The following is a 243,793-nucleotide window of genomic DNA, read 5'->3' on the forward strand; positions in this document are numbered from 1 at the left end:
TGAAGGCCACCAACGAACCGGGCGGCACGCCCACCATGCACGTCCCCCGCAAGAAAAGGTCCGCCGCCGCCTCCAAGACCGACGAGGACCTCGAAGCCGAGATCGATCCCGAGCTCAGATACAGCTTCCAGAGGAATTACAGGGTCATTTAATCTACCCCTTCCAATCCTCTTTCATCTTTTCCTATGCTAATTCACGAAATTGAAAGCATGTGGACTGCAAAGTTCAAATCTTTCTTTTGTTTTCTTCCCTGCTTTCTTGAAACTGGTTCGCGGTTTAGATGTAGTACTCAGATAAGAGTGGTGTGGTTGGGTCGCTAATTGCTCCCGATTTGCTCGGGGGGTTTTTTGGCGGTTGGTAACCTAAAAGATGATGATGGTAGGTCTTCATGTTAAAAGAAAGAATTTTGGTGGTTCTCTTCCGATTCGTGAATACCAGGTAACGCAAGATGAGATGCCGAGTTGGGGAAAGACGGAAACCTAGATTGACCTTTATATTGGTAAAAATTGGAGTTCACTCACAGCGTTGATGCTTTTAGCAAGGCCAACTTACTTGCGTCTAAAAAGTTTTATAGAATCATGAAATAATGTGTTATGGAATTTGTATCTTGATTTCTTTTTCTACTTTTCCCATCTTTTTACTGCATTATTGTGCTTGTTTGATGCAGCCTTATGAGTGTGCTCATTGGTAACTTAGTTTTTTGCTACATCGCTTCTTTTGTTGGCCCAATCTATTTTCCTCTTTATGTAATGCCTGTGCCATAATGTGCATTTCATAATAAGCCTTGCAAAATGGGTAGCTACTGTCAATCTATTTGCATAATCTGAGGGTAAAGGTGACCTGGTGGGTTTATAATCTCTTGATTCTCTTACTCCTCAATCAATGTAGGACTAAATATTTTTATCAGTGCTCCCCCTAAATGACACTAGAAGAAGGGTCATGAGCCCTTGGCTTCCCTACGGGGGGAGCAATGATAAGGACATTTAGTTTCACATTGGTTGAGGAGTAGGGAAACCAAAAGCTTATAAGCTCGTCAGGTCACCCTTACCCTCAGAGGTGTCTTTTGGGGCTCACAAACCCTGAAAGGGCAAAACCATATGGGCACGCCCAAAATAGACAATTCATCGTGAGCCTACGTGGTCGCTCCAATGACGACGAATGTTGACTTTTCAATTATGTTGATACTTTATAGACTCTCTAACATATAGTAATTTGATTATCCATGTTTGAGTTTGTCTTAGAATACCATCTGCAAATATTCAGCTACCTCTTTCTGCCTTGTTTTAATCATGAGCTTCTTATTGATGTGTCGATCTTCAAATGGAATGGGCCTGAATAAGGCCAGGCAGAGATAGAGTGCTAGATGGATCTGGATTCTGCACAAATATCCATATGATTCATCTGAATTGTGGGCCTTGATTCTTGTGTACACAAAAGTACATGCTGTGGTATGTACAGACAGCACTTAATGACTAGCTGCACATAACCATGTCTCACAGGATTTTGTTAAGATGACTTCCACAGATAGTTCAGTACATAAGTGTGACAATCATATGTGTGCTATTATTTCGATAAGTTTTTAGTATGATATATGTGTGTGTGTGTGTGTGTGTGTGTGTACTGGTTCTTGCTATTGGAACTAGATGTCCAAATGAGGTTTCAAATATAAGTTGAACTACTGTGTATCTATTTGTACTTACCGGTCTAATCAAGGATGGATAATGGACAATATAACTTGGTACCATTCAAGAGTGTTTTTTTTTCTTTTCAAGTGATCCTGGACATTATAGGTCAGTGCACTATCTGGTATCTGATAAAATGTAAAATCAATATCGGACTGAGTCTTTAAAGATTGTAGCAAACTAATATGAAGATACTTTATGCATGTAAGTGATTTTTATCTATTTTCGTTTTATGCTTGACTGTATCCAGAATATGTATTTTAGAGATTCATTATGTGCCTTGCCATTAAACTACTAAAAAAAACCTTGATCAGTACCCGATCATATAACTTGGTTCCATTTAGGATTCATTTTTTTTAGGGATGTTGGGCTGTACAAATTGGTATATTGGTTGGTATACTGGTACAATGCTGGCTTAACTTTGTATAAAACCGATATAGAACCGAGATTCTAAACCTTGTATTAAACTAGAATGAAGATATTTATGCATCTGAATGATCTTTTCATCCATTTACTCTTTGTACTTAATTGTATCTAAGATGAGTATCTTGAAGATTGCTGTGTTTCTGCATGCTTTGCATTGAATTACTAAGAAATGTATTTAATCAAGTTCCTTATCATTTGATGGCTTTATTATGTTTGGTTTTAAAATTTTCTTATTGTATTTGCAGTTTCTTCAACGAGTGTTCAGCATAGATACACTTGTGAAACCTCTTCCTCCTGCTATGGCATATAATGTGTCCCGAAATCTGAGTTTCTTTACTCGGATATTTACACAATTTTGGGGTAAGCCTTCAGATTTTAACAGAAATTGGATCATTTAAATGTGCTCGGCCACTTTTTGTTCTCTCTTCATTCTCTTGCAATGTTGGTATCATCTTTGAAGTTCGGTAGTTTTCTTTAGTTTCGTTGTTTGTGCTTTGCACTTTGGTTCTTTGCCCATTTGTGTGTATCTGGATATTAAATTGTTTATACAAATTAATTGGTTTCATAAGCTGAATAGTAATGGGTACATATGGCACATGTGAAAAGTTTGTACAAGGAACAGCCACTGATGTCCTTATGAGAAGAAGATTGATATATCTGCAATGGTGATGAATCACATCAAGTCAATTTTCTAGTTTCTCCCTTATCATGTAACCACAAAGTCATCATGGAAGAAGGGACTAATGTTTCACATAACTGTAGACACTTTGCTGCATGTGGTTTTACATTACACTTAACTAGTCTGACAGTTTCTAACTTAGAAAATCAACTGATAGTTTAAGATATTTTTGGTGATGGATACTTAAACATTTGCAGGAATTCCTTAGCTTTATAAATGAGACTAGTTGTATAATGTCAAGATGTTTTCACTTGGCTGTCCATGCTATGTCCATCAGGAATGGAATAACAAAGAACACGTGATATCTTGGTTTCACTTTCTGAACCTCTTCTTCCTTCTTTTGCCCAAAGGTTGGCCTTTACACAAATTCTGTCCACATCTTGCTGAAGTGAAATAAAGTTCTTGTTTCACTTGACAATGCTCAGAACAGTTAGTATCACAATGTAGACTCCTATTAAGTTTAAACAATCAGCTATCCTAGTGCAAACATAGGAATATGGTGAAGAAAGTAGAAGATATCTTCATAAATTTATTAAGTAACTATATCCAATCCCCAGATCAACAATTGATGCAGAAATTAAATTGTGCATGTGTCAGTCTACTATTTTCGTACAATCAACACCTGCTTTTTGACAAAAATCAAACTCTGGCATTAGATTTCTTGTTGAGTAAAATTCTTTCATCAGGTCCATATATATAGCATGCTTTTGGGTCCTGCTTCTTTGTATGACTTGCATTGTCATTGCTGATAATCTATTTGTGAGATCAATGATCGCAACCTTCATTCATTATGTTCTTTTCTTCCTGGTGTATAAATCCTTTATTTTTCTTAAAATTTGCTTTCACCTTGAACTGATTTTCGTGTAAATAATTCAGTTCTACAGTTATGCTTTCTTTACACTTTTGAAACTTTCTGTGATGATAAATCACTAGAATTGTATGGCTAAACATCATACTCGAGTGGCTTCTAATTGATTTTCAGCATTGATGAACCAATTCCTTGTCTTGCTGAAATTGGAGCATGTTTCTCGGGCATAATAAATCCACATGGTATGTATGATAAAATTAGTGCTGCCAATGAAGGCTCATGTGAGAGAATGCTACTGCTTTAATACTGGAGAATCACTCCCTTTCACAAAGAGAGGCTTATATCAACCCCATCTAGAATCGTGAGGAATACTCGAGGTGATGGCGAATGTGACTAACTCCTGAAAATGCTATGTAATTTATGTCAAATTGTTCACAACCCATTTTGAGTATCATAAAATAAAGCCTATTTCTGTAAGTCTGCTTTTAAACCACTTGTTAGCTTGGCTTGTTTGTATCTCAACAAATGCATAGTTCTGCATCTGTAAATAAAGATATTTTAATTAATTAACTATTTAATCTTGGTGACCATCTTGCAGATCCAGAGGGAATTGCAAATGCTCAGAAATCACTTGGGTTAGGACAGGAAGATAAGGCTCGTCGCGTCGACTGACTGATGCATGCCTTCTTCAGTAATATTCAGTTCTATTATGCTTAGCCTGTCACGAATTTGTTCTTTGTTTCAGATTTGAACAAGTAGAGTTGGTCTCATGATATCTATCTGATCGTGTTTCATACAACCAGAACCAATCGTTTGGTCAGCTTTATATTTCGGAATTCTTTGGTAGACTTGTGCATTATTTTATCTTTTGGAGGTTCAAATAATATAAATAGTGAATCAAAATGGAACAGATCCTACTCTCAAATGTTTTTATCAGACCAGTTCGGATTTTATATCTATGATATCGAGACATACACTATAAATTTCATTATATATATATATATATATATATATATATATATATATATATATATATATATATATATATATATGTGTGTGTGTGTGTGTGTGTGTGTGTGTGTGCATGTATATGTATATGTATATGTATATATATATATATATGTATGTATATATATATGTATATGTATATATATATATATGTATGTATATATGTATGTATATATATATATGTATGTATGTATATATGTATGTATATATATGTACATATACATGCACATACATATATATATATATATATATATATATATATATATATATATATATATATATATATATATATATATATATATAGCATTTTATTTTTTGAAATAATCCCATTGTTGATGAGTTTAGGATGCGATAAAATGATCCGAATAGAATACAGAATCATACATCATCGGAGCAGTGGGAACTTTGAGATGTGAGATTTGCATGATTCCGAGAAGAGCAGCACTCGGAGAGGAGAAGACGAAACAGAACGCCTCAGGAGAAGCTCCAAAATGGCTCCTCACACTCGTCGCGCTCTCGTCCTGCAACCACGACGTGTGGTGTGTGCATGGCGCACATGCGCCAACCCTTCTCTATCTCTCTGGCTTCTGATCTCCTCAACAGGACCTCTCAACAAAACGCTTACGACCCCTATCGGCCATTCTCTCTCTATCGTTCGATCGATGGATCTGTTGAACGCCGTCCTGAACTCTGTGGTGCCACCGGCAAGCATGATCATTCTGGCCTTCGCATGGCCAACCATCTCCTTCCTCCATGCCTTGGAGTGGTTCTTCAAGACCTTGTACAGAGAGAACATGGAGAACAAGGTGGTTCTCATCACTGGAGCCTCCTCGGCCATCGGAGAGGTACGGTTGTGTACTAGTCAATTCACTACAACTTAGCTCATATGATCCATACCACCGTCTCACTGTAGGAATTTGCCCCTTTTTCATCCTGTTGCTTAATTCATCCTTATATTGTCCAGTGATGAATGAGTTCAAAAGGTTTCGTGCATTACTGGATTTACTACTGAACAATCGACTACGTGAGAAGAACTTGTAGACATGTCTTTCATAGAAGGATGTCAATCTACTGAATCTTTACATGGAGAAGCAGGTCATTAGTGCGCTACAGGTTGTGAATTGGTATCTGGGAAGTTTGAGTATCGCATTTGTATACAATCGTTTACACGAGCATGTAAGATTCTGGCCATCGGCGGCGGGGCAGTGCAGGTGGAGAGGCGAGTCTCAATAGAAGTCCATCTAGAAAGCTGCATTTTGCAGTTCATGAATCGATAACAAGTACAGAAATATATGCAAAAGCATATTGAGATGAACGATGAACCATAAATTGGAAATTTTGGTAGCTATTTGTATCCTAAATGTTGTATGTTATTTTTCGGATAGTATATTATGTTAGCTCAATTGCATACTTGCGCCATTTCATCGAACACAACTTCAGATGGTGAAAATGTCGTTAATTTTATGTTGTTCCTACGAACCGATCGACAATTTTAAATAACTTCTATCTGTTTGTTTAATGTTGACTATAAAACCAATTCAAAGTTTGGTGTGTGCTAAATAGTAGACTAATGTGTATTAAGATCACAGTATCTCTATTTTTAGATTGCAAAGGAAATGATGGAAATAAAGAACATTTATTTATTCACATAAACCGCTCTAAATATAGCAATTTAACATAATCTATCTCTTTGTTGATGGTTATGGTTGCTGAGTTACATTCATTACTACAAACACTCATTCATCGCAAGATTTTGATCTAAATTTAATGTTCTCATAAGTAATTACAAATGCAGCAATTAGCTTATGAATATGCAAGAAGAAAAGCAAATTTGGTGTTGGTGGCAAGGAGGGAGAATCGACTTTGGGGAATCAGGGAGAACGCTAGACTCTTGGGTGCCAAGCATGTACTTGTGATGGCTGCTGATGTTGTCAAGGAAGAGGAGTGCAGAAGATTTATAAGTGACACCATAAGTTACTTTGGCCATTGTAAGTTTCGATATTCTGTTACGTAAATTTGTAGGTTTTTAGTAATCGATTGGCATCGACTGGACTCTGATTGAATTTGTTCTTCATTGTCATCCACACACACCAATCTAGTCCTTTTACGAATGTTACAATATAAATTGAAGCTTCTCTAGCTGTTCTAAGACTACTCATATGACATAAATTTGTAGTTTTTAGTAATTGATTGGCGTTGACTGGACTCTGATTGTATCTGTTCTTCATTGTCATCCATACACACCAATCTAATCCATTTACGAATGTTACAATATAAATTGAAGCTTCTTTAGCTGTTCTAAGACTACTCATATGACTTAAATTTGTAGTTTTTAGTAATTGATTGGTGTCGACTGGACTCTGATTGTATCTGTTCTTCATTGTCATCCATACACACCAATCTAATCCTTTTACGAATGTTACAATATAAATTGAAGCTTCTCTAGCTGTTCTAAGACTACTCATATGATGTAAATTTGTAGTTTTTAGTAATTGATTGGCGTCGACTGGACTCTGATTGTATTTGTTCTTCATTGTCATCCATACACACCAATCTAATCCTTTTACGAATGTTACAATATAAATTGAAGCTTCTCTAGCTGTTCTAAGACTACTCATATGACCAAGCCACGCAAGTGAATCAATGTTTGCGACTAGGCACGATATGCAGTGATCTTCTGAACATGTTTTGCTTTGTGTGCTGCATAACAAGAGAGTCTGTGTTGTTTCTAAGATTAATTGTTTGAATGCAAATTTTATTCAGCAGTTTTCTAATGTTTGTTCTGTACTTGTATTGAGTTCCATATCTATCTCGGCTTGATAGGTTCATGTAAGGCTCTGCTGTTAATACAACTGTCAATTAGCTGCCATGAATCACAAAGCTTTATTGTTCTCATAATCTAGGGATGATCAATTAATGTTAGCTTGAGAAAACTCTATCATTTAATTCAAATAGCAACTTCAAATTATCGATGCCTAGTCAGTTTAGCAAGGCGAACATGTTTCTTGATATCTTTGAATCTTTTCAGATGGTATGTAATAGTCGATCGACGATACATGTTTCTTGATATCTCTGAATCTTTCAGATGGTATATAATAGTCGATCGACGATACGATACGATACAGGGATTACACCTTTGTCGCAATTATGATACTTGTTCTAAATATTTGTACTTGGCAGTGCATCATCTTGTCAACACTGCAAGCCTGGGGCATAACTTCTACTTTGAGGAGGCCACAGACCCTGCTGTCTTTCCACACATGATGGTATGACCAATGCCACATCTGCTTGCTTCACTTTCTTCTTACACATCCATGTTAATCACTAGGTCCGATCTAACTAAGGCTCCATTACCTGACTATTTGTTCTGAAGGTTTGAGAGTCCCACCACTTGAGCATTACAGTCATAATCTGTATGTTATGTCGATAGGATTCTGAAATGCAATGCTGCACACATTAGTTTTGTTTCAAAAAGATACTGAATTTTCCAATTTTTGGGTTTAATTTGCATAAAAATTACTGTGACGAATCAGATGTTGAGCAGTAAACCTGACTGTTTTGTGGAATGTATCAGGATATCAATTTCTGGGGAAATGTTTATCCAACATATGTTGCGCTTCCATACTTGAGGCAAACCCGCGGCCGAATCCTTGTCGATGCATCCATGGATAGTTGGCTTCCTATGCCAAGGATGAGCCTTTATGCAGTGGGTGCTCAGAAAGAATCTGAGTGTTCTTATATTTATGCTATATTATGGACGGATGAATGTTTCGAGTATGTCTGATTCTTCATTGGTTTGTAGGCAGCAAAGGCGGCTGTGGTTAATTTCTACGAGACCTTAAGATTTGAACTGGAAGAAGATGTAGGCATCACGATTGCAACCCATGGGTGGATAGGTAGCGATGTTAGCAGAGGGAGGTTTATGCTCGAGGAGGGAGCAGAGATGCAATGGAAGGAAGACAGAGAGGTAAGTCAACTTGGAATAGCGATCACCACTCGAACTTAGAAGTGTGCAAGTCATCAAAGAAGTGTGATTTTGATTTGTAGGTGCGCCTCGCAGGAGGGCATGTCGAAGAGTTTGCGAAGCTGATGGTCGCAGACGTGTGTCGGGGCTACGCACACGCGAAGCATCCGAGCTGGTACGACGTCTTCCTGCTGTATCGAGTTTTCGCGCCGGACATCCTTGGTTGGGCATTCCGTTTGCTGTTACCGAACGACGACAGAGCCAAACCGACTTCGGGACGACTATTTCCGGAGGCCTCGTCTCCTCGAAAGCCGATCGCCGCCTTCTCTTCAGCTTCTCCCCGGCGTCTATCGGAAGTTGAATGAAGCTTTTGTGTTCTGCAGGTCGTCGTCTTTGTGGGCGAGTGTGTGTTTCATGATCAGGACCGAGTAGAAACTACTTGCTGTGGATCTTTGAGAGAGTTGTTTCCTTCGTCTTTATGTAAGAATTGAATGCAGCCAACAAGTCATCAGCATTGCAAATTGTATTCTGTATTATGTGGTCAGTGAGAGATGCTACTGACTTTGTAGTTTGGATCCTTTTAATCATCGGTTGTTGAATTTTTCTTTTGCTGGTTTTGCTGTTTGATCCAAAGTTTATTTTCTAACAAGCGCTGTAATAATCTCTCACCATTAATATTCCATTTTTTTTATCGTATGTAAAAAATTATATTTTAAATTTTAGAAAATCGTATATATTTTAATTAAATTAAGTGTATTTAAGTTTTTATTTGTAGTTTTTATCTTTATTTAAATTTAAAGACATGTAAATTATGAAAATAATCTCTTGCCAATAATATCGCGCATGTATATAAATTTAAATAAAATTTATAGAATATTAATATTAATATTAATATTTCATCTAATATTTTTTATAGGGAGAGCATCGTCGATCAATCGTCATCCGATACATGACCTCTACATGGTTAAGGGTTGTCTTCTTACACACTCGTACAAAGAAAAAAGACTAACGGAAGATTGTCAGTGGCTGTCTTCCTATATAATATTTCACATTATGTACTTCTTTACCAAAAGGTATAAAAACTCATTTTTAGTATAATAAAAAGGGGATCATTCTTTTCACCATTTATAATCATACTCATCTACTTCGAGTTACTAATTTGAATGTCGGATGGATCAAGTCAAAAAATCTATCTCGATCTCGATCTTCGTATAGGTGACACATCGAACATTCGATATTTTTACCTTGGATTGGATGTACATTAGATAACCTTGCTCATTCGATCTGGACTATATCGAGCTAATCATGTTGTCAATAATATTTTACTATAATAATTTTAAATATATATATTTCAATAATTTACTTACTAATCTTTTTAAATCAACTATAATTGAATTGTCAAAAAAGACAAAGAGTTGAGATTCCAGTTATCATTAATGTCGTTTAAAATTTCAGAATTATCAATGATATTTAGATATTTCAAATTTTAGTATAAATAATTATTAATAATCATGGTTAGTACTGATTAGCTTAAATAGTTAACTAACTAATTTAACTTAATGTAAATTCATTGTGTGTCAAATAATACAATAACAATAATTGTAAAGTCTTTCACTTAGACCTATTAATTAATTAATTAATTAATTAATTATATATATATATCATAAAGTCTCACTAATCAAAATTGATAATTGAGGGAAGAATAAAATAAAGACTCTAATAAATAAATAGTCAATGAAAACGAAACATCACATTCATATACCTAACTCCATTATGCTTTCAATTCCTATCTGAGAAGCCCAATTCCTACTCTTCCATAAACCAGTACGATCAAAGAGACGACTTTCGACACGAATGTTCCATAAACCAGTTTTTTTCGCCTCGGACGGTGAAATCGTTGCCCATTAATCCAATCGCTCCTTTAATTCCCACAAAATTTACAGAAAAAAATCTATGTTGATGTTCTTCGTATCAGATATGCGATTCATCTATCTTCTAATCAACTTCTGCGAGCCCTGAGAATCAAATCCTTAAAGCCTCGCTTTGCTACTTGGAAGCTGCTGTGGCGGAGAAGAGGATCGATCGCCTCCACTCGCGGTACTACTCCCCTCGATCTGATTCTTTTATCATCATAGATCTTCGCTGAGTTGTTCTCTGATCGGTTCCTGTTCCACTTTGATTGGTTGCAAAGTTTAAAAAAAAATCGTCTTTTGTAGATATTCAGCTGGAATTTTGATCAGGAGTCTTTGGAATTTAGATCCTTTGATGAAGAGGGCCGAGTGCAAGGATAAGGTTTTGAAACCCTAGCATTGGATACATTAATTTGAGTTGGTTTGCCTGTGAGCAAATTCCAAAACCCTAGAAAGAACTGCGGTCTGATCTCCCATAAGGAGAGGGGGAAAAAGCATTTTCTTTTAGGGATTCGGATGTTAATTCGGAAGTCTTTTAAAGCTCAGAGCTTTGATGAATTCGCGGCGGTCCAAACCCGTGAGGCTTGTTTCATCCAATTCCCAATCCATAGAAGTAGGATTGGGAGAGAGCTCTATGATGGGTTCTTCTTCCATTGACAACACAGTCTACTGCTGTGTCGCCAAGGGGAACAAGATTCTGTACTCTCACAATAGCAATGGCTGCGAGCTTGAGACCTTGGCCGTTCTCTGCCTCGAGAATGCACCGGCTTTCCACAAGTGGTATTTCCACACTGTGGGTGCCAGGACCTTCGGGTTCTTGATGGTCGACGGGCACACGTATTTTGCCATCGTAGATCCAAGTGTAGGGAATTTGGCCATTCTTCGGTTGCTGGAGCACATTCAGGAAGGCTTTAAGAAGGTGGTGAAGAATGGTTTTCACGACGAGTTGGTGCCCATCATCCAGAGGCTTATAGCATCATTGGAGAACATGCCCAAATCTGCCTTTGCATTGGATGAAAATTCTGAGCAGGTTGCATCTAGTGATGGTTCTGTTTCTACAGAGGCGCCATTGCTGGGGATCAAGCATCACGAGAAGAAGAAGAAGAAGATGAAGGATAAAGTAGTTCAAAGTGATGATGTGGTTGAAGACCATGCTGATGGCGCGGTAAATATTAATGTGGCACAACAGACAATGGGGACAATGTCACTGCAAAGGAGCTCGAGCTCATCAAGGCCTCACTCGCAACAACCAGGGAGGAGGCTGTGGTGGCGCCATGTGAAGATAGTCGTAGCTGCCGATGTAATTATCTGCTTGGTCCTGTTTGGTGCTTGGTTGGCAGTGTGCAAGGGTTTCCATTGTGTTTCAGGAAAGTAGTAGAGAAGAGGTTGGATTTTGGGACCAAGAATTTTCGAAGGAATAAGGCGGAAACACTTTGTTATATGGGTTTCTAAGTATATGTCTGCTTCAGAAACTGAGGTAGTTGCACAAACATGGTAAATATGCAGTTGAATACTCTCAAAAAGAACAGGAATGGAAGCATGCACTTTCCATAGGGAGTGATATGTATGAGAGGATTCACTTGGAAGTCGAGAAGTTTTTGGATATGCAGCATATTTATTCATTGCTCTACATGGGAGAAAATCTATGATGCTTGTTGTTTCTGTACTGTGTATTGGCTCGTCTCTTTTTTGTTCTTGTGTATGTTAGCAATATGTTAAGTGCTGTTCATATGTATCTTCTTCTTAAATCAACCTGTTATACTTGGGAGGATTTTACAGCATGATGACAATGCTTAAGATATATTCAGGCTTTTCAATCTGTGTGCCGAGTTGAGATTTTCCAGTTTCCTCTGGAACTGCAGAATTCAGTTGCCTTCTTGATTCAACTAAGCATGAAGGCTTCTCTTAGATATCATTAAAGATTCATCAAAATTTCTTCCATTTATTCTGGAGAGCAGACATCCAATTATTTCTTCCCTTTAGTTATGCCAACCTTCTCATTTGCTCTTTTCATCTTACATGAATTTTGATCAGGTTTTCAGTTTCTGGGTAATTTTAATCATTTCTCTGTTGTTATTTTTTTAACTGTGTTGTCTTTTCTACCATCCTAAACCATATTCATAATCAGGTCCAGAAATCAACTGGCTATTAGAACTTCTCCATATGTTCTATAAAGTTTGGCTTCTTCTCGAGTAATTTTGTTGCTTCTTCCTTGCATGTTTCTGCTTTTGAAGTGATCAAAATGCAGCTTTTCTATAACATGTGATGTTTGTTTGAATCAGAGTAAACTTTTGTTGTTTGTTTCCTTATAGATTGCTTGGATTGTCTAGTATCTACCTGGATAAGTTTGATGTGAACAGAAGCATCATCCACACCCAGGATGCGTAATGTATATAGGATCAATGGTAATCCCCCATTACAAAGTTATGCCCACAAAGTAACCATCTGGTGTGATTCAAAATCTTATTCATATGCAGTAAATTTTCACATGGATATGCTTTTTCATTGGTGTATAATCTAATGTTCTCTTTAGGAAGTTAATAAGGCCTTATATATATACTCCACAAGATGAGCAATTGGCTCATACAACAAGAACAAGACAAAAAAAACCTTCAGAGCTGATTAACATGTTCATCATGTGTATGAGCAATATGCTCATGCCATTAACCACCAGCCATCATGGATTCATCTAGTCCTCCTATAAACCAACTCAAATATCCTTCCATGTCCAATATTGAATCAATCATACATTGCCTCTATATAATCAAAAGTTTCTATTCTTCCTAAATCAATGGAAAAATAACAATGCACTAAAGTGTGTGCTAAATACATAGTTATCAACCAAGGAATGGCTCAAGGAGTTGCAGCATGATTAAATCTGAAAAAAGAAAAGCTTTCAAGTCCAGCAAATACTTTCATTTCTTTCAGAATCCTGTAGTGGGTATATATGGTTATCCTTCTGCAACCTTGACTAACTACACAAAACACTAGAATCGTTCTATAAACTTCATTTGTGAGAGTAAAAAGTATCAATTACAGAGTTTGTGCACTGCTACATGTGGCATGCAACAAAGATTTTGATGATTACTTCTGTCCACTCTATGAAGTTACAATGCAACTAGAACTTATTGAGGGAAGGATAGAGTTCCTACAGCATAATAAAAAATGCACAATCGGATAGAACAGGTGTTCCAAATTATAATCTGACAGGCAAGTGACCAAAAGAACCGTAACTGCTAAGTTGCTAATGACCTCATACTTCAAAGAGAATCTTGTCTTCCTAAATACAAATGCATAACTTCTTCTCTGCCTTCCAATTTCCTGTAACCAAAACTAACCTTCCTGCTATCTAATTGCTAGCCTTTTTCTATACAACCCCCACAGGGCAAGATGTCTCCTCTTTCTGATGTAGAATAACAACAGTATGTTTTTTGTTATGGGAGCTGTGCAATCTCAAGCAAAATCTTATACAGTGACTGTGGCTTCGAGAAGAAGGGGCAGTGATCGCTCCCTTTGATCTTGTAGATCCCATGCGGGGGGTTCTCCCTGACCAGCTTCTCTTGGACGTCAGGTGAGAGCATGCGGTCATCCAGCGTCTGGATGAAAAATCGCCGGACCATGCCATAGTTTTCGGGGGTGAGAGAGAGCTTCTCCATGATCGGTTCCAGTGGAATAGTTCTCATGGATACCGTGGCCAGAGAAATATCCTGCAAAGAATCATGCACTGTTTCTTTAAAAGAGGGAAACTCATTCTGAATGAAAGCTGATGATTTATTTGACAATGACATCCAGAATAATGGTCAAGAAAGTTTCAGGAACACCACAGTCATGTTAAACCAGGTTTCTCGCATGAAACATCTCTGATAAAACTGCACATTCAACTAAATTTACTCAGATGTGAGTCTTATGCGAATTAATATAACCTAGCATATGCAGATCTTGCTTATGGACCTAAATTTTGAGTTAAGCTAGCATGCTATGTAATATGTATTTGATTGCTTATACACTGCAGACATGGTTGACAGGAAGATACAAGTTTGTCAGATATAACCTAGTGTAACAAAATAGCAGCCTCTCTTTTCCAAAGGAGACTATTTTGTATATATCAGTATATTCAACTGATTTAGCTGGTTCATTACTGTTAACCATCCATATATCACGGTCACAGTGTTGGTCTAGTCAAACTCATTGATGACAAGGTCTTTTCATTTGCAAAATTATGTGACAGCCAACAATAAGCTAAAATTCTGTTATATTTGGAAACCACAGGATATACATAAATAAACATAGGAAAAAGTAACAGAACAAAACTTAACATGCATTTAGTATGATTGATCAATTAAGAATTTTAGAACAGGCAAGTCGTAGAGGGTAGCTTGTTATAATGGTAAGGTTGCTCTATTATCTTGGGTGATCAAGATCCAAATTATGAAAACCTCTTTGCGTCTAGGGTAAGATTGTACATTAACCCTTCCTATATTCGACATTGGCAGAAGTCTTGTGCATTGGATCATCTGTTTCTTCATGAGTCATGCAAAGTTAAATGCAACTGTATATACATATTTTTGAAGAAAAGAGAAGTGGAACTAGATGAGATGGCATCCACTCAAACCTTGGGAGGACTCTGGTTGAAATATAGACCACTTCTGATATGTTGTTTGTCAAACATGAGACCTGTAGGAGGGTTGTCACTTCCATTTCCATAAACTAGAAACTGTGACTCTTTCAGGAAAACATCAGCAGATGCTAGCTGCAAAGTGTTCCAAATAAACAAGTTAGACAGTGAAGAGGAGACATGAGTACCAATATTAAAATTTTAAACTGACATGACTAATAGTCCATGAAATTTCTGTCTGAGCTTTATCAGTCTAATCAAAATATTGCAAAAGCTCTCGGATTTTGCATAAAAAGATTCATGCAAGATTGAAGTGCATGACAGGGTTTGCTGTGCTGATGCGTATTGCCTAGTACAGGCGATATGTACCAATTCGACAGGATACGAACTGCCTTCTACCGAACGGTACCGGTCACTTGACCCTGTATTGAGCAATATGGGGTCTGTACGGGTGGTAACGATCGAAACCCGACCAGTCGGTAACGGTTGGATTTTGATCGTTACCCATCAAGGGCTGAGATTTTACTATTTCAAACGGTTAATTTGATCGTTTGAAGCTTAGAAAAAGATTTTTAAACCCTTTCCTCCCCGTCCCCTTTCAACTTATTTCACTCTCTCAAACATTTTTTACTCACATATCTTTCTTATTCTCACATTTTCACTCTCCTAAACTCAACAAAGCTAGGATTTATGGATTAGATCAAATTTAGAAGGTTAATTTGGGAGGATTAAAAGGAAGAACACTCTAATTAAGAGGTATGTATTCTCTTTTTATATTTTTATTGATTTATGAGATGATTAAACCTATTTTATGTTGTGTATGACTTAATGTCTAATATGTTGTTTGATATATTTTTGATGGTAGAATGGTGTTAATTAGGGAGTAATTAAAGTCTTTAATTTTGTGATTAGTGTGTTTAATATTGATTTTTTCAAAATTAGATACTTAGGTCAAATCTTTATATTTCATACATAATATGGATTGAGTTATATGCTTGTGAAGGTATAATAGGTTTAATTAAGTTTTAATTAAGTTTTTTTTAATACTGTGATTAGTGGTTTTAATAATAATTTAATCAAAATTCGATCGATATTGGATCAATTTACATTATTTTTGTGAAAATTATACTAAATTTATATTTATTTCTAACTTAAAAATCCTAATCTATTTTTTTCTATTTTCAGATATTTTTGGAGGTTTTTTTTTATAATTTTGAACGTACCATCGATACACCTCGATACGTACCATATCGAGTAGGGGTCGGTACATCAGTACGGATCGAAATTACAATCCTTGGTGCATTGTTTTAAGATTTTGAGATTTTCTTGAAAAGTATTACTTACTTCCTCAGAGAACACATCAAAAGGTTTCTGTCCATCCAAGACCATTGTCGCAGTAAGAAATACTGCCTTCGATATCTTTTTTGGGTAACATTCCATTGCATAGGATATGCTAGCACCTCCACAGCTATGGCCAACCAGTATGACCTGTAAAATACATTTTCCAACCAAAAGAAAAATTTCAGTACGATACAAAGAAACAAAAGCCATAGAAAGAGTTCCTTTCACCTTTTCGTCATCAAGAAGATTGTGTAGATAATCAGTTAGAGGCTTTGAGTAATCTGCTAAGGTTGTTATGCTGTTTGGATCTGTGTTGTCTATCCCAGAACCTCTGAGATCCAAGGCAACAGGATTCAGTCCTGCTTCCTCTAAAAGAGAGATAATCTTATACCAACACCAAGCTCCAAATCCTTCTCCATGGACTAGAATAATTTTCCTTGTCTCGAGATCCTCAAGTACGAGTTGTTGCTGAAAATACAATTTCCAAAAGTTGACAGAGAACAAATTGTTAGGATTTTCACCTGACGAAAATAGTTTTTGCATCAACTATAAAATAGAGATGCCAACCACAAACCGAGAGCAAGGGTCTTACATAACTTACATAAGTATCATCTTTTAAAATCACAACATATTGCAAAATTATGAGCTTAAGAAAAAAGAACATTGACTACTGGACAATTCTGTGTTGACTCAAAGTCCTTTTTTCATCTTCTTTCTATCATCAGAAGAAAGATCTAGAAGGATTCTCTTCAAATTGAATGTGAACAACATTTTCTCAGTCCATTGTGTAACCTGGAAATTTGTCATCTTCTGTCCCAGATCTAATGCTGCACACACAGCTCTAAAAGACCTGAAAGCAGCACAAATAAGTAGCTAGTTACTACTTCATCATGGGAAAGATTGTTTATGACTGTCATCAGGGTATATCTGCAAAAGCAGGATGTGGCCCATGAATCCTTCCAATATCATATGTTCCAGTCTCTCAGCATGGCATGATTGAGGTACAATGATAAACAATTTAGTCGTCTATCACAATTTTACATCTGAATTCTCTTATATCTACCAGATGAAACTGTTAGAGTAATGCACAACATCACAACCACTGTCTACCATGTTATCAAGGGATCTTTTAGTGCTTAGACCTACAAGTATCATGCAAATGATCAACCATCCATGAACTACAAAGAAACAAGACGTAAGATTGGATTCCTCAAGAAAAATGTGATACGAAGTTACCTGTTTTCCATTAGTGATCGAATCAGGGAGGTCCCGCCGGCGAGAACTCGTGGACCCAATCCTCCGCGACATGGATCCTTCGAACCGCTGCGACAACTGGTGCTGCTGAATCGCCATTGCGAGGGCCTGGCGGTGCAACAGCTCCTCCTCGGACGCCGCCATCTTCCTCTGTGACCTCGACTTGGAGCCCCGCTTGCTCCGCGACCCCACGCCACCACTCAAGTCCTCTTTAGGCATACAGCCGAACGCGCTGCCCATGGTTGTATTGAAGAACACGACGAATCGAGTCTAAAATTCAAGATCAGGAGGACCAAGAGATGAGTCTCGTCCAGAAATTTTGTGATCTGAGGAGGAAAAAGAGCTTTAGAAACCCTAAAAGTACCACAAAATTCGATGCTGAAGAACCAGAAAGAAGCAATTTTTTGGATGGAACCGAAACAGAGGAAAAAATCACAAGGTTTCCAAAAAAAATCCGAAGAGATTTTCGCATTCAATGTAGCTGTAGACGAGATAATTCAAGAGATGGATGTCGATAATAATTCAACAGAGGGCAAGCAACAAAGATGGATCTCGATGAGATACTCAGCAGAGACGGCTAAAACCCGCGCGCAATAGAGCTTAAACAGGAAGGAATTTCGACGACCGGATCAAAAGCGGATTTCGAGGACGTGATCACAAGAAACCCTTCCAAAATTACCAGAAACGACCCAAAAAAACAAAAAAAATCTAAATTGAAGCAGCGTCGATTAGAATCGACAAGATACAGCCAAATAAATCCATCTCCTTTACCGAGGACAGATGAAGCCGCAGCGGCACCAGATCAAGGTCAGGATCCCTCGCGGCCAAAGATTTGGTCTTGGGGTCGTAGAACAGAGCGTTGGCGAGGGAAGATGGATTTCAACGGGTGGTGGGAGCGAGATGAAAGGCCGTCGGGAGGATTTGTTTTGTGAGCTACTGCGACCGCCACTGCCACCATTAAAAAGGGGCGCAGGTACTGCCAAAAGACTCAATTTGGCAGTGCCTTTCCAAGGATTTGTATTCTATAAAAGATTATTATGAGCAAATGCATTACCCTAAAAGCCTGCATGCACAGATCAACTTTATAGAATAATTGTGGTGGGATGATGAGCCATTGCACTTCTTTATATTCTTCTATTTCATATTGGATTTAGTGACTATATATATATATATATATATATATATATATATATATATATATATATATATATATATATATATATATATATATATATATCCTTATTTGGAGGACCATTTTTATGAAAACAAAAAAATCATCTTTTAATGTTTTTGATGGAAGATACCCTCTTTTTTTTTCACTTTTTACGATACTATTATTTCTTATAATATTCATAATATCTTCACCTCTGTTCCGTTAAGAGATCACCTCTGCTCTATTACGAGATCTTATTACTTTTCGTCATATTCTCGTGTAGTCCTTCGTTATGGACCTCTAGCATATTCTTACCCTCGTTGTCTCCCCAATCACCCTCACATATCTCCATGTCACTTATCACGATATCAAGTTCGCCAATCTCTTACTCGACACTGAAGGCCAACCCCACCTTATTGACTTTGAACTCATCATGCGGTTATGCTCGTAAATCACGAAGGGGACAAAAGTCAATAGAGTCGATTGTGATTATGATTGTGATGATGTGATAGAGGAGGCTAGCATTTGAACTCGAATTGATATATAACTTATTTGATAAAAAAAAATAAGAAATAAGTGAATCAAAGATCAAGAAAACAAATTTGAAGCTTATACCACAAATGAAAACCTAAATTGATAATCCATCACACAAAGATCTCCACTGTGCCAAAAATCGTGCATGATCACTCGATCTCATGCCAAAGAAAATAAAGAATGCCTTTATCGCATGGTTAAAGTTGGGTACTTCTCATCCACAAGATATTGGCTTTGGCATGTCTTCATTCTTCACATCATGCCACAATGAATTCTCCAACCACTTTGGCCTTCTGTAGTGTATATGAAGCTAACATAAAGGCCACATTCACTTTGGCATTCTTTGCCATTATTTGAGCAATAAATGAGTGAGTTGAACGGTGATGCCGAAATAAATAGAAGACAACCCACAACCACTGAATTATTCTTTAATAGAAGGGGAAGGCAAATGACATTATTGCATGACATCTCTAAAAATATTTACAGGAAAGATGGAATAAAATGATGGTTAAGAAGTGTTATCTAACCCTTTCTAATTTCTCTACTTACCTTTAAATCTAGTTAAAAGTTGAGACATCAAGTGCGATTTGATTTTAATGATGGATAGAACCATTGGAGTGTGGCTTGTGCACTGTTTCATTTAGGTCATAAAAGTAGGGCATGGTATTTTGGCTTGTTTCAAATTTGATTTTATTGAGTTTTTTTTGTTATTTATGTGTATAGAATGAGTACATCTTATTGTGTCTTGAGACGAGAATCTCAATTTTATCGAGTTTTTTTTTGTTATTTATGTATATAGGATGAGTAAATCTTATTGTGTAGAATCTCAATTTTATCGAGTTTTTTTTTGTTATTTATGTATATACGATGAGTAAATCTTTTATTGTGTCTTGAGATGAGAATCTCAATTTTATCGAGTTTTTTTTTTGTTATTTATGTATATAGGATGAGTAAATCTTTTATTGTGTCTTGAGACGAGAATCTCAATTTTATAGAGTTTTTTTTTTGTTATTTATGTATACAGGATGGGTAAATCTTATTGTGTCTTAATCTCAATTGATCCCAGGATCGGATATTATATTAGGCAAATATTTGACATATATTTAATTTTTTTCTTTATAATTTTATATTTAGTACCTTATTATTATTTTGTAATTTTTTTAATATTAATATTAGTTTCCATTATCTAATTTGGATACTCTATTTCAATGAATTTTAGGATAACAAATTACTAACATCATAAAAATATTACATAAAATGGATAATTAATGAACTGATTGATAAGGGAGAAATATAGTTAGCATTCATAAGTTTGTTGTTGACATAGAAAAGCTTGTAATGGATGTAATTTTAATTTATTGATTTTAGAACAAAGAAATACTTGAAAAGATTGATTTATATGGTACCGATCTTATAATAATTGATTTAACGATGTATAATACTGATCTCTAAAAACTGACATGACATGACATGTTCGATAAGCGAATGAATTTTATATATCGAGTCTCGATTGACCGAAAATAATAATCATATTAACTCCTTAACTAATAATTTATTTACATTAATAGGATATTTTTAATGTAATTATCCAAACACCCACCACATGTCAGTATGAGGCCACAGCTAAGTCTTCTCTTAGTTTAAAGAGCTGCCAAACTCCAGATTGGATGCTACCTCTCTCTCCTTGACAACAAGAACACAAGCAGCACTTTAATCCTTGATAATATAATGCAAATCATGTGCCTTGTAAAGAATGGACAAGTGAAGACAGAGGTAGAGAGCAAAAGAAAGGCACAAGTTGCGTGCATTTGCTGGCCTTCCTATTGCGTGCATGTGGGGCTGTGTCTCACACAACTCAGCTAATTGATCTATTGGGACGCCATTGATGAGCTCGTCGTGAGCTCGAAGCATGTCGATGGAAAGCCAAGTTGGGCAGACCCAATTGTTTAGGCCATTTAATAGGGAACAGTACCCGCGTGACACAGTTCTAAGGAGGGCATCAACATTTATTGCGTCAAGGTGCTCGTTCTGAGCATGATTTTTATATTTATTTTTGAAATCAAATTAGTATTGTTTTGTTTGATGTATTGTTGATGTAATATATAAATTTGATTCCAAGTATAGAAATCAAGGATTCATTCGTCCAATCTTTTAGAGAAGGATCATTCATTCAATCCTTCTGAATCTTCATGATCATTAAGCCATCAGCAGCAATCCTTCTGAAAAGTTGATTAATATCATTATCTTGAAGTGATTCAATTAAGGATGGGATAAGGATAACCATGATCATGAAACCTGACAAACATGTTTTATGGGGGGACTGCATAAATAATCAAACACAACAGGGAAATATATAGCAACCTCTTCTGTTAATGTTTATATGTTGGGAAAAGAACAACCAACACATCAACAGGAACACTCCACTGATGGATGTATCTCTTTTATTTTTATTGATATGTGCATCAAATCATCACAATTCACAATAGAAACAAAGAAAACCGGTGACATGTTCAAAATATTTAAGGCGGCAATGTTCCAAAATGTCCAATATGTATCATGGACTCACAACAGCTAACCGTAAGTACAAGAAATCTAGTCGAGAAAACCACTTAAAGTAGTTACAAAACTAACAATATCTCCTTTTCAAGGTAACTCTTAAGCGCTTCTTACACCGCTAGCCCTCCACATGAACTTGATCAAAATTCCAGTCTCTAACCAAGTCCCTACTCACAGCTCGGCTTCGCAAAAGGCGTGGAGTTCCTGTCATGCCTTGACCACTTGCCATCATGGGGAATGGTGTCACTTTGGCCGTCGAAATGGCATTAGCTGTACCAGCGGTAGCAACGGCGACTTTCCGAGTCAAGCAGGTAACAACTGCAGAACATCGCCCCTCGTCTTCTGAACTTGAAACAGAGTAACTCCTAAAAGATCGTGATCGGCTATCCATGCTATGACAAACAAGACATGATAAACTCATTGCTGGGATACAGATGAGAACAGCAGCAACTGTAATACATAGGACAATTGTCAATATCCATCTACATAGAGATGAAATAATGAGTAAATGGTAACAAAAAATAACTCCACTTTCTGGTATATATTCAGGCAATTGTCAGGCAAAGTGATTACCATGATATTTGCAAAGTTTTTTCTTATGTGTCTATTTAGAGACTTGTTTATCTAAAACAAGTAACAAAAACAAGAAGGATTCATAACACAGTCAACGATGTGTGCAGCTAATGGTAAAGTTATCACGAGATCTGACAGTGGTGAAGCCAAGAATTTATTCTTGGGGAAAATAACCTTCACAATTTAGAACTAACAGTATATGTAACTATAACATAGAAGACATATTCTGAAAGAAAACTGTTAAACAATTACTAAAAATTTAAATAATTTTTTCATTCAGATATTTTACCTTTTTGTTGGCACCTAACTACTGAACATATGCATTTGAAGAAAATTAAGGAATTACCAATATAAGCCACTCAAAGTGCACCTTTTTTTTCTTTTAGGTATATAACACAGTTTTAAAAGTATCTGGCAGACTGTTTGAAACTAAGTTGTCACCTGAGCTTATTATGAAGAAGCATATAAAATATTCATATTGCTTAAGAATATGATGCTTAAATAACTTCCTCAATCCAACTAAGTACCAGCTACCATAATTTACAATGAATCTCCTTTCTGTCTCAAGTTTTCTTCAATTTACCCCAAAATTTTCTAAATAGAAGATCTTAAACTGAAGATGATCAATGGTGTTTAAAAAGTTCAGAAATGAATATATTTATTTGTATGATTGAACTCAAGGGGAGGACAAATAGACCATTTGCTTACAAGATGGGACCTAATAATTATCTTTGGTTTTTTCCTTCTTCATTTTCTTTTGGTTGAAGGGGATGAGTGAGTTCAAGTCGTGAACATAAAAAATTTCTGTGATAATTCTACTATGAACACAATGTTCGGGGTGACACCTCTTCTATCCATGTTTTCTCTCCTTTTTAACCCTCGATGTTATTGGTCCTCTTTGATTATAGAGTGCTATTTTCTATTTTGTAATGTTTCTATCTGAACGTACTAAACCTGAATTATATTCAGGAAATTTCATTATCTCACCATGAGCCTCCATTTTTTGTCAGGCCATTAGTAACAGAAGTGATCATAATTTTATTATTTCTGTTGCTATTTTCTTTTGAAAAACCAGGTTATCTTGGGGTACTGTAATGATCTTCTTTTAAATTTTAAGAAGGTTGGGTGAAGTAAATACGAGTTAAACGAAAAAAATGTGAATCAAAAGTAAAAATCACTTATTTCCATCCTACTGTAATATTAATTCCACATGTTTTTGTAAGATCAGAATAGAGTAGACAAAAAGTTCATTCAGGGATTGACTGAGAATCCCCGTGAAGAGAAATAGAACAAATATCAGATGACCATTATTTACTGAGAGGTAATCTGGATAATTATAGGCAAAAAGGGCTTTTAGAAATCTCCAAAAAAAGTGAATAAATCACTCTAAAATCCTACTAACGGAAAGGTTATCCAGCTTGAAAAATAAAATTAACCCATGAAGTAAATAATAAATGACCAAGGCAAAACTTGTCAAGTCTGAAATTTCCACCCACAAGGTAGAGATCAAGCTGCATCCAAACAAATTTTTTATATGGCATCCTAAACAGTCAAGTAGTTTGGTGTCTTGACATAATATCAATGAAAGGCACATCTGCTACAACTAAAAAAGAATGCAAAATTGAAAGCTAGAATATGAATAACCACAGTAAGATTAAAACCTATCAATCAATAGGTTCCATCTCCAAGAAAAGAAAATTATAGAAAATTTCTAAATTAATGATACACCCAGGCAGTTAAAATGCTGAAAAATGCAAAGCATTCAAATTTGCAACAGTATTGTTAAGAATGATGTTTGGTACTTCCAAAATGCATCAAAGGGAAAGCAGAGAGAAACCTTGATGATGTTTGACCATTGAACATCAAAGCAAGCATTTCAACCTTTTTACATATGATGATAATAGGTTATTATAGCTGACAAAACTTTGTGGTCACTCTTTCAAAGTCAACAATACATGAAAAAATGTCAATGGTGGCACCGTCTGTTACTGATATGTAGTTCTTCCATCGAAAAGGAAACCACAACAAGTAAACATGTTATCAGTGTATTGTTAGTCTTTATTGAACATGCATTGTGATAAAATCAGAAAAAATTGACAGCAACAGGCACAATTTTGTTGAATAAATAACTAAGTAACTTAAGTGTTTTTTTTCCTCAAATCCCCTGTTAAAACAAAAAAAAATATATGTTTAAAATACTTTAAAGCTTTATCTCAAGCATAATTTTGCACCATACTTAGGTAACAACTAAAACATTAAGACGATTTAGGTTGTTTCACATGATACTAACATTATTAGCCAATTTGGTTTGATACATTAAAAATCAGCATTATAATTACAGTTTTTCATGTTCTGTAGTTTTAGCATCACAGTTAAATAATGAAAATGAAAAGATTCAATCAGATTCAAATATCTTCCTTCAACAAAAAGACCCATATACATCTATATAAAACTGAAATCTCTTTCTTTGCCCAATTATATAAATAATATCCACCTTTTCCTACAACCATTCTAAGCCATACGGTATATCTTATTATGTTTTCCAACGAATTGAATTATCCGGTACCATGCACGAGTCCAAGGCATCGAGATTTCACCCGATACTCATATTTCTTTCTGCATTCAATTGGGAAGCATCCAATCCCAGGCTACAAAGTTCTCAACTTGATCATCACATCAATCATCAAGATCTCATAACAAACCGATCACACAATCTCGCGAAAGAAAAGATCAACCATCATAACAAAAAATGACGAAGAGAAAGCCGATCCAGACACAAGGAATCTCAAATGAATTCTACATCTGTTGGAGGAGGAGGGGAAAGGAAAAGAAAGAGAACCTACACGAAAAGGCGAAGATGACACTCAGCCAAACTAACTCTTTTCGGAAATCGTCAACAAGACAAAACCTTTCGATCTAATACGTACCAAAAAACCGATTTTGACCGAATTACTACCGAAGGAAGAACAAAAGAGAGAGAGACGCGCTGACCTTTCAGTGTGCGAGCGAACGGCAGAAGACCAAAAAGGGGCGTGAGAGAGAAGAGATTGAATGGGGAGGCAAACAATAGAAGAAAGTATCCAAAGAAAGGAATCATAACATATTATATTCCTTTTCCTTTCAATAAAAATATAAATTGATGTATAATCTTCATTTTAGTTTTTAGAATTACAAAAAATATAAAACAGTGTTGAAAAGGAGAAAAGAAAATATTTTGGATATTTTACCGGAAAAATTCCTTTTTTTTCTACTTGAACAAAAATGTCTTTGTATTTTTACTTATGTTATTCAAAAAAAATTTAATTTAGTAATTAATCATCATAAAATAGCAAAAAAAAAATCAACTAATCATGTTTGGGACTAATTTTAAGATCATTAGTATAACCTTTTCTATTCTTTGGAAATTTTATAATATTTAATTGTTTAGTAAAATATCTAAAAAATATTTATAAATAATAAAATAATTCCTGTTTATTTAATTATGTGCATTTGCGAAAAAGATTCATATGATTAAACCCAAATAATTGGACATCTGATTGTACTTTTAAGGTTGATATGTAATAGGTATTTGGCAAAATTGTAATGTCCCATCTATCATCCGGTGGAATTCATTCGTTGACTGTTTTGGTCAACATGTTGAAACTCCAATCGACACTTATACCATTCAAACTTTTCTTTAAAATAATTTTATAACTTTTTTTTATTTTCTATATAGTTATAATAATTTATGTGTTACTTTCCGAGCATAGGAATATAGGTGAAGGATCCTAATATTTTAATAAATATATCTACTACACTAAATCTTATAAAACTAAATGATCTATTTCTAATTATTATTATTATTATTATTATTATTATTATTATTATTATTATTATTATTATATATTCTTGTATATTTACCATTAAAATCAAAATAATCTTTTATCCTCATAAATGTTAAGGAATAAAGTCATTCGAACTCATTTAAAACGGATAAATATTCGAACTCATTCAAAAGCTATAAAAAGAAATAAAAATCATGAAGTCAAACAAATGTATAAGAAAATAAAAGTAAAAAATAGTCCGAAGGTTTGTGATTTGATCACGTGAGAATCATCTGTAAAAGTAATAATTAACTATAATTGTTGTCCTAAGTATTAAAAAAATTATTATATAAAAAAATTAATGTTAAGAACTGATATTAAATAATCATAAAATTGAAAATTAGATGTGTATATCTTTCGATGTCATTCAAAAAATATTTATTTAATATGAGAATAACATCAATCTACAAGCCAATTAATATGAGAAAAGATCTATAAACTCTTTGAGTCTTTAGGAGATTTGAGAATAAATAATTAAGATAGTCTCTTTCATCAATCAATGTCATCTTCTAAGAAAACTTATTATAAATGAACTTAATCTAATAAAATATAAATAATATAATCTAATAATGATAAGTATCTATTATCTATCGAGTGATGATACCATGTCAACACCGATGCTTCCTTCTTCGAGTATGGATGTATTATAACAATAGATTTATTAGATTTAACATAGAAAAAGACTCCCTTTACAACGAAAACTCATCTGGGAAGGCATTTGCACTAAAAGGACATGACCAAAGTAAAGTAAAATGGAGTCCATTCTGATCAGTTCCTAAAATTTCGAACAAGGCTAGAAAGCTTACCGTCGCCATGCATCAGAGAACCGTGCACAAATCCAAAAGAGACAACTATTTCTCTCTCCGTCGATACAAGATAGAGATAGATGCAGTCTCTGACTCCTCTTGCGGCTTTGTCCTACTCCTCAGAAGATAAGATAAGAAGAACGAAGACAAATCTAAACCTCTGGCACGGAAGTTTCCTTGTACACACACGGGAGAGAGAGAGAGAGAGAGAGAGAGAGAGAGAGAGAGGAGGGGGGATGAAGGAAGTCGGCAATTCGAGTTCTTGCTACTTTGAGAGAGATAGAGAGAGAGAGAGAGAGAGAGAGAGAGAGGATGAAGGAAGTCGGCAATTCGAGTTCTTGCTACTTTCTCCTCCTCCTCCTCATCAGAGGCTGCGAGAATCATATGATCCACGTGGAGCATGCAGAACTGATGGAGTCTCGTCAATGACGCGGGTCCCCCAGAGACGACGTCATAGGTTCGATGGGAATCGGTGGACCCCAGTCCGCATGATACATCGACTCGCCGCCTTCGGGCGGACAAAACCCGTTTCCGTCCGCATCGTAACGTCGCGATATGATTGGTGATTGGAATGGCGATTAAATTTGCATATTTTAATTAAGATTAAAATTGATTAAAAAATAATTATTTTTATTCACTTAAAATACTTTGTTTTCTTAAATCTTTATATCATTATTTTATTTTTATTAATTATATATTAATAATAAAAATATAATTTTTTATTTTTTTATAATCTATAGACGTTGGTCACTTGTGCAACGAGTGAGGAGGACGAGAGCGATACGATGGTCCGACGAGAGGTCAATGATAAAGACGATGATAAATTTGATGAGATCAAGACGACTTAGGGTTCATATAAGATAGAAGCAAGCGAAGCGAAAGTGAACTCAATAGAAATTAGATATAAAATTATTATTTAAAAATAAAATTATTTAATCAATTTAATATTATTTAATTTGGAGCCCGCAGAGAATTTTCAAAGATAAAGATTTTTAATTTTATTTTATTTTAATATAGTTAATTATTGTGGTCACATGTTTATAAGATATTAACCTTTTTTCCAGATAATGGATTTCTTTGTGGCGATAAATTTGGGAAATTACAAGAAATCGTAAAAAGGTTAAAAGAAAGGGCATAATTAGAGGTTTCCAGGGGCGACTGGGGAGGTATTGATAGGCTCCACCGCTCGTGGAGATCGAAGTTCGATGCTCCACTTCCTTCCTTACCTGCTCCGGCGCTCTCCCCCCTCCGATTTCTCGCCCTTATCATGGAATCCGATGTCTCGATTCTTCCGCTCCGCACTGCTCCTGTGCTCGTTCGGATGTCTCTGCTGATCTTCTTCCGATCCTTTTCTACCGCCCAGAGCTCCAGTTCTCCCCTTTTTTCTCCTCGATTTTGAGAAAGATCTTTCTTTCCGCGAAATATTAGATTCTGATTGTCCTATTTTCCGTTTTGGTCGCGGAAACTCCGCCGTCGGTCGTTTAAGTTGTTGACTCGCGTGCATTACCTTCAGGGTTCCCGTATTTGGATTTGGTGTGGGCTGTTGCAGTTGAGAAGAGGAAGAACATAGAAAAAGATTGGGATTTGGAGGTAGCTAGACGGTGTGGTGTTTCTGGAAGCGAGTTCTGGGAGATGGGGGTGTTGAAGTATGAGGTTGTGGGGAAGTTTGCTTTATTTGCTTTCCTTCTGCTTGATCTGTTGGTTGGTTCGGCGGGTGGCGACGTAGTGCTGATTGGGAGAAATGTATCCTTGTCGTTTCCGGACATCGAGGCCACCTTTGGTGAGTGCCTCATCCCCTATCTTCTCCCCCTGTTGTTTTGAGTCTGCAGGTAGCATCATATAGTTGTATTGTAGATTTCATGCGGTTTCCATGGAAACTTAAATTTTCTTGTACGTTCTGGTGGTTTGCAAAATACTCATCATGTCGTTATAGAACGTTCTGTGTATACATGAGGTGAACTTCAATTTGATTCTAGGACTGCAAAAAAGAAAATCTTAGACCAACATGTTAAAACTAAACAGGTGGAAAATTAAGCCTTTTGTTGTCTGACGTTGTGCTGGCTATATTATCTTGATAAGAAAGCTAAAGAAGATTGGATGGAGTATGCAGTTGAATAATTCAGATCAGACTAAGGGTTTTACCAGATTTAGTTGTATCTGAGGAATTTTATTAGATCGATATACTTGGAATTTTATTCTAAACAAAACGCACAAGGGAATATGTAACTGATGCTGGTTATTTGAAAGTTACAATAAGAGTAAGTAATGCATTGTAATTTTTTTCTTTTTAGGAAGATTGATTGATAACATCATGAACATTTTATGCTGCAAAGTATATGTTATTGTTAAGAGAAGAAATTCACGTAGATGTATAGTAAACCAAGAGGAGCTTTTTTCAGCTGTGAAGAGATAAATGTTCTTGGCTTGATATTTTTCCGGTTTTTCGGCCAAAATATTAAAACTTAAGGAGTTTATGATGAAATCTAAAAAGGATTTTTGTCAAGGTAGAAGACTCTGATTGATGAATGTTAGATCCATGGTTCAACAATGCATCATTAAGGAGGGATATCACATACAGAGGTGCCACATTTGGTAAAGAATGATGACAATACTTTAATTTAAAGCAGTAAGAATTGTCTCAAGGGCTCACCTATTAAAGGATTATAACTCCTCGATAGACTCGATGACTTATTGGGTACAATGTGACGTTGAGATCCATAAACCCAGAATTGAATTTTTTATTTCCTTCTTTCTTCTTCTTCATCGCAGTTATGTTAACCGCCTTATTTCAAAGTAGAAGGAAACATGTGGCTAATCAGTGTTTTAATATATGGTCGAGCTGACCATATATGTGGATGTATATGCATGTCCAATCATATGACTGCCCTGTGCAAGGCAGCCATGTCACTTATATCACCAATATGTGGTGTTAGTGTCCATGTGAAATTCACTGCACATGTGCTCTGGCAAACATGACAATATGATTATATATGTGGTTTATATGTTCTCCTTGTTAGTATTGTTTCAACTGGTATTGTTATCTTGGTAATATGATACGCGTGACCCATGATAGTACTTATATTTTTGTAATTTCTTACAACTTATCGCTCATGTTGATTCTGTCGTTTTGTTAGTTAAGAATATCTTGGTTCCTTACGGTATTCTTGTTCCCGATTAAGGTCGAAGAATCACAACAACCTTACCATTGAACATTACATCTCTTTTATTTTTTTTCTCATATGTAGTTACCACTAAATTGTTTCTGTTTGTATGTTCAGCTCCATCAGTAAAAGGATCTGGTGAATGTGGGGTATTATATGTTGCAGAACCTTTAGATGCATGTGCTCCATTAACTAATGAAGTTGCTAAAGGTTTAGATTCTCCATTTGCACTAATTATAAGAGGAGGATGTACATTTGATGTTAAAGTCAGAAATGCACAAAATGCTGGGTTCAAAGCTGCAATTGTATATGACAATGAAGATAGAGGAGCCCTGATTTCAAGTAAGGTCCCTTTTTTTGGTTTATCAACTGCTTTAGCATTAGCTGTTATATTTTATGACGTGAACATTTTATGATTCAAAATGTATTAAAAATCATTAAGAATTCTATGGTTTAAAGTATTCTATAAAGAAATTTTCATATTTAATGCATTCTATAAAGACTTTGCACTCCTTTTTGCAATCATAACCCATGTAACAAGACATTATTCTAAGCATTTTATTACAAATATATCAGTTTTGAGGAAGCATGACTTCAGTATAATATGAATGGAGCTTGTTTGGAAACAATCACTCTGAAGTGGTAAATAGGTTTCTATGCTTCTGCTTTATAATGCACCAACATAAGTAATAGAAACACCTAGGAATAGGCATAATCATATATGATCACACCATTTCATGATATGATCATGCAGCTACTAATAGTAAATACCAAGTAACTTCCGTTACAAGATAGAACAACTGTTTAAGTAATTTGATGTTGATTAGCAACCTTAGTGATTAACAAACAAACATTAATAAAATTAAGTTAGTTACCTCCAACTCCAAGAGATCGCAGGTCTAGTTGAACTAATATGTTGGTTTGTTCGAGAATCTACATCCATTCATTGCAATAATCATTTGATTAAAATCAAACAAGTACTTTCTCTTTACCGTCTGGCCAGCTTTGTTCAAGATGCAGTTTATTCTTTGTAGTACACAAAAATATTGTGACAGCTTTCACTTCCATCATTTCCATTCTTTGCAACCAATCATAGTTTCCCTTGATGGTTACCATTTGTGATCAACTGCTTTATTCTGGATCTTCAAAGTCTGCATGTTAGCAAAAATAGGTATTTTGTGGAAAGGGCAAAAGTAGGACAAAGAAAGAAGCAAACTCCCTGTAATGGTTTCTTCATCGGCGGTCTTAATGGGTACACCACTAGGAAAAAGAAGCTACTGCTTAGCAAACCTTAAGGTTTTGTCTGTCCTCTAGAAGGAATCTATAATAAATGTAGTTTCAAAATTTTACCTATATTCTTAACAAATTCTTACACATACATTGTGAGATTGTTCTATCTACTACATTTTCCTATTCCTGCATTAGAGAAGTTTTGGTGTCAGTTCCCTATTTCCTTCTTAGTTCTCCCTGCAACTCCCAAATTGTGTCAGCCTCTTGTGCTATGTCATTTTCTGATATATGAATACTGGTTCCTTCTTGGAAGCAGTGCCAGAACCTGATTTGTTGGACATTATTGTCAAATTCCTAATAGTTTGATTTCTATTGATCCATATATCAATAAATATATTGCAGTGGCAGGAAGTTCAATTGGCATCCATATATACGCTGTGTTTGTTTCCAAGGCTTCTGGTGAAATGCTAACGAAATATGCTGGCAATACTGATTTGGAGTTGTGGATTATACCCACCTTTGAGAATTCAGCATGGCCAATTATGGTCATCTCCTTCGTAGCACTCCTCGTCATCTCTGCTGTGCTTGCTACATGCTTTTTCATACGCAGACACTTTGGCAGGCCTGAACAGACTAGAGCTCCCAACATCCGAGAATTCCATGGAATGAGCAGCCAGTTGGTGAAAGCAATGCCAAGTCTCATATTCACCTCAGTTGTGGAAGATAATTGCACTGCAACAACTTGTGCAATTTGCTTGGAAGACTATAGTGTTGGGGAGAAGCTTAGGATATTGCCATGCCATCACAGTGAGTATCTTGGTCACCATTTAAATCACCAGAGTTTCTTATTTATAATAATAGCAAGCAAAGGGCCTATTTTATTCTGGTTGCCTAATCTTTAGTGCTATTTTCTTCAACACTTTGCTAAGTTATGTGGACTCTTAATGAACTACATACATTAAATTCTTTTCTTTGATTATGATGACTTGGATGTTTTCAAATAAAATGTGTCTGCATCCTCTTTTTGAAAGGTACTTGTTAAATACTAGATTTTATCTTCATGATCTTTTTTACCATTCAAAATTTTGCAGCATTTATAAAGCATGGATACTTCAAAATGTCTGTTGTGTATGTGTCAAACACCTCAAGAATCAAGATTGGCATTCTTTCTGATACATCTTAAGTACTTAAGCTTATGGTATAACACTTTGTACTATTGACATTTACACTGACATATTGCATATATGATGGATATTTATATCATCGATATAAGGTACATGTCAATTGTTAACAATACGTGTGTAGATTCAGTTGTTGCTTATTCCTCAATATTCCAATTTGTGCGTTGTGTCTCTTTATTGTCTTCTTAAGGTATAACTGTAGTATATTTATGGTGACTAGATTGTCAGTGAATTAAACAAAGGCGTAAAACCACTATCTAATTGAGGGATGTGTTACAGAACTTTTTTTTCACCTTTCATATGTCAAGGATGCATCAATAATGTAATAGGATGTTATATTGTGTCTTTGTGGTTGGATATGATTTATAACTGTTTCTATAGTATGTTCAACCATTTCTTTTCTCGATCATTATAACTTGTTTATATAAGTCTATCTAAGTCTTCCATGCTAATATGCTTTGTTAAATTATTGAACAGAGTTTCATGCATTTTGCGTCGATTTCTGGCTTACCACTTGGAGAACATTCTGCCCTGTTTGCAAGCAAGATGCTAGAGCAGGCAGATCTAATCTTCCAGCCTCCGAGTGCACTCCTCTACTTTCTTCTGGTGAGGTGACCGTATCTTCCAATGTGGGATTGTCATCATTTCGTTCATCCATGGCAGCATCCCCAGCCCTCCAAATATTTCCAGTGCCTTCCGGGCCAGAATCAAACTCCCAACCACATTTGTTGTCTGGTGCTTGTTCCCCAGCTATTCAAATAGCTCCAATGACTCCCCACTCACAATCAAGTGCATACTATACTGCACATATCCCTAACCCGCATAGGTCTTATGGCCACTCACCAGCTTTTAGGACAAGTAGAAGTTCTCTTGACCTTAGAAATGCTTCGTCTCAGAGATCTCATGCTTATCTTCTATCTTCTCACTCCTTGGGCTTTCCCAGATCACCATCTATCAATTCAATACTTGGATCCTCTTATATTCCACGTTCAAGTAATGTGTCCTCCAGCTATCTTGCGGCATCTTCCAGTCAACAGTCATACTTAAGACATTGCACTGAATCAGGGGCAAGTCTGTCAGCATTAGCCTCGGCGCAATCTCTACCAGGATGTTGATCTGTGTCAACTTTTTTGCAATGAGATCTTAAACCAGATACGGCTGCAAGCTAAAGATCAATGTGTTCTTAATTGCATGTGTTGCCAGCATTAATGGCAGTTATCATACTACAACAATAATTTGGTTCACATACTGCAACAGTATGATGGTTCCTGTGCTCTACATGGTGATTTGGGTTCTATGATTCAGCTGTCATCGTGCCAGGAGATAGCTAGATTCTATCATTGTTTGTGTACAGAATGGGTCAAAAATGAGGATTCTGTAATCTGTTATTGCGTTAATCTTGCAGTTTATAATAACCCATGAAACCATTGTTGTGAGGCTCTGCCAGTATGAGATATTGTGGTTCTTTACTGGTTATCTTGATCCGTGTAAAATAGATATGTTATGGACTTTCTGTAGTTTATCAACTGTTGTTACGGCTACATCTTGTCTGCTTAGTAAATTGTTGCCGATAATCCCTATTAGTCATTTTTCTACTCTTAATGGTAAAACTTAAATTTCTGTTCTACATTTACTCAGACAAGTCAAAAACTTTTTTCTTCAGTTACTTGCATTTCATTCACTAAGTTGTGTATCTTGTCACAAAAAGATGTCTCATTTTGGCACAAACTTGAATGCTGTCAGATTGGAAACATGCTCTCTCTCTCTCTCTCTCTCTCTCTCTCTCTCACACACACACACACACCCACAAACTAATGATATTGTGATGTTTTGGTTTGAGAAAGCATAAAGAATCTGCAATAGGTGATGTTGTAGTAATGTCTGGAGGACTAGAATGTTGTAATCATAATATTTTGTTCCTGATTGTAATTTCATTAAAATGTGTCTATTAGATGTCATTATATAATCAAATATAAAGCTTTGTTTCAAATATTTGCTTCAAATCATTTCTCCATCCCACCTGCTTTGGAAGCTTGCAATGTAATGTCTGCTTGGGTGGAAGATCGGTATGTGCCTGATGAGTTATTCTTCCAAAGTGCTAATGTAATAATACTGATCACCCATCTTCTTCTTCACTGTAAAGATAAAGGCAGAGCTGGAAAGTCCAATAAAACTAAACCATCTCTCCTTTGCTGCCTTTTGTCCATTTCCGACCCTCCTATACTTAAAACCACTGCACCAAAAGCCTTCCAACTACGAGTATCAGTACTGACAGCAAGAGGAGAGTCGAGGAAGTGATGGACGTTGGTGGAAGTGAGGGATGGAACTCCTCCTTCTCCAAGTCCTCGAGGGGCTCAAGGAGGTGGGGAAGGAGGAGATGCCAAAAGGAGAGGGAGGAGGCCATGGGGTGGTGGGGGGAGACCGGTGGTGGGATGGTGGCCAAGAAGAGGGTCATGGTGGTGATCGATCAGAGTTCGAGGGCCAAGCATGCCATGATGTGGGCACTGACCCATGTGGCTAACAAGGGGGATCGCCTCGCACTTCTTCATGTTGTCCCTCGCAGTGGTGGAGGAGAGGATGATGTACCCAACCTTGCAACCCTGCAAGCCCTGTGCAAAGCTTGCAAGCCTGAGGTGTTACTGCTTATCTTTCCCTGCCTTGATGTTGTCATCTTCTTCCATTTCTGTGGGCATAGTAACTTCGTCCATTTTATGTGATGTATAAAGGTAAAGATCAGATAGAGAACAACTTTTTGACTGATATCATTTACTTGAAATCTGATGAGAAGGTGGAGGTGGAAGCACTGGTGATTCAGGGACCCAAGTTGGCAACTGTGCTAAGCCAAGTCAGGAAACTGGAGGCTTCTGTTCTGGTGTTGGGTCAAGCCAAGCCTTCCCCTTTCTCTTGGTAAGCTAAGCTCTCTCTCTCTCTCGATCTCTCTGTGCATTAGAGTACGTTGTTGATTCTGAGTGTAGTTATCTTCTCCTCTTTCTTGCTCGTGGGAATTTAGCCTGTTCAGATGCAGAAGTGAGGAGTTCGTGGAGCAGTGCATCAACAAAGCTGAGTGTCTCACGCTGGCAGTGAGGAAGCAGAGCAAGGGAGTGGGTGGCTACTTGATCAGCACTCGGTGGCAGAAGGACTTCTGGCTGTTGGCCTAATTCACATCCCCTTCATCCTCTCTCCCAAAAGAATGAGCCTCTCCTTTCTGCTGTAGTGATGCTCACACATGTAAAGCATAATGGCACTGACCTGAACCTCACCTGCCCCGATCCCATCACCATGTTCTTCTGCTGAAATCTTATTAGTAATGAATGCATGTTTGATGGATCTGCTATTATGATGGCAAATCTTAGCACAGAATCCCATTCAGGCCTACACACTGTTCCTGAATCAAGCTATAGTATTGTTGGTATGGTTAAATTCGATCGAAAACCTGTCTCACTTTCCATCCGAAATAAGAGAAATCTTCTCTTAATCACCAATCACTCGGTAAATCCACTGCCAAAACTTGTTTCGGTAGCTGACATGACATGTTCTTTTTACCAAAAAAGAAGAATCAAATGTAAACAAGAAGAAGAGTAAACTCTCTTGTGATCTCCATTGATGCTGAAGGCGACTGCGCTTGCATTGGATGCATGACATTAAAGGCCGAGAAGGCAAAAGGCCAACACTCGTGAACAGACAATAATGGCCATTGATGAACAAATTCATTGGTGGCTGTCCGACCGGTTTGACTGCTACAGCTTCCTCTATTAGCGTTGCTGGAACTGCTGATATCAAGGATGCAATGGGTGCTAAAACCTCAGTGATCTGTTACTGTTCTATCTGAGAAGACTTCATTAGGATGGCTTCTATTGCGGCAGAGTTTAGTTCATGCAAGACAACAATTAAATCCTGCTCCGAATCTACTTGAGATTTATCATCTTCTTGGAGTGTACTGTAAGTTAGAATTATGATGAGCTTTCGTAAGATACACCTGAAAAATCTAAATGGTGAGAGATCTATTAGGATGAGATCGATGAGAGTTCTTACAAGAAAGAAAAAGGAAAATTAGACTTGCAGAGTCTCATGGCCTCGATTGCTTTGCTCTGACTTCCATGCACAGGTCCACATCTTGGTGACACTACATGAAATGATTTAGAACATCAATGTCTGGAATTAAACATGTCGAGCCAAAAGACATATGTTTGATGTATGTGTAAAGTGCCAGAGAAGATATGAATCATGTGGCTGCGAGATGGTTTACAAGGTTTGAGGCCCATGTTTCATGAGGGCAGCATCTCTGAGATCTTTGGGGTACAAACAGGGGGAGAGATGATCCCCCACTAAGAGAGACTCATCTGTCTCTAAGCTTTCGAATGTCAAAGCAGAAGGATCCTTTTGTAATCAGGTGCAAGATACAACTCCACATCTTCAAGATGTTAAGCTCTCGTGAGCTCATCGGATTAGACAAACAAGAAGAAGCATGAACCTCGGCTCATCATCACAGCTCAGGATTGGACTCACTCACCGAGTGGCTCATCCACCACCGGAGTTTTAAGGATGGCGCTCAGCTGTGCTTTGATTCATCATTGAGAGTTCGAGTTTGCGGGAGACAGGGAAAGGCTCATCGAAATGTACACGACAGGAAGAGTCTTCTTCTTTCTTCGCATCTCTACTTGTTATAATTGTCGGCCAAAGCGACCTCTCAACAGCATCCTCCATGGCCCTGCTTCATCTTTCTTGCTCTGACCAGCGTGAGGTCATGAATCAGTGTCCTAACGTGCGACACTGGTTGCAGTCATTTCTTGGACTTCTCCTGAGAGGTACTTTCCGTATTGTTTTCCTGCGCAAGGATTCCTTTGGGGTTGTGTCCCACACACTGAAGGGTGCTCATCACTTGGTGAACTATATCCAGGATGGAGACTGGTTTCTTCTGCAATATTTGATGTCCCAAAATCTTTTGATTTGATAGGAATAATTGCTTGTTTAGTAACTCTAATGAATTGCTATCATTTTCTTCTTGTGATCTTCTTCAAGAGAAAACTATACTGAAACACTGAAATCAATAAGAAGGATACTATGGTATGGATTAACTATGACAAGTAATATGCACCACCAAAGAAGAAGAAGAAGAAGAAGAAGAAGAAGAAGAAGAAGAAGATGATGTAAGAAGAATCTCAACCATACAGTATGGCCAATCATTTTTGGATGATGTAATTGTCACCAGCACACACAGCACTGATAAGTGTCCTCCATATGGCTGCAGCCATTAAAGTCCACATCAAGTTTGTGCCACCAGTAAAAGTTTCTTAGGTATTATTCTTCACTCCCTCATCAATGCACAGTTCTTCAGTCACATCTCCAGTGGAGAAACAATGTCTTCCTGCATTTAAAGATGACATTAACTCTTATGTTCACCATCCTGTCTTGATGAAGACACTTGCTTGACAAAGCTTCATCTACCATTTCTTCTTTTTTATTTATGTAATATCATTCTATAATATCTTTATCAACTGAAAAAGTGAATGCAATCTTAATTCACCAGAATTTTACATCATTTTAAGCCTTCCTTTTCTTAGCTTTGAATATGTATCCAAATATAAATAATCTCTTACAAAAGAAACATACAAAAAAAAATATGAACACAATAGTTTATATTTGATGCACACACATAAACATATATATATATATATATATATATATATATATATATATATATATATATATTGTAACATTTAGAAGTAGCATATTTTCCCATTTAAATTATAATAGGCTCTAAATATTAAGATGTTCCACATGTGTAATATATTCATTAACTAAAAAGTGTTTATTTGATTTTTCAAAATAAATATATAATTCAGTCTTACATAAATTATAATTAAATTTAAAAGGATAAATAAAAAGTATTATTGACTTTGAAAGGGGATATATATATATATATATATATATATATATATATATATATATATATTATAATAATAATATAAAACACTAATAAGAAAGAAAACCCTCATATCCTCTCAGTCATTCCTTCATCCCTTTCTTTAGCATCTCCTTTCCTCCTCCCACTCTTTCTTGTCACTCACCTCCTCCCGCTTCCATGGCGATCGCGCACCATCATTAGGGATTCCGCCTCGGTTGGTGTGCTGCTAGTATTTGCCTGCAATGGGCAACCCCGCGGAGGTCTACTTCCAGGTGCTCAACATTGCCAAGGACTCCTCTCCCCAGGAAATCCGCACCGCCTATAGAGCCCTGGTCAAGAAATGGCACCCCGACAAGCACCCTCCTTCTTCCCGCCCCGAAGCCGAGGCCAAGTTCAAAGCCATCTCTCAAGCCTATGAGGTGTCCCCTCGGTCTCTTTCCAACTCCGTTTCCTTCTTCTCGTTGTTGTTGCCGTCGTTGATTCTGTTCTCTTCAGGCCCTGAATGATCAGCAGGAGAATAGATCGATGGTTGGGGCCAATAACGATCGGCCCGGAGGCGGCGTGGAGCCGCGACACCGGAGCCAGGAGCTCCAGAAACCGCGGTGCGCGGGCAATTCGGCGAGGGAGTTTAAGGATGAGTACCGTTCGACCAAGGCCGGCGCTGTGGCGGCCACGGCGGTGGCGAGGCCGGCGTTCTCGTCGTTTTCGGGGCCCGTCAAGACAAAGCCTCCACCCGTCGAGAGGAAACTTGAGTGCACGCTGGACGAGCTCTGTCGCGGCTGCAAGAAGGAGATCAAGTTCACGAGGAACGTCATCACCAACAAGGGGTATATCCTCCGCTCCTTCTCTTTGATTTCTATTTTCTTTTTGGTTATTTATCGAGTGATTAAAACTGAGATTGGAAAGTGGAAATTATACTGAATAGCCACAATTCGTAGCTGCTAAATTATTTCAATCTAGCTTTATCAATTCCATGGAAATTTCTCTGTTTGATCTTCTACCCAAAATTCCACAATGTCAAGTCTAGAGAAGATAAAGAACTCAGAGTTTGGTGTATGTTCTTCTCATATATATATATATATATATATATATATATATATATATATATATATAACTTTCAGAGATCAGATATTCTATTTATTTATTTTATGAGTTGGATTGTAGAAAAATCACCAAGTAAATTCCATCTTCAGAACACGCAATTGTATATAAACTGTGCTACGATTTCTTCAAAATCACACTTGTGTAACTTGTTGTTTAAGTTGAGTAGGTTTTTAAGATTGTCCATTTTGATCTTCCATCATAGAGAGGGTAATGTTTGGGGGCTTAATTCTTTATTTGCATAATTTAAGTAAATTTATAATCGGAAAATTTATTTAAGTATTGACCCATTGGAGTAGCTCTGCCTATGTACACTGGAATCTTAAAAACAAACGTTATCACCTCAACTTAGGCCTGATTAATTCACTTAATTCCGATGTTAGTTGCAACGTGAGGCTCGGCATTGATGTTGGCAAAGTCATCAAGAATGCAAGTTCTTTTCTGTCAAAACCTTCTTTAACCTGCACCTTCTAGTTTATCGAACAATCAGATTTTGTCTAGCATATGTACAGTCCCAAATGCTAGTATTTGTCTTTCACTCTGTAGAGCTCGTCGGCAAGCTAAACTTCTCAGTTTTATAGCAACTGATTAACTGGCTCGGATCTATTGCTCGAGTAAACTCGAAGGTTGTTGTGCCGTCTGCAAGATGGTTAATTCGGTGTCCAGATGGTGGAAACATGAAGTTGTCATGTATTTGATTCTTTTCTTCTGTAACAACAATGCAGATGCATCATAAGCTCAGGAACAATGAAGAATTTGTTTTATGTAGTCTGAATTTTCAGTTACATACGCAGCTTTTCTGGTCAGTTCAAGATTCTAACTTTTTCTGACGATAATACCATGAGCTGACTGTTTATGTGCATGCTGATTTTGTTTTGGTAGATTAATTGTTCGCAAGGAAGAAACACAAACGGTCAGAGTCAATCCGGGATGGAAGAAAGGAACAAAGATAACATTCGAAGGGATGGGGGACGAGCGACGAGGTTGCCTCCCTGCCGATGCCATCTTCGTGATATCAGAGAAAGAACACCCCGTTTTTAAGAGGAAAGGCAATGACTTGGTCATGAAAGTCGAGGTTCCTCTGGTGAATGCTCTCACAGGATGGTTCTTCTCTTTCCGTCTTCTAACCGGGGAAAAGATGAGCTGCTCTTTCCAGGACGAAATCATTTACCCGGGATATGAGAAAGTCATCAAAGGCCAGGGCATGCCCTCAGCTCACGACAAGGGAGTCCGAGGAGATCTGCGAATTAAGTTCCACATTGTCTTCCCGACTCAGTTGAGCAACGAGCAGCTTTCAGGTATCAAAGAGCTTCTGAAGGACATGACCTGAACTCGAAGCTAGATTCGTTCTTCCACTTCGGTCTCACTGTGAATATACGAATCTTATTCGTAAATATTTCCAGATATATAGAGGAAATGTCAATGTAAGAGGTGCTCGTAGGTCTGAGAATAAAGTAGTGCTCGTCGCACACCCTTTGTTTGTACTCTTTATAGTCGAGGACATGATGGAGATGTTGTATCTTCCTTTAGGTAATGAGGTGCTTTCTTCAAGCAGCCACTCAAGGCATAATATTGATGATGATGTCCTCTTGCATGCTTCCTTGATGTGCCAATGATTCTTTGCTCTCATCAGAATGCTTTCAGACCCGCCGTGCCTCTGATGTGTACAATACTTTCTATGGGAGGAATGTCCACATTCCTTGAGTTCTTTCTTTCCCACCGGATGGGGTTGCAGCAAGTCTTGCTGTTGTCTTGGCTGCTTTCCATCGTCCATGTGATGGCATAACCAAACCTGTACTCTTACAGGAGCCCTCCAAAAGAGATTACCCTATCCACCGAGCAAAGCATACAAAGCTCTCTCTGTGGAATTGTATGTCACCACCACATTCAGCAGCCCACATCTTAAAATTAGGCAATCGAAATGTCAGGTTGATTCTATTCATGAAATCCCCCCACACAAGAAGAACTAGACGTTCGAGCAACCTTTTTGTCACCACTGGATGATCACTTTCTGGGATTCATCATTGACAGAGCCCACTCGATTAAAAAGAAGATGATTGTGTTCGAGGTTGATCCACGTCTGCGAGTCTATCATTTCGAATAAAGAAACTATCTTTTTAGGCTTCTGGTCATCCAACTCATAAAGAATAAATAGGCTTTGGCGTGATTCTAAAACCTTATCCCCTGTTTGGTGTACTAACAAATATTTTTTAATTAAAAAAAATAATATATATATATATATATATATTCTATTGAGAAAAGCATGGCTCTTCATGGATCTCCAGGGTGTCTTGTGGGTCCAAGTCAGATGACCCATCAGATCACGATCAGACGACTGTGATGTGCCGTCTGTCACCCATCGTAAAGCATTGGTCCCCAAGGTGGCACCGTTCATCTTGTGGCCGTGGTCACCGTAGCAATCGTGTCGATCTGAGTTTTCATCGAAGCTAATTATAAATTATCTCATTTTTTTTAGTATTTTAATTTTTAAAATTTAAAAAATTATTTTTTAGTTAAATCTTCTTAATATCTTGATGATCTCTTCACTTAAAAAAATTTACATTCAAATCTCTATAATTATGAAAGTGAAATTAATTTTACCGACATTAGGATAAAATATAGATCGAATCGGAATTACCTTTTGCTAATCATTTTTATATAATTTGTGACATCGACAAGGACGATTATCGTGTTGTTTTCATCGATCACCACCACAATAGTCACACACGATTATTACGTGCTATATCTTTCGTTGAAATTATCTTTTTATAAATTATTTTCATGTTATTTATGTACGTATTATTACATGCTATATCTTTCGTCGATAAAACCAACGCCGATAGGATAAGTAAATAAGATTAAAATATAAAAATTTTAATATAAATTTTTTAAGTGTAGAGATCATGATGCTAAAGAGGTCTAACCGTAAGGATTTCAATATAAATTTTTAAATCTAGAGATCAGTATATAAAAGAGATGTAGGATAATCTATAATTAATCCAATGCAACACTACCATATGAGAAAAGAAAGATTGGGAGGAAGCCGAGAAGCGGTTGCATCAAACGATTGATCTCTTGAGATCGCACAAGGAGGTGTTTCCGAGGTTAAGGGTGGCAACAAGTGGATGCATCAAAGCCCATCAACCACTCGGCTCAGAATCAATATCACTAGGAACTGTTTCTACTCTCATTAGCTTGAGATAGTTGTGAGCTTCTGCTGTACGAGGGTTGCGATGAGCGTCTGATTTGTCTTCACTTAATTTTGTGTCGTGTCCATTTTCATGTTAAGGTTTGTCGGAGTTGCAAGTGCTTTTGCTCTTATAATCTCAGGGAGGAGGATTCGTCTTTGGTTAATAATAAGGCTAAATTTGAACGTTGATTTGACTTAATGATGAAGTTGATTTGATCGAGTATTATAACGTTGGGTCATTGTTTCACTTTACTTGGAGGGCCAAAAAGATGCATGTTTCTTAATATTCTAATTTGTTCGACAAAACTCTTTTTGGTAAGCTTCGAACAAAATATTCTTAAAGAAATCGTTTCGATCGAAAGATTTATCTTCCCGATATTAAATTTGATAGGATATATCCTGACAATAATTATAGTCCACCAACGGACCGTCACAAGGAGCTGACATGGAGGTCGAAGGTCAGGTCATCCCCTCACTCGATAGTAGGGCAATGACCTGTCGATCGTCGTGGACAATAGTCCATGACGAGTAGTACAAGTCGACCTTAGCGGTTGTCAAGGATAGTGGCATCTAAACGGTCGAACAAATTGGCGCCCCTCTTTTGTCGATCTCTGCGGATGATAGGTCGTAAGGAGTTGCTTGAGCCGACCTCGCCAACCACTGGGGGTAGGGGTCCCCGAGCGACTAAACATACCTATGCCCCTTCTATTAGCCTCTACTAATGACAAGTCGTAGGGAGTCATACGGATCAATCGTCCACATGGATAAATAACAAAAGGAAAATATACTACAATCATGAATGGTCCCTTCGGATTGCCTAGGTATAAAAGTTGACCCTTTGTGCCTGCCTAAAAAGCCGGATCTTTCTCTCTCATGCTGAACCCTCTTGTTCTCGTTGCTCCCTCCCCATATCAACCTTTGTGCAGAATCTCCAAGGAGATCGGAACCCACATTGGATGCACGAACAGCATCTCAAATCCACCTTGGACACCTCGTCCCCCATTGCGGCCACCCCGTCCGTTCATCTCAAGGATTACCTTCAATGACTCTGTGCTTTTAAATCAAAACCGAGCCATGCTGACTTGGTCGACGACATTGAGATCATAATAAAATCGAGCTCATCACATGATCATATACATAACGTTATATTTTAGTTCCTTAGCTATATGTTCAAACTAAATGTAACGTTCTTGAATTTTATGTTGATCATATTTTTCTTTAATTTTTTTAGATTGAGTTTTCTTATTAAACATGCATCCACTTTTTCACTATTTCCAAGTCATTTATTATCTTTGCATTAGTTAATTTCTATAGTACTATGTTGAAAAATAACTTTGACAATATATCGTTAAGATTAAAGTTCTAATTACTAAGAGATCGATTACCACTCCCTCATTATTAATCACAGGGATTTTATTAATTTTGTACGAGGATATATTCTTAACACTCCCGCTCACATAGAGATTATTAAGATTAACTCAAATCTAATATGTAAAATTTATATTTAAGATTGACAAATTCATCTTATTAAATTAGTAAACACCGTAAGTCATCTAAAATCTCGAGTCTTTAAATTGAGACAAAATCTATTCTTTTACACTCTTAACAGCACTTACTAGTCTTTTAATATACATTTCAAACCTAAAAACTCATATTAGATAGAATCTTATTCCGACTAAAATATTAGATCCAATATCTTGTTTGTGCCTACCATTACTACTCCTATGAAGGAGTCAAGCTGTCATTAGATGAGTAATTTATATAACATAGCTGTCACCACCATATTGATGAAAAGAATAGAAGATAAAAATAATTATTGAAGAAGCTTTATTGAAGAAGCTTTATTGAAAAAGTGAAGAAGCTTAAATACAGTAAGCAGATTAGCAAAGACTACCACGATGAGGAAGATGAGGATTGACCGTGGAGCCTCGAATAGAAGATAATAATAATTATTAAAGAAATTTTATTGAAGAAGCTTTATTAAAAAAGTAAAGAAGCTTAAATACATTAACATGTTCCCTTTCCTATTTATATAGATTACGAGAAAGGATTTTTCAGATTTCTTCATATAATTAAAAAAATCTTATCTATCACATATCCTCTCTGCCGTAATCCATTGTATTAACTATATTCCACCATTAGTTCCAGTTTGTGAGAGTGGCTACCCACAACTTAGTTCCTTAATGCTGCTGTGTTACGTGAGATAGTGTCTCCGTGTGTCACATGAAGGTGAACGTGCGCCATTGTGATCCCATGCATAGAATTCATGTGTTAGCAGATGCTACGCCGACGATCCTTTCGGCCACATCGGCTCCCATCTTCTCAAGGAGAAGCTCGTTGATCTCTCCGAGACTGTCTCCTCGCCTCCCTCATCTTCCTCTTCTGGGGCTGCTGCTGTTTCATCTCCTAATCCTTGTACCTCACCGTCGTGCATATATCCACTGGTCCACCTTCTTCTGTTTCAATGCTTACAATGAAGTGCATGACAGCAGCATCATATCTCAGTCCTTTATCCTCCTCTTCATCAGCTCAGCAATTCACAACTCAAAACCATTTTAACACTCATCACCAATAACTTATAACCCATAAAACAGACAACCAAAGAGAAGTGCACGGGACCCATAATATCCAGAGACATATATCATATGTTCATGGTGTATATGAGAGAGAGAGAGAGAGAGAGAGAGAGAGGTCACTTAATTGGTATTGAAGAGGGGCATGTACATGGTGAGCTGAAGTATTTTATGAGTATATTAATTGCTAGTAAATATGAATGTACATGGGCTATTATTGCCCATTAAGAAGAAGGGAAGGAGAGAGTCCCAAGCTATTAACTTCAATTAACTGCAAGTTATTGCTGTATTAATTTAGGTCACTTACATCTCCTGATTGCCTGCAGTAGGCAAGTAATGATGAAAGCAAGCAAGGAGAGTAATACTTCACCTGAGCATTGGTGTTCACAATACAACTGGAAACAGCATTTCTAATTACCACAGGTATAATGTCTGCCACCTCCCATTCATATGCAAATGCTCAATCATCATAAAGGGACATTTAATACATTCTAGCCATAATAGTAAAAGATATTACGTATATACTATCATATATTTCATGTCCTTATCATAGAAATAAATATACATGAATTATAAGTAAGTCCTTATTGGAAATGTATATGATAAATAGTCCATCAGTTATTATAGACTCCAATATTAATTAGGAAGTCTGCATGTTTCAACTAATATTGTAGGTGTAAAAGATATATGAGATGAAATCTAAACTTCGATAAACGGATCCATATGTCCTTAACTGGAGCTTAGGTTCCACTAAGATTAGCACACTATTTCTATATGAGTTACTATGTGTTGAGTATTTATTATGTTAGTCCAAGTTTGAGTCAATCTTGGATCATGACAATTATGATATTCCACTAATTTAAATGAATTAACTTTCAATATATATATATATATATATAATATAATTCTTTTGAAGGATATATATGGAAAATAAATCAAATTTCAAGGTGACATATGTATATACACATGATCAGTGGGGTGCTGAACAGTATATGCCCATAGATATCATTGTTGCATATCCCACTCTCTGCAAGTCTAAAGCTCACAAGTCCTCCTTTACCTTTCAAGCACCCTTCTTCACTCTGTCGACATCACTTGTCATCACTGTCTTGGACTTTCCCCACCACCACCACCAAGAGTCTCAACTAAGCACCACTCCTCCTTCACTTCCTCCCTCCATCTCTGCCACATCAGAGCAAGAGGGGAGAAAGAGGAGGGAATGGGCAGCTCAGAGGAAGAGAGGCTGGTTCAGATGGTCCATGACTTCATGGAATCAGACGCACCACCACCACCACCCACCACTCCATCCACCACCGGAACCACCTCCCTCCACCAGCAAACTCTCCTCCTCCTTGAGGTCTTTAGTAGACATCTCCTTAGTCCATCTCTTCACTCCATGCATGCACTGGTTTTGCAATGATATATCTCTTCTCGTGGTGATCCTGTTGGTGACAGGGAATTCTTGGGGACAACACGCATGCTGAAATGGAGGTCTTTGAGAAGGCCCTGAAGCATGTTAGGGATGCAGGGGATGAAAGGAAGAGGAGCAAAGTGAATAAGAGGCTAATGATGAGACTAAGAATGGATGGCTATGATGCTTCACTCTGTAGGTCTTCTTGGGTTGCAACCATGGAGTGTCCTGGAGGTGATGCTTCTCACTTATGTTCTGCTGAGGCGGAAGGTCCTCGTTCTTGCGTTTGTATCCATATTATAGGCCTTAATCCATTGTCTTTCTTAATATTTCGTGGATTGTAGAGAGAAGCAGTTTGCATTGTGCTCTGAATCAGTGCAGCCAAAGCAAACTTTAACTAGTCATCTTCTTCTTACTGCAGGTGATTACGAATTCATAGATATAGTAATGGTGGATGGGAATGGTGTCTCAGCAAGGATAATAATAGACATAGACTTCAGGTCCCAGTTTGAGCTTGCCAGGCCCACCTTAGCCTACACTCAGCTCTCCAGCATTCTGCCTCCTATCTTTGTTGGCAAGGAAGAGAAGCTTAAGAAGGTTGTCTCCCTGCTGTGCTCAGCTGCACAGCAGTCCCTGAGAGAGAGGGGGCTCCACATCCCCCCATGGAGGAGATCCAGCTACATGCAGGCCAAGTGGCTCTCCTGCTGTCAGAAGGCTTCAACCATTCCCTACACCAGCAGCTCCATCCAGGACATTGCCAAGCTCAAGGGAAGGCATGCCTCCACCAAGAGCAAGGGTAGGGATGCTGAATCCAAGGGGCCAAAAGGGTCTGCTCTCTCCAGCCAGTTCTCTCACCTGAGTATAAATTGCTGCTAAGTTGGATTCCAGTCTTACATTGTAGTTTGTGGCCTCATGAGTTTGGGTCTTTGGGTCACCAGGACTTTTGTCATGTCTTTCTGCATCGAGGCACTGAATCAGTTTTGCTAAAGGAAGTAGTGAGAGTGAGACAGAGAGAAATAGTTTTGGAATGTGAGTCCATCTTCTAGAAATAGATGGGACGGTCATTTTGGCGGGGGTTGGTGGCTGCCCCTTGTAAACACCTCCTTGCCTGGTTTTGGCTGCTCTCTATGGGAGCATGTATGACTTTTTGTCCTCCATAAATATGTTGCTGGTTTGAAGCTAAGTAGCAGTCTCCTATTAATGAGTGCTCGCTGCAGCCAAAACCACTGAAGAGAAAAGAACAGGGAGAAGGTTTTGGTGCTTGGAATCTTCTCAAAAGTGTGAGGGTGGGGATGGGGAGGAAAGCATGGGCCTGACATCAACTCCAACTCAATCCATATAACTGCAAAAAGCATAGGTGTGTGTATATATATATCAACATTTTCTGTGGATGAGGGAGTAGCAGGAAACAAGAGATTAATGATGTAACATTTATCAGTGAATCTATGTGGAACTGTCCCTTTTCCCTTAAATGAAGAGCAAAGGACAAGGCCATGGTTTCCAAATGTCCATCCCCAGCTTTAGGGTCCTCTACATTCATGCAGAGAGAAAGAGAGAGAGAGAAAAAAAAAAAAAAAAAGGGTTGCAGTGCCAGTATGTGTCATGGCAATAAAAATAGAGGCTTGAGCTGTGGTGGGGGTTGTCATGAGAGCAAGAGAAGGCCAGTACAAGAGGGAGTAAAGGAGATCATGGTAGGAACATATTTGCAGATGTAAAGACATTAACAAGGCACTTAAAGTGTAATGCTTCTCTTAGTTGGGAGACAAGCAGGACATGGAAAGAGTTGGAACTCATGGGCTTCTTGTACTCTCTGCATCTTATTTTTCTTCTTGCTTGTTGGAAGGAATGAGACCTTGAGTTGCATGGTTGCCACTTGCACTGTGATTCCTATATATCACACTGGTTTACTGCAACTTCTTGGCAAATACTGCCACTGCAAGAAGCTACTAAGCTTCAGTTTGCCTGCAAAGAACACAAGCTTTAGTTGGTGCTGATGCTTGACCTCTACTTCTCTATAAAGATTAGCTACCATGAGGAGATATGAGATGTTCTCTCTCTCACCCAATTTATTGAAACACTAATGAATCTGATGTGATCAAATGCCAAATTTCAACACCATTCAACTCTTCTTGATGTGGGGCCAAATTAACTTTTCAATATCATCCCATCAATTTTGAGTAATAAAATATTTGATTTTTTACAAAGTTATTATATTAAAAGGAGAATGGTATGTACTAAACCCTCCTTTTTTAAGATGTAAAGTTCACCTAAATTTGGATATAAATGTTCGTCATTCTGAGATTACTTGATCTGCTAATTTATGTTGATGTCAACTCACACAGATCTCTCGTCCACCCAAATGAAATGATGTTGAGGTGATGTGATGTCGAAGAGTTGCACCCGTCCATTCATGCCGCCCTTTCCCTCGCAGTAAATGTCCACACGTCCCATAATTACCGATAGCCCCTCCAAAGTACCAACCGTGCCACGGTGGTTGTACCCACCCGAAATGATGACCACCGTCGGATCTAGTGGGTCCCCAGCTTGCTTGTGGCTCACACCGGTGGGTCCCGGCTCCTAACTCGGAAGTGGCGTCAGCTGCGACAGGCGTCAGATCCGGACCGCGTGATGTAAAGTGGACGGCGGTGATGACCGGGCGGCCGGAAACCGTGTCAGATTGATGCGGTGCACGCATCTCGATGCAGTCGTGTTCGATGAATTCTATTTTGCCAAATTGGAAGGAAAAGATGAGAGATTGATTTGATTCCTAATGATAAATGAGTATGCACATATATAATGAACACACTGATGTTTATAAGAGGGTAGAGCTGTGGGAAATACTCGATCTTTTATTGTAGGCATCAAGTTGATGTGCAATTGCATCAAACCCTAATTCACGAGCTACAAATCGTAATCTATGATGAAGACGAGGTCATCATACAAACAAAATTATCGTATCATTTGATCGAATCTATTGGACCACGTAAATTATGTGATCCATATCAGTCATAATCAACTAATTATCCTTGCATATTTTATCTTTTTTAATAGTCACCCAAATAACGTGCGATCAGAATCATCGAATTATCCTTGTATATTTGATCTTTTCGACCAGTCACTCAAATGAGACGTGATAGATTGGGCTTATATTGATAGATATCGATTGATTGGTTGAGATGAAAGATTCCATGAATTATGATCAATAAATAATCAAAATTAATAAAAATTAGAATTATAAAACAATTTCAAGGAGTAGAATTTTAGTGCTATTTCTTTTTCTTCCACTCCTATTTTGTCTGTATTTCTAATATATATATATATATATATATATATATATATATTTGTGTGTGTCGTTGTCGCCGTGACACCGCCACGTGAGATGGCCCCACGTCTCGACCCCACGACAACGAAGGCCAAGCGCACACTGTGGTCTTCGTCTACTACTCGTCAAGCATGGAGTGACTCCAACATCATCTTCCAAAGACGACATGCAAAACCTGTTCATCAAAATGCTACCCATTGGATCAATTCAACGCTACATATGTCATGGTGATATGGTTATCAATCTGTTCTCCGACGAGAATCTTGTGGAAGGGGCATCAGGGTTCAGTAATCTAATGCCGAAAGAGAATGATCATTGCAATAATATAATCTACTGGTCTCTAGTGAGGATGATCGTTCCAGTAAATGTATCCCTGTCGACCCAGCGATTGATTTGGTTCTCTTCACTGTCCTTAGTGACTGGTTTCTTCCGGAGATTTAGGGTCAGTATTCAACGTGCTTCTTGGACTATGTCGTACTAGGAAGTGAGTTTCTCACCCTGCGTCTTCCCATTTCTACTCCTTTTGGTTGTCTACTAGCAGCACCAGCAGCACATTATTTACTGCTTACTTGAACCTTCCTTCTTGCAGCTGCCAACCATAGTCATCTTTATATACTCCTAGCAGCGGTCATGCCTTCCATGTCACAGTTCGAAGCTTTTCTTGAGAAGCACTCAGATTGCTGCCGTTTGAGGCTGTGGAAACAGAAGTCATCCATGAGAATTATGTCTTCATCTTCTTCTTCTTATTCTTTTTGTCGATGGGAGACCAGGTGAGACCTTCCCCTGCATCAGACTGATGAACATGAGAGGGCTAAACACCGCATCTCCCAACCTCGCAGAAGGACGGTATTCATCGGCTATAAGGTCCATTTTCCTTCTTATAGATCATGAATTATTCTGGAATTGGTTTATCCTGTAGTATCCTATTGTTCTGCTCTCTCTCTTCTTATAGATGATAATGTTTGTGACATTTCGTACTGTGTAGAGCATTTTTTTTGTGGTCAGTGTGATGGAGAAATCTTCCAATTAAAGAACCACTGAAATAATCATAGGAAACACTATAAGCTTCTGGAATTGTGATTTCTCCATCGCAATGACCAATAAAAAAATGCTCTGATCTGGCCATCGTGATTTCTTTCTGCAACCAGAACGGCTATTTCTGTGACTCAGAATTCTGATCATCCATGTCATGAACACCATCTTTGATTGTTGAGGATGCGAGTCTGGTCATGCTTAATCTCCCACGGCATCCCTTTAGTTTAGCTGGACAACGATGACAGCATGAGAGGGGCATGCACCATGGAAAAGAAGGTTCCCTGCATCAGCCACCGCATAATCTATAGCTGTCTCTGATCAAATTTGTGGGTGTGAGCTTGAGCTGGAAGGCCATCTTTTATGTCACTGCACAATGTACGATGTCGATGGATGAATGAAGAGATAGATGACAGAGGAACACAGATTAAGATGGAAACATTAATGTGCCAGAGGAAGCGGAAAAGCAGAGGTGGCAGTGAATGTGGGAAAAAGCAGATATGGGATTGAATGTCGAATGTCCGTAGTGTACAGTGATGGCTAAACTTCTAATGGATATATAGATCTCATTGCATAATTTGGAAAGAGAAATTATCTTTCCTTGATTCATGCCTTGTGTGTTTCTGTTTCAGTGATGAAACAAGCAAAAGAAAGATGAGGTGCAGAGATTCCAGGGAAGGAGACAGGTACAGGGTCATGTTTTCGGGTTGGAGCTCAGGCTGCAAGTTCCACTCATTGAAACTGGCCCTGTTTGTGATGACATGTTGTGCGGCCTTAACCCTTCTCCACTGCCCAGCAGCACATAATGAGCAGCTCCTGCAGTCCAGTTCTAGGTTTGTAGATGTTGGCTGTCAAATGCAGGTCTAGATTTGTAGACGTTGAATGGTTTGTTTGCGAATGCAGGTCCAGATTTGCAGATGTTGGGCGGATTTGGCAGAAGAAACTCTCGGATCCTCGATACTTGTCCGATTTGGATGTTGATTGGCGACAGGTATCGGATGTTCTCCGAAGCGTAGATGGCAGAGAAGGAAGTCTCAGGATTGGCATGCTCAACTTCAATGTCACGGAGATCGGCGTGTGGAGGCGGACGATGCCAAATGCAGAGCTTTCTGTAGTGCAGCTGGACTACGCAGACACGAGCATCACTTGGGATGTTCTCTACCCCGAATGGATCGACGAGGAAGAAGAAGACGAAGTGCCTACTTGTCCATCTCTGCCTCAGGCCCGACTAAAGAAAGGATCAAGGTTCGATGTTGTCGCCGTGAAGCTTCCCTGCCGCAGGTCGAAGAGCTGGGCCAGAGACGTCGCGAGGCTGCACTTGCAGCTCTCGGCAGCCAAGCTCGCGGTAGCTTCTGCAGGAGGAGCCTCCGCTGTCCATGTGCTCCTCCTCACCGAGTGCTTCCCGATCCCCAACCTGTTCAGCTGCAAAAGCCTCGTCGGAAGAGAAGGCAATGCTTGGCTGTACAAGCCTGACGTACCGGCGTTGCAGGAGAAGCTCCAGCTTCCGGTCGGGTCGTGCGAACTCGCGGTTCCACTGAAACCAGCAGGTGAGTTGTTCGATCATCTTTGTTTTCTACCATGGCAATGAATCATCATGTTTCTTCCTGCAGTGCGGCCGCAAGCAGGAGGTCGAGGAGCTCGAGAAGCTTATGCCACGATACTGCACTCTGTGGAGGTATACGCCTGCGGGGCGATCGCCGTGGCTCGGAGCATCCGCTTGGCGGGGTCGACGAGGGACCTCGTCGTACTGGTGGATGAGTCGATTAGCGGCAGTCACCGGAGCGGTCTCGAAGCTGCAGGGTGGAAGGTCCGAACCATCCGACGGATCCGAAACCCCAAGGCCGAGAAGAACGCCTACAATGAGTGGAACTACAGCAAGTTCCGGCTGTGGCAGCTCACTGACTACGACAAGATCATCTTCATCGACGCCGACCTGCTCGTCCTGAGGAACATCGACTTCCTGTTCGGGATGCCGGAGGTGTCCGCGACGGGGAACAACGCCACCATCTTCAACTCCGGCGTGATGGTGATCGAACCCTGCAACTTCACCTTCCAGCTGCTGATGGCTCACATCGACGATATCACGTCGTACAACGGGGGCGACCAGGGCTACCTCAACGAGATCTTCACGTGGTGGCACCGCATCCCCAGGCACATGAACTTCCTGAAGCACTTCTGGGAGGGCGACAGCGAGAGGGTGAGGGCAAAGAAGACGGCACTGTTCGCGGCCGAGACGCCCGGCCTCTACGTCCTGCACTACCTGGGGGTGAAGCCATGGATGTGCTTCCGGGACTTCGACTGCAACTGGAACTCCGTCACCTACCGGAGCTTCGCCAGCGACGAGGCGCACGCCACGTGGTGGAAGGTGCACGACAGCATGCCGGAGAGCCTTCAGAGCTTCTGCCTGCTGTCCACGCTGACGAAGGCTGGGCTGGAGTACGCTCGGCGGGAGGCGGAGAAGGCGAACTTCCCCGACCGTCACTGGAGGCGCAACGTGACGGACCCAAGACGCCATGTGTGCTTCGAGAAATTCTGCCGGTGGCAGGCCATGTTGCTTCACTGGGACGAGCCGCACGCATCAATCACCGGATAAGAGCCATTACCACGAGCTCCGCGGCGGATCCCCGCAAAAGAACCTCCATGTACTACTCTGTCGAGGTTTACAGAGAGTCGTACATGGAGGAGACAGAGCAAGCTTTAACTTGCAGAAAAGCTATATATTTATACTGCACAATGTAGGCAACAAAATGCCAGAAGAATAAGTGCATCCTAAAACATGCAATAAGGACATGTTGACATAGTTACTTAATCTTGTATCAACTTTGCATATCCACAGGTCTCTTTACATGGTCAACTTCAACCTATAGATTAATCCTGAAATCAAGCTATATATATATATATATATCTTAAAATGTAAAATTATTATTTTAATCTTTAAATTTAACTTGTACCGAATTACCGTTGTGGGTTTAAGATACAGGACACTGATTCCCACCCAATCTTAAGCCACCACTGATCCGTAATCCTGGTTTCCTCTCCTAAACCATGGGTCCCACTGTCAACAAGATTCCCACGTGAAGTCAAAGGTAGATAGATATGGAGTGACACTCCCCAGTCTCCCAGTGGTCGAGTAGTTGCTCGCCATTACCTCCTTCAATGCCATCTCCAACCTAAAAACAAACCGCTCGATCTTAACAATGATATCCCTCCCAATCCTCTCCGAATTCCACCTCTGTAACAATGGAAACACCCACAGGAATCCTCGAAACCACTGCACCCACTTGTTCTGTTCTTGCTTCTCAGAAACAGCAAAGCACAGTTATTGTGGGCTTAGCGTGCTTTTTGGATTCCATCAACCCCCCTCCTCCCCTTGGATGGCCTCGTCGCACACTGTGACACGGAAACCACCGGTATTCCGATGGCTTCTCTAGGTTACCATGGGCGTTTGGATCGCCACACCAGTATAAATCACAGACAAACACCTTGCTGTCGCCAACAGCTCCTCCTCACTGCCCGTCGTTGCAGCCATGCAGGCCCATTCCCTCGCCCTCTCCCCACACCACCGCCTCCTCTCCTCCCCCTTGATCAGCCCGAAAGTGGGCGGGTCGAGGAGACTCCGAGTGTCGGCCATCGCTGTGCCGCCCCTGCGTCGCAATGCGGTCCAGCACTCGATGCCGCCGGAGAAGGCGGAGGTGTTTCGGTCGCTGGAGGGGTGGGCCACGCGGGCGTTGCTGCCGCTACTGAAGCCCGTGGAGCAGTGCTGGCAGCCGACCGACTTCCTGCCGGACTCGTCTCGCCCGACAGAGGAGTTCGAGGAGGAGGTGCGGGCGCTGCGGGCCCGGACGGCGGAGCTGCCGGACGACTACTTCGTGGTGCTGGTGGGCGACATGATCACTGAGGAGGCGCTGCCGACGTACCAGACGATGATCAACACGCTCGACGGGGTGCGGGACGAGACGGGGGCGAGCGAATGCCCCTGGGCCGTGTGGACGCGTAAGTGGACCGCCGAGGAGAACCGCCACGGCGACATCCTGGGGAAGTACCTCTACCTCTCCGGCCGCGTCGACATGCGCATGCTCGAGAAGACCGTGCAGTACCTTATCGGCGCCGGCATGGTGTGTGAATCCTTCGATTTATCGAACCTTTATGTAATTTAATGTGATGTGCTGCAAGGTGAGTTCTCATAGTGCATTTGGTCGATGGCAGGATCCGGGGACAGAGAACAACCCCTACCTGGGCTTCGTGTACACCTCCTTCCAGGAGCGCGCTACCTTCATCTCGCACGGCAACACCGCCCGCCTCGCCAAGGATCGGGGCGACGCCGTGCTGGCGCGCGTCTGCGGCACCATCGCGGCCGACGAGAAGCGGCACGAGAACGCCTACGCCCGCATCGTCGAGAAGCTGCTGGAGCTGGACCCGGACGGCGCCATGATCGCCATCGCCGACATGATGCGCAAGAAGATCACAATGCCGGCCCACCTCATGGTCGACGGCCGCGACCCGCGGCTGTTCGATCACTACTCGGCCGTGGCGCAGCGGCTCGGAGTATACACGGCGGCCGACTACGTGGCCATCGTGGAGTTCCTAGTGGATCGGTGGCGGCTGGAGAAGCTGGAGGCAGGGCTCAGCGGGGAGGGTCGTCGCGCGAGGGACTTCGTCTGCGGTCTGCCGGCCAGGATGCGGAGGGTGCAGGAGCGGGCCAAGGTGGCGGAGCCAAAGAGAGTAAAGTTCAGCTGGATCTTCGACAGGGAGGTGACGATCTAAAGATAACAAAGTGCAGGGTAGAGACCGTGGCAATGCAGATTGGTAACCTCCGATCAATTTGGTGAACTTAATTGTTGGATTTGTCTTCCTCTATGTCCAGTTTCATTCTGGTTGGATCATGTTGCAAGTTTTTGATGCATTGTGGAATGTCAAGCAATACCAAGAACTGGGATTCAAGATGTTTGGCAGATAGGAGAAGGAACAAGAACAAGAACAAGGCATCTTTGCAGGAATAACATAGTTTGTGATAGACTTACTGCATTATGCTTCATAATGAGTAGAAATGCAAATTTGTTTAATACTTAGGGGACTGAAAACCTGGAGAATTATGTTTCATCATCGATGTAGTGACATTGAAAATACATTTCAACAAGCATATAGTACAAATCTCTTTCATGTTTCGACCTATCCACTGTTACCAGCATCCATTTCCATACATATATAATAAATACCATGTTAAGAACAGTACCTTACCATGTATAATAATAAATAGCATGTTAAAAACAGTACTAGTTTATGATAAAAAAAATAGTATTAATAATTTTAAGATGAATATTATTGTATATAATTATATAAAAAAGTGTCTCGAAGTAAAAAATAAATATGATAGATGTCATGAGGTAAAAATATAATATTAGAGCGTTTTTCTTGTAAAAATGCTTTCTATATATATATATATTAACGAAAATCCACATGGCATCCATCGAATGAATTCACGTCCTGAAATGATCATCGAACGGTCGATATCCATCTGGACGTTTCTCGTCTCCACGTGTCACGATATGAACACCGTTTAGCCGAGCACCTTGAGCTCTCTACCTTGGATCTGATCCCGTTTCTTCCTCTTTTCTAACGTTACTCCTTTCTCGTCGTCGCCTCCCACTTTTAAGAAGACGACAATGGCGAAAGCCAATAAAGCAAGCAAAGACGAGAGCTTTGCAAAGATACCTCGGGGATCTCTCTCCGATGGCGCCGGAGAGGAAACCCTGACCCTTACCGGTACTGGTTTTTATCCTCCTCCTCCTCGATCGCCGAAGCAATGGCGGAAACCAGAGGCGTGAGATCCGCCTCCGCAGGCCGCCGGGCGCCCGGCCTCCGCCGTGTCTGGTGCTGCTCCTTCGTTGCCGCCCCCGACAGCCCTGACCACCGCCGCAGCTCCTCCACCCACCGTGAGCTCCGACCCTCCAAGACCCCGCCCAAGCTCTCCCACCCGGGCTCCTTCCACAGCTCCCCGTCCCCCAGCAGCAAGCTCGGCCTCGGCATCATCGACCCCCGCCGTATCCTCTCCCCCGGAAGGGTTTCCCCCATCGACTCCGACACTCCCCTCGGCCCCCTGCCGGGGATCCTCGATTCCGCCTCGATCTCTACGACGGCCGTCGAATCGGAGCCGGAATGCCCAGATCCGGCCCCAAAGGAGCGATCTTTGGTTCCAGATAAGCCAAAGACGGACACTAGGGTTTTGCTAAGGGAGAGATCTTTGGATTTGAGGCTTTCTTTGAGGGGAAAAGATGGGAGATGCTTGGTGTTGGAACTGGATTCTGCGGTTCTGTGTGAAAGCAGCGCATTCTTTGCGGCCAGGGTTATGGATTCTACTCGGAAGGTCTCGGATGCTGATTGCCAGAAGATCGAGGTTTCTGGTGTCGAAGATGTGGATGTCTTTAAGGAGACCATTGAGCTGATGTATGAGAAGGATGCATCAAGATGGCTCATGAAGGCAGGAGTGTCTCGAGCAATCGGTGTTCTGGAGGTTAGAATGCTTCACTTTTGACTAGATCTTAAGATGGGCTTGCACTTTTAGTCATCTAGCTTAGCTTATTATCTTTGAGAACCTGTGTAGGAATTTCGCATGTTCAAAATATTAAGTTATGCTAATGTTGCAATATGATGCCATTACAGTTTTTTTTTAGTGGAGAGTATGGAATATAACTATTAAGTAACATAATAACTTTGTATTAACTTGGTAGAGAACAATTTAGGAGTCTGTTCTTTCATCAGATTGTTTGACAGAAAAAGAAATCTATAACTAAGTTTGGTTCTCTAATTATATAGCATCCGAACCATCATTTGCAACTAAAGTTCATGTTTGTGTTAAAGAATCCATGACCTATAAAATCTCAAATTTCTTTGTCATCATTTGCCTTCAACTCTTCATCCGCACAAGTATAAGGGTCAATTAGGAATTGTCCTCTTTGGATGAGCCTTGCACGTTTTCATCCCTTTGGGTGGATCAAGAAAAGCATTTGAGGGTAGAGTAGAGGTGACTCTACTGCCTATAAGGTTTTGTTTCCTCTGCTACTTAATCGATGGGAGACTAAATGTGTTTATAAAAAACAAATGTTTAATTAACAAATTTTGTTACATCAGAGTAGTCCATCATCCCTCAAGTGATATTTGAACGGTTACAAATAAATAAAGGACCCAAGCTACCAATCACCTTGATTACGTATTATCAATGCATTAAGATAAATACGACAACAAGAAGAGGCAATCAAAGGTGTGTAGACTATAAAACAAGTGAACATGTATTGGCCCATACTAGCCCCATCACATAATAACTCTGTCAAAGGTGACAGGTATAGCTTACAATATTCTAGTTTACAATTCCTCCCTGCTATGAGTATATTATCATATACAAATATTTTATTTTATGATGGAACCAAGTTACCAATTACCTTGATTACATATCTCTAATGCAATAAATATGTCAGTAAGAAGAGGCAATCAAAAGTGTGTAAGCTAAAAAGAAGCAAATTCATATGTCGACAACATCACTGCTGCATGATTACTCTTCTAGTGGTGATCCTTGCACAGTAAGTGATGAAGAGGCAGCTTGCTGATTATTCTCTCTCATAGATGATGCATTTCAAGAATAATCTCTTCAGCAGGCTTTGAATGATGCATTTTCTTTGACCGTATGTACGTTTCTAATCGAACTACTTCTTGTCCCACCTCCATCATACTTTTTTGTACACTTTCTGTTCAACATGATACAATATGCTTGATTTGGGGTCTGGCTCAAGTTAGAATCATTTGGTCTCTCCAAAATGTGTGATCAGCTCGGTTTTCTCTCTTGTATTTCTGAAAATCAAGTGCTAACTCCCTTCATGTGTATCTTTTACAAGCAAGCTGTTTTGGTTCACATCTGGACTATTTGTTTCGAAGTTTGATGGTATGATGACTCAGATTTAGTGTTGGCAGTAGTGGCTAAATGGCAAAATAAAATATGAACGGACAATATTCTCGAAATGGTCAAAGGTTGCTCATTATGCAATCTTTCTTTGTAATCTTGTTTTTAGTACTAATTGCTTCTTGGTCCTTCAGGTATGTTTGAAAATTATGTTCGATAGAGGCATGAGGTCCTGTTTGAAGTATATTGAGGCTGTTCCATGGACTGAAACTGAGGAGGAGAAGCTGAAGAGATTGTTTGCAACGAGTACAATTGATAAGGCAATATGTGAAGATGTGTTAGCTAGGTTAGACCCACAAGATTGTAACCACTCAGAAGATCTTGCAGTGCAGCTCATTCAGTCTGTTACAAATGCAACAAATGGCAATGCGAGGAGGGAGATGCGGTCTTTAGTGAATGGTCTGCTATCCAAAAGCTCAGTCTATCAGAAAGAACCTGTTGGACTTAACAAGGACAGCCTATACAACGTTTGCCATTCTTGTCTGAATTCCCTGGTCAAGCTCTTTGAAGAAGCCTTGAACTCAATTCCTATGGATCAAATGACAGCTGGGAAACGAACAAAGCCACTGATTGAAAGGGTCTCTAAGCAAGTCGAAAACCTTAATTGGTTGCTAGAAATTCTTATAGACAAGGAGATGGCAGAAGATTTTGTAGGTTTATGGGCAAACCAAAAAGAATTGATTAGGATGCATGAGAGGGCATCACCGATGTTGAGGTATGAACTCAGTAGGATATCAGCAAATGTGTTTATTGCATTAGGCTTGAGGAAGTTGCAGTGTCCAGGTGGCATGAGATTCAGCATACTTCAATCATGGTTTGGCCCAATGTTAATGGACTTTGGCTGGTTACAACGTTGTTCGAAGGGGCTCGACATGAGGATGCTGGAGGAAAGCTTGGGTCAAGTGATTCTTACCCTTAGGCTGAAGCAGCAACAGATCTTATTTGAGGAATGGTTCCGCTGCTTTGCCGGTCATGGAACTGAATGCCCAAATTTGTGCAAGGCTTTTCAGGTATGGTGGCGAAGGTCATTTGTAAGAACTTGTGAAGCACGTAGATGATATCTTCTATTTTCTAATGTTAGATTTGTCGTGTGGTGTAAGTATCCTGTAGACTAACTACTGGTAGAGTTCAATAATGTAATGTTGTTTAATGTACCCCATGTTTTTACAAAGAAATGTAGGATTAACTGGAAGGAATGGTGGCTTATAATGTAGTATTTGCTCTGGTTTTGTTTCTAGTTAGTGCAAATTATTCTTTCTGGAGGTTGCTGTTTTCATGAAGTCATTGTGACCTAACAAAATTATTCTTTACCACTATTCTGATTTCAAAGTGTGCAGGTAGCATCATGTTTCTAGTCAGTAATAAGATGTTGTGTAATTACAGTGTCTGAATCTTTCAACTTTTTCTAATTTGTAGTTAATCCTGCTACTGGGAGTATTTTGAAGATGATATCTTCTTTTTCATTCTTTGATCGAGATATATCTAGTTGTCCTTGTAGTAACTACATACTCTTTGAGATGGATTTTGAGTCAACAGGTTCATCACTTAGATACAAGTTTCTCATTTTGTGTTAAATTTCCTGTTTTCTTGTTTGTCTGGTTCACTCTCTTGCAGATTTTTTAAAATTTGTTTGAAATAGGGAACACAAAACCAGTATTTGTAATAATGTCAGAGTGCAACCACAAGAGGAGAAATATTAGAACTTGATGATGCTGATGCACTAGCAGTAATGAGTTCTTTCCTCCCAGAGTCATACTTGTGCAGCTGAACTGTAGTATTGTCAACTACCCCTCTGTCAGTGGTCAAGAGTGCCTCTTCACCACTTTTCAACTCCAAACTAATAGTAATTTTATCTGACTTCTCTGTTTATCACTGCCATTATATGCAATATCTTCAACATTTTCCTTACCTTTAGCTGTGATGGCATCAGAAATCCTTTTGTTATGGTCAGTCACCACATTGTCAGATTTAGCAGTGCTTTCAGTAACTCCCTACTCTAGAATGATGTACCACCAGAATCAGCACACCTTCATATGGTTTCTGTTTCATCTGCCATGACTGTCTTAATTTTTTCTAACTCCAACATTGCTCATCTTTTACTGATTCAAAGGAGTCTGTGAAGAGAGGCTTTGCTACAGTTCTTGTGACTTTGCTGAGACTGTTCTTTGCTCGAAACTTCTACCTCATCTTTCCATTGCAGCTTTGCAGATTAGCTTCCTTCATGACAAAAAAAATCCATGGACAAGATTCCAAAATCTCCATTGATTTCCTCCAAACCATATCATAATCACCATTGTTTACATCCTTCTCGTAGGAACTTTATCATGACAAATATCAACTACTATTTGAATGGATCATATATGTCTTAGAAATTCAAATCTCAATACTGATAATTATTTTTTTATTAATATTTTTTTTTATCGATTTGATAATTCGCAATTCAATTTAATTATGAAGATAAGGAATTGAAATTGAAATTTAGGCTGGATTTATTAAGTAAGTACAATTACTTGTCCCTATAGATCTTGATTAACCAAAAACATGTCTGATTAGAAAATCCAAATTAATCCAACATGAGCATTAGATTTGGTGGTTGACCTATCGGATCCACATTATTGGATCCTACAATCCTGAGATGAACCCAAAACATTTGATACAACACCATGTGGTCAGAATTGATCTCACTGGACTCGTTGACCGCCACTAGAGAGACTTTAATACCCCTCATCTTAAATTAAATTACGTGGTCTTCCTTCTTCCAATAGCACATATAGATTAGCTCATACGTACACTAATATAGAGCCATTTCATAACATTAAAGTGCTTTATTAACTGTACTCGTATATGTATACGTATACATGTACGTCTCCTTACACAGTAAATATGTCATCTATGAGGGGTACATTCACAACCGCCTCGCTCCTTCTCTGCGTAGTAATACTGTGAACTTTCCAGCTTTCCTTACCGGCCCGCGATTCCTTTCTTCCTCCCGTCTGCTAATCCATCCCTGTCGGTCCCTTTTGCACCGATTGCTTCCCTATCGATCTCCAGCTACAGTCTCTACCCCGTCCCGCACGATTCCGTGCTCCAGGGAGGCGCCGTCGCTGAGGTTGGTGGTCTTTTCGATCTTGGCTTGTCGTTTCGGTTCCCCTGATCTGTTCTCCGTTTTGTAGGGTTTCTGAGGGCGCGATCCGATGGATTCGTCTTTGTCAAGCCAGCCGGAGTTCGATTACTTGTTCAAGCTGTTGATGATCGGGGATTCCGGCGTTGGGAAGAGCAGCCTCTTGCTGAGATTTACTTTGGATTCTTTCGAGGATCTTTCTCCTACTATAGGTGCGATTCTTCTCGTTCGTTGCGCTGCTCCATCGCTCGATGCAGGATAATTTATTTTTCTCATTAGTTGGTTGTAATTGGAACTTTTTTGTATGCATCTTGAAGGCAGTAATCTTTTTAGTGTAATCACTGTATAAGATACTAAGTTGATTTAAGTGATGGTAGATTGCCTGTGGATGTTGGTGTCTAGGTTTCCTCTTTTCGTTCTCATAATGTTAGGAATTGATCAGTAATACTTTGTCAAGGCTTTTCAGCAAATACTTCCAGTCTATTTGTTACCTTGGTAATTTTCTCTGTTCCATCTCTAATTTGATTAGATGTTTCAATTACAATGTTCAGGTGTGGACTTCAAGGTAAAGATGGTTACATTAGGCGGAAAAAAGCTAAAGCTTGCAATCTGGGACACAGGTGATTTTTTTCCCCATTGTTGGTTTCTTACGACGTAATTCCAACTTCCTGGTTTTGCCTTATTTATTTGTACTTTGGGGGTCTACATAAATTATTCTTTTGCTTCTTGAATAAGATGGGCAAATTGCTTGTCTGTGACTTGGATGTCCATGGTTGCATAAGTTAGCCTCTCTGCTCATAGGTATACGACCACACTTGTTGACCCTCTGTAGACCCGAGCCAATACAAGCCTCATGCACTAGGCTTAATTTGTTTGCTGCTTAATATAATGCTATTGTTGTTTTCTTTGCGGTTTGAAAATATCAATGAACGGGTACAATAACTATGGAGGATGAAAGTCATAAAGGGATACGCAACCACTCTTATGAACATTGAAGAAATTTGAACTGCATTTCTAGATATTCTGTTGGTATTCATCATGCAGATTTGCAACTATGAAGTTGTGATTTCAAAATTATGTTTAAACTAAATAGTAGCACAATTATGTAAGTTATTCTATTCACTCCTCACTCTATTGTCAACGAGATAGTATGGTTAAGTTTTACATTATGTGAGGTAAAGAGCAGATTACAAGTAACGAGAAGGTAATAAGGGATGAAAATTGAAAACCTTAGATGAGGCACACTATGACGATCTAGTCAAAGCAATACTTAAGTCCTATAAGTGTCGTTCCTCCTTTTCTTTCTCCTGGGTGACTTTTCTCTTGTAACTTCTTTGGTTATTTAATTCAACCTGTCTTCCTTGGTCTAGTTCTACTTTGCAACTAGCATCTGCATGTTTCTAATAACCTGCAATACCATTTTTTTTACTTCAGTTAAGTGCTATGCTATTAACATAGATGAATGGTAATGCAATATCTACCTCTGTTGCAGCTGGGCAGGAGAGGTTTAGAACTTTAACAAGCTCATATTATAGAGGAGCACAGGGCATCATCATGGGTATGGAACTTTTTTTTGTAATATTATAATGTTGTGATCTAGTATTCATTTATTTCATATTTGTTAGGGGAAAGTTGTTTTATGTTATCAGTCATTTAACAAGTTCTTTTAAAAAAGAAAACTTGTGTTTCTATGTTGTTCTTGTTAGAATTATTGAGTTTATGTTCTATAGTGTATTCTATCAATTAGGTCAAATGCATGAGAAATGGATTTGGGTCCAGTTAGGGTGTAGAATTTGGTGCTGAGATCATCTATTTAGATCAGCCGGTTCAAGATCATCCAAAACATAATTTATAAATAAACAAATACAGTAGAAATTTGAAATGAGTGAAAATTTGAAAATAAGAGTACAAGTTTTTATAATTAATGATTCAAAAGGAGAACTTTTGGTGTACTTCTGAAAACAGCCATGATATCCTATATCTAAATTTGCAAATTTCTTATTTATACTTGCAAATTTTAACAAAATCCTTTCTGTGCCCTTGATGTTAGACCCTCCTAGATCCCACTTGGATTCACCAACGGATTAGGGTTACTAACGGCAGTCTTATTACATCCTTAACCGAGCTAAGGCAATTGGATCTTAATGAGATCTAACGAGGCTGATAAGGAGGGATTTGCAAAGTTTGTGAGGGTTTCTCAGATATTTGCATTTTCTAGAGGAACATGAGTTATTATGTCATTTCACACTGGTACATGAGAACTTTCCCCTTTAATAGAAACATATACAAAAGTTCTTTTGTATATGTTTCTATTAACCAAGTATAAACAGGGGTGGACCAAGAGTTAATAACATGTGAATAGTCACAGTTTAGTACCTTGTGAATGAGAGTCTCTTCGCCCCTATTCCCTCTTGGACTCCTAGCCACCCACCTCTCTCTCTCCTCACCACACAACAAACTAACCTATTGCAACACAATGATGGGGAAGAATTATTGGCGTTTCCTTGGTCAGCTTCCTCCCCTCTCACTTTGCTCCCTTCCTTAAAATGTCCTTCCTGTTACCTCTTTCTCTTTAATTGTTATGGTGATATCTCACGCTTTTGTTCTCTTCAGTTTCTACACATATTAGGAACTAATGCCAATAAAAGGAAAATAGTGGTGACAATAACTGTCTTGGATGATGTATGCAAGAGTTTTACCTTGAAAATATATATAAATTATTGAAATGTTTTGTTTATGCATAACATGTTCTGTCATTATTCCCTTTTAGCTTGACATGAAAATTATTCTCTTGGCATTATTCCCTTTTAGCATGACAGAGTGAGCAATGTCATTATTGCCGTTTGTTCTCTTCATCTCTTTTGGGTGCCCACCTCTGTCAAGCTAAAAGGAAATAGTGCCAAGAGCACAAGAATAGAACTCAATATGGAGAAGGGATGAACCAGTGTACCCTTTGCTTAGGAGGAAACAACTTATCTGTCTAAGGATGACACATTGTAAGTCTAACATAGGGTGAAGCTTCACTTCTAATCTGCTTCTCCTAATAATGCAAGGTGGGATAGCCCCTTAGTGAGCTATCGTCTTTGAGGTGAAAATTTACATCCATTTACAACGATAAAGTAGGGTCAGAAATGGAAGATCACTTTCAGATGCTATTTGTCAAACAGATCACAACAGGGGCATTTTTAGTCATTTATCAAGTCTAGGGTTTCCCTGGTAAATTATGCACTATCTTACGATTTGCATGTTTAAATCATTAAATTAGATGGCTCACCATATGCCCTGAAGATCCCAATAATATGGTCTATACTGGTAGGGTATTTTCTTCAATTAGATGCCTCACCATATCACCAGATGATCCTGATAACATGTTCCATGCTGGTAAATTATTTTCTTTCTGTTCTAACATTGATCATCAAGTTTTTTTGAGTGTATGATCCTTGTTCCAATAGTATATATTTGCTTTAGTAAAAATAATTGCAGGGTTGACATTTTGCTGATCTTTGTTTTCTTTTTAACAATTTTTAGTTTATGATGTGACACGAAGGGAGACATTCACCAATCTTTCTGATGTATGGGCGAGGGAAATTGATCTTTATTCAACCAATCAGGATTGCATTAAGATGCTAGTAGGGAACAAGGTTGACAAGGTAATTTGCACTGTGCATCACTTCATAGTTGATGATTGTTTTTGTTGCCGGCCATCACCACTGATCCCTTCCCTTTTTGGCCATTTCCATACTGCTGTCATTACCTGTTAATCTGTTGCACTGTTCTTTGACTTGTTATACATATCTTTGATGAGTTAGGAATCTTTGCTTGGTTGCAGGAAAGCGAGAGAGCTGTAACCAAGAAAGAGGGTATTGACTTTGCTAGGGAATATGGATGCTTGTTTTTAGAATGCAGTGCAAAAACACGGGTCAATGTGGAGAAATGCTTCGAGGAGCTCGTCTTAAAGGTTTGTTATGTTCAAGTTATGGTGTGTTTTTGCAAATTCTATCAGATTTTTGCTCATAGAGTAGTATTACTTGGCAACTTCTAATATAATGAAACTTCTATAACTTTAATGCAAGTGGTTTCATTTTTAAACTATATCACTTATGGTATTTATTTCTCATATTATTTATATAAAATTTACATAAACCAAGTCCTACTTACATTGAACTTATCATGATCCAACCAGATAGACTTATCAGCCAATAGCTATAAAGACATCGGCCTTGACAATGCAGATAAAATGCTTAAGCTCTAATAACAAAAGCCTAAGTTGCAATTTAGACTCCCCCTTGAGAGACCCTTATCTACAGTTCCCTGTCTGTTTGAGGCCATGACCCATCAGTGGGACTATTCTTTGTTTAAATGTTTGATGTCCATTTTAATGCCTTACATACAGCACCCAATCTAGAATCATCCTCTAGCAGGCTACTTATTTGAAGCATAGTGCTATAGTGACAACTTTTGCATAATATGCTCTTGCACCACTCATGTTAACCCTTTAAATCTGTACCTCCATTGTTCTATCTAGGTTATGATATTGTTTGACATGATCCAACCCAATAGACTTAATAGCCCAATAATATCAATAGAACATTCCTTAGTCGCATTCCTGAAAAGTTTTTTTTTTCTCCAAATAGAGAAATATATAGATTACTTCAAAAGCCTATTACAAACTACACCTTGCTCATCTAAGCACAAAATGAGCCTTAGTTCTGGATGCCACTCTGCAGTCCAAACATGGTCAGCCTTGGACTTCTTGACATGACTAGCCAACCAATGGGCACACCTATTCCCCTCTCTAGAGGTATGACCTGCAAAAAATCAGAGGGCAGCAAAAAGATCCCTAATGGGATTAATCAAAAACCAATTAGGAGGTTCCTCCTCCCTCAAAACATTTACAATCCACTCAACATTAGTCTCGATCAAGAGTTTTGTTACACCCAAGTGAATGACACCTTCCTTTATGGCCATAAAGAGGTCACTGGCCCAGCAGCTACCACCTTATAGGAATTTGCATACAGCAACCTGAATAGCAGCATCACCAGATTGAAGCACGAAGCCTGCCCCTCCTAGTTCCATCCCAGCCTCAAAAGAGCCATCGGCATTCAACTTTGTCCACAGCCTTCGTGTGGACTTGTCCATTTAACTTGAATAGAGCATATCTCCCTACTAATCCATTATCATTTGTGACATGGTAGTAATTAGTAGTAATTAATCCATTATCATTTAACTTTGTCCAGCATTCCCAAAAAGCTGAAGTGAAGTTATTGGTAGTAATTCCATATGCTGTTAATCCATTATCATCTGTAATGTACTAGTAGTATCGGGGCGTCACCTCACGCTCTAGCACTCAACTGTCTCTTCACAAGTGTAGTACCGCCCAGACTGGGCGATGGTACCGCCGGCAACCAATGAACACTGGCGGTGCCACACCTGGAAACTGCACTTTGTTCTTTGGTTTTGCTGTGTTAGTGATTTTTCTCTTGACATTTGCTGGTGCTGCATTTGATGAACTAAAAAAAAAAGTCTCTTCTTTGAACGGGCTATTCTCTTTATTTACTCTGATTGATCTGCTTGTTTCCTTTGGTAAGCTATTGGCTAACGATTTGGCATCAATAATGTAGATATTGGACACACCAAGTCTGTGTACTGAGGGTTCAGCAGGTGTTAAAAAGAACATTTTTACGCAAAAACCAGCGCAAGCTGATGCTTCTGCCAGCAGCTGCTGTTGACAACTATTGCCGGACTCCTCATGATGGATTGGTTGCACACGGTGGTTGGTGGTGATACCTCTCTCCTGCACGAACACTAGAGATTGAAATCGAGCTCATTTAATCCCCATCATAATATGCATATTTCACCTTTTATTTGTGGCTGTAGTTACTCTTTGTGTATTTTCATGGGATCTCGTCAGAGTCCTGCAATCTGTTCCATTTCACACATATTACCATTTTAGTTTTCTGTGAAGTTGTTGGGCAGCCAACTTTGGTTATATCTTTGGCAGGCCACGGATGCATAGCAAAATATTCCATTAGTGCTGAGGTAACTCTCGAGTTCGTCATAGAGAAGCCAAATGGGTCAATCCCCAAACATTCTCTTCCTACGAGTTTTTGAGTGGGAGACTGATCAATGAGAATCTTGCATATGGGTGATGAATTTTGATACTCGGAGAGGGGGAAAGGTAGGCAAATATTTTTTTAAAATTATTTTTTCATAAAATAATTCTTTTTTTTACTTTATTTTTGTAAAACATTTCTTATAATCTAAAAAAATAGATGATCTTCTACCTCCATCGTTGCCATTGCACCATCATCCATCTTTGCTATTACCGTTGTCGTCGGTATTGCTCTCATTCATTGTTGCCATCATGCTCAAGGATGTTAGCTATAGCCTCGTCCTCGTTCATCATGATCGAGGCACTGCGGTTTTGAGGGGCCATCGGGGCAGAGTAAGAGCAGAGCAGGGCATGCATAGTGAACTCCCTCTCCCATGTCAGCCCGACCTAGATCGCCACGACTAATGTTGGGATGCTATTGACCTCCACGAGCCTCATGACCCTCCTAGATGGTTGCTACGCTTCCCAGCATCACCATCGCCTTCTCGATCGTGTCACTACCGGAATCCCCCAACAAACCGACTAGTGAAATTGTAATATCTATTATCATGGACTTAATTGGTTTTACCTAAGTTATGCGACACCCTTACATGTCAGCCCGTAAAGAGTTAACATCCTCAAATCCTTTTATGATCCTTTAAAACCGGCAAAAGAGAGACAGGTCAAAGGAAGTATTTAATTCGAGATCCTACAAACAGTCATTTCAGGAAACACTTGATAGAGAATATAAATTACAAACATAGACTTCGCAAGCTTTGAGCGATCACGCGACAAAGGATCCAAGGTGTTCCGTCGTGACTAAAAGTTCTCACAAGTGCTCATGTGACATTGCTATGAAATAAGACAGTAAACCAATCATAGACATTGCCCCAAAGACCCATCCAATCATGTGCCACATAGGTAGCTCCAGGGTATTATGTTGGCTGACACCCCAAACCACTCTACGAAGCTAGAAAGCCCCCAAAATGGTTGTTTGAACGACATATTTCTGGATAATTTTACCTCTACGCGATAATTACACAACCTATATTTACAAGACCGAAACAACCACAAAAGTCAACCAGAATGGTGCTACCAAGCCTACTGCAAGTCCTTTACATGTTGTGCAAAACATAAACAAAACTGAAAGATATAAGCATATACAAGCATTACATCGAACACCCTGTTTACAGCTTTACCTGTGACATTCTCACTCACTTATTCCTTCGACGTCCTCATTATAGCCTTTATGGATGCCGCATCTCCTCGTCTTTCCTGAATTTTTAATCTTCTGCTCTAGTTGCAACGTGTCTCTTAGCTTCTAGTTGCTCTTCGTCGTTGTTGTTGAGTAATCGAGCTTTGATCCGCCAATGCCGCTTCAACTCACCAATGACTTTGACTCTAGTGCGGGGTCGATTGAGTTGTGTTGATTTTTGCTGGTTCTTATGGATCCCTCAGATAAAGAAAAAAACCTTCCCTGTTGTGCATCATTACTTAAACATCTCACGTTGCTTGAATTAGGTTGATGTCTATTGGAGTTTTAATGAGCATCTCCTCACATTCTTTAAAGTTCGTTTAGTCTTTCCCCTATAAAATTTGATCATCAATTCATATTCTACTTAGTTGTCGTCTCCAAGTAGTTTCGCATCACTTCCACTTTCATATGACATTCTATTGAAAAATGAAGCGAATAGTCTACCCTCAATAGAATCGATCACCATTGGTGAGGATTTGATAATTATTATTTTTCATTAAATTTCTTCGAATGGTCTTTGAGCATTTGCAGAGCTCTTCTGCTGGATAAATAAGAGCACTGGAGTACTTGGTTTTACCCTTTCTCCTAAAAGTTGAGAAAGCAAAGTTTCCTTTACTTCGCTTACCTCCTCGAGAGTTGTATTTTATGCATCAAGTAAATTGCTAGCCTTTGCTCACACTTATGAAGTACTCAAAGTGTTTACACTCCTTGCATTGAGTTAGCTACTGCAATTCATCTTCTCATTGCCAACACAAGGTGCATGTAACTTTAAGCAGCTTCTTTCGACTTTAGCATCGTGCAAAATGAGTCTGCTCCATTAGAACGAGGGACTCATGGAATGATATGATCTCATTTTTGTCTCTACAAGAATTTGTATCTTTAACCTCTCGTATCTTTGACCTCTTTTTAAGAAAAACTTTGTACATCTACTTTATGTTTTATCTGCTATATCAACTTCCTTCGTGTGGCTTGAGCATTTCACAATGTTTTACCCAAGTTAAAAAATTTATCAAAAAAATAATAATAATAATCACCTTTGCCCCACTTCCAACATTTATCCTTTTTTTTTCATTTTTATGTTTTCAGTTTTACGGTAGAGTGCCTCAAAATCTCGGTCTTTTATAAATAGGTTTACCTTTCACGACATCAGTTTCAAAGGCAAAATCAAAATCAAGATTCCAAAAGAGCATGAGAAAAAGAAAACTAAAGAGAGGGTTGCCTTGCACATAGTCTTCACCCCAATAAAGAAAGGTTCAGAACTATAAAGCAAATATGGAAATAATGAGTAGAGATTAGAGATTTGTAGCACATAGTCTTCTTCACCCCATGGCAAAGAATTTGTAGCTTATCGGAGAAAACATTCATGTACAATAGATAAAGGTCCTCACATTTTTATGAATTCCAAAGCTCGGGTGGGGCATATATTGGGCCAGAGATTCGGGAGCCTGAGGAGATCAAATGTGAAATTAAATGATACTAAGTTAGCTCAAGAAAGCAATGACACCTTTTTTTTTTTAATGATAAACTTACCCTGGATTGTTCCTTAAGATTGTTTTTTTTTGTAACATGAGAGATCAAGAATCGAGTCACAGAAATAATCTCTTTAAATATTTAAAAGTAAGATCGAGCTTTTTGCACTGGTACGTTATTTTTTAGACTTACCCAGGAGTTTGAAAACCAACAAGTCTGCAAGTGAAACTTTTTGAGGAATCCTGCATCCTAGTTGTCATCATTATCCTTGGTATCTTGCAAGAGAACACCTCTAACTCTTGGCCTGGACCACAAAAAAAAAGAAACAGGGCAATGCATCATGAATATACCTGGGTAGAAAGCATTATAAAAACAAGAAAAAGTTACCTACGAGAGACCAGGGCACCTCGCTTACTAGTTTTGGTAACTCGGGGACCCTTTATAGCTGCGACATCTACATCACAAGTTCAGTAACCCAAAGTGGCTTACGGGTAACTATAATTTTCATCATAAGGTTTATCCCTCGTATAAATTAATCTTGCTACCAAAGATATATTAAACAAAACACCATGCCAATCCAATATAATATACTCTGCAAGTAATTGGACCTCATTCTCAACAAGATGTTAAACACACATTAAAAAATAAAAATCATGGTGATAGATCGACATCTTACCTGAAAATTGTTGCAGTCCTGAATCAGATGTTTCAAAGTTGTTGAGAAGAACATCAGAAGCAGTGGATGCCTTCACCGCCAAATTTGGCTTAGATGCCTTCCGTTTACTTAGAAATGAAAGAGAATCAAGCTGTTTTTGGAGAATATCATTCTTTTCCTGTTAACAAAAGAAATAACATGCTGATTTGTCATGTCAGCTGCTTCAAATTCTCCATCATATACTAATATGAGAAGCTGTAAGCATTGTGAAAAATAACTGAGGAAGAAAACCAAGGCAAATCAGATACAAGATTCAAACCTTTTACCATTTAGATGAACAGACACAGTTAATATCTGAAAATCTATCTACATGTAACAGCTGATTTCAATGTTTTTGACTTAATGTTTACTAAAAACTCAATAGAAAGGATCCACATGGATTGGAACATGATGATTTAACTGATCAAAAGCATAGGCAAGTATATAATTTTCTAGAAATAAGGTTTCGAACTCGTATCTCATCAGACTCATTATATAAATTGATACCGAAAGCTTTTATGTCAGATAATCATGTATTGAGAAAAAAACAAATATAAAGAAATATGAACAGAAAAAATTGATGCTCTCAAAGATAACACACAAATGCTAAGAGTAACTTAGCAAATGAGAATATCAAAAGAACACCAAAACATTGAAAAGAGATAACTAGACAACCTTTCTAAAAAATGTAAAAGCATATGCATTCTTACAAGTGTATCATATGTATGCAAAATATAACAAACAACATGGTAGCAAAAGAAAATTTGATGAACTTATCCATTCAATTATTGGATGACAATTTCAACATTCTTGGACTTTATATGAGCAGCAAATGAGATTAAACATATCCAGCAAATGCAAATGAATTAGCAATTGTAAGACTAGGACTTTATAAAAAGGAATTATATACATGTATTTGTCAAAAAGAAAAATAAAACAACTTAAATGAAGTCACTAATAATAAACTATAACAGGTAGCCTACCCTTTCAGACGATAAGGATTCCATTAATTGAGACGAGCGTTGATGTTCTAAAATAGAAAATCAAGTATCAGAGGATTACCATCAATTTAAAAAAACAAATGCATGTTATGCAGATAAGCATATTATACCCTATGCATACGCATAGATACAAATTATAAGAAAAAAAATGAAATTTAAGGAGAATGATATGATTGTCAGCAAAATAAGAAAAAAAAACCTATTTATATAGTGTAATTTATGGAGAATGATTCAGTCAAACTCAAATCATATGTATGAATGCCTGGAATACACACGTAGGCACATGAAGAAAATGAGATATTCTTGATGCCTAAATGTTTAGTATACTAAGAATCATTTGGCGGGTGACTAATGGATTCCAGAATCAAATTTTAAATTTTCATCTAGCGATTCCCGTGAGCTGAACCTTGTAAAGTCTCTCAGCTGAAGAATCCAGCAGATACTGTCAAATGCCACTTCAATGTCATGATATACAAACACTGGTAGAGGAGTACCTTAAAGAAAAATATATTCAATATACACGGGCTTGAAAAGGTCCAATAAAGAATGAAGAATCTAGAATGATTTAACATGTAAGTGAGCTCCCTTTTTTGTAAGTTTAGAAATTGGAACCTCAATGACTAAAAAGATAATGTGGAAACATAGAAAATCAAGAATAAGCTTCAAACAAATAAATTAACCACATGCACCTGAATAACTAAATACCTAATTAAGAAGATTAACTCAGAAATAGCAAGTACATAAATGTTTAAATAAACAATAAGTATTTTTCTCATCAACTCAAAATCAATGATTTTTGTCAGCAAATATGCAAGGAAACAAAAAATATTAAAAAAAAGTGATGATAGAGTGTATGAGGAAGATATGGAAACCTTTCACAGCATCACTTTGTGTTTTCTTAAATGCCCTGAAAAGTGCTAGAGACAGTGTTCCCATTGCATCACTAGCTGGCACATTTGAGACTATGTTGAGAGACAGAGATATGCGAGGCAATCCCTTTGACTTGAGAGCAATTAAGGTTGCATGGACGTTCCCTGAATTAACAGACGTTCATTTATGACATGCATCAAATTGCATCCTTATGAGAACAGACAGTAGGTATGGTAAGTATCAAGTCAATGCATAGAATTGCTTATTGTTATGTCATTTGATACATAAAGGGAAATAAATGAGACTTCTTAGTTTAACGGTTTAACCATCAGTCCATCACAATAATCTAACTCGGTAGGCATAACTGATTAAATAAAACTAACCATGCAAGGCCACTGTGGTCAGTAGAGTAAAAGAAATTCATGGACATGCACAAAATTTCAGATCTTGGATTTTTCTTACCACCAACATTTACTTTAGAAAATAGCCTTTAAATGATGTGAGTTACTCATGTACGACAATTAAGAAAACTGTGATTACTTGAAATAGAAAGACAATTACATAAGCAAATAAAACATTAGCCAACAAGTTAAAGATTATACATAATTACATATCATTTGCATATTAAATGCCTTTATCTCAAATTGAACAACCAATACATGTAAAAAGAAACTACTTAGGATTCCTGAAATCAAACAAAGTACAACAGGGTGTGCCAAGATATGAATTCCTCCGTAGTAAAAGAAATTCCAATTATTCAGCATATAGAAGTGTGACCTCGGAGAGCTCAACCAAAAACCATTCAAAAACACTATGATAATTCTCAATGTCTATTGGTTCAAATCTGATGCAATTAACCCTGAAAGAAATTGAAACGTTTTTTGCATTAAAAATGTATGAATAGCAAGTTTCTGTTTTCCAGTTTGTCTATTCTTGATATACAAGTTTCAAGGTGTCATGTCATGGACTTTCTTACACAGTTCCTTTGCTAAGAATCTTATCAAGGCCTTATAAATGGAAAGAAGACATATTTATCAAAGTTATAGCTAAACATATATAAAGAGGGCAAGTTACACTAGTTAAAGTTAACCTACATTTAAAATGGCCACCAAAATTTTCTCAGCATGTTAAAATTTGTGTTTAGCACTTAAATGGCAAACTTTTTTTCCCCAGATTCATAATGATATTTAAGCAATACAGCTTGATGCAGAATACATACATAAAGATGTTTATAGGACTGAAAGGCTCACCAGAGCCTACATTTTGCAAACCACCCAATATAAGCTTAACATCTCCGGAAGACAGAGATGATTTGAGGAAGTCAACAAATTCAGACCATGAGCCACCAATTCCAATGTCATCTCTCTGCATAGGAATATGTAGATATAAGCTTAACTCCTTTGTCAAAGGAAAACTAAACTAGAACATCTCTCATGAGAGCAAAATCACAATGTACGATTAAGTAAAACAAAATTTCTTGTTGATTATAGCATGAAATCAGAAAGTGTTTGCATAAACCAAAATATTCTGAACGATGAGATTGTGAGATAATATGAGCCAGAAAAATCAAGAAAGCAGTTTTCTGAACAATGTGATCTTCACCTTAGATAGCTTACAATGTCGACGTGAATAGGTAAACATGCAGCGCAGACATAAAAGTAGTCCACTAACCAAAGGGCAACATAATCCTTTTATTGGCGTCACCTCTCGTGGTCAACAAACATAATTATTCACCACAGTCAACAATAGTGCTATCAACATTCAAGGCATCAACACCTTAAACCAAACGACGGATCAAACAGCAACACCTAACCCGCTGATACTGAATACGGATGAACAGAAAAAGAAATAGAAGGGGTCTTCTACATACGTCTTGGAAGATGAATCACCATTCGCGAATCACAATAGAAAGACACGAGACTGCGAACCGCAACTTAAGATTCAAATGGCAAGAATCGAGAGAACGAAGCAAGACGACAACAGGATCATTAATCATAGGTCAAGTAAGGTTTTTGGTTATTAGACTGAGAGATAGAGAAGGGGGGGGATGGGGTTCTTACGAGGTCTTCGAGGTCATGCACCGTGAGGACGCGGGCGAAGGTGAAGGAGTGGAAGTCGGTGGCGAGGACTTCGACGCGGGACGGGTCGGGGGCGTAGGCGTAGAAGAGGGAGGGGAGGAGGGGCACGACAGCGGTGGTAGCGGTCGCAGAATCCCACTCCGGCGTCGCTTCCCCGAAGACATCGCCGAAGTCTTCGAAACCCTTCTCTGCTGCCATCAGAAAGCGAAAGAGGAGGCCGGGCGGGGGAGAAGGGCGGAACAGAACGGCAAGAGAACCGAGCAAGAATTGACGCCGTTAGGAACAACGTTTCAACGTTATCAAGCAAAAAGAAGATAAATAAAAAATTAATCTTTAATTTTAAAAAAACATTATTTTCATTTTATAAAAGAACAATGCAATTAATTTTAATTTTTAAAAGGAACTTAATCTGTGAGGCCTTCAAATCTATTTCCAATCCAATTTGAATATTATTATTATTTTCATTTTGTATTATATATATATATAATACATCAAAGTGTCTAATTGCTTTACATAATAAATATGTATATTTATTTAGATGAGATATAAATGTTTCTATTAAAATTTATAGGGATGAACACATTAGCTTTTGAACATTAGATAGGCAATAAAAAAAACCCAATTATAATCACAAGATTTTGAGTACAATCCCATCTATGATATTTTCTAGTTTGATTCTTTTATTTCTAAAAATATTGATGCAATGCCAAACTCATGGCAATCAAAGAAGAACATGAATCACAAAGGCAATGAATGGCACACCTTCTTAGGGTTCAGAAGAAACAGTTCCCTACAGATCATTGCTTTGAATCTTGAACTGATATCTATAGAAGAAGAAGAAGAAGAAGAAGAAATCCAAATCATTGAGAAGTATCGACCCAAGCAGTTGATTGTAATCAGAACTTGTTTCATATATGCAACAAATTTACAGTCGAATATATGTATATATTATACACACAACAAAATTCTTGGAACTTTCATGCCTTATTTTTGCAGCTTTGTGATGCAGATCTGACATGCATCACCTCCATCTACATCCCTTCTGCTCCACAAACCCTAATACATAGCTTGATCTCTCGCTTTTGTTGCTTGGATTCCCTTTCAGATGATTCAGCTTCGTCTCTTACTTCTGCTGCTGCGATCTCCTCTTGGATGAGTGCGTTTTCCGCACACGGAACAGGTTCTTCAGCATCCTCAGCATCACCACGAAGCCAGGCTTCCGGCGCAGGGAGGCGCCCCTCGACACCTCCAACGCCGGCAGCAAGCGCAGCTCCACCGCTCCCTGCTGCTCCTTCTTGGCCACCAGCAGCTTTCTCTCGGCGGCGGCCAGTGCGTCCATGCCCGCCGACCTCCTCCTCCACCTCCTCGTGCTCTTCTCCGCATCGATCGGGACGCGGTAGAGCTCCTCGTTCAGGTCCTCCCACAGCGAGTCCATCCTCTCCTCGCACTCCACCGAATCGCCGTCGCCGAGCAGCGCGGGGGAGCTCCGCGTGACGTAGACGTCGCCCTCGGAGAAGCTTCTCCGGAGATACCTGTCGTCTTCCTCGTCATCGACTGTGGGGAAGCTGAGCTCTTCCATCGCTCTTTCCCTCTTTGTTTCACGTCGTCGTCGTCTTATGGTGAGGATTACCACCGACCGTCATCGCAGGGTGTTACGAGATCGGAGCATCTCAGCCGTTGATCGTCTAAATGAACGGTTGTTACAGACTCCAATAATGCATGCAATATGAACGCCTTTTCCATGCGGTAAATGGATTTGTTGGGAAAGTCAAGTCAAAACAAACAAAAAATTTTGTTTAGATTTTATTTTTAGGCTCAAAATGAAAGAATAAACTATATTGGTTTGATGGATATAAGTATCCCATGTTGATCATGTTAACCTAAAATATATACATGCAATCCATACGATCCAATAAACAAATGAGTGCACCCCTTTTTGGTTCATAAAGCCTTTTGACATGTCTTAAGCGAAACATTGCATGATAAAGCTCCATAAGTTGGGCACAAAATGAGTCATTTAGTCTAATGCAAGGTAATGGCTTTGTACCCACCAAAACAACAAGAGAGAGAGAGAGAGAGAGAGAGAGAGAGAGAGAGAGAGAGTCAGGTGGGCATGCAATGTAGATAGGAATTGCTACCACAAAGAAGTCAATGAGATTAGGCACACTCTTTTCCATTCAATTGTAGGACTAAAAGATAGCATCGACTGTTGTTGTAGATTTCTGTACTTAACATAAGAAAGAGCTTTCTTATCTATTGATAGAGCAAATGATTAGAGAGGCTAATGATGGACCAAACAATAAGATTATTGCCTCTACAATTGCTTGTCTTGTCAATGAGTTGCTAAGCAAGAAAGATGAATGGAGGAATAGTACTCAACTAACCTAAACATAATACTACCACCGTATCACATGATACAATTATTAAATGATTCATATCATCAATCTAATTACCTTAATGTTGGGCACATGGCATGAGATTACAATCATTATTAAAGAAGGATTCCAATGGTTTGATGTTATTATTGTTAGTTTTAGGAAAGTCGATTCTTTCCTAATACCTTAAACTATTTGAATTTAAGTATTGTATCGTATATTTTACTATGAGTTTAAGCTTTTCGGACAAGCGATAATAAAATAAAAGGAATTTTATCGATCATCGCATGCATTTTGTGACCAAACCTCATTAAGTTCCAAATGGGGAGTATATTAATCCATGCCACAACCCATGGTTTTTTATCCATATTTCCTGTGGTTTCAATGCCTTGCATGTGCATAATTATTGGATGAATCCATCTTACTATCATGCATTGGTGCCATTTCCAATAAAAAAATGGTTTTAGAACCTCACATAAAATTATAAGACATACATACATACATACAAAAAGACTATTAAGTGACAACTTTTAAGGACCTCTAATGCTATACAAATTCTCAGTTTTATCTAAATGAGAAATGGGGCTGCACCTCATGCTGATTTTGGAGGTCAACAATAGAACTCAAAATCCAGACCTCTTGATTGCACATAAAGCTATTTAACAACACATTCAATATATTACAGTCTTCTATTTCCATTTATTCTCAACTCATGACTTGGTAAAATAATTCATCCATGGAAGATTTGTCACTCAATTAGATTGTCAAGAACTGAGCTGTTGTTGGTTTGGTGGAAAGAGACAGCCACAAAGAGAAGTGTAGGGAACTCCACCAGGAATCTCAAGTGACAAGAACAGAACAAGCTCAACCTCAGGACAAGCTTCTCATGGTGGATTTGCTTTGATGATTACGACTATCCCAAAACAAGCTTGCTGTATCTTCACTGCCATCTTGTTGTCTCCGAGGGAGATAAACATGACTTCCTTCTCTCCTGTTCATTTGGCATGTGAAATCAAACATCAACCATGAAGATAAAGATGAATAGATAGAGATAAAAAAAAATTAAAGAAGCTTTCAGGAGGAAGACAAGGTTACCATGCCAAGATGATAACCATGTTGCTCTTGACAAGGAGCAAAAAGGCTTCTCTCTCCTGTTCATTCGGGGTACTACTCCACTTGTATGCTCTACTCCACTTGACAAGGAGCAAAAAGGTTACCATTTCTTCGCAAGAGGCTCTACTCCACTTGTATGCTCTTCCCATTCCCATCTAGTATCTGAGCATTATGATAAATGTGGTGATGAGCAAATAAGACGGGTTAAATTTATCATCAGAAAAATTCAGTATGCCTCTATGAAAAATAAATATTGGTCAATATTTTTTGAAGCATCTCCTGCTGGAAACAGAGTGGGAACTTGTTTAAGCTAAGAAGAAGTGAAACCATGACTTCCTTGGATGAATGAGAATGATTAATTGGTGATGCAAAAATAACTTGAATCTTGCATAGAAACGGCTATAAATAAAGACTTTATACAGAGCTTAACAGTCATAAGAGATCCATGTAGTCAACTTTGTTGTTGTTGTTGTTTCTTGCATAGAGATGACTTTTGATCAAGAAACCAGGCTCAAAAAGGATTGAAACATCACTCAGCTTTCAGTTCAATTTTAGTTTATCTTCTTTGAAGGAAGATGGTGCACATGTAATTCCTTTGATGAGGAATTGTTTTTTTTTAGTCATTGGGTTCTGATCCCACCAAGACATGATACAGGCTGAAAAGGAGAAACAATCGAAGAAAAGGGTATGAGGTTATCATGCTGGAGTAGACTGAAATGAGATGAAACTTTATCTGTGATGATTGTTGTAGCATAGATGGTGGTTTGGATGCAACTCAACTGTGAGAGATCATGACTCACCATTGCACTTTAGCATCACATGATATGCAACTTCATCATCTACTCAAGAAGGCTCTTCCAATTTGCAACCTTGTACAAGAGAATGAGAGAGGAATTGGCTAATTGATTTCTTGTTTGAACATTGCCACTTCCAAGCTGGACCATGCAGGACACTACTTGACAAGCTGCCATTGAGCATAATGCAACTTCATGATACCTTGGGCTTGGAGGGCCACCAAAAAAGACACTCATGAGTGCCCTTGTGCTAAATGGATGTGACTCAACATAGCTATGTCTATTTGCAGCTGAGCTGCATGACAATTGAGCAATTCTCACTGTGTGGACTGATGACTCTCATAACAAACAGTGTATTGTAGTAATAGAACAATAGAGTCAAACTATTTGCTAATTACTGATTGGATCTCAGGGGATAACATGATATTTTGGTCCACCACCACCGAGAAAGGTTGGCACAAATGAAGGATCAGACTAACATGAAAAGAACATGATTTGCCATTGTGGGTATCCATCACAGGACTCTTCGGATGCTATAAGTTTGAAGTTTATGCTAGATAACCTAATAACAATTTATGCTCTAATTCAAGCTCTCCCTTGATCACTGAGCTTAAGTCCTCACTTTTTACTTAGTTTATCTCCATCGTTCTAATCTAACACTAGGAGAAAAAAAGAAATAAGCTTCCAAAATACATGTGACCATTAAAGGCCTCTCTTTTCCATTTTTTAGTTTTTTCATTTCTTTGATTAAACCTTCTTGATTGTTCAGTCTAACTTTTTTATGTCTTGAAAAATAACAGGATGGTTTCATCCATAAATTTAAATAAGTTTTGGAATTAAAAATTAAAATTTTTGAATATCTGCATTATGTTAGTCCATTGTTGCATGAACTGAAATTTAATATTAAAAATTGATTGGTGGTGCTGAAATGTAAATATCAATAAGGTAAACTTCAAACTAGAAATATGCTAAGACAATGAAGTTTATATGTACATAATTTTTTTAATCTTCAAAATTTATAATGCACTCTCTCTAATATTTATAAGATTATTACATTTATTACATACTAGGCCAAACCCACTCTTATGTGCCTCCACAATGTGCCCTTCACATCAATGTATCTAACATATTCCACCAAGTTAGTTTACCTTGAAAAGACTGGCTGACTTTTAAGATTGAATTGACAAGTCGAGCAAGTGTTAGTTCTTGAATCTTCTAACATAATAGATTGAGTGATCCATAAGATGACTAATTATTTTTTATAGGAAGAAGAAAAAGAATCAAGAAAATGTTAATCAGATGACTAATGATTTCTATGGTACCTTCAGAATATAAACCCTAATCGTGTAACACCATCATTTGTTGATTGGTCCAGCAGTTAAACATCAATGGTGCTAATGCTATAAACACAGTTCTTCACATAAAACTTGCAATCTATGAGAGAGAAATCAACCCTTATGCTTTAAAACAACCATAACAAGAGCTGTGACTTGTGTTAAGAATAAAGATATGCAGATACTTAATGGAAATTTTTCAATCACAATGCATGATTAATATAAAGTACATTGGTTAAAATGACACATCTGATCTTTACAAGAATATTTATTTATGGAGTAGCTGATGACACTTGCACTGAGCCGCAGATCTAACTAAGAGTGCAATCTATCTAGTGAATGGCAGACAGACCAATCTTGGGCAAAAGTGAAGAATAGGATAAGAATCAGCTGCAGCATGTCAAATATGCTGATATTATTTAGTCATGTGCAAACCTTTGTGATAAAGTTTGCTTGGAGTACATAACACAATTCTTTGTTTTAAAAGATACGCAATTCCTGTGGATTCAAGTGAGATCATAGCTGGATTATATATTAATCCAATTTCAGCAAATATTGTCTTTAGTCCGCCTAAATTAGATGAAGTGAAATGAGAAAAACGGATACCACAACAAACCTATGGCAATCTGCTTTGGTCTTCTTCACTTGGCTACTAAACATATAGATACCTATTGAACAACAAGAAGCTGGTTAACTCACTGTGTTAAGCTGAAGACTCATGTCCCAAGTTTCCCATCTTACAGCTGGGAAATCTTGGCTTATAATTTTCCAGGTTGTATTTGGCTAATCATTTCCTGCAATCAACAACAATATTGCATCAACCCAAACATAAGCCCATATGTTTATTAGAAAAAAAAAAAAAAATCCTTGACATGCTAGAGTACCAATGACCTTGCATGGAGCAGCAATCCTCATATATCTCATCATGATAGTCACAAAATGATAAACCTGGTAAAAGATGCAATCACAGATCACAATTATTAGAAAGGGTACTAAAAAAGAAAAGCATAAATAGATCCTTACATAAAGAATTTCATTACTCACCTAAGTAGTACCTGTTCAAGGCCCATTGAACAGGTTATGTGAGGTGATAGAGAGGCTGCATGTATCGGCAGTGTGGTAGAAAAGTGGGAAACATATCCACTTAGCTAAAGGAATTTGATGGGTAGAGAAGCAGAAAGCAAAATAAAGTAGCTCTCTCCAGCCCCACAAAGCAAAGCCTGCCTGCCCTTCACAGTTCTCACATTCTTGCTCCCACCACTCCACTTCAATAGCCACCAGAGTCCCCACAAAGCTCCCTTCCTTTTTCATCCAACCCCTCCTCCCACCATCATTCCACCTCATTTTTCTCACCTCGCAAACACCCAACAAAAAGAGCAGTCTTGCACCCTGCCTTTCATCATTCCTTACAGCCACAAAGCTCATCTCACCCAAGCAAGAGGAAGGACCATGAAGGCCACAGTACTTGAACCACCTCCTAAAGATGGGAGAAGAGAAGTTCATGAAGACAGAGCTAATAAAACTGCAAGTGGCTACCTGAACAATTTGGAGCTGAGGCTTGGCATGTCACTAGTGAATGGTCAGGAAGTTGGTGACGGGAAACGTGGCAGTTGTGCAGGTGGAACGATCCCAAGGTATATCACCACCCAAGATGGAATCATGCAACACCAGAAGAATAGACATAGTCTTGGAGGAGCCAAGAGGTGTTTCTCTGATACCACAGGTGGTTTTGTCGACCCATGGAGTCTGGCAGCTCGGCAAGAGACAGCAGCTTTAGAGCAAGCTCACCAAAAGCTCGGTCCTTTTGCAATCTCAAGGTTCAAATGCTGTCCTTATCCCTCCATGAGATATTAAAATTCTTTCCCACAAATCTCTAGATATATCAGAAAGTTTAACTGCATCCGTATGATAAAGTATGATTCGATAGAAGAACGTAAGAGTTGCAAGAAACAGGATTCACCTACCTGAAAAGAAAAATATAAATAAAAGCTCAAGATTCTAATTGATATTTCTGCTTCATCTTTTGTGTTCATTTAATGTACCATAGATTTTTTCCCATAATGTGAAAAAACATATCGGACATATTGTTCTTTTTCTAAAATATTGACATCAACCTTTGTACAGGCCTGTTCTTAGCCAAGAGTGAGAGAACATTCTTAACATATTGTTAAATTTATTTCAGTCCATGAAGTTGTTCAGGATCAAGAGTGAAAACATGTTAGAACGTTCTCAAATTTTGTGTAAGTTCCCCTTAAAGAAGTGAACTAATATTTGTAATTCCAATGGCTAATATGAAAATTACAAAGAGATACAAGTGCATATAAACATAAGCACAGGCAAAAGGCAATATTTTGATATAAGAAACATAACAAATAGTCTATGCCAGGCAAGCCATATATCAAAAAAAAGGTACAAAATCTTACCCTACCTTCTCTTGCTCTTTCTGTTTTCTTTAGGCATTTTTTTGTCAACATAGGTTATTTGATTTGATTGGGTCTGGTAGACTGGTAGTTGGTTTAAGCAGTGAATTCTGTGCATTAGAGGAAGAAGCAGCTCATCCAAAAAAGAGGATTAGCTACTTATTTTTTCCTAATAAATATATCAGTATTGAAAAGTGAATTTTGGTTTAACTACTTATATGTCTTTTTGCACAACCAATGCTACTTACCGTTTTCTAAGTAATTTAGAATGAATACCTAACATCTTTTTACTCTCACATAACATCACCTTTTCTGGGTTATCTGACTATCCTACCCTTGACGTAAAACAACTCAAAATACTTTGTATACCCAACTTGATAAAATACTTGGCCAAACACCCAATCGAAAATCTAAATGGTAATTCACTTTTCAATGTCCCTTCTAAATTGGTGAATGATGTTATCCATCAATTACTCTCTTTCGTTATGTTACTTTCTGCGGTCATTGTGCTTCTCATGATGATATGGGAAAAATATTATTAGATCCACACATCCTCCACAAGTGGTGGGCTGGCCTCCAGTCTGTTCATTTCGAAAGAACTTGGGGAATCAAAACCAATCAAATTCTACGATGAGCTCAGAGGCAAATCCCGAGAAAATAAAGGTAGCAAAAGATGAGAAAGTGAACAATGAACTGCAAGAGAGACCCACAATGTTTGTAAAGGTGAACATGGAAGGTTGCACAGTGGGCAGGAAGATTGACCTAAAACTCCATAATGGCTATGACTCACTCTCTCGTGCTCTTCAGAAGATGTTCCATAATTTGTTCTCTGGTAAATAACTATAAACTATGAAGTATATGAATTTTCAACTGCATGCAGTTACCTGCTTCTTATTACCACGTTTTCTATTAGTTTTAATTATTCAATTATAATCAATGGTATAACATCTGGTCTATAGTATAAACATCATCATAGGAAGCACATGATTAGTATCTTGAGAATGATCATAAAAATCCAGTCAAATATAATAATCGACATTTGTTTTTGGTAAAAACTATACATGACAATGGCATCTTTATAGAGCTCTCCTTGGAGGTTACATATTCATGTAGTCATATGGATTTTCTTCATATACCATTGTTGTTGAATTATTTCTTGTTGTACATTATATATTATGAAGGTAAAATTATTTAAGCTCCAAAAAGACCTACAGGTCTCTATCTTTAATCATAATAATTTTACTTTTCTTCCAAAAGTATTCTGTGTTACTTCCACTACATATTTGTTATTTTTCATGAAAATAATTACCCTAATGCTGACCTTTTCCCTACTCGCTCAATTCGTACCTGATCCCTGTTTTTATCATTTTGTCTAATAAGAAGTCTGAGATGTACAGAAGCTAACCATGATCATTTCTTTCTTTCTGAATCAGCTAATTACTTGAACAATCCAAAGCAAGATGAAAAAGAAGAGGTTCTTTCTCCAAGTTATATTCTTCTTTATGAAGACAGTGAAGGTGACCGGATGCTTGTTGGTGATGTGCCTTGGGAGTATGTCTTTGGATTTTTTATTTTCCAATGTCTATTTGATATCATTAATTACTTCCAAACAATATGAGGTGTTTTACCCCTATATGAGAATGCATATTACAAGACATTCCTGATGCTAAGGAACTGTTGCAGGTTGTTCATCCATTCAGTGAAGAGATTATATATAACACTTGATCCTAGAGCACACAAATGTGGTTTGTGACAATCTTTTTATACTGCTTTCTTTAATAAACATTCTTAATTATATGAGGTTCCTTGCGCTAATGCTTTGAATTAACTTTACTATAGTATGGATATAAACAGTCCATTCTATAAATTCAAAACCTTATACTAACAAAGAGATGAAAGATATGGAATTACAGATTTCAGCTTGTTAATGTAGGTATTGATTTTGCAGGTTGATTACATTCGGGACCTATGAAGGATACAGAAGAATGAAGAGGTATCAACTTGCTTAGTTGAAGATATGATGAAGAAAAAGAGTTGATTTCATGAAAATATTTCAGAATTTCAGTGTGGCGATGTTGCCGCACAATCTAAAACTAGATTTCCACTTGAGGTGATTGGAAGGTTGCTTATCTTGGCAGTGTAACATATATGGTTGTGTGATAAATAATCTCAAGAACAATCAGTTATTTATTGTGTTCTATAGTTTAGAATCTATGATTATTTTGGAAATTTTTGTGACTAGTTTACTTCCTTGATACTTGAGATAAGTCATGGTAAATTTGTATTACTTCTTTAATATTTCTTTTGTCTTGGCTTCCAGACATGATTTTCCAGACCAAACTACAAACTATAATTATGCAACGGCTATTTTATCAAAATATTGTTTGTTTATATACTTGTCCACTTCTCAATGCTATTTATTTAGCAATGCATTATCCTGATGCAATTTAGTCATCAAATGTTACTATGTTAGACAAAATGTCTTTGGTGAAACAAAATCATAACCACTATTGAAATTGAAAGGTGTACTTCCATTCATTTGGTATGTATCAAGAAATCTGCAGCACCTAGAATTACAAAAAGAATAAGCTATCTGAAGGAAAATGAAAATTGAGAAGATTGTGTTGAAGAACATTTGCAATACCAACCTTCTTACATGAATGGTTGGATGCACCTTCATTGCAATGGAATTTTATGAGTCTATACTTCAGGTACAGCTTGAAAGCGATCTATGTTACTCTTTTGGCATACTTCCTATGTCTGCAAGGAAGGCAATAACCTGTCAAGACAAACAAAAATAAAAATACACTGTTATGAGTTTAACATGATGAAGATTTAATTATAGATGATACTTGATAGCATCTAATTGGATTCAAAATTTTAATTGCGGTGAGATAAAAACATATGTAGTTGTATCTTACACTGTCTTATATAATTGGCTGTCTGTCAGCGTAATTGGTAACCATCAGAAAACGGGAAAGCTATTTGCAATATCCCTCAGTAATTTTTGCAGAAAAAGTTATATTCTTATGATTAGAAAATTATTCATACAGAACAAAATGATAAACTCATAAAATCGTAAAGAGCAAGACAGAAATCTAACATATAAACTTGATCTTACACAAGCAACCCCCCGTGAGTTTAGATGACAAACCCATAAAATGATGCTAATTAAATAATATATAGACTTAAAAAGCTTCAGAAAACTCTCTTTGGCCATGATTCCTACAGCTGTAAGAAATGCTGCAACTTGCTAAAGCAAGGAACCGAAACACTACATCATCGTGACTTAAAGAAATGATGATCACATCAGCAAGAGGTCTTTTTAACTGAATCAGATGTCAGATGACAAATCTGCTTTACTATATGTCCGCATGTAGCGAAAGCTCATTCTCAATGAATGTAGATCTTGTATTGTCAAGATTTAATAGCAAAGACTAAATATGGATGCTAAGGGAGATATAATAAACTTACATCAGAATGTGAAGATAAAAAATATCTGCTGACAGTTTTTACTACCAAAAAGAAGCATTAATTAGTAGCCGTAGTATTGTGTAAACGTGAAGGAGATTATTAAATCATGAAGAGGTTTGACTTGCAGGTAGGAGTTGCAAACTTCACAATGTGAAAGAAGACGAGGGCCATGCGTTCATTAACATTCTTGACAAGCCGAAGAATTGCTAGTGTGACGGACCTCACGCTCATGAGCAAATCGAGAATGTCAGCATCATCCTGCGTATCTGGTTCTCTTCTCTCGTACTGGATATCAGAACAGCACCTAGAATCCACATAAACCTGGTTCCAAGAATATACCAATTGCAGAAGAAACAGGGTTTGGCATTCTTGCAAGCGTCTTAAGTGCGTGCAGTCTTGGGAACCGCAAGAGATTCGTAAAGAGCGGAAGGAGTTCATGCAAGTGCGAAACCACGACCTAACGGACGGCCGACCATCGTTGGTGGCATGGCGGCGGACGCAGGCGGAGAGGCGGTTTCCGTGGTGGGCGCGGCGGAGTACGGGAGAGGAGCCATTGGCGGCGGCGACCTAAACTTTTAACTATGTTAGGTAAAGCAAAGATATACTTTAAACGGGTCATGTCATGGTTACCTGTACTAAATAGGACGGACACGTCATGATTACCTGCTTGAATCCTCTTTAATTGCATAATCCAAATAGGATTTTAAAGGTCCGAGACAAAGCATAATCTAAATGGGCACCTCAAGGACCAATTGCTGCTGCACATAAATCAATAGTTGCAATTTTGAACAACAAAGGATCTAATTAAATGCTTCCAAACACAACAGACTTCTTTTTTTCCAGAAAATGGAACTAATTTATATCAAGAAAGAAGTCTCATACACCGATCACCACAGGAGATCAAAAGCTCCAACAATCTTCACCAAAAAAGTTATAATTGTTCATCCTAATAAAATTGACCAACCCACTGCATGGTTTGGTTCCTTAGAACTCCATAGAAAAATTAAGTAGCTCAAGGATTATCATAGATCCATGTTAAATGCCGCAAGAAAAAAAAAAACATAAATGCACTACCATGCAAATTCCTTGACGGTAGATTTACAATTTCTACATGAAAATTCTGGTTTTCTGAAAATAGATAGGGTGTTGGACTTTCTCAGTACAAACATAAAGCATAAAGAAAACAGACAAATCAGGCTTCTCACTTCTTCAGCGTGGCTTTGCCATCGAAGTTGAGTTCATGAAGGTTAAGCAATAAATCATCAGACTGCAGGAAAACACGGTTTGACGAATTTGCGATTGTGTGAGCTATCTCCCTTGCAGACTCGATCTGTCGTAAAGCAAGGAACGCAGGGTTGTTTGCAATAGCTTGACCTATAAGCTGGGCACTCGTTGCCTCACCCTGTCAAGACGACGAAAATAAGATTCACATATTCTCCATAAATATCAGAATAAGCAGTTGTTTTTTATTTAGACGTATAAACATAAGCAGTTTTCCAATACTTGTAGCGAAGTAAAGACGGTAATACAACATTGCCAGCATCAAGATGACACAGTTTCAGATAGCAAATAAAAGGATCAAATTTATCATCATAATGAGATTGTAGCTCATGGTCATACCCTAACTGCACAAAACAGATTTAACTTTTTAGCAGTCGGGAACGATGATGAGAAAGGCTCTGTAAATTTAGATTAAGAGTAGCTTGTTGACTAAATGTGGATGAAGGTAAAAAACTTCATTCTTCCATGAAAGCTATTCAAGTGTCCTGGATCTGGGTAGATATAGATAATATGTAGATAATATGCTGAAATCTCACGAGTACAAGGTAATGCTTGACTACCATAAAACATTTTTCTCACCTGCGCTCTGATAATAGCACTTTTCTTATCTTGCTCTGCCTTTTCAACAATGAACTTAGCACGTTCAGCTTCTTGTGCAGCCACCTGTTTAGATTCGATTGCATTAGTAAACTCCTTCCCAAAGCTCAGGGTCGTTATGGACACATCATCCAGAACAATATTGAAGTTTCTGGCCCTTTCTGTCAATATCTTTCGAATTTCCCTACTTACAGCCTACAACAAAAGGTGGATTCTTCAAATTCATATGTATCAGTAGGTTGCGTAGTTATCATTCCTTAATATGCTATCAACCAATAAATTATAATATGAACTTTTATTGTAACAGAAGACCTCTCTTTGTGTGATCAGTTGGCTAGCATTGTATTGTGCAACCACAGCCTTCAAGGTTTCATGAATAATGGATGGAAGGACCCTTTCATTGTAGTTCCCCCCAAGAGTTCGGTAGATTGTAGGTAGCTGATCTGGGACAGGTCTAGTAAGAACCCTAAGCCCAATATTAACCTGCATAAGATGCCATGTTTCAAACATTAGAATGCCAATGAACCAATGCATGTACCAAGTACCATCCAAAATCTGGAAATCAGTAATTGCATCTAGCAGAGTGAGATACTGCAATATACAACAACAAAATAAAAATTCAAAATGTCAATCATGCAACTATTGTCAGTTATCTGGTCTCAAGTGTCACAACAACAATGAGCTAATAATCCACATACATTAATCTGAGAGAAAAATGGAGTGTTAAACAATGACAAGTTATTCATAACAGATGAAATGCAAAATAACTCTAGATGTATTTCTCATGTATGAAACATCAAATAAATGACTAAATTCAATTTGGTATCTATCCCACATTGAAATAATTGTAAAGCTCTTTTTGTTGCTGCTTCCTGATGCAAGGAACAGCAAACTTACTGCCATTCAGCAAGGTTACATTCAAAGAGTAATCTGGGGTACAAAAAAAAAACACTACCAAATTCACATTGCTAGGGAAAAACCAGCGTGATCCTTAAGAATTGCTGGGCCAAAAATTGACATATTCCAGCTTCACTTTATACAATTTACCAGCCTAGCTCATCGAGGGATTATTATCCTAGATATAATGGACTAAACGTCATTCATTGCATGGGCAAGGTCTTGTAAAAGCCTAAAGCAGGTTTCTTTTAATAACAGATATATATCCCATGATATAAATCTTGTTCTCTTCCTTAAAAAAATTAATGGACTTGCAACCATCCAAAACACTCATCTGAAAAAGCATATCAGGGATACAAGTTGAATTAGAGTGCAAACTTGGGATGTGTTTAAAGTGAATACTCATGAACTATCCCAATGAAAGGGTTGGATGTTGGTTTACATTGGCCAAAAACCTAATACGAATCAAAATTGAATCTAACCTGCACCTAGTCTTCTCAACTCTGATTTGGCATATGAAGTACATACAATATACAGCATGAAAATTTATATCTTTGTTTACTACCATTCATATACCTAAAATTATTATCTCACAGATATATAAAAGGCAAAGTAACCCAACTCGACCTATTTGACGATGAAACTGAACCCCATCATCCAATATTTCCAACACAATCACCCTGATCTGTACTGGTATCGACCAAGGACAATTTAGTCCTCCTGAACTTACACCAAAATTTAGTTAAAATCAGCAAGAACCAAATAAACTTGTTAGAGTTGCCCTATTTTGGCTACTGACACATTCCCCATTCACTATAGCCATCACATTCACCATCTACCACCACTATCACAATGATTGTCGTCCACTGTTAAGGAAGACCACAAAAGTGTGGTGAGACAAAAAATAAAAGGATACGGTGTATAAAATATTATAGTCAGATATCTTAACTTATAGAATACAAAGATATAAGAATAATAATTAACATATATAATATTTTTATTTCTTAATGTTTTGTTATTTTTATGATTTATATATTTTTAAAATACTATATTAACCAAATTAAATCTCACCAATTCAAACCGATTATTCCGGCTGATCTTAATCTTGTTATCCCTGGCTTCTGGGTAGTTCATCAAAAGCAGCAAATGCCATTGATCATGTAAGCAGATATATTTAGACATATTATTGACAGGAATCTAAGCCACTTCCCCTTTTGTAAAGTTCTTCTCCAAAACTTTGTAAACTTAAATGACATACTAGCATACAACCATGGATGGTTCCCTTGCAGACACATTGTAACATAAAGTCATGCAGATATTTCATAATGAAAATAAAAGAGACTGATATTTCTCACATAAGTTTATAATCCATAAACAGAGACACACCGGTTAAAAGTAATAGCTCCAACAAAAGTTTACGAAAGAAAAGGACAGGTACCATTTGAAGATCACGGCTCCCAGAAGTACTCTCCACAAGATGCGGGCGGGCACGAACATCATAAATGACAGGCCATTCAAACCAGGGAATCATCAAATGAGTTCCCTCAGGATAGACCTGTAGACAAGCCTTTCTTAATATACATCTAGGAAAGGGAATGAATTTTCAATAACGATAGTGCAGACAAAAGTCTTGTGAAAAAGATGTGAACATAGTAAGTGGGTAATGTTCTGGACATTTTACCAAAACTTATATTTCATTTTATAGCACATGGGTAGCAGCACTACTGCTAAAATTTTACAAACAAAACACACATATCAAACTTCACAAAAATGTGAGTTCAAAATAACAAGGTATAACCAAATACAAACCATAAGTGCACCTAAAGATACCCATACTTGTAACAGTCGAATGTTTCAGATTTACATAGTCTTCTTTGCTGACACGCCAATGAACATAGTCATCCTTATATTATTACTAACTTCAAATAGATGTTTACTTGCAAAGTTAGTCCAATTTTCCATAAAAACCAAATTACATGAGCTATATAGACTGCCTAACAGCCTGAAGCAATGATATAAAGATTTATTACGTGGGTGAACATACAGGACATTAGCTATTTGGGACAATTACCGGTTTACTAAGCATTGTCAATAGATTACACAGCAAACACGATTCCTTAGTAACCATCAAAGTGCTTGTGTCCCGAATGACGTAAACCTTAAAACAGCTAACTGATACAGTTGCCAACACACAGCAAGAACCAAAACGAACAAGTTCTGCAAGTCACCAGCTAAACCTCAAAAGATATAACCGTTGATTGAGGAGCCCAACATCTACATCAACAAAAGCATAAAGATGAAAGGAAAAAAAAAAAGAGCATTTTTGAGCAATTAAACCATCAAAGTTTGCACAATAATCACATAAAAGGAAATTTCTGTATCTCCGATCGGGTGTCAGGACCTTGTCCTTGATGCCCACGATGCGATTGAAGACGATAGCGCGGTGACCGCCATCCACGTTGTAAAGGCTGTTAAGAGCAGCGTAGACTGCGGTCCCTCCGATGAGCGCGACCTTCACGAGCGTCCCCACCGCCGAAGGCACGCTCGGTCCCTTCACGTTCTTGAAGTTCATCGCTACCGCCCCGGACTACCCGAACCTTTCTCACTGCACTCCTCTTCTCCCTCAAAATCCCTTAAACCCTAGTAAAGAACACACACAGATTCGGCGGCGATCGGGTCGGGCAGCTGCTAGGGTTTTGGGCGGGTTTGGGTAGAACGGAGGACACCTGTGGTATTTTGATTGGGCTAGTGAGGCTTTCGAAAATAGAAAGACCGGTTGGTACATGTAACTTCCTTAAATTTACTATATGCCCCAACTGTCTCTCGCCACAAATGACAGTAGAGTGAAAGGCTAAATGGGACAAAGAAACCACCCGTGGCTGAGACAACAATTCATTGACATGGCATCGACGTGGCATCCAACATGACACGTACTACCCACGTGATGACCTCATTAAATATTAGAAATAGTATTTTTAAGCATGCTGTTTGTCCATATTGGCCTTATCGATCAGTCTTATTAACAAGAGGCAGTAGCGAAGGCAAATGTTGCATTTATCGAGATATTTTGTGCCAATAAAGGAAATGTAGATTTTTTGTGCCAAATCTACAAGTGCAACACTTGGTGTTCCAATACGCAACATCTATCGAGAAGACTGAAAGGGATACCGGACTTACTTTTTGTTCTCTTCGCCGAGGGAAATGGTGGATTCCCCTCAGCTGCCAAAGCAGTCCTCCGCAGAAGAAAGTATAGATTGGACGACCAACATCGCCCGTGATCTCGCGTCCTTCACCTGCACACTTGCGTGTCTGCAGCCCTTCCATTGCAGCAACCATGAGACAAGAAAAAGGAGGACGAGAAATGCTTAGATTCCTCGAAATATGGCTTCTAATCCATGCTCATTCTAGCTTTAGCTGAGATCATATGGAGTTGCATTGGGACTGTCCAATTTGGATATGGTTGCTCTCTACTCTCAAATGGAATATATTTCCTTTCGTTGTGTTCTTGTTGTCCAGCCAAGGAGACCGAGAGAGATGAATTCTTGTTGTCTCCTTCCTTTTTCTAAATCAGAAATCCTCGAAATATAGAAAAGAGCTAACCCATTTTCCTGAAATCTACAATGCTTTTATGTTTGCAGTTGCAGAACGCCAAAACAAAGTGGGGAAAAGTAGAGGGAATTATGACCCATTTACCTCTCAGTCTCTAGCAAAGAACTTAGATATATATATATATACTCGCACATTGTTTGGAACAAAGTACACATCAAGTCGGGTGGAGAAGAGCACAAGTCTCCATCTCGAACGTCCGCTAGCCAGAGGTGGTGGTCCTCGTTGTCAGACTCCTTATCCAACCTCTTGTCCGCTTCACTCCTTCCACCTTACCTCCAAACCCAAAGTGGCATGTGCTTGCCTCATTGGACCGCTTCCAGATTCCCTGATGGAGAAGGCGGCCGATGTGCTTTCGCCACCTCGGGAACCCGCTGTGGTCTGACTGCTCCACCGTTGTCTTTACTTCCTTGGTTTCCTTGCCAATGGTGGTGGTGTCTGTTGAAGCTTCAAAGCTCTTGTCTTTCTTGTTCTTCGATAACACTTGCCCTTCGTCCTCAAACTTAATCGATATGAACGAGTCTATCAAGACCCAAACCACGTTTAGATGCATGGCACTCTCCAAGATAACCACAAACATGAAGATGATCTCTAGGAATGGGAAGTTCTAGGTTGAACTACATCAAACCATCAGTCATGCAAGAATGATAAGAAGGTAAACTGCAGATCAGGACACTGATCTCATACATACATATATTAGCAGCCTAAACAATAGAGGAATGTGGATCGGAGTTTTACCTTCGAGGCTGGCAATGGGGCCTTCACGACCGGAGTGATCTTTGTTTGTGTGATGATGGGACTCGAGGAGATGGCCGAAAGAGCCCAAAACAAAGATCTTAGGAAGCGTGATGACTGGTTTCCTCTTCGGCACTCTCAAGTACCTCCTGCATAGAGGAAGATGACCTTGCTCGGAGGCCAAAACCAGGAGCTTCTCCTTCAAGCAGAGAGCACAGATGCCTACGACAGCTTCCATGGGGTGGAAAAAACAGCATGGCTTGTGTTCTCCACGGTCATTCATGTCTGTTGTCAGGGTAGAACAGTGAGAAAGGAGAGGAGAGGAGGCAAGTGCAAGAAACAACGAAGAAGATGATCACAAGTCATTCGAAAGAATCTCAAGTTTCAGATAATGAAAGCGAGGTGTTCTTTTCCCTCCTTGATCGAATCCATGCCGCTCATCAGGCCTTCGTGCGAATCTCAACGATACCTGACGGAGCCGCGTCCGCGTCCTGAGCCGTCCATGATTCTGTGATCCAGGCTCTTTCGACCGAACCTAAACCATATACCAACGCTACGGCCCAAATGGCTTTCGGATGGGCCTCCAATGTGTCAATTAACGTCAAAGTCAACCATGGGCCGGTGATGAAACAGCCCGACCGGCCCATGTTTAAGAAACATTAATGAGCCCAATGCGATGCGACTGCCCATTGGGTTATTGATCGAATCAATGGATGACCAGTTCAAACCATAATAAGTATAATAAAATTATAATAAAATTAAAATATAATTACATAATATGTCTTTAAAAATTATATTAGATATTTAAAAAATAATTATGAATAAAAAATAAGAATATTTTAATGGTTGACTTATAACCATTTGTTCAGTTTTACTAATTTATCTTTACCGGTCTCAGTAATTTGCAAGCCAGAAATAGAAACTCCATGTCGGTGAACGGATCGAGTTCACAGACGTCGGTCTCTCTCTCTCTCTCTCTCTCTCTCTCTCTAAGAATTTTGGCCGATCAACCGTGACAAAGAAAAAAACAGTGTCCTGTCACGCGGGTCAACCCACGGAGTCAACCCCGCATTTCGACGAGTGTTGCTCCACCGTGCATCCTCCTCCCACCATCACGCGTCATTCGTTGACTAGAGTGGCCGTCCACCGTCTACTTGCCCTCGCCAACGACGAAGCCTTGTCCTGCGTCGCTGGTTTCGTTGGAGTTGACTCTGCCGACAGCAGGCCTCGTCTCATCTAACGTAAAACATTGACTTCGTGGCCATCTATCTGTCTGTGTTCAGAGCATAGAGACGACAGGATGTGAGGGAGATAGAAATCATGATTCAGAGCAGCTTGACGATCACAGGAAAGAAATCTTGAGTGGGTCTTTCGACCTGGTCAGTATCTCTAGGTTAATGGAATCCGCAGAGTGACTGACAGCAACGTCAAAAGATATGGCGTCCATACCCTACCAAGAGAGCTCAGCCTCTCGCTGGTCTGAAACTGGAGAAGGAGCCCGAGTTGGGAAAGCCACCTTTGAGCTCTATTCGTCAACTTGTAATGTTTGTCTACAGAACATTCCTTTAATCGCTCATTGGCCACGCTTCCTGTTTGTTTCTGCTTTGGTCAATCAGCTTCGGCTGTCAAAGTTGACAATATTAGATTATGTAACAATACTTTGGTCAATCAATTTCAGCTCTCAATCTCTCTTTCTCCTAATCTCTTAATCCATCGATCTAGGTGGTGTAGGTGATCCTGTGAAAAAGATAGAAAGATAGAAGAATGATCTAGTTTTCCTTACATATTGATATCTCAGATCTGACGATGAAACGTTTGTAGATGATTTATTCTTCTAAACAACAAGAAAGGTACCTATCGTAATATATTGTCAGATCTAATTTTATTTGATTTTAATTTTGACATAAAATTTTTTTCGCATAGAATAACATGATTATAGATTTTATGCTAACAGATAAATTATTAGATTTTATTTTTAAAATATCAATCATTTGAATTGATTTATGTATTTTAATTTTGAAGTATAGAAATTAGAATTGAATGGTATGATCTCATTCGATTCGAAATTGTGATCTGATTTTTATTCTGATCGGAACCGAGATAAATTTGGAATCAGGAGGATCGGCGGGCTCCACAGGAGAGGTAGATATAGAGGACGACGACAAATGTAGCGTCTGCATGGGAACAAGTGTCTCAAACTACGCTGCTAAATTCCACCACATGAACCATATGATAAGCTCTGTCCGGTCGTCTTCTCTCATCCTTCCATCCAACACAGAAGAGGACAAACCAACCTTAATATCTTCCATGGCCCACTTCATCTTTATCCACATCAAATCTGAGGTGCTCATCATGCATCTCGAACACATCTGACACAGGCTTATCCTTCCTCTTCCTCCAACCTCTTCCAACCTGGTACTCACCTCTCTCTCTCTCTCTCTCTCTCTCTCATTCATGAAACTTTGTGAAGGGGTTTGACCCCACATTGGATGAAGCCAAAATAGTACGACGGCGAGATATTTTTGCTTCTCTACTTATCCTTTGGGTGTCCTTTACATAACTATCCATGTGAAGTGTGTCAGTGGGTGCATGCAATTGTTTTGGTAGAATCGTTTGTTAGATATGACACATTCGCTAACGCAAGAGGCAAGATTGCATGGCCCCACATCCACATGATGGGAGTCATTTGGATGTAATATTTTCTTTCTTTCTTTCTTTCTTTAAATGATCTACCAATTTACTTACTTTCTTTCTATTTCCATCTTCCACAATCTATGTAAAACCTAGAGAGAGAGAGAGAGAGAGAGAAGAGAGAGACAGTCTAAAAAATATATATCCTTGGATGGATGTTTAATTATTCTATTCTATCCCCCTTATTGTTATAGCATTGTTCTTAGAGTTTTTACGTGCCAAAGATTAATCATCTTATCATCTTGAGTCACCTAAAAGCCAACCTGCCCAATCTAGCCATAAGATAACAATCATCATCATCTAAAGCACATTTAACATGGTATTAATGCATGTATCAAGAGATCAGAACACGAAACGGTGTGCTCTCTCTCTCTCACTTTCTTCCTTTTCTCTAAAGAGAAATGGAGGCTGGTGAAGTCCAATCAAATTGTGGGGTTATTGATCTATACAAAATGTGAGTTCTCTCTTTTTAGTTTGATAAGGGAAATGGAGACTGTTGAAGTCTGACCAAATCATGCATGGAAGAAAACGTGGGGGAGTTATAATATTATATGAGTTGAGGAATGTTTGCTTGCTTGCTTCCAAATGATTAGGTCCCACTAAATCCACTGTTTCAATGAACTTTAGCAAGTGGGACTTGTGAATTCTTTCTTTCTTATTGAAACATGGTATTTATTGAGAGAATGAGTTGACTTCTTTACCTTTTTGTATTTTTATTTTGTTATATCTATTTGTATTGCTTTTTTTAGTGGTGTTTGGAAGACCAGTAGATGAATCCAAAGGTAGCAAGTCTTAGGCAACAAGAACAACAGTGGGGGAATTGTGATGTTTCTGAGTGAAGACCTCAATGATGAGCAAATTATAGAGGACTCAATTTGGTGATTTGGCTGCAGGTAAAATGACAAGAAGACAGAGAATTTAGGAGACTGGAATGAGTGGGGGGACCTCAAGAAGATGAGAACATGATGCACATCTAACTTGGGTTGGAATAGACAACAGATCTGTGTTACAGTTCATCTGGTCAGGAAGGCGTTGGATTTCTACTGTGATCTAATGCTGATGGATTTGTCTTTTAGCATGTCACAGATCATTCAGGTTCTCACCATCAAGCAAGACACAACACATGTCATGAGGGAAGGAATAAGAAAGCTGAAAATTATGTCTGATGATCTGTTTTTGATTAAAGTTTTGACTAATTATACTGATAATATTTTTAACTATTTATTTTGTTTGTAGATGTAAAGATGCAATAAAAATACTCGTTCCTTAATTATTATACATGTTAAAAATGTAAGAAGAGATCATAATTGGAAGACTGATTTATTACAATTTTGACTTAATATATTGTCTTTTCTTTACCAAAAAGAAAAATAAAACTATTACATGCCAACGTGGTAAACTAATAATCTTTGAGTTGGCAATCTCAACAATAAACACATCTTGTATATACTTCTATTTCTCTGAAAAACAAAACATACAATATTTTCTTTAATATGTTTGATACAACTTATTGGTTGGGGTACATGTCTAGCAGCATACGGTTAAAATAAAATTAGGTTATTTTTCTGAAAAAAATTCTTATTTATTGTTTTTATCAAAAGGTTTATCTATTTTTGTTTTTTCTATAGTATACCTTATTTTTTATAATCTTACAAATGTCCTTTCCTTCTCTTCTCTGCCAATCGCTTTTGTTGTATTTACCCAATCGACATCGCCTACCCTTCCCCGCCTATTGTCACTATCTCTTGCTTCTATCATAAGGTCTCGTTATCTTTGTATGATGTCCTTCTTCACTTGTCGTCGTAAGGCATCACCTCCATCTCTATGCATTCTTCCTCACTATGACCCATCTACAATGTCTCTTCTTTCTATCATGACTCACTTTTACGATGCCCGAGCAACCGTAGTCCTCAATAGGATCATTCCCCCTTTGTGTTATTGTCAACAACAAGTTGTTTCTTATGACATGACCAAAGATCATAGTTGAATAGTGACATGAAAAGGGCCAATGGTCGCTTGAGCGTCATCTTTGATGTCCTTCTTTACTTGTCGTCATAAGGCCTCACCCATCGTGCCCCTCACATCTACCTCTATGCATTCTTCCTCACTATGACCCACCTATAATTCCTCTCCTTTCTATCATAACTCCCTTCTATGATGCCTAAGCAACCGTCGTCCTCAATAGGGTCGTTACCCCTTGTGTCATTGCCAACAACAAGTTTTCTTATGGCAGGACCAAAGACCATAGTAGGATAGTGACACAATAAGAGCCAATGATCGCTCGAGTGTCATGAAAAAAAGTCACGATAAGAAGGAGAGCCATCACAGGTGGGTCACAGTGAGAAAAGGTGAGGCCTCTCGACACCAAGAAGATGAGGGTATTTGCACAAAGGCGATTGGGGCTCATGATGGGAGCAAGGGGTAAAGATGATGATCGAAGAAGGACATGCAATATCGACGGGACGAATACAATGAGCAAAAAAGAAAATGGAAGGACGTTTACGAGATTACAACAAATAAGAGTATTATCCAAGAAACACAAAAACATGGGATACCTTTCGGAAAAAAACGAAAAATATATTTTTTTTCAAAAAAACCATCTTATGAAATTTACAGAATATATATTTTTTAAAAAAATATTAAAGATATTAAATCATGCTTAACCAGTGGTCATGATCTAAAACATATGGACTTAAATTCGATACTTATCATTGGTGCAACAATGTACTAATGTCATAACAGAGATTAAATGGTATAATTTTTATGTATATACACAATTAAGTGCTCAATAGTTGACATATTCTCATGGTTAACGGATATGTAGAGCACGTATTTTAACATAATAAAAAAAATAAACAATAAAATGCACTAAAATGGTGAGTGGGAAAAAACATGAGAGGCAATCATACATGGTGGTGTGATTCTGCCACGTCACCCATCTTTAGAAAGAAACAGCCTTTTTTGATGTTTTATACACAGTTTGGTAAAAACCCACAAATGCCGATTTTTTTTATGTCGGCCGCAAGACTTCACTTCTCTCTCTCCGTCGCCTTATCGTCTCTCACAGTGCAACACCGACTTGTCCTTCTCCCCTACCCATGCATCTCTCTCTCTCTCTCTCTCTCTCTCTCTCTCACAGTCAACGGATGTGTGAACAGCACATACACCCTTCCCTCCCACTTCTGAGATTAACAGGTCCCCCATGAAACCCCACACCACAAGAAGCTAAAGAGAGAGAGAGAGAGAGAGAGAGAGAGAGAGGTTTGTAGCTCGGGAAAACACTTCCATGAATTGGCGGCTTGTTCGTATCTGTTGCACCCCCATCTTTGGCTTCCTTTTAAACGCATGCGTTCCCTCCCTCGTTCGCAAAGCAAAGCGTTCGAAGCCATCCCCAGCCGTCCATGTCTCACAAGGTGGCGAGCCTGCGCCCGTTGCCGGGAGTCGGCGAGGTAGAAGACGACAACGTGGCGCCACTGCTCTCCGGCCACCGATTGGCCTGGGAGATGTCGGCCATCGTCTCGGCCTTGACCCGTGTCGTCTCCGGCACCGAGCCGATCTCGGCTTCCTCTTCCTCTTCTCCTTCCTCCTCCTCCTGCATCTCTTCTTCCTGCTCCCTGCAGTCTCTGGGAGACGAGACCGGCTTGGCCGGCAGGCAGAGCAGAGTGAGGGAGGCTCTGCCACCGGAGGTGCCATCGACGTACTTCCGAGCCTTCGTCGGCGCCGGAAGCCATCCAGTGGAGACTCCTCCTTTACATGTTGCAGGTGAATCTGCAACGCTCTGTTTTCATTCGGTCATTGGAGTCCTCCTTCCTATGATTCCGTGGCTTATCTATTATCCAATCGAGTTGTAAATGCAGCAACAAAATGTTGCTGTCGAATTAATTCTGTCTGCAAGAGTGACATCAACATTAAGATTGCCAGTTATGCGACATGCCAAACTCTGCATCTTGCATGTCACACAAACTGGAGAAACAGGACAGAGCAGAGGATGGTGCTCTTCCATCCTCACCTGTATCTTTTAATGCATGCTGCCAACATATGAAACACCCCTCGGCTGCATGTCGACAGAAACACTGATCGCCTATCCCTTGTGCGTTCCTGCGCAAGACACAACAGAAGATAAGCTCTCTGGTCGACCTTTGCACCTCCACATGACCTCAGTGCTGATGTTTGATCCCTTGTGACATTGAACAATGGATAAAGTACATCTTTTCTAATCCATATTTTAATGGAGAATTATGTTAAACATGCATGAACCTAAGTTGTCATCTCTGGCTTTATCTCGCCATGTAATCCCACTGTTCCTTCCAAGATGCTTATCTCCTCCTATATAACCCATTTGGGCCATCCATTGCATCTAAGCTTTGTGACAATACAGCTACAGACCAACGCAAGCAGAGCCCGATAGCAGCAGCTCCAACGATGTCCATGGAAGAGCCCTCCCCTCCTCCTCCTCCTCCTCCTCACCAGAAGGACGAGGAGGCGGCGGCCCAAAGGAAGTACCGCGGCGTGCGCCAGAGGCCGTGGGGAAAATGGGCGGCGGAGATACGAGACCCCCACAAGGCGGCCAGGGTGTGGCTAGGGACCTTCGAGACCGCAGAGCAGGCGGCGCGCGCCTACGATGAGGCCGCCCTTCGTTTCAGGGGCAGCAGAGCCAAGCTCAACTTCCCGGAGAACGTCCGCCTGCATCAGCCGCCGCCACCTGTGTCTCCTACGACGCAGTTGACGGTCTCCTGCTCGGTGGCGGCGCCGCCTTGGGATGCTCAGAGCTCGACGGCTGACTACTTGGAGTACTCGAGGCTGTTGCAGGGAGCGGGGGAGTACCAAAGGCTTCCTGCAACGAGCCTCTTTGATAGCGTGATGTACTCCAGCTATGCGCCGACGATGGTTTCGGCGGTGGACGATTGCTCTTTGGCTTCTCATTCCTTTCCCACCTTTTCTGTTTCCTCTTCCTCTGTTTCGTCTTCTTCTTCCGCTTATCCTCTGTTCTACGACTCTGGTGCGATCGAGCATCAGATGAATTGGACAGTGGGTGCCGAGCTCCCATCATGGATGGATTCAACCGGGTTTCCTCCATCTTCTTCTGGGTACACCTGAACAATGGCCACTCGGTCTCTCTCTCTCTCTCTCTTGTTACTTGGTCTGCTTTGGGAGATCAAGTAGGATGGTGACAAAGGGGTCGTGATTGCCTAGATAGGACTCTGCAGAAAGGCGGCCGATAAAGATGTTGTTTCCTTGTTTTGCATTGCTTGCATCAAATCACTTCTGTCAGATGGAATCAATTTGAAGATTGCATTTTGAGATCCAACTCTGATCCAGTTTTAGATCTGCCATCGACCTCTTCCATGCAACCAGAACTTGTCTCATCAAGAACTATGCCCGTGGATTTGCCAGTGTTTGAATATGATCATAAAAAATGAGGCCTCAAAGACTCTTAAGGAGCTGAAACTTGCTATCCAAATCTTTCTGTGATTAGAACACAATTGACGTGAAATATCATTCAAGCATGTCCACAGAAAAATTACGATCGAATTCAAAGAATCTCAAACATCCTTTTCTACTACCTGAAGCAAAGCATTCCGCGTTGTTCTTTGTCCCATTGAGAACCAAAACCTTATGTCTTCTTCCCGCTATCTCGGTCTTCATCATCTTCAATCTTATCTTTCTGATATTTTTCTGTCTTCTCTGCTTCTGTCTTTGTCTTCATCATCTTCAATCCTATCTTTCTGATACTGTTCTGTCTTCTCTGCTTCTGTCTTGTAGCCTCTTTCGGGATCCTCATGTTCTTCCCCTGGGTTTATGAGCAGGAAGATGACCACATGCTCTAGTGCGGCACAACATCACTCGTCGACCTACCCTGGTTTTGAGCCCAAATGCAATTGCCAACATTGTTTCAGGTTCTTTGTGTAGCTCCTACATGCTGTAAATGAACACATGGAAGTAAACATAACATGGTAGGGTTCCAAATCAGAAATAGATTTAGATATCCTCTGCAAGTCCAAAATTCAAATCATCACAGGACAAATCAAAGATGAAATGTAGCTCAACTTAGTATCCACTATCCTCTTTCTCTGCTCTCACTACAAACAATTAAACCAAGCTTCTAAAGAGAGAGAGAGAGAGAGAGAGAGAGAGAGAGAGAGAGAGATGTAACAAATCAAGCCTTCATCCTACCATAGAACTTCCTCTTCTCCTCAGTCGTCTGGAACCGGCCATGCCCGAACTTGGATGATGTATCAATGAACTTCAGCTTAATCTCCTCGAGGGCCAAACGAGAAGTCTGCTTCAATAGGGACTGTCTAAGCGTGACGACCCTCTTCTTTGGCCCAACACAGCAACCCTTGATCATTATGTAATCATCTTTCACGATACCATAGTGAGGGAAACCACCCATTGGCGTGATATCTTTCTCGGTTCTGTTCAAACAATTGAGCCAGACAATCAATCAGAAGATCTACAAAGGTAGTCAAATAATCTCTATAAGCTTGAACAATATTCTAGACACTGATAAAACCAACCGAGGCATAGATAATTGATTACCTGTCGAACTCCGTGATAGCACTGTGTGACTCATCTCCAATTTTACCAACTTTGTAGATCTTTTTGTTCATTTCAGTACGATGGTGGTAACCGTTCTGTCCTGCACGTGCAACAGTGTAGGAGACTCTGGCAGGATGCCACGCACCAATACAAGCGACCTTGCGGAGACCTCTGTGTGTTTTTCGTGGAAGGCGGGTGACACCCCAACGAGTAACAACACCTTCGTAACCCTTACCTTTGGTGACACCAATCACATCAATCATCTCATCTTTCTGGAAAACAGCATCAATGGGGATTTGCTTCTCAAAGAAGCTGTATGCAAAGTCCACCTTCTGAGCGACTGTCCCTCCATTAACCTGGATCTCCATCAGGTGAGCTTTTTTCTGTTTCAGACCCTTCATCTTCCTTATCTGGCATAAACAGCAGGTCATGAAAGAGCATCAGCAAACTTCAATAAATAATAGAATCAAAGAAGACTACACAAAATAGATGATATCAAAGTGAACTATACAAAGCACCTTTCAGATATACTTCCACTGCTATAAAGAAAACACATTTAATACTCATTGCAAATTTTGCAAATTCATCCAATCCTAGGTTGACTTTAGAAAAATTGCCATCAAAAGAAAAGCCAATTGGTGATTTGTTTATGTACTATAATCTCAACAAGTTGATTTATTAATTGACAGAATATATTGTACCATCCTGTACAATTTGGCATTATGATATGGAATAATATTTAGGAACAGTAATTGCCTCTATGATAATTGTCAAAGAAAAACTGGAATCATGAATGTACTTCATATGATGGCCTACAAAACTATAGGATAATAGCAACAGAAGTAAAACTCCAGAATTATAAAAAAATATTATCAACAGGATACTGCAGAAAATAGTAGTTTGAAATAACACAAGCAAGGAGCAGCACATTACATTAATATCATCCTGAATTTTTTGGCTAATTAGATTGATCTAAAAGGTAACAAATAATTCAGTCTGAACTAGCAATTTTGATAAAATTCACAGCCGATAATGAGGCCAATGCTAAACTTAAAACATATTATGTTCTTTTTTAAGGAGATACACCCTATAAGAAAAAAAATGCACATCTCAAACTTATGTATTAGAAAAGAAAACAATAAAAATATGTAGCCAGCCTTCAGAGAACTTTGCAACAAACATGTTAACCAGGTCAAATATATTAGTAAACCACACTTCTTTAAGACATTCAGATATGAGAAGAGGGTTAGATATTTGGGAATCCATGAGACGGTTGTATTGTATATTAAGGATTAAGAGTGCTAGCAGCTGATAGTGTAGCTTCGACATATGAATATGAGATATCAAGAGTTAACTAATATCAACAATGGATGATTGCACCAGAATGTACCTGGGTATGAGCCAGCACACGAACAACAGACGCATATTTCTTCATCTTCTCCAGCTGCACCTGAATTTCCTTCTTTCCTTCTTCACTTTCATATTTCTTAGAGTAGTTCGTAAAAGCTTTCTTTTTGCTCTTGCACCAACTTTTGTAGAATCTCCTCCTCACTTCTTCACTCAGGTGCTGAGCCCATACTGTGTTAAGAGAACGAAGTCCACGTGGGGTTTTCACATAAGCGACAACTCCAACAACAACCATTGGTGGAGTTTCTATGATAGTCACAGCCTCACAGGTCTCTTTCTTGTGAAGCTCTGCAATGAATCAGATAGCATAAGAACTTCCAAGTTTGAGAAAAGGCATTGTGGAGTAGAATACAAAAGAAGGCCAATCTCCATTAAAAAAAAAACAAGGTGCAGCATCAGACAGTATAAAAAATTCCAATTTAAAAAGGAATTAAAGAATTGAATAGTAGAATATGATGTCCATGGGCCCATTAAAAAGAAAAAAATTGCAAAACATGAAATAAATTACCAGTCTCAACCAAATGAGAACTAATGCATTGTCAGTTCTCCCGAGCATAATAAAGATAGTTTTAAAAATCCAGTTAAATAGACAAAACCTAGGCATCAAACATCGCCAGAGTGAAAAGCAATATGTTTGTGATACAAGAAGTCACAGACAAACAGAAACATACAGCAAATATCTGCATAAATAAAGTCCAGAGATCTATAAATTCATTTCTCTTGATTTTGACAACATGACAAAAAATGTGAGATCTTGAATGTCCAAAGTCATGAGATTTGGATCACATAACATCATCCCATGCAAATATGATATCTATTAAGCCTCCTGCCCCCTCTAAGATGCCCGTCCCCATTGTTGCGGAATTTCTTCTCAAAGTTCTTTTTTTGGTTTGGATATTGCTAAACACTTCTATTTTTCATTTCTACAAGTTATAGTTAAATTGTGACGACAACCTACTCTTAGAAAACAACAAATCCAAAGCAAAGAGCAGCTTTCTTAGTTTTAGAAGTTTGAAATGCATAGATAATGCCAAAAACACCCTATGAAATATGATATGATCTTATTATATTAGGTTCGGCAACCAAGCAATATATCTCTAATATGGAATGTTAAGTTTGGAACAACTGAATGAATTTGGTTATAGTAAAAAGTTAATAACTAATAGAGAAAAAACTCAATATAGCATAGAAAATGATAATTCTTCCAAATCTGCCTTACACTATATTGCTTCAAGCACTATAGCTAAATTTGGCTACTAAATACTTACTCGATCCTGGTTTGTCGACCTCACGGACAATGTGTGTCATCCCAGACTTGTATCCAAGGAAAGCTGTGAGCTTACAGGGCTTTCTTGGGTCATCCTTGGGGAACGACTTCACTGCATCAAGAAATCATATATATTTCTCATCACTATGATACAGCTATGTCAACGCATAGAACTGGTCCACCAAGAATGTGTTGTTTTCATACCGCAGTGACTCAAGGCAGTATTTAGTAAACTTAATAAGATAAATGAAACACGAGATAACAAGCTCCAGAAAGCAAAATATACATTGCAATTCCATTCCAGAAATAACAAGACATAAATAATCAGATCAGGAACAAAGTACATTAATGCAGCAAAGTTGAACACATAATACACTGAGAACGGAACACAAGCTCACAATAAAAGATAAACACACAATTAACTTTTGCTGCATGATACAAGGCTGTGTTCAATGATACAATACTCGCAAGCCAGAATGCGTTGTGATCATACATCAGTGATTCAAGGCAGTATTTAGCAATATTAATAAGATAAATATAACATGAAATAAACAAGCTCCAGAAAGGAAAATTCCATTGCAATTTCGTTCCAGAAATGACAAGATATAATGTATAAACGATCAGATCAGTAATAAAGGACATCAGTGCAGAAAAATTGAGCACATGACACACTGACGATGGAGCATATGCTCAAAATAAAAATTAGACAAACACACAATTAACTAACTTACAACCATGACAACTTCAGATCCAGATAAAAACATTTTAACTTACCTTTCCCACGATGGCGGGAGGCTCTCTTCCTGGGAAGAAACCCAAGAGACCCATGCCTTGGGTGTTCAAACTTCCGATGAGACATCCTTCTTACCTCCCTTCACCCTGAATATAGAACCAGGTCGATTCAATGCTTACGAAAGAGGAGGCGAATACAGAAAACTATGAATTGAACTGAGCGAATCATAAGATTTGTGGAACCGACGAGGATAACAGAAGGAACGAAAGAAGGATACGCCCAGGGATTGAAAAGGAGTGAGCATGTTCTTACCACCCGGCGGCGGCGGCGGCGACCTTCTCCCACGTTCCCCTCGGAGCCCTAAAGCTTATATAGTTGCGAGATGAGACGCAACGGCGCGACCTACAAACAAGAATGACCAAAATGACCTCTTCTTTCGACAATATGATCGTCAACTACAATTTATGGTCCGTGAATAATCAACGAATGCGAATCACGGCGCACTGACATCAAGCAGATTGACGGCTGATTTCGAAGAATTTGCACTGCCGAAGACATCAAGCGCTCGTCGAATGATCTTCAATGGACGGTCCAGATTAAAAGGATGATAATAATAATGCATGGTTATCTATACATTTACTCGATTTTCGTATTTACCCATCTAAATTTTAGTTTAATGTGCATACATACATTTACATACATACATGTCGTATGTCTCTGGTTGAAATTTATTCGTGGTTTGAAGCTGTAACTCATACTAATATCCTTCAATAATTAGCCTAATGATAATAATAATATAAAGAGTACTTTCAATTATTTTATATTAACATATATTTTTATTTTATTAACTTAGATTTTTGAGAAATAAATATATATCTTATATTTAAATTCGTTAGGGCAAAGATCTTTTATTTATGTGTATGTGTGCGTAACTCAAAGGAGAGATCATCATATTCAAGCAGGTAATTATAAACCTGAGATATAGTAAATTACTTATCTGAGCAGATAACGGAAATTAAAAATAAATAGTATTGACAATTCCTGATGATAAATTAATATGTAATTATTGATCTAACACCAATCTATTTAAAGAAATAGAAACAGATTACATGCAAAAACAACCTTTTATGTGAACCTGAACAGTAAAAATCAAAAGTCGAAAGTTTCAGCATATTTTAAAAGCAATCTGCCCAAATTAACATCAAGAAGGCAAAACTTTCAAGCTTTCCTGTAGGAAGCCTTTAGTTTACAAGGTAAAGTTTATAGCCTTACATTCTGATGGTAAGGTGTAAGACACCAAATATTCCACATGAGTAGAGGAATTTTTTTTGATGGGCACAAACTATAAACCACATTTTCCAACACAACCAAATAGGACTTTGAGTTTTCAAAACTGCACATAATACTAACAAGACAAGCATGAAAAGAACGATGTAATGGAAATGTCTGTCCATGATTGAATCTAATTGGTGAGATGGAAGAGACTTTGAAACCCAGAAACTTGAATGACGGCCAATCTCAAAACATTGATGCTTCCATCTACTGAAATGAACAAAAAACCAACGCATATATATATGAGCGAAAAAAGGATACAAGATTTAAGACCACCCATGCATGTCTAAGAGTTCCATGAAAATGTTATGGAGACGACTGTCTTAACGATAACATACTTTCCAGCATGCAGATTAGAGCAACCATGTAGAGAGGAAAGAGGAAATAGCCAAACATATTGGAAGATGATGTTCCAATGATCCAATTAAATGTATGTGATGCAATCATCAGGTATTATCACTTTCAAAAATAAAAAACTGCATCCAGCTTTGGCGTATGCATGGTTCGATTTATAAATGAATGATACCAATATATTACACTTCAGAAATACCACAAACCAAATCAAATGAAATCGTTTCACTACAGAAACCAACTCGGTTTCTAAAAGACTTTAATTTCTGTATAAACCAAATAATCTTTTGAACATTCTTAATATTAACACTTCAGAATTAAAAAGCATGTCACAAGAACATTAAAGAAACAAAAGATAATTGAAAGAAGAAATAACAAAGATAGTAAGTCTTCGAGTAAGAAGACCTTCAAATTTTAATTAAAATACGAAAAATCATACAAATGGTATAACCAAACAACCTGCTAAAACCAACCAACTTAGACCATACAGGATGGAGTTGTTTACAAAGTGATAATGTGCACCACTGACAGTATTACACACCAAAATTCTATTGTAAGTCATATCTCATGAATCTCTAAACATTCAAAAAAAGATAAAAACTATATAATTATCTTTTATTGCACATATTCACAAAAAAGAATATAACAAATGATTACTAGCAAAGAACCAAGAATAATGAACAACTATGCACACACAGTTCAGAAAGGACTATAAACTGCATGGAAGACAGCACCATTTCTCAAAGAACTGAAGCAGCCATCGTATGGGATTTGGAGGTTCATCATCCAATGAAGCAGGAGGAATCGGTAATTCAGGAGGCAAATGCTTATGGAATGCATCTACAGCAGTGGCAACACCATCTTCATTCTCTATTTGCTTTGCTAATTCCATGGTACACATCTTAACCTCCATAAGTGGGAAAAAAAAGAAAGAAACAAATCGTCAGGGAGGGTGAGAAGGAAAAAATGCATGCAACAGCCAGAACTATGTTTAAGTCATGCAACCAACAAATCAGAAAAGGATTGTTAAATGCAAGCAGATACCACAACTTAGAAGGCCTAAGAGTTTATAGTATTTCAAGAAAACATGCAACAGCCAGAACTATGTTTAGGTCATGCAACCAACAAATCAGAAAAGGATTGTTAAACGCATGCAGATACTACAACTTAGAAGACCTAAAAGCTAATAGTATTTTCAGAGCAGAAATTTAGGCCTCGTAATGCAGGATCATTGATAAGGTGGGGACGTGTGAATGCATACAAAATAGGTAACTAAGGGAACCATGCTTAAGAGTTCATTGCAAGCATAAGAACCAACTCAACAGCTTATCAAAATGTGATGCTTGCAAATTTTCTTGGTAATCAGGATGCCAATGGAAAAAGCATGTCACAGTCCATCACAACTATCTGCTCAAATGATTCAATGTGATGATTTTGTTGCCTAGCTATTGCAGGAAAACTTGTTTCTACAGAAAACAAGACAACATGATACGTCATAGGCATATAGTCTAAATCAAACACTTTCAGTTACCTCTGGGTCAAGCATAAATTCTATAGCACTTGAAAGGCGTTCAACATTGAGCTCAGATATGGGAATCGGTGCAGGTCCAACTCCTATTGCATGAATCCTCTCACCCCAGAAAAACTGGTCACCGAAGAAAGGTACAATCGTGGTTGGACACTGCACAAGAAAGGTACAATTGTAAATTAATAGCACAAACATGTATAATGATATTAATAGAAACATATGTTCCACCAGCAAATCAAAATTTGACTTAGGCAGCCACAACTATCAACCCATTTGAAATGACACAATGTTGTCCAATGAACTGCTAAGCAAGAAAAAAGAATTCATCAAATATGTTTGTCTGCTAGACAACAAAGTGAAAAGAACTGTAGTATTAGAAACATACTTCCAAGCTTATATTCGAGCTTGCCAAACCCTCTAAAAATGGAAAATAAAAACCATCATTACTGCAACCCTATTATAAAGCAACACAAAGGCAAGTACTTCATCTGCCATTACGATGTCCCATTCCATACAAAAAGCCAATACCATGCCATTGGGTCTCACATGCATCGTCCACATTTAGCAATAATGACTGACATTCAAAAATTCCATCTGCTCCTGCAGCAGTAGGAAACATGATAATTGCTGGGTTATAGCATTTAAAGTCAAGTTCCATGACTGCAAAATTCCATCTGCTGCTGCTGCAATAGGAATCACGATAACTGTTGGGCTATACCATTTAAAATAAGGTTCCCCAACTGTAATGCTCTCTTTTTTTCTTTTCCTTCCCTTTTCTTTCTCCCTCTTTAACCTCCTTGCTTCTCTCAACTTATTTCTTTTCTCCTCTCTCTGTATTTTCCTTTTTTTTCCCATGTGCCTTTAGGAAAAAGAATAGAATTTTGACAACAACCATCATCATCTTTCAAAAGATGCTCAAAGGAGATAGTAGCGCTTGGGAAAAGAGGAAAAGAGAGGGGGGACTTTATGCATGTTGCTATATATATGCACATGTTTATTTAGAATACATAATAAGAAGTTCTAAGAGGCAATTACCCCAGCTCTCAATCCTGAAGCCGTTGTCCCAGCTCCACCATGGTGAACCTGAGCATTTTTCAGAATTATCAGCCACCAAGATGAGAAAACCACCATTTTAGTTCAGTAAATGAGATAGCAACTAGTTTGCAGTTGGTCTCATCAAACAAAAAATTCTTTCTTTTGAAGGCAACTAAAGCCTCTGAGAATACAAAAACAAAATAAATATGAAATAATTAATGATGTCTTATTTGTCAAATAGGTATCCAAAACCAGCCATTCATCCAGCTTAAGAAGAAGGCTGTAAATTATCATCTCAAATGTAACAACTTAAAAAAGACATCCAAGTAGCAGAACATTCCTATTCAATTATTCACAATATTAACTGCATATTAGCTTTCTGCTGCAGAGGTTGCTTTATACGAGTGATTTATGAGGAGTATCGACAAGAATTTATCTAGAATTTATAAATCCTGCATACAAGACCAGTAAATGAATCAGATTTTCCAGCGGAGTATAAGCTTAATTAGTGGTACCAGAAATTTCTGACGACAGAATTACAAAGACATAAATTTAGGTTATTGTCTGTAATAACAGAAGTAAAAAAACATGTTTTGTAGGAATAAAAAGTGTAGATTATAATTAGTCAAAGTGTCAAACTACAACAATTAGACAATATAGCTTGTTATGTCTAATACAGATCTATTTGACCAAGTGTATACACACATTTCTAGACCATATTATGAAAAAATTGACCGCCAAATAGAAAGCTTACCACTGCAGCACAATGAGGGAACAACCAATCGTGTGGGCAATCCCCAAGAAGATAGACATCTACAGGGACTTCAGACACTGCATTAGTGAGATACAGAACTGAAGTTATTTTACAAAAGAAATAAAATGCAAAAAAAAAACTGATTCATATGACAATATTATCTACAACTAAGGGAACAGAAGAAAGAATTTAATATCATGAACAGAAGAAAGAATATCACAAACATTAAGTGTGTCTTTGTGAAATATTTTAAATTGCATATTGGACAAACAGCTTTGAAAAATCTTCCTGCACATAACTCATTACATTAACATACAAAGAAATAATATATAAGTTTCCACTTAGTAGGAAAGTATGGGAAACTCACTGCATCTAACCAACAAGAATAATCCTACTGACAATTTAAGATGTGTATGTATATTACAACAAAATGGGAAATACATACAACTTCCAAGATCTCCCCAACCACGGCTGATAATCCCCCTTTGTCCTGTCTCTCTTAGTGCCTCCAAAATGATAGTCGTAGTCTTCTTTGCATCTTCAAGTGGCTTGACAAAGACATATTGAAAACCAGAACAAAACATCATATACAGCTTTCAATCAAAAGTAATAAAGAAAGACTTAAGGCCTTAAGATCAGCAGGAGCTGTTATAAACTTCTGAACTACACTTACATGCATAACAAAAGTATCTCAAGTGGATGACACAGACAATATGCTCTTGCAAAAACAAGAAATATAGCCTAGAAAGAAAGAAAGTTTGAGATGGGTATCAAATTTATTGACAATTAGACATTATAAGAGGATTACTTGATCCCTTAAATGCTTAAGCTCTCTTTACAATATGCGTTAGGAGCAACTACAATCACCAAATAAACATGTGAATATTGAACTTTAAATCTCATCCATGATCTTTAGCTAAACAATGATCCTTGATTTTGGCACTCAGATTTTATTATAATTTAGAAATTTGACGTTCATAAATGTATCATTTCGGCCTGTGTGCATTGCTTCCTGCTATGTAATAGTCAATCAAGTACCATGAGCATATTAAAAACCTTTTATCTCTTCTACTATTCTGCATTACTTGCTTATCTTCTCTGTCAAGATGGCTTACAAACATGACTGAGTTTTCTCATCTATAACAACATGATTTTAGATTATATAAAAGTAGAACCAGCTAATTAAATGCTCTTGCAATATTCATAGAATGAGAAGAATATATGTTTGTCATCGTTGAACTAAAATCAGAGCTAAAACACTCACTGGCTAAACATGGCATCAAGATTTCAAATTAGAACCAGAACTTGACCAACTGGTTCAAAACTAAGTGTTAGAAAATTGCATAACATGTTAAAACCAGCACAAGAAGGTGACACATTAACATGCCATAGCCTATGCAACGAAGAGTTACTTGTAGTACATCCCATGCATTAGCATGGTACAGTACTCACTCGGCAAGCATCGGTAGATATTTAAACCACTCTAAACCTTTATTTAGTAAAATTACCAAATGGTATGTACTCACTTGGCATGCCAAATTAACTGACAAGGAAGTGATGCAGTAAGCATCACCATTTTAAAGATTTATTTATGTAGAACTATCAGGTTTGCAACTAGTGAAGCACGTAATTGGGCCATTTTTTTCTATATTCGAACCATATGGGCTTATGTTTATGCATACCCATGGAAACTAATGGCTGGGAAAGGAATATGGTTAGAATCACTTATAACTAGAAATGCATGTTCCAGGTCACCATACAAGTGCACATATGATATGCCACTTGGTCTGTGACAAGATACTAGCAAAAATCGTCGTATGATCAAGGAATAAGCCATTACATTTACCAACCTACCTTTTCTATGATTGTTTTTGAAAATTTTTATCTGGTCAATAGCATGAATGAAACATGTCAGCAAAGTTAAAAGCCACTGACACTGAAGACCAAAGCTCTTTGGTCACACGTAACGAGTGGGTAGGTGACACGGGAGTGTCTCCAAACTCTGAATCAAGGGAAGTCAAGATAGTCAATAGTTTTTCATTTTCCAATGAATCAAAATTTTAATCCTCATTTCACATTAATTCTGAGATGAATTATATGATTTTTATAACATGAATTATACATAATTATCATTGCAAAGCTTCTTGAGTAGGAACCCAATGCAATTTGATTTGATGTTCTCTGAAGAAAGTTTATACTCGATTCTCTCTACAAAGGTCATGATGGCTGCTCTACCGAGAATGGAATAAAGTTTTTATCACCTTTTGAATTTTAATAATTCTCTATGGGTCTTTAATTATTTTTCATTTATTTTAAATTGAAAACAATGAAGAATTAATAACTCACGCTTGGAGGGGTGTTCCAAGCATATCATTATATGTATCTCATATCATGTCTTATAAGCCTCAAAAGCATAGAGTATTTTTAATACAAGTCTAGTTTCTTGAGAGGTATTGTCCTTCTCATATAAGTCTGAATCTCTTTTGTTGATTACTTAAAGTGCTGAGTTCGTAAGTCTTATATAATCGAGACTCCTTAGGGTAGCCTTTGGGTAGTGATATCTGTATCCCTTGAACGTTATCGTGAAAATGAGATGGTTTATCTTCTCTTATATTCCATTTTTGACTCATTTCCTCTCCATCCTGGCATCAGTAAGCATCATGACTCTCTATTTCTCTCAGGTAGCAAACTGATAGCACTCTTCAAATAGTTCACACAACCACAACCTGGGTTCCCAAATCTATATTGGACACAGGTAGTGAGTACACAAGCAGCAGTGCCACAGAGGCTCACTTAGTTTAGGAAAGGGGTGGGAGGCGCCAATTCCAACAAGGATTATTCCCAGAGACCCTATGGGATCATGTAAATTTGGGTTAAGAGAAAGCAAGGGCTGAGGCTTGAAGTTTATCCAACTAAGCTGAATAAGGGACAGTTATCTTCAACCGCTCTGGTTCTCTTAAATTCTTAAGTTTTGAACCCTACCAATCCATCTAGAAGCATAAGCTCAATCCATTGATAGACACATTAACCTGGTTGGTAGATGACATGGTCCACCACAAATGCTTCCACCAAACTGGCACAGACAAACAAGATCTATTTAAGTTTTAAGCTATCAAAAAATAAACTTATTTTACCTTAAGAACCATAGAAGATTATTCTTATACTAAGAAGATGTCCTATCCAACGATTATTGTCTCGTGTCAACCAATGGTATCCATCCTGAGCTGGTCGATACAAACCGGTCTGTCACGGACAAAATTGTAAACGGGGTGTTTGATGTAATGCTCATGTATGTCCGTGTCTTTCAGTTATATTCATGCTTTGCACAGCATGGAGCGGGCTGGCCGTAGGCTTGGCAGCCCCATTTTGGTTGGCTTTGATGGTCGTTTTAGGCTTATAAACGTAGGTTGTATCATGTGAGCACTTGTGGACATTTCGGCCTATAGTGGACCATTTTGGACCGTTTGTTGTACGATCGTTCAGAGCTTGTAAAGTCTATGGTTGTAATTTGCATTGACTATAAAGTGTTTGTTGAAATTGTTGCTTATAGATCTCGAGTGAAACATTTTCTCTAACCCTTTTTTTTTTTGTAGGTCTAAAGGGACCATAGGAGATTTCGAGGAGGCAGACCTTTAAGAACGGACACGCAAGGGTGCCGTACAACTTAAACAAAACCAACTAAGTTTGTGACATTTTAGAGCGGTTCGAGGCAATGCAACACACACACGAGACAGGTCTCGTGAGGGACTGGATCATACGGAGGTATGATCGGGTGTCACTGAAAGCTCCACTTCGATGAACAATACGACGACGAGAATGGCTATGTATTCAAGGAGTAAATGTCATGGTACCACAAAGGTGGGTCTTCATACCGCAAAGGTGGGTCTTCCATGCATGCATCAAATTTTGTATCGGATGATAGCCTTGGTCATCAACATATGGGGGCTGTGTACCACCGAGGGAGAATTCCAAATGCAAGTACAAGTGAGTCCCATGAGGGGACTTGATCATACATAGGTTGTATGATCGGAGCGACTGAAGAGTTGGATTACTCCAGAGCTCATATTCGCTTAAAGGAACCCGGTAAGTCAAATGACAAGGCTGAGTGAGCGAACGTTGCTACCAAGGAAGCTAAGGAGAACATAATCGGCGCGAGCCCTGCAACATGATGGCGAAGACCATGCATGAGAGTTGCAATCCGACTTTCCATCAACCAAGGGGAACTGTTCGGAGAACATATAGGTGTTGAAGCAAGTGGTCGAAAGGGACGAGGAACCGACGATGAGTCCAGAGTGACTCAGCTACCCAAAAACCAAGCATCGGTTAGAATGGAGATGGACTCGGAGGAGTGTCATAGTGCTGCAAAGGCGAATCTACCAATCACAAAGAAAGGGACGCAGATGTGAGGTGACGGATAGTAGGGTCGTGGGCATAGCAACATCATGGTACTGCAAAGGCGAGACTTCTGTGGAGTCATCGATCCCTTGCTCTCATGGAGGGAGAGCGCTTGGTCATGAAAGGGGATGAGGTGGTGGAGAATGCAGAGGCAAACTCCAAGTATCGAGACAAGGCTAAAGGGAAAAGTCCAAGAAACTTTATAAGACCGATGTCAACGAGCTTCACATTAAGATAGCCAAAAGTGGAGGACTTTGGGTCGATGCAAGAGTGCAACACCAAGGAATGAAGTAGTACGCGATGTTGTACATTTGCTACTCAAAGGAGTAGACGATAGAGATGTTGAAGACGGTACAATCCCAGATGCGACTAAAACTATTAGAGACTTGCTCCAAGTTTGGGTAAAAACTTCTTGTATTCTAGAAGTTCAATGGCATTGAGAAGATGAATCACAGTAGCTAACTCAACATAAAGAGTAGAAACACTTCGGTTGCTTCGGAAGTGTGAGCAAAGAGTAGGCGAAGGCTACCGACCAGCACGATGCATGGAGTACAAACCTCGAGAAGACAGACGAAGTCAAATAACTTTTGTCTTCTCAACTCTTAAGAGAATGGGCGAAACCGAGTACCCCAATTCTCTTATTTATCCAACAGATGAGCTCTACACAGGTTCAAAGACCCTTCGAAGAAACCTAATGAAAGACAATAGTTGTCAAATCCTCACCAATGGTGATTGGTGCTACTAAAAGTAGATTGTCCTATTCATTTCCCAACAAAATGTCAATCAAAAGCGGAAGTGATACGAACCTACTAAGAAGTGACAATTAAGTGGAAGAAGAATCGATAGGCAAATTTTGTGAAGGAAAGACCTTAAAAACTTCAAAGTTTGCGAAGTGATACTTATTAAAGCTCTAACAAGCATCGACCCAATTCAAGCAGCATGAGACGTTTGAGAGATTGACACATAATAAGGAATGTCTTTTCTTTCATCTTAAGGATCCGCATAAACCAACAAGGATCGACACAACTCAACCGACCCCACACCAGAGTCAAAATCATTGGCGAGTTGAAGCAGCATGGCAGATCAAAGTTCGACTACTCAACAATAACGACGGAGAGCACCTGGGAGCCAAGAGGCGCGTTGCAGCTAGGGCAGAAGATTGAAGACTCAGTAAAAGCGCGGAGATGCAGCGTCTGCAAAGGCTTCGACGAGGACGTCAAAGGAATAAGTGGAGGAGAATGTCATGGACAAAATTATAAACGGGGTGTTTGATGTAATGCTCATGTATGTCTATGCCCTTCGGTTTTGTTCATACTTTGCACAGCATAGAGAGGGCTGGTCGTTGGCTTGACTGCCTCATTTTGGTTAGCCTTGGTGGTCATTTTAGGCTTGTAAACCAATATTGTGTCATATGAGCACTTGTGGACATTTCGGTCTGTAGTGGACCAATTTGGACCCTTTGTTCTACGATCGTTCAGAGCTTGTGAAGTCTATGATTATAATTTGCATTGACTATAAAGTGTTTGTTGAAATGATTCCTTATGGATCCTGAATGAAATGATTTCTCTAACTCGTTTTTTTTTTTTGTAGGTCCTAAGGAACTATAGGAAGTTTCGGGGAGGCTGACCTTTGCGAACGGACATATAAGGGTGCCGCACGGCTTAGGCAAAGCTAACTAAATTCGTGATAAGTCAATGCTGATTTTCGGGAAAAAGGTCAGAAAATGACTGAAAATTCAAAAGAAAACCATTTTAGGTTCTTTATTTAGTGATATTTTTATTGTATTTAAATAAAAAATAGAGTGTATATTAGACATAAATAAATAGAAATTCTAGTAATAAGGATAAGCAAATGAATTTATCTTTCAAATAACCCCTAAGTAGGCCTAAATTATACCTAATGACCACTAATTACGTCTACACCAATCAAAATAACACTTATTAACTCTAATTAAACTTTAGTTAGACTTTATAATCTCTCTTTTATCCAAATCCAAATCAATAGCTTGATTATCACTAATTGCTGACTAGAAACTTTAATGACAAGTGAGAGTGTGAGAAAGGGAGAGTGAGAAAGAGAGGAAGAATGAGAGTGGAGAGTGAGTGAAAAAGGTAAGAGGATAGGAGACTTAAAGCCCAGAAGAGGCCCCAACAATCAATTTGAGCGTTGGGTTAAAACTTGACCCAATATGGGTTGTTATTGAACAAATTCTGATTGATACTGATTTGTCTGGGCTGATACAACATTGTGTCGACCGATACATCTCGTACCAACCAACACCTAACCCACCTTTGTACTGCCTGAAACGGGCTGGTCACATTCCGATTAATTGGCAGACCGATATGAAATACCAGTTTCATCCATTTCGGACAGAATGGCAGTCCTTGGTCCTATCAAGGCAGAGAAATAAACCATGGTTACCACAAACAAGATGGTCATATTGCTAGTGGAAAGCAAGGCACAGTAGCAGAATGTTTCTTTTACTTACCACAACTTTAACTATTCTGCAACTTACATCATAACACGGAGTACAGACACTTCTGAGTTTTCTAAGATTCAGAAAAAGATTTCCAACACTGAGAGAAATAACTTAAGTAATAAGTACTATCCAATCAAGAAACTAATAAATTAAGAGACATACCATGCTACCAAATCCTATGTATATAGGTTTTGGTCCGTGTTCAATCCACTGCACAAACTCCTTTTCAGGTTGATATTCAATCCCAAGGTTTAAGAAACAGAAACCAACAACATCAACCAAGGCACCCCAATCTGCAAAAGGAAGTGAGATTTTGGTTCCTGACAGATAAAATAGTATATTTGGTTCACATTTTAATAAGAAAATATTTTGTTACTCGGAGAATCTGAAGATAATAGCAACAGAAATATGCAACTGAAAGTTTGAATAAAAAGAAGAGCACTTGCATGTAATCAATTTAGTGATAATATTATATACTATTCTAGATATGCGTCTAGTAACATAATCTAATCTAGACCCATTGATATCAGTTTCTACTTAAAGATTAGCCTTAGCACACCCCATTCAAGTTACTCACAAAGAGATATTACATCAGAGAACCTTGACAGAAGTATTTCAACCTGCAATTTGCAAATGCAAATCAGTAGACATTCAAGTTCAGACAAAACATATTCCATAATTTACAGTCCTAAATGCATTCTACAAGACTTGAATTACAATAAGCCACAATAAATCACAATTTTGTGATGGCGATCTGATGTCCATCATGCATCTCTAACAGTAGCTAAAGAGACAGTAGCCATATTATAACCACTCGAATTGTTAAGAGGCTTACAAATTTTAGAAGGCGGATGGCGTAATCCTCAAACAGAATCATCTCTTATAAAATTGATAAAAGTAAATTTTACACCAATCTTGCAAGTTGTATACACCATTTAGCAGAGCAAACATATAGTGGGCCCAGTTATCACCTAGTCAAGTGCAATGCAACCTTGTTCGCTTTCATCATTGTCTAGTTATATAATGTGATGCTAAAAGTTCATATCAATGTTTTCAAAAGCATTAGGCGTCAAAGGATGCCAGAACACCCGAGGCATTAGGCACTTGCCCAAGCAATGCAAGGCACCCCCAAATATTATTATGCAAAAAATATATACCTGTTTTTTATTTATAATTTTAAAAATATATACCGAGCGAGCAAAGTGAGGTGTTCCTATTATCTACCTGATAGTGTACTGTTATGTCATAACTCCTAACAGTGTATCCACCTAACAATGTTGTCGTAACAATTTTACAAATCTAGGAAATAGGATATCATTAAACAAAGTGTTCAAACTTGTGCAGGAAATAGGAGATCATTTAACAAAGTTGCTGTAACCTATAAACTAAGAAAGAGGAGATAACCAATTGACAAAAGGCTATGGAATATGTCACCGAGGAAGGCAACAATGCATGACAAAGGTTGGGTTCTTTGACTCAGGTAGGGTTCGTGTGGCTATGACAAAGAAGCCACTGGGCGCCCAGGCGAGGTGAGGCAAGGCCCGAGCACCTGCCTATTAGTCTAAGTAGGCGACTTGACTTGGGCATCGCCCAAGCAAGAGCCTGGGTCTAGGCGTTGAGCAGGCCAAGCGCCCACTTGGTTCAACTCATGCCAGGTCAAGCCTAAGTCGACCCAAAACTCCTCTAGTTTGATTGAACCAGTTTATGTCGCAGAATAGTAAACGGCCCGCAGCCCTAACATACAAGTCGTTCTCGTTCTTTCACACTGTGTTTCTTGTGACGGCATTCTTGCCATCGGCGAAAGATGGAAGCAGCGATAGTGGCACATCTTCCTCCAGCAGTAGCAACGAGTCTTCCTCCAACGGTTGTGGTCGCGTCTTCCTCCGCCGATCGCTTCTTCCCCTATTGAGAACTCGTCCATATGATTCCAAAATGATGACATCAGGATGATTTCACTTGCCCTCTTGCCTTTTGCCTCTTTTGCCCGTTTACTTGTAACCCATTTCTCTGAGGTAACATATTTCTAAGCTTGAAAACATTGGTTCATATTGAGACAAGTTGTAAGCTTACAATGTTAATATGTTATTTGACCATGTAACCAACTGCCAAACCAATAAGCAGACTCCTTGTGCAATCCGACTATGTTACACAATGCGGTAGGCCCCAAAGATCTAGTGCATATCATAGGTAGCTTCTTTTCAGGTTATCTGCTCAACCTACAATTATGTTTAAAGTGTCGACCCACATAAGTATTTCATTCATGTTGCTCATGTAACTCATTGTTTGTAGAAACCAAAGTAATGCACAATATGTTAATGTATTCTAAGCTAACGTGGACATGTACTAGTCATCTAGTCCCATCTATTTCTATGATAATGCCACATAATCAATGGATATCATAAATTACGGGCATCAACATAATAATAGATATAATTGTAAGTTGGTTATAGCACTACATTAATAGCACATTGGCACATCAGATAATTGTCGGTTAACTACCACACTTGGCCATGCACTTCCCACACTGGCATAAAAGTTTATACATCCTTAACTGAGTCATCTAATATACTATGAGCTCATAAAAACATCGTTTTGCACTGAACAGTACAACAGATCTATCGAACCTCAGCAGCTAAAACTAATCTTGATTGTGCCATGCACACAAATGTCAGACACCATTTATGTGGGATTAAGCTCCATATGATTAATTATTAAACATTGGTCTATGTCTCAAATCTCAAACTACCTAACCATATATATTACTTTCCACCTAACATGAGTATTTCCGTGAATGAGAATGTCTAAATTCGACATTACATGCATGTTCACACGTATGAATATGTCAAAGTGGAATACAGTGATAAAATACAGTTCCAGCCTATGAAATAAACTTTAAAATGGCAAATGAATAATTATAAACCAACGGATTGCTCGATATATCAAACAAATGGCCAACTTACCAGTTGGCTTTGGTACAAGATGGGGACTCCACATGTATCCTGTTGGCAAATGAGATATAGATCCATGATACGTACTGAAGTAAGCAATCGGAGGTAATTTCAACTTCCTTTTTCTGAAGTCATTAATAAATCCCCTTATACCCCACCAGACTATTAAGTCCACAATAAGATATGATAGCTGAATAAAACAAAAAAAATACTAAATAAACCAACTAGAAAATATGCATGATGCAAAAAGAAGCATACAAGAAGCATACCCTGTATGCTGCACTTTGAGGAACACGTGCGAAAGGATGTGGAAATTCATTAGTTGGCCTGCCACACAAAATAAAAGTTAATGAGCAAGTGTTATTGTCTATAATCAAGTTAGAAGAATATAGCAAACAAAAAAAAATGAATTAATTCAAGGTTGCAGTCTTCAACCCAAGACAAATCATCCTATGACTACCCAGAGAGTAGAAGTTTGGGTTGTCAAGGCTAATTCAATGAGGTTTCCAAACCACAGAGTGGTTGTAATTGAATACTCCAACTTTAATTCTGTTACTGACACTTAAAAGTTCATTCAACTACACCTTATATAGATGGAGAATCCCATAGACTACAACCAAGTATCCCATTCCATACATACAACAGTTTGTTCTGCATTTTACTTCCATCAGCTAAACTTAAATAGAAAATAGAAGACTCTGGGGGTTCAAATATTCTGAAATTTTGATCATAAACAGTGAGTAATAACACAATGGCCATTCAATAATCAGAGGAAGATCACCGTCACAGTGCTAATATGGTGTTGAAATCCATGTAGCTGAGTTAAATATTTGGAACTAATGCTGGCTACCACACACTAATGTGTGTTTCTTAATTATGACGGATAATAATCAACTTAAAATGGAGCCTAAAGTCATTCACTCACAGGTTGATAAGAAAAAAGAAATATGTAAATTTTACTAAAAGGGGCATACCCAGTGCACGAGGCTCCCACCAATACAGGATCTGGGGACGGTTGATGTACACAACCTTATTTCTAAATATTTAAATAGGCTGTTTTCATGACTCCAACCTTGGTCTCCCAAGTTACAAAGGAGTAACCTTACTACAAATCTATAAATTTTAGTAGGAACAAAAAAATCTTTTATTTCATAAGAAACAAATTCTTGTGATCATCAATCACGACAGCAAACATATGATACTTCTGTTCCAATAGCAAATAAAAAATCATAATCTTTTACTATTTGAGTTGATATTTTGAAGAAACAGATAATTACTACGTATAAAAAAGTACAAGAAAAAGAAATAAGTAACAGTTTTGTCATCTAGAGCATTTCCCAAATAAAGGAAAATAAGATATATAGTGCTCAGACATCATGAACATTATAACTTTAGTAAGTTTGGACCAGTAAAAGATTGAATAAATTGTCCTAGTTGGAACATTTGAGGGTCCAGATAAATTCGTCGAACATGGTAGATTGCAAGATTTGAGATGATGGAGGACTGCAACTTGTGCACACTGGAAATAAGCCATGCTTGAGCTTTCAACAAAATAGCTGTTAAAATATAAAAAAAAGTTGCTGAAAAGCTTGGTAATTATGGCTTACGTCCAAGGCATTGTGAAGAAGATGTGAAGAGGCACGCCAAGAGCTTCAGCTACATGTAAATGGCCTGTAGAGTGTAGACGTGAGTTGGTGTTAGTGTACAAGAGTTGGTATTTGACTGAGGATTTATGTTTCTTAACAAATTCAATTATGATGTTTTTGTTAAGCGAAAAATGGACAACCTGATATCAACAATACTGATGCTTGAATAAAGGATGGTAATGGGCAGGTGGGGGTGGTTTGGCCAAGAAGGGGTGAGTTTCACCGTGACCATCCTCACCCTGCCACTTCAAAATCCAGCCACTTCTCCGCACCAACTTTGATCCGGTTAAAGAAATGAAATATCAATCTTGAATAGCACAAAAGCCAATGCTATTGGTTTCTCCCTGACCTATTTCATATTTAATTTATATTTATAATATAATGAAGAAAATTATTCATATATAGCTTTTAGGATGACTTTTTCACAGGGCAGGTTGAGTTAACGGAGGGGATAAATGATTTTTAAAAAGTATGCTCACCCCATTGCCCTGTTAAAACTGCTTAAACCTGAAAAAATCAGGCCAGATCAAGCAGGTGCAACAGGAGTCCAAATTGAAACTGTCATCCCAATGAATGATTGAAAATAATAGTATTTCAATTGTAATTTTGTTGATTGGAAGTACAATTGTTTCATGGGAATTCAAGATTAACAAAATATAAATTAGAATTCAACCATGACATATTCTCTTCTGTACACGCCACAAATAAGCATCCCAATTGTGTATATTCAGGCAGATAACACATAAGAAAAAGTCCTAAAAACATGTTGGATATCGTTTTAAACTATCATACAAACATGTCAATCCACAATGGTCAGAAAGCATGCTAATAAATTACAGATGAGTAGGATTGCAACGTGGATTGTGATCAACCAGAACCCACTAAACCCAACCCAATCAAATAGCAGATTTAGAAGTAGCAAAAGAGATTTCGGACACTCTATGAAAGCGTTTTGCAATTAATTTACCTTAATATAAGTTTACATTTCAAATCCATTACGGTAGAATTTTGGAACTTAGGTTAAAAATCTCAAAACTCAACCAAATTCAATGTGGCCTAGCTTTAGATCCAAGCCAAATGAAGTTCAACTAAACATACCTGAACCTGAAACAAATTCGATTTGGTATAATATGAAACCAATAATGCAACCAGACCTATCCCATTGCATCCAGACCCAATCAACTTAACCACCTGAAGTTAATGCAGGTACGATAGGGAAATTTCAATGCAAGGCTGCATTTGGTGGCGGTGTGTTTCGAGAATTTTATTTCAGTTTGGGTTAGAGGGACCTTCAACCCAATTTCAATGCAAGGCTGCATTTGGTGGTGGTGTGTTTCGAGAATTTTATTTCAGTTTGGGTTAGAGGGACCTTCAACCCCACCCACACACGAGAGTGATTAAATAATTAAAACGGCATCTGGTTTTTTGCTGACACAAATTCTACGAGAAGAAAGAATGCTGAAATCTTCTTCTTATAAAATGTGATCCACAGCGAAAAATCCATTATAAAATGACTAACTGGCGACATCAAAGACAACAATCAAAAGATATTATCAAGAAATTCCTTAATTGCTGATAAAGAAACACTAATTCCTTTTGGATTTATAAAAATTATGAAAGGTTGAAATACATATATAATAAAAAAAGTTCAGATATCTGCAAATGCATTATTATCAATCTCACCATAAGCAGGTGGATTTGCTATAATTGCCTGAGCTCTGAAAGGCATCCCAGAATCTAAATCAGGTTCTGTGCATGCTGGGAGTAGAGAATCAATTATTTCCTTCAGTTGCTTCCGTTGTGTATTAATCTCTGCTGGTCCTGATAATATGAAACCCTTGTTTCTTGCCATATCTGTATTTGAAAATATTCCAGGAGTAATAAATTTGAAAGTAGAGACTAACTCTAATTAGTATCAATATATTTAAAAAAATTAGAGCTAAGGAACAGGCAATGAGATCCTCAAACCCACTCGTACTCAGATTATCAGGCCATGCAAACCAAATGCAAAATCATTTACTTAGGTTGGTACTAAAAATCAACCTTTCAAATTGCAAATGTATGTTATGTACATATACTAAAGGAATCTGATGGCATGAAGCATCACATCATGTATCATCAGTACCTTCACCAGGAAGCCACTTGAAGATGTTCATTTTCAATTTTTAGATGTTAAGGTACCATTACAATTTGGGAGTTTTTACTAGGTTAATATGAAGATCTGGCATTAAGGTCCACAAAGATGTAGCATGCACAATACATTTTAAAATAGGCTCGATTTAACATACACCATCTAGATACATGGAAAACTATAGTGGATGATTTGGAAAGATAAAAAAAAACAATGCAAGGTTCACAGTGAACAAGAATTTCGAAATGACACTCTTAGTTGGTTTCACTCTTGGGGAAACTATATACCAGAAAGAGCTTTCTATATTTTTTAATTTTTCATTAAAGTTCTTGTTAGTTCTTATGAACCCATGTAATTGCCTCTTCCTGTGTTCCATCCTTGCCTTTCTCTCCTTATACTTTCTTTGTTTATTTTTTGTTTACTTTGGAGTTTGGACTTTATTTCATTCTGCTATACAGTGAGATTGGATAGCTGTCCAGCCAATCTTTTCACCTCTAAAAGAGAATTACATTAGTGTATTCATCTCACAAATAAATGAAAAAATATAATTCATATGGCCTAGACCTAGTAGTTGAGAAAATGCTGCAAAGGCCTACTATTATTAGTTAAACCTATAGATATGTTGCCCATACAATAAAAAGAGGACTAATCAATAAAAAATAAAAAATTCAGTTAATTATACAAAGAAGAGTCATGGTATGAAATTTGAACAAAAAGAGAATGATTTTGAACAAGAATTCTCAATACTTACACCCAGCCATTACTCGAGGATCACCACCCAAAGGGTAAAATTCCAGACCACATGACTTTACAAAAGTACTGAAATTGACATGAGTTGCCAATCTAACACGATGACCAAATTCCTGAAAAGGACAGGTAAATCATCCATCAGTGAACACAGACTAACCAAAATACAAAGTCATCTTCACAAACTGCAAATAAATTATCACTTCCTTGAAAATTAAATGCAAGGACAAAACGTGCCACAAACCATATGCCCATATGTTTTTGTTTACTCCATAAAAAGTTCTGGTTAGTCCAATACTCCAATGCTTTATTAGATTTGATGCCCTGAAGATTATTAATACAAAAACATCTTGAAGCAGTCCTTTTGTTTAGCTGTGCACCTTGACAATCCAAAATCTTCTTATTTTGTATATAAGCATCTAGCCTAGCCCTCAATATTTTTCTCAATGTGCACATTCATATAATTCTGTAGTATTTTCTTTTTATTCTGCAAAGAAATATTTGATATTTTGGAATGTCCATACAATAATAACCATGCCAAGGGCCAACTAACAAATGTTGGCATGGATTGATTCTTACCATTCTAAAAAGGCACTAACTTGTGTCGTGTCAACCTGTCCTGAAGAGGCCAACATATAGCTAAGCCAATCTTTGGCCATTGCAAACAGGCATATAGGTGTGTCAACTGGCACAACATGAAATAATACCATGTTAGAAAGGTATCAGCCCATCCATATGCCAAGATATGGCAAACCTTGTCAGACATAAAAAATTCACATGCATATGTTTTTTCAGCTCCTGTGGATTTTCCATTTTACTCTTTTCATAGGGCACAAGGGAAAGGGGGAAGGGCACCTTGTAATGTTCATTTTTCGATAGATTAAACCTGGTATTAGGCACTAAAGGATTTTCTTTTCATCCTTTGTGCTATTGGAATGCTCAGAATCATAGTTCACATACATCTGATCTGTATCAATATCATCTAGGATTAATTCAATTAAAATACTGAAATCAACAAGAGTTGACTGAATACAACCATGGTTGCCAATCTTGGTCTATTATAGACGATTCAACAACCAACAAAGAAGAAAAAGATGCAGGGAAGGGACAGAGATGAAGGAATGGAAGACAACGCAAAAGAAAGACAAAAAAAAGGCATTTGACTATCATTGTGAAACAGTTCAAATTGCCAATACTTTGCTTGTTGTTTGCTACAGTAATTACTGCACCCATCATATTTTCTGTTCACCAACACTGTTGTAATGTTCCTCACCAGCCAGTAGAACAAAGAGGAAAGGGAAGGACAAAAAGCAATCCCTAACCTATCTATAGACATGTTATGACAGAAAAGAGAGATGTCACAGAATTCAAATTAACTTACCTTCAAATAAAGTAATTTTCATTTATCTTTGCAGTACCAAATACTTCATTTATATGGTGATTAGAGACGCTTTGGAGCAACAATGTCTATCACTATCATCACACTGCATGTACTTTTTTGTGTGTGTGTGTGTGTATTATATATATGATTTTATGTCCTTTAGAGAGTTACATGCCTTACCAATATTTTTTTATATTGAAGTTATTTGCATGGTCAATTTCAATCCTGCCATTCCAATCTAGCTAATTCTATCAATCTCATATCGCGCTCAACTGATTTGACAATACAAATCTTGCAAATTATGTCTTATATATCCAAACTGCAACCTTCTAGTGATAGTTGGAACATTGTTGTAACTTGTAAATAGGCTTGTTCATAAATACAGCCACTCAAATCTTTTAAAATTTATTCATTGCTGCATTCAGTTACGGAATAAAACTTTTCCAGCCTAACATAAATAAATCATAATCCTTTAAAACCAATTTTTAAGTTTTGGAATATGTTGCAGTTTAAGGAGCAATCTTATAGACACTTCACAAAAGATGAAACAATTATGAAATTATATTTTCCTAACTCCAGAGAGAACAATGTTTGTCAGTAAATATTTTGCATTGGCCACATATTTCTGCCAACACAAGAAATAAGTGACCAAGTCCCTCGGATGCCCAAGTGCCCAGGTTGAGGTGCTCACCTAAGCGATGCCAGGCAAAGGCATCTTGCCCAGAGAGGTTTCTGGCACTAGGGCCTTGCATGCCCCAACACTAGGTAAGCACCCAAGTGCCTTCTGACAACATTGCTTATGACCAAGGAAGCAGGGCAGTAATCACTTGCCATTATATTTTTATGGCGTGCTAGTAATGTCCCCTGCATGGGCCATGCCATATGATGCTTGTGAAGTATCCACATTTGCTAGAGGTGTATGAATGCCAATATGTACTCTGGACATGTGATTGGCATGTGGGCATACATGGACCCCTTGTGACAGCATGTGTTACGCAGATTGGACATAAGCTCTCCCAGGTTACAGTACCATAGTAATTGAATTCATTATCTTGGCAACTTCAAAAAATGAAACCCCAAAAGTCACTAAAGTGAAAGATCTATAAGTACAGGTTTGCCCATTAAAGATAAAGATAACACAACTATACAATCTTGGCAACTTCCAAGTAACAGTACCATAGTAATGGAATTCATTATCTTGGCAACTTTGAAAAATGAAACCCCAAAAGTCACTAAAGTGAAAGATCTGTAAGTAGGTTTGCGCATTAAAGATAAAGATAGCACAACTATACAATCTAGCAGGAAAAGTAAATACAAAAGAACAAACATATTGTAGACTTCCAACTTCACCTCCTTATCAAAATTCCAATAGGCCAATTTTTATATGAGATTGCTTCTGTTCCCACTAGATTGATGTTCAGATAATTTAACTCCAACAAAAAAAAATGTTAACCACTAAACCATGAGCAGTTAGGCCAGCAAAATCCAAATAGGTTCCAAATAACAAAAAAACCACACAAGTGAATGCTGCTAAACTCCAACATTGTTAGTAAAAACAATTTTGTGACAGACACAAGATATAAACTTTTAAAACTTGTGCCATACTGTATAATACTGTAAGAATACATGCCTGAAGTTTCTTTGCAAAAGCAATAAAAGGCTGAACATCTCCTCTTGTTCCAACCACAAGAATTGCAATCTTCAGTCTTGGGATTGATTTGCTGAAGTCAAAGATGGTGTCTTTAATATCTCCTGGAATAGAACCAATGGCATCAAGCTCCAATAGTTCTGATGCTACGGGGCCTGTCCTTGCAACATCCACCTCCAATGTACCATCATTCTGGATCTTTACTAGGTTTTCAATTAGCTTTTTCTGAAAAGTTACAGTACAATTTAGCTGGAAAACTCAGAAGAAAGAATGAAAATAAAAGTTTATACCTAAAGAAATGTTTCCAGAATAAACAAGAAGACAAGGACCAGCAGAACTGTTTATGATGATGTACAGAGATATGCTTACAGGGAATATGACCTTATAAGTAGTATATCAACGACAGTAGTGACGTGTTCAAGCATTTCACTGGCTGACCTAGGTATGACTAACTCACCGGATGCTAACACAATTGGTTAACATATATAATAGCATGCATGTACTCAAATTAAAGCACGTGAACATTTTCATGGAGTTGTAGCACTGAAGAACAGGTACTGCTTCAAAAATGAACATAAAGTACATATATGATCTGTGATAAATATTTACCTTTTCACTCTCCGGCAATCTATCCAATTTCAAGTCATACTTTGGAATTTCCTTTTTTTCTGTCTTTGGTCGAGGCAAGGTACGCTCTGGACCTTTAGGCAATAGTCCACTACTATTAGATCGCACCGGTGCAGTATAACAATGCTCCAACCCTAAAAAAATATTATGGAAAAAAAATAAGCTTTCTACTGAAAGAAGTTATAATTTTATTTTAACAGCATCAAGGAAACTCAAGGGTAGGCGTCAAGGTAAAAAAAGCTGTATTTGATCCCAAGTACGGAATAAAAAGCCAACCAATATTGAGTACAGTAATCAGAATTTCCTGTTTGAGTTGTGACTGGATAAAAAACCACCCTATGTGGCAGTGTTTCCCTGCATGCACCAAAATAAGCATTATTCTTCAAATACTTCTCATGCTGATTATGTTCGATGAATAATGCCAGTTAAAATGGAACCAGTAAGTTAAAACTAGTATTCTTGTTTCACTAAGAGTGAATCAGTACAGGTCCGGTAAAAGCTATATGGTTGGACTAGTTTTAAATGCCTAACTGGTCAGCCTCCAACGTTTGAAGCACGTAACAAACCCAACCAGGAAAAGGATAAAGAAGAGAAGAGCTCCTTCCACTGGCCCTCTAGCTTGAACCCCTCCAACCCTTGGCTTCAAAATCCAACAGGAAGAAGAAGAGTAGGACACCGAAAAGGAACTAAGGAAGTACTCATCATTATTTACACCCTCTAATTGGAAATAAGCCATGTCAGGAAAAAAATGATACAGATTCAGCTAGGTATTAAACTTCTTTAATGGGCACACTATACAGTCAAAACTAGCTACCTGGGGTTGCACGGGTCATATAAGAATTTCCCACACTTGGACAACTTTAACTATATGTGCAATTAGAAGTTCATGACTGTGTGTGCAGTCCATCAAAACTGTATGTCCCTACCATATGGAGTTGGCTACATGGATCTTTCCCAAAGTAACAGATTTGCAATATGATACCAAAATTAGGAGACTATCATTCATTAATACTTAGTTGCCATGACCTACTATGTCAAATTTATTTATTTACATTTGTAAAAAATAGAGATCTAATTATTAAGCACAACTTAAACTTACTTGAACAGTATGCAATTAAATGAACAGACCAACAAATAGATTCTCATGGTTCAGATCAAGGTTCAGATCAATGGTTGTATCAAATAAATTACATGAGGAATTGACCATCAAATCAATGGCTGCTCAGATTGTGGTCTTCATTCCTTTTTATTTGCTATTTCAGCTAAGAGTTGAGAGTTGTCTCAGAGCAAGCTTGACTAACAGAAGTATCAAAATCATGAATTTAGCCAAACATGATGTGCCATGCATCATTACTCTTAGGAGTTGAACCATTCAAGCCAATTATCAGTTTCATGTATTTCCCAAAAGAAAAGAAAGAAAAAGTCCAGGTTCCTGCATATTTGTCCGAAAGTTTAATATCTCAGCATGGAAAACCAGTGTATAAAGTTTAAACAAGCAGTCTTCCACAAATTGAAATATCAGAAAACTAGAGGAAGAAACAACGATATCTCGTCTTGAATTACCTAAAACATCTTTAGTCACTTTGCAGCACATAAAAATATGAAATCAGATTGAATATGTTTGCAAACGAGGATGGCATAACCACACTAAAATCATCATGCATGTGTCAGAAAGTTATATACATATCTGCTAGTTAAATGTTAGCACACTCTTTAATTATATATCAATTATTAAAGCAAAATGGGTGGAACTATTTGCTTCTCAATGTAAAACCAGCTAATTTTTTCTGCATGTCATTGTGTCTCCTTTTTTCCAACACTGGTGTCCTTGTTAAATTACCTAAGCGAAGAAGTAGCCTAAAATCCAAGTTGAAACATAGGCTCCTAAACATAGTTATTTGGATTTAGTGAAAAGGTTTCGTAAAGTCAGAGAAAGCTCATGAAAAGTATGGAGTATTAGAAATGCCATAAGTGCTTAGATATATATCACAATATAACCAACTTATATAACAAAATTTATTACAACAAACATCATTTATCTATCTAATCCATGAATAGTTTGTCTAGTTCATCGTTCATTTAATTTGGTAAATAATCACAGACAGGAGAAAAAATCACAGAACTAATTGGCCAGGAAACAAAATGTGATATGTATATATATCAGAAATTCAGTGAATCTTGTGACTAAGTCTCCTAATCTTATGATATGTATATATATAATCCATGCAATGTACTATACTAAAGTAAACTCATTACTCTTTGTTTTTTAATTGAAGTTTCATACTCTATAGGTAAATTATATAAAAACATATCATAATTCAGAGTGTCGAATACAACATTTAAAATCATAAGTCAGCATTAATTAATAAATTTCATAACATAATGCAATTATGATAAATATAATGCTGTCATAAGATATACAACTATTATACTGCAAGAATCAGTTGCATTTAATGTATGAGTACACATGGATACATATTCACAAATGAATATGTACATGTACATATGTTTTGTGGTCTGTGTTAAACTATGCAGCCATAGCTTATTCTATGGTTTGTGGTTACTGGTTAGGTTGTAGCCCAAGCTACAGCTGGTCACAAAAATGTGCATCAATTACATCAATGAAAAAATGAACTGAATTATCTACACCTATTCACACAGTATATACTAGCTGCAATTTGTGATCTTATTAGTGAAAAATTGAGGCAATCAGCCATCAATAAGGGTTGCATAGATGAGGGGGGTTCAAGGCACACTAAAAGCACATTGTCTCCTGTTTGAGATGGAAGCCGAGGAACAGACAAGAAAGAGCATTGGCAGGAGCAATGTAAAAAGTCTTGGAGATGCTTTAAAAAGGTTAAAATTGGCAATGTAAAGATATGTTAAACCGAGATATATGATATTAACAAGCAGTTTGAAAATATTTTACATCATGGACATTTAGTACAATTTCAATACCATACTGGACACAGAGTACAATTTTAACAAGATACCTAAAAAACACTTGTCAGTGAATTCTGTTTTCGAAGAAAAACAAAAGTGTTATATTGATCCCACCAATTAGTAGGATGAGCACTACAGAGACAATTACGACAGTTTTTAGAATCAGATGTCAACTAGATGCTAGCCCCTTAAATTTGGAGCCAGAAAACTGTCCAGACAAATTTAGTCAAATTAACTTAAACAATTAAATCTATAAAGACAGATCCAATGGTGGTGTTGATCTTTGTCTAAACATAGCATAGACTATGTTTGAACCTGCAAATTTATGGAGTACTCCAAGAACATCTTGATCCAAGTCCGTGGAAGGGAAAAAGATGACATTTTTCAATTTAGGCACCTATAACCTGGGCCAAAATGTTACTCAGCAGTCCATACTCGACACAACCATCACATAGAGGAGAAAAAACAATCGTGAAACATTAGCTAGAAAACCAACCTGGCCGAGGCGATGTCCACGAGCGAGTTGCCCATGATTCAGCCAGAGGATAGCCAACCCCATCTATATCAGAGAAGATACCAGGCTCTTTCCCGCTATCCACCTCGCCTGGTGACTCCGCCTCCCTTTGGACCACCCCGGTGCTCGCCATTTCATCCGCTCAAGTCGCATCAAAGCCACAGATTCCCTTGAAACTACCCGATTCCGGCTTCTAATACTCCAAAATTGAATCAGTGACGACAACTCTATAGATATATCAACTTCTGAGCAAGTCTTACTTTACTTGAACAAATTCTTCGCACCAACTACCAGTCAAAACTACAACAGTAGAGCACATGTTCCTAACGAACCCTAAAACACACGAATGCCAACCAGGAAATTTCAAAGCCCTAACAAAACCCCGAGGAGTTCCGGGTTTCCCCAAACCCTAGTCGGAGATCCCAAGGGAAGGGATGTGGGAGCATCGATTTATACAGATGAGGAAAAAAAGGGGGATGAGGAATGGAATCGGTGAAACGGGAGCCGAAGCGAGCGGGAATCTGTAGAAGATCCCTTTCACAAGGAGGGAGCGACGGAGAACATCGGCAAGACGAGTTGGATCTGGTTTTCAGACCATTTCTTTTAACATAATCGAAGCGCATCAGAAGAGATCCACCCAAGCAGGGATTCATCGCTGAATGACACGCGGAAGGAGAGGATAGTGTTCTAAGTTCCAACTTACGACCTAGCACAACATGCGATCCCTTACCCATCGCACATCGGCAAATTACACACCATTTTGCCCGACGTGAAATGACGAGCTTGTCCAAAACCGCTCGTTCGTGCGTCATAACTCGTCGTCGGCACGGTGGTTTGAATCAGTGAACGGCCAAGATGCCATCAAAACTTCTGCACGAAACGAGACGGCTGGACCATCCCGGGACCCTTGAGGTGACGTGGAGAATAGCATCGGCGGAATGTCTCCGTGGCACGATGGGCCCCACGGGCCCGGGTGAAACGTGTCTTCATACAGACCGCTACCTTGATGATGTGGACTTGTGCGATGCTTTAATGAGCGTGCCAATCACGAACCCGATCCGAATCTCCAAGTTAGTCGCAGGTTAAATAGCTTGCCGTTGCCGTGCTCGTATTTTTATATATTACAGATATAAAATAATATCAAATTGGCTCTATTAAAGACTTGACGCCTTAATAAAGTCCGACGGATGGACGGACGGACGAAACGATAGCGTCACAGTCTGAGACGATGTTGTCACGTCAATCTATCGTAACTTATAACGGATCGTGTAATTGGTCATTTAAGGCAGGAAGTGAAGCGACCTACTTTATATCGCTTATTTGACCGCAACTTAATGCTGACCGAGGAGCCGTCGGACAGATGGATGTTGTTGGGCCATGTTGAGCACTAGATCCAGGCTGCCATTATATATTATATTATATTATATTATATTAAGACAACATTACAAGCTATATCCCTGTAGAATTTATATTCTCATATTTATCCCTCTAAATTTTATATTAGTGTATCCTTATAGAACTAAAAACTTAACAAATAGCTTTATGAAATAGCTTTATTGATTAACATCGAAACTCATTCAAGTATTTTTAGTATGATAATTAAATATATTATTAGTTTGGGGAATGTACCGTATAATGTAAGTTGGCTCGATTCGATCTGATCTGAAGGTGCAAGGATGTACAAGGTGGATCCGTGTGGGTGTCTTACGAAGCGGATGAGGGGGCATCAAGGTATCCGAGATGGTTTTGATGGGTTCCTACACAAAGGTTAGTATCGAGAGAGTTTCCTGACTAGACTCTGATGTTTAGGTTAGCTCTTGAAGTGGAATGTAGTGTAAAAGATTAATTGCCGTGAGATCCAACTCTTGGGTTGATGTTAGAAGTTGATTTTTATACCTATCCAATCAATGGAACCACTATCTCATAATAATCGTAATGTCTTCCATTTAGTGTTTTATCTATGAGAGTGGTAGGTCTATAATGATCATAACATCTTCCCCCTAGTATTTTATCTAAGTGTCGACAGATCTATAATGATCGTAATACTTTCCCTTCGATGTTTTATCCACGGAGGTCAATCGAAAAGGGATAGACTCGAACGATTGTCCATAGACTGTTGTTCACGGAAACTAACAAGGCCAACCCGAGTGGCCTCTACATCATAGTCCCAAAGGGGGTGGCTCGATCCTTAGTCTTTCATATTCGCATCTAAATGAATGAATAAAAATATAATTTTATTTGAGTGAAGGTCTTCCTCGATAAATCATCCAACTATCTATGTTTAATTTTATTTATTTTATTTTATACACGGAACCAGCATTATTTTATTCCACTATTGATTCCCTTTTTTAGTACCCAACGCAGCTGTGACAGGCAAAGAAAAGAAGGATTTGCTAAGACGCGTTAGCCCAAAGCAAAGGTGTTTGCATCAATCATGCAGTATATTCTAGTGCTAATGAATGAGTAATGAGCACTGCCTCTCGCACTTTGCTTTCTCATGCGGCACCCAATCAATCGAACGCCATGTATGAAGCGGATGAAGTATTTGGAAGTGTGAGTGCATACGATGAGCTGTTGTAGTTATTTAGAGACTGTCATACTGTAGCAATTGCATTAATCATTATCTTTTGAAAAAGAAGAAATCGGTTATCAATCAAAGTTAAGCTAAAAAAACCAACTGGATAGATAGAACCCTCTCCAATATAATAGCAACTGCTATATTAAAATTTATCATCGATTATGCAACACTATCATCGATTATCGTCACTTAAAATTTTGATTATCGAAAGAATAATTTTTTAAGATTTTTTTTCCTGTGAAATATATATTTTTTATTTTTCAAAAGATATCTCCTATTTGTCATGATCATGAAAATATCCTTCGACAAGACCATTATAATTGATCCATCGGACGATCGATCCAATCTGTAGTGTACAAGATTTACGCGAATAGTCATAGTATTTTTAAATAGACTTAATTTTTGACACCTTCGTTAATCAAAACACTATAACTTAGGTAAAATAAATTTAAAACTCGTCTATAAAAATAGGGCTCCAAACAAGTATCCATATTGGTTTAAGAAAATAATAATAATAATATAGATTTTTTTTATATTAGTTATAATATTTTTAATGCATCAATCAAAACACTATAAATTTATTTAAAATATTATAACATAAAAAATTGATCATTTCACCCTATCCATAAGGTACACCCAATGTTACTATTTCAACTGTTTTGTCAGGGGACATTTTAGGAATTACAACAAATAGAGAGACATCCATTCCAAACTAGAAAAAGAATACCTTCCGAGAAATGTGTACATAATATATTCAATCCAACAGCATGTATTGCTCTGTACTATCTCCATACTATAATTACATGTCACAGCTGGACAAAGCTTTAGTTGTAGTTGTCAGCCAAATGGATCCTTGAGAAGATGAGCTGTCTCCTTTTCTCTTTTAATTTCTTTATATCTGCCTCCATTCAGATCTGTCTATAACAAGATTGACGGCTTTATATACATCACGTCATGTGCTTTAACACTTCCAACTTTTCCTCTTTAGTCTCCCACTTGTTTGATACTAATTTCAATTTTCCATTGATCACTGAAATATCATCAAGAAAAATAAAAACTGATACCTCAAACATATGATTTTGATGATAAAAAATATTAGATTAAAGTTCATTTTAACCCTACCAGCTTACTCATGTATAAATTAACTCATATATTTTCAAAGACATAACGTATAAGCTCTCAATTAAAAGTTTATTTGTATATTGACTCACAATAAATTATTTAATATAATAATATATTTAATTTAATATTAAAAAAATATTAAGATTCATTTTAACCCTTATGATTTTGGTCTTGGACCATTTAAGTCATTATAATTTATTCATACCTAAAATAACATATATATTTTAAAAAATATAGTATATAAGTCCCTCCCGTCAAGTCTGAGTTGACTAACGTGTGATATACCTGTTAAGAAAGAGTCGGCACTAAGAGGGGGGGTGAATTAATATAGAGGATTAAATCATTGGTTCGAAAAATTCTTCGTACGATAAAATCGATCTCGGAAATATAACTTCAAATCTCATTCGTAAGTTTAGTGAAAGCAGTAAGCAGGTAAGACAGTTTGCAGTAAAGATAAATTGCAAAAATGAAAATGTAAACCGAGTTATAGTGGTTCAGTCGTTGTGATCTACATTCACTCCGTCGATTTCCCTTCCGTTGAGGCCACCGGCATCCACTAATGATCTTCCTTCAATGGGCAAAGATCAACTACCATTACAACTCGATTCTCCTTTTGATAAGTTCACGAGAAAACCCTCACAACCTCCTATCTTAAGTTTCTCTAACACTTAGAGTTTGAGAGGAGTTTACACGACATTAAAACAGCGTTTTCTTCCTTTTTCACTCTCAATTATTGTGTAAGTTAATCATGGATGAGAGGGATATTTATAAGCCTCAAGTATATTCAAACTTGGAGCCTAAAAGAGTCTCATCCCGGGTTTCCCAGGTCTTGGTGGTACCACCACATGTGTTGGGTGGTACCATCGCCTACAGCACTGACACTGGGCGGTACCACCGCTTGGGAGACTGTGTCTAGGTGATACCACCACCCAGACTGGCGGTACCACTGCTTGACACTGCCATTGGGCGGTACCACCACTTGACATAATCTTGGAGACTATGCCATGGCAATGCTACTTGTTGGGTCACTGTTTGGGCCTTACACTTGGCCCAACACAATCGAAATTTGGGCCAAATTGACCCATAATTTAGTTAGCCCAATTCCAACCCAATTATGTGCTAACTATAAATTTTAAGACATTTACTAAATTAAATAAGTATGTAAGTCTAGGTTTCTTCCAACTAGCATCCGGCGAACTTCCGACGATCTCTCGGTAATGTTCCAACGGACTCCCGACAAGCTCCTAAACTTCACGACGATCTTCTTGGCGAGTTCTGACGAGCTTCTTTGGTGAGCTCCTGGACTTCTCGACCAATTTCGGTAGAACTTCAAATGAACTCTATAACTCCTAACGAAATCTCATTATTGACTCCGGGACTTTATTTTGCTTTATGCCTTGCTATCATAGTTAATCATGCACACGTAAAACTTATTTCGATCCAGACAATTATTATAAGGCTTAAATCAAATATTGTTCGGCATGTCATTAGTTCATCGACGCTTCGTCTGATGCTTTGGCACATCGGCCTCTCTTGCAGCATATTGCCCAATCGCCTAGTTGACCTCCGTAACTCTGATTTACTTGGCGTAATTTCCACTCTTCTTGGCCCAAAGCCTTCTGCCGATACGTCGACCGATCCTTCGGCTTAACATCCAATCTTCTAACATGTTTCTCTCTAGCCCAATACGATTCTTTCTACCTTAATTGTCTCTCCCTAATCGAAGCTTCTTGCGTAACTCAAAACGCAGATCAAATCATAAACACTATCAATTGGTTTCATCATTAAAATATGAGATTCAACAATACTAACTTATAATAAATTATCAATATAATTACATATGTAATTCTAAGTTTAAAAAAAGATTGTGACTTATCGTGTAGAAAACAACAAAACCCATAGTGATAGATGAAGGTGGAGAGGTAGAGATATGAGAGACCGAAGACGAAGGTGAGAGAGAGCCATACCACAATATTGTAGGCATGGTGAGTGGGAGCATAAGAGAGAATGGAGTGAAAAGTGGTGGGATGAAAATGCCCAAGAGGAGGAAGAAAGACGAAGACCACTATGTATCTTGCGTACAGAAGCGAACTTTTGAGCTCGTCGTTCGCACAAGAGAGACAGTATGTCCCTATTAGATAACAATGGCTCGGTGCTATTGTTGGTAGTCGTTTATACGACAATACTCTATCTTATAATTGATGGTGGTTTTAGTTTTTTTTTAACTTAAATTATATATATTATTATATTAATAGTTTATCATAAGTTAGTATGACAAGTAGTCGGACTTTAATTTTAACATATATTAACTTAGAATTGACGGGAAGAGCTTATATACTATATTTTTAAAAATATAGAAGTTATTTTAGATATCAATAAACTATAAAGGTTTAAGTGATCAATGGTGAAAACTATATGGATTAAAATGAATCATAATTTTATTAAACTTAAATTTCATATATCATTATTTGTGAGACAACATACCACTTAAGTTAACTCAGACTTAACTTAAGTTTAAAAATATTTTTAAAAATATAAAAATTATGTGATCATAAACATTTTTAAAAATATAAAAAATATTTATTATATTTAAACATTTTTAAAAATTATGTGATCATAAACATTTTTAAAAATATAAAAATTTCATGGATCTTATGTATTATATTTTTAAAAATATAAAAATTATTTTAGATATGAATAAATCATAAACACTTAAGTGATCGATAATCAAAATCGTAAAATAAATCTTAATCCAAAAAAAATTAACGGTTGGTTAGGTAGTGTGATAAATGAAGATACCGAACCGGGTTCGACCGAGCCGCGATCGAGGACAGACCAGTCGGGCGGCCTCGTCACGCACCCAGAGGAAACGGAGGTCAGGGCCCACGTGCTGTCTCCACCGAATCCGCTCCGAGGCGCACGTGCTTCCTCCTCGAAGCACCGGTTGATCTGCCCCCTCACTCCCTTTTACGCCCACCGCCTCCGCCGCGTTCGCAGCATCCTTTGATCCAGGTGTTCACGGCTTCTCCTCCCCCGTAAACAGGTCAAAGGTTCTTCTTCCCTTTGCATCTCTCGGTGATCAACGGCAGTTCATCTGTGAAAAGTTTCAGTAGCTTTTTTTTGCGCCATTTTTATGGTTTTTTTTTTTGGGCTGATTTAAGTGCGTTCTTCGTGTATCTTATTTTCTGATAAGATGTTTCTTTTTAATTAGGAGGCTTTAAACCTTGTATTGTCTTCATATCATCTAGATGAAGATTTTGAATTCTTGAGCTCATCATGATCTCTGATTTTTCTGGTATTGCCGTTCCATGTTTGACTTTGTGTTGTTGGATTCGCTATGTGTGGGTTTGATTTTTGGTTCTTAAATGTGAAAAAAAGATGAGATTATTCCTTTAAGCTTTTTTTTTTGGGGTGGCATCTACTTCTTCTTTTTCCTTTGTGAGTTTCATTCACTTCTGTAGATCCTTTATCTGGGTTTTATGTCTCACATGTGGAGTTTTATTGATCAATCTGTTCTCCCTGATGAAAGTTTCTACTGATTCCGACCTTTTTTTTCGATCTACGAGTTTCCACTGTTGCACGGAAATCGATTCTTTTCAGATGGACATGCTGATCTAAATGACTGTTGATTCCTTCTCTCTTTTCTGTACTGGGTTACATACCCATCGAAACCTAAAAGTATACCCATCAAAACTTCCATGATATAAGTTCTTTTGCAACTTGAACTTGGAAACATTTTCAATAGAATTGTGGCATGACTTCTTTGATGCAAATATTATCTTTCGATGCACTGACATTCTTTCACTTGTCCTTTATGATAGAAACATGAGCACAGTAAATGGGGCAGCTTCAACAGAGACACGCACAGTCCCACGGCTCAATGAAAGGATTTTATCATCAATGTCAAGGAGATCAGTAGCTGCGCATCCTTGGCATGATCTTGAAATAGGTATACACCCTCATGCTTCAGTAGTAGATCCATTCTTGCTACTTAAACATTCAAAGTTGACTAAACATGTAACCTTGTATGCAGGTCCCGGGGCTCCTGCTGTGTTTAATGTTGTAAGTCTTCACCTTTAATCATATCAGAGTCGAATGCTTGACTGAAGTAAAATGATATTTATCAAGTCTTCTCTTTAGCATATAAAAGTTAGGTTCTTGACTGAAACAGCCAAATGATTGACAGATAGTAAAAGGTGTTGCACATCACAAATACAAATTTAGCCTTCTATCTCAAATATTGATTGCGCATTATAGGAACATCATCTTTTAGTAAAAACTCTGTTGCTCATGGACATTAATATGGCCCAAGATATACACCTACCAGTCAAACTGTTGAGAAGAAGAGGATATGTTGGATCATGTATACTACACAGGAAATAATTTTAGACATTTAATGTATGTGTCAAAGTATCTTTTATTTGGAGCATTAGAGGAGGAAATCATGTGTAGATTATTATGGATATAAGATACAAATATTAGGGAACAAACTTAAAAGCATCAGTAAACTTTAATGTATGGTCAAAATATCTTTTATTTGAAGCATTAGAGGGGGAAAACATGTGTAGATTATTATGGATGATAAGATACAAATATTAGGGAACAAGCTTAAAGGCATCAATAAACTTTATTGGGCAGTAACTTTCTTAATTTTAGTAAAATTTCTAGAAGAACCAAAATATCACTATAGGGTTCTGTTTCTAGAACTAAGATCTCTATTAGAATAGTATCATGATGTTTCTTTCATCTTACTCTTTTTCCTCGTGTCTTTATTCTTCTGGAGTGTCTAATCATCATGAAAAGATTCATCAGCCTCTTAGCATTAGCTGCATAAATCTGCCATCTAATATTGTAGAAATGTTAGTTAATTAAAAAGATATACCTTTGGGATAATAAGGTTACATATAATCATGCTTGTGTGTTTTCATGTTCCAGAGGTAGACCTGCTGTTGGCTGCCCACTGGAATAAAATGTGCCAGCCCAGTATGCCAACAACAAGAAAAATAAAAAGCAAAAATGGAAGCAAAAAATATGGGGAAACCAAAATAGGAAAGATGGCATTTGAGATTAGAAAGATAGATATTGTTACATATTCGATCTATCCATTCCTTAAGAGGAAAATGAAAAGAAACAAAGACGTAATCTCATTGATAAAAATAAGGATATTTATTCCTTGTCTTTGATAGTTCACCTTCTTCTTCAGTGATGAACATGATCAATAGGTAGCAAGTTGCAGAAAATCATTTGCAGACTATCAGGAGCTGGCAGTGGTAAGGCCTGCGAAGATGAAGGATTTGGACAGCCCTAAGATGTGGAAACTTTTAACTGTAGATTTAAATTTAGTCCAATTCAATTTCTTTTTTGTTAACTCATTTCCATTTAGGGTGTAAGCATATAAAAATATTTCAGCTCATTTTAAATTCTCATTCTTTTTTTTGTGTTTTGGTCTAATTCAGCAGGTTATTAGCATATTTTTTGTTACTAGGTTGTTTCTTCCTGATAATGGCAGAACTCTTAGTGGGAAACACAAACCGAAATGCGGATTTTGCTTGCTTATACGTTATTATCTACCTTACAAATTTTTTGTACGGTCATTTCTATCATTGTACCCTAGCTACTATATATCTAATGCTTGTGCACTCTGACTTCTCTAATTTATCAAGTCAATTGCTTGGTTGTATTGGCTGAAAAAGAAGGAAATGCCAGTTTTCATTCTCCTCAGCAGGTAACATTGCATCATGGAGTCCCAGTCTGTTCAAAAGAAAATGGAAGTCTACTTGTAGGCAGCTAGATATTACAAGACTTGTATTGCAATTATAGGAAAAGACAACAAACGGGTGTTAAGTTGACTTCCCAAAAAATGATAGCGTTTTCTGACTAACAGATCAAAACCATTTAAGACTTTTTCCAGCCTTTTCAATTGTTAGCGATTTACAACAAATGCAATTTTGGGTTGTTCTCTCATTTCAGATTTTCTGCACTGTTGCTCACTCCTCTTTTATGTACTAATATAGGTTGTGGAGATAACAAAAGGAAGTAAAGTCAAATACGAACTTGACAAGAAGACCGGGCTGATTAAGGTGTGTCCATTTTCTAATTATTGTAGATATGCACACTTATTTTGAAATATCATTCATCAATATTACAATCCATAGTACGACTGTCATAGTTTCTACTTCGTTTAGTTTGTTGCCATAGTTTTTGTTTAATCGCTGGATGTTGTTCCAGGTAGATCGAATCTTATATTCCTCAGTGGTCTATCCTCATAATTATGGTTTCATCCCTCGCACTCTTTGTGAAGATAATGACCCCATGGATGTTTTGATCCTTATGCAGGTTACTCAAAACTCTATTACTTACAGCCAAATTTGTGACTGCTGGAAAGTTACTCATCTAAATACCAATTCATGTCTTAATTTATTAGTTTTTTTTCTTCTTAGGAAAATTGCCTGTCTTTTCCACTGCATATGTGTTTCCCTTAGAATTCTTCTATCTTTCCATTACCAGAATGCCAAGGCTTACTTGTCATTAGCTAATTGCAAACCCCAAATGTTTTAAACAGGAGCCGGTTCTTCCTGGTAGCTTTCTACGAGCCAGGGCCATCGGTCTTATGCCTATGATTGATCAGGTAGTCATCTCGATAACAAAATAAATATGATCGTTATATCTCTAAATTAAGTGTCACTATTGGTGTCTATTCTAACAGGGGGAGAAAGATGATAAGATCATTGCTGTTTGTGCTGATGATCCTGAGTATCGTCACTACAACGACCTCAGTGAATTGCCTCCTCATCGTCTCGCTGAGATTCGTCGTTTTTTTGAAGACTGTATCCCATCAATCCATCTTTTTCAGTAAAAGTTTACAATTTTTAATGCTTTTGGTTTTAGTTTGATTGCATTGTTTATGACTAAATGTTAACATCCTTGACTGAGTTCTTCAGATAAGAAGAACGAGAACAAAGAGGTTGCCGTGAATGAGTTCCTACCTGCAACGACTGCCCGTGAAGCCATCCAGTACTCTATGTAAGTTGGTCCAGGAAAACTTCATCTGTGAATCTAATGCCAAATATGTGCCTCGTATTCAAGTTTATCTCCTTTGGTACATTCAGTATTCTAGTTCCTCTTACATCCATGAACAACAATAAACTCATGCATTGTTATCGGCTTGACCAATCGCAGGGATCTTTATGCTCAGTACATATTGCAGAGCTTGAGGCAGTAAGATTGCAAGCTTTTGGTCGAGCATTTCAAATCATGTGGCGTTAAAGACTGTTGTATCATGACATTGTTCCGCTTTGTGAACTTGTAACGCTGGATTTAGTTATATCCACTTAGATAGTTGTTGGGTTGATCTTAAATGTGCAACAATATAATTAAGTTGTTCTGAGAGGAGGCAGATGCTTTCAGTATAAAGAAGGGATAATGACCTGGAAAACTTGGTGGCAGGGCATTCGATTGCCATTTCTGCAACGCCCTCTCCTCCCGCCCTTTCTCCTCTCTAACCCTCTACCCCTCCTTGCCCTCCGCTGTACCATCTGCTCCGTTTCCGCTGACTATCCCTGCATTTGCCTCCTCGCCCGCCGCTGGCTCCGCCTACCCCTGCCTCCTCCCGGTACCTCGCCGTCTGCAACCCACTCACCGGGTCACACCGTCTCCGCCCCCCGTTAGGCTCGCCATGGTCACGCCGCGGCGCCCTCGTACTTACGCAGCTTGCGGCGCTGCCCTGCGCCCCGGGCCCACACCGTTGGCTCAAGTTCTCCCTCCCGGAGGCCCGTCATGATGGCCGGCGCGATCTTCGCCGTCTGCGACGTGGCAACCCCTGGCCGAGACTGTGGAGGCTCCTCTCCTGCCGCCTCCTCGATCTCGGCGGGTGCCGCGGCTGCTCGCGGGGGTGGGTGCCGACGCGTCTTGGTCGACAGTGTTGATGTTGAGGCGCGACCTTGTGACTGTGGACTAGGACGAGGCTGTCGTTCTTTCAGCAGTGGGGGATTGGGTCCTGCCGACCGCTGGGGCCAATAATAAGGTGAAGGTGTTTGGTGGGGATGGTAGGGTTTGGTTCTCAGGGAGGGGGTCAGAGAAAAGTTGGTGATGTGGGAGGAGGAGGACGACAAGGGTGGCTGCGGAGTGTAGAGTTAGGTCGATGGCTTTACAGGGTGCAATGAAGGGTTATCCAGGGTGTTCGTGTTTGGTGCTGGATTTGGTGCCGCCCCATGAGTGATAGCCAAATTTGGTGAGTTCTATTTCACTTTTGTGAAGAACTTGTGCTCTTGTTTTATTTCTTTGTGTGTTCTGAATAATAATCTCATAGATTGGTTATGACGCATTTATGATGTCTTGGAACTAATTAGTTATTTTGTCGAGACTTCTCAATTTGGATGTTTGTAATTCATCTATCTTGATTCACAGGTTTGTCTCCAGCTGATTCTAGTGGGATACTAATTTTTTCAAGCCGTCAAATTAAAGTGTCTTCATATCCCCAAGAAACATAGAGATAAAAAATGTACTGTTAATCAAGAATTCAATTTCATGATGATAATTTTCATAGAGGAAGGTTGAAGTGTGTAATTGTAGTAATGTATCTTTCCATTCTGGTTCACTTTGACCAAAATCCTAAATTGATTGGTCTTTGGGATAAGTGTGATGTCCTGTTAAGATCACATGGTGTCTTGGATTCTGAATACTGTTTGTGAGAACTACATGCTGAATTTTTCAACATATATATTGTAATACCCCAAATTTAACCTGAAAACCTATTTGTAAATACAAGAATTGTAGGGACTAAAATGCAAGAAGTAGAAAAAAAGATGAGGCTGATGTGGTGGGAGCGTGTGGGAGAGAAAAAGGGAAACAGTGAGGGAATCAGAGGAGAAGAAAAGAACAAGAAAAGAGGAAGAAGAAGAGAGGAAGGAAAAGTAGAAGAAGAGAAGGAGAGAAAGGATCTGTGTAACGAGAGAAGGAAGAAAGGAGAGAGAGGAAAGAGGTCTCTGCTATGAGAAGAAGAGAAGAAGTAAAAGGAGGAGAGAAGAGGGAAACAGAAGAAGAAGAAGAGGGGAAAGAAAAGAAAAGAGAAAAAAAAAGCAGTAGAGGATTGGGTGTGAGAGAGAAAGAAGAATGAAGAAAGAAGAAGTGGAAGGAAAGGAAAGCAGAAGAAGAAAACGAAAGGATGAGAAGGGAAAAAAGAGGAAAAAAAAAGGATTCGTGTTAGCAGGATAGAAAGAAACAGTGAGAGAAAAGAAAAAAAAAGAAAAAGAAGAAAATGGGAGAAAAATAAGAAGAAAATTATGGGGGACTCGTTTTGTTATCGAATGGATTCAGATCAAGCCTAGGAAAATTATATCAGATATGGTTTTGAATTCTATTATATCCTTATTAATTAGATTTATGTTCTGAATTATAGGTTGATGAATCTTGATGTTTTTGGTTAATTGGATATTTATGTTGTGAAGGAAATAAAAAGGAGGAAAATGGGGAAGATATGTGTTACCTAAACTATGAGGGTTAAAGATGGTTCTGTGCATTGTCATGGGGATATACGTGGTCGTGGCTATTGATACTACTACAACTTCTGTTTTGATTGTACACCTTAGCTATATTTATATTTATGAACTCTTAGTTATATTTATATGAATAATATTCTTTGCACTACAATGCTTATGCTTTAATATGTGACATTTGCTATACTTATACTTTATGAAAATACATTTAAATGTATCTTGTTTTGAAAAGTATTATTAAGAAGACATGATTTCAAATGTATATGAAACTGATGGTTTATAAATTGTATATGTGATAAAAGATTTGATATTCATGCATTTTATGTTAATAAGTTATGATTTTGAAATGCATGTAAAGTTTTAAGTTTTTGAATGAGCATAAGAAAAATATTTGGTATTCATGCATATTTCGAAGCATGTTTTGAATGCATAAATAATTCATTTTTTTAAAGAAAATATTTATTTATGATAAGTTTTATCTAGCATATGAGTAACGATGCTTATTGAGTTGTGGTTTGCTCATTGATTGAATTATGTAATTATTCTATTGTGATCACTATACATTGAAATTACTTTGTGTATATGTTATTTAGATTGGAAGGTTGTGACTTTTAAAGAGTTGTTGAATCTTTTAAATATCTTATGGGTGAATTGATTTTGAATTGAATTATGTTATTAATGTCCCGTGAGTTGATTGATTGTGAATTGAATTATGTAATAATTTTTATGTGAAAGCTATTTATTCTGGTTCTGGCTTTGCATTCTTATAGGGAAACCTATAAGATTGTGATGCTGTATCGTTCTGGCTTTGCATTTTCCGCTAGGTTGGGGGCATTATATATATATATATATATATATATATGTATATATATATGTATATATATATGTATATATCTATATGTTTATATATATAGTTGAACTACATGAGGTATTTCACCCAACTGGACTTTGTCATTAATCATAGTCATCCTCAGTTTTTTGTCCTAAAGGCTGGTTTTAGACCCCAAAGTACAGGAATCATACTGTAGCCTGTACGGACGCAGACATTCTGGACTAGCATTTGGACAAGCATTTTGAAAAGTTCCATGAAGCCTAAATTTGAGAGAGGAGGGTGGACCATGCTGAGGGCAAGGACAAGACAGGCTTATGCTGGATTGGAGCTATACCAAAGTCAACGTTTGTGTATGATTAAGTAACCAAGTGTACCGAGTTTTGGTTCAGTTTTGCTTAGGAAGAAAATGTATGGATAGAACAGAACTTTTCTGGTTCGATACTTAGGTCAACATGGGCTCATCTTATGGACTTAGGACACCACAGGAGTCTTTTTTAAATCTTCTGCATATTGTTTTATTTATAAAGTCAAAATAGCAGACTTATAATCTGATACTGATGGTTAATCGAAAAAATCTGTTTTACAGTTTTCATACTAGTTTGCTTACTAGAATTAGCACTCTTTATCTCATATAATCACATTATTCAAATAGCCTAGGTGATGGACTATTACAGAGCTTAGGCAATAGCACAGGCTGCACATCTCAATCTTAAGAAAAAGTCACTCAGTAGTTCTTTAAGACTAGTAGAACATAAATGTTGTGGGAGTTTCATGCTACTTTGAAAATTATCATGGTTTTTTCCCGCATGTTTAGTCTATTATGCAATTACCAAATGATTTTTATGGGATGTACAATTTCTTGTTGTGGGAGCTGTAGTTGTAGCTTTATTGTGTGAAAAGATAAAATTTCTTTAATTTGTACCTTTCACAGCTTGCATTTATTTCTGTAATACGGCTAACAATATAGGACTCGATTGATGTTCAGGGGTTAATTCCCATCATTCTGCATCAAAAAATTTTAAATATTAAAATTTGATTTAAAAATTCCTGTTAGTTATGTATGTTTAGAATCAAACAGAAGCAGTTTTTCATAAACAACTGATGGAGAGCAGTTGAGTACTTTGTCCTATTTTCAATATGACATCACAGTGTGAATCGAATTACTATTGACAAATAGTTTTACAATTTAATTTGAAACATTAAAATTATACATTCACGTATTTGTTATGTCTTCTATTATTGACTAAATTGGGACAAATGTGCGTGTGCTCGCATGAGGACCAATATGATAAAGGTTCCAAAACCAAAATGGCCTGCGTTGAGTTTTGCCCGGTGATTTAAAAAGTGCTAGGCGCCAAAAGGTGTCAATGTCCAAAAACGCCCGAGGCGCTAGGCACTCGCTCGAGCGAAGCGAGACACTAAAATATAAAAATATATAATATAATTAATAAATATAATTATTTAAAAATTTAAATAAAAATATGTTATTAAATTAAGAAAATCTAAGTTATAAAATTAAAATAATATATTATTAATCTAATAAATATAAATACTATTATTAGTATATTGTTAATAGTATACAGAAGGAGAAGAAGGAAGAGGAGTGTAAGGGGGTACTGATTGAGAAAAGAGGAAGTGACAGCGGGAGCGGGAGCACGAGCGACGAGCAGCAGGAGCGGCAGCGGCAACGGCAACGGCAACGGCAACGAGCAGGGTTAGGGTTGGGCAACGACAGCTGATATCGGTTTTAGTTGGTTCGACTGAACCAACTAACCACCGGAGACCAAACTAGACCTAAAATCCTGGTTCGGTCGCCTGGTTTAACCCAGGCGCTCGCCCGAAGCGCCCAACGCCTAGGCTCGGGCGAGCGCCCAGGCGGTGCCTCTTTGAAGCGCGCCGCCTGGAAGTGAAGCGAGGCGCTCGGGCCTCGCCTCGCCTCGCCTTGCCCGAGCGCCTAGGCGAGCGCCCAAGCGCCTTTTTAAATCACTGGTTTTGCCAACAATTATCATATTCATATGAGACCTGCCTAACCCCTTCATTATGGAGGAAATAATAATTTGAAGAGACACCTCATTTGGTTTTTTTTTCCTCTTTTCTATGGTAGTGTAGTGCAACTTCAGAATTGAAAATTCTTGCACCAAGTCCTCATTCTAAAGGCTGATTGAAAACGCCCAACTTAAACAGAACTTGTTGGTAGAAGAACATGTTCATATTAATCTACTAGGCCTCTAGACAAGTTCTCTTATTATATAATAATAAATACACATATGTATATATATGCACATATATTTTGTTGAGACAGACAAGTCCACTTTATATTTCCAAGTACCGGTGCCAATGAATTTGTGTAGTAGAATGTTTATTTTCTGTAACCTCCTTTGTTTACATCACTATGTCATAGCAGAGTCTGCAGTAGAAGGATATGCATTTCACAACTAGAGCCTTGATTTGGAGAATCTGTTTCAGCATGGAGATGAGGAAACACACTATGCCTTAGTGAGCTTCAGTAGACTGCAACCTTGGAAGTATTACACTTTTGGAATGTAATGGTTATCTAGTAGTTTGAAACTCGTATTCCATCTCAAGGTTCACAAGACCACTAGAAGACCGAAGATCTAGTCCAACAGATAGGGATATCTGGAATGATACTTTATGAGCACGACAAGTCAGTAGGATCTTCATCCGCTTTCTTTGGTTCTCATGGTTCTGGAGAGAGCCATTTTGAGGTTTTCTTCAGAACCTATACATTTGAAATATATGCAGCATTCAAAGATTACCTTAAACAAAATCTGAATTGTACTGTTGCTCTGGAGATTTCTCAGTGAAAATATGACAAGTTGGCAAGATTAGTCATTTGCTTCTATTAGCATGTCAAAGTCAGTCAGTAAATAAACAATGAGACTATGTTGTTATTTGGTTTATTTTTTGGACAGCATTTTAAAGCATGTGATGGACTTTAATTATGTTCAGAAGAGAGACAATCTTCACCCACCTCCTTGCTGGTATAAATGCTTTAGATCCTTCACATCATAGTATGTTGCTGGTCATGTTTGTGAGCTTGTTACTGTGTTTATGGATGTAGAATGTGAAAGATTTAAGTCATACATGTATCTTTTGCATCTGTGGACTTTCTTGGGTACATTAGCTAACTGAATGTAGATATGACTTTGGAGTGTTCTGTTCCCTCATTCCTCTACTTTTCTGTCCTCCATCCTATTTTTATTTGAATGAGGATTGCAAAAAGACATCATTTGTGTTATTGTTCAATTAATTGAACGGTCTTATTTTCTCTCCTTTAGTAGACTAGCTTTTATCCATTTGATGAAATGTTCTTTATTCCCTGCAGCTATTTATATGGTTCTGCGAGCTTCAGTGTCTGTTATAGCCCTGTAGAACAGGCTAATGTGCATGAACCCTGAGATGGAGAGACCTGCTTTGGCATCAGAGGAAGCTACTGCAGGAAGGTGGTGGTGCTGCTGCTTGGAATTGGATACCACAGCTTGCTTGTATGAACATGAGAATCAAAAACTAATCAAGGTGCATACCTATCATTTTCATTGATCTTTGTTTGTGCATTAAACCCAATGAGAACCTCACCTTCTATCAATTATTTGCTTGGATTATGTGATACCTAATACTTGATCAATGCAGATGTATATATTATGACACTGGTTAACCATTTGGTAAGCTAATCCATTGTCAAAGGACTACATGGGGTGACATGGATGGCATGCCTATTTTCCGTGCATATTCTTCACAAACATCACTGTCGGTGGTGGAACATGCTTATTACTTATTATTTAAGCTGAGCTTAGACAAAGCAGGAACTTTCCTTGATCCTTCATCTCCAGTTAAGATTATTTTCTGGGTTGACTTTTTTCACACTCACAAACTAGTGTAAGGGCCACATGACCTTGTTGGATGCGTCTAGTCCTATTGGAAATGGAATCTTTTTTCCTAGCAGAAGAGTTTGAGCTACTCTTGGTAGGAAAATTCAACCTTTTGTCGTGCGATCTTGGTACAGTAGTTTCTTATCAGTAGTGAAGTTAATTTTGTACTACTGGTACATCCATTGTCATAGTTTTTTCTTGTTGTGGCCACTCACAGTCCACTTTATTCACCAGCAGAGAGGGACTGACAACATCTAGGAATTCCTGGTGGCTCAGCATGCATTCTGGCATCACTGAATGTCTTTGTTTCGCAACCTTTTGAGGGTTTATTTAATCACCTGTCTCTATCGAGCCATTATCCAGGAAAGGGACGGCTCTTATTGGTCGGCAGGTATGGCCATTCTTATATACCCCTCTTGATTATTATTTATTTGAGAGAAGCTCTCTTCCTATAGTTTTCTCTTCTATTTGATACTTATCCCTACAGGATGGAGAACCTCCTTCTGGAATCGATATTGACATTGCCATGGAGAGGCCAGTCCACAGATTCTTCAAGCCTCGTCTATTCTGGGGAGGCCGAATCAAAGAACATTGCCCCAGATGCAAGCAATCAGGTCAATCATCCACTTGGCGGAAGTGGAGGCATGTTCTTGAGCTGGATTTTGCTTTTAGCAAAGCCAGGCACAAGATCCATGATTGATGGGCAAGAGTATAATACAAGACAACAGGATCATCCTCGCCTGAATCAATCATGTCATGCGTGTGAGACACTCGAGAGCCGGCCCACCATGGAGCCTTCTCCTGCAGATGCGAAGCTGGGGCTTCAGGGAACCAACGACATGAATCTTCGTCAGTTGACGGGTTCAAGGACCAATTCCTGTCTCCTCATCAAGCAGCACTACTCAGGTTGGCTTTCCCATTTCCTCAGACATCTTGCGTGCTATACTGTCAACTGACGTCGTTTGAATGCAGGTGGAACTTTTCCAAGGAAACTTTGATGTCAACCTGTAGAAGAAACAAATGACGGCGTATATAATGTAGTCTATAGCAGCCTTTAGGCACTGCTTATTGGAAGATTTTAATCTATCCATCGTTCTAGGATTTGACCTTTGTCAATTATTAATTCCGATGCTTACTTCTTCAGCTTCTCAAGAGTCATCTCTCCGATCGCTTGCCTTCTCCATGACTCGATGTTGCTCACGACATGCTAAAATGTCCTCCCATTTGTGCTAAATCCAGCGGTTGGAAGGTATCCCAGAACATTTCAGTCATTATTTATCTCTACATATGGCGAGAAAAATAGAGACCACCAATTGTGTTACTATAGAGAAATTTGGTGATCCTCCCCACAGTTCATGAATGCTTTAACAACATTTTGAATGATACCAATGCGAACAGATACTAATTAATGATTCTAAAAAGAGAAGTTTATAACAATGTCAGTGTCCTAACAAAAGAGAGATCCTTGAAGTTCAAAAAAATGTGCATGGGATTTACATAATATCATGATTTTATAATAAAATTATGTAGTTATATCAAGATTTTATGTATGTGATTTTGGTTAGTTATAGATTATTTTTTATAATTAGTTATTTTTAATATTTCAGTCCTATATTTTTGAATTTTAATATTTACGAAAGTAAAATATTAAGAAAGAGAAGAGTTTTATTGGAGCAATGAGTTTAACATAAAGATTTTAATTAAAATTTAAAAAAAATATAAAAATCAGAATATTAAAAATAATTAATTATAAGAAATAATGTATAATTAACTCATATAATTGTCAGGGAGCAAAATAAAATAACAAAATATCAGGGGCTAAAAAGATGAAATATCTTCGGGTGGGGGAATTGTTCGTTCTCGGAAGGAATGTATCAAAAGGAAGGAAGCAGAGGGCTTGGACGTGACATGGCGATCGTAAGGCTGCTCCTATCCGAAAGGAAGGGATAAAAAAATCCTTCTTTAGGCCGTCTCTTCGGACTTTCCACTAACGCCGAAACATTCTGCGCTTTTCTTTTCTCCTCCGCTTCACTTCCTCCGGTATCTCCGCCGCTTTGCAGTATTCCTTGACTGCCGGAGATCCTTCTTCTTGTTCCCTTTTCATTCGGAACCCTAGCTTCGGTCCGTGGACATGGGCGCTTCCGCTTCCGAGTCCTAGCCTCAGAGCTCCAGCCCCGCGACCGACATGGACGAAGGCGAGGGCGAGAGCTCGTCGCCCGCGAGGCCCCTCGGCGGCCTCTCCCCCCGCGACGCCTTAAGGAACGAAATCTACGAGCGGCTGCTCGACAGCGGCAACGAGGAGGTCATATCCAATCCCAACCTCCGCGACCTGCTCGACGCACACCTCAGCCGCTTGCCCCTCAGGTTCTCCGCCCCCTTGCTTCTTTGTCTGTCTTTATGACTCTTCCCTTGTTCGATGTTTGAGTCGGATCACTTGTGTTATCTGCTTCGTGATCAGTATCCTGTGAGTCTTTACCTTGACTTTAACATCGATCTTTTTTTCTCAACTTGTTGAGGCGAAGATGTATAGTTGCAGTCTTGGCGCGTTAGGTGTTATAGTTAGTAATGTTTGAGCTGATTGGTTTAACAAATTGTTAAGAGGTGAAGTTGTGTTTCCAATTTTTTCGCTATCGGGATTGTTACTATCCCATGTATGATGTGTTTATTAGATATGGGCTTGATCTGAACATGGAAAGAGTAGAGGACGTGCTATTGCATCAGAAGATTCTTGCAGATGCTGAGGACCCAGACAAACGACCGATCTTCCATGTCCGCTTCATGAAGGTACAAAAGGTACCAGAGAACGCCTGTCATGAATACAACCCTTTTCATTACATGCTTCGTTGCAGGTTTTGTGGAACTGATCAAATATGATTTTTAAATGTTATATGGTTTCATGATTTGTATGCTTGTCTTTCCATCAGGTCCTTCTATCATTGACCTCTTACTTAGCTCTCGATCGTTGTAATTGTCAATATGAACTATGACATTCTTTTGGACCATCTAAAATTACCCTGTTAGTCACAAGAGAGCCTTGGAAACTGTGGTTCTTACCTGAGGGTATTTCAAGTACAGGTTAGACCATGAAGAATGTGTCAAATCTCTCAGTGTGATGGTCTAAAATAAAAACGATCTGTTTCTTGCACCATGTTTATGCATATATTCTTCTTAACTTTGTTGTGCTTATTATTCACACCTAAGTCAAGGATCAGCACGTACTGACTATTATTTACCAATTTGACCAAGCATCGATATCAAAACATGTAGCTTGATATTGGTATTTTATACTGCATTTTTAATATAATGGACAGTGTAGGTCAGTATGTTGCTCGGTACTGTACCATTCCAATAGCTTTACCAAAACCAGGGTCATAGATCCTTGCTTTGGGGACTTCTGTTTCAGGTTAAGCAAACATGCTCTAGATGATTGCATCAAGTCTCAGTTGTGGCTGTTTAGAGAAAAAAAGTTGACTACTACAGGAGATCATCATGATTTATATAATTACTTAACTCCGATCATATGTTTTGTTGTGAGCAAAAGATGCTGTGGCTTATCTTGCCCTGCTTTTCTCATCTCATATGTTTTTTTTTTTTTTATCATTGGACCTTATTTATTTTATACTAAAGATTGCTAGGAACATCATCAGCAACTACACAACACAATGTATTGTGATTTGGTTACTTCATCAACTATCTTACAACTTGCTACATGTTTGATCACACTTATCAATTTTTAGTTTTGTTTTCAAATTTCTCATTCTTCCTAACGTTCAATTAAGCAAACCTTTTATGTAGTCAATCCTTCTTTAAATGCACTTGTCTAAGTCTCGCTTTTAGTGTTTTCATATGTAACTTCTATTTGTAGGTAGGTAGCATCCACATCTTTGTTAAATTTCAAATACTCGTCACAGTACCCAATAAATCATTAGGTGTTGTTCTAATGGTTTCAGTACCAACGGGATTAGTGATGGTACTTTTTGGATAATGTTAATAAATTTCAAATTTCATTTCGTTGTCCAGTAGCTACAACAAGCTTTTTGATTGGTACCGCAGTTGCTGTTTGGTTAGGTATTGGAGCAACATTACCTATTGATAAATCACTAACTTTAGGTTTTTTAAATTGATTCAACCATGAAATACCATGATGTAGGTATCTAAGGAAGAGTGACTTTGCTTTTATAGCCAGGCATAACACACAAAGAAAAACAAAAAAGAAAGGAAAAGAAAAGGATGAATTAGGGCAAACAACAAAAAGAATAAGTAATTAAAATATACACTTGAGACACTCTTATCAATTTGGTCATTTTTCACTTTGCAAAGTGTGATCAATGCCGATAAGTGCTTTCTCCCAACTTTAGGTAATCTCATATATCAATTTAAGCAGACTTGAGTAAGTCCACACATGTGCTATACTTTATGTGACTGCTTTAGGGATTTATGGTCATGAGTTCACCTTATGTCGTGTGAAAACTGCCAGGCGATACTTGTTATGATCAGTGTATGTTGCAGCTTTTTTGTTAACCAGATATTGTTTGCTTCATGAAACTGCCAAATGAAGACAAGTTTTTTCTTGCATCGGATCCTTCAGGATAGACAGCTATGACATATCCTTTAAATTTTCATGTGATTGGTAACTTCGTATGGCTGGAATGTTATAACTTTGCCTTGACAATACATGACTCCCGCTGTATTTACAAAAGTTGTGGATTTTGTATTCTGAATGTGTGTGTTATCCCAAGTATTACTTTTTGTTAGTAATTCTCGTCTGTTTTATGTCATACTGGGTAGTGCATTCGGACCGGTGCATGTGAGGGTGATGTCCAGCAACAATCTGTGAGAATTGATTCAAATGGAAAAGGATATAGTGATATTGTCCATGAAGGAGACATGGTGCCAAATTTAAGGTACTCTACCCATCAAAATCTTTTCTACTATGAGGTATTTCTGATTGTTTGAAGTTAACTGATACATTTTGTTCAATTCTGCCTGATCTGCACCTGTCGCACAAACTTTTTTGCTCTTTCGTATTTCTTGTGATACTTTTGTTTTATATTGCTAACTGATACTAATTAGTTTGGAAGAAACAGAGACCGGGGAATTGAATTTGAACCTTGTTCAAAGCTTGAAGATCTGAATTTAGATGTTAAAGATATTGCTCAAGAAATCAGAGATTCAAAGGAGGTTCATTCTATGAGGTATATGCCTTATTATACCAATAAGTTCTCATAAGTGAGACTCAGTTCAAACCATTAATTACATGTTAGTTATATGAATTCCTATAACTTATATTACTAGTCAAATGTCATATAGATATATTGTTTTTCAAATCTGGAGGACTCTGAAAAGTTAAATGATTGGCTAAACCCTTATAGTTCAGATTTATTGACCTCCAGTTTTGATTTTCATTTTATGTAGATATTTTTTTTTAAATTTCTGTACACAACAGTGTTTATTATTGAACAAATTGAGAGCTCAGTGAAGAGATAGAGAATAATATGGCATAAATTGTGAAGGAATCCTGTACTCAAGAAATAGTCCATTTTGTTGACATGGACAAGGTTCATGTGAGAAAGGAACAGAAGTGATTCTGGTAGCTTAAATTTAGTTACAAAATGGAATTCTTTATTTAGCCAAGACTGACTCCATGACCTTTAGGCCTTACAAGTTCTCATATGTATGGAGGTTGATGTAGAAAAGTTACACTTGCCACTCTGCAAAACTGCACAGTGGCAGACAGAAGTTTTGAATTCTTAAAACATGCATCTAACTGTTAACACAACTTGTCTAGCATAGACCTATATTGTACCTCTTAGACCCCAAATAAGCTTAGAAATGACTCTGGACATTTTTTAAAATATCTACTAAAATTAAGAACAAATCTTGCCAAAAGACCATAGAATTATTTAGAAAATCCTAAATACTCCTATTCTAACTAGAAAATAATCTAGAATCAACACTTTGATAATAGCAGTCAACCAATTCACCTAGGGATTCTTCTTGCTTCGTCTTGATTCTAAGGGGGCTGGCCCAGCCCTTACTACTGTTGGCCAAGGTGGGGCCAGTATGTGAGGTGGCATGAGATCCTACCACTTTGGAACAAGCTTTGGAATTGTAAAACAAGAGCGAAGTAAATAAAATGCGAAATTGAATGTTCTCAATATTATTCTCCATTAGTTGCTTGAGATACCATGGCCTAAATACTTGTCAAACTGTTACATACCATATGGTATTTATCAGTCCAATTAGTATATCCCAATCAACATTTACCGGTCCAACAATGATAATGGACCATATAGCATGAAATTGCTTGGTCTACCTTTTATTATTTTTTCTAGTGTTATTGGGTGGTATGGGTTCAATCTACCACATGATATCCAGTGTTTTCAAAAAGTGCTTTGGCACGCACTTAGATGCTCGAGCAAGGTGAGACTCGAGCACCATGCAACACCTTAGGGCGAGGCGAAACCCGAGCGCCTTGCAACACCTTGGTGCGAGGCTTTTCAATATAGCGTTGCTTGGGCACACGCCTCAGTCCAAGTGCTAGGCGCCTCGGGCGTGTGCTCAAGCCAAATTAGGCGAGTTCGAGCTTTGGTTCGACTGGGCGAGTAAGTTAGTTCAATCGAACCAAGTAATATCACTTACCCTAACACACCCCGCGTGCTTGATCTAGTGAAAGAAATCAACGAAGTGAAACCCTATTACTCGTCGATCACCTTCGTATGCTTTGTCCGTCGCCTTCATTCACTTCGCTCGTTATTGTCAGCAACTTCATTATCCACTACAGCTTCGTTCGCTTTGTCCCTTTATGGAGAAATGTCTAGAGAGCCAAGCTTTTACTATGGAGAGCATTCCTACATCATTCTCCATGGTTAAGATGTCATCCACATATAACATCAAGAAGATGATAGTACTCTCACGTACTTTTTTGAACACACAAGGCTCATCTTCGTTATGCAACTTTGTCCGTCATCGTTTGCAGCTTTGTTCACTACTACAGCTTCGTTTGCTGTCGTCTTCAGCTTCGTTTGTCATTGGTTTCTACCTTCCCCACCTTCCTCTGCAGCCTTTCTCTGGTTACTTCTCCATTTCCTTAGTCCTCTCTTTCTCATTTTATGGGTAATAGTCTTGCGTTGATTGACTTGCTGCACCAACATGAGGTGGTGCGTTGTTAGGAGTTAGAACTTAGAAGTTCTAATTTCACTTAGGTAGGAATGTCACATTGATATAAAAACATTGAAGGGGAAGAGGAAGATGATGGGTTTGAGAATAATGAAGTTGATTATGATGATCATTGAATTTGATGTTAAACTTCACTATTTTGACATTTTTTGTTATTAGAAGATGGATAATGTAATTTGGTACTTTATATGATTCTAATTTAATGTGTCAATTTTATTTTTATGATCATATTTATCAAACATAATATATATTTTTAAATTTTAATATTCGGGAGTGCCTCGCTTCGCTTTGGTTGGTGCCTAAGCGACCGTCTAGTGCCTTGGGTATTTTGCGACCGTGGTGTATTTTGGTGCCTAGCTTGCATTGTACCTATCCACATTTATCAAGACCTTGATCAGCATTTAAAAACTTATGAGAAATCCTTTATATTTAGCTATTTGCTAAGAAAATTGTATTTTGTCATGTGCAGGCATGATATCAAGGATGTGCCGATTCATGAGATAATATTTTCATCAATTGACAAGCCCAAGCTCCTTAGCCAGGTAGGATGATTTTTTCTTTTCAGAATCATAAGATCTGTCTTTTTTTTCATGTTTCTGCACTATAGATTTGCTATCGAGATTTCTTGTTTACAGTTTCTTCATCATTGACATCCTCTGGAAAGGGGGAAATACATGTTGTTCCTGGGATGATTTGCTTAGCATATGCTTCCACAGTAGCACTATTAAGATTTCTGTGCAACAAAGAATCACCATTTGTGCAGTGCCTTTTTGGTGAGATAACCTATATAACAATTTAGTTGCGGAGGTTGATGGTGCTTGAAATATTTTGAAGCTGATAGGAACTATTCTAGCCTTATAATATTATCTACTCATTAGCATAATGGCCAGCATTAGTGTGCAACATCTACTGTAATGCATAATATTTGTGGGCAATCACTGGATATTTCCAAAATTCTTGTGCTTGCTTGTACTTTGATGTTTCTGGTCAGGGTTATATTGATCCTTGTAAGGGTTTTAGCCCTTTTTACCAAAATAGAAAAAAGCTAGGGTACCAGATGTACTAGATGTCATACACATGTGCCTTTATATTTGTAATCTCTGATATAATATTCTGACTACCGATTAGAGCTTTTTCTGTGGATGTGCTTACCTGCTCGACGTCTTGAACTGATTTTCCCATTTCAGCCACATTCTTCTCCCTACAAGCACCTAGAACTGCTTCATTGTTGATTAAACTTTGTTAAATGTCTAAATGAGCATACACATGATGTTTGCACCTCCAGAAATTTTAATGTTTGACAGAGTCGCTGAATGGTAGATTAGTAATGGAAAAAAAGTACCGGTAGGATGAACATACAGTGATTAAGCGAACTTGGAGCACATATGTAAGGAATAGGCTTTTGCCAGCAACTAAAGTATAACAAGAACAATAATACATAATGTCCCAACTATTTGGGATTGGCTAGATGATTCTTTTTCTGCCATTGATCTATAAGTAGGGCAATATCCCTTGTTTAGTTAAATGGTTGCCAAGCAACTGAAGCATAAATAGATTGTTGCTCTCTGACATGGTTGCTTGTTCCTGCATAAATAGTTGTCACCATCCAAAAGCTGAAAACATGGTTTCATTCAATATAACTTCTAGGATTTTAGATCTAAAATAACTAGTTTTTGTATATGACTTGACCCCTAAACCTTAGTGGCAGAAAAGGTGGAAACCAGTCAACTTCAGCACTATATATATATATATATATATATATATATATATATATATATATATATATATATATATATATATATATATATATATATATATATATATATATATATATATATATATATATATATATATATATATACATATATATATATATGTGTGTGTGTGTGTACGTATACACACACACATATATATGTATATCTATACATATATGTACACACACACATATATATATATATATATATACATATATACATATATACATACATATATATATATATATACATACATATATATATATATATATATATATGTATGTATGTATATATATACACACACAAACACACACACATGTGTGTGTGTGTGTGTGTATATGTGTATATATATATATATTTATATATTTATATTTGTGTATATATGTATATATGTGTATGTATGTGTGTATATATATATATGTATATACGTGTATACATATGTATATAAATATGTATATGTATATATATATGTATGTATACATACATATATATGGGAACTTATTTGCTTACATTCCAGGGAATTTTAAGTGATAAATCATAAATGACTTCTAATGGTTTAGTGATCAATGGTTCAATGGTTTGAGCTAAATCCAAATAAAGATCTGGATCTTGGCATAAGTAATTATAGGCCAATAAGTATGACAGATTGTTGTGATTGTGAAGATCATTTATGGTTGCCTTCTGAAATAACAAAAAAATTATATTATAGCACATATATTTTTACTTTCGAAAGGCCAGTATTCTTGTCAAGTTCCTAAATGATAAAACTATTCCAACTTTTATTGGGATTCACAAGTTTTGTAATTGTTTACTATGATGTAATTCAGTTTCTTGCAAAGCATGCTTATGAGAATAGATATCTTTCTGGTTAAAAATGAAGATATCCTTGGGTCATTCAGACAGGTGAATTATGATTACCTGATTAACATTACAAAAGGTTTCAGCCTTTCAGGATCTATATGGGGAACCCTGTTTTACATCATAAGGATCTCATCTAGGGATGTAACTGTGGTATGGGATGCATTCTAGTTTTACAAGAGATTGATGTCATGAATACTTCAAAATTTCCTGCTACCTGCAGATGAATAGATATGTTGTTTCCGAGATAGATTGTGCAGAAAGATCCAATTCTTGGAAGGTTGAAATAATGTGAACTGTTCCTAGCAAGGTTTTCGATACAGGTTGTTACTATATACTGGCTGGTTTTTGGAACAGTATGATACCATGGTACTGGGAGGTGTACTGCAGACTACCACCCTGTACATATGAGTAAAAAATATTAACAAGGAGAGAACAATGATTTACGGGTTATTTCTTTCTTTTCCTCTTCTACTTTGCTTTGTTTAAGTTTAAGGTCAGTAAATGTTCTTTCTCTTCTTCTTCCTCTCTTCTGTTCTCTATTGCTCGCTCAGTGTGGTGAATGTGATGGGTCTCAATGATTCAATACCTTAAAACTGCTGAACCAGTGTTTTTAATCAGTTTGGTTCACAGGATTATGGGCCAGGCGAGCCTGACTATAACGATCATCAAAACCTGGTCCAGACCTTCTTTGGGTTTATACTTTGGGTAAGGGGAGGTCTATATACTGCCCAGTGTTGGGTAGGAATGTACCACGTAGACTGTACTCGTCTGAGCAGTATCTTAAACCTTGGTCCTTTGTCGTTTCCTATATCTTCTGTCTTAATAAGACAGTAATTCATGAGCCATGGACCACTAGAGTGCAATAGTGTTTCTGGCTTATTTGGGCAATGCAACGAAGATTTTTGGGGAAAGCCCTTTGGTACATTAGACCTTCACATGCTTTATAATTGTTCATCTTTTGGAGGTTCAATGGGTTTAATCTCTAGTCTTTCGTACATTAAGCCTTATCATTCTTCATAATTCATTTTTTGGAGGTCAATGGGTTTAATTCCAGGCTTTGTGGATTAGTTCTTGTCCAAAGAGAGAGATGGAAACTCCCCTTAAAACTCACAGTGAACTATGGATATTCAAATTATACATGTCAATCGAGAGTAGAGAATTTTGATCACCTACCGTTTTGAGTCTATCCTCGTTGACTTGCAATGAACCATGACTTTTCTGTTTCCATACTTATGGATGTGCTTTTCTGATAAAATGGTGAAAAAAGTCAATGTTGCAAAATCTAACACTAAAAAAAGCAATAATCTTTTTTTCTTCCCTTCTCATTTTGGATGTTATTTTTGGAAACAAGATGCTCCTCTTGGCTTAAGAATCCTACTCAGTTAATAACAAAGCTTTTGAGCCATAGGCTTAAATATCCTCCTGATAGAACATTGATATAGCAGGCCTTCCTTAGGAGTTAGGCTGAACTAACCGATGCCACCTCCTAGGAGTGGGAGATTCTCATGATGGAGCATCGCGGGCCCATATTTGGAGTTAGACTGAACTAACTGGTGCCACCAATTTGCAAAGTGGTTCAGCTTTTTGCAGATGGTTCCATGAAGCTCTAGATACTAGATATGGGTCAATTGTATGATGGTGGTTATCAAGCTAGTCATAGGAACCAGGTAGTAACTAACCAAAACTTTTATGCAACTACATATTCTACCTGCTTGATGATGATGTCCTTCATAGAGAAACAGATCAAGTATGTGATCTATATTAAATGCACTGGTGATATTTTAATACATTTTGTATACTGGTGTTGCTAAAGTTGTCTGATGAGGATTGCATTCTCTTTCCTTTGCTCCTGTTTTCCAAACTGATGTTTCATAAACACTTTTTTATGGTTGACATAAATATCTCACTCCATAAGTTTAAGGTGAATTATTATGATTACTTCCATTGTTTCTCATTACATTTTTTTCAAGTTTAAATTCAATCTACTCTTTTAGTTATCTGCTTTGCTTGCCGACATTGGGTTGAACATCCGTGAAGCTCATGTTTTTTCAACAACTGATGGTTATTCCTTGGACGTGTTTGAAGTTGATGGTTGGCCAGAAGAGGTAATCTTTCTTTGTTCTTTCTTTTTCTCTTTTTTCTTCCTGGATAAGTTGTGGCCACAAAAAAAGTTATTTAAACAGCTGAGTTGTACTCATTTAGTTTCCTTGCCAAGATGGAAGTCTTATTGTTTTATTTATAGTCAATCTTGCCCAAGGCTATGCATGAAAATTAGAAAAAAAAGGCTACTGATTGTGAATTCACAGCCTTTGGAATAATCATGTAAATTAGTGTAACTAAGAAGGTAGAGGAAGTTTACACATGAACAACCTTTTGTGTGAAAAAGAGAACATTTGCATGGTAAAGAGGCTTCCGAACTAGATTTATTTATATTTAATTTGATTTAGTTGATAGATTATGGCCTTAACCAGATTGATTGCTCCATGTTGCAGCTGGCATTGTGTCTTATCCTTGTTAGTCCATTATTTGAATAAATGTCAGTTGTTGGACCTCTACGTTCAGAAAAAGGCAACTCAAAGTCCCTATACTTGTCAGTCAACTAACATCTACCTCTATCTATCTTGATATCTTGTTAGACCTTCTGCTTATCGTGTAAAAGATTATTTCTTTGCTTCATTCTTCCTTCATCTCTACTTTATTCTTATATGGTACCTTTGTTTATATATCCACCAAATTGATCTGTGATAGATGTAATTAAATGGTATATTAGGGTAGTTATATGTGTGTGTGTGTGTGTGTGTGTGTTTGATTTGACATTATTTAATGTACCTTTTGGCGGCATCAAAGTCTACAATATTTTCTTATTTTGTTTAAGCTATAAATCTGTATCAAAATCTACGATGCAATCTTTAAGCCATCCCTAAGCATCACAGCTTCAGCGATTATTATTGAATTTTAGTCTCCTTGCACGAAACAAATTATCTTTATAGTTTGCATATTTTATGTTTGTGTTTGTTGTAGAATCCTTGGTAGTTAGTGCAGTGATCATTTATGCTTATTGTCTTTCTGCTAGTTGTTTCAAGCATCTCCTCTGTTTTACCAATAGAAGTGCACATAACAGAAATAATTTCTTGAAATGCTTTGCATTGTAAATTACTTCCAAGTGAATTTTACGTTTAAGTCACCTGGAATTGAGACTCGTATCATAATTCTCAATCACATGAAACAAAGCACCTGTAGTGGACATGTCACCAATTGATACACGATTCAGCAGAGAAGGAATCTGTTAAAGGATCGGCCCTCTAGTTGACTAAAATAAGTTTTCAATAATGAGATCTTCCTGCACTATAGGCTTTTCCAATTTATCTTAGTTTTTTTGTGGTGTAGAACATTCTAGAGGTTGAGATAATTTTAACCATTTAGAACACATTTTAATCTAATATCTTCAACCAATTGTAGTTTTTTCTTGACAGTGTGAAAGTGGAGGTTGACTAACTGTTATGGTTTTCGCTTTATATTATTTCAGTTCCACTGCATATTTCTCCTACTGCATCCTTGTTGTCTATGTTTGTCTGGTTATATGTTGCACAAATTAATCCTCTAATTGTAATGTGTGGTTCCTCTGGGCATAGCTGTTTCCTTCTGTTCTGCCCACGAACCAGGTTATGTTATGTTCACATGGGCCCTTAAATTAATAAAGGGCACTGTGATCCTGGTTTCTTCTAATGGCAGGGATCTATTCCAAGCCAAAATGTTGCTGACTTTGCAATGGGTGTGGTCAGGAAACAGATGGTTTGCTGAAGGAGCTGGATGCTGCAGCCATTGCATATAATGAGGTATAGTTATGTTATGTTCCACAAGAAATTACTTTTACTTTTTTTATTGGATTTATTTGTGTCAAAAAGAAGAACTTTGTATATTTTCAAAATTTTGTATATTTAAACATTTAGCAGTTCCTGCTTAATCAATGATGCAATACTTAAAATGAATGATGCTCTTTTTTCTGGGATTAATATAGGGTTCCTTGTCTGGCGCATCTCGTTGTTCGTCCACCGAAAAGGTGCTGGGTTCACAATCAAAGGTTGTTGATTGGGAAATTGATAGAAGATTTTTGAAGATGGGAAAAAAGATTGCACGTGGATCTTGTGGAGATTTGTAAGTCTGGAAATTTATGAGATATTGCTACTTCTGCTTCTTCACCTTTTGTCTTATAGTTTTATATCTTAACTGTATGTGTATTGGTGTTTTGACGCTTCATAAAGGTATCGTGCAACTTACTTGGGTCAGGATGTTGCGGTGAAGATTCTTAGAGCTGATCAGCTAAATGAAGCTTTGTTGCTGGAATTTAATCAAGAAGTAGATATTTTAAGGTGTTTCATAAATATAACTGCATTTGAGACTTTCAAAGTCTTATAACTCCTATTATACTATGTCAACTTAGTCATTATTGTTCTGAAGTCTCTTTTTATTTCAGGAGAGTTCACCATAAAAACATTGTTCACTATCTAGGTGCATGTGTGAAGCCTACAGAACTTTGCATAATAACAGGTAAATCTTAAATTGACAATGACAAATTTTTTTTTTCACGGTTTAGAAGAAAGGGCATTATTTCATTCTTTAAGTTAGCTCGTACCAGTATTAGGTGGATGTTAAGCGGAAGATTCACTTTTATCTTGATGCTAATACTTTTCAGTAGTGACTGTCACATCCCGAGCCTGAATACCACCTGGGTTAAGTTATTAGAAGTTGTCCTTTGAGGATGGGTAGAAACACATGCTAATGAAAGCCATTCACTAAAGTCCCTGACGTCCTTGCTAGGCCCATGCATGTATCATGTATCACCCTAAAGGCAGATCACCAGCCTTCCGAAGCCCTCAATTTTGCTATGCTCTTTTCTGATTTATTCCTTTTCTCCTTTCTCTTTTTGCTTCTCATTAGATTGATTTGGATGACAATGATCATCAATCTTATGATGAATTGATGATACTATTGAATCCAGAAGCCATGATGTTAAGGTCTGAACTTATGCCTCATTTAAGCCTTGGGATTAGTTGGTGTCCTGAAACTTGATTTCTGGATCTTTATTGGATGTCTAAACAATCTTAAATGTGCATCCTTCATTTTATTTTTGATAGTTATCACCTTCAGTAATTCACAGTTGCAAACATCTCTTGCTCTTTCTTTTTTACTAATCCACATATTCATCTCACCATCCTCATGGCACATTGTCTCTTTGGATACACTGTTTTCTAATTGTATTTTTCTGTAAAATTGTTTACGTTCTGGGATGATGAGGTGCAGACAACAGTCAGACAACACTCTTGGGATACACTGTTCACTTTAGTCGTCTTACTTAATTTATTATGATTTCTTCTTTAATCTTCTGTACTTGATAACAAATAGATCGAACATATTAGGCACAATCTTTTGGGCCTTCTTGAACATCTGTTTTGGCTAAAGGTTCAACTCTTCTGTGGTCTTGCTAAAGTTGTCTTCAATAGTCATTCTCTCTTAATTAAATTAACAACATGTATGATGCTTTTTCCCGCTCCTTGTTAGTACTTGAAGTTAAACTACACCACTAGAATGTGATTATAATATTATGTTTGCCTGAATTATAGGCAAAAAGAATACATCAGTACATTTATGTGTCATAGTAAAATCATAGCATTTTGACACATCTGTGTAGACAGACAGGTAAGTTTTTTGTTTGCCCATGAGAGGTATCAAAATATTTTCTTGTGTGATGGATTATATTCTAGCACTATGAGATAAACCTCTGTCCTGCCCTTTCACAGTCTATATATAATGTCTGCCATACCGGATCGTACGGGCGGTACGTACTGGTCCGGCAGGTCAGCGGTACACGGATCGCCTGGTACCGGTCCGCACTGCACTGTAGCAGTACTGCAGTGCTCGGTACACCTGGGTGTACCGAGCGGTACACCGTACCGTACCAATACCGAGCCCGGGTCGAAACGCCGGTACGGTATGGTACGGCAGATCCTATTATATATAATTATGAGGAACTGCATTAGAATGTAAGGCTCTTTTAGTCAAATAGTCATAACTTTTTAGACTTTTCATGTTGTGGTTTCTTGTTTTGTTTTATGTAGAAAAAAAAACTATTAACAAGTGTATCTTTATGTTGATAGTTCAGAAGGCTAGCAGCTGGCTTTTATAATAGTCTAAATATTAACTTTTCCTAGAGACACATTAGCATCCACCTCTTGCAACACCTGAACCTGGATGTGACAGAAAAGAATGATGAGGTTAGCCATATAGCCTGGAAGGAAAAATCTAGTATTTTGTAGCTCTGCTACAATTTTAAGACTTGTCTGGGTTTGATATATCAGTGTGCTAGATCTAGTTTGTTAGTCTAGATATTATGTAAGAAAAAGATAAAGGTGCTTCAAGTTAAAGTAGTTCATACAGCATTAAATATTTTCTTTGATTTTTATAATAAAAGTTCAATGTGTATTTTCTCCTTATGTCAGTTTCTTGCTTGCATTCTAATTTTCTTTGAAGACAAAGTTGCAACAAGTATCCCTTCAATAATTTTTCATGTTTATCTCTCTGGATTTAAGTATAGCATCTGCAAGACCAAGAAACTTGCATATTCATCAGTCGACTATCATTTGATAGTTGACTTTCAAACTTTAATTGGAATTGATAATCATCAATTTGGTGCTTCAAAACTATGATGATAAAAAATATTAAGGTGTATTTTGGTTGTTTTGTATTCTCTTATATCTTTTAATTTTAGACTAGCTACTAAAAAACCATGGTTGCTAGTGGTTAACCTGAATTTTCCATATAACTTTTAATCAAATGGTTATATAAGGAAAATCATAATATTTGACAGGACATGTATGCTACACTGGGATTTGTATTGGCAAATATATTATTCTCAACTCTGCTAGGAAATGTGTGAAAAGTCCCCTTCTTTAAAGGAGCTAGTTGGCAACTTTTTTACCTACAGACCACTTCCACATCTAATAAAGGATACAAACAAACTTGTTAATTGAGGAAAGAGAAGTACAGAATTAGACAACATTAAATGCATAAAGAAGACCGATAGATTGTTGAAAAGTGTAAAAGTGGATATGTTACATTAATCAGTGCTTCAATGCAAATCATGTTGGTGACTCAATATGGCTATATTAGAATTTTGTAGCAGACCTATAAACACTAGATTTTTTCCTTTTGGGTTATAGTTGCATCACTAATTTTCTCTAGAAACCAAACTAGTATCTTTGACCTCTCCAAAAAGATATGTTAATATTCTTCTTGAGGCCCTATCTGATACCAGTTTTGGCAATTGGATAAACTGGTATACCAAGCTATGTACCCAACCTGTACCGACCGGCTTCACCAGAAAAAGAAAATTGTGAAAAAAAAAAAAATCAGATTTATAAATATCAGTTTCTACATGCTAGTTCAACCAGTACTTGGGACCTTGTTAAAAGTTTCTTACAGCTCATAATCTATACAGTAGGCCTAGACCAAGGTTATGATCTCGGGATATGATGGCTGAGCTATTGTTGCTGTGCTTCATTCATCAAGGGCTGTGACCTTGTATCTACTATCCAAAAATACTATATAGGTTTGGAAATGGCTCAAATGAGCTCAAGCCTAAATTTGGTCCAAATATGTTTTTAAAGGTTAGCTTGAGACCTGGTTCACATCCAGTGGTGAAGCTTACTGTTGTTGACTTTAATGCTTAAGTTCCCTTGTCTGTCCAAAAGAAATTAATTTAATTCGTCTGTCCCAACTATTTGAGGTCATCCATTTGGATCTTTCTCCGGAATTGAGCTTTGTGTAGGGTAATACCACAACCAACCAAAAGAACAAACTAAAACCAAATTCCTAATCCTATTAGAGGACAAGCAGAGAACAAAAAAAAAGACAAGCAGAAGCATCAACAATGTGTAAAAGCAAATGGCCAGATCTTGGTGCTGCAGTTTGCTATAAATCTTTGTATTTGTTTTTCTTTTCTGGTAATTTAATCCTGTACTGCATGCACAGTAATTATCTCTTCCTAAGCTGAAATAGTAAATTTTCTTCAATGGTATTTCTTTATTCATTAAAATATATTTTTTCTTTGAAGAGACTTTTTGAGTTCTGGCTGACTGGACCTCATTATAAGAGTAATTGTTGGCTTGTGAAGAACTTAGGCTTCTTATATGTTCAATTTGGTAAAGTAGGATTGCTGGAATTATATAACAAAAGCTTGATTAAAGGGTAGATGGGATCAATGTTTGCTGTACCACCCAAAATGGTACAGTACGGGCAAGTATGTACCGGTCCGGGCATGGGCCGATACGCGAACCACCCCATTCAGGTGGTCTAGTTAAATTAATAAAAAAATCAATGAAATGGTGGGGTCCTTGTCCAAATCAGCATTAAGAAAAAGAGAGAGATTAGGTCTCGTGAACACGAGCCCTCTTCTCGCGTAAGATGTCACCGCCTTGCCATCGCCGCTTCACCACTGTTGCCACTGCTGTTTCGCCGTTGTATAAGATGCCACTGCCTAGCTATTGTTTTGATGATGTCGTTGGCTCACCGCTGCTGCTTCACTGCTACCATTGATGATGTAAATTTTCTTCAAACAATAAACTGCAACAAACTGTCGATGGTTAGTTTGTTAATAATTAGAGTGAGCACGACATTAAAACGGTATTTTTCTTTCCGCCAATTTTATTAGCATGTTGTTACTTCAGTGTTTCTTGTTAACATTTTGTTTAAATTCTTTGCTTACAAGTGAAATAATTTTTATTCAGAATACATGACTGGTGGAAACCTTTATGATCATCTACATAAGGAGCACATATCTTTGGAGCTCCCACACTTGCTGAAGTTCTCCATTGATATCTGCAAAGGAATGGACTATTTGCACCAAAACAACATTATTCATAGGGATCTCAAGACAGCAAACCTGCTGTTGGATGCCAACAGTGTATGCAGCTTTTTTTTTTTCTTTTTTATCCTGTATTATCACTCAGATTTGATGCCACCTTAGTTTTGTGTGTATATTTCATTATGTCATATATCATTTTTTTCCAAATAATGTACTTGTCCATAACTAGGGGAAAAATCTCACTGAAGTTACATGTCACCTCTTCCAAATGGAAAGGGGACACAGAATCAAGCCATTGCTCAGGAAACCTATAAATTTAATTTGATTTTCAGTGGATTCCGTTCTTATTTATGGCTTCAGTTTGTAAGTTTGTTAGTCCAGAATATTCTTCTTGCCCTTGTTTGTTTGTATGCTTGTTCTTGTGAGTGTTTATTTTAGTTGAAGAGATGCATTTTGACATTTGTTTGGGGTTGTAGTGATTTATTTGAGTTACAGGAATCTATCTTTACACCCATTTAGGCGAGTGGCTGTTCTTTCTGTTAATAATGCTAATGTAATTAATGAATTCCATGAGGTAATGCTATCTTGTTTTGTTTGATAAATTCCATTGCAATTCGTTAATCAATGTAGGTTGTAAAGGTGGGTGACTTTGGTGTGGCTCGGTTTCAGAATCAAGAGGGAGTCATGACTGCTGAAACTGGTACATACAGATGGATGGCCCCTGAGGTAGGTTTATTCTGTTTATAGACTGTCCTTTTTGCTGTTATCACCTGGTAGTAAAAACTGATTTACACTTTATTAATTTACCTCAGTCTTTGAGTTTCTCTTACCATTAAATTTTAGCAGACTTGTCATTCTTAGTGACTTCTACTAACTTGGTTGCTTAAATTCTGTCATCAAAACACAAAATGCAGTTTCAGCATTGGGTCACTAGATGATGATATTGATTATTTCTTGAATGTTATATAAAAGTATAAATTCTGTTAGTTATAAATTAAAAAAACATCACGTCGGAGAATAAATTGCATGATACCATGTATGATATCAAATGTCTTTGTTCTTCTAGTGCACATGGTCGTTGGTGATCATTGTATTTCAGCAAGATTGGCGAAACTGATACAAAGTCACCAAATTTCTGAGTGTGGGAGCAAACTGTATGGAAATGGTACAGTCATTGTACTTTGTAATACAAAAAAATTAGCTTCGGGCTAAAATGTTTGCCACAAACAGAATGATTTAGATTATGGAACAATTTGATTGAAACAAGATTTACAACTGTAAAATCATATGTCGGTTTATACTATCAAATGTTTTAGATGGTGGGCTTTGGTACAACAGTAAAGTTGCTCTTGTGATCTGAGTGACTAGGGTTTGAGTTTGAGTAACAAAAACAATCTCTCCACTTAGGGTAAGATTTCATGCATTGATCCTCCTTAGACCTTATATTTGTAGGTGTATCATGCATGTGGCCATTCTTTTTGGGCTGTCAAAAATTATCTTTGGAACCAAATGGAACATTGTAAGAATTTATGCTTGAGAGAAAATTAATTGCATCATTTACAATGAGGTAATGCTTTAATTTAGATGAATTTATTTTGATTTTATAATCCGAAACCATGAGACAGTAAAGATTTTTAAAGATTCTGATGGTTCTATGATTAATTTGAGCATAATGGTGAATGCCCATCAAAGAGATACCAGTTTAGTAGAAAAAAATGACAATAATAACAAGGTAAATTAATTTCAAATGTATTTGAAATTTTAATATCCTGGATGCCTGACTGAATCTAACATGTTTCTAAGTCTGTGCAAAATTTTTCCCTGCTAAAATTTCCAGATTTGTTTCTACCTACAATGTGAGGTTATGAATCCTTGTGGGAAGAAGGAATACGGAAAGCAAATTTTCAAAAAAGAGTAAAATATCATGGGTTTTGGAAATTGTTGTTACTACTGAAAATATTTACATGTCATGGGCCATATCACGGCCATAGTTAGTGATAATATGTATAAGTTAAAACATAAAATTGTGCATTTTCTCGGAATTGCAACAGCTTGACTCTTTTATCATGATGATGACTATGGTAAATGCTTATATGTAGGTGTTAAAGCATAAAGTTCTGCACATTTAGGTCCTTCCAATCTCTGGATGAATCTTAACAAATTTTACACCTTATGTATAATGCTACTGTGCCTTTACGGCTTCAAAAATTATTGTTTATAATGTGCTTTTATACTATTGTTTTTGAAGGTTATAAACCATCAACACTATGATAATAAGGCAGACGTGTTCAGTTTCGCAATTGTTCTATGGGAGTTAGCAACATCAAGGGTAAGCATTTGAGAAACATCCTACTTCAAGATACTGATTTGTGGTCAAGAAATTGGACCTATGTTAATATCTGTAAAAGTAAAAAGTTTCTTTTGTCCTGAAGGTTCCATATGATAATATGACACCCTTGCAAGCTGCTCTGGGAGTAAGACAGGTCTTTCTTTTCTCTCACACTCTGGATAAATGTATTCTTTTACACCTGCTCGAATTTTGGAAAAAGTTCCAATTACTGATACCTTCATGCAAAATTGAAGTAACATGATTGCCCTTTTTTAAAATGCACTTTGGACACCCGAAAGAGGTTATAGCTTTTGTAGAATGCTTCAAGAGAACTAATAATCATAGAAAGGATAGAAAATTTTGTTATTGCTTTGCTTCACACTAATTTCTTTTGGAGTATCAAGTTTTTTGTGGGATGGGTAAGATATGATTGATTTTTATTGCATAGTTTGTAGATGGCTAGCTTGTTTTAGACCTGCATATCCCTTTGTTTAAGATACTTGTTCAGAAGCAATAAACTTTTTGTTAAGGTGCTTAATAATATTGTATAACTGATACTTGTGTGATGCCAGGGCCTACGGCCAGATATTCCAAAGGATATGCATCCTAGATTAGCAGCTTTGATGCAGAGATGCTGGGACGAGGTTCCTTCTAAACGACCCTCTTTTGAAGAGATAACTCAAGAACTCGAGGAACTCTTGCACCAAGTTCAGGTGCACCTTCTTACTAGCTATTCAACTAATTTTTCATATATGGTGTCAATGATACATCAATGCCATTATTCAACTAACTATTGCAACTGCTATCTTTGAGCTGTTAATCTTTCTAAATAGATTTTGTTCGTAAAGGCAATAGCTATGACCGACTACTTGCATATTAGGCTTGTTTAATTGCGATCACGGTCATCATAGAATATCCTAAGAATATGGTGCTCTCTTTGACATGCCATTTCAATGGAAGTTTACACATTTTGGGTAATGTTCATCTTGCAGGCATCAGAGTAAAACAAGCCCATGATGAACGTACCCAGAGATCCAAGTTTAATGTCAATTGTGAGCACCAAAGTTTTACGGTCTACCTTGCAGGACATTAGGTTTGGCATTGTGTACAAAGGACTTGAGATTTCTTGGTCGCATTGATTCATACATCATACCGCCACTATAGGTTTTTACATGGAAGTACATGTTCTCTGTCCCCCTACAAGGAAGCCGAGATATTGAATTCTACTGTAAATATTCCTTGAGCTTTTTCATGGACGAGGCATCCATGCCTGTCGTCTCACATATGCTAACCCTTTCCTGTCAAATAGAACTGGGAAATCACAAATGGACGGTTTCTGATGTGTTTTTGTGCATCAACCTTCCGCAGCGAAACTCTTTTTATGGTAGTTTGAACCCAATCATTGTTATTTAACGACTATTTCACTGTAACAAACTTATAGAGATCAATAGCTATGCAAAGATAAGCTTGAATATGTGCTGTTAACTGATCGATCGATATGCATGCCGATCTACTATAATTTGTAGAGGAATACTGAAACAGTATGTTAATGGCATGGTGCCGTGGCAACAAAAATACACCAAGGAAAATTTCCACTGGACAAATTACCTTTCAAGTGTTTGTTTGGCAGGGCGACTAAGAATTTGGAAATTTGCTTTTCCACATTTTATGGGCAACTTCTGGTTATTTTCTTTGCAATCAGACGTCAGGTGTGTTATCGGACAATTACGTATCATTTTTTAATGTGAAATTAGCAATTTATTGTGGAGGAAAACTTGATTGATGTATGAAAGACAATGTTGTATAGTTGACATTGGTCGGATACTTGGACGCAGCTGATACGAAGTAAGAATCCATCGAAGGATCCCCCAAATCAAACAAGTCAAACAGATCTAAAGAACAAGCAGGTTTAGTTGGAGCTCTGACGGAGAGTATATTTCCGGCATGAGCAACACATCCATCGTGACAGTAGATTGTTGATGTCTCCCATAAAACACAACTATCCATGTATTAGTTCTGCATCACAACTGGGATCTGCTCCAGTGTTAGAAAGCCACGCAAATGATATCATCCAAGGGGGGACGACAGCCCACAGGTGCGAGGTTCGCGTGCGGCGGCCACGACAGCCGACGCCGCTGTGCTACGACCGTAAGCCCTCCCTCACCGAGGTACACGTGACGGTAAGACGCTGATGGAACGGAAAGCGACCGGCCGTCACGTGCCTTGGGGGGTCTCGGTAAAATGATTACTCGCTTTTGCTATTGATTGGAGTGAGAGGAATGCATTTATAGACGTAGACGTAAAAGTGAGAGAAGGAGAAGAGCGTGTCTTTTATGCGATCTCTGCACGCAACAACAAATAAATAAATGTTTGACATTGGAGTAATGAGCTGTAAAGAGATGCATCCATTGGTCGAAGTAAAAGATGTTAGGCACAGTTTAACTTTTTTTCACTTCAAAAAAAATTGAACAATTTATCGAGAATACTCATAGTAATAGGGTATTATGGGATGGCACATCTTAATTGGTTTTTCCTCATTTTTCAAAAAATTCGATAATATTATTGATTCGGCTTGTTTCAAGCTTGCTTGATTGATTTTAAAATTTCTAAAATTATATTAAAATAGAAATATTAATTTTAAAATAAGTTAGATAATCGAGGTTAACTTATTTCAATTTTGAGTGTAACTAAGTCGATATTGAAAAAAAAAAAGAAAATATAGGTTTTATGATTGATTTTATGATGAATTTATGATAGCTTTATATATATATATATATATATATATATATATATATATATATATATATATATATATATATATATATTAATAGAACCTTTGACATATTCTATAAAAGAGTATAACTTGAGTATAATATTTTTAGATAATTTAAAAATAATTTTTATATAAAAATTATTTTTTAGGACAATTCAAGTTTTTTTTGATGAATTTAGGATAATTTTACATAAAATTTATTTTTTTAATATGTTTTATCAATGAGTGTAATCAAGTGTAATAATTTTTGGATAATTTTATATAAAAAATAATTATAGAAAATATATAATCTGTCAATCATCGCCTATTATACAAATGCCACATAAGAACTATAGGAGAAAAAAAAAAGCTTAGACGGCTCAACATCTATATAGATAGGAGTTTAAGAGATAGCTCGGGTTAGTTACCGTATTGCCTCCCTTATAGAATCTTCATAGAAATATTCTGAAAGTCTAAGGGGTAGCTCAGGTCAGTTATTAAACTACCTCCCGTGTAAAATATATCACAAGAATATTTTTGGGGATCTAGGGGTAGCTCGGGATAATTATGAACTGTCTCCTTTATAGAATATTCACGTAAATATTCCTAGTGATGGAAAGAATAAAAGATAAGAACAATTATTGAAGAAGCTTTATTGAAGTAGCTTTAACTTGAATACATTAACATGTCTCTCTCTCCTATTTATACAGATTAGGAGGAAGGATTTTCCTCAACAGAATAGAGAGATTCTCCTTAAGTCCGCCCTTCGTTCTCCTTAAGTCTGCTAACTGTTAGTAGATCAACGAAGACTATCGCGATAAGGAAGATGAGGATTAGCCGCAGAGCCTCTTAGAAATTTGGCTGCAGCGACATTGGTCGCTGGCCGAAGGCAAGGGCGAAGCTTTATTTTTCTCAACGATGTAGGTTGCTAGCCGAAGGCAAAAGCGAAGCTTCTCTTTTCTCACTGCTCTGATACCATGATGAAAATAATAGAAGATAAGAACAATTATTGATGGAAATATTATCTTCTATCACCTAGGAGTTCAAAGGGCAACTCAGATCAGTTACAAACTACCTTCTATATAGAATCTATATTGGATATTTCACCTCCTCAATATTAGGAACCTTGAACTTTAGATAAATAAGACTCAAGGCTAAAGAGTGGACCTCAGTACTAACTTAAGTGTTATAGGGACTAGCTCGAAAAGCTTCTCCCTATTCTCTATTTCAAACAACCTTACACATATGAATCAGGGTCACGTTGTTTTGACAAATACATCAATGACATTTTCCCTTAATATTTTGGTACTATGAGGGCTCGATATCGTAGAAGCATCTATAGGCTGACCCTATCAATGCACGCTTGGTTGAGGCTATGCCCTCGACCCATAGTATTTTTACTCAGACAGGGTGACAACCATCCTTTCCCCATATATACACATCCACCTTGCCACAAGTACTAATACAATATTGGCATCCATTCAATGACCCTAGACCCTCATATCTGGGAGTACCGCTGAGCCATTTACTCATTTATGTCGAAGCATTCTTAAATCTCACCTAGCAAATGCAAACACTAGCCAATATGATACAGGTCATTACCCTCACTTCTACCTTGGCTAGACCAATAGACAATGCTATCGCCTTAGCCACTATTGTTAGTTTGACAACCACTAGCATCAGTGACTGCTGGGGTCCCCCCACCCGACGAGTTGCCAGCATCTCAGAGGCATCTGAGGCCTATCAAACCAGTAACTAAGGAAGCACCCCACTCCTCAATTGTAGAGTTCAATAGAATGCCCCACCATCGCTCTACTCTACTTGAATATGAGATCCACTCAGTTGATTTAATAGATAACTCTCTTAGGATACAACGACATCAAATAGACCAATACTTAAAAGATATGCATCGACACTTTCATCAATCTAGGGGTGATGGGCAAGTCAACCCTATCTTTGGTCAATCACCATTTATCCAGGATATTCAAGAGGAGCCGATCCTAACAAACTTTCGCCTCCCATCATTGTAAGTCTTTGACGGCACTACTGACCTAGTAGAGCATGTCGTCACCTTCCGAACTCATATATTGCTATAAAGTACTTCGGATGCCCTAATGTGTCATGACGTCCCGACCATCTTAAGAGGTATGACAAGAGAATGATACACTTGTCTAAAGTTGCTCTCTATTATCTCCTTTACTCAACTAATAAAAGAATTCAAGCTCCACTTCCTTATAAATGTGTGCCCGAGGCCGACGATGACGATGTTTCTCGGACTTAAATAAGCAAGGAGGGGACACTCTTAGACTTCGTCACTCGATTTACTAACGAGATCCGAGGCATAGATAATGCTCACCCATAGCTCGTGATTCAGTCCTTTATGATGGGATTGAAACTCTCTCGCCTATTTTGGTCGTTGGTAGAAAGGACATTATTGACGATCCCCGAGGTGCTTCAAAGGGGCCATATAATACATTATCGCTGATGTAATGATCTTGAGCAAACGTGGAGAACCTCATAAGAAATTGAGGCAAGAGCGACCACAATTCGCCCCCACCCCAAGATCGCCACGGTGGAAGAAAAGTGAATGACTCGACCTATGTAGCCCGAGGTCCGAATTGACCACCCCTAAACCTGACTAGGACTGAAGTTATTTTATAGATAAAAAAATGACTTATTGAAAGATTCTTGATCGATGAGGACTCCACTTAAGAAAAGAGACGAATCCAAGTATTATTATTTATACCATGATTACGCCCATGACATAATGGACTGTCGCAATTTGAATAAGCAAAGTAAGAAGCTCATACGATGAGAAACACCTCGGGGAGTTCATTTGAAGACTTTAGGAGCTATTACCCTAACCTTAGGGGCTGATTGAAAGACAAATCGACATTATCATCAGTGGACCAACCACAGGAGGAGATAGCACCTTGGGTCACAATGCTTACGCCCGAACCACTATCGGGAAGCGCCCTAGGACTAGAGGCAACCAGGAAATAACTTTCAGAGAAGGAGAGATGTAGTGCCTTGACTCAAATCACGATAACGCTTTAGTGGTCTTTGTGAGAATGGTTAGTGCTCGAGTAAAGAGAGTCATGATCAATACAGGTAGTTTCATCGATGTCCTCTGTTTCAAAACCCTTCAAAAACTCGAGTTCTCAACTAATGATCTCACCCCTTCGGCTTCGTCATTAACAGGGTTCATGGGCAACTCAATCTCTCTCTTGGGACCATGAGCCTACATGTCACATTCGGAGATGAGCCATTCTTCAAAACAGCTATGATCAAATTCATGATGGTCGACATCATTGGTCGATCTATGTTGAACAGACTACAAGTAGTAGTGTCAACCTACTATAAGATTACGAAGTTCTTGACTCAAGGGAGTTCCAACAGTGCTACCTTATGGTAGTCTCCTTACCAACGAAGATCCGACCCGTGGGGCCACCCATGGACCCCCGAGATTCTGCCAAGTCCCTCCCGCACTCGAAATTGGTAAAGTCATTGATTGAAACACCCTTGGACAAGGTCCATCCCGATCGGGTCGTAAAGGTCGAGGCAACGTTACTCGACAAGAAGCGAGTAAAACTTATCAACTTCCTCAAGAAGAACACCGAGGTGTTCGCATGGTCACCAAGAGATATACCGGGAATTGATCCGGGTGTAGCCCAACATCACCTGAACATCTCTCTAGAAGCATGACGAATCAAACAAAAGCCTAATAAGTGTACTCCCGAATCGTTAGTAGGCATTACCAATAAAGTTAACAAACTATTAGGAGCAGGGTTTATTGTCGAGGTATATTGCTTGCGGTGACTTACCAAAATTATACTTATTAAAAAATTAAATAGAAACTAGAGGACGTATGTTAACTATACTGATTAAAAAAGATGTGTCCGAAAGATAACTATCCACTCCTTTGGATTGATCAACTAGTCGACACCACCGAAGAGTGAAAAAAATATCTTTATAACATAGTTTAATATCTTTTATAATATATAAAAAAGTTAAGAATATATATATATATATATATTTATTTATTTATTTATTTTTTCAAAACTTTATATTAAGAACCAAATTTATCAATGATTCAATTTTCAATTTCTCCGAATAGACAGATCATACTACAGCTAGTGAGATGATTAATATCAAAAAGGCTTATCACCCTCAAACATCAAGTCTGCAACAATTCCTATAAGATTAGATATTATAAATGATTAATATCCAGAAAGTTCACAAATCTTGCTTATCACCCTCGAACAATCCTGATATTTTACATATGGATGGTATGAGGATAATGAGAGCAGCACCCATAAGATTTCTATCCCATGCAGTATATATTATATACTGTTTATTCCGATACCGCTGCAGTAGATAATAAATAACTCATTGCCTCTCCTGTATAACATCTCCTGCTGCATCCAAAAAATAAGGTTAATATGGACCAAAAATAGAGGAGGAGAGAGAGAGAGAGAGAGAAAGAGAGAGAGAAAAGGTAATATCACATCAAACACTAGCCATTTCTTAGTCGGCCTTCAAGTGTTCTCGTGTTCCTTGGAGTCTTCTTCGTCTTCTTCTTGCCTTCCCCATCTCATCATGGATCTTCTACTTCTCTTGCATCTTCTATCAACATTAATGGACTTCTCTACACAGCTTTCTATGATTCATACCCATATCTTCCCCGTTCATTATGCTTGTCTTTGACATCTCGATAGTAACTTTATTGCCAACTCACACTGTCCTCTCTATTCCTCGACTTTGTCGAGATATCTACTCTTTGCTTACCCTCTTTCTCATTACTTGTAGGTGTGTCTTCTTTTTGTTTGGTTTGCTCCAATGGCACTGCTCTCTAAAGGATCGATATCTCTGGTAATTCTCATCCTCTTCTTGGTTTCATGCTGTGATGGCTCAAGAACCATGCATGCCTGGTATCAGAACCCGGCAGGTAAGAAGAAGTCAGGTGGTTTCTTTGAGTTCTTGCCTAGAGCGATGCCGATCCCTCCATCAGGTCCTTCCAAGCGCCATAACTCGATCGGTTTGCATGGTCAAACGACGCCTTAAAGGAAGGTGTCAGCTGCAGCTCTAAGAAGGAATGTGATTGATTGCATCCAAAGGTGGGCTTCTCATATCCTCAACACATTCTTTGTTTTCTCTCCTCCTTTATGGGATCGAAGCTTCACACAGCGTCCCATCTCTTTCAATATATCCCGTATATCTATAGTCAGAGAGAGAGAGAGAGAGAGAGAGAGAGAGATGCCACTGGCCTTGCACTTTTGATTATGTGCAGCAAAGCAAAATGTTGACTCCGATGTCAAAATGTGTAGAAATGAAATGCTCCTTTTCAAGTTGAAGGATGAATTGTTGTCTCCTCCTTTTAAGAACCAACGCATCATAGTGCTCCTTCTATGACAGCTCGCAGCATGGAGTTGTGGAGATTAAGAATCTATCTCTACTACGCTAATTATTTCCACTGTTTGGTGATTCATCTATACATCGATCTTGAATGATATCGACCTTTATGTCATGCAAGAAAATATTACTTGCTTGCTTGGAAGTTCAATGGGGACAAAGATATGGAGGTGTGGTGACGCTTGCAGAGGGTGACCTTTCTCTTATCGGAGCAGGAATCCCACGAGAGATATGACAGGGAAAGCTTGGGGGAAATTGTAGACGCAGCTGTGCGGTACTGGTCACCATTATTAGTCTTGTGATCCATGGCCATCATTTTGACCCCAAGAGCAAGGTACTGCTGTAGGGGCATGGCATGGCATGGCATGGCATGGCATGGGCGCCACGGGCCGTGTACGTGAACGGTGGCCACAGTCGTCTTCTCCTCGGAAGCCATCCGTGTGCAGCCCTAAACTAAGGAAAAAGATAGCACTCTGTCCTTGTTGCTTGCACCTGTAACACCGCTGAGCTCTGAAGCGATGGGTCCTCTTTTCGTACAGTGGAAGAGGGGTAGGGGTTGTGTGCAGTCACAGTGTTACAAGGAATTAGCAGTTCATGGTGAAGCAATGCCTCGCACGCATTCACGTGCCTCTCTCTCTCTCTCTCTCTCTCTCTCTCTCTCTCTCTCTCTCTCTCTCTCGCCTGACTGATGGATGCAAAGTATTCCTACTTCGATCATTCTGTCATGCTTCGTATGCTCTTCAGACTGTTTGTTTTCCTTCGAGAAAGAGACAACAACTGTTGAGCACATACGATTCAGAGTAACGATCAAAGATTAACTCAGTTTGGTCGACTGATTCATCCAAAGGATTTGGTACTAGGAAGCATGGGATGAGTTCAGGGAGGAGAAAGAGACAGGACTCCCTTTGTTTTGGTTGCTTTCTTCCACAACCAAGCAATCCTACGTCGTGTCATTTCACAATATTATTGCAAATGCATAGATAGCTCCAATAAGTTCCCGATGAATCATCATCATCAAAGACTAAAACGTTGCTCAACAAGAGAATATTAATCAGGACTGAAAAAGTCAATCATTAATAAGAAATTATTGGGTCTCATCTACGACTCAATAATATTCAATCTCATAGTGATTTTGTAGATAACTTTCGGGTCAATATATATCATTTGACTTTTGTAGTTCTCAGTAACAAAGTACTATTCTTAGACGTCTCCCACATGAATATATTGTCCGAGTAAAGTAGTCAAAAACGTACTACAGATCTCGACCATTGGGAGGTCCGACGAGTTAGAGGATTGAAGGCGACAAAGTAGATTTTAGAGATGGTGGCTTCATTATTATTTACTTTGAACTGGTATCTAACATACACCAAGCATGCATTATCTTATGTGGGATGTTACTTTTAAAGCTATGGGCAGGTCACCAAAAATACTTTTTATTTGTAGAAGATTTCAAACCATGACATACCCAATCCACGCGCAAATAAAGTTAAAGAATGTGAAGCCAATCGACCAATTAATCCTTTGGCTTGTGTTCTTCCCCTCACCATTCTGATCTTGCTTGTTTAAAGAATAAGAGCACTGTGGAAAGCATCAACTAATCCTTTAGATTGTGGTCTCCTTTTCAACTCTTGGTTTTGCTTATGCAACTTTGGTTTCATATTCGAAGCATTAAAGAAATGCCCACAAACACACATCAAAGTTTGCTTGTTTACACTTGCTCAGGCCTCTTAATTTGTCCATGTCCATTGTCAACTACTAAATTTAGATCTGTTCAAGCAAATATATATTGGTTACCACTAATAAGAATCAAAATTTCGGCTTTCCTCTAAAAGAATCAAGGCTTAGGTGGATACGGTAATTGAAGAGCCTACTCAAATTTGTCAGTAATGTTCTAAATGAAGAACAAGAAAAGGATGGCATTGACCTGAACGAAGGCATAGGTTGGAAGTTTTCCGGTGCGCTGCCTGCTAGTCTCTCTCTATCATTGTCCTGAGATGAGATTTTTCTTGTTTGCAAAGTTACAGGCGGAGAATTATTTTTAGAATGGCTATACATGTCTCTGTATTGTGACTTGCTTGTACTCCATAACTCTATGCAGGACAAGCTTTTCCATGTTAATGGATTGATTCCTTGTGCTTCGAAGCTGCTCATGACATGCAGTTCTCAACCTACCTGTCTGTACTTTTAGCATGCTAAGATAGATGGATGTGATCTTACTGCTACAGAAGAAATGAGAGCATACTCGAAGGATCGATTGTTGTTCATATTTGCATACTCTAAATTGATCTTATCTTGCAACATGCAGAACTATAAAGAGAGAATGAATGAAAGGCAAAAGAATAATCAAGTATTAGGCAAACAAAAAGAACTTACAATTCTGTGTTGCATGAATCATGATCTGATGGTGTAATAAGAATTCATCAACTACTCTAAATCGATCGATTGTTGAGGTTGTTGTTGTTACATATGAGATGCGATTAGCTCCCACAAGAGGAATAAGAAGGCCTCACCATGTCTTCTTTGCCCTTCTCTTGAGCCAACACTACTCGTTTTGATTGAAGAGGTCCCAAAATGCACCGGGAGAAGGGAGGATGGGAGTGGATAGGAAGTTGTTGGGGCTGGGCAAGAAGGGATTCTCGACATAGCTCTTGCTCCCATGGAAAGCAGGGCTGAGTTCGTTGAAGAGGTTAAGCTCACTCGGGACGGTGGACGCCGAGAACAGGTTGGGGGACACCGGTGGCAGAGAAGAAGGGACCGGGGACAGGATGCCGGGGAAGAGACCGGCTCGACTCGATGTCATCGGACCATCGATCTCCAGTTGATCAAGAACATCTCGGTTGGACGCCGGGTGAGACGTCCTCTCGAACACGGCTAACCGAGCTGCCGGCGACAGCGGTGCTCCTCTGGCTGAGTCCTCGCGAGAACGCGAAGCAGCCGCAATAGGATCGGCGGAAGATGAGGCGGCGCCGGTGAGGCGTTGCACCAGCGACATGAACTCGCTACGGCTGGCGTGGATGACCTTGGGCGAGACGGTGTAGATGATGACCGGTTGCCGAGTCTGGGGAGGCGCCGCGGCCGGTGGCTTCCTGATCTTGTGGGAGTCCTTTCGGACCTGGAGGGGGGTCGGTCGGGGGCCTTGGAGCTCGCGCCGGGGCGACGGCCGGCTCAAGGAGAGATCGGAAGGTTCCATGTCGCTTGAGATGTCACAGCTGCCCAAGAAGAAAGCTCGAAAGACCTCGTTCGACAGGAGATCCAACGCACAGCTTCGGACTCCGCCAGAGTTCCTTAAAACGCCAAAAAGGTCAATGTAGTGCCCGAATAGTTTATCCAAACCAAAGGCCAGAGCGAGAGAGAGAGAGAGAGAGAGAAGAAAGCAGCAGTTGTGGCGGTGTTGAATACGGCCTCCGGAGATGGCTACGTGCATGAGGGGTTAACACAAGGATGCAGTGATATAGATTCGAGTCAGCAAACAGCTTCATCAACCAATGAACGAGAGATGGAGGATTCGCGGCTGCGATCGTGTTTTGGTGTGGGAATTTGTAGATTGTGATAGGTGGTGACTGGTTATTGGTGCTCTGATACCGTCCATGTCGGAAGCCAAACAGGAATTGCCAAAAAGGCGAAAGAAAGATACCAAGTTGCCGGCTTTGAACCTTCTGCGCGTCCCGTGCAGTCAATCGGTCGGTCAATGTTCAAGAACCGGTCAAACCTTTGAAGGCATCCAAACGAAAACAAACACCTGATTGATGAGCAATTATTCAGCCCACTAATTAGAAGAAGACTAGAGAAAAAAGGAAATCCAGAGAAAGACTCCTTCTTTTATGATGACGCGATAATTAATCTTAAAATACACGATATTTATAGATAAGACAGATCCATTTCTATCGAGCTTGATAAGCAAGCACTTTGGATGCCTTCCTCGGAGGAATCTCTAATCTTGCATGTCTTGTTGTTATGAAAGATAAATCTTGAGTAGCTTAAGAGCTCCACATGGCAAGTCACCGAGAATGTTGGGAAGTTTGTCTCTCCGACACCAAGTTTTGATGACTTTGTGATGCCTATAAGACAAAAGTACAAGAGGATGTCGGAGAGAATACACATCAATTGGGACGGCCGGCCGCATTATATAATGCTAAGGCTTCAACCAAAAGAAGGGTGGAGAGGAGATGAGAGATGTTATATTTATTTAACTAGCTTCATTGATATAAATTTTGATAGGAGATATGGGATAATTTGAATAAAATCTAATAGAACTTCAATTTTTTATTTTATTAAATATTTAATATATATATACATATATATGTATATATATACATTAGTGCTAATCATCGATCCATATCACATAGTAAACGCACTTAAATTTACTTTCTAAAAATTATTAAATCTAAAAAATCGAACCTTCGAGGTGGTTGAATATATTCTCAAAATGACTTTCTCATGACAAATCTCTTAGCGTACTGGGATCATACACCTTATAAAGTTACTTTGAAAGCGAAAGAGATATTTTTTATTTAGAGACTTTTATTTATAGGATGGTGAAAGAAATTTTTTAGAATGAATAATATTAGTAAAAAATATTTTTTATTATATTCTTTCCTTAAGTTTATGCTGACTTGGTATGTCTTTGTGACTGGGCTCTATGTCATATTTCGATTAGCATAAAATGTTTTATATATATATATATATATATATATATATATATATATATATATATATATATATATTGGTATTGTGAGTGTTGAGGTTTCTTATAAATATATATTCTCAATTTTCCAGTTGATTTTTTATTTATTTGTTATGGTTAAATTTAGAAAAATTTATATCTATTCTTAAGTGAATCTTAGCTGATTAATTCTATGATAGTTGCTTATCATATGTTATATTTTTTGTCAAAAAATATTAACTAGTATTATTTATGATTATGTCCAATTGAGTAGAGATATAATTAGAGGTCAAGATGGACCCAAGTTAATGAATTGTTGGGCCTAAGTAATCCCTATGATGACCCAAATCGACATGAGTGGAGTTAGAATTTCTCGTCCTAACTCAAACAAAAGAGGATTTGGATCCATGTTCATTAGCTTATGAGAAGAATACCGATTTGGCTTTGTCTGAATTCTCTTCTTTCTCTTCTGAATCATATCTGCTTAAGAACTGAGGGGTGATGAACAGTTAGTTCCTTAGAGTTCAATGGTCATCCTATTGCATGCTTTCTTTGAATGAGTCGTGGATCATGTCGTGTCCATCTTCGTGAGTGTTTCGAACACAATTAAACTTAGCCTGATCCAAGCTAGATCGATCGATGGATCATTGTAGAACAAATACATAAGATCGATCGTGAATCGTTTTGATTGGTACGATCCTCTTCTCAAGCTTTCCCTACTCATACGACATCTCACGCACGACTCGACGTATGCTGTGGCCGGCTTGGATGCACCCCACGTAGGAGACTCATGGCTTAAGTCGGGATCAAAATCGTGATGTAATATATTCCTGTAAATAGCTTCCTACTATAGTACATCATCCGTCTCGTATTCTTTGTATGACCATAGTAAGCTCTATACACAATGTTTAGCATACAATAAGCCCATATTGACGATGATTTAATCCATTGAGGTTTTTAATGCTTTCTTTGCAGTATTAGTCGATACTCCATAACTTCTATGGAGTAGGAAGCTATGTATGTATAGAGGTATACAATAACTTCCAAATTTCCTTTTAATGATATAATATCTTATTAATGGATTAAAGAAACTGATGATAATTTAATTTCTTTAAAGTTAACTTTTTGTATATATAAAAAATGATAATTATGTCCTCATATGTTTAGTAATATATAGAGGAACCATTATTAAATTATACTTTCGACACATATTATCAACTCGATATAATATCCAATGAATATTACACCAACATCAATGTTGATTTAATATAATCTTAGACAAGCAATCATCTTGACATATCAATTGGGCTTCTTGGATTCATTCACGTGCACTTAACGATCATAAAAATCATTCTTATACTTTTATTATGTGAATTTTTTTAATATATATGAAATCAAATAACAATAGATCAAATTTACGATACGTACCTTTCAATGTCATTCAAAAAGTTTTATCTGATCTACTAGTATATCATTGTTGAATCCAAAAACTATAATAATGCTAATTTACAAGGAGAATTAGAGTCATATTCTGCTCTCTCGACCACTATGAGCAATGAATTAGGGATAAAGAGGATATATGAGAAGATCCCATCTTCTCTTATCTATATATTAGCATATTTGCATAGTCACATATTTACATCAAGTTTTTAAGATATCTTATCCATTTATAAGTTAAAAAGAGGGTCTAGAATAATTAATTAATTAGAAGAATCTCTTCTATCAATATCATTTCTTAAATAATCTTACCTTAATTAAACATCCTTTTTGTTGACTGATAATTATAATTAGAGTATAATCATATCCATAATATATTTTATCTAATTAGATATAATTACATAATCTAAAAAGTCATGCATATTTAATGGTTTCATAGACCTCTCATGATCAAGTAATGATAGGCTATTTTATGTAAACATCTATTTAGATTAACTTTTTATTTAATTTCAATAGCTTATATGGAAGTTTTCTATAAAAGGGTAGTACGATTATTAGGATCCTTTTGAATAATCGTTGTGTAAAATATATTTTTTTCTCAAATCCTTCAAAGTATAAAAATATTTTTCGTAGATATTTCATTAACAAGATATGAAGGATTTATGCATGTTAATTAAACCTACTTACAATCGAGATGTGGAGGGCTTTGATAGGGTCTTAGAAACTTTAAAGCGTAACATGTGAACTTAGCATCGAAAGATAGTATCTTCACAAGAAGAGTTAGAGTCAACCAAAGTTCAAGCAGCCCAATCCAACTTTAATGTTATTGCGACCCGACACGTTTTGTATGTGATTGAATCCAGCAATTACAGTAGACATCCGGACCACATCGATGTGAAAGGAGATTGACCGAAATCGATTGACCTCCCCAATGTAAATAGAAAACTAAAATCTTCTTTTGATCTTATTTAAGTTTAGATATGGACACCTATCTAATTAATACATTTGAATTCAATACTCCCTATTACATTCCTAATTAGATACCAAACACTTTCAATGTGAGACTAATAAGGGGTGTTACAATGATCGGACCCTCTACGGGTAATCCTTTCTTACTCGAGTCTCCTTAAACTGAAGTTAATAGTAATACACTCATTGGATCCTTATAAGTCAATCTTAATCTTACCTACTGTAGGACTAATCAGGGATGTTACACTTTCTTTTTTTCGTTTTTCGTTTTGAAACAAGTTTCAAACTCGATCACATAAGCATATAATTACAAGAATTGATGAGCGAATAGAACGCTTTAAACTCTCTTAATAAACCATTAAATTGGTCAAGAGGCAAGTAATCAAAAGTCAAAGTTCATGCACTCATGGGATTGCCGACTTCGATTCAGTATCGGATTCCGTGGTTCAAACATCAATGTCTCGATTAATTTAATGGAAGAATAGGCTGTAACTTTGTGGAGACCTTATCCATTTGGCTCATATACATCCCTAATGATTATTCATCCTAAATTATCCCCCTCGTTTCTTCCATGGATACAGTGCCACCTACCGAACCCACTTAATCTCCATGATATGGAACTTTGATCCAATCTACATTGGCATTCTTATCTTACTACTAACAAGAGAACTCATAAATCTTGCAAATTGAGAAAATTTTCTTCGTTTAATCTTAATTCTATTAATGTTATTTAGGAAAAAAATGCATATATATATATATATATATATATCAAAATATTTGAATGAAAATATATGCTATATTAAAATTTGAATATTACAAATAAAAGAATGGAGCACTAAACAAAATCAAAAGAGTGTAGGATTACAAGTCAAAGTCTTTCCTCATCTCTCTTCCGTATGATGGGTGGTGGGTTGCATTAAGTTCTTCTCTCTATCATCACCATCATGTGCTCTGGCATCTTGTCCTCCCACTGTTCCAACGCTGTCCACCCACGGCTTGGCCTTGGATCCATGCACCCACCACATTAAACTACTCGCATGGCGTTGACTTTCCATTACAATTCTCCTATCAGCTTAATCTTTTGGTATTACGATTCTCCATTTCAAACTTATCCCTCTCTCTCTATTCATCCGATATCCTATTAGTATTTTTATGTAGTATTCTTCCATTGGCTTACAGAGAGATTCCCTCTGGCAACTGAGATTGGCTGACAATGTTATTAGATACGTCAAGTATTTGAAGGCACCTAAGTGTAGTTTAACTGCGTGACAATGAACCTGGCCCGAACAGATTAGATTCGCGGAAGGCCACGTGATGATCTATTACATGCACCGCCGCAATTGTGTTGGAAAAGTCAACACGAGGAAGATGGACGAGCCGTCGGCAGTGATTTATACTTGGATTTGCTTCCTTGTCTCGTCGGGCAATGCTGTCCATGTTCCCAAAGTAATGGCGACGGTGCTTCCACCTCAAACACAGCTCAAAGTGGAATAGAAAAGGGTCCGGTCAACACGAGGGCGGATTTACATCCGTGTTACATATGGCTATGTCAACTCTTTGACCACTCTCTCCCTCCTTGCGTAGCAAGCGATGCATTTGTAGACTCCCTTTGCGTACACTCCGCGTGGACCTCGCCGGCTTCTTCTTCCTTCTGGCTTTAAGTACCTGATCGTCTTCTTCTCCCACCAACTTTGAGACTCAAGGGTTGCACCAAGTAAAGGCATCCTCGTTCAGCTTTCTCGTCTGTTTAGTTCTTGTGGTTTTGGTTGGTGTTGATGGAGGGAGTAGAGATACCGCCTTACTTCCTTTGCCCTATATCTCTGCAACTGATGAAGGACCCGGTGACGCTGTCGACGGGGATCACCTACGACCGCGACAGCATCGAGCGGTGGATCTTTACCGGAGGGCACAATACGTGTCCGGTCACCAAGCGGGCCTTGCCGGACTGCGAGGTCACTCCGAACCACACTCTCCGGCGGTTGATCCAAGCTTGGTGCACCGTTAACGCGTCGAGCGGCGTGGAGCGGGTTCCCACCCCGAAGGCCCCCGTCGAGCAGGGCCAGATCGTGAAGCTCCTCGATGAGGCGAAGCTGCCGCAGTCCCAGCTCAGGTCGCTGGCCAGGCTGCGGGCGATCGTATCCGAGAGCGAGCGGAACAAGCGGTGCGTCGAGGCGACTGCCGGTGTCGTGGACTTCCTGGCATCCGTCATAGCGAACGACGGATATAGCTCGAACGAAGAGGTCGATGATGGATTCGAGTCCACAGGCGCCTGCGACGAGGCACTCAACATTCTCCACTCGCTTCCGATCTCCGAAGGTGGTCTCCTCGACCTCGTGACGAGACATGCCGGCATGATCGAGTCACTGACGACGATACTGAGACGATCGAGTTACCAGTCACGAGCCTACGCGACGCTGTTGCTGAGATCGATGCTTGGAGTGCTCACGCAGGAGAAGCTGATCAATCTCGGTGAGGAGCTATTCCAAGAGATAGTGAACGTCATACACGACCGGATCTCGAACCAGGAGACGAGGGCGGCATTGCATGCCCTCATCGAGGCGTGCCCATGTGCGAGGAACCGAATCAAGGCGGTAAATGCCGGCGCCGTGCACGTCCTGATCGAGCTGCTGCTCGAAGAAGATGACCGGAGGATTTGCGAGTTGGCGCTGGTGGCGATGGACCGGCTCTGCGGGTGCGCCGAGGGGAGGGCGGAGCTCGTGGGGCACGCGGCCGGCATCCCGGTGGTGTCGAAGAAGATACTGCGGGTGTCGGAGATGGCGAGCGAGAGGGCGGTCAGGATACTGCACTCGGTGGCGCGGCACTCGGCTACTCCACGATTGCTGCAGGAGATGATGCAGATGGGAGTGGTGTCCAAACTGTGCCTGGTGCTCCAAGTGGATTGCAAAGCTAAGACCAGGGAGAAAGCGAAGGAGATCCTCAGCATGCATTCAAGGGTGTGGAGGAGCTCCCCTTGTCTTTCCCCACAGTTCCAGGTTTCATATCCTTCTTCGTGACAGTCCAATTGAAGACAGTCAAATTTGTAGATTCAATCTCACAGTATCAAAGAACACATATACGATAATAGTTCACCAATAAGTTGATTGCTTGTTTTTTATCAGCAAAAACATCATTTTTTCCTCATCTAGCTTCAAATCCAAGGAAATTGTAGTGAGTTTGGGAAATAATGGCGCCGATCGTGCCCATACTATGTTACGTTTTTGTCTATGTTAATGACCTTAAATTTGGCAGGGAAAAGCTCTTCTACTGATGAATAGTTTGGAGCATTAACAAAAGATAATATCTGTCTCTCTCATCAAGACTCACAAAGTTGCCATTCAACTGATTGGAACACCAACAACATCAAGAAACTGTAATGAACTTGACGACATAATGGAAAAGTAATTGCGTGTGTAAGACAGTCACAGAGGATTTGGTGGATAAGTATTTAAGAAGATTGGATGGAGCATGTGATTCTCCATTAAAATCCAGAGTCCAAGTTGGAATTACTAGTAGATGGTGAAGCTTTGGGGTCAGAGCAGTAAGTAACGTTGACACCAAGCTTCATGTGACCGAGGAGAATCCAACAACACGAATAAAGCAGAGAACAGCGACGACAAGACTGAGATCTCATATCGATTGCAGCTGAGTTAAGCTTGTTGTCTTCTATGTTCTATCAAGTATTTGAGGAATTCCCACACATGTCGATCATGCAGCTTCTCGTCTCCAAACACCTCTCTGTACTCCTTGGCCTTTGCTCTCAGTGGCTGACCTTGTTCTTCTACCATGACCAACCTCAAGGTCGTCGCTATCCCCTCTCCTGTGAACGATCCATCTTCCTCGTTCCGCGGCACCTCCACGCTAATCTTCCGCTCGACCAGGTTTCTTGCATTCAGACCTTGACCGAACATCAGCGGCATGAGCACGACCGGGAGCCCGAGCGCGAGCCCCTCGATGATCGAGCTCCAACCGGCATGCGTCAGGAATCCGCCCATGGACGGGTGCGCAAGGAGACGGGCTTGAGGGACCCAACCCAAGCACACCAGCCCGCGCCCCTGCGTCCGCTCCTCGAATCCTTCGGGCAGCGCGGCGGGGCTGCCATGCGAGTCTGCCGGTGCTCTCAGTACCAAAACGAAGGGTAATTGGGATCGCTCCAGGCCGAGAGCAATCTCATGCACTTGAGAGCTTGTCAGCTTTACCTCGCTGCCGAATGCAACGTAAACGACTGATTCTGGCTTTTGTTTCGCTAGCCACTGGAAGATGCTGCGCCACCTGCTTTCGCTCTCTGCATCGGTGTCTGATTCCTGAGGTGAGGGAGGGAAGAATCCTACGGGAATCACTGGCCTTTTGTGTAGCTTCCCGAGGAGGTGAAGCCAATCTGGTTCGAACTCTGGGCAGCTCCGAACAGCTATCAATTGGCAATCTTCGAAGGTCCTACCGAACCGATAAGTTTCTGACACACCGGAGGCGTCCGGCAGAACGCAGGGCTTGAAGAGCTCGCGAGCCTCGTAGGGCTTTAAAAAGATGGTGGACTCGAAAGGAACCCACTCAGGCAGCTCCATGAACCGCTCAGGCGTCGCCCTCACTCCTTCAGAGCCCATTAACGATGCGGACGGCCCTACGAAGCTCAGCTCCGCGGCGTTGAAGATGCTAAGATAGGCGCACGGCACGCCGAACTCGGCGGCCACTCGGGGCGCCCAGTAGGCGGCGTAGTCGAAGACGATCCAATCGGGCACGCGGGGCAACGTTTGCCGGAGGAAGCTGGATAACTGGTGTTGGAAGGTGTCGAAGGCCTGCCTCAGGTACGGTCTGAGCTCGTCGGACGGAAGGTCGACCGACGCCTCTGCGTTCTCCGGCAGGTGTTCAATGCTTGGCATGGGAAGCTCGACAAACTGGAGGAGGGAAGAGAGATGGGGAGGAACTCTGGGGAGCCTCTCTATGTTTCTCTTGGTGACGAGCAAGGAGACGCGATGGCCATGTTGGGCCATGCGCTTGGAGAGCTCCATGAACGGAAGCATGTGCCCGAAGGCCACCCATGGGAGCATGACAATATGCAGACTGCCATTGTCCATGGAGGGAGAAGGATGAAGAATGAAGAGCAAAGACAGGGCTGTTTGTGGAAGACAGAGATGCGGCAAGGGAAGACTGGGGAAAGAAGGACGAATGAATGGGGCAACAAAGCAGAGACTCTATTCGCATGACGACGATCCTGCCATGTCATAGGAGAAGCCTTCCTCTCGCAGCCGTCGCTGTTGATCGACCTGGCCAATATCTAAACATCCTACCCCACAATTTGGTGTCGGCAGAAGCATCACGCCAATGGCGGTCGGGTGACATCCACAAGGATAATAATAATAAATGATAAGGAAAACGATGGAACAGTATTTGCACCGACAGATACAACAGTAAACATATAAATGTGCATGTCGTATATATTGACTAACATGTATAGAGCATAAATTTCTTGACTGACAAAGACGAGCATCAAGTTGAGTTGCCGAACTTAATTTTACAGTAAGCAATACTAAGCAAAATGAAGCACAAACAACAATAATAATAATATCACATAAACTGACAAAAGCTCAGTAACAGAGAAATTAGACTCAAAGGGCGGATTGTATTTGCCATGATCTCTCCAAAAGCAAATTGAGCTTTGCTAACTATTCTGGTAGAATATGTGTTCATTTGACTCACCAAATAGTTTGCTTGACACAAAAAAAATTACAGGACGCTTGTATTAGAAGTTGTTGATGGAAACACTCATTGAGCCATTGCCTCAGGGCCGACGCAGCTCAGTTAAGTCCGGATGAGTGGGGATCTTCCCGAGACGGCCTTCGAATCCGTCGAGGTGGTCTGATGCGGTGGTCGGGATGGGATCGTTGTTTCCTTCGGGTAGGAACTCCTCGCCTTCACATCCGGCGGGGCGGCCTCTGCTTCGCACCTGCACAAAGGTTGGGTCGGGGTGCTCGGCCCAACCCCTCCGACGATCAAGTCAGATGATAGTGGTCCCCGATGCCCCTCTCCCCGATGAACGAGAGGGTATTTATAGGGAAGCTTACTGCTTCCTGAGTTGCCTGCTTGCAGGGGGCAAGCTGGTAGCGTCTGACACTGGTGTTGGCGTGGCGTGAAGGATTGAGCTTGAGCAGGGTGTTAAAGTGCCTCGGTCGGCATTCCGATCTGCATTGACTAGGTGTTGTGAGGCGTTATTTGGGACAGCTGACGTCATGCGAGTCTTATCGCAGTTATTATCCTCATCATTATTCCCCCCGGAAAGAAGCTATGCGTCGGTTGTCATACTGGGAGTCCGATGCATGGCTTCGGCTTTGAGAAACTGTCCCTGCCGGGCGTTAGCCGGTCCGTTGCCAGGGGTGCGGGGGTCGTGGAGTTTCGTAGGCGGGCTGGCTGCGCAGGTGTGGTCTCGGGAAGCGTGGAGTCGAGGAGTATGATGCAGGCGGGCTGGCCGCACAGGTGTGGTCTCGGGAAGCATGGAGCCGAGGAGCACGACGCAGGCGGGCTGGCCGCGCAGGTGTGGTCTCAGGAAGCATGGAGCCGAGGAGCACGACGCAGGCGGGCTGGCCGCGCAGGTGTTGTCTCAGGAAGCATGGAGCCGAGGAGCACGATGCAGGCGGGCTGGCCGCGCAGGTGTGGTCTCGGGAGCATGGAGCCGAGGAGCACGACGTAGGCGGGCTGTCTACGCAGGTGTGGTCTCGAGAGGTGTGCAGTCGAGGAGCACGACGCAGGCGGGCTGGCTGCGCAGGTGTGGTCTCGAGAGCATGGAGCCGAGGAGCACGACGCAGGCGGGCTGGCTGCGCAGGTGTGGTCTCGAGAGCATGGAGCCGAGGAGCACGACGCAGGCGGGCTGGCCGCGCAGGTGTGGTCTTGGGAGGCATGCAGCCGAGGAGCACGTGGAGCCAAGAAGCATGACGCAGGCGGGCTGGCCGCGCAGGTGTGGTCTCAGGAAGCATGGAGCCGAGGAGCACGACGCAGGCGGGCTGGCCGCGCGGGTGTGGTCTTGGGAAGCATGAAGCCGAGGAGCACGACGCAGGCGGGCTGACCGTGCAGGTGTGATCTCAGGAAGCATAAAGCCGAGGAGCACGACGCAGGCAGGTTGGCCACGTCGGTGTGGTCTCGGGAGGCGTGCAGCCGAGAAGCTACTTGCGTTGTTGTCCCTTTATACCAACTTGCCCGTGGTGGGGGACTGAGAACCCCCCTTCCTTGTGAGTTCTTGGGGGCCAGCTCTTTGCATCGTAGTATGCTTTCAGGCATCGAGATCGAGGCGCCAGGACTCTGCCGTTTGCTTGGCTTGCCCCTGAGTTGCCGCGTTAGGCCTTTGGCCTCCCTGACGCAACGTGGCGGGCAGGCGAGCACGTGAGTGGGCTGTCGCCCACTTTTGGGAGGCGAAGGGACGCTGGTTTCGGCGGGATCTCTCCTTTAAATAGGGCGCGTCCGGCTTCGTTCCCATCTCTCGCTGCTGAGTCTTCTCCTTCGAATCTCGTCGTCCCCTTTCTAGCCGTTCTCCTCGCCTCCAGTGTCACCTCCCTTCCCCACGTAGCCCCTTCCTGTTTCCCATTAAGGTCGGTGAGGATGACCTCCTCTTCTTCTTCCTCTTCTTCATCCTCCAATAGAGCTAGGGAGAGACCCCTTTCGCCATCCCCCGTGGAGTCCTCTGATGGGGAAGCGGCGCAGGCCCTTAAGGCCTTAATGTGGCTGCATGACCTCGACTCCACCGTGAGCGGGTCGTCGCTGAAGAGACTTCGGGAGCGCTATAGTATCCCGGAGGATTATATCCTCAGCGCCCCCGAACCGGGGCAGTGGGCCTACGACCAGATTCTGATGGGTTTTGCGCTAACCCTAGACGCCCTAGAGGCGGGTCTGCGCCTTCCCCTTCACCTTCTCATTGTCTCTTGTATCTCTCTGTGGTGAATCTCGCCATCCCAGGTGGCGTCGAACTCTTGGCGCTACCCAGTGGCATTCTTGGGGGAATGTCACTACGCCAATATCACCCCCACCCTCAACCTGTTCCTTTCCTGTTATCGCCTTTCCAAGGGGTTGAGGGGTTATTTCCTGTCAGCCCGAGTGGGTTTTCGAGTCGGGGGGACCCCTTCCAGTAACAAAGGATGGAAGGGGAGGTTTTTTTATGTCAGTTGTGCGAGAGATTGGGGTTTCGAGGTCTGGTGGTCCGCGAGAGTGATCGATAACACCGCCCCGAGCCTCAGCGACGAAGAGCGCCAGGATCTGGGGAGGCTCCGTGAGGTTCTCCCCAGCTCCCAGGGCATCCGGAACATGACCGAGCGGTGGCTGGTCGAGGCGGGTCTCAGTCCGACGCCTCAGGGTATGTTAATAGTGCCCGGTCCGGGTATTCCGTGGCTCGCCCTTAGTCCTAACTTTTGTCTGACTTCTTACAGAAATGGTGAACCTCCGATCCCTTCTAGGTGGTTGGGCGTCATCGGCTTCTTCTCCACGCCCATCGGCCGACCCGAAGCCTGGCTCGAAGGATGCCCCGCTGGAGATTGAGGACGGGCATCCTCGGAAGAAAGCCAAGACCACTGCCTCCTAGGGAGTTGAGGCGGCCCCGGGACGGGTGGACCGAGCAGAGGCAGGCCCTCCTTGAAGCGCGACGGGACCCAGTCGGGAGGCGATAGGGAAGGACCCGCGCCCTCCCTCTGTGCGCGACCTGTGCCGACTACCCGTGGGCGACAACGAGCCGTTTCTGTCGCGAGTGGTGGGTGAGATCTCGATAGGGGAGGCAAGCGACCCCCTGGTCACCTGCTATGGGGGCATGTCCTAGGTGGACAGAGTGTGGGCCGGAGGGGATTCCTTCGTCGCATTCCTCCAGGGTGCGCTTCATCCCGACATGGCTCGGGATATATATATACCTTGCCCTCAGAGGCTCTGCTTTGCAAGTCAGCCAAGTCCCTAACATTGGTAAGTATTGCGCTTGTTATTTCTAGTTATACATCCAACAGTGTTCCTCCTGACCTCTCCTCTTTCTTACATGGCATTCACTACGCGATGGCCCTGATGGACCGGGTGCGTGACGCTGGCCGAATCATCGGGGCCTCAGCGGGCGCAACACCGAGCTGCGCCGTCAAGTGGAGGAGATCCGAGCCGGAGTGGGCCCGAAAGCTATGGCGGTTGCTGAGAAGCATGTGGCGGATTCAGAGGCGGAGGTGGCTTGCCTCAAATCGGAGCTCCAGACATCCGAAAGTTCGAATAAGGAGCTCCAGAAAATTTTGCGGGTAGAGCGGACCGAGCTCCGTTTGTTAAAGACAGAGGCGAGCACCCTAGCAAAAAGTTGGAGGAGGTGAAGGCAGAGGCAAGAGCGGCTTCCGAGGCACTTGCTGAGGAGCCTCGCCTCCGACCCGACAAGGACAAGGAGCTGCTCGCGACATATAAAAAATCCGAGGGGTTCGAACTCGGGCTGACGCGGACGGGGCAGGTTTCTTTCGAATATGGATACCGGATCGCTCTGGCCCGCTTCTGTGTGCGCCACCCAGGGCTTGAGGTAGAGGAGGATCCCTTCACTTCCCACCCCGAAAATCTAGAGGTGGACATGTCCGAGGATGTCCCTTTCGACGATCGCCTGGAGGTCCCGAAGGAATAAAAGGGTCCTGTAACTTTGTAGTTTTTTTTCTAAGGGGTCGGTCTGTAAGTCAGCGTCGAGTCCTGTAGTCCCAGTTTTTCTTAAATGAAAGAAAATTTTCTTTTCTTGCATATTGCCAATCTTTCGCTTTCTCACATGAAAAACTTCTTAAGGTTTTGGACGTTCCATGTCCTTGGTAAAGAACAGCCGGCCATCGTCGCGAGCCGGTACGTGCCCGGTCAGACAATCTCGACGACCCGATAAGGTCCTTCCCATTTGGGAGTGAGCTTACCGTGCGCTCGGGTTGGGTTACTTACCTCGACCCTGCGCAGCACTAGGTTGTCCAGCTTGATAGGTCGGGGGCGGACCCTTCTGTTGTAAATCCTAACGACGACTCTTTTGTAGGAGAGGGCCTTCAGGTGCATGTCGGCTCGCCTTTCCTCGAGCAAGTCCAATCCAGCTTGGAGTCCGTCGGCCGATGTCCTTTCATTATAAGATTTCGTTCGTGGGGTGGTAATCTCCACCTCAGCGGGCAGGACGGCCTCGGCACCGAACGCTAGGCTGTAAGGGGATTCCCTAGTTGCGGTTTTAGGTGTGGTCCGTAAGGACCATAAGATGCTCGAGAGCTCATCAACCCAAGTGGATTGGGCCACGAGCGCCCTTCTCCTGAGTCCGCCTAGGATGGCTCGGTTGGTCACCTCGGCCAGCCCGTTCGTTTGGGGGTGCGCGATCAAGCTGAACCTCAGCTGTATCCCATTGGTCACGCAGAACTCTTTGACCCGAGCACTGGTGAATTGCGTCCCATTGTCGGTGATAATGACTCTGGGCAGACCAAACCGGGTAATGATGTTCCTCCACACGAATCTTTCCACCTGACGCTCCGTGATCGCTACCAGTGGTTCGGCCACGACCCATTTGGTGAAGTAGTCTATCCCGACAATAATATATCTTTGTTGTCCCGAAACTAGGGGGAAAGGGCCAAGAATGTCCATCCCCCACTGTGTGAAAGGCCATGCGCAGTCCACGGGAGTCAGCAGTACCGCCGGCTGCCGGGGCGTTGGTGCGTGCCTCTGACATGCGTCGCATCTTTGCATATACGATTTTGCGTCTCGGCACATAGTGGGCTAGTAGTACCCTTGACAAAGTATCTTAAACGCCAGGGTGCGCCCACCTATGTGCTCACCGCAAATACCACCGTGGACCTCGACGAGAACCAACTGAGCCTCTTCGGGCTCGAGGCAGCGTAGGAGGGGGCGTGAGTATGACCTCCTGTATAACCGTCTGCTGATTTCACAGTACCAGGCCTGGGTCCGGCGCAGGCGCCGAGCCACGATTTCATCCTCGGGAAGCATCCCATGACGTTTGAATTGTAACACCTCCTGCACCAATGTTGTTAGGGGGCCAGCAGAGGCTACCGCTGCGACCGTGATGGCGCGGGTGGGGAATTCCTCCACGTCGGGCTCGCCCTCGGGACCCGATCTTAAGGCCAGTTTTGCCAGCGTGTCCGCTCGCTCGTTCTGGCATCTCGGCACCCTGGATAATGTGAAGCGGGAAAAATGGGCAGCGAGAGCTCTTACCTCCACCAGATACTTTGACATGGTTGGGTCCCGGGACTCATACCCGCCGGTGAGCTCTTCGGCGACCAGCTGTGAATCGGTGAGGACGTGTATGTCGCCCACTTGCATTTCGACAGCTAATCTGAGCCCCGCCAGCAGCGCTTCGTACTCTGCCTCGTTGTTGGTGGCCTTGAATCCGAAGCGAAGGGAGCGCTCGAGCGAGTGCCCGTCGGGGGCTTCTAACACCAACCTGGCCCCCACGCCTTTTTGGCCGGATGATCCATCCATGCGGAGGAGCCATCCCGTCTTCACGCGTTCTAGTTCCTCGCCCTCGGGCTGAGTCAGTTCTGAGATGAAGTCGGCCACCACCTGTGCTTTGATGGCAGTCCTCGGGATGTACTGAATATCGAACTCACCGAGCTCCACTGACTACTTGAGGAGGCGACCTGCAAGGTCAAATTTAGACAAAATCTGTCGGAGCGGATGGTTGGTGATTACCTCGATCGGATGAGCTTGGAAGTAGGGACACAGCTTCCGGGCGGTAAATACGAGCGCCAGCGCCAGTTTCTCGATCGGAGGGTATCGCTCCTCGGGTCCGTTAAGGACATGGCTAGTGTAGTAGACCGGTAGCTGCTCTCCAGAAGCCTCCTTGATCAGGACAGAACTTACTACGTGCCGAGAGGCGGCCAAGTAGACACCCAGCTTTTCCCGAGGGGACACCCGAAGCGAGGTAAGGGAGCGACGCCAGATGCTCCTTCACATGGGCGAAAGCCTCCTCGCATTCCGCTGTCCACGCGAAGTCCTTGGGTTCCTTCAGAGCCCGGAAGAAGGGGAGGCACCGGTCGCCCGAAACGGGATAGGAACCTTGACATGGCGGCGAGCCTCCCGTTTAAGCGCTGCAACTCCCTGACTGTCCGAGAGGCCTGCATGTCGATGATTGCCCGTACCTTTTCGGGGTTCGCATCGATTCCCCTTTCATGTATGATGAACATGAGGAATTTGCCCGAGTTGATACCGAAGGCGCACTTGGCGGAGTTGAGTCGCATGTTATACCTTCGTAGCGTGTCGAAGGTCTCGGCCAAGTCGGAGAAGTGAGTCGTGGTCGTGTGACTTTTCACAATCATATCGTCGACGTAGACCTCCATGTTTCTCCCAATCTGGTGAGCAAACATTTTGTTCACGGTCCTTTGATACGTAGCCCCGGCGTTCTTCAGCCCGAATGGCATAACCTTGTAGAAGTATACCCCTTGGTCGGTGAGGAATGCAGTGTGCTGCTGATCCTCGGGTGCCATTCTGATCTGGTTGTAGTCGAAGAAGGCGTCCATGAACAACAGGCGGGCGTGACCGGCCGTTGCGTCGGCCAACTGGTTGATCCGTGGGAGGGGGTAGCAGTCCTTTGGACAAGCACAATTAAGATCGGTGTAGTCAACGCACATTCTCCAGCTTCCATTAGGTTTCTTCACGAGGACTACATTGGATAACCAGCGTGGGAACTTGGCCTCTTCAATGAAGCCTCCGCCAGAAGTCGTTCTACCTCTCCTCGGATAGCCTGCTGGCGTTCGGGGGTATGACGTCAGGGCTTCTACTTTACTGGCCGCACATCGGGGGAGATGCACAAGTGGTACTGAGATACCTCAGTGTCGACGCCTGGCATGTTAGTAGGTGACCAGGTGAAGACACCGATATTCTCTTGGAGGAGATTAATGAGCTGGGCTCGCTCCTGCTCAGGAAGCTCTGACCCGAGCTTTACCGTTCGATCGGGGCATCCCTCTAGTAGTGGCACATCCACCGTAGGCTCTGTTGGCTTGGGGTGCTGGGTCGGCCTTTTCGCTTCTCGAGAGTCTTTGAGGGGCAGTTCAACCCTCTTTTTGTGCAGGGAGACCGCGGTCAAGTAACACCGCCTTGACTCGCGGGGGCTCCCCCTGGCCTCTCCAACCCTCGCACGGGTCGGTAACTTTAAGGTTCGATGGTAGGTGGAGATAACCGCTCTGAATTTATTGAGGGTGGGGCACCCCAGGATCGCGTTGTAAGCAGTAGGAAGGTCGACTACCAAGAAAGTTGCCATTACCGTCTTCGTCCTCGGTACTTCCCCGAGGGTTAAAGGCAAGGTGATTGCACCCAACGGTGAAATTGATTCACCAGTGAACCCGGTGAGCGTTGAGCTCATAGGCTCCAGGGCGTCACGGGAGAGCCCGAGCTTCTGGAAGGCGTCCAGATAAAGGATGTCGGTCGAGCTTCTAGTGTTGACCACGATCCTCTTTACTTGAGCGTTGGTGATCCTGGTGGCCACCACCAACGCGTCATCGTGTTCGGGCTGCATGGCTCTCTCGGCGGGAAATGTGACCTCGGGCTCGGGCCCGCGCCCAGGGTCTTCGGTTGTGGTAGCGCGGGCGTATGCTTTCTGCCCAGACATACTATTTCCCCCAGACGTCGGGCCACCCGTGATTACGTCGATCTGCCTTTCGATAGGGGCCCTTGGGCCGTGGGGAAAGCTCTTTATCCTGTCGTAGATAGCAGCCGAGGTGCCCTCTTCGAATCAACTCCTCGATTTGCCGCTTCAACTCGCGGCACTCCTCCGTATCATGCCCGTTTTGCCAGTGGAAACGACAATATCGCGTCTTGTCCGTGAGCTCCCATGGGCTCCTCATCGGGTCGGGGGCTCAGAGCAGCCCCTTCTCCTTTATCTGGAGAAATATATGTGTTCGAGATGTTCCCAAGGCGGGGAGAGGCAACCTCGGCGCGGACGGGTCGGACCGATCCAATATGCGCCTCGGCGGGCCAAGTAGCTGCCCTCGTGGTGGCTTCGTCCGGGGCCTTTTGTGCTCCTCATGTCTCCCCGACATCCACATTTCCGCCGCAACATAGTGGTTGGCTCGTTGGAGCATTTTCGAAACTACGGCGGGGGGTCGTTCTACGAGGGACCAGAAGAACCTAGAGGGACGGAGACTCGCCATGAATGCCTGCATCAACAAAGAGGGCCACATGAGCCTGAAATGCAGCCACATGGTCCGCGGGGTCGGTGGTGCCATCGTAAGCGTCCAGGGAGGGAAGTCGAAAGTTCACGGGCACCGGTTGGTCCCGTATTTCAGCCACGAACGGTGACCCCCGGTGTGCATCGTCCCCTAGCTCTCCCTTTGAGGCATGAACCTCCTTCTGTACTTCTTCAAGTCATTGATCGAAAAGGCGTAACTGGGCTCGGAAGGAGTCCGTCGAGCCCGAGGATATCGTCCCCTGCTCGGGTCGGCCGGCCAGGTTTTCCATTGCTTGATCTCCAAGGGGAAACGCCTGGGTCTGGGGTGAGCCAGGAAGCGCCGAGGTTGTAGTGCGAGCAGACGCAGATGGTTCTAATCGACACGTAGGCTGGGCCGCCGACGGGTTTGTCGATTGGGAAATGAGCGGGATGACGGTCTGCACCATTCCCGCCAAAATTCAGACCTGGTGGGAAAGGTCCTGGAAGGCCTCAGTCGACATGGGCGAAGGGACGCTGGGAGCGCCCTCGGGCGGAAGCAGACCCAGGTCGTTAAACAAGTGTCAGTAGCGTTCCGAGGTCGTGACGAGGTCGTCTGATCGCGACCCGTCACGCGAGGGGCGCATGGCCGACGCCCCTGTTAAGTACGATCCCTCGGTTGGAGGCTCGTCGGGGTCAGTCTGAGGGTCCCTCGACATTCGTGGCCCTCCTTCTAGCGCCAAATCTGTTGATGGAGCCGTGGCCTCGGAGATGGCGAGCGAGAGGGCGGTCAGGATACTGCACTCGGTGGTGCGGCACTCGGCTACTCCTCGATTGCTGCAGGAGATGATGCAGATGGGAGTGGTGTCCAAACTGTGCCTGGTGCTCCAAGTGGATTGCAAAGCTAAGACCAGGGAGAAAGCGAAGGAGATCCTCAGCATGCATTCAAGGGTGTGGAGGAGCTCCCCTTGTCTTTCCCCACAGTTCCAGGTTTCATATCCTTCTTCGTGACAGTCAAATTGAAGACAGTCAAATTTGTAGATTCAATCTCACAGTATCAAAGAACACATATACGATAATAGTTCAGCAATAAGTTGATTGCTTGTTTTTTATCAGCAAAAACATCATTTTTTCCTCATCTAGCTTCAAATCCAAGGAAATTGTAGTGAGTTTGGGAAATAATGGTGCCGATCGTGCCCATACTATGTTACGTTTTTGTCTATGTTAATGACCTTAAATTTGGCAGGGGAAAGCTCTTCTTCTACTGATGAATAGTTTGGAGCATTAACAAAAGATAATATCTCTGTTCTCTCTCAACAAGACTCACAAAGCTGCCAGTCAACTGATACGAACACCAACAACATAAAGAAACTGTAATGAACTTGACGACTGAGTGGAAAAGTAATTGCGTACGTAAGACAGTCACAGAGGTTTTGGTGGATAAGTATTTAAGAAGATTGGATGAAGCATGTGATTCTCCATTAAAATCCAGAGTCCAAGTTGGAATTACTAGTAGATGGTGAAGCTTTGGGGTCAGAGCAGTAAGTAACGTTGACACCAAGCTTCATGTGACCGAGGAGAATCCAACAACACGAATAAAGCAGAGAACAGCGACGACAAGACTGAGATCTCATATCGATTGCAGCTGAGTTAAGCTTGTTGTCTTCTATGTTCTATCAAGTATTTGAGGAATTCCCACACATGTCGATCATGCAGCTTCTCGTCTCCAAACACCTCTCTGTACTCCTTGGCCTTCGCTCTCAGTGGCTGACCTTGTTCTTCTACCATGACCAACCTCAAGGTCGTCGCTATCCCCTCTCCTGTGAACGATCCATCTTCCTCGTTCCGCGGCACCTCCACGCTAATCTTCCGCTCGACCAGGTTTCTTGCATTCAGACCTTGATCGAACAGCAGCGGCATGAGCACGACCGGGAGCCCGAGCGCGAGCCCTTCGATGATCGAGCTCCAACCGGCATGCGTCAGGAATCCGCCCATGGACGGGTGCGCAAGGAGCCGGGCTTGAGGGACCCAACCCAAGCACACCAGCCCGCGCCCCTGCGTCCGCTCCTCGAATCCTTCCGGCAGCGCGGCGGGGCCGCCGTGCGAGTCTGCCGGTGCTCTCAGTGCCCAAACGAAGGGTAATTGGGATCGCTCCAGGCCGAGAGCAATCTCATGCACTTGAGAGCTTGTCAGCTTTACCTCGCTGCCGAATGCGACGTAAACGACTGATTCTGGCTTTTGTTTCGCTAGCCACTGGAAGATGCTGCGCCACCTGCTTTCGCTTTCTGCATCGGCGTCTGATTCCTGAGGCGAGGGAGGGAAGAATCCTACGGGAATCACTGGTTTTTTGTGTAGCTTCCCGAGAAGGTGAAGCCAATCTGGTTCGAACTCTGGGCAGCTCCGAACAGCTATCAATTGGGAATCTTGCAAGGTCCTACCGAACCGATAAGTTTCTGACACACCTGAGGCGTCCGGCAGAACGCAGGGCTTGAAGAGCTCGCGAGCCTCGTAGGGCTTGTAAAACATGGTGGACTCGAAAGGAACCCACTCAGGCAGCTCCATGAACTGCTCAGGCGTCGCCCTCACGCCTTCACAGCCCATTAACGATGCGGACGGCCCAATGAAGCTCAGCACCGCGGCGTTGAAGATGCTAAGAAGGGCGCACGGCACGCCGAACTCGGCGGCCACTCGGGGCGCCCAGTAGGCGGCGTAGTCGAAGACGATCCAATCGGGCACGCGGGGCAACGTTTGCCGGAGGAAGCTGGATAACTGGTGTTGGAAGGTGTCGAAGGCCTGCCTCAGGTACGGTCTGAGCTCGTCGGACGGAAGGTCGACCGACGCCTCAACGTTCTCCGGCAGGTGTTCGATGCTTGGCATGGGAAGCTCGACAAACTGGAGGAGGGAAGAGAGATGGGGAGGAACTCTGGGGAGCCTCTCTATGTTTCTCTTGGTGACGAGCAAGGAGACGCGATGGCCATGTTGGGCCATGCGCTTGGAGAGCTCCATGAACGGAAGCATATGGCCGAAGGCCACCCATGGGAGCATGACAATATGCAGGCTGCCATCGTCCATGGAGGGAGAAGGATGAAGATCAAAGACAAAGATGCGGCAAGGGAAGAATGGGGAAAGGAGGACGAATGAATGGGGCAACAAAGCAGAGACTGTGTTGCTCTAGCAGCCGCCGTTGTTGATCGACTTGGCCAATATCTAAACATCCTACTCCACAATTTGGTGCTCTGAGAATTTGACGGTCGGCAGAAGCATCCACAAGGATAATAATAATAAATGATAAGGAAAACGATGGAATAGTATTTGTACCTGCAGATACACCAGTAAACATATAAATGTGCATGTCGTATAGATTGACGAACATGTGTCTTTGAATGTAGATAGAGCATATATTTCTTGACTGACAAAGACAAGCAACAAGCTGAGCTGCTGAACTTAATTTTACAGTAAGCAATACTAAGCAAAATGAAGCACAAACCACAATAATAATATCACATAAACTGACAAAAGCTCAGTAACAGAGAAATTAGACTCAAAGGGCGGATTATATTTGCCATGATCTCTCCAAAAGCAAATTGAGCTTTGCCATCCTCCTGCATGTGGTCTAACTATTCTGGTAGAATATGTGTTAATTTGACTCACCAAATAGTTTGCTTGACACAAAAAAATTACAGGACCCTTGTAATAAAAGTCAACAGTATAAACCACTAAGTTAATTCATTCAATCCACAATAGTGGGTGGGATGTCATACCATGAGGAAAACGATGGAATGATCGTATAGTGGGTGGGATGTCATACCATGAGGAAGTCTAACGTAATGAGAAAGTGATTGCTATTAATTATCAACATAACAAATAAAACAGACGATGTAACAGCAGGATTAGGGCTTCATTGGGAGAAGCATTATTGGTACAAATTAACCAGTGAACAGCATGACTGAATAGCAAACATATTGTAATTCATTGCTGTCCAGCTTTATAATTTCCTTTGCATGTCCAAGGCCAACGACCAGCATTTGTCTCTAAATTCATAAATGCATTTGGTCGCAATGTGCCTGTTATTCACTCTCCAGATTGCACTACATGTAAATAAAAATTGGTAATTAGTTCTTAAAAGTGTCTCTGATTTTATAATAAGATTCAGAAGCAAATGAAAGGGCAACTTTAATCACTGTGTACACTGTCCCACGAAAAATGATCTATTTCTGTATAAAAAAAAGAAGACTATTCTCTCCCGGTCCTTCCTTCCCTCCCTCTGATGATACAAGGACAATCAAAAGAATGGCTAATTGGCCATGACTGTCCTTAAAGGTGAGGCTCTTAAGTCTACCACATGATCGATGCATGCACAATTGCAGGCACACATTCAACATCAAAGAGAGGATGTTGAGAAATCATTTGACTGATCTAGAGAGATCTTAGATAGGCCTAGGGGCTATTTTCTAAAGTGAAACTAAAATCATATGTTGGGCATATTTTAAAAGCAAGCTCACCATTTGTAAGGGGACCTTTCAATTGCCAGCCTTTTCCTCCTTTTTCTGCTTAAGTGTTGTTTGAGGATCATCTGCACATATCAAAACCAGGGACTGAACTAAAATTTAATGCACGGAGTGGCATGTTAAAAGGATAAGAAACCTTTTTCCTTGTTGTCGTATCCCAATCTAAAAGATGCAGGAGTAGCTTCATCATGAACCTTGTCGACCACCTAATGGAGATTTGATGATTCATCATGAACAACAAGCCCGCAAAGGACCAAACAAAAAGCAAATTGCTCATTTTTACTTCAGTTAAGGTAGTCATCAGTTAAATCAACAACACTGAACAAGCAAATTCACCATTACTGTCCTATGAATCCAACATGCTTTTGGATACAATAACATGTCTACATATACAATTGACAGTTATCAGCAATGGCAAACATGAACCCTTTTTAAAATGATAGAATGACCTATTCAGGATCACAATGCTAGAAAAAAGTTGGTTACTTAATTCGCCTATCAGCCTCCATTGGAACAATTACACCTACTTGATGATTCATCATAAATAGCAAGCCTGGGAAGGACCAAACAGAAACAAAAATGTTCAATTTCACTTCGATTAAGTTGGTAGTCTGTTAAATCAACAACCCTGAATAAGCAAATTCTCCATTTTTGTCCTATAAATCTGAAATGTCTCTGGACATAGTTGATGTGTAAGTATGCAAAGATGGAAATCAGTAACGCAAAACATAGTCACATTTTCGTAACATGGTAAAAATACCTGTTCAGGATCACAATGCTATAAAAAGTTGGTTGCTTGATTTGTCTATTAGCTGCAGATAGTAATTTAACATTCTTGATTTGCGTATGTCAAGCAACATAACTGCTCATAAAGGAAGCTCTTTTATTCAGTTGTATCTCAGTATTCAATTCCCCTCCCTCATACATTGGGCTTAGTAAAGCGAATATGAGGGCTCAATGACTTGAACTAAAAACCATAAAAGAAACAGCACAAACATACCTACATTACTGAGACAAGTTTAGGAAATCAAACTTCAAGGACGATGCAAAGGATGCTTACAACTTCTTCATCAGCACCTTCTCCGCATAACGATTCCTGGAAAACATTCTTCCTTCAATACCCAAAACCTGTTCATAGGTGGCAAAAAACACACAGAGACATCGGTCCCCTTCACCACTTCCCAAACATAGGGGAAAAAAGAATACAAATCAGTAGCCAAGTCCAACCTCTGGGGTAAAATTCGATCGCTTGTGGACCTCCCGAGCCTCCTGCGCTTCGGCGGAGAAGCTCGACGGAGATCCTCTGCGGCTATTCACGGAGTTTCACCAATCAAAGACACGAATCAGAAGGGGAAACAATAAATCATGGGTCAACAGATCGAATCGAAAGATCAGGAGGAACTCTCCATGGCGACGGGAGACGGAAGGACGGTCAGAAACCCTACCCGGGAAAAGGCCAGGGAGGGAGGGTTTGAACGATGGGGGAAAGTAGAGAAAGGGCCGTTGTCCAATCTGGTAATCCGCGGATCAGGTTAATCTTAGAACATTTTCATCCTTCGCTATCGTCCGATCTAAATCTGACGGTGAGGACGAGGGAGAACAGATTGAAATTGGCTCTCATCGATGGACCATCAATGGAAATGACAAGTGGCAATTCGTAATCCACACGCCAGGTCGACATGATGCGAGAATGGTGGATTTGGGTCAGGCATTCATATAATAAATGGGCCGACATAATTAAGTCCAGTGATAAATAAGTAGGTTCGGTTCGGTTCAACGATTGGACCCAATTGACTCGAATTGACCCAATCGGCGACCATATCAAGTGTCTTAAGCATGTTATGATGACCAACACTCGAGAACTAATAGAAGACTGGAGCAAACTGCATGCGACTGCATGAGGCCTGTATAATTCGTGGCTAATAATATCCATTATGTTGCTTTCTTCAGGACATGTTTCATGTCGGTGGAAATAATAATAGAATGTACTTTTGGGTGATCAGTAGGAGTATGGAGGAAGATTTGCAATACTATTTATATTATTATTATTTTTCTTGTTAATTTGAGTTACTTTGTATTCTTCGGGCTGGATTTAATTCTGATATAATGATCGTGACATAATGGTCATCAATTATTAATCATCCAATATTATAAGGTCAATTTTAGTCGATTAATTATATATTACCCTTATAATTAGTTGACTTTATGATTTAAGATATCTAGATTTATTTATTCTAACGCATTTTAATTTAAGAAGATTGGATGAAGCATGTGATTCTCCACTAAAATCCAGAGTCCAAGTTGGAATTACTAGTAGATGGTGAAGCTTTGGGGTCAGAGCAGCAAGTAACGTTGACACCAAGCTTCATGTGACCGAGGAGAATCCAACAACACGAATAAAGCAGAAAACAGCGACGACAAGACTAAGATCTCATATCGATTGCAGCTGAGTTAAGCTTGTTGTCTTCTATGTTCTATCAAGTATTCGAGGAATTCCCACACATGTTGATCGTTCAGCTTCTCGTCTCCAAACACCTCTCTGTACTCCTTGGCCTTCGCTCTCAGTGGCTGACCTTGTTCTTCTACCATGACCAACCTCAAGGTCGTCGCTATCCCCTCTCCTGTGAACGATCCATCTTCCTCGTTTCGCGGCACCTCCACGCTAATCCTCCGCTCGACCAGGTTTCTTGCATTCAGACCTTGATCGAACATCAGCGGCATGAGCACGACCGGGAGCCCGAGCGCGAGCCCCTCGATGATCGAGTTCCAACCGGCGTGCGTCAGGAATCCGCCCATGGACGGGTGCGCAAGGAGCCGGGCTTGAGGGACCCAACCCAAGCACACCAGCCCGCGCCCCTGCGTCCGCTCCTCGAATCCTTCCGGCAGCGCGGCGGGGCTGCCGTGCGAGTCTGCCGGTGCTCTCAGTGCCCAAACGAAGGGTAATTGGGATCCCTCCAGGCCGAGAGCAATCTCATGCACTTGAGAGCTTGTCAGCTTTACCTCGCTGCCGAATGCAACGTAAACGACTGATTCTGGCTTTTGTTTCGCTAGCCACTGGAAGATGCTGCGCCACCTGCGGTCGCTCTCTTCATCGGTGTCTGATTCCTGAGGTGAGGGAGGGAAGAATCCTACGGGAATCACTGGTCTTTTGTGTAGCTTCCCGAGGAGGTGAAACCAATCTGGTTCGAACTCTGGGCAGCTCCGAACAGATATCAATTGACAATCTTCCAACGTCCTACCGAACCGATAAGCTTCGGACACACCGGAGACGTCCGGCAGAACGCCGGGCTTGAAGAGCTCGCGAGCCTCGTAGGGCTTGAAAAAGACGGTGGACTCGAAAGGAACCCACTCAGGCAGCTCCATGAACTGCTCAGGCGTCTCCCTCGCGCCTTCACAGCCCATTAACGATGCGGACGGCCCAAAAAAGCTCAGCACCGCGGCGTTGAAGAGGCCTAGATAGGCGCACGGCACGCCGAACTCGGCGGCCACTCGGGGCGCCCAGTAGGCAGCGTAGTCGAAAAGGATCCAATCGGGCACGCGGGGCAACGTTTGCCGGAGGAAGCTGGATAACTGGTGTTGGAAGGTGTCGAAGGCCTGCCTCAGGTACGGTCTGAGCTCGTCGGACGGAAGGTCGATCGACGCCTCTGCGTTCTCCGGCAGGTGTTCGATGCTTGGCATGGGAAGCTCGACAAACTGGAGGAGAGAAGAGAGATGGGGAGGAACTCTGGGGAGCCTCTGTATGTTTCTCTTGGTGACGAGCAAGGAGACGCGATGGCCATGTTGGGCCATGCGCTTGGAGAGCTCCATGAACGGAAGCAGGTGGCCGAAGGCTAGCCATGGGAGCATGACAATATGCAGGCTGCCATCGTCCATGGAGGGAGAAGGATGAAGATCAAAGACAGGGCTGTTTGTGGAAGACAAAGATGCGGCAAGGGAAGACTGGGGAAAGGAGGACGAGTGAATGGGGCAAGAAAGCAGAGACAGTGTTCCTCTCGTAGCCGCCGCTGTTGATCGACTAGCCAATATCTAAACATCCGACCCCACAAATTGGTGCACTGAGAATCAAGGTCGGCAGAAGCATCATGACAAGGAAACCGATGGAATAGTATTTGCACCATATATATATATATATATATATATATAATGAAACTGATTCGTCTTTGAACACATATCTTAAATAATCTTGGTTATAGCTTATTCGAGAGGATATCGAGATAACCGGATAAATTAATATGTTGTATACCCATCCATATGATGAATACAACTGGTCTTATAGCTGCTCGTATGGGGATAATATGGATACAATACAGGTGCTAATTGGGGAATGAGTTTATCCGCTTATGAAATACTAAATGGTTGATGATGCCTTTTTGTTAGACAGCGATTCCGTAGTCTAAGTGGTATATCTGGTCCTTAAACTTGAGACACAAAGGATGTCCTGTATGAGTGCTCCACTCATTGATACTTGACTTATAGGTTTGGATGTCCCAGATCTAGCACAACCAATCATCGGGAGTGGTAGTCAACCTTACGAGGGTTATTGAGTGTTGATAGAGGATCATCCACTCTCGGTGTAATGAGAGGAATATCTTATGTATTCTTGCTCAAACAAATCTCTAGTTAGGATCATTCGGATTGAGAGAGAAAGAGTTCTTCGTGAGAATCCAATTAGAACGAGACTCGAGTATAAACTGTCTCATGTATTCTTATTCAAACAAATCTCTGGTCGGGGTCATTTGGATTGAGAAAGAAAGAGTTCTCCGTGAGAATCCGATTAAAGCGAGACTCGAGTAGTCACTATTTCATGTGTTTTTGCTCAAACAAATATCTGGTCAGGGTCATTCGAATTGAGAGAGAAAGAGTTCTCCGTGAGAATCCGATTAGAGCGAGACTCGAGTAGAAACTACATGGGTCTGACAACACCATGCCCATTAAACGATCTCTAGGATATTAGATGGATGAGGGACTATAGATACACGGTAACTGAGGACAGATAGATCCAATGGATTGGATTCCCCTGTATCGTCTAGGAACTACGACGTAGTGGCCTAGTACGTTCGCAGTCGATGAAGATAATAATTCACTGAGTCAGAAGGAGTTATGATAGGTATGACTCATGACCAACTCGATATTGGGCTTATAAGATCATACACATATGGTAGACATTACGATAAGTAACTCGATATTGAGCTTATAGGATCATACACATATGGTAGACATTACGATAAGTAGAGGTTCAGATATGAGATATCCGCTGGAGCCCCTATCTTATTAGATATCAAATAAGCCCCTGAATTATTAGATCCTATGGATTAAATCCAATAAGAGCTCACAAGAGATTATTGGATAGAGATCCACTAATATAAGAGGCTTTAGTAATTGGATGGAGATATAATACCTAATAGGGGGATCTATTAGAGTTAAGTTGATAAAGGACCTTTATAAATAGAAGGATTTCAATAATTTATAAGCCAGAGCTTTTTGTTTTCTCTCCTATTGTCCTTCTCCTTTCCACCTCAAAACAAGACATGAAGTTTTGAGGAACGTCATCGTAGCTCTGCTGTGTGGATCAATGCTAGAGAGAAGAACACTTGACCTCATTCACCCTCTTCTAGAGATAAACAGGAATTTAGGAATATACGATCTCCTTAGGTAATACAATTTATCTCACACGTGGTTTTCTATTTCACAAATTTTTATGCATCAATTTTCGCACGACGATAAACATATCTTTAGGAATTAAAAATTTTATTTTATGTTCTTTCGCTTTAACATAGTAAAAAAGTGATTGCTATTAATTATCAGCATAACAAATAAAACAGATAATGTAACAACGAGATTATGGCTTCATTGGGAGAACTATTATTGGTACTAATTAACCAGTGAACAGCATGACTGATTAGCAAACATATTGTAATTCATTGTTGTCCAGCTTTATAATTTCCTTTGCATGTCCAAGGCCAACCACCAGCATTTGCCTCTAAATTCATAAATGCATTTGGTAGCAATGTGCCTGTTATTCACTCTCCAGATTGTACTACATGTAAATAAAAATTGGTAATTAGTTCTTAAAAGTGTCTATGATTTTATAATAAGATTCATAAGCAAATGAAAGGGCAACTTTAATCACTGTGTACACTGTCCCACGAAAAATGATCTATTTCTGTATAAAAAAAAGAAGACTATTCTCTCCCGGACCTTCCTTCCCTCCCTCGATGATACAAGGACAATCAAAAGAATGGCTAATTGGTCATGACTGTACTTAAAGGTGAGGCTCTTAAGTCTACCACATGATGGAAGCATGCACAATTGCAGGCACACATTCAACGTCAAAGAGAGGATGTTGAGAAATCATTTGACTGATCTAGAGAGATCTTAGATAGGCGTAGGGGCTATTTCTAAAGTGAAACTAAAATCATGTGTTGGGCATATTTTAAAAGCAAGCTCACCATTGGTAAGGGGACCTTTCAATTGCCAGCCTTTTCCTCCTTTTTCTGCTTAAGTGTTGTTTGAGGATCATCTGCACATATCAAAACCAGGGATTGAACTAAAATTTAATGCACGGAGTGGCATGTTAAAAGGATAAGAAACCTTTTTCCATGTTGTCGTATCCCAATCTAAAAGATGCAGGAGTAGCTTCATCATGAACCTTGTCGACCACCTAATGGAGATTTGATGATTCATCATGGACAGCAAGCCTGCAAAGGACCAAACAGAAAGCAAATTGCTCGTTTTTACTTCAGTTAAGGTAGTCATCAGTTAAATCAACAACACTAAACAAGCAAATTCACCGTTACTGTCTGATGAGGGTAATAAATGGTGACAAGACCCGCGCAGACGTCAGCTGTCCCAGACGACGCCTCACACCTCAACCTACCCGACGGAACCTGGTCAAACGAACCAGAACGCAGACCGAGGCCCATTAACGATCTGTTCAGACTCGATCCTTCACGCCACGCCAACACCAGTGTCAGACGTAACCCGCTCCCTGCAAGCAGCCGCATCAGACATGATAAATCACCCTATAAAAACCCCGCCCCTGAGAGGGGCGAGTGGGGGGGGGGGGAGAAAAAACAGACACAAAAACACACCACTCCGCATCACTAACTTGATCGTCGGAGGGGTCGGGCCGAGCCCCCCGACCCGACCTATGTGCAGGTGAGAAGACGAGGTTAGCGCCCTTGGGAGGCAGAGCAAAGGAGGCCTCCTCTACGGAACACCGCGATCAACCTCGACGCGGCCTGATCTACGCAGCCCGCCACTTCAGTGACGACGAGATCCCCGCCATTCGGACCTGACACAAGCCGCGTCGGCCCCAAGGCCACGACACAAAGTTGTTTACACTAACACTGTCCTATGAATCCAACATGCTTCTGGATACAATAACATGTCTACAAATACAATGACAGTTATCAGCAATGGCAAACATGAACCCATTTTAAAATGATAGAATGACCTGTTCAGGATCACAATTCTAGAAAAAAGTTGGCTACTTAATTCGTCTAGTAGCCTCCAGAGGAACAATTACACCTACTTGATGATTCATCATGAATAGCGAGACTGGGAAGGACCAAACAGAAAGAAATTGTTCAATTTTGCTTCGATTAAGCTAGTCGTCCGTTAAATCAACAATCCTGAATAAGCAAATTCTCCATTTTTGTCCTACAAATCCGACATGTCTCTGGACACAATTAATGTATAAATATGCAAAGATGGTAATCAGCAACGCCAAACATGGTCACATTTTTGTAATATGGTAAAAATACCTGTTCAGGATCACAATGCAATAAAAAGTTGGTTGCTTGATTTGTCTATTAGCTGCAGATAGTAATTTAAAATTCTTGATTTGCGTATGTCAAGCAACATAACTGCTCATAAAGGAAGCTCTTTTATTCAGTTGTATCTCAGTATTCAATTCCCCTCCCTCATACATTGGGCTTAGTAAAGCGAATATGAGGGCTCAATGACTTGAACTAAAAACCATAAAAGAAACAGCACAAACATACCTACATTACTGAGACAAGTTTAGGAAATCAAACTTCAAGGACGATGCAAAGGATGCTTACAACTTCTTCATCAGCACCTTCTCCGCATAACGATTCCTGGAAAACATTCTTCCTTCAATACCCAAAACCTGTTCATAGGTGGCAAAAAACACACAGAGACATCGGTCCCCTTCACCACTTCCCAAACATAGGGGAAAAAAGAATACAAATCAGTAGCCAAGTCCAACCTCTGGGGTAAAATTCGATCGCTTGTGGACCTCCCGAGCCTCCTGCGCTTCGGCGGAGAAGCTCGACGGAGATCCTCTGCGGCTATTCACGGAGTTTCACCAATCAAAGACACGAATCAGAAGGGAAAACAATAAATCATGGGTCAACAGATCGAATCGAAAGATCAGGAGGAACTCTCCATGGCGACGGGAGACGGAAGGGCGGTCAGAAACCCTAGCCGGGAAAAGGCCGGGGAGGGAGGGTTTGAACGATGGGGGAAAAAGTAGAGAAAGGGCCGTTGTTCCAATCTGGTAATCCGCGGATCAGGTTAATCTTAGAACATTTTCATCCTTCTCTGTCGTCTGATCTAAATCTGACGGTGAGGACGAGGGAGAACAGATTGAAAATGGCTCTCATCGATGGACCATCAATGTATGACAAGTGGCAATTCGTAATCCACACGCCAGGTCGACATGATGCGAGAATGGTGGATTTGGGTCAGGCATTCATATCATAAATGGGCCGACATAATTAAGTCCAGTGATAAATAAGTAGGTTCGGTTCGGTTCAACGATTGGACCCAATTGACTCGAATTGACCCAATCGGCGACCATATCAAGTGTCTTAAGCATGTTATGATGACCAACACTCGAGAACTAATAGAAGACTGGAGCAAACTGCATGAGGCCTGTATAATTCATGGCTAATAATATCCATTATGTTGCTTTCTGCAGGACCTGTTTCATGTCGGTGGAAATAATAATAGAATGTACTTTTGGGTGATCAGTAGGAGTATGGACGAAGAATTGTAATACTAGTTATATTATTATTATTATTATTTGTTAATTTGAGTTATTTTGTATTCTTCTTCTTGGGTTGGATTTGATTCTGATATAATGATCGTGACATAATGGTCATAAATTATTATTCATAGGATGTTAGAAGGTCTTATTTTAGCAAGTAAAGATTTTATATTGATTTGATTATTATTAAATAACTCAGCTTTATTTTGTTTATTAATCTTATAATGCTAAAAAGATGAGGAATAATTAAACCATGAGGAGAAACGAGAGATATATTTTTGAAAAATACAAAAAATAGAAAATATACATTATTTTTTTTATAAAAAATAGTAAAAGGAAATTATCCCAACTCTTTTTTATTTTTCTTCTCTTTTCTCTTCTTTAAATTGTTACAAATCCACGTGGCGGTCACCTGCGTTCTTTGCGGGTTCATTTCTTCTGTTCCTGTGCTTCACATTACGCAGGCGTTGGGGATAGTTTTGGTGCTAATGACGCCGTGATTTACTGGGAGCGAAGAAAAATCCCATTTTGACGTAGTTTTGGGACTTGCGGCCGACACCGCCCCAATAAAAACCTCGCCTTTGGTCCGGAGATTGGACTCTTTCGAGCTCTCCTGACCTCCGAGCGACAGCATTGTGCCCCCAGTTTGGGACTGGAGTTGGAGAAACCCTGGTTGCTCGATCTTTTCGTGGACTGAAGGCCTCGGATGGATCTGTTTTTTTGCTCCGAGACTGGTGATTAAAGGCTGTGAGTGCGATTCTCTTCCTGAATTTTCAATCTGTGATGTTTCTTCGCATTTCCATGAGGAGTTGAGATCTTGGTTTTAGAGGATGGTGCTGGGGAATTGGATCAAGATCGTGTTTTTATCCGTTTTCCTTTGCTGCTTCGGATCGGTGGTGTTCGGCACAACCGATGCCGGAGATTACGCCGTTCTTGATGAGTTCCGGAAGGGGTTGGCCAACCCGGAGCTCCTCAAATGGCCCACGAACAACAGAGACCCTTGCGGCCCTCCGCTGTGGCCGCACGTCTTCTGCTCCGGCTCCCGCGTCGCCCAGATCCAGGTCCAGAACTTGGGTTTGAGCGGCCCTCTTCCTCGGGACTTCAACAAGCTCTCCATGCTGACCAATATCGGTCTCCAGAGGAACAATTTTAGTGGAAAGCTGCCGTCTTTCAGTGGCTTGTCCAATTTGCAGTATGCATACCTTGGGAACAACCAGTTCGACGCCATTCCATCGGACTTCTTCGTCGGGCTCACTAGCTTGCAGGTGCTGTCTCTGGACATGAATCCCTTGAACCAGAGCACTGGCTGGGTGCTGCCTCCGGACCTGGCAGACTCTGCCCAGCTGATGAATTTGTCATTGGTGGGTTGTAATCTCGCCGGCCCTTTGCCGGAATTCTTGGGAACAATGCATTCTCTATCTGTTCTGAAGCTGTCATACAACAATCTCACCGGCACCATCCCAGCGAGTTATTCAGGTCTGCCACTGCAGATTTTATGGCTGAACAACCAGATTGGACCAAAATTGACCGGCTCGCTTGATGTCATTGCATCGATGACAATGCTGAAGGATGTTTGGCTCCATGGAAATCAGCTCACAGGACCAATCCCAAGCTCAATTGGGGGCTTAACATCTCTGACACGGCTGTGGCTCAACAATAACCTGCTTGTTGGTCTTGTGCCTCAGAACCTGACAAGCTTGCCGCAGCTCCAGTCATTGCAATTAGACAACAATATGTTCATGGGTCCGATCCCAAAGGTGAGTTTCAACTTCACCTATGCTTATAACTCATTTTGCCAGTCTACACCAGGAATTCCTTGCTCACCAGAAGTCACCGCCCTTTTAGAGTTCCTTGAAAGAGTGAATTATCCATCGAAGCTTGCAGCTTCTTGGTCTGGTAATGATCCTTGTGCCAGTTTGTGGTCTGGTGTGTCTTGTTTTGATGGCAAAGTTTCTGTGATAAATCTTCCAAACTTACAATTGAATGGCACAATCAGTCCATCCCTCGGAAAATTGAATGATCTTGTTGATGTTAGACTTGGGGGTAACAATCTTGATGGCATGATTCCGGTCAACATGACAAACTTGAAATTGCTAAAAACTTTGGATCTTTCTTCAAATAACATCTCTCCTCCTGTTCCACATTTCCCTAGTAGCGTGAAAGTCCTTCTTGATGGAAATAAATTGCTAGTTACTGCTAGTTCTCCAGAATCTTCTTCAACTGGGAACAGTCCATCAGACAGCTCACCGAACAATACCCAATCACATAACTCACCTAGATCTTCTGGCAGCTCATCTCCTGATGCTAATTCAGGTAATAGGTCAAGAGGTTCTAGGAAGTTGAATCTCCTGATTGTCATTGTTCCAATTGCTTTTGGTGTTTCTATATTTCTCTTGGCTGTTCTTTTCCTGTGCTTCTGGAAGAGAAGAAAGAGTGCCTTTCCGGCACCAAGCTCCATTGTTGTCCATCCCAGAGACTCGTCTAATCCAGATACTTTAGTCAAGATTGTGGTTGCAAATAATGCCAGTAACAGCATTGCTACTAATGAATGGCAAAGTATAAACAGCAGTCATACAAGTGATACACACTTGATTGAGTCTGGCAACTTAGTAATATCAGTTCAGGTTCTTCGTAGTGCTACTAGAAACTTTGCTTCAGAGAATGTGCTTGGCAAGGGTGGATTTGGTGTTGTCTACAAGGGAGAGTTGCATGATGGGACAATGATAGCTGTTAAGAGAATGGAATCTTGGGAGGCATGCAGCCGAGGAGCACGTGGAGCCAAGAAGCATGACGCAAGCGGGCTGGCCGCGCAGGTGTGGTCTCAGGAAGCATGGAGCCGAGGAGCACGACGCAGGCGGGTTGACTGTGCAGGTGTGGTCTCAGGAAGCATAAAGCCGAGGAGCACGACGCAGGCAGGTTGGCCATGCCGGTGTGGTCTCGGGAGGCGTGCAGCCGAGAAGCTACTTGCGTTGTTGTCCCTTTATACCAACTTGCCCGTGGTGGGGGACTGAGAACCCCCCTTCCTTGTGAGTTCTTGGGGGCCAGCTCTTTGCATCGTAGTATGCTTTCAGGCATCGAGATCGAGGCACCAGGACTCTGCCGTTTGCTTGGCTTGCCCCTGAGTTGCCGCGTTAGGCCTTTGGCCTCCCTGACGCAACGTGGTGGGCAGCCGAGCACGTGAGTGGGCTGTCGCCCACTTTTGGGAGGTGAAGGGACGCTGGTTTCGGCGGGATCTCTCCTTTAAATAGGGTGCGTCCGGCTTCGTTCCCATCTCTCGCTGCTGAGTCTTCTCCTTCGAATCTCGTCGTCCCCTTTCTAGCCATTCTCCTCGCCTCCAGTGTCACCTCCCTTCCCCACGTAGCCCCTTCCTGTTTCCCGTTAAGGTCGGTGAGGGTGACCTCCTCTTCTTCTTCCTCTTCTTCATCGTCCAATAGAGATAGGGAGAGACCCCTTTCGCCATCCCCTATGGAGTCCTCTGATGGGGAAGCGGTGCAGGCCCTTAAGGACTTAATGTGGCTGCATGACCTCGACTCCACCGTGAGCGGGTCGTTGCTGAAGAGACTTCGGGAGCGCTATAGTATCCCGGAGGATTATATCCTCAGCGCCCCCGAACCGGGGCAGTGGGCCTACGACCCGATTCTGATGGGTTTTGCGCTAACCCTAGACGCCCTAGAGGCGGGTCTGCGCCTTCCCCTTCACCCTCTCATTGTCTCTTGTATCTCTCTGTGGTGAATCTCGCCATCCCAGGTGGCGTCGAACTCTTGGCGCTACCTAGTGGCGTTCTTGAGGGAATGTCACTACGCCAATATCACCCCCCACCCTCAACCTGTTCCTTTCATGTTATCGCCTTTCCAAGGGGTTGAGGGGTTATTTCCTGTCAGCCCGAGTGGGTTTTCGAGTCGGGGGGGGCCCTTCCAGTAACAAAGGATGGAAGGGGAGGTTTTTTTTATGTCAGTTGTGCGAGAGATTGGGGTTTCGGGGTCCGGTGGTCCGCGAGAGTGATCGATAACACCGCCCCGAGCCTCAGCGATGAAGAGCGCCGGGATCTGGGGAGGCTCCGTGAGGTTCTCCCCAGCTCCCAGGGCATCCGGAACATGACCGAGCGGTGGCTGGTCGAGGCGGGTCTCAGTTCGACGTCTCGGGGTATGTTAATAGTGCCCGATCCGGGTATTCCGTGGCTCGCCCTTAGTCCTAACTTTTGTCCGACTTCTTACAGAAATGGTGAACCTCCGATCCCTTCTAGGCGGTCGGGCGTCGTCGGCTTCTTCTCCACGCCCATCGGCCGACCCGAAGCCTGGCTCGAAGGATGCCCCGCTGGAGATTGAGGACGGGCATCCTCAGAAGAAAGCCAAGACCACTGCCTCCTAGGCAGTTGAGGCGGCCCCGGGACGGGTGGACCGAGCAGAGGCAGGCCCTCCTTGAGGCACGACGGGACCCAGTCGGGAGGCGATAGGGAAGGACCCGCGCCCTCCCTCCGTGCGCGACCTGTGCCGACTACCCGCGGGCGACAACGAGTCGTTTCTGTCGCGAGTGGTGGGTGAGATCTCGATAGGGGAGGCAAGCGACCCCCTGGTCGCCTGCTATGGGGGCATGTCTTAGGTGGACAGAGTGTGGGCCGGAGGGGATTCCTTCGCCGCATTCCTCCAGGGTGCGCTTCATCCCGACATGGCTCGGGATATATATATACCTTGCCCTCAGAGGCTCTGCTTTGCAAGTCAGCCAAGTCCCTAACATTGGTAAGTATTGCGCTTGTTATTTCTAGTTATACATCCAACAGTGTTCCTCCTGACCTCTCCTCTTTCTTACATGGCATTCACTACGCGACGGCCCTGATGGACCGGGTGCGTGACGCTGGCCGAATCATCGGGGGCCTCAGCGGGCGCAACACTGAGCTGCGCCGCCAAGTGTAGGAGATCCGAGCCGGAGCGGGCCCGAAAGCCATGGCGGTTGCTGAGAAGCGTGTGGCGGATTCGGAGGCGGAGGTGGCTTGCCTCAAATCGGAGCTCCAGACATCCGAAAGTTCGAATAAGGAGCTCTAGAAAATTTTGCGGGTAGAGCGGACCGAGCTCCGTTTGTTAAAGAAAGAGGCGAGCACCATAGCAAAAAGTTGGAGGAGGTGAAGGCAGAGGCAAGAGCGGCTTCCGAGGCACTTGCTGAGGAGCCTCGCCTCCGACCCGACAAGGACAAGGAGCTGCTCGCGACATATAAAAAATCCGAGGGGTTCGAACTCGGGCTGACGCGGACAGGGCAGGTTTCTTTCGAATATGGATACCGGATCGCTCTGGCCCGCTTCTGTGTGCGCCACCCAGGGCTTGAGGTAGAGGAGGATCCCTTCACTTCCCACCCCGAAAATCTAGAGGTGGACATGTCTGAGGACGTCCCTTTCGACGATCGCCTGGAGGTCCCGAAAGAATAAAAGGGTCCTGTAACTTTGTAGTTTTTTTTCTAAGGGGTCGGTCTGTAAGTCAGGGTCGAGTCCTATAGTCCCAGTTTTTCTTAAATGAAAGAAAATTTTCTTTTCTTGCATATTGCCAATCTTTCACTTTCTCACATAAAAAACTTCTTAAGGTTTTGGACGTTCCATGTCCTTGGTAAAGAACAGCCGGCCATCGTCGCGAGCCGGTACGTGCCTGGTCAGATAATCTCGACGACCCAATAGGTCCTTCCCATTTGGGAGTGAGCTTACCGTGCGCTCGGGTCGGGTTACTTACCTCGACCCTGCACAGCACTAGGTTGTCCAGCTTGATAGGTCGGGGGCGGACCCTTCTGTTGTAAATCCTAACGATGGCTCTTTTGTAGGAGAGGGCCTTCAGGTGCATGTCGGCTCGCCTTTCCTCGAGCAAGTCCAATCCGGCTTGGAGTCCGTCGGCCGATGTCCTTTCATTATAAGATTTCGTTCGTGGGGTGGTAATCTCCACCTCAGCGGGTAGGACGGCCTCGGCACCGAACGCTAGGCTGTAAGGGGATTCCCTAGTTGCGGTTTTAGGTGTGGTCCGTAAGGACCATAAGACGCTCGAGAGCTCATCAACCCAAGTGGATTGGGCCACGAGCGCCCTTCTCCTGAGTCCGCCTAGGATGGCTCGGTTGGTCACCTCGGCCAGCCCGTTCGTTTGGGGGTGCGCGATCGAGCTGAACTCTTTGACCCGAGCACTGGTGAATTGCGTCCCATTGTCGGTGATAATGACTCTGGGCAGACCAAACCGGGTAATGATGTTCCTCCACACGAATCTTTCCACCTGACGCTCCGTGATCGCTACCAGTGGTTCGGCCTCGACCCATTTGGTGAAGTAGTCTATCCCGACAATAATATATCTTTGTTGTCCCGAAACTAGGGGGAAAGGGCCAAGAATGTCCATCCCCCACTGTGTGAAAGGCCATGCACAGTCCACAGGCGTCAGCAGTACCGCCGGCTGCCGGGGCGTTGGTGCGTGCCTCTGACATGCGTCGAATCTTTGCACATACGATTTTGTGTCTTGGCACATAGTGGGCTAGTAGTACCCTTGACAAAGTATCTTAAACGCCAGGGTGCGCCCACCTATGTGCTCACCGCAAATACCGCAGTGGACCTCGACGAGAACCAACTGAGCCTCTTCGGGCTCGAGGCAGCGTAGGAGGGGGCGTGAGTATGACCTCCTGTATAACCGTCTGCCGATTTCACAATACCAGGCCTGGGTCCGGCGTAGGCGCCGAGCCACGATTTCATCCTCGGGAAGCATCCCGTGACATTTGAATTGTAACACCTCTTGCACCAATGTTGTTAGGGGGCCAGTAGAGGCTACCGCTACGACCGTGATGGCGCGGGTGGGGAGTTCCTCCATGTCGGGCTCGCCCTCGGGACCTGATCTTGAGGCCAATTTTGCCAGCGTGTCCGCTCGCTCGTTCTGGCATCTTAGCACCCTGGATAATGTGAAGCAGGAAAAATGGGCAGCGAGAGCTCTTACCTCCACCAGATACTTTGACATGGTTGGGTCCCGGGACTCATACCCGCCGGTGAGCTCTTTGGCGACCAGCTGTGAATCGGTGAGGACGTGTATGTCACCCACTTGCATTTCGACAGCTAATCTGAGCCCCGCCAGCAGCGCTTCGTACTCCGCCTCATTGTTGGTGGCCTTGAATCCGAAGCGAAGGGAGCGCTCGAACGAGTGCCCGTCGGGGGCTTCTAACACCAGCCCGGCCCCCACGCCTTTTCGGCCGGATGATCCATCCATGCAGAGGAGCCATCCCGTCTTCACGCGTTCTAGTTCCTCGCCCTCGGGCTGAGTCAGTTCTGAGATGAAGTCGGCCACCACCTATGCTTTGATGGCAGTCCTCGGGACGTACTGAATATCGAACTCACCGAGCTCCACTGACTACTTGAGGAGGCGACCTGCAAGGTCAAATTTAGACAAAATCTGTCGGAGCGGCTGGTTGGTGATTACCTCGATCGGATGAGCTTGGAAGTAGGGACGCAGCTTCCGGGCGGTAAATACGAGCGCCAGCGCCAGTTTCTCGATCGGAGGGTATCGCTCCTCGGGTCCGTTAAGGACATGGCTAGTGTAGTAGACCGGTAGCTGCTCTCCAGAAGCCTCCTTGATCAGGACAGAACTTACTACATGCCGAGAAGCGGCCAAGTAGACACCCACTTTTCCCGAGGGGACACTCGAAGCGAGGCGAGGGAGCGACGCTAGATGCTCCTTCACATGGGCGAAAGCCTCCTCGCATTCCGCTATCCACGCGAAGTCCTTGGGGTCCTTCAAAGCCCGGAAGAAGGGGAGGCACCGGTCGCCCGATCGGGATAGGAACCTTGACATGGCGGCGAGCCTCCCGTTTAAGCGCTGCAACTCCCTGACTGTCCGAGAGGCCTGCATGTCGATGATTGCCCGTACCTTTTCGGGGTTCGCATCGATTCCCCTTTCATGTATGATGAACACGAGGAATTTGCCCGAGTTGATACCGAAGGCGCACTTGGCGGGGTTGAGTCGCATGTTATACCTTCGTAGCGTGTCGAAGGTCTCGGCCAAGTTGGAGAAGTGAGTCGTGGTCGTGCGACTTTTCACAATCATATCGTCGACGTAGACCTCCATGTTTCTCCCAATCTGGTGAGCAAACATTTTGTTCACGGTCCTTTGATACGTAGCCCTGGCGTTCTTCAGCCCGAATGGCATAACCTTGAAGAAGTATACCCCTTGGTCGGTGAGGAATGCAGTGTGCTGCTGATCCTCGGGTGCCATTCTAATCTGGTTGTAGCCGAAGAAGGCGTCCATGAATGACAGGCGGGCGTGACCGGCCGTTGCGTCGGCCAACTGGTTGATCCGTGGGAGGGGGTAGCAGTCCTTTGGACAAGCACGATTAAGATCGGTGTAGTCAACGCACATTCTCCAGCTTCCATTAGGTTTCTTCACGAGGACTACATTGGATAACCAGCGTGGGAACTTGGCCTCTTCAATGAAGCCTCCGCCAGAAGTCGTTCTACCTCTCATCGGATAGCCTGTTGGCGTTCGGGGGTAAGACGTCAGGGCTTCTACTTTACTGGCCGTACATCGGGGGAGATGCACAAGTGGTACTGAGATACCTCAGGGTCGACGCCTGGCATGTCAGTAGGTGACCAGGCGAAGACACCGATATTCTCTTGGAGGAGATTAATGAGCTGGGCTCACTCCTACTCAGGAAGCTCCGACCCGAGCTTTACCGTTCGATCGGGGCATCCCTCCAGTAGTGGCACATCCACCGTAGGCTCCGTTGGCTTGGGGTGCTGGGTCGGCCTTTTTGCTTCTCGAGAGTCTTTGAGGGGCAGTTCAACCCTCCTTCTTTTGTTCAGGGAGACCGCGGTCAAGTAACACCGCCTTGACTCGCGGGGGCTCCCCCTGGCCTCTCCAACCCTCGCACGGGTCAGTAACTTTAAGGTTCGGTGGTAGGTGGAGATAACCGCTCTGAATTTATTGAGGGTGGGGTGCCCCAGGATCGCGTTGTAAGCGGTAGGAAGGTCGACTACCAAGAAAGTTGCCATTACCGTCTTCGTCCTCGGTACTTCCCCGAGGGTTAGAGGCAAGGTGATTGCGCCCAACGGTGAAATTGATTCACCAGTGAACCCGGTGAGCGTTGAGCTCATAGGCTCCAGGGCATCGCGGGAGAGCCCGAGCTTCTGGAAGGCGTCCAGATAAAGGATGTCGGTCAAGCTTCCAGTGTTGACCACGATTCTCTTTACTTGAGCGTTGGTGATCCTGGTGGCCACCACCAACGCGTCATCGTGTTCGGGCTGCATGGCTCTCTCAGCGGGAAACGTGACCTCGGGCTCGGGCCCGCGCCCAGGGTCTTCGGTTGTGGTAGCGCGGGCGTATGCTTTCCGCCCAGACATACTATTTCCCCCAGACGTCGGGCCACCCGTGATTACGTCGATCTGCCTTTCGATAGGGGCCCTTGGGCCGTGGGGAAAGCTCTTTATCCTGTCGTAGATAGCAGCCGAGGTGCCCTCTTCGAATCAACTCCTCGATTTGCCGCTTCAACTCGCGGCACTCCTCCGTATCATGCCCGTTTTGCCGGTGGAAACGACAATATCGCGTCTTGTCCGTGAGCTCCCATGGGCTCCTCATCGGGTCGAGGGCTCGGAGCAGCCCCTTCTCCTTTATCTGGAGAAATATATGTGTTCGAGATGTTCCCAAGGTGGGGAGAGGCAACCTCGGCGCGGACGGGTCGGACCGGTCCAATCTGCGCCTCGGCGGGCCAAGTAGCTGCCCTCGTGGTGGCTTCGTCCGGGGCCTTTTGTGCTCCTCATGTCTCCCCGACATCCACATTTCCGCCGCAACACAGTGGTTGGCTCGTTGGAGCATTTCCGAAACTACGGTGGGGTGTCGTTCTACGAGGGACCAGAAGAACCTAGAGGGACGGAGACTCGCCATGAATGCCTGCATCAACAAAGAGGGCCACATGAGCCTGAAAGGCGGCCACATGGTCCGCGGGGTCGGTGGTGCCATCGTAAGCGTCCAAGGAGGGAAGTCGAAAGTTCACGGGCACCGGCTGGTCCCGTATTTCAACCACGAATGGTGACCCCCGGTGTGCATCGTCCCCTAGCTCTCCCTTTGAGGCACGAACCTCCTTCTGTACTTCTTCAAGTCATTGATCGAAAAGGCGTAGCTGGGCTCGGAAGGAGTCCGTCGAGCCCGAGGATATCGTCTCCTGCTCGGGTCGAGCAGGCGCAGATGGTTCTAATCGACACGTAGGCTGGGCCGCCGACGGGTTTGTCGATTGGGAAATGAGCGGGATGACGGTCTGCACCATTCCCGCCAAAATTCAGACCTGGTGGGAAAGGTCCTGGAAGGCCTCAGTCGACATGGGCGAAGGGACGCTGGGAGCGCCCTCGGGCGGAAGCAGACCCAGGTCGTTAAACAAGTGTCAGTAGCGTTCCGAGGTCGTGACGAGGTCGTCTGATCGCGACCCGTCACGCGAGGGGCGCATGGCCGACGCCCCTGTTAAGTACGATCCCTCGGTTGGAGGCTCGTCGGGGTCAGTCTGAGGGTCCCTCGACATTCGTGGCCCTCCTTCTAGCGCCAAATCTGTTGATGGAGCCGTGGCCTCGGAGATGGCGAGCGAGAGGGCGGTCAGGATACTGCACTCGGTGGTGCGGCACTCGGCTACTCCTCGATTGCTGCAGGAGATGATGCAGATGGGAGTGGTGTCCAAACTGTGCCTGGTGCTCCAAGTGGATTGCAAAGCTAAGACCAGGGAGAAAGCGAAGGAGATCCTCAGCATGCATTCAAGGGTGTGGAGGAGCTCCCCTTGTCTTTCCCCACAGTTCCAGGTTTCATATCCTTCTTCGTGACAGTCAAATTGAAGACAGTCAAATTTGTAGATTCAATCTCACAGTATCAAAGAACACATATACGATAATAGTTCAGCAATAAGTTGATTGCTTGTTTTTTATCAGCAAAAACATCATTTTTTCCTCATCTAGCTTCAAATCCAAGGAAATTGTAGTGAGTTTGGGAAATAATGGTGCCGATCGTGCCCATACTATGTTACGTTTTTGTCTATGTTAATGACCTTAAATTTGGCAGGGGAAAGCTCTTCTTCTACTGATGAATAGTTTGGAGCATTAACAAAAGATAATATCTCTGTTCTCTCTCAACAAGACTCACAAAGCTGCCAGTCAACTGATACGAACACCAACAACATAAAGAAACTGTAATGAACTTGACGACTGAGTGGAAAAGTAATTGCGTACGTAAGACAGTCACAGAGGTTTTGGTGGATAAGTATTTAAGAAGATTGGATGAAGCATGTGATTCTCCATTAAAATCCAGAGTCCAAGTTGGAATTACTAGTAGATGGTGAAGCTTTGGGGTCAGAGCAGTAAGTAACGTTGACACCAAGCTTCATGTGACCGAGGAGAATCCAACAACACGAATAAAGCAGAGAACAGCGACGACAAGACTGAGATCTCATATCGATTGCAGCTGAGTTAAGCTTGTTGTCTTCTATGTTCTATCAAGTATTTGAGGAATTCCCACACATGTCGATCATGCAGCTTCTCGTCTCCAAACACCTCTCTGTACTCCTTGGCCTTCGCTCTCAGTGGCTGACCTTGTTCTTCTACCATGACCAACCTCAAGGTCGTCGCTATCCCCTCTCCTGTGAACGATCCATCTTCCTCGTTCCGCGGCACCTCCACGCTAATCTTCCGCTCGACCAGGTTTCTTGCATTCAGACCTTGATCGAACAGCAGCGGCATGAGCACGACCGGGAGCCCGAGCGCGAGCCCTTCGATGATCGAGCTCCAACCGGCATGCGTCAGGAATCCGCCCATGGACGGGTGCGCAAGGAGCCGGGCTTGAGGGACCCAACCCAAGCACACCAGCCCGCGCCCCTGCGTCCGCTCCTCGAATCCTTCCGGCAGCGCGGCGGGGCCGCCGTGCGAGTCTGCCGGTGCTCTCAGTGCCCAAACGAAGGGTAATTGGGATCGCTCCAGGCCGAGAGCAATCTCATGCACTTGAGAGCTTGTCAGCTTTACCTCGCTGCCGAATGCGACGTAAACGACTGATTCTGGCTTTTGTTTCGCTAGCCACTGGAAGATGCTGCGCCACCTGCTTTCGCTTTCTGCATCGGCGTCTGATTCCTGAGGCGAGGGAGGGAAGAATCCTACGGGAATCACTGGTTTTTTGTGTAGCTTCCCGAGAAGGTGAAGCCAATCTGGTTCGAACTCTGGGCAGCTCCGAACAGCTATCAATTGGGAATCTTGCAAGGTCCTACCGAACCGATAAGTTTCTGACACACCTGAGGCGTCCGGCAGAACGCAGGGCTTGAAGAGCTCGCGAGCCTCGTAGGGCTTGTAAAACATGGTGGACTCGAAAGGAACCCACTCAGGCAGCTCCATGAACTGCTCAGGCGTCGCCCTCACGCCTTCACAGCCCATTAACGATGCGGACGGCCCAATGAAGCTCAGCACCGCGGCGTTGAAGATGCTAAGAAGGGCGCACGGCACGCCGAACTCGGCGGCCACTCGGGGCGCCCAGTAGGCGGCGTAGTCGAAGACGATCCAATCGGGCACGCGGGGCAACGTTTGCCGGAGGAAGCTGGATAACTGGTGTTGGAAGGTGTCGAAGGCCTGCCTCAGGTACGGTCTGAGCTCGTCGGACGGAAGGTCGACCGACGCCTCAACGTTCTCCGGCAGGTGTTCGATGCTTGGCATGGGAAGCTCGACAAACTGGAGGAGGGAAGAGAGATGGGGAGGAACTCTGGGGAGCCTCTCTATGTTTCTCTTGGTGACGAGCAAGGAGACGCGATGGCCATGTTGGGCCATGCGCTTGGAGAGCTCCATGAACGGAAGCATATGGCCGAAGGCCACCCATGGGAGCATGACAATATGCAGGCTGCCATCGTCCATGGAGGGAGAAGGATGAAGATCAAAGACAAAGATGCGGCAAGGGAAGAATGGGGAAAGGAGGACGAATGAATGGGGCAACAAAGCAGAGACTGTGTTGCTCTAGCAGCCGCCGTTGTTGATCGACTTGGCCAATATCTAAACATCCTACTCCACAATTTGGTGCTCTGAGAATTTGACGGTCGGCAGAAGCATCCACAAGGATAATAATAATAAATGATAAGGAAAACGATGGAATAGTATTTGTACCTGCAGATACACCAGTAAACATATAAATGTGCATGTCGTATAGATTGACGAACATGTGTCTTTGAATGTAGATAGAGCATATATTTCTTGACTGACAAAGACAAGCAACAAGCTGAGCTGCTGAACTTAATTTTACAGTAAGCAATACTAAGCAAAATGAAGCACAAACCACAATAATAATATCACATAAACTGACAAAAGCTCAGTAACAGAGAAATTAGACTCAAAGGGCGGATTATATTTGCCATGATCTCTCCAAAAGCAAATTGAGCTTTGCCATCCTCCTGCATGTGGTCTAACTATTCTGGTAGAATATGTGTTCATTTGACTCACCAAATAGTTTGCTTGACACAAAAAAATTACAGGACCCTTGTAATAAAAGTCAACAGTATAAACCACTAAGTTAATTCATTCAATCCACAATAGTGGGTGGGATGTCATACCATGAGGAAAACGATGGAATGATCGTATAGTGGGTGGGATGTCATACCATGAGGAAGTCTAACGTAATGAGAAAGTGATTGCTATTAATTATCAACATAACAAATAAAACAGACGATGTAACAGCAGGATTAGGGCTTCATTGGGAGAAGCATTATTGGTACAAATTAAACAAATTAACCAGTGAACAGCATGACTGAATAGCAAACATATTGTAATTCATTGCTGTCCAGCTTTATAATTTCCTTTGCATGTCCAAGGCCAACGACCAGCATTTGTCTCTAAATTCATAAATGCATTTGGTCGCAATGTGCCTGTTATTCACTCTCCAGATTGCACTACATGTAAATAAAAATTGGTAATTAGTTCTTAAAAGTGTCTCTGATTTTATAATAAGATTCAGAAGCAAATGAAAGGGCAACTTTAATCACTGTGTACACTGTCCCACGAAAAATGATCTATTTCTGTATAAAAAAAAGAAGACTATTCTCTCCCGGTCCTTCCTTCCCTCCCTCTGATGATACAAGGACAATCAAAAGAATGGCTAATTGGCCATGACTGTCCTTAAAGGTGAGGCTCTTAAGTCTACCACATGATCGATGCATGCACAATTGCAGGCACACATTCAACATCAAAGAGAGGATGTTGAGAAATCATTTGACTGATCTAGAGAGATCTTAGATAGGCCTAGGGGCTATTTTCTAAAGTGAAACTAAAATCATATGTTGGGCATATTTTAAAAGCAAGCTCACCATTTGTAAGGGGACCTTTCAATTGCCAGCCTTTTCCTCCTTTTTCTGCTTAAGTGTTGTTTGAGGATCATCTGCACATATCAAAACCAGGGACTGAACTAAAATTTAATGCACGGAGTGGCATGTTAAAAGGATAAGAAACCTTTTTCCTTGTTGTCGTATCCCAATCTAAAAGATGCAGGAGTAGCTTCATCATGAACCTTGTCGACCACCTAATGGAGATTTGATGATTCATCATGAACAACAAGCCCGCAAAGGACCAAACAAAAAGCAAATTGCTCATTTTTACTTCAGTTAAGGTAGTCATCAGTTAAATCAACAACACTGAACAAGCAAATTCACCATTACTGTCCTATGAATCCAACATGCTTTTGGATACAATAACATGTCTACATATACAATTGACAGTTATCAGCAATGGCAAACATGAACCCTTTTTAAAATGATAGAATGACCTATTCAGGATCACAATGCTAGAAAAAAGTTGGTTACTTAATTCGCCTATCAGCCTCCATTGGAACAATTACACCTACTTGATGATTCATCATAAATAGCAAGCCTGGGAAGGACCAAACAGAAACAAAAATGTTCAATTTCACTTCGATTAAGTTGGTAGTCTGTTAAATCAACAACCCTGAATAAGCAAATTCTCCATTTTTGTCCTATAAATCTGAAATGTCTCTGGACATAGTTGATGTGTAAGTATGCAAAGATGGAAATCAGTAACGCAAAACATAGTCACATTTTCGTAACATGGTAAAAATACCTGTTCAGGATCACAATGCTATAAAAAGTTGGTTGCTTGATTTGTCTATTAGCTGCAGATAGTAATTTAACATTCTTGATTTGCGTATGTCAAGCAACATAACTGCTCATAAAGGAAGCTCTTTTATTCAGTTGTATCTCAGTATTCAATTCCCCTCCCTCATACATTGGGCTTAGTAAAGCGAATATGAGGGCTCAATGACTTGAACTAAAAACCATAAAAGAAACAGCACAAACATACCTACATTACTGAGACAAGTTTAGGAAATCAAACTTCAAGGACGATGCAAAGGATGCTTACAACTTCTTCATCAGCACCTTCTCCGCATAACGATTCCTGGAAAACATTCTTCCTTCAATACCCAAAACCTGTTCATAGGTGGCAAAAAACACACAGAGACATCGGTCCCCTTCACCACTTCCCAAACATAGGGGAAAAAAGAATACAAATCAGTAGCCAAGTCCAACCTCTGGGGTAAAATTCGATCGCTTGTGGACCTCCCGAGCCTCCTGCGCTTCGGCGGAGAAGCTCGACGGAGATCCTCTGCGGCTATTCACGGAGTTTCACCAATCAAAGACACGAATCAGAAGGGGAAACAATAAATCATGGGTCAACAGATCGAATCGAAAGATCAGGAGGAACTCTCCATGGCGACGGGAGACGGAAGGACGGTCAGAAACCCTACCCGGGAAAAGGCCAGGGAGGGAGGGTTTGAACGATGGGGGAAAGTAGAGAAAGGGCCGTTGTCCAATCTGGTAATCCGCGGATCAGGTTAATCTTAGAACATTTTCATCCTTCGCTATCGTCCGATCTAAATCTGACGGTGAGGACGAGGGAGAACAGATTGAAATTGGCTCTCATCGATGGACCATCAATGGAAATGACAAGTGGCAATTCGTAATCCACACGCCAGGTCGACATGATGCGAGAATGGTGGATTTGGGTCAGGCATTCATATAATAAATGGGCCGACATAATTAAGTCCAGTGATAAATAAGTAGGTTCGGTTCGGTTCAACGATTGGACCCAATTGACTCGAATTGACCCAATCGGCGACCATATCAAGTGTCTTAAGCATGTTATGATGACCAACACTCGAGAACTAATAGAAGACTGGAGCAAACTGCATGCGACTGCATGAGGCCTGTATAATTCGTGGCTAATAATATCCATTATGTTGCTTTCTTCAGGACATGTTTCATGTCGGTGGAAATAATAATAGAATGTACTTTTGGGTGATCAGTAGGAGTATGGAGGAAGATTTGCAATACTATTTATATTATTATTATTTTTCTTGTTAATTTGAGTTACTTTGTATTCTTCGGGCTGGATTTAATTCTGATATAATGATCGTGACATAATGGTCATCAATTATTAATCATCCAATATTATAAGGTCAATTTTAGTCGATTAATTATATATTACCCTTATAATTAGTTGACTTTATGATTTAAGATATCTAGATTTATTTATTCTAACGCATTTTAATTTAAGAAGATTGGATGAAGCATGTGATTCTCCACTAAAATCCAGAGTCCAAGTTGGAATTACTAGTAGATGGTGAAGCTTTGGGGTCAGAGCAGCAAGTAACGTTGACACCAAGCTTCATGTGACCGAGGAGAATCCAACAACACGAATAAAGCAGAAAACAGCGACGACAAGACTAAGATCTCATATCGATTGCAGCTGAGTTAAGCTTGTTGTCTTCTATGTTCTATCAAGTATTCGAGGAATTCCCACACATGTTGATCGTTCAGCTTCTCGTCTCCAAACACCTCTCTGTACTCCTTGGCCTTCGCTCTCAGTGGCTGACCTTGTTCTTCTACCATGACCAACCTCAAGGTCGTCGCTATCCCCTCTCCTGTGAACGATCCATCTTCCTCGTTTCGCGGCACCTCCACGCTAATCCTCCGCTCGACCAGGTTTCTTGCATTCAGACCTTGATCGAACATCAGCGGCATGAGCACGACCGGGAGCCCGAGCGCGAGCCCCTCGATGATCGAGTTCCAACCGGCGTGCGTCAGGAATCCGCCCATGGACGGGTGCGCAAGGAGCCGGGCTTGAGGGACCCAACCCAAGCACACCAGCCCGCGCCCCTGCGTCCGCTCCTCGAATCCTTCCGGCAGCGCGGCGGGGCTGCCGTGCGAGTCTGCCGGTGCTCTCAGTGCCCAAACGAAGGGTAATTGGGATCCCTCCAGGCCGAGAGCAATCTCATGCACTTGAGAGCTTGTCAGCTTTACCTCGCTGCCGAATGCAACGTAAACGACTGATTCTGGCTTTTGTTTCGCTAGCCACTGGAAGATGCTGCGCCACCTGCGGTCGCTCTCTTCATCGGTGTCTGATTCCTGAGGTGAGGGAGGGAAGAATCCTACGGGAATCACTGGTCTTTTGTGTAGCTTCCCGAGGAAGTGAAACCAATCTGGTTCGAACTCTGGGCAGCTCCGAACAGATATCAATTGACAATCTTCCAACGTCCTACCGAACCGATAAGCTTCGGACACACCGGAGACGTCCGGCAGAACGCCGGGCTTGAAGAGCTCGCGAGCCTCGTAGGGCTTGAAAAAGACGGTGGACTCGAAAGGAACCCACTCAGGCAGCTCCATGAACTGCTCAGGCGTCTCCCTCGCGCCTTCACAGCCCATTAACGATGCGGACGGCCCAAAAAAGCTCAGCACCGCGGCGTTGAAGAGGCCTAGATAGGCGCACGGCACGCCGAACTCGGCGGCCACTCGGGGCGCCCAGTAGGCAGCGTAGTCGAAAAGGATCCAATCGGGCACGCGGGGCAACGTTTGCCGGAGGAAGCTGGATAACTGGTGTTGGAAGGTGTCGAAGGCCTGCCTCAGGTACGGTCTGAGCTCGTCGGACGGAAGGTCGATCGACGCCTCTGCGTTCTCCGGCAGGTGTTCGATGCTTGGCATGGGAAGCTCGACAAACTGGAGGAGAGAAGAGAGATGGGGAGGAACTCTGGGGAGCCTCTGTATGTTTCTCTTGGTGACGAGCAAGGAGACGCGATGGCCATGTTGGGCCATGCGCTTGGAGAGCTCCATGAACGGAAGCAGGTGGCCGAAGGCTAGCCATGGGAGCATGACAATATGCAGGCTGCCATCGTCCATGGAGGGAGAAGGATGAAGATCAAAGACAGGGCTGTTTGTGGAAGACAAAGATGCGGCAAGGGAAGACTGGGGAAAGGAGGACGAGTGAATGGGGCAAGAAAGCAGAGACAGTGTTCCTCTCGTAGCCGCCGCTGTTGATCGACTAGCCAATATCTAAACATCCGACCCCACAAATTGGTGCACTGAGAATCAAGGTCGGCAGAAGCATCATGACAAGGAAACCGATGGAATAGTATTTGCACCATATATATATATATATATATATATATATATATATATATATATATATATATATATATATATATATATATATATATATATATATATATATATATATATAATGAAACTGATTCGTCTTTGAACACATATCTTAAATAATCTTGGTTATAGCTTATTCGAGAGGATATCGAGATAACCGGATAAATTAATATGTTGTATACCCATCCATATGATGAATACAACTGGTCTTATAGCTGCTCGTATGGGGATAATATGGATACAATACAGGTGCTAATTGGGGAATGAGTTTATCCGCTTATGAAATACTAAATGGTTGATGATGCCTTTTTGTTAGACAGCGATTCCGTAGTCTAAGTGGTATATCTGGTCCTTAAACTTGAGACACAAAGGATGTCCTGTATGAGTGCTCCACTCATTGATACTTGACTTATAGGTTTGGATGTCCCAGATCTAGCACAACCAATCATCGGGAGTGGTAGTCAACCTTACGAGGGTTATTGAGTGTTGATAGAGGATCATCCACTCTCGGTGTAATGAGAGGAATATCTTATGTATTCTTGCTCAAACAAATCTCTAGTTAGGGTCATTCGGATTGAGAGAGAAAGAGTTCTTCGTGAGAATCCAATTAGAACGAGACTCGAGTATAAACTGTCTCATGTATTCTTATTCAAACAAATCTCTGGTCGGGGTCATTTGGATTGAGAAAGAAAGAGTTCTCCGTGAGAATCCGATTAAAGCGAGACTCGAGTAGTCACTATTTCATGTGTTTTTGCTCAAACAAATATCTGGTCAGGGTCATTCGAATTGAGAGAGAAAGAGTTCTCCGTGAGAATCCGATTAGAGCGAGACTCGAGTAGAAACTACATGGGTCTGACAACACCATGCCCATTAAACGATCTCTAGGATATTAGAGGATGAGGGACTATAGATACACGGTAACTGAGGACAGATAGATCCAATGGATTGGATTCCCCTGTATCGTCTAGGAACTACGACGTAGTGGCCTAGTACGTTCGCAGTCGATGAAGATAATAATTCACTGAGTCAGAAGGAGTTATGATAGGTATGACTCATGACCAACTCGATATTGGGCTTATAAGATCATACACATATGGTAGACATTACGATAAGTAACTCGATATTGAGCTTATAGGATCATACACATATGGTAGACATTACGATAAGTAGAGGTTCAGATATGAGATATCCGCTGGAGCCCCTATCTTATTAGATATCAAATAAGCCCCTGAATTATTAGATCCTATGGATTAAATCCAATAAGAGCTCACAAGAGATTATTGGATAGAGATCCACTAATATAAGAGGCTTTAGTAATTGGATGGAGATATAATACCTAATAGGGGGATCTATTAGAGTTAAGTTGATAAAGGACCTTTATAAATAGAAGGATTTCAATAATTTATAAGCTAGAGCTTTTTGTTTTCTCTCCTATTGTCCTTCTCCTTTCCACCTCAAAACAAGACATGAAGTTTTGAGGAACGTCATCGTAGCTCTGTTGTGTGGATCAATGCTAGAGAGAAGAACACTTGACCTCATTCACCCTCTTCTAGAGATAAACAGGAATTTAGGAATATACGATCTCCTTAGGTAATACAATTTATCTCACACGTGGTTTTCTATTTCACAAATTTTTATGCATCAATTTTCGCACGACGATAAACATATCTTTAGGAATTAAAAATTTTATTTTATGTTCTTTCGCTTTAACATAGTAAAAAAGTGATTGCTATTAATTATCAGCATAACAAATAAAACAGATAATGTAACAACGAGATTATGGCTTCATTGGGAGAACTATTATTGGTACTAATTAACCAGTGAACAGCATGACTGATTAGCAAACATATTGTAATTCATTGTTGTCCAGCTTTATAATTTCCTTTGCATGTCCAAGGCCAACCACCAGCATTTGCCTCTAAATTCATAAATGCATTTGGTAGCAATGTGCCTGTTATTCACTCTCCAGATTGTACTACATGTAAATAAAAATTGGTAATTAGTTCTTAAAAGTGTCTATGATTTTATAATAAGATTCATAAGCAAATGAAAGGGCAACTTTAATCACTGTGTACACTGTCCCACGAAAAATGATCTATTTCTGTATAAAAAAAAGAAGACTATTCTCTCCCGGACCTTCCTTCCCTCCCTCGATGATACAAGGACAATCAAAAGAATGGCTAATTGGTCATGACTGTACTTAAAGGTGAGGCTCTTAAGTCTACCACATGATGGAAGCATGCACAATTGCAGGCACACATTCAACGTCAAAGAGAGGATGTTGAGAAATCATTTGACTGATCTAGAGAGATCTTAGATAGGCGTAGGGGCTATTTCTAAAGTGAAACTAAAATCATGTGTTGGGCATATTTTAAAAGCAAGCTCACCATTGGTAAGGGGACCTTTCAATTGCCAGCCTTTTCCTCCTTTTTCTGCTTAAGTGTTGTTTGAGGATCATCTGCACATATCAAAACCAGGGATTGAACTAAAATTTAATGCACGGAGTGGCATGTTAAAAGGATAAGAAACCTTTTTCCATGTTGTCGTATCCCAATCTAAAAGATGCAGGAGTAGCTTCATCATGAACCTTGTCGACCACCTAATGGAGATTTGATGATTCATCATGGACAGCAAGCCTGCAAAGGACCAAACAGAAAGCAAATTGCTCGTTTTTACTTCAGTTAAGGTAGTCATCAGTTAAATCAACAACACTAAACAAGCAAATTCACCGTTACTGTCTGATGAGGGTAATAAATGGTGACAAGACCCGCGCAGACGTCAGCTGTCCCAGACGACGCCTCACACCTCAACCTACCCGACGGAACCTGGTCAAACGAACCAGAACGCAGACCGAGGCCCATTAACGATCTGTTCAGACTCGATCCTTCACGCCACGCCAACACCAGTGTCAGACGTAACCCGCTCCCTGCAAGCAGCCGCATCAGACACGATAAATCACCCTATAAAAACCCCGCCCCTGAGAGGGGCGAGTGGGGGGGGGGGAGAAAAAACAGACACAAAAACACACCACTCCGCATCACTAACTTGATCGTCGGAGGGGTCGGGCCGAGCCCCCCGACCCGACCTATGTGCAGGTGAGAAGACGAGGTTAGCGCCCTTGGGAGGCAGAGCAAAGGAGGCCTCCTCTACGGAACACCGCGATCAACCTCGACGCGGCCTGATCTACGCAGCCCGCCACTTCAGTGACGACGAGATCCCCGCCATTCGGACCTGACACAAGCCGCGTCGGCCCCAAGGCCACGACACAAAGTTGTTTACACTAACACTGTCCTATGAATCCAACATGCTTCTGGATACAATAACATGTCTACAAATACAATGACAGTTATCAGCAATGGCAAACATGAACCCATTTTAAAATGATAGAATGACCTGTTCAGGATCACAATTCTAGAAAAAAGTTGGCTACTTAATTCGTCTAGTAACCTCCAGAGGAACAATTACACCTACTTGATGATTCATCATGAATAGCGAGACTGGGAAGGACCAAACAGAAAGAAATTGTTCAATTTTGCTTCGATTAAGCTAGTCGTCCGTTAAATCAACAATCCTGAATAAGCAAATTCTCCATTTTTGTCCTACAAATCCGACATGTCTCTGGACACAATTAATGTATAAATATGCAAAGATGGTAATCAGCAACGCCAAACATGGTCACATTTTTGTAATATGGTAAAAATACCTGTTCAGGATCACAATGCAATAAAAAGTTGGTTGCTTGATTTGTCTATTAGCTGCAGATAGTAATTTAAAATTCTTGATTTGCGTATGTCAAGCAACATAACTGCTCATAAAGGAAGCTCTTTTATTCAGTTGTATCTCAGTATTCAATTCCCCTCCCTCATACATTGGGCTTAGTAAAGCGAATATGAGGGCTCAATGACTTGAACTAAAAACCATAAAAGAAACAGCACAAACATACCTACATTACTGAGACAAGTTTAGGAAATCAAACTTCAAGGACGATGCAAAGGATGCTTACAACTTCTTCATCAGCACCTTCTCCGCATAACGATTCCTGGAAAACATTCTTCCTTCAATACCCAAAACCTGTTCATAGGTGGCAAAAAACACACAGAGACATCGGTCCCCTTCACCACTTCCCAAACATAGGGGAAAAAAGAATACAAATCAGTAGCCAAGTCCAACCTCTGGGGTAAAATTCGATCGCTTGTGGACCTCCCGAGCCTCCTGCGCTTCGGCGGAGAAGCTCGACGGAGATCCTCTGCGGCTATTCACGGAGTTTCACCAATCAAAGACACGAATCAGAAGGGAAAACAATAAATCATGGGTCAACAGATCGAATCGAAAGATCAGGAGGAACTCTCCATGGCGACGGGAGACGGAAGGGCGGTCAGAAACCCTAGCCGGGAAAAGGCCGGGGAGGGAGGGTTTGAACGATGGGGGAAAAAGTAGAGAAAGGGCCGTTGTTCCAATCTGGTAATCCGCGGATCAGGTTAATCTTAGAACATTTTCATCCTTCTCTGTCGTCTGATCTAAATCTGACGGTGAGGACGAGGGAGAACAGATTGAAAATGGCTCTCATCGATGGACCATCAATGTATGACAAGTGGCAATTCGTAATCCACACGCCAGGTCGACATGATGCGAGAATGGTGGATTTGGGTCAGGCATTCATATCATAAATGGGCCGACATAATTAAGTCCAGTGATAAATAAGTAGGTTCGGTTCGGTTCAACGATTGGACCCAATTGACTCGAATTGACCCAATCGGCGACCATATCAAGTGTCTTAAGCATGTTATGATGACCAACACTCGAGAACTAATAGAAGACTGGAGCAAACTGCATGAGGCCTGTATAATTCATGGCTAATAATATCCATTATGTTGCTTTCTGCAGGACCTGTTTCATGTCGGTGGAAATAATAATAGAATGTACTTTTGGGTGATCAGTAGGAGTATGGACGAAGAATTGTAATACTAGTTATATTATTATTATTATTATTTGTTAATTTGAGTTATTTTGTATTCTTCTTCTTGGGTTGGATTTGATTCTGATATAATGATCGTGACATAATGGTCATAAATTATTATTCATAGGATGTTAGAAGGTCTTATTTTAGCAAGTAAAGATTTTATATTGATTTGATTATTATTAAATAACTCAGCTTTATTTTGTTTATTAATCTTATAATGCTAAAAAGATGAGGAATAATTAAACCATGAGGAGAAACGAGAGATATATTTTTGAAAAATACAAAAAATAGAAAATATACATTATTTTTTTTATAAAAAATAGTAAAAGGAAATTATCCCAACTCTTTTTTATTTTTCTTCTCTTTTCTCTTCTTTAAATTGTTACAAATCCACGTGGCGGTCACCTGCGTTCTTTGCGGGTTCATTTCTTCTGTTCCTGTGCTTCACATTACGCAGGCGTTGGGGATAGTTTTGGTGCTAATGACGCCGTGATTTACTGGGAGCGAAGAAAAATCCCATTTTGACGTAGTTTTGGGACTTGCGGCCGACACCGCCCCAATAAAAACCTCGCCTTTGGTCCGGAGATTGGACTCTTTCGAGCTCTCCTGACCTCCGAGCGACAGCATTGTGCCCCCAGTTTGGGACTGGAGTTGGAGAAACCCTGGTTGCTCGATCTTTTCGTGGACTGAAGGCCTCGGATGGATCTGTTTTTTTGCTCCGAGACTGGTGATTAAAGGCTGTGAGTGCGATTCTCTTCCTGAATTTTCAATCTGTGATGTTTCTTCGCATTTCCATGAGGAGTTGAGATCTTGGTTTTAGAGGATGGCGCTGGGGAATTGGATCAAGATCGTGTTTTTATCCGTTTTCCTTTGCTGCTTCGGATCGGTGGTGTTCGGCACAACCGATGCCGGAGATTACGCCGTTCTTGATGAGTTCCGGAAGGGGTTGGCCAACCCGGAGCTCCTCAAATGGCCCACGAACAACAGAGACCCTTGCGGCCCTCCGCTGTGGCCGCACGTCTTCTGCTCCGGCTCCCGCGTCGCCCAGATCCAGGTCCAGAACTTGGGTTTGAGCGGCCCTCTTCCTCGGGACTTCAACAAGCTCTCCATGCTGACCAATATCGGTCTCCAGAGGAACAATTTTAGTGGAAAGCTGCCGTCTTTCAGTGGCTTGTCCAATTTGCAGTATGCATACCTTGGGAACAACCAGTTCGACGCCATTCCATCGGACTTCTTCGTCGGGCTCACTAGCTTGCAGGTGCTGTCTCTGGACATGAATCCCTTGAACCAGAGCACTGGCTGGGTGCTGCCTCCGGACCTGGCAGACTCTGCCCAGCTGATGAATTTGTCATTGGTGGGTTGTAATCTCGCCGGCCCTTTGCCGGAATTCTTGGGAACAATGCATTCTCTATCTGTTCTGAAGCTGTCATACAACAATCTCACCGGCACCATCCCAGCGAGTTATTCAGGTCTGCCACTGCAGATTTTATGGCTGAACAACCAGATTGGACCAAAATTGACCGGCTCGCTTGATGTCATTGCATCGATGACAATGCTGAAGGATGTTTGGCTCCATGGAAATCAGCTCACAGGACCAATCCCAAGCTCAATTGGGGGCTTAACATCTCTGACACGGCTGTGGCTCAACAATAACCTGCTTGTTGGTCTTGTGCCTCAGAACCTGACAAGCTTGCCGCAGCTCCAGTCATTGCAATTAGACAACAATATGTTCATGGGTCCGATCCCAAAGGTGAGTTTCAACTTCACCTATGCTTATAACTCATTTTGCCAGTCTACACCAGGAATTCCTTGCTCACCAGAAGTCACCGCCCTTTTAGAGTTCCTTGAAAGAGTGAATTATCCATCGAAGCTTGCAGCTTCTTGGTCTGGTAATGATCCTTGTGCCAGTTTGTGGTCTGGTGTGTCTTGTTTTGATGGCAAAGTTTCTGTGATAAATCTTCCAAACTTACAATTGAATGGCACAATCAGTCCATCCCTCGGAAAATTGAATGATCTTGTTGATGTTAGACTTGGGGGTAACAATCTTGATGGCATGATTCCGGTCAACATGACAAACTTGAAATTGCTAAAAACTTTGGATCTTTCTTCAAATAACATCTCTCCTCCTGTTCCACATTTCCCTAGTAGCGTGAAAGTCCTTCTTGATGGAAATAAATTGCTAGTTACTGCTAGTTCTCCAGAATCTTCTTCAACTGGGAACAGTCCATCAGACAGCTCACCGAACAATACCCAATCACATAACTCACCTAGATCTTCTGGCAGCTCATCTCCTGATGCTAATTCAGGTAATAGGTCAAGAGGTTCTAGGAAGTTGAATCTCCTGATTGTCATTGTTCCAATTGCTTTTGGTGTTTCTATATTTCTCTTGGCTGTTCTTTTCCTGTGCTTCTGGAAGAGAAGAAAGAGTGCCTTTCCGGCACCAAGCTCCATTGTTGTCCATCCCAGAGACTCGTCTAATCCAGATACTTTAGTCAAGATTGTGGTTGCAAATAATGCCAGTAACAGCATTGCTACTAATGAATGGCAAAGTATAAACAGCAGTCATACAAGTGATACACACTTGATTGAGTCTGGCAACTTAGTAATATCAGTTCAGGTTCTTCGTAGTGCTACTAGAAACTTTGCTTCAGAGAATGTGCTTGGCAAGGGTGGATTTGGTGTTGTCTACAAGGGAGAGTTGCATGATGGGACAATGATAGCTGTTAAGAGAATGGAATCTGCTGTGTTAAGTAGTAAAGCTTTAGATGAATTCCATGCTGAAATTGCTGTTCTTTCAAAGGTTCGGCACCGTAATTTGGTTTCCATCCTGGGCTATTCCATAGAAGAATATGAGAGACTTTTAGTTTATGAGTATATGCCTCAGGGGGCACTGAGTAAGCATCTGTTCCGATGGAAGCAGCTGGAGTCGGAGCCATTGTCATGGAAGAAGAGGATGAACATTGCATTGGATGTTGCCCGTGGAATGGAGTATCTTCATAACTTGGCTCATCAATGTTTTATCCACCGAGATCTCAAGTCCTCAAATATACTACTTGGTGATGACTATAGAGCAAAAGTTTCAGACTTTGGGCTCGCCAAACTTGCCCCAGATGGAAAAAATTCTGTGGCAACTAGACTTGCTGGAACTTTTGGGTATTTAGCCCCTGAATATGCTGGTAATGCCTTTTCTTCAACTTTTCAGTGATAGATATTGGTGATCTTACTCATAGACTGACTTCAAAGGACTGAAAATTTGTTTCTAATAAATGTTATTATGTACACCACACCTTTTCCAATTAAACTTTGACAAACATGCTGAAATTACCTTAATCTCACAATTTTGTTGTCACTTTTAACAATCATTTCTTTAGAAAAATAACTTACTAATACAAAAAATCTAAGGCTAGATTAAGGATTTATGTTTTGACTACCTTGATTTGTGAGAAAAATGCATCAATATGTGGGTACCTTCTTTCCTTCTTTGTCTGATATTGTTGCTAAAAGATAGTCCTTATTAATGTTTCAAGCATTGACATTCTTCTAATAACTTAGATTTACCTTATCTCAGAAAAATATTCTTATATGTCCAGATCCATGTTTTTAGGTTTCTTCTTGTAATATTTGCATTTCCATAACAAAAGAAGCACATTGCCATAAAATTTCGTGGAACTTAGTACATAGTTCCTTCAGTTCTTCTTAATTTCTTTACGTTATAATTTATCATCTAGAACTCACATGTGACCTAGGAGATCTAAATTTCTGATTAGTATCTTTTTCTTTCTATTTTAGAGATCAAGCTGTAGGAGAATAACAAGGTGCAACATGCAATATATGAAGCCTTTTCTCTTTTTGTTCAATAGTCACTGTTCTGCTTGTTGTTTACTGGATCATTGTTTTCTCTGTTATGTGTATCTTTTAATTTCCTTGCAATTTATACATATTTCAGCAATATATTCACTGCGGTTGTTTAGTCCTCAAGAATACTTAATTCATCAAGTAGAGGAAGTAATTTTCATTTGCAACTGACTACTTTATTGACTGGTTTGCATTGTTATGATTAAATCAGTTACTGGAAAAGTTACAAAAAAGATTGATGTCTTCAGTTTCGGAGTGGTACTGATGGAGCTATTAACTGGTCTGATGGCACTGGATGAGAACAGACCCGAAGAGAGCCGTTACCTTGTCTCCTGGTTCTGTCAAATGAAGACCACCAAAGAAAATCTCAAGAGTATCATTGATCCAGCACTTGTTGTCACAGATGAGAACTTTGATAGCATTTCAATCATTGCAGAACTTGCAGGACATTGTGCTGCACGAGAGCCACAGCAGCGGCCTGACATGGGTCATGCAGTAAACGTACTCGCCCAACTGGCTGAGAAATGGAGGCCCATGAGTGATGACCAGGATGAATATTTGGGTATCGACCTGCAACAACCCCTTCTTCAGATGGTGAAGGGATGGCAAGCTGCTGATGGTACAACAGATGTTAGTTCAGTGAGCCTTGACGATAGTAAGGGAAGCATCCCTGCAAGGCCTGCCGGATTCGCAGAATCTTTCACATCTTCTGATGGCCGGTGAATGTACTATGAATGTCTGATATTGCTGTTCTTGGATGTCACCTTTTCCGCCAAATAGTTCTTTTCCTTTCCTCCAGTTCTTGTAGATGAGAATTCCTCTGGAGTGATATCTTCATCATGTTTCGATGAAGATTTGTTGGTTTCATGTTTGCTGTAATAGTAACTGTTTTGGACATGATATAAATAGAAAGGAAATAATGAAGTTCTCGTTCACCTTGTATACTATAAGACAAGCAACTGTAAGCGGTTCTATCGATATGGCTATAATGTAGTTTTTTTAGTAATCCTTGCTTCATAAGTATGAAACCCGACTTAAATTTCTTTCATTGCATATCCGTATGGTTTGATGGTGAAAAGGCAAACTTCAGCTTAGTGAAACTGTTTGTCTTGGATCTCTAAGAATCTGCATTCCTTCTGTTGTTGACATTTATGTTGCTTCTGAAGCTTCAAGCTTCAATAATCCTTTATATAAATCTGACTGTTCTCTGCCTCTTATTATGGCCAATCACATGACTATGCTGCATGTTCTCATTGCCTATATAATTATGACCAT

The 243,793-nt window shown here is 40.3% G+C and overlaps 32 protein-coding genes and 4 long non-coding RNA genes across 60 annotated transcripts in view; 18 read left to right on the forward strand and 18 right to left on the reverse strand.

Annotated features, from left to right (window-relative positions):
• LOC135616598 (uncharacterized) overlaps nt 1–4,441 on the forward strand; it is a 4,562-nt gene extending 121 nt beyond the window's left edge. Inside the window, exons 1-3 of the mRNA XM_065115952.1 lie at nt 1–143; nt 2,354–2,468; nt 4,194–4,441. The exon at nt 1–143 is cut by the window's left edge and continues 121 nt beyond it. Coding sequence (XP_064972024.1) covers nt 1–143; nt 2,354–2,468; nt 4,194–4,267 — 332 coding nt within the window. The 3' untranslated portion in view covers nt 4,268–4,441. The remainder of the gene's footprint in view (nt 144–2,353; nt 2,469–4,193) is intronic.
• A 513-nt stretch (nt 4,442–4,954) lies between these two features.
• LOC135616210 (11-beta-hydroxysteroid dehydrogenase B-like) lies at nt 4,955–9,118 on the forward strand. The gene is made up of 6 exons (XM_065115403.1): nt 4,955–5,448; nt 6,399–6,591; nt 7,784–7,869; nt 8,178–8,309; nt 8,406–8,570; nt 8,651–9,118. Exons 1-6 carry the CDS (start codon nt 5,095–5,097, stop codon nt 8,930–8,932), a joined length of 1,212 nt encoding a protein of 403 aa, XP_064971475.1. The 5' UTR covers nt 4,955–5,094; the 3' UTR covers nt 8,933–9,118.
• A 1,245-nt stretch (nt 9,119–10,363) lies between these two features.
• On the forward strand, nt 10,364–12,294 carry LOC135616599 (phytolongin Phyl1.1-like). The gene is made up of 2 exons (XM_065115953.1): nt 10,364–10,664; nt 10,784–12,294. Exon 2 carries the CDS (start codon nt 11,031–11,033, stop codon nt 11,850–11,852), a length of 822 nt encoding a protein of 273 aa, XP_064972025.1. The 5' UTR covers nt 10,364–10,664; nt 10,784–11,030; the 3' UTR covers nt 11,853–12,294.
• A 1,165-nt stretch (nt 12,295–13,459) lies between these two features.
• Nucleotides 13,460–18,679, reverse strand: LOC135616600 (putative methylesterase 14, chloroplastic). Of its 2 annotated transcripts, none has more exons than XM_065115955.1 (6): nt 18,459–18,679; nt 17,670–17,957; nt 16,662–16,901; nt 16,437–16,580; nt 15,090–15,227; nt 13,460–14,184 (listed from the first exon to the last, which is right to left on the reverse strand). In XM_065115955.1, the coding sequence occupies exons 2-6, from the start codon at nt 17,925–17,927 to the stop codon at nt 13,912–13,914; spliced, it is 1,053 nt and encodes a 350-aa protein (XP_064972027.1). In that variant the 5' UTR covers nt 17,928–17,957; nt 18,459–18,679; the 3' UTR covers nt 13,460–13,911. The 2 variants fall into 2 exon arrangements, with proteins under 2 accessions (XP_064972027.1, XP_064972026.1); XM_065115954.1 differs by having other exon boundaries at nt 17,670–18,013; nt 18,459–18,678.
• Nucleotides 18,680–21,798: 3,119 nt separating this feature from the next.
• On the reverse strand, nt 21,799–27,427 carry LOC135581470 (uncharacterized). Of its 3 annotated transcripts, none has more exons than XM_065115958.1 (2): nt 27,173–27,427; nt 21,799–22,380 (listed from the first exon to the last, which is right to left on the reverse strand). In XM_065115958.1, the coding sequence occupies exons 1-2, from the start codon at nt 27,183–27,185 to the stop codon at nt 22,049–22,051; spliced, it is 345 nt and encodes a 114-aa protein (XP_064972030.1). In that variant the 5' UTR covers nt 27,186–27,427; the 3' UTR covers nt 21,799–22,048. The 3 variants fall into 3 exon arrangements, with proteins under 3 accessions (XP_064972030.1, XP_064972029.1, XP_064972031.1); XM_065115957.1 differs by lacking the exon at nt 27,173–27,427 and adding an exon at nt 25,495–25,625; XM_065115959.1 differs by lacking the exon at nt 27,173–27,427 and adding an exon at nt 25,347–25,467.
• An 896-nt stretch (nt 27,428–28,323) lies between these two features.
• On the forward strand, nt 28,324–34,285 carry LOC103990781 (receptor homology region, transmembrane domain- and RING domain-containing protein 1). Its single transcript, XM_009410042.3, has 4 exons — nt 28,324–28,952; nt 30,451–30,675; nt 31,966–32,370; nt 33,222–34,285. Exons 1-4 carry the CDS (start codon nt 28,805–28,807, stop codon nt 33,857–33,859), a joined length of 1,416 nt encoding a protein of 471 aa, XP_009408317.2. The 5' UTR covers nt 28,324–28,804; the 3' UTR covers nt 33,860–34,285.
• Nucleotides 34,286–34,954: 669 nt separating this feature from the next.
• LOC135616602 (uncharacterized) lies at nt 34,955–36,081 on the forward strand. Its single transcript, XM_065115956.1, has 3 exons — nt 34,955–35,377; nt 35,533–35,651; nt 35,755–36,081. The coding sequence occupies exons 1-3, from the start codon at nt 35,042–35,044 to the stop codon at nt 35,900–35,902; spliced, it is 603 nt and encodes a 200-aa protein (XP_064972028.1). The 5' UTR covers nt 34,955–35,041; the 3' UTR covers nt 35,903–36,081.
• Nucleotides 36,082–38,738: 2,657 nt separating this feature from the next.
• On the forward strand, nt 38,739–41,332 carry LOC135616603 (uncharacterized). The gene is made up of 3 exons (XM_065115961.1): nt 38,739–39,068; nt 39,145–39,476; nt 40,633–41,332. The coding sequence occupies exons 1-3, from the start codon at nt 38,892–38,894 to the stop codon at nt 41,078–41,080; spliced, it is 957 nt and encodes a 318-aa protein (XP_064972033.1). The 5' UTR covers nt 38,739–38,891; the 3' UTR covers nt 41,081–41,332.
• A 5,281-nt stretch (nt 41,333–46,613) lies between these two features.
• On the forward strand, nt 46,614–48,101 carry LOC135616191 (uncharacterized). Its single transcript, XM_065115380.1, has 3 exons — nt 46,614–46,870; nt 46,969–47,158; nt 47,346–48,101. Exons 1-3 carry the CDS (start codon nt 46,733–46,735, stop codon nt 47,798–47,800), a joined length of 783 nt encoding a protein of 260 aa, XP_064971452.1. The 5' UTR covers nt 46,614–46,732; the 3' UTR covers nt 47,801–48,101.
• Nucleotides 48,102–50,730: 2,629 nt separating this feature from the next.
• Nucleotides 50,731–54,132, forward strand: LOC103990777 (UDP-glucuronate:xylan alpha-glucuronosyltransferase 1-like). The gene is made up of 4 exons (XM_009410039.3): nt 50,731–51,110; nt 51,911–52,111; nt 52,182–52,825; nt 52,889–54,132. Exons 1-4 carry the CDS (start codon nt 51,043–51,045, stop codon nt 53,869–53,871), a joined length of 1,896 nt encoding a protein of 631 aa, XP_009408314.2. The 5' UTR covers nt 50,731–51,042; the 3' UTR covers nt 53,872–54,132.
• Nucleotides 54,133–54,634: 502 nt separating this feature from the next.
• LOC103991122 (stearoyl-[acyl-carrier-protein] 9-desaturase 1, chloroplastic-like) lies at nt 54,635–56,438 on the forward strand. Its single transcript, XM_009410480.3, has 2 exons — nt 54,635–55,393; nt 55,485–56,438. The coding sequence occupies exons 1-2, from the start codon at nt 54,806–54,808 to the stop codon at nt 56,040–56,042; spliced, it is 1,146 nt and encodes a 381-aa protein (XP_009408755.2). The 5' UTR covers nt 54,635–54,805; the 3' UTR covers nt 56,043–56,438.
• A 492-nt stretch (nt 56,439–56,930) lies between these two features.
• LOC103990776 (BTB/POZ domain-containing protein At2g13690) lies at nt 56,931–60,466 on the forward strand. The gene is made up of 2 exons (XM_009410038.3): nt 56,931–57,789; nt 59,364–60,466. Exons 1-2 carry the CDS (start codon nt 57,082–57,084, stop codon nt 60,285–60,287), a joined length of 1,632 nt encoding a protein of 543 aa, XP_009408313.2. The 5' UTR covers nt 56,931–57,081; the 3' UTR covers nt 60,288–60,466.
• A 1,687-nt stretch (nt 60,467–62,153) lies between these two features.
• LOC103990775 (ras-related protein RABC1) lies at nt 62,154–68,339 on the forward strand. Its single transcript, XM_009410036.3, has 7 exons — nt 62,154–62,338; nt 62,403–62,562; nt 62,902–62,970; nt 63,843–63,908; nt 65,879–66,000; nt 66,180–66,308; nt 67,972–68,339. Exons 2-7 carry the CDS (start codon nt 62,424–62,426, stop codon nt 68,077–68,079), a joined length of 633 nt encoding a protein of 210 aa, XP_009408311.2. The 5' UTR covers nt 62,154–62,338; nt 62,403–62,423; the 3' UTR covers nt 68,080–68,339.
• Nucleotides 68,340–70,938: 2,599 nt separating this feature from the next.
• On the reverse strand, nt 70,939–76,079 carry LOC135616604 (uncharacterized). Of its 5 annotated transcripts, none has more exons than XR_010488408.1 (8): nt 75,792–76,079; nt 74,982–75,096; nt 73,734–73,895; nt 72,844–72,890; nt 71,843–71,999; nt 71,554–71,611; nt 71,359–71,470; nt 70,939–71,141 (listed from the first exon to the last, which is right to left on the reverse strand). XR_010488408.1 is itself a non-coding variant. In XM_065115963.1 (8 exons), the coding sequence occupies exons 1-8, from the start codon at nt 76,005–76,007 to the stop codon at nt 71,081–71,083; spliced, it is 924 nt and encodes a 307-aa protein (XP_064972035.1). In that variant the 5' UTR covers nt 76,008–76,079; the 3' UTR covers nt 70,939–71,080. The 5 variants fall into 5 exon arrangements, 3 of the variants coding, with proteins under 3 accessions (XP_064972035.1, XP_064972034.1, XP_064972036.1); XR_010488407.1 differs by having other exon boundaries at nt 71,554–71,620; XM_065115963.1 differs by having other exon boundaries at nt 71,558–71,611.
• A 2,724-nt stretch (nt 76,080–78,803) lies between these two features.
• On the reverse strand, nt 78,804–88,077 carry LOC135616607 (uncharacterized). Its single transcript, XR_010488409.1, has 8 exons — nt 87,983–88,077; nt 87,540–87,886; nt 86,494–86,624; nt 82,470–83,389; nt 82,317–82,373; nt 82,125–82,219; nt 79,280–79,459; nt 78,804–79,175 (listed from the first exon to the last, which is right to left on the reverse strand). It is a non-coding gene; the product is annotated as an uncharacterized LOC135616607 (long non-coding RNA).
• Nucleotides 82,875–86,086, forward strand: LOC135616606 (auxin-responsive protein IAA25-like). Its single transcript, XM_065115967.1, has 5 exons — nt 82,875–83,242; nt 84,388–84,677; nt 85,279–85,396; nt 85,529–85,590; nt 85,794–86,086. Exons 1-5 carry the CDS (start codon nt 82,875–82,877, stop codon nt 85,796–85,798), a joined length of 843 nt encoding a protein of 280 aa, XP_064972039.1. The 3' UTR covers nt 85,799–86,086.
• Nucleotides 88,078–88,368: 291 nt separating the features above from the next.
• LOC135616605 (prohibitin-1, mitochondrial-like) lies at nt 88,369–92,817 on the reverse strand. Of its 2 annotated transcripts, none has more exons than XM_065115966.1 (5): nt 92,496–92,817; nt 91,533–91,649; nt 89,510–89,680; nt 89,180–89,263; nt 88,369–88,721 (listed from the first exon to the last, which is right to left on the reverse strand). In XM_065115966.1, the coding sequence occupies exons 1-5, from the start codon at nt 92,664–92,666 to the stop codon at nt 88,521–88,523; spliced, it is 744 nt and encodes a 247-aa protein (XP_064972038.1). In that variant the 5' UTR covers nt 92,667–92,817; the 3' UTR covers nt 88,369–88,520. The 2 variants fall into 2 exon arrangements, with proteins under 2 accessions (XP_064972038.1, XP_064972037.1); XM_065115965.1 differs by having other exon boundaries at nt 89,180–89,392; nt 92,496–92,815.
• Nucleotides 92,818–93,798: 981 nt separating this feature from the next.
• LOC103990769 (uncharacterized) lies at nt 93,799–94,780 on the reverse strand. Its single transcript, XM_009410028.3, has 2 exons — nt 94,439–94,780; nt 93,799–94,222 (listed from the first exon to the last, which is right to left on the reverse strand). The coding sequence occupies exons 1-2, from the start codon at nt 94,716–94,718 to the stop codon at nt 93,903–93,905; spliced, it is 600 nt and encodes a 199-aa protein (XP_009408303.2). The 5' UTR covers nt 94,719–94,780; the 3' UTR covers nt 93,799–93,902.
• Nucleotides 94,781–100,398: 5,618 nt separating this feature from the next.
• Nucleotides 100,399–102,434, forward strand: LOC103990768 (ethylene-responsive transcription factor ERF043-like). Its single transcript, XM_009410027.3, has 2 exons — nt 100,399–100,888; nt 101,505–102,434. The coding sequence occupies exons 1-2, from the start codon at nt 100,528–100,530 to the stop codon at nt 102,221–102,223; spliced, it is 1,080 nt and encodes a 359-aa protein (XP_009408302.3). The 5' UTR covers nt 100,399–100,527; the 3' UTR covers nt 102,224–102,434.
• Nucleotides 102,435–103,081: 647 nt separating this feature from the next.
• Nucleotides 103,082–107,473, reverse strand: LOC103990766 (large ribosomal subunit protein uL3). Its single transcript, XM_009410026.3, has 6 exons — nt 107,386–107,473; nt 107,115–107,219; nt 106,342–106,452; nt 105,057–105,361; nt 103,667–104,076; nt 103,082–103,542 (listed from the first exon to the last, which is right to left on the reverse strand). Exons 2-6 carry the CDS (start codon nt 107,197–107,199, stop codon nt 103,284–103,286), a joined length of 1,170 nt encoding a protein of 389 aa, XP_009408301.2. The 5' UTR covers nt 107,200–107,219; nt 107,386–107,473; the 3' UTR covers nt 103,082–103,283.
• A 1,730-nt stretch (nt 107,474–109,203) lies between these two features.
• Nucleotides 109,204–134,163, reverse strand: LOC135616608 (sterol 3-beta-glucosyltransferase UGT80B1-like). 2 transcript variants are annotated; one of them, XM_065115968.1, is made up of 14 exons: nt 133,515–134,163; nt 130,058–130,209; nt 129,431–129,673; nt 126,424–126,535; nt 125,225–125,395; nt 123,503–123,566; nt 122,165–122,222; nt 121,908–122,085; nt 119,110–119,267; nt 112,519–112,621; nt 112,074–112,150; nt 111,320–111,367; nt 110,288–110,437; nt 109,204–109,663 (listed from the first exon to the last, which is right to left on the reverse strand). In XM_065115968.1, exons 1-14 carry the CDS (start codon nt 133,663–133,665, stop codon nt 109,466–109,468), a joined length of 1,863 nt encoding a protein of 620 aa, XP_064972040.1. In that variant the 5' UTR covers nt 133,666–134,163; the 3' UTR covers nt 109,204–109,465. The 2 variants fall into 2 exon arrangements, with proteins under 2 accessions (XP_064972040.1, XP_064972041.1); XM_065115969.1 differs by having other exon boundaries at nt 119,110–119,240; nt 133,515–134,155.
• A 5,955-nt stretch (nt 134,164–140,118) lies between these two features.
• Nucleotides 140,119–152,591, forward strand: LOC135616611 (soluble inorganic pyrophosphatase). 7 transcript variants are annotated; one of them, XM_065115976.1, is made up of 14 exons: nt 140,119–140,275; nt 141,054–141,181; nt 141,266–141,294; nt 143,247–143,312; nt 143,461–143,568; nt 143,795–143,860; nt 143,939–144,059; nt 144,174–144,255; nt 144,412–145,462; nt 150,905–151,095; nt 151,210–151,408; nt 151,683–151,839; nt 151,936–152,354; nt 152,421–152,591. In XM_065115976.1, exons 2-9 carry the CDS (start codon nt 141,058–141,060, stop codon nt 144,452–144,454), a joined length of 639 nt encoding a protein of 212 aa, XP_064972048.1. In that variant the 5' UTR covers nt 140,119–140,275; nt 141,054–141,057; the 3' UTR covers nt 144,455–145,462; nt 150,905–151,095; nt 151,210–151,408; nt 151,683–151,839; nt 151,936–152,354; nt 152,421–152,591. The 7 variants fall into 7 exon arrangements, with proteins under 7 accessions (XP_064972048.1, XP_064972050.1, XP_064972052.1 ...); XM_065115978.1 differs by having other exon boundaries at nt 151,686–151,839; XM_065115980.1 differs by lacking the exon at nt 151,210–151,408 and having other exon boundaries at nt 143,939–144,084; nt 151,686–151,839.
• LOC135616612 (uncharacterized) lies at nt 142,177–142,890 on the reverse strand. The gene is made up of 2 exons (XR_010488410.1): nt 142,804–142,890; nt 142,177–142,550 (listed from the first exon to the last, which is right to left on the reverse strand). It is a non-coding gene; the product is annotated as an uncharacterized LOC135616612 (long non-coding RNA).
• A 739-nt stretch (nt 152,592–153,330) lies between the features above and the next one.
• LOC135616609 (serine/threonine-protein kinase STY46-like) lies at nt 153,331–173,905 on the forward strand. Of its 4 annotated transcripts, none has more exons than XM_065115972.1 (16): nt 153,331–153,812; nt 154,118–154,232; nt 156,237–156,352; nt 156,530–156,643; nt 159,097–159,169; nt 163,237–163,347; nt 165,025–165,078; nt 165,261–165,397; nt 165,505–165,612; nt 165,717–165,790; nt 170,026–170,201; nt 170,733–170,828; nt 172,351–172,431; nt 172,535–172,585; nt 173,004–173,144; nt 173,424–173,905. In XM_065115972.1, the coding sequence occupies exons 1-16, from the start codon at nt 153,634–153,636 to the stop codon at nt 173,433–173,435; spliced, it is 1,638 nt and encodes a 545-aa protein (XP_064972044.1). In that variant the 5' UTR covers nt 153,331–153,633; the 3' UTR covers nt 173,436–173,905. The 4 variants fall into 4 exon arrangements, with proteins under 4 accessions (XP_064972044.1, XP_064972045.1, XP_064972042.1 ...); XM_065115973.1 differs by having other exon boundaries at nt 153,333–153,812; nt 156,536–156,643; XM_065115970.1 differs by having other exon boundaries at nt 153,335–153,812; nt 154,118–154,241.
• Nucleotides 173,906–182,834: 8,929 nt separating this feature from the next.
• Nucleotides 182,835–183,934, reverse strand: LOC103990761 (protein MKS1). Its single transcript, XM_009410015.3, has one exon. It carries the CDS (start codon nt 183,783–183,785, stop codon nt 183,138–183,140), a length of 648 nt encoding a protein of 215 aa, XP_009408290.2. The 5' UTR covers nt 183,786–183,934; the 3' UTR covers nt 182,835–183,137.
• Nucleotides 183,935–189,337: 5,403 nt separating this feature from the next.
• On the forward strand, nt 189,338–190,887 carry LOC135616613 (E3 ubiquitin-protein ligase PUB23-like). The gene has a single exon (XM_065115982.1). It carries the CDS (start codon nt 189,440–189,442, stop codon nt 190,676–190,678), a length of 1,239 nt encoding a protein of 412 aa, XP_064972054.1. The 5' UTR covers nt 189,338–189,439; the 3' UTR covers nt 190,679–190,887.
• Nucleotides 190,888–191,311: 424 nt separating this feature from the next.
• On the reverse strand, nt 191,312–192,733 carry LOC135618018 (putative UDP-rhamnose:rhamnosyltransferase 1). The gene has a single exon (XM_065118919.1). The coding sequence runs from the start codon at nt 192,731–192,733 to the stop codon at nt 191,312–191,314; it is 1,422 nt and encodes a 473-aa protein (XP_064974991.1).
• A 5,635-nt stretch (nt 192,734–198,368) lies between these two features.
• LOC135618019 (uncharacterized) lies at nt 198,369–200,236 on the reverse strand. Its single transcript, XM_065118920.1, has 3 exons — nt 199,499–200,236; nt 199,299–199,430; nt 198,369–199,229 (listed from the first exon to the last, which is right to left on the reverse strand). The coding sequence occupies exons 1-3, from the start codon at nt 200,234–200,236 to the stop codon at nt 198,369–198,371; spliced, it is 1,731 nt and encodes a 576-aa protein (XP_064974992.1).
• Nucleotides 200,237–203,397: 3,161 nt separating this feature from the next.
• On the reverse strand, nt 203,398–204,819 carry LOC135618020 (UDP-glycosyltransferase 91C1-like). Its single transcript, XM_065118921.1, has one exon. The coding sequence runs from the start codon at nt 204,817–204,819 to the stop codon at nt 203,398–203,400; it is 1,422 nt and encodes a 473-aa protein (XP_064974993.1).
• A 3,678-nt stretch (nt 204,820–208,497) lies between these two features.
• Nucleotides 208,498–210,255, reverse strand: LOC135616614 (UDP-glycosyltransferase 91C1-like). Its single transcript, XM_065115983.1, has one exon. It carries the CDS (start codon nt 210,126–210,128, stop codon nt 208,707–208,709), a length of 1,422 nt encoding a protein of 473 aa, XP_064972055.1. The 5' UTR covers nt 210,129–210,255; the 3' UTR covers nt 208,498–208,706.
• A 2,051-nt stretch (nt 210,256–212,306) lies between these two features.
• LOC135616615 (uncharacterized) lies at nt 212,307–214,746 on the reverse strand. Of its 2 annotated transcripts, XR_010488412.1 has the most exons (6): nt 214,489–214,746; nt 214,262–214,389; nt 213,347–213,549; nt 213,047–213,243; nt 212,847–212,953; nt 212,307–212,775 (listed from the first exon to the last, which is right to left on the reverse strand). It is a non-coding gene; the product is annotated as an uncharacterized LOC135616615 (long non-coding RNA). The 2 variants fall into 2 exon arrangements; XR_010488411.1 differs by lacking the exon at nt 212,307–212,775 and having other exon boundaries at nt 212,823–212,953.
• Nucleotides 214,747–215,753: 1,007 nt separating this feature from the next.
• Nucleotides 215,754–218,282, forward strand: LOC135618022 (receptor protein kinase TMK1-like). The gene is made up of 2 exons (XM_065118922.1): nt 215,754–216,018; nt 216,099–218,282. The coding sequence occupies exon 2, from the start codon at nt 216,102–216,104 to the stop codon at nt 218,280–218,282; it is 2,181 nt and encodes a 726-aa protein (XP_064974994.1). The 5' UTR covers nt 215,754–216,018; nt 216,099–216,101.
• Nucleotides 218,283–226,705: 8,423 nt separating this feature from the next.
• LOC135618023 (UDP-glycosyltransferase 91C1-like) lies at nt 226,706–228,127 on the reverse strand. Its single transcript, XM_065118924.1, has one exon. The coding sequence runs from the start codon at nt 228,125–228,127 to the stop codon at nt 226,706–226,708; it is 1,422 nt and encodes a 473-aa protein (XP_064974996.1).
• A 3,687-nt stretch (nt 228,128–231,814) lies between these two features.
• On the reverse strand, nt 231,815–233,575 carry LOC135616617 (UDP-glycosyltransferase 91C1-like). Its single transcript, XM_065115984.1, has one exon. The coding sequence runs from the start codon at nt 233,443–233,445 to the stop codon at nt 232,024–232,026; it is 1,422 nt and encodes a 473-aa protein (XP_064972056.1). The 5' UTR covers nt 233,446–233,575; the 3' UTR covers nt 231,815–232,023.
• Nucleotides 233,576–233,795: 220 nt separating this feature from the next.
• LOC135616618 (uncharacterized) lies at nt 233,796–238,131 on the reverse strand. Of its 5 annotated transcripts, XR_010488414.1 has the most exons (7): nt 237,874–238,131; nt 237,647–237,774; nt 236,732–236,934; nt 236,433–236,629; nt 236,233–236,339; nt 236,091–236,161; nt 233,796–235,678 (listed from the first exon to the last, which is right to left on the reverse strand). It is a non-coding gene; the product is annotated as an uncharacterized LOC135616618 (long non-coding RNA). The 5 variants fall into 5 exon arrangements; XR_010488415.1 differs by lacking the exons at nt 233,796–235,678; nt 236,091–236,161 and having other exon boundaries at nt 236,209–236,339; nt 237,707–237,774; XR_010488413.1 differs by lacking the exons at nt 233,796–235,678; nt 236,091–236,161 and having other exon boundaries at nt 236,209–236,339; nt 236,732–237,031; nt 237,707–237,774.
• A 1,011-nt stretch (nt 238,132–239,142) lies between these two features.
• Nucleotides 239,143–243,453, forward strand: LOC135616619 (receptor protein kinase TMK1-like). Of its 2 annotated transcripts, XM_065115986.1 has the most exons (3): nt 239,143–239,403; nt 239,484–241,839; nt 242,730–243,453. In XM_065115986.1, exons 2-3 carry the CDS (start codon nt 239,487–239,489, stop codon nt 243,239–243,241), a joined length of 2,865 nt encoding a protein of 954 aa, XP_064972058.1. In that variant the 5' UTR covers nt 239,143–239,403; nt 239,484–239,486; the 3' UTR covers nt 243,242–243,453. The 2 variants fall into 2 exon arrangements, with proteins under 2 accessions (XP_064972058.1, XP_064972059.1); XM_065115987.1 differs by having other exon boundaries at nt 239,143–241,839; nt 242,767–242,933.
• The last annotated feature ends 340 nt before the right edge of the window (nt 243,454–243,793 follow it).

The sequence above is a fragment of the Musa acuminata genome, chromosome BXJ2-7 (genome assembly GCF_036884655.1).
Source record: "Musa acuminata AAA Group cultivar baxijiao chromosome BXJ2-7, Cavendish_Baxijiao_AAA, whole genome shotgun sequence".
Lineage (NCBI taxonomy): Eukaryota > Viridiplantae > Streptophyta > Magnoliopsida > Zingiberales > Musaceae > Musa > Musa acuminata.

Coding starts and splice junctions, on each gene's coding strand:
- LOC135618019 (XM_065118920.1), bottom strand. CDS start 200,236: ATGTGCGTTGACTACACCGATCTTAATTGTGCTTGTCCAAAGGACTGC. Junction 199,431..199,498: donor GTCCCCTCGGGAAAAGCTGG/GTGTCTACTTGG, acceptor TCTGGAGAGCAG/CTACCGGTCTACTACACTAG. Junction 199,230..199,298: donor TCCAAGCTCATCCGATCGAG/GTAATCACCAAC, acceptor CTCCTCAAGTAG/TCAGTGGAGCTCGGTGAGTT.
- LOC135618023 (XM_065118924.1), bottom strand. CDS start 228,127: ATGGACGATGGCAGCCTGCATATTGTCATGCTCCCATGGGTGGCCTTC.
- LOC135616600 (XM_065115955.1), bottom strand. CDS start 17,927: ATGGGCAGCGCGTTCGGCTGTATGCCTAAAGAGGACTTGAGTGGTGGC. Junction 16,581..16,661: donor ATCTTCTTGATGACGAAAAG/GTGAAAGGAACT, acceptor TGTATTTTACAG/GTCATACTGGTTGGCCATAG. Junction 14,185..15,089: donor TCAACCAGAGTCCTCCCAAG/GTTTGAGTGGAT, acceptor GATTCTTTGCAG/GATATTTCTCTGGCCACGGT.
- LOC135616210 (XM_065115403.1), top strand. CDS start 5,095: ATGGCTCCTCACACTCGTCGCGCTCTCGTCCTGCAACCACGACGTGTG. Junction 7,870..8,177: donor CTGTCTTTCCACACATGATG/GTATGACCAATG, acceptor GGAATGTATCAG/GATATCAATTTCTGGGGAAA. Junction 8,310..8,405: donor CAAGGATGAGCCTTTATGCA/GTGGGTGCTCAG, acceptor ATTGGTTTGTAG/GCAGCAAAGGCGGCTGTGGT.
- LOC135616599 (XM_065115953.1), top strand. CDS start 11,031: ATGAATTCGCGGCGGTCCAAACCCGTGAGGCTTGTTTCATCCAATTCC.
- LOC135616611 (XM_065115976.1), top strand. CDS start 141,058: ATGAGCACAGTAAATGGGGCAGCTTCAACAGAGACACGCACAGTCCCA. Junction 143,569..143,794: donor ATGTTTTGATCCTTATGCAG/GTTACTCAAAAC, acceptor TGTTTTAAACAG/GAGCCGGTTCTTCCTGGTAG. Junction 144,060..144,173: donor TCGTCGTTTTTTTGAAGACT/GTATCCCATCAA, acceptor TGAGTTCTTCAG/ATAAGAAGAACGAGAACAAA.
- LOC135618022 (XM_065118922.1), top strand. CDS start 216,102: ATGGTGCTGGGGAATTGGATCAAGATCGTGTTTTTATCCGTTTTCCTT.
- LOC103990776 (XM_009410038.3), top strand. CDS start 57,082: ATGGCGGAAACCAGAGGCGTGAGATCCGCCTCCGCAGGCCGCCGGGCG. Junction 57,790..59,363: donor GAGCAATCGGTGTTCTGGAG/GTTAGAATGCTT, acceptor TTGGTCCTTCAG/GTATGTTTGAAAATTATGTT.
- LOC135616191 (XM_065115380.1), top strand. CDS start 46,733: ATGGGCAGCTCAGAGGAAGAGAGGCTGGTTCAGATGGTCCATGACTTC. Junction 46,871..46,968: donor AAACTCTCCTCCTCCTTGAG/GTCTTTAGTAGA, acceptor TGTTGGTGACAG/GGAATTCTTGGGGACAACAC. Junction 47,159..47,345: donor AACCATGGAGTGTCCTGGAG/GTGATGCTTCTC, acceptor TTCTTACTGCAG/GTGATTACGAATTCATAGAT.
- LOC135616605 (XM_065115965.1), bottom strand. CDS start 92,666: ATGAACTTCAAGAACGTGAAGGGACCGAGCGTGCCTTCGGCGGTGGGG. Junction 91,650..92,495: donor TCGTGGGCATCAAGGACAAG/GTCCTGACACCC, acceptor GCTTGTCTACAG/GTCTATCCTGAGGGAACTCA. Junction 88,722..89,179: donor GTGCTATTATCAGAGCGCAG/GTGAGAAAAATG, acceptor TCGTCTTGACAG/GGTGAGGCAACGAGTGCCCA.
- LOC103991122 (XM_009410480.3), top strand. CDS start 54,806: ATGCAGGCCCATTCCCTCGCCCTCTCCCCACACCACCGCCTCCTCTCC. Junction 55,394..55,484: donor ACCTTATCGGCGCCGGCATG/GTGTGTGAATCC, acceptor GGTCGATGGCAG/GATCCGGGGACAGAGAACAA.
- LOC103990775 (XM_009410036.3), top strand. CDS start 62,424: ATGGATTCGTCTTTGTCAAGCCAGCCGGAGTTCGATTACTTGTTCAAG. Junction 62,971..63,842: donor GCTTGCAATCTGGGACACAG/GTGATTTTTTTC, acceptor CCTCTGTTGCAG/CTGGGCAGGAGAGGTTTAGA. Junction 66,001..66,179: donor TAGGGAACAAGGTTGACAAG/GTAATTTGCACT, acceptor GCTTGGTTGCAG/GAAAGCGAGAGAGCTGTAAC.
- LOC135618018 (XM_065118919.1), bottom strand. CDS start 192,733: ATGGACAATGGCAGTCTGCATATTGTCATGCTCCCATGGGTGGCCTTC.
- LOC135616614 (XM_065115983.1), bottom strand. CDS start 210,128: ATGGACGATGGCAGCCTGCATATTGTCATGCTCCCATGGCTAGCCTTC.
- LOC103990766 (XM_009410026.3), bottom strand. CDS start 107,199: ATGTCTCATCGGAAGTTTGAACACCCAAGGCATGGGTCTCTTGGGTTT. Junction 105,362..106,341: donor GGTCGACAAACCAGGATCGA/GTAAGTATTTAG, acceptor GATTCATTGCAG/AGCTTCACAAGAAAGAGACC. Junction 103,543..103,666: donor GCTATCACGGAGTTCGACAG/GTAATCAATTAT, acceptor TTGTTTGAACAG/AACCGAGAAAGATATCACGC.
- LOC135616608 (XM_065115968.1), bottom strand. CDS start 133,665: ATGGCGAGCACCGGGGTGGTCCAAAGGGAGGCGGAGTCACCAGGCGAG. Junction 125,396..126,423: donor TCCTCGAGTAATGGCTGGGT/GTAAGTATTGAG, acceptor TTTCAAATACAG/ATATGGCAAGAAACAAGGGT. Junction 122,086..122,164: donor CTCAAAGTGCAGCATACAGG/GTATGCTTCTTG, acceptor TGTTTTATTCAG/CTATCATATCTTATTGTGGA.
- LOC135618020 (XM_065118921.1), bottom strand. CDS start 204,819: ATGGACGATGGCAGCCTGCATATTGTCATGCTCCCATGGGTGGCCTTC.
- LOC103990781 (XM_009410042.3), top strand. CDS start 28,805: ATGGGGGTGTTGAAGTATGAGGTTGTGGGGAAGTTTGCTTTATTTGCT. Junction 28,953..30,450: donor GGACATCGAGGCCACCTTTG/GTGAGTGCCTCA, acceptor TTGTATGTTCAG/CTCCATCAGTAAAAGGATCT. Junction 32,371..33,221: donor GATATTGCCATGCCATCACA/GTGAGTATCTTG, acceptor ATTATTGAACAG/AGTTTCATGCATTTTGCGTC.
- LOC135616619 (XM_065115986.1), top strand. CDS start 239,487: ATGGCGCTGGGGAATTGGATCAAGATCGTGTTTTTATCCGTTTTCCTT. Junction 241,840..242,729: donor TTTAGCCCCTGAATATGCTG/GTAATGCCTTTT, acceptor TGATTAAATCAG/TTACTGGAAAAGTTACAAAA.
- LOC135616603 (XM_065115961.1), top strand. CDS start 38,892: ATGGGCAACCCCGCGGAGGTCTACTTCCAGGTGCTCAACATTGCCAAG. Junction 39,069..39,144: donor CCATCTCTCAAGCCTATGAG/GTGTCCCCTCGG, acceptor TGTTCTCTTCAG/GCCCTGAATGATCAGCAGGA. Junction 39,477..40,632: donor AACGTCATCACCAACAAGGG/GTATATCCTCCG, acceptor TTGTTTTGGTAG/ATTAATTGTTCGCAAGGAAG.
- LOC135616604 (XM_065115962.1), bottom strand. CDS start 76,007: ATGGCAGCAGAGAAGGGTTTCGAAGACTTCGGCGATGTCTTCGGGGAA. Junction 75,097..75,791: donor TGCATGACCTCGAAGACCTC/GTAAGAACCCCA, acceptor ATTCCTATGCAG/AGAGATGACATTGGAATTGG. Junction 71,621..71,842: donor AGGACTGCAACAATTTTCAG/GTAAGATGTCGA, acceptor CTTGTGATGTAG/ATGTCGCAGCTATAAAGGGT.
- LOC103990777 (XM_009410039.3), top strand. CDS start 51,043: ATGAACATGAGAGGGCTAAACACCGCATCTCCCAACCTCGCAGAAGGA. Junction 51,111..51,910: donor CGGTATTCATCGGCTATAAG/GTCCATTTTCCT, acceptor TTTCTGTTTCAG/TGATGAAACAAGCAAAAGAA. Junction 52,112..52,181: donor CTCCTGCAGTCCAGTTCTAG/GTTTGTAGATGT, acceptor TTGCGAATGCAG/GTCCAGATTTGCAGATGTTG.
- LOC135616606 (XM_065115967.1), top strand. CDS start 82,875: ATGAAGGCCACAGTACTTGAACCACCTCCTAAAGATGGGAGAAGAGAA. Junction 84,678..85,278: donor GTTCCATAATTTGTTCTCTG/GTAAATAACTAT, acceptor TTTCTGAATCAG/CTAATTACTTGAACAATCCA. Junction 85,397..85,528: donor GTTGGTGATGTGCCTTGGGA/GTATGTCTTTGG, acceptor GAACTGTTGCAG/GTTGTTCATCCATTCAGTGA.
- LOC135616609 (XM_065115970.1), top strand. CDS start 153,634: ATGGACGAAGGCGAGGGCGAGAGCTCGTCGCCCGCGAGGCCCCTCGGC. Junction 165,398..165,504: donor CGTGGATCTTGTGGAGATTT/GTAAGTCTGGAA, acceptor CGCTTCATAAAG/GTATCGTGCAACTTACTTGG. Junction 165,791..170,025: donor AGAACTTTGCATAATAACAG/GTAAATCTTAAA, acceptor ATTTTTATTCAG/AATACATGACTGGTGGAAAC.
- LOC135616617 (XM_065115984.1), bottom strand. CDS start 233,445: ATGGACGATGGCAGCCTGCATATTGTCATGCTCCCATGGCTAGCCTTC.
- LOC103990761 (XM_009410015.3), bottom strand. CDS start 183,785: ATGGAACCTTCCGATCTCTCCTTGAGCCGGCCGTCGCCCCGGCGCGAG.
- LOC135581470 (XM_065115957.1), bottom strand. CDS start 25,600: ATGATTCCTTTCTTTGGATACTTTCTTCTATTGTTTGCCTCCCCATTC. Junction 22,381..25,494: donor GTTCGCTCGCACACTGAAAG/GTCAGCGCGTCT, acceptor TATGTATTACAG/TTGCTGCTGTTCTCATCTGT.
- LOC103990769 (XM_009410028.3), bottom strand. CDS start 94,718: ATGAATGACCGTGGAGAACACAAGCCATGCTGTTTTTTCCACCCCATG. Junction 94,223..94,438: donor CCCCATTGCCAGCCTCGAAG/GTAAAACTCCGA, acceptor GGGTCTTGATAG/ACTCGTTCATATCGATTAAG.
- LOC103990768 (XM_009410027.3), top strand. CDS start 100,528: ATGTCTCACAAGGTGGCGAGCCTGCGCCCGTTGCCGGGAGTCGGCGAG. Junction 100,889..101,504: donor TCCTCCTTTACATGTTGCAG/GTGAATCTGCAA, acceptor GTGACAATACAG/CTACAGACCAACGCAAGCAG.
- LOC135616613 (XM_065115982.1), top strand. CDS start 189,440: ATGGAGGGAGTAGAGATACCGCCTTACTTCCTTTGCCCTATATCTCTG.
- LOC135616602 (XM_065115956.1), top strand. CDS start 35,042: ATGGACGTTGGTGGAAGTGAGGGATGGAACTCCTCCTTCTCCAAGTCC. Junction 35,378..35,532: donor GCAAAGCTTGCAAGCCTGAG/GTGTTACTGCTT, acceptor TCTGATGAGAAG/GTGGAGGTGGAAGCACTGGT. Junction 35,652..35,754: donor AAGCCTTCCCCTTTCTCTTG/GTAAGCTAAGCT, acceptor GTGGGAATTTAG/CCTGTTCAGATGCAGAAGTG.